Below are 284,782 nucleotides of genomic sequence, written 5' to 3' on the forward strand. Positions count from 1 at the left end.
CCTGCCTTCCTGGCCTCACCAACAGCAAATACCTCCATGTCTCCTACAGAATAGTCCAGCAGCTTGGCTAGCTCTTTTCCCAGCCTTTTTTCTCCCTACCACTGAGTTCATCAGCCAAACCAGAATACTCACTGGACCCTCACGGTGTACATACTCCCACCTCCACGCTTTGCTCATGCTGTTCCCTCTACGGAGGAGGCTCTTTGCCTCAAGTGCACCCCTCCCCACTGTCTCAGCGGCTCCTTCGAGATCCAGCTCATTTGCCATCTTCTCTGTGGAGCCCTCCCAAATTCTCTGATTTTTCTTTATCACTGCACCTCTGTTCTGAAACTAACTTCAACCTTGTGAGGTTTGCATGTATAGTTCAACCTTGTGAGGTTTGCATGTATAGTAACAAATGTGCCCTACCGCACGCTAGTCTAAAAGTCTTTGAAGGTGTAGGATCAGGTGTGAGTCATCTTATCTGGCATAGTACATGTGTATTGAATGAATTAGTGAATTGAGACCCTAAATTGCTGTTCACCACTACCTAGGAGAATGCGTCACAAAAATGCTCAATAAATATTTGTGGGGTGAATGAACTGTGTTTGTTACTCTAGACCTCATAAACTTTTTGAAATGAATTATGTTGGGCATACAAAATATAGAATATAACAAAACCCTTTGTACCTGCCACCCAGTTTATGAAATAAATATGACAGGCATAGTTGAAACTCTGTGCAGCCCTGCAAAATCTTGTCCACCTCCTTCCCCCTGGAGGAATCACTATCTTGATTTGGGGGTTAATCATTCTGAATCTACTGTTACACACGTCACAGCAACATGTAGTAGTGCACGAAGCAGTGTGACTGCAGGTGAGGCTGGAACTGGGACCAGCACTAGTTTAGAGCTGAAAGGCCACGCTTATCCTTAGTTTAAGAGAACGCTAATTTTTACTCACAGGTGAGAAAATGAGAGGGAGGGAATTCCCTGTGGTCTGGTGGGGTTAGGAATCTGTACTTTCACTGCTGAGGGCACAGGTTCAACCCCTGGCTGGGAAACAAGATCCTGCAAACCACGCAGTGTGGCAAAAAATAATAATAATGACAGAAACAATATTAAAAAGTACTTAAATTCACAGACTTCTAGAGATTTAAAATTTTTATTTCTCTAATGGATGTATTGTCATATATTATGAATTAGCAAAAATGTTACTGTTAATAATTTTTAAATTGGTCTGTCTAGAACACAGATCTTTATTATTTGCACTTCTCTTTTTAAAAAAATGAGAAAATGGATAAGAGGCATGGAGGTGTAGTGATAAGGACACCAAACATCCAAAGGGCCTTAGTTTGAGTTACCTTTTTTGAGCCTCAACTTCCTCATCTTTAAAATGGGGGTAATTTTAAATGAATTTATGCCAAACCTTCTTCCAAAGAAGTCTAGAATAAATTTTTTGGAAAGTTGTGAAAATCAAACAACAAATGTGAGAATGCTTTTTAATTATAAGTAGCTATAGGTATAGGTAGTGTTAGTTTCGCCAGCACACATGCCCCTTGTGGTCAAAAGAGTAACTGCATTTGGATACAACGACTCATTGGGCTGGGGCAGATTGAGGGCAGAAGGAGGGTGACAGAGGATGAAATGGTTGGATAGCCTGACTGACTCAATGGACGGGTGTTTGAGCAAACTCCAGAAGTTAGTGAAGGACAGGGAAGCCTGGCATGCTGCAATCCATGGGGTTGCAAGAGAGTCAGATACGACTTAGTGACTGAACAACAATATACTGTACGGCATAGTGGGCATCAACAATTCAGATCCTTACAAGGATTACTAGACATCTGAGGAAAACCTATAATATAAAAGATAAACAAACAAAAAATGAGCTCAGAGAAAACAGACAATATAGAGGAACAAAAAGTTTAAGATTATCATTAGTGTATTCAGAGATAAGAAGATGTATCTCAGAAACCTCTATTAAAAGAAAGTTCAGGGAACAAAGATGAGCTCTGAGCAGTGGTGAGCTGGATCTGGCTCAAAAGAGCTCACAAGAACCAACTGTTACTTTTTGATGAATTCTACAAAACAGGCGCAGGGCATTAACATAAATTAAATTATATAAATTGAAAGATAAATTATATTCAAACAAATATAAGAAATACTCAAAGCTCATCACTTCCCAATTAATTTACATCAATTATAGTTTTATTATCATCTGTGACCTTGAAGTCATTTATGTTTATTGTTTTTATATAGGCAAAATATATATAGTTGGTATACTACTAAGCAACTTTTCCCAGCTCCACACTGACAGCCCACTGGTAGCCTGGAATCAGCCATAATGGGAGATTTTACATCCCAGAGTTGGTTCACACTATAGATCAGGTTTTCCCCTCTACGCGCCCCCTGATAGTTAAATATTGACCAACATACATAAATGTAATATTATATATATATATACACACACAGCCCAACACACATGTAACAGTATTTACCAATGTACCACTGGCTCTGGGAAATTAAAAGTATAAAGGTAGAAACGGAAAAACTTAGTAAGACTGAAAGATAAAAGTTGAAACCTCTCAGAAAGCAGGAAAAGCAATGGACAACAGTTGGTAAGAGATAAAAAATTTAGAGGATCAGTCCAGAAATCTAATGTGCAAATAATGAGTTCTAGAAAGAGAACATAGAAAACAGTGTGGAAGAAATATTAAAGGAATAATTCAAGAAAATTTCCCAGAACTGCAAGAAAATTTTGAAACAAACAGCTCACTGAGTACCGTGCAGAACAAGTAAAAAAAAAGATTAAACCAAGGCATTATTGCAAATCTCAGAACACTAAGCAATAAAGAGATGATCCTAAAAAAAAAAAAAATCAGGTCAAGAAAAGAAAGTGGTGTTGGCCACTTTCCTTTTGTCCTCCCACACCCTCTCCACTCTGCTCGGCGGCCTAGGACGCCGTTTATGACCTGTATCAACAAAGGTTATAACAAAAGCATGGAGAAAAGAATGACATTTGACTTAAAACAGTTTTTAAGTTTGTTTTTAGCTAAAAATAATAAGCAGTGCTAAAGCTGTTTAGGAAAAATTATTTCCAGTTTAAAAGTCTATTCCCAAATACCACCATTCAACAATGAGAGTTGAAAAACTTTTTCCAAGATCTCAAAAAAAGTTTATTTCATCCTTGTGTACATTCATTTAACCAATATTTGAGAACCTACTATGTGCCAGACATTATTCTCAATTCTAGGGATACAGCAGTGAACAAACAAGGCCCTTGCTCTAATGGGCCCTTCTCATAACCTGAAAATATCAACAGAGCACATCAGGTAGTCAGTACTCTGGGGAACAGGACTCGGGGGTGGAGTGCTAGGGTGGCAGGGAGCTCTTTTAGATAAGCCCTCTGGTTGAGGTTAAACAAACAGAGACCTCAACAAAGGAGCAAGCCACGCTGATGTCTGGGGGAAGAGCCTTCCAGGCATATGAACAAGGGCAGTGGCCTGGGCAAGTGTGAACGGAGGCCCATGTGACTGGGAAGGGTGGCCGGAGACGAGTACAGAGGCCTGATCACAGGGCCCTTTGTGTTGGCTGCTTTCCTTTTGTCCCCCCACACCCACTCGCCACTCTTCTCTGCTGCCTGGGAAGCTGTTTATGGCCCAAACAACAAGCTCCCTTGACCTCTGGCTTCCTGTGAGATTTGGCCAATGGGAGGCACCTGCAAGAACTCAAGAGGGCGGACGTCTTTACTGAGAGCCCCACTTCTGTCAGAGGACCTTCAGCAGCTTAGAGTTGCTCTGGGCACTTCAGGCTGGAGGTGGGGGGTGGGTGCCTAATACCTCTCCAGGGCTGCCAGCTCCAGGGAATGGCACGCAGCGGGTCTGGTGGCTCCCCTAAACCCCTCACACCTTTGGGAAGAGTTCCTTTAATACACTCTCCAAATCCTGCAATTTGAGTGTGATATCCACCTGTTTTCCTGCCAGGATCCTAACACTCCCTTGTAGAGCAAGATAAGGAAACTTTAAATTTTATTCTGAAGATGGGAAACCAGTGGAGAATTTTGAGTATGTGGGACAAAGACCACTCTACATGCTGGGTGAATCAATAGTAAAGACTTTGGTGGGGGTCACAGGTGGTAGAGAGAACAGTTAGGAAAGGCCTTTCACAATAGTAAGGGTCAGAGAAGGTAACTCAGATTGGGGTGTTTGCAGTAGAGGTGATAAGTGATCAAACTGGGGGATATATTATTACGATCAAGCCAAGAGGACTTGGTGACCAAGTGGATATGTGGTATAAGAGAAAAAAAGGCAAGGATGGTTTAAGATTTTGGTCTGAGGATGAATCAAGCTGCCATTTGTTAAGATAGATGTGTCTTGGAAGAGAGCAGGCTTGAGCTGCAGAAATCGAGTTCAGTTTGGGATAAAGGCCAGGTGTGTATTACAGATCTGACTAGGGATGCTGAATTGGTGGTTGCATATCTAAGACTGGATTTCAGAGAAGGTCTGTGCTGGAAGTAGGAATTTTAGTGTAGTAACAGCAAAGATGGGCTCCCCTGTGGCTCAGTGGTAAAGAATCCACCTGCAACACGGGCTGCTGTCCATGTGGTCACCGAGTCGAACACAACTGAGCACTGCTCTGCACTGCAATGCAGGAGACACAGGTTTGATCCCTGGATCAGGAAGTTCTCCTGGAGAAAAAACTGACAACCCACTCCAGTATACTTGCCTGGGAAATCTCATGGATTCCCATGGTGGGCTACAGTCCATGGGGTCACAAGAGCTGGACACAACTCAGTGACTAAACCACATCAATGAAAGCTTTTAAAGCCACAGACTAGATGGAATTTCCTTGGGAGGTGGCATAAACAAAGAAGTGAGGTCCAAGGATTGAGCCTTCTTCAAGAGCTACCAGAGGATGTTTCACCAAAAGGAAGGAGTAAACCGAGAAAAGAGGAAGACACATGATGTGGAATTGGGGACTCTTGACACTGGAGGCAGAAAGAATCTCCTACTGACAGCAAAGGAGACACCAGTCTCCAGAACTACAGGTCTCAAGAGTAATCTAGCTGGAGCTAGAGGATGAATGTCCTGGAAAGGATATCACCAAAACACAAAAACAAAAGTAAATCTGATTGAACATATGTTAATTTAAACTATAGTTCAACATCTGGGGATGAATTAGAGACAGGAACACAGAATGCTAAGCAGATGGAAGAACAAAGTAGTTACTAACATGCTAAGTATAAGTTATACATATTATATAAAACATTATCTAATTATGAGAATTCCAGATGAAGAGGTATAAACTAAAAATCAAGAAATCATAACAGTAGCTTTTGCACAACAAAGGAAACTATAAGCAAGGTGAAAAGACAGCCCTCAGATTGGGAGAAAATAATAGCAAATGAAGGAACAGACAAAGGATTAATCTCAAAAATATACAAGCAACTCCTCCAGCTCAACTCCAGAAAAATAAATGACCCAATCAAGAAATGGGCCAAAGAACTAAACAGACATTTCTCCAAGGAAGACATACAGATCGCAAAAAAACACATGAAAAGATGCTCAACATCACTCATTATCAGAGAAATGCAAATCAAAACCACAATGAGGTACCATTACACGCCAGTCAGGATGGCTGCTATCCAAAAGTCTACAAGTAATAAATGCTGGAGAGGGTGTGGAGAAAAGGGAACCCTCTTACACTGTTGGTGGGAATGCAAATTAGTACAGCCACTATGGAGAACAGTGTGGAGATTTCTTAAAAAGCTGGAAATAGAACTGCCATATGACCCAGCAATCCCACTTCTGGGCATACACACCGAGGAAACCAGATCTGAGAGACACATGCACCCCAGTGTTCATCACAGCACTGTTTATAATAGCCAGGACATGGAAGCAACCTAGATGCCCATCAGCAGACGAATGGATGAGGGAGCTGTGGTACATATACACCATGGAATATTACTCAGCCATTAAAAAGAATTCATTTGAATCAGTTCTAATGAGATGGATGAAACTGGAGCCCATTATACAGAGTGAAGTAAGCCAGAAAGATAAAGACCATTACAGTATACTAACACATATATATGGACTTTAGAAAGATGGTAACGATAACCCTATATGCAAAACAGAAAAAGAGACTCAGATGTATAGAACAGACTTGTGGACTCTGTGGGAGAAGGCGAGGGTGAGATGTTTCAAGAGAACAGCATTGAAACATGTATATTATCTAGGGTGAAACAGATCACCAGCCCAGGTTGGATGCATGAGACAAGTGCTCGGGCCTGGTGCACTGGGAAGACCCAGAGGGATCGGGTGGAGAGGGAGGTGGGAGGGGGGACCGGGATGGGGAATACATGTAAATCCATGGCTAATTCATTTCAATGTATGACAAAAACCACTGCAATGATGTAAAATAATTAGCCTCCAACTAATAAAAATAAATGGAAAAAAAAAAAAAAGAAAATGACAATAAACACACACACACACAAAAAAGAATCTTAACAGAGTTCCCTGGTGGCCTAGTGATTAGGATTCTGGGCTTGTGCTGTTGAGGTCCCTTGTTCAGTCCCTTGTCAGGGAACTGAGATCCTGCAAGCAGTGTGGCATGGCCAAGAAAAAAGAAAAAGAAAGGAAAAGAAATCATAGTATAAGAATGTTACTGGGACTTCCCTAGTGGTCCAGTGGCTAAGGCTCTGCACTTCCAATGCAGCAAGGGAGGGTCAATTCCTCACCAGGAACTAGATCCCACATGCCGCAACTAACACCCCCCCCCCCAAAAAAGAAAGATGTTACAGCAATTCCATATATATCCAAAAGAACTGAAGAGAAGTACATGTACATGAGTGTTCATAACAGCATATTTGAAATAGCGAAAAGGTGGAAGCAATCCAAAGAGCCATCATCTGATGAACACATAAACAAATTATGATATATACATACCTTATTATTCAGCCATAAAATAAATAACCTAGATAACATGCTACAATGTGAATGAGCTTCCAAAATACCATACTAAGTGCAAACTAGACATTAAAGGTCATACATTGTATAATTCTGTTTATAGGAAATATCCAGAATAGGTAAACTCTTAGGAACAGAGAGTGGACTGGTGGTTGCCAGGAGCTGCAGGGAGAGAATCAAGAGTGCTTTTTGAGTACAGTGTTTTATTTTGGGGTGATGAAAATGTTTTGGAACTAGTTAAGGGTGGTAGTTGCAGAAGGTACTAGGTACCACACAACTGTTCACTTTTGAATGATGTATTTTATGTGAATTTCACCTCAATTTTTTTTTTTAACCTCAATTTTTAAAAACAATGTTTAGAAATCAGACAGCACATTACATGTCAGGAAAACTGAAAGGGGCTGTCCTAGGCATTATACTGCAAAGTGGAAGGGGTTGTTTATAGTGAAGTCCAATAAAATGGTATATGACTTTTAAAACCAGATTTATGGATAACTTTAGCTAAAAAATTAGATAAACATCTATCACTTGAAAAAAAGATGATTTTTATATAAAAAGGACAGTTGTTGAAGGAAACCTTGAAATCCTAGGAGTCATGTATGGGTAGATCTGGAGTTATATCCATATGCTGATTCCAACTCTGTCAAAATAGACACTACAAAGAAAAACCTTATGGGAACCTGTTTGAAAAGAAAGAATAAATGTCTAAGTCAGGAAGACAGATGAAGACAGACGATACTGTATTTAACAGAACGGAGGAACAAAAAAAAATATTTAAACAGACTAAACCACTTAAAAAAGAAAACGATCATTAGGGAAAAACGTCAGAGACAGTATCTTAAAGCTTCTATAGCAAAAATACCATAAACACAAATCAAAAGGCAGAGTAAATTAGGGGAAATATTTGTAACAGAAAAGAGTAACATCTGGGAGTGTATCAAGGTAACTACAAGGCAAATTAGAGTACATAACATCTTCTAAGGAATAAGAACCCACAACCAGGACATAGCAAGTAAAAAGATTATGGGATGGTATCTGCAGTATGATGCGATGTCCATGTGCAAAGTCTCAATAACAAGTAGTCATTTGGAGAGACTTAGGGTTTTCTTTCAGAGTAGGCAATGGCACCCCAATCCAGTACTCTTGCCTGGAAAATCCCATGGACAGAGCCTGGTGGGCTGCAGTCCATGGGGTCACGAAGAGTCAAACACAACTGAGCGACTTCACTTTTTACTTTTCTGCACTGGAGAAGGAAATGGCAACCCACTTCAGTGTTCTTGCCTGGAGAATCCCAGGGATGGTGGAGCCTGGTGGGCTGCTGTCTACGGGGTCACACAGAGTCAGACATGACTAAAATGACAGCAGCAGCAGCAGGGTTTTCTCTGCATGACTTAAGCTTAGTTGCTCAGTTGTGTCTGACTCTGCAACCCCATGGACTGTAGACCCCTAGGCTCCTGTGTCCATGGGGATTCTCCAGGCAAGAATACAGCAGTGGGTTGCCATGCTCTTCTCCAGGGGATCTTCTCAACCCAGGGATGGAAACCAGGTGTCCTGCACTGCAGGTGGATTCTTTACCATCTGAGCCACCCGAGAAGCCCTGCATGACTTAAGTCACGTATTAAGAAACTCATGTGATCCTCACAATAACTTTTCTTAAGATTGGACCTCCCAAACCACATGGCCACAAGTAGCAGGACTGTTTCTGAAAGCCAAATTTGAACTTTCTGCCCAGTCAAAAAGACTGCAAGTGGTTTTTTACATTATTTTGAAGGAATTAAATTACCTCCCAACGCATAGTCCTGTTTAATATTTGCAGTAAACTGCTGGCTTGACGGCAAAATCATAAATATGTAAATACTTTATGTAATTAAAAGAAAACCTAGACATGCTTTGAAATGTCAAATGCTCCATATACTACCAACTAGTTTTTAGTCCAGAGCCATCAATACTCAACTTTGCCTAGCTTACCTGGATTTCGCAAAGATCGTGCTGTTAACGTTATTTAGTTGTTACTCTTGGAGAAGTTTGCCTTATGTTTATTTCTTGGTTTACGACAGTTAGCCACTTTTAAGACATAAACACAGCAGCACAGGGATTAGAAAATTACAACTAACAGTAGGGCTTGAATTGGCTTGGCAGAAACCAACACAATACTGTAAAGCATTTATCCTTCAATTAAAAATAAATTTAAGAAGAACTGAGTGGAAAAAAAAAAAGAATTGAGTAGAATTTCCACACCTTTTCCCCCTATTTGTGATTCCTCTATTTTCCCCACTAGGATGTGGGGCTGACAGTCTGCACCCAACAGAGCTGGTAGGCAAGTTATGTGCAGTGTTCTTAAGATCAAGAAAGGCAAAGCGGGTGTCTCTACCCCAGACCCCAGCATCCCACAAGACATCAATGCTACTTATATTAGTCTCTTAAAAACAAAGGACTTTGCCTGACCATGTGATTTTGAACACAGCTTTGATTACTGCTTTGGTTAAAGCTTAAGGGATTAAACATTTATTCAAGTGATAAACACCAAAAAAGTGGTACATACATATGGCTTGAACTTTCTGACTCAAAGGGCTTCCCTTTTGGTTCAGCTGGTAAAGAATCTGCCTGCAACGCAGAAAACCTGGATTTGATCCCTGGGTTAGGAAGATCCCTTGGAGAAGGGAAAGGTTACCCACCCCAGTGTTCTGGCCTAGAGAATCCCATGGACAATAGTCACAAAGAGATGGACATGACTGAGCAAACTTTCACTAGGTTTTAAGAATTAAATATTTTTGTAAAGTAATTAGCCACCAACTAATAAAAATAAATGGAAAAAAGAAAAAGAATTAAATATTCTGACAACACCCAACTAAGTTTTATCATAGCCATTCCAAAAGTTGCCAGCCTCTTGGAGCTGAGCTCATCTCATGGTTCTTCCTATTCCCTGAAGCATTTCTTCCTATCTTTAGAGCATCACCCACAAGACTGGGATCAAATATTACTTCCAAGGTCCCTCCATACTAGAGATGCCCTCCCCTCCAGAGACACTTTCATGTCTATTTCTGATACTACACTGTAGATAACATGAGAGATCTAGTTGAGCAGTGAAGGGATGCTATGGATAGATGCTATCTTATCACTCCCTGTGGAATCACAAATTCTAATGCGGGAATACACGTCCACATTAAAGAGGTAACACACAAATTTTTGGACCAAAAAAAGTTACAAAATATGGTTCTGTTAAACAATGATTTTATTGCTTTAGTACAATAGACAAATTTATGCAACCAGGGCAGAAGCTGTGGATGACTCGCTGAAAGAAAAAAAGGGGGGTTGGGGTGGGGGAGAGGAAAGCTGGGTTAATAAAAGTTTAATCTGTTAAAAAAAAAATCCTCCATATTCACACAATCTCTGAAAACAGCTATTTCCTAACAGTTAAAATAAATCCCCAATATATAAAAGGCACTGAACAGCTCAGTTCCTGAAATCAGTTTGTTGTGATCAACCATAACATGAAGATGGCCACTCAGGCCTCCAAGAACTGCCCAACATGAGAAAAAACTTTTCTGGTGGAAACTGCAAATGCTAGGATATTATCATCATAGTGAGCAATCTATGCAAAAATTAAAACAACATAAGCAGCTGGGAGCAGAAGAACTTAAATTTCACCCACAATCTGAAAATGATTTAAAGAGCATGTTTGTGCTCTAAATGAGTCTACAGAAGTACCACCCTTTGTATCAACAAAACACAACCGCTCTACCTGTCTATGGCTGTTTTCTTGCTATTATTAACAACTGAAAGACCATATAGGTTCAATCTAAAACATTTACTATCAGTCCTTTTACTATAATTACTAATCTGTTTAATACTTGGCCAAATCCTCTTTTTGTTAACAGAAAGGGTTGATAACTTACTATTTCCAATTGGGGGGCAGGACTCGTTTGGTCTTGTAGTATCGAGCCAACCGGTGAATACGGCTCTCAATCAGAATCAGGCGGAATTTAGCATCTTTATCCTAAAAATAAAATTGATAGAATTCAGGAAAACCACTTAAAACTAAACATCATTTTAACAGAAGAATGTATAGACACCATGCACTTTAATGAAAAATTGCTTAATGTTGTTTATAGAACCAGAGCCTAGGGTTTGTGTGGCTAGATTAGGTCCTTCAGGGAATTTAAGGAACCCCCCCACCCCCAAAATCTCTTCTGGTGAAACTTTTATTTCAAAGCAAACACTGATTTGTTTGTGCCCCTTGGATAATTCAATTCAGAGGCACTATATTTCACTGATATGAATTTAGTACAAGCAGTCCCATCCTCTTACCTTTCTGTTCCTCTCCAGATGCTTTCGAACAGCAACAGCTTTCTTAATTAAATGATAGAGATCCTCGGGGAGGTCAGGGGCAAGTCCTTTGGACTTAAGAATTCTCAAGATTTTGTTGCCTGTCACAAAACGTACTTGTGCAACACCATGAGAGTCTCTCAGGATCACACCTGGAAATGGAGTAATATAAATTCCCACACCAAACATACAAACTGGAGCATGTGATGTCAAGACTGAGATCAAGTCACTTTCCAAGTTTCCTATCTGTAAAACACAGCTTACTTTTTATACATCAGATGACAGAATGCACAAGCAATGCTCACTCAAACATCCAAGGAAGGTTAACCCAACACTAAGGAAAACCTTTCTGGTGGAAACTGCGAATGTTGGAAGACTATCATCATAGTGAGCTTGCTAGATTACAGGCCACCAAAAAAATCAAGGAGTCTTCAAAACAGCATCATCTGAGTACCTGACAGTCTCTCTCTATATAAATACACACACCTCTTATTATGTATAACATCTCCACTAGATCATAAGCTCAATAGAAGGCTATGGTGCTTTTTTACAATGACTGTATTCTCAAGATCGGGGATCACACAGCTGGCAAACATTTGCAGAATGAAGCCATTTGCACCAAGTCACACACAGGTGAGGTTCAAACCACATCTGTGAGAAAGCAGTGAACACTCAGAGCAGCCAGTCCCAGCTCCTCCACTAACAGCTGTGTGATCTGAGGTTTGTTTATACAGCTGCAACGTGCCTCAGTTCCCCCAACTTCAGGAAAACGCCTAGTATTTATTTGGAACTATGGCTGTCAGAATTAACCCAGGTCATAAAACGAAAAACGCTTAGAACCACACACCTAAGAGAGTGCCGAGCCCAAAGAAAATACTCATTAAACTTTGGAGCGCATTTTAATTATTTTACCGGCTTCCAAATAAGAGCTTGAGAGTTCAGCAAAGGAAGGCTAGGCCTCGGTCAACAGTAAAGTCAGGAAAACGAGCAAAAAATTTTCAAAACACATGTGAGACATTTAGCCCCAGTGTTTTCCAGCACGTTACACGCGGTCAGGCGGAAGGGGCTACATTATAACAGACGCACTCACCGATCTGTGAGGGAGTCAGGCCCTTCTTGGCCAGTTTGTAGATCTGCTCCTTCACGTCGTCAGAAGTGAGCTTCAGCCACTGTTTGCGGGAGAGAAAGCGGCCTTAGACGAGAAATCTGGGGTGGAACCGAAGCGTAGCGGCCCCCTCCACCCTCAAAACCGCGCTCATGCACACGTGGTCCCCATCTTCCGAGCAAATGATGCCCCCCGCCCCCCGGGCCTCTGCTCGGTACCCGCACGCCACTTACGGTGGGGACGCTGCGGCGGTAGGGCAGAGCCGACTGGGACAAGCCCTTCCTGGAGAAAAAAGTAGTATCGGGGTGAGGAAGCGAGCCCCGCCACAGCAGCCCCAAATCTTATTTCGACCCTCGACCCGCTCCCTACACTCCTTCCTTTCCCTCCACCCCTAGGCTCAGCCTTGCAACCCGCTCATAGACCCTAGCTCACCCGGGAGCGTGCATGCGACCCATGATGGCGGCGAAGTGGTAGCAAAAGGAGAGAGAGGGTGGGAGAGCCGCAGGAAGCCACCCTCCACGCAGGAAGTTGCCTCACACGTTCTGGCTTCCGCCCCTGCAGGAGGCGGAGCTTCGCTGCGTGCTTCCCGGCGTCCTCGTGACTACATACCCCAAAATGCACTTCGACGTGGACTACACTTCCCGGCAGGCACCGGTGTTTGAGGCGGCACTAGGCCGGAGCGGGAAAAAGGATCAGCCTCCAATTTGGGCGGTTGAATCTAGATGAGTCTCTGGAGATGCTGTTTAGCCAGGATACTGCGGATTTGGATGCTGGACTGGGAGTGTGGTTGGAGCACATAGAACTGCAGGGATTCCCCGGCCTTGGGCAAGGTGGTTATCTGCGTCCCTTGGCCCGGCGAGTTTAGGCGCCAAAGTTCATTCATACGCTGTTGCTCATCAGTCAGCAGCGCCCAGCCTTGTCTTGACACTAGTTACCTCAAGTCTGTCCCTCCCCTTAAAATATTCACAAGGGAGAATTCCCTGGCCGCTAGTGGTTATGATACTTGCCCTCACTGCCTAAGGCCTCAGTTGGATACCTGGTCAGGAAACCAAGATCCACCAAATCTGCAGGGCATGGCCAAAATTTAAAAAAAAAAAAAAAAATCTTACAAAAGCTTACAATAGCGTGACGATAAGGGTTGCCTCTAGCCAACTGGTAAGATTTCTTATCTCTAATTGTAATCTTTCAGGGGAGGGGTGCCTGACTATAAGCTCTGACTACAAGCTCTCTAGTCCTGACCTCTTTGTCATTTCACAGTCATTTTTACATTTTTTAAAAAGTCTCGTACATAATTCCGTCCTCTGCTTTCCCTGTTGGTAACCAAAGTTTGTTTTATATATGTTAGTCAGTTTTGTAAGTAAGTTCCTTTTTACTATTTTTTAGATTCCATATATAAGTCAGTTCAGTCGCTCAGTCGTGTCATACTCTTTGCGACCCCAAGGACTGCAGCACACCAGGCTTCTCTGTCCATCACCATCTCTGGGAGTTTATTTGAATTCATGTCCATTGAGTCAGTGATGCCATCCAACCATCTCAACCTCTGTCGTCCCCTTCTCCCGCCCTCAATCTTTCCCAACATTAGGGTCTTTTCAAATGAGTCTGTTCTTCGCATCAGGTGGCCGAAGTACTGGAGTTTCAGCTTCAGCATCAGTCCTTCCAATGAACACCCAGGACTGGTCTCCTTTAGGATGGACTGGTTGGATCTCCTTGCAGTCCAAGGGACTCTCAAGAGTCTTCTCCAACACCACAGTTCAAAAGCATTATTTCTGGGGGCGATCCTAAGATGGCGGAGGAATAGGACAGGAAGACCACTTTCTCCCCCACAAATTCATGGAAAGAACATTTGAATGCTGAGTGAATTCCACAGAACAACTTCTGAATGCTGGCAGAGGATATCAGGCACCCAGAAAAATCATCAGTTCTTCGGTGCAACTCTCACATCCATACATGACTACTGTAAAAACCATAGCTTTGACTTGACAGACCTTTGTTGGCAAAGTAATGTAGTCTTTATCTGTCTATAATCTTAAGGTCCATTCGTGTTGCTGAAATGTCATTATTTCATTCTTTTAATGGCTGAGTAATACACACTGGGGCTTCCCTGGTGGCTCAAGCAGTAAAGAATCAGCCTGCAATGTGGGAGACATGAGTTCAATCCCTGGGTTAGGAAGATCCCTTGGAGAAGAGAATGGCTACCCACTCCAGTATTCTTGCCTGGAGACTTCCATGGACAGAGGAATCTGGCGGGCTTTGGTCCATTGGATCACAAGGTCGGACACAACTGAGCTAGGATGTACACAACATCTTCCTTATCCTTTCATCTGTTGATGGACACTTAGGTTGCCTCCATGTCTTGCCTCCTGTAAATAGTACCACTCTGGAAAAGTTCAGTTTTCATTTGAATCCCAAAGAAAGGCAATGCCAAAGAATGTTCCAAATACCATACAGTTGTGCTCCTTTCATGTGCTAGCAAGGTAATGCTCAAAATCTTTCAAGCAGTACAGGAACTGAGAGCTTTCAGATGTACAAGCTAGATTTAGAAAAGGTAGAGGAACCAGAGATCAAATTGCCAATATCCCAACTTCCATAGGATCATAGAAAAAGCAAGGGAATTCCAGAAAAACATTTACTTCTGCTTCAATGACTATGCTGAAGTTTTTGACTGTGTGGCTCACAACAGGAAAATTCTGAAAAAGATGGAAATACCATACCACCTTACATATCTCTCAAGAAACCTGTATGCAGGTCAAGAAGCAACAGTTAGAACCGGATGTTAACAACAGACTGGTTCAAAACTGGGAAAGGAATACATCAAGGGTGTATACTGTCACTCTGTTTATTTAACTTATATGCAGAGCTCATCTTGTGAAATGCAGGGCTGAATGAAAGATTGCCTGGAGATATATCAACAACTTCAGATATGCAGATAATACCACTCTAGTGCAGAAAGCTAGGAGGAACTAGAGTGAAAGAAGAGAGTGAAAAAGCTGGCTTAAAACTCAACATTCAAATAATTTACGATCATGGCATCCGGTCCCATCACTTTATGGCAAATAGATAGGGGAAAAGTGGAAACAGTGACAGATTTTATTTTCTTGGGCTCCAGAATCATTGCAAAGAGTGACTGCAGCCAGGAAATTAAAAGACGCTAAAGAAAAGCTCTGACAAACCTAGACAGTGTATTAAAAAGTAAAGACATCACTTTGCTGACAAAGATTCATATAGTCAAAGGTATAGTTTTTCCAGTAGTCCTGGACAGATGAGAGTGGGACAATTAAGAAGGCTGAGTTTCTATAATTGTGGTGAAGAACTGATGCTTTCTGATTGTGGTGCTGGAGAAGACTCTTGAGTCACTTGGACTGGAAGGAGGTCAAACCAGTCCATCAAAAAGGAAATCAATGCTGAATATTCATAGAAAGGACTGATGCTGAAGCTGAAGCTCTGGGACTTAGGTCATCTGATGAGAAGAATGGACTCATTGGAAAAGACCCTGATGCTGGGAGGGACTGGGGGCAGGAGGAGAAGGGGATGACAGAAGATGAGATGGCTGGATGGCATCACTGACTCGATGGACATGAGTTTGAGTAAACTCCGGGAGTTGGTGATGGACAGGGAGGCCTGGCATGCTGCGATTCATGGGATCGCAAAGAGTAGGACATGACTGAGTGACTGAACTGAACTGAATTATTAGTTAGTTTTCATTCCAATCCCAAAGAAAGGCAATGCCAAAGAATGCTCAAACTACCGCACAATTGCACTCATCTCACACATTAGTAAAGTAATGCTCAAAATTCTCCAAGCCAGACTTCAGCAATATGTGAACCGTGAACTTCCAGATGTTCAAGCTGGTTTTAGAAAAGGCAGAGGAACAGGAGATCAAATTGCCAACATCCGCCGGATCATTGAAAAAGCAAGAGAGTTCCAGAAAAACATCTACTTCTGCTTTATTGACTATGCCAAAGTCTTTGACTGTGTGGATCACAATAAACTGTGGAGAATTCTGAAAGAGAGGGGAATATCAGACCACCTTACCTGCCTCTTGAGAAACGTGTATGCAGGTCAGGAAGCAACAGTTAGAACTGGACATGGAACAACAGACTGGTTCCAAATAGGAAAAGGACTACGTCAAGGCTGTATATTGTCACCCTGCTTATTTAATTTATACGTAGAGTACATCATGAGAAACACTGGGCTGCAAGCACAAGCTGGAATCAAGATTGCCGGGAGAAATATCAATAACCTCAGATATGCACATGACACCACCCTTATGGCAGAAAGGGAAGAACTAAAGAGCCTCTTGATGAAAGAGAAAGAGGAGAGTGAGAAAGTTGGCTTAAAGCTCAACAGTCAGAAAACCAAGATCATGGCATCCGGTCCCATCACTTCATGGCAAATAGATGGGGAAACAGTGGCTGACTTTATTTGGGGGGGTGGGGGGGCTCCAAAATCACTGCAGATGGTGACTGCAGCCATGAAATTAAAAGACGCTTACTCCTTGGAAGGGAAGTTATGACCAACCTAGACAGCATATTAAAAAAAGCAGACATTACTTTGCCAACAAGTCTGTCTAGTCAAGCCTATGGTTTTTCCAGCAGTTATGTATGGATGTGCGAGTTGGACTATAAAGAAAGCTGAGTGCCGAAGAATTGATGCTTTTGAACTGTGGTGTTGGAGAAGACTCTTGCGAGTCCCTTGGACTGCAAGAAGATCCAACCAGTCCATCCTAAAGGAAATCAGTCCTGGGTGTTCACTGGAAGGACTGATGTTGAAGCGGAAACTCCAATACTTGACCACCTGATGCGAAGAGCTGACTCATTTGAAAAGACCCTAATGCTGGGAAAGATTGAGGGCGGGAGGAGAAGGGGACGACAGAGGATGAGATGGTTGGATGGCATCACCGACTCAATGGACAAGGGTTTGAGTAAACTCCGGGAGTCTGGTGATGGACAGGGAAGCCTGGTGTGTTGCAGTTCATGGGGTTGCAGAGTCGGACACGACTGAGCTGAACTATTAGTGATGTTGAGAATTTTTTCACATGCCTTTTTTGTATTTCCCTAATGACTGAGATGAAGTGAAAGTGTTGGTCAATCATGTCTGACTCTTTGCGACCCCATGGACTATAGCCCGCCAGCCTCCTCTGTTCATGGAATTTCCCAGACAAGAATACTGGAGTCGGTTCCCATTCCCTTTTCCAGGGGATCTTCCCAACCCACAGATCGAACCCACAACTCCTACATCGCAGGCGGATTCTTTACCATCTGAGCCACCAGAGAAGCCCAATTGACTTGAGCATCTCTTCATGTGATACTTGGCCATTTCAGAGAAATGTATTAAAAAATTCTTTGCTTTCTCTTGAATTTTAAGAGTGCTTTATGTATTCAAGATGCCAGGTCCTTATCGGATACATGATCTGTGAATATTCTCTCCCATTCTGTGAGTTGTCCTTTTACTTTATTATGCACATATTTAATTTTAATGAAACCAAATTTATCTATTTTTCTTTTGTTGCCTGTCCTTTTTTGTGACCTACACTTAAGGAAACCTATTTAATTCTAAGCTACAAAGATGTACACCTGTGTTTTCTTCTAGGATTTTTAACTTCAGTTATGTTTAAGTCTCTGATCCACTTTGAATTAAATTTTATGTTCTAAGAGTCCTATTTTATTTTTTTGCACATGGTTATCTAGTTGTCCTCACACTGTTTGTTGAAGAAAAAAAAAAAAAACCCTACTCTTTCTTCATTGATCCTGGAAGTCCTTTGTCTTTTCGTTTGTGATTCAAACAAAAAGAAACCCAAATAGGTGTGAAAAATATAATAACCAAAATTAAAATCTCAATGGATGGGGGTTAAACAGTTGAAAAGAGAAGTAGTGAATTGGAAAATAACTCATAATAAATTATTCAGAACTGAAGAAAGTTACTGACCCATATATTTAAGAATCCTAAAGAGAAAAATATAAAAAGGTATCTACACCTAGGCACATCTTCATTAATGCAGACCAAAGAAGACTATCCCTAAGATAAGTAACTGTTGAAGGCATGCGATGGGATTCATTCATGGAGTTCATTAAACTGTTGTCTAACTTTTTATGTCTAAAATTTGCATGACAAAGTGTTTCAAAAAATAAACTGGCTATAATTAAGTTACTGCTCTTTCATGGTCTCTGGCCCTTTTACATGTTACCTCTAGGATTAGAGAACCACAACCTCACTAGTATCATTCCAGGATGGAGGTACGGTATTAAGAACTACAGTCTCTGTTCTGAAGATATGTCTACAGTATGGCTGTCACTATACTCTTTAGTATTTAAATAAACTACCAAAGGCAGGAACCATACTAATAGAAGCATTTCACTTCAATGAAATGGTGATGGAACTCTAACAAAGTGGCAATCCAGATCTTCCAAGAACCATACTTAAATGTCAGACACTCTCTGGACAATTTTAAGGGCAAATCGCAGGGCAGTTCTGAAATCCAGGATTACCTGAACCTAATAAACTCCTGGGTGAGATGCAAAGAGAGCAATAGTGAGCTTATTATCCAAGTTTGGAACCAAAAGTGTTAACATATTGATGAAGAAAATGACAGCACAGTTCCTTTGTTTCCGAAATATTTTAATACAATCATAGTACAGTTATGAAGTCACATTCAATCCACTGAATATATTTAAGGTATTAATAAAAATATTATACATCTTTATTTGCTACCTTAATATAATTAAAGTATTTGGTTCTTATAGATGAGACTAATTGCCATATATATTCCTATCTGCACTGCTAGTCAAACAGCGTGTAAATAAATCCATGGATTATGGTAGTGGGGCTTTATCCATTTTTTATCTTAAGTATCAAATTGAATTTTTTCTCTTTTAAATGCCACATGAATCATAGAAAAAACAGTCATCCAATTTAAGGCAAAATATTGAAAGTTTTATACAAGTTTTATACAACATTAATTTGAAAAGATAAAAGAATATTTTATCAAAGATCATACATGCCTTAACATTGAGATACCTAGAGATTCTTATAAAGGCAGTAATAAAAACATCAGTGCAAGTCTTACATTGGATTCCTCAGTACAGAAAATAATAGGTTCTTTGAGAAACCATTATTTTCAAATTCCAAAACACTGCAAGGGGAAAAATTCTACTTCAGTTACACTATGATCATTACAAAATGTATTTTAGCTCCATTATTCTTTACACAGTCTTACATGTAGCGTAACTATTTTTACTCAATAAAGGTAGGTGTGAAACATTGTGATTATACATAAAAATTAGTGTCTTAGCTAGTTTGTTTAAACATTTGTTTCAGATTTACTTTAATGCAAGCTTTAAAAATATGTTTCAAAAAGAACCAATTTAAAGTTTATTGATAGTAAGTAGTGCAAAGAGGCGCCTCTGTCAATTTATTTTTTTGGTAAGGGCTGACGATTAGCATTCACAAAGAAATAACTTATATTTAATATACATTTAATATATGTGTTTTTTAATGACCAAAGAAGGCACATAATGAGTTAAATTAAGAGAAACATTACCACTTGTTTGAACTCTGGTTAACTATACAGAGTATATAATATACACTTTTGGATAAGAATCCTTATTTCTTATAATTGAAAAGTGACATCCCATTCTCTAGCTCTACTATTTGTAAAAGACACTGCTGTAACAAGACTGCAAATATACACTGAGTCCAAGTAACAGTGACCTTTTACCAAGACAGTACTTTTTTTTTTAAAACAGTGGCTAAGTGACAATTCATGGAATGGAATTAGGTCTTAGAAACAAGTGAAAATATCTAGTACTTTTTTACGTTTGCAAAGTTACTTACACACTTTAAGGAAATGTTAACTGTATATGGAAAAAGCAAATAAATGGTGGTGCTCTGATCTGCATTTTAATTAACTTATTAAATAGACAACACATTTTAATATAAAAAAAGACATTCATATATGGGGTATCCTACAAATGGACCATTAGTGTTAGGCACCAAAAATTCAAGTTTTCTTTTTAACCTGTCTCACTGATACATCTCAACTCTAATATGTCTGCTCTGCAGGTATCACCATTTACATTAAACATCTGCACAGTTTATAAAAATTCTGTTCTGGGCAACTGAATCAGAGATTGTCCTTCCTTTCTTGGTATTTTTTATTGTATATTTTATCAGTTATCTCACAGCAACTAGATTGCTACAATCTCTTACTACTTAAAAGTGTCTGAATTCCTGTTCTAGCCAGGAGAATTAATATTATGTATGCCTATTTATCCAAACTAAACAAATTTATGTGTGAAGTTGAATGAATAACTAATAAAAATGAACCCTATTCTTAATGGTTACTATAGAATGATTTCAATCATGTCCCTAATGATTCTAAATATTGTATTAAGGAAAGTAATTCATGTGAATGTAAAATGCTTACAAATGTTGAATAAATCAGATAAACTGTGCCATAAAGGTATACATTAAAATTTAGTGTGGGCCCTGGAGTTCTTGTCCTGGGCCTCTTGTGAAGAGTCTGCCCTACTTGTGGAGTTCTTCTATAGAACAGGAATGGACACTTGGGTGCACACATTTTCTCTTGTTTAATGAGAGAGTGGAGTATAGGTACATGGGGGTGAAATTACCAAATTTCAGTTCACACTCCTGGGAATAAAAGGAGGATTATAATGGAATGATGGAATTTAGTGTACAGTTATGTTGATGAATCTCATTCAGTTACTGGGCAACAAAAACATGTATCAAATGGCTGATGTTTAAATAAGTTATACATCTGAAGTATAGAAAATTATCTATCTGTGGGAAAAACATTAGTAAGTGTACATAATTTCTTGTTTTAGTAAAAAGTGAGTGAAAACTACTGAACTATTTATCAAGTCAGGAAAAAACTCAGAATGAAGTACCAGAGAAGCATACGAAGTTAAGGCACCATTATTTACAACTTCAGTGATTGGCACTTATTCTGAAAAAGGCTTGAAAGACATGAATAATAAAAAGCAGTGTTATTTCCCCTACTCTATAAACTACTTAGTAGTTCTTAACTATTCATTATTTGTGCTTTGCTTATCGGCCCTATGAATAGCAGCTGCATTTTATGGTAACATCCTGCACCTTTCCTCTCCTTTGGTGTTTGTGAACATACACAGTGGTAAAGGCTGTAAAAGGTGCAAAACAGGAAAACAAATGTGCTGTGTCTGTGTAAGAAACAATACAAAATAGATGGTTGAACTGACAAAATAGTATCGACCACACTAAAGCTATTACTCAATTACTCAAGAAAGGATTAACTCCTTCACCAACTCAGTCTTTTTTAGGACTTATTATATATTAAGTTTAAGATTTACAGCATTCTATACAATGACTTTAAAATAGCAATGACGTCAACAAATTCATAAAAGTTAAGTGACTGTTGGTCCACCAGATATGTAGAAATGCAGCAAGTACATTTACTGTATAATTTCTGTCCAAGTATAAAAATATACAAAGTTCACATGTGTGTACACATATTTATATAACTGTTCTTGCTTCCAAAGCTCAGAAATTCACTAACTTACAAAGAGGTTGCTGCAGTCAGTTGATACCATTTAACCGTCTCTTTGCTCAAGTTGAAATCTTTCAATGGTAGGGTTATTCCACCCAAGAAAAAATTCTCCCGCAGAGATTCTGCACTTAGTACACTCAGCTGAAGTTCTCTCTGTCTTAGGGATTCTTTGCTATATCCACTGTACACAAGCTATAGCAAAGACAAATAGAAACAGCAGGTTACAAATTATTTATCTGTCTGGTTTATAAGATTATTTTATGTAAAAACATAATAAAGATTATTAATCAGAGTGACTTCAACTAATAACATGATTACGACACATCTAGTAGAATTTGTCTTATACTTTAGATGCACATGTTGTATTTCAGGAGTCTTGGATTGCATTGTCATTCCTTCAAGTGTCTGACATATGAATGCACAAAGCAGAAAATTACTATTAGCTAAAAATTAAAAACATGGTTTTTCTGAAATGGAGGTATGGGGAAGGGAAATTACAAAGCAGCCTGCCTTAAGATGATTTAATAGATCATCTTTAAAAGAGAAATGGAAGGAAGAGAATGGAAGGAAAAGAGTAGAAGGAAGCAAGTTGGGACAGAGTAATTGTAATAATTTTATTAAAAGTGAGAGATTACAACCTCCCAAAAGGAGATTTTCTTTTTTCTGGATTTTATATACCATGAGGTGATAATTTCTGATTATCCATCATTCAGTGCAAACTCGCCAACTACAAATGCAGTTTACAGCAAATCTGGAGTGTTATAAAGCTATTCTCTTTCAAACACTGCATGCAGCACAATTTTTTTTTTCAAGAATGCTTCACCGTAACTTCTGGGCATTATCTCCTTAATCAAGTCCTCTCTGTTTGACTAAAAAAACTGAAAAACTGACCACATTTCAGTTTCTTGAAAGCATGTAACACTAACTAGAAAAAAAGACAATACTACTTTGTGAGAATAATACCAACTATCTTCACCAAACATTTTATATGCTTTTAAAGTACTGAAAGGGTATTCCATGGTTTTCAAAAATTCATAATTTTTCATAAATTTCATAAATTTTATAAATTTTATTTGCTTCCAAATTATTTGGAAGTATTATTTGCTTCCAAATCTCTATCTGAACATTTTTATGTCGATATAACGTTAACATACATAAATAAAGTGGTGTTTATGTCCAAATAGTAGCTGACTGAGAGTTAGCAGATTTTAATAGATTTTTAACTTACCATCTCATTGAATGTTGGATTCCTAGTTTTTCGTGAAATTTTGGTTTTACGTTTGGATGTTTTGTGGGTATCTGGAAGTAGGTATGTTTTGACATATGGATTTGGGTCAGCCCCATCTTCAGTAACCTGTAAAGAAAAGCATTCCCTTAACAGTAATGCTTCCTACCACAGAATAGCTTTCCTCTACAATCATCATTATTTGTAATCACTCACAAGATCTTTGATGTGCATCACCATGATGAAAAGAGTACCATTTCGGTAAGAGATAGATAATTTCACTGCTCCTCCTATTTGGCCTTGAGCAGGACTGAAGGAACCTGCATCTGAAAATACAAAGATGTTCATTTTTATGTGATGCTGCTTGCAGTGGTTCAAGCTGCAACAAAAGTTTTTGCTCTAATTCCAGGATCCTCACATGTTGGAGAAAAAAAGGTAAGAATATGGTAGGCCATTGATATAAATTTCTTTAGTAATCACACTCATTAAGGAAATTATCTTTACCCAGAAATAGATTGCCTTAGAAAGAATACTTTCGTCTCATTCTCACTGGTTATAGACAGTGACCCCACTGACACTGCACCACATCCACAGAGAAGTCACAGGCTTGCAGGTCACAGGGAAGCCATGAATTACCAATAAAGAAAAAAATAATCTCAAAAAAATAATCTCACCGGCAGACCTAGCTATTCCTTCAGCTTTCTCATCACGAAGTAAAGGGTGGAAAAAGGTACAAACAAGATCACACTAAAGTGGAAGAGAAGAAAGATTAATTAATTTAAATATTATGCAGCACACAAAAAAGTATGTTATTATTTCTCGGTTAGGATAGTCACCTCTGCTACATCCGTTGAAGCGCTCATCAAACTCTGTAAGTAATTGTTTAATTCAATTTTTCTCTTGGCTGCTACGTCTTTTACGTGTGTTCGCCCTAGAACCATTTTATTAGGAAAGCTACAAAAGAAAGACAAAAAGAAGTGGGATTTAAGTAATTTCACTTGGGAGTATTTATAGAATCAATACTCAGAAATACCCTTTTACACACTGAAGTAGAAAGTGGAGCCTTAATTCACTATAATTTTTTGATTTCTTTTCCAAGTACTGGAGATGAAACAGTTGAAACATCATCCTTTTATGACCTTGGTACAAAAGGGACATTGTTTTGGTAATACACTATATTTATTACTTATTTCCTACTTATTTCTTCTCAAGATTAATCATTCACAAATATGCAGATCTTATCCTCCAAAACAACCATTATTCAATAATCACAGCTATTGTAGATACCAGTAAAATCCACAAATGCCACAGAGCTCAAATCATCTCAACTGCTAATTTTGGTAGCAATAGAAAAATGAGACCGCACATGGAAATAAACTCATACCCACTTTTCTGCCTCCTTATTTTTGAAATCTAGTCTGAGAAGAATGTGAGCAATTCAACACAGGAATTTACTGGTCATTACCTACATTAAAAATGAAGGTTTCTAAAAGGCATCAAAAACAAACCTAAACACTATCATTTTGATTACTGCAATGTTGCAATTTCTTATTTTTCAGAGAAACTCAGTATGATCACAATAATTATTTCTGCAGTGATTTAGAAAGCTAGAAAATCCCGTATTTTAAGATTGTGATTATTTATTCATTCAAGAAAAACTTACTTGTTTATGTCTAGTACGTATTAGGCTCTTGTGATACCAAGGAAAATTAGTCACACACAGTCCATAGTATTTTACACTAACTTAACACAAAGCTTTTGACCTGTACTTGGTAATAAAGAAACTGTTTCCTATTAAAACAACATTAATGAACAAGAATGAGAACATACCCTGGTAACTTCCAAAGTGGAAAAATAATACTGAGTTTATTGTGAAGTTCCTGAAACTCATCAAATGTTCGGAACACAAATGATGGCTCAAGCTGTCCATCCCTCAAAATTCGGACTACATAAATCTGAAAGGAAATCACATCCCAAACATGTTAAATTTATAATCTTTCCTGATAGAAAATTTTCAGCTTGATCATTATATATACCAAGGGCTCTTCACTTTGTAATATGTATGTCACAATAGGAAATAACAAATATCGACATATTTAATTACCTTCTAAGAGTATGTTTAACAGTACTGTCTAAGATAAATAAGAATTGGAATGTGAAAGGCATTCTGTTTCTAGGATTAAATAAATATACTCCCCAAATTTATAAGTGCAGTGCATTTTCAATTAAAATATTAGCAAGTAAATTCATTAAAGAGAACAAAGGAGATGGCAAAACATAGTGTGACAGGGAGATGGGGAAAACCTGTTTTACTGGATATTTAAACTGCACTATAACATACTTTACAGAGTAAAATACTGGTGCACAGAGTCATTTATATCTACAGACTATGAGAAATAAATTCAGGGATATAAACTCAGTATATTTAAAGAAGGTATTATAAATCACTGGGGGAAACAATGAATTATTCAATTAAATGGTGTCCTAAAATACTGTGAACATATAAAACTTTACTAATAACAGCTGAAAATCAAAATACCAGTGAAGTCACTTTCTAAACTCTATCAATTTGTCAAAAATTTGAAGGCTAACAGTATTATCCGGCAAAAATATTAGCACAAAAATAACAGCAAAAAAGACAGTTAATGTTATACTATTAAAGGGGGAAAAAAAGCACACTAAAAGAAAGATTCTGCTCTGTTCAAAAAACAAACTTTATGTGCATATTTTATAACACTTCATCCCGAGAGAGTGGAATGAGAACTTAAGATTTTTCCTTTATATACTTCTATATTGGTGGAGTTTGTTACAGTGAGCAAGCTTTACCTTTGAAATTAAGAACAAATTGAAGATAAGGAGAAAAGTAAAATAGCATCACCCTTTCAGTCTTGCCTCTGAAAAGAAGAGTAACATTGGTCCTTCATGGTTTTGGAGCAAATTTACCAAGAAATAAACACCAAACAACAGTTTAGGGATGCTCCAAGTATATTTAGGGGTTTTGGACCATCCATGGAAGAAAGAAGTATGAAAAGGAGAAATGCTTGAACTTTATCAGAGTCAGTGAAGGAAGTAGGAGAGAAGAAGACTGCAAGCACGAGTCTCTACTGATACCAAACCAAACTTACGTAATGTTTATCTGGGTTGTATTTCTTATGATAAGTGAAAACAGAAACTTCTTTGATTCGACCATCTTGTCTAAAGGAGTATGTTTTGGGTGAAAATGAAAGGATCGGCTCATCATTGGAAGGAAGACCAGAAAAACGCAACTGAGCAAGGTTATGAATGAAGAAGTTAAACTTTGTGGCAATGCTTCCCAAACTTGATTCAATCAGTCTACAAAATAAAAACAAAATGTGTTAACACACTGAGAAAACATTCTCATTATTTAAATATAATAAAAAGACAATAAACAATTCCATTTCTTTTAAAAACAGTAAGTAGATTCTTTGTCAGGATTCCCTTTGCCCCATAGGCCATAAACCTGTTACAATGTATCTCACCCCAACAAAAATATTTTAGCACAGGAAAGCCTTCATTCCATCCCATCCCACTGTATCTAAGAAATGATGCTTGGATTTCTTAAGCTCTGCGGGGTCCAATACTAATTTAAAACACTATTAGGGATAGAAGATGGTTGGTATAATGCCAAAAGATGGTTCATTTTATTCACTTTAATAAATATGGAAGGCAGAAACTAAACATACAAGGAAGCAACCAAAGTAATCCAAAATTCCAAAACCCCATTCTATCAAAGAGTCGACTAGTAGAATCTGGTTATCTTATTCCTTCTTCAGAAAGTTATAATTTCTCTCAGCTGGGAAAAGAAGACAAGATGCAGAGTTTGGTGGGGATAAATTTGGAAGGCAGGTCTGAATAAATCATTTTAGACAAGCAAAGGAAAACAGAATAAAGGAATACACAAAGAGGAAACAGTGTCAAAAGAAACTCTCTTGTGTGAGGGAACCTCACACAAGAGTTTGTCCTTGTTATGGACTGAATGCTTGTGTCCCCCAAAATTCATATGCTAGAGCCCCAAATCCATAGGGCCTTTATGGAGACAGTGTCCTTATTATAATGACTTTCTTCTTCCTCTTTCTTCTCCTCCCTGCTTCATGCGAGGAAACAGCGAGAAGGCAGTCAGTCGTCTTCAAACTTGAATACTCACCAGGAAGCAAATTAGCTAGCACCTTGATCTTGGATTTTGCAGCCTCCAGAACGATGAGAAGATTAATTTCCTTTAAGTCGCCTGTATATTGGTATGGCAGGCCAACTGACTAACACTTACATGCCTGCTTTACTTACAGTTTGGCCCAGGGGAGCCAACAAGTCTCAAAAAAAAAAAACAAAAACAAAATAAAACTCATCAATACCTAAATTATCAGCATTAGTCTGAAAGGCTATATAAAAGTCAGCTTCCTTCAATTCAACTCAGCCCAGACTCATGAGACTAGGCAAGTCCAGTCCAGTGTATTCTACTTGTTCTCCACTGAGAGGAAGAAGGCAAGAGAAAAAGGAAAGACAAGAACATGAGCCTATGTGCTCCTTCTGTGGCATTTAATGAGGTGGAATCACCAGTCTGTGACCAACCTGGTCACCAGACCTGTAGAACATATTTGCCAGGAAGATTTTCTTTAAAAGTAATAATCACAAGTTCAAATGCCAGTCATTGGAGTATGTGTTTCAAGCATTACATCATGTGATAACAATTTAATAGCACTGTCCCAGAGTTCACTGTTTAAAGCACTTATGGTATCCATGAAAATTGTTATGGCAGAATCCTAAAAAATACAGTAATATAGATATCATTTTAGGAAAAACCCTTGTATCTGGCACTGTAGAAAATAGGTTTTGCAAAACCTGTTCATAAATGGAATGTTTAGAATTAAAATCATATATATTCTTAATATAAGATCATATTTGGAGACAAATAATGGGGGGTGGGGGTGGGCACACACTGTATGTCTTGCAAAATCTTAGTTCCTTGAACAGGTATTGAACCCGAGTCACCACAATGAAAGCACTGAGTCCTAACCACAGGACCGCCAGGCAATTTCCAAAACAAATGTATTTTTTCAAGTGTTATTGCCAATCCTTCATATTATTCAGTAAATAAACCTTTGAAATAAGCTTTTGATAAACCTACTACTTGCTAATACTGTGAATCACAATTTTCTCTTGTTAGGTCAAAATTTTGATATGTATCATTTGTTTAAACTAAGGAAAGCAAATCAAAGCAAAACAGGATGTGTCTTCTCTAATGTACTTAAATATACCTTACCTAGTAAAGAAAATTGTAGCTTCTGCATCTGTAGTTTGGGGCTGAAGTGCATCTCTAACATATTTCAAATCCTGAATACTTGTAAGCTCTGGTAACCCTGAAGGAATCATCTATAGAAACGAAAAAGAGCTTATGACTCAAATTTTTTACAAGTTTGTTCCTCACCCCTCCCTAAAAGCTGGACAAATAATCAGAAAAAAAGCAAATAAACAACTCAGAATTTTGAGGAGTTTGTTAGTATTTTAGGGACCTAAATCTCTCAGAAATAAGACAAATCTTGGCCAAGGAGGTCAACTGTTGGAAGTCACAGTTTATGGAATAAAAACTGTGAAATCCAGACCTTTTGTGTAGTCTTCCGTTTCTATATCAATTTCAGTCACAATAATCACAGGGGTTTCTTTGGCTTGGTCTCAATATACATCCAAAAAAGCACAGGAATCTTATGAGCACAGCTTAATGAATATCCAAAATCTGAACATATAAAGACAAAAAATATTCACCAGCATCCCACATGACACTCGCAGGGTCCCTTTCAGATACTATTACTGCTCATCCCCAGGGTACCCACTTTAGGGTCTTTTTTTTATTGCATTACCTATAAATGGTGTCTGGCATATTTCACATGGCAACATTTTAAAATGTTTCAGTAATAATATACCTGATATTTAAAACCAGAATAAATTTTATTCCAAAAATCACAAACTATCTATCTTTAGATACTGAAACATGGAAGAATTAATATAAAACTAATTAAGTGCTTGAAAAGAACAGAGTTACCAGTGAAAGGAGGTTAAGAAAGAGGTTTGTCTGCTTTCTTATCAAGTTGTAGGCTTGACAGCAGAGGTCCACAAACAACTGGAAGCGAATCGTGGGCTTCTCGCCCCCGTTAATGACATACGCCATGTCAGAGGTCAGCACAAAAGGGGCCCGATCCCTATTTTAAAAGTGCAAAAAGAAGTACATACAAAGTATTATTTACAGAAGATATGCAATCAAGTGCTATTGCTATTACATGGTTACTGAACTAAAGCTATCTGAGCCATAGCAATTTCTAACTGGGTAACTTAATACCAGGAAGTTCTGAATTTACATAATTCTTAAAAATTCGCATTTCAAGGAAAGCCATCATATAATCTAATTATTTGGGTAGAATTTATATATGATATTTTCCAAGGTGATTATCAGTCTACACACAGAGATCAAACAGCATATACAAATGAATATAGAGAAACCTTTTCTACTTGTTGCCATTATACAATTGGGGGAACACTTCTAATAGGTACCCTAACCATACAAGACAAAATACACCTTAATTCATTTCAACAAAGGTTACACACACATACACATTCTCCTCTACTACATGATAAACTCATCTTTTAAAGCCTTTTTCATCCCTGGTTATGCTAAAAGGGAGCAATAACAAGGCGAAGAACAGCAAGAAAAAAAGCAAAGTTTAGGATATTGTGTTTTTTTGAAGTTGACATTTTTAAAACTGAAGTTTAGTTGATATAAAATATTATATGTTACATGTATAGAATGAAGTGATTCACAGTTTTTAAAGATTGTTCTCCATTATATTCTCCATTTAGCCAAAATATTGGCTATATTTCCTGTGTTGCACAATATATCCTTGTAGCTTATTTTATATGATAATAGTTGGGGACATTAATTTGTGAAATAGGAAGTGCCTCTATTTTCTTTAGCAATAATAACAATAGTAGTACCTTTTGAAGCTACCAAACATCTGGGCGTGGCCCAAAAACTTTCCAAAGTCAATATGAAACATGTGTCCTGTGCTTCGAAGCATTATATTGTCATTGTGTCGATCACAGATGCCTAAAACATAGGTGGCTACACAGCATCCAGCACAAGAATAGATAAAATTCTCAGAAGCCTATAATAAAGATAAATTATCTTAGGAAAGATAAAATTATCTTAGGAAGGAAAAATAAAGGAAAAATAAAATTATCTTAGGAAAAAGATTATTTTTAAAGGAGGCAGGGTTACAAAGATTAAAGTAATTTATCACTCATTGAAAACACAATTCTATTCTACTTTCTCAATAGTTTGTAAACTGTGTTATGGTAACAGATACCAGTTTTTCAAAAGTAAACACCCTTCTAAGAGTTATTGCCCCTTCTAGTTTTTGTCTCACAGCAGGTAGAGATTCTGCCAGTCTCTACTTAGGGTATAATTGCCTTTGAACATCTTTAAAACATCATGTTTGTGGAACCCTGCTCTTCACAGGCTCTGCTCCTTACCACAGCTGTTTAACATTGGGACAAAGATTAATCTAAATAAAGGAATATTTTTTTCCATTTTTTGGCTTGTAGGAATGGTATGTGTAAAGAAAGTAAGCTTATATCTTTAAACATCCAATAATATAATGAATGCGCTTTGTCGTCCATTTAGTGACTATGTGTCATCATCAAGTTTCTCAAAGCTGGAAGAACTTTCATTGTAGCCCTACCTGTCCTGGGGATTAAATTAATAATATAATATCAAATAGAAGGATATAACTGTATACAATGCATATTTTAATGTAAAGCATATGTTGTTGTCCAGTCACTTTGCAACCCCGTAGAATGCAGCACATCCTGCTCCTTTGTCCTCTACTATCTCCCAGAGTTTGCTAAAATTCATATCCATTGAATCAGTGATACTAATCTAACCATCTCATCCTCTGCCACCCCCTTCTCCTTTTGCCTCCAGTCTTTCTGAGCATCAGGGACTTTTCCAATGAGTTGGCTCTTCGTATCAGGTGGCCAAAGTACTGGAGCTTCAGCTTCAGCATCAGGCCTTCCAATGAATATTCAGGATTGATTTCCTTTAGGATTGACTGGTTTGATCTCTGTGCAGTCCAAGGGACTCTCAAGAATCTTCTCTAGCTCCACAATTTGAAAGCATCAATTCTTTGGCACTCAAACATCTTTATAGTTCAACTCTCAAATCTATACATGGTTACTGGAAAAACCATAACTTTGAGTATATGAACATTGGTGCGGAAAGTGTTGTGATTAAAAGGATTAAAAAGCTTTTTAATATGCTGCTAAGGTTTGTCATAGATTTCTTTCCAAGGAGCAAGCATCTTTTAATTTCCTGGCTGCAGCCACCATCCGAGTGATTTTGGAGCCCAAGAAAATAAATCTGTCACAGCTTCCACTTTTTTCCCTTCTATTTGCCATTAAGTGATGGGACCAGATATCATGATCTTAGTTTTACTAATGTTGAGTTAAAAGCACATGCATTTAGTTTATTCTCAAGACACCACATTTCTGAATGAAAGTCATATGGCTCTACATGCTCATGGGATTAATTTTATTCCATAACTTTCTAGAAATTATTAGTGATGATGATAAGAGCATGTGTTTACACAGCACTTATCACAAACCAGGCATTGCACTAGTCTCTCTCTACATACACACACATACTATTTACATTAATGTAAATAGTATTTATGTCATTCTTTTGTTATAAGATTTTAAATGAATTCAATATGTATGTATACACACAAACATGCATATAAACTGTGTATATGTGTGTATATGTACATGTTAAATTCATTTAAAATTTTACAACAAAACAGTGATGTAAATACTACTAATATTGGCATTTTACACATGAGGGAAACTGAAGAAAACAGAGATTATCTGCCCAGGATTACATCATTGTTCAGTGGCAGAGCCAAGATTTAAATCCAGGCAATGAGATTCCACTGTGTTATATCTCCTCTTACTAAGCAAAGCACATAAAAGAGCCAAGTGCTTAAAATCCACTTAAAATATGGCAGGCGAGTCTGGCATGCTGCAGTCCACAGAGTCGCAAAGAGTCGGACTGACTGAGTGACTGAACAACAACTGGACAGTTATTTTGTGTCAACTTATCCAGAATCACAGAGCCAGCATTACTATAAACGAACACTGGCTTCTTGTCCCAAACTACAAGAGCGAGCTCTTAAATAGTGTAAAGACCACAGAGGATAAGATTTCTGTACTTTACTTTCATAGGGTCAACAGGTAGCATTTGTACATATCTATCTGCAAATGCAATATATTAATGATTTGACATAAACTAGGATCTCATTAAAACTGAGATCTGTATCACCAATGAAAGTATTCTTGAGTCTTTTTAGACCAATTTAGGATCATTAGAAGCCTTATATGCTAAGAGATTTCCCTTTCCTATTATATAATTCAAAAATATACTAAACAAAAACTTGATGCCTCCTACAGGAAGAGTATCAATTATAGAATTTATTCTATATAGTGCCTTACATATATTAATTCACTTAATTCTCACAATTATCTTATACATTATTTTTTACAGTCATAATATATACTATACTATTTTATAGCAAAGATCACTGAAGCACAAGAGGTTAAGATAACCAATCCTTATAGCTGGTGAGTGACTTGGGACCTGAATTCAAGCTCAGAGAGCTTGAATCTTCTACTTCCACAGTCTTCTTCTATTATCATATTTTCATGAAATACAACAGTCTGGGTTATAAAAATACCTCTGGTTTTGCTGGCCTCTAAATATATGTTTGGAATTTTTTTCTTTTTTTGTAATTTAGCATTGGTTTCACTCAGATTCTTGCCATTAAAAGCATTCTGTTTTTCACTCAGATTCTTGCCATTAAAAGCATTCTGTTTTTCACTCTTTTCTTTACTTGGAGAAAAATGCTGCTTTCACAACTTAAAACTGAATGACTAGTCACAAGAGCTGGAAAATGAAAGCACTTGAGAATATGGAGACTAGTTAATTACCTTTTCATATTCCTCTTCAGAAGGATTATACTTCCTCAGCCACTCAGCAAGCGGTTTATCTTTAAAGGATCCAGTCACACCATATTCCACTTGGATTTTCCTGAGGGTATCCGAAGCGGGAACTAGCTCCACCATGCCTTTAGCAACAAAACATTAAGACATGTGAAAATGTGTCCCTGCAAATGTACAGCTTTTGATGTCTGACATAAGATATCAGTTAAGAATAATCATTTTTAAAAAATCAACTCTGGCAGCCCATACTATAAAGTGTGAGCAATCAAAATTATCAATATAAAAATCAATTTTATTTTCAGAAGTACCCAAGATATAAAACTGAATCTGACTATTTGAGATTTTATATCAGTATATCCATGTGCTACGCCCACAAAGAGTAACAATTTTAATTACAAACTAGGTAAAACTGATCCCACTAATAAAGCTACTTATAAAATACATGCTGTCCCATTCCAGCACAAAAGAACCTTCTCTATAGCATGTATCTGGGCAAATGTAAGAGTGTTTCAGAGTACAGGAAGCCCTTTCAAAGGGAAGAGCAGATTAAGATTGTCTTTGTGGTGTGTCTGAGTTTCAGGTACATGTTTTCTCTTCCTTACTGAAATGTAAATGCTGTACTTATGTAGAAAAATCTCAAAAATATGTTTTTAAACACAAAATCCACATAGAGAACTGTACCTTTTGTATTTAAAGGAAAGACTATTATGCATGTTGGAACATACACAAAATAGTCTCAGAAAGATCCCTGGTGATCCAGTTAGGACTCTGAGTTTCACTGCTGGGGTCACAAATTCAATCCCTAGTCAGGGAACTAAGATTCCTGCATGCTATGCGATATGGCAAAAAAAAATTTGAAAAAAAGAAAAAAAAAAAAAAGTAGCCTCAGAAAGCTATGTGAATGGTTATATTTTGGGACCAGGCTGCCAAGGAGGTGTGTGTGAAAACTAAGATTTAGATTCTAATTTATTCTATTACGTGCTATGTGGATATTTTACTATATGTGTATACAGAATAAAAGATACAGAAACAGAGACCTGCTTTGAAGAAAGGACTAGAAATAACCAAGAAGGCCAAGGCCTCCAGGCCATTCCAAAAGAAGGCATTCAAAAGAAAGCATTCAGGGCCAGGTTGTAATCCCAGTAGTCTAGTCACACATGGCAGAGTGAATTCATTTGAATCTTTTATGCTGCTTAACTACATCATCTGATTTATAGTTCACAGTGACATCCTTTTTCAATGAATACCTGCATCCCGATTTCATGAGTATGATTAATCAAATTTTTAATATACATACAAATTTCTAATTTCTTTATCAAATATACACAAACAACTATGTACAAAACAGTGGATAAAAGTTCATAATGATACAGAGTACAATTATCCTCTAAGGGAACTTAAAATGAATCCAGCAGAGAAGACTCAATGTTTGGTAAGAATTAAAGACAACTGCTGAACCTGGAGAAGGGAGGATTACTATACACTGATCATTATAGGCTAAGGTGCTTGTTGAAAACTGCATAGTTTTTAACCATGCGAATGTGGTTTCTTCATTTGAAAAGTAAGGACACAGAAAGATAACACAAATGAAAAGCTTTAGCAAGGCTTTTCAAGGCAAGGCACAAAGTAAGCACTCAACCATCAGTTAGAAACAACATAAAAAGAAGGAAGTTGATTGCCTACAAAATTACACAGAATTCCATGAGAGAAGAGTTCAACTATATGAAATAAGTATGGTGACAGAAAAACTAATCCAAGCAAATGACAGGCTCTTGTTGAGGACTCTCTCTATTGATAAAGTGACTTCCATTTTATAAGACGTACTGTCTTGCAAGCAATTGAGCTACTCATTGAGTTACTATAGAATATCAGCAAGAATTCTTTTTTTTTTTACGTCCCCCCCCAAGAATTCTTAAGTTGACTTGACTGCCCCTTTTTTGAGGAACTATTATGACCAGGAATTGAACCTGTGCCCCCTGTAGAAGAAAGGCAGAGTCTTAACCACTGGGCCATGGGGGAAGTCTCTGACCTGATTTCCTTTTGAGAAGATAAAGTCTGTACATTCTAACCTGAGAAAGCAAAGTGATAATGGTTGAGATCACGGACCAGCATCAGAACCATTAGAGCATGTACCCTCTGAGCATTATCCAAGGGGGGAAAAAAAAAGACTACATCTAACAGATTTACCTCGATCTCTGCCAGTTGAGACACATTTGAAAATTACCATCCTCAGATCTAGTCCTTCTTTAAGCCAGATCTTGTCCATAATCTTTATCATTTGTAAAGCTAACATATCTTGCCTTAGATCTTCACCAACCTTGAAATCAAGGAAACAAAATGAAACTTGTACATTTCCAAAAGCCTTAATAGATTACATATAAAAAAGGGGGCAGGAGTGGGGAGAAAAGAGTAAAGAATAAAATGAACTGAACCACCTTTTTATTCTTCTGCAGCAGCCCAGAGAAAGTTACTTAACTTCTTTACGTCTCAATTTCCTGATCTGTACACTTTAAAAGACTGGGTTTTACAGTATGAGTATTATATTCAATTTTTTAAAGGGGCAATATGGGGGATCTTTTTGATGATCAAAATATTTTATATCTTGACTGTATTGATGTCAACATCCTAACTGCAATATTGTACAAGATAATATCATTGTGTAGAGGGTACACAGGATTTCTGTGTAATTTCTTAAAGTGAACTATGAATCTACAATGATCAGTTTACTTTAAAAAAAAGTTAGCTCTCCAAAAATGAATTTCAACTGGAATTATATCAAGTTTTCATTTTCTTCTTAAATTGGATAAAATAAGTTTAAAACACATAATGATAAATACATTTTTGAGATGAGCCAAGAAAATTACGGAAAAAAAAAAAAGAGGTGATTTGCCTTAAAAAAATTACAACACACAAAATTACTATATTCAAAAAGATGAGACTGTTTTAGGAAAAGGCAAAGGCATCAGTAAAATAAAATGGAGTCTAAAACCAGATCTGAGAATATGGGAACTTACTTATATATCAAAGGTGGCTGACTAATCAAGCTCATTGAATTAACTAAATCTCTACATTCTTTCCTAAAAATAATACTGTGATTGCAACAAAGAAAACTTTGATTGTTAATGCATGTGTGTGCATGCTCAGTCATGTCCAACTCCTTGTGATCCAATGGACGGTAGCCTGCCAGACTCCTCTGTCCATTGAATTTTCCAGGCAAGAATACTGAGTGGGTTGCCATTTCCTTCTCTAGGGGATCATCCTGACCCAGGGATCGAACCATGTCTCTTAAGTCTCCTGCACTGGCAGGAAGATTCTTTACTACTGCCTGCCCCTTTACCATGCACCTGGAAGCTCTGATTGGTAACAGATTCCCACAGGTAAGTTACATGTTTTCAAAAACAGTGCCAGTTCACAGTTTTGCAATTTTACTCTGCACATCTCTAAGGTGTACCATTTACATCACAGTCTGGGTGAAAGGCACTATCTGGAGCTGTGATGTACTTAACTAGCATAAGATGGCCATATGGAGCAGCTCTAGCCCAGAGTTGCACTTGTTTCCAAATCCATTTGGAAATAGTTTATAGCAGTAATAATTTTTCACAGTTATTCAATTCCATTAAACATAAATAAAATTGCTTTTGCAATTCTGAAAAAGGAATTTGAGAAAAGAATTTTTAAATTACAAACAAACAATTATTCTGCTCACCTTAAACATGACATTAATTTCTTCCCCCATTGGATCAGCATTCACCATTGTGACTTTCAAGGGCACAGCATTAGAACTGAAGAAGGAACATGACTACAAATACAGTATGTTAAGCATTAAAATGATTAAAATGATAACACTGAAACAAAAACTTAAAGCACAAAATTTTGCATATGTTTATCTTTTCTCTAAATCAGTGTGATTTGGAGTAAGATCTCCACTTTGTTTCACAGCACTAGTAAAATTAATAATTAGCCATGGAATCAAAGGGTGACACTAAACTGAACAAATTCATTAGCAGACATCAAATTTAAAATTAAACTGGTTAAAAAACTAATTTAAGACTGTGAGAGTAATTTAAAGGAAACAAGGAATAAAATCCCAAGGGAAAATGTAATCCCTGCTACCCCCACCTTCAGTGACATAATTATACAACCCAGTCACCCACTGTTACAGTCCAATGAAAAGTAGCCATATGTCAACTTAAAAAAAATTAAATCTGAGACTCCTTTCAAAATAACAGACTCTAATGGATGAATTAACAGGTTGCTTTTGCTGAACGCATGTGAGAGAAAAATCCACTATTTGTATTTTTATTAGCCCAATTAAAAATACAATTACTCAATTTTGATGATAATGACTACTTTTTTTTAAAAAGTGTTATAAACCTCTGAAGAGTACACGTGTCCATTCACAAGGAAGGTTAAAAAACTGCCTACCTGTGACTGGGGAGTTTTACCATTGGAATTATAACATATGCAACTATTATACCATAGCAAAAAATAATTTATTTCAATTCAATAAATAATTTCACTCTGCTTTTTTGTTCAGGAATGGTAATTAGATAAGCATATACTGAGATAAAAACAGATCTTACACAAACACAACCAGAAGTACTTATAACCAACTTATGCACTTTATCTGCATTTGCCTTAAGCATACCTGCCCCACTTGCCTTTTTATTATACAATATTTGAAAATGTAATAAGAACTAAAGTATTTTATGTCACCTTAATATTTAATTCTTTTGCTACAAGACTTGGATTGAGAGGAAGACGGCATTTACTTCTTAGAAAAAAGGACTGTACTCGTTCCATACTCCTTTGGAGGACAACCTAGGAAAAGAAATTGATATTTTAAGTACAGAATGAAAATGAATACCTATTTTTCAGATAACAAAAACATGATGTGGACCCGATTTTTTTTTTTTTGACCCAATTTTTTAAATGACCAATTGTCATGTGGTCAAAAACAGCTGTTGCAAAAGAAAGTTAATTTTATTACAAAAATAAAATTTACAGCAAAGACTATAACCATAAGGGGGAAGTACATATGCTCATATTTAACATATTTGTTAATACTAACAGTCAAATAAACAAATAGAAATTAAATAATAATGAGATGCCAATTTTTATCTAACAGATGAAAAATTTAAGATAACATCCAGTGTTGGCAACAGGGTCGGAAATAGATACTTTCATAATCTATTGGTGGGGAGTGGGGTCTTCATTGGTTTTGTTTTTGATATTGCAATTTAATATAAACTATTATAACTAAAATGTATATAGCTCTTGACTGGATTATTTCATCTGTACGATTGTCCTCTAAAGGAATACTAGCAAAGGGGCAGTTACACATTCAAGTTCATCACAGAACTGTTCAGGAAAAAAAAATGTATAAACAACCTGCACAGATGTAATGGTTCATAATTTATGCTACCATACCTTGTAATACTATGTTCTCATTAAGAAACAAAAAGTATAGTTAAATGTACTGACATGAATTCTCCAAGTCAAAAAAAAAAAGCAGCAATTTACAAATTAAAAAAAATCATTGCTAAAAAAAATGAAAGATCAAAGAAAGATATCCCATGTTCATGAACTAGAAGACTTATTACTAAGATTGTGATATTTCCCAAATATTGATCTACAAATTCAACACAATCTTTATCAAAACTCCAACTGCTCTTTTTGCAGAGATGGGAAGGCTGATACTAAAATTCGTATAGTATTGTAAGGGACTTCCAAACAGCCAAACAACCTTGAAAAAGAAAAAGTTGGAGGATTCACACTTTCTGATTTCAAAACCTGCTACAAAGCTATGCAATGAAAAAAGTATAGTGTGAAGACAGACATATAGATCAATGGAACAGAACTGAGAGTCCAGAAATAAACCCATACAACTATGGTCAACTGATTCTCAACTAGGGTGCTGAGTTTATTCAATAGGAAAGAACAGTTCCTTTAGCAAATGGTGCAGCAACATCTGGATAACCACATGTAAAAGAATGAAGTTGGACTCTCGGCTCATAGAACAAAGCAAGAAACAACAAAAATAGCCTCAAAATGGATCAAAGACTTTTTAAAAGTGAACCTATAAAACTCCTAGAAAACATAAGTGTACATCATTGTGACCTTGGATTTGACAATGAATTCTTAGATAGGATAGTAAAAGAACAAGCAACAAAAGAAAAGAAAAATTCGACTTCATAAAATTAAAATCTTCTGTGCATCAAAGAACATTATGAAAGAAGTAAAAATACACAAAATGGGAGAAAATATTTACAAACAGTATATCTGATAGTGTCCAGAATACACAAAGAACTCTAACAATTCAACAACAAAAAGACAAACCAATTAAAAAGGACTTAGAAATTTCTCCAAAGAAGATATACAAATGGCCAACAAACACATGAAAATAAGCTCCAAATCATTAGACATTATGGAAATGCAAATCAAAACCACCATGAGATGCCACTTCACACCCACTAGGATGACTATAGTTTAAAAAAACTAAAAATAAATTTTGGTGAGGATATGGAGAAAATGAAACCCTCATTTGTTTTTTTTTTTGTTATTCAGTCACTAAGTCATGTTCGACTCTTTGGGAAGCCATGGACTGTAGCCTGCCAGGCTCTTCTGTCCACAGGGTTTTCCAGGGGAGAATACTGAAGTAGGCAGCCATTCCCTTCTCAGGGGATTTTCCTGACCCAGGGACTGAATCCATATGTATCCTGAATCACCTACATTAGCAGACGGATTCTTTACCACTGAATCCTTATACCTTACTAGTATTATACCAGAATTATAAAATGGTGAAGCTACTTTAGCAAACAGTTCAGTGGTTCCTCAAAAAACAGAATTACTATACGATACAGTAATTCTACTCCTAGGCAAAGTGAAAACAGATGTTCAAACAAAAAACTTACACACAAATATTCACAGCAGCACTATTCAGTAACAGTTACATAATAGAAACAAGCTTGATGTCCACCAATAGATGAATGGATAAAGAAAATGTGCTATTATTTACACAATGGAACACTATTAAATATACATGCTAGAATATAAATGGACCTTTAAAACATTAGACTAAGAAATTAGACACAAAAGGCCACATGTTGCATGATTACATTTATATGAAATGTCCAGAATAGGTAAATTCACAGAGATAGAAAGCATTATTAGTTCTTAGCCAGACCTGGGAGGACAGGGGAATAAGGAGTGAGGGGTTAGTGGGTATACATAGGCTTTCTTTCTGTTGTGATGAAAATATTCTGGAATAGATAGTGGTGGTAACTGCAATACACTGTAAATGTACTTACAATGAACTGTACACTTTGGTTAAAATAGTGAATTTTAGCTTATATATATATATATATATATATATATATATATATGTATATATGTTTCTATAATTAAAATTTTTTAACTCCAAAAATTTGTATATATACTTAAGTGTATATATGTGAAAAGCCATATAAAATGACCAAGCAGGACATAAAATATGAAGAAGATACCCATAGGGAAAAACTGAAACTGGAAACGTCCTAATTTTTTACTCTGTAAGCTTATAAGCTTATTCATTTGAGCTTCTTAAACAGTGGCATCAATTCATACTTTTATAACTTTTATAATCACAAAAAAGTTAAAAAGCAAAACAATGAGAAAGAAACTCAAGAGAACAATTTTGATCAGAAAGAAATTAATAAGCATGGAAATGAAAGGGAAATGAGTTAGGATATAAAATCTTTTCCAATAGATTTTAAGCAACCTTTGAATTCAGTCTGCTTAAGACAGCATAGGTGAGTTCTATCGGATGTCTACTGAAAAAGAATAAAAGCTTAACTTGTCAGCACTGCAAAGATTCTTTAACATCAAAACATTTATGTGCCCTCTGTGGGTACATACCTGTCTGGCTGATCCACTAGCCTGTCTTACTTTTTCTGCTACTCCTCCTAAAAGCTGTACAAGCTTTGTCTGCTTCAAAAGTTCTTCTCTGAGTCCTTTTCCTCCTACTGAGAGGAGAGCACCTAAAACATGTTCATATCGGGCACCAAACTGTGCATCATGCAGAGCATCCTTGAGGAGCCTAATACAGCAAAATATTTATGTCAGTAACTTCTAAGAACTAGACTAATGTCCCTCAAAACTCAATTTTAAAAAAGTTTAATTTGTGGTATCTAGGAATTATTTTAAGCTATACAAGCAAGAAAAACTTTCAATATTACAGAGCTCTAACATGCCGAGTAATTCTGCAATAGAGGGGTTTGTTACTTCTGGTTTTATTTCTAAAGATATAAAAACTTAGCTTCTTTACAATAGTCACTTCAATAAAACATCTGGTATCAACAGCAAATAGTCTGAGCATACTATTTAGACTTTGAGTGTCGTTTGTAGAAATAATAGGAACAGAAATAAAGTACTTAAGAAAATTTAAACCGTACCAATATAAATGGTGTGCTATCTGTATATTTCCCAATGCTCTGGACAGAAGGAAGTGCACTAATGAATTATTCAAGTAAATTTCATATTTCAAAGCCTACATGCAAAGAAAAATAAGAATCAATAGTTGTCAAACCCATACTACATTGTTGGGATAAAATTATCAAAATATAAACTATATAAATCAAGGGTTACTCTTGTTGAGAAAAGATGATACTGATAAAAATGAAACAGATTAATTAATTTATGTGAAATTAATGGAATCAAGCAGAAAAGTACACAGACTTGGGAATAACATTCATTAGCTATGTTTAAGTGGACAATTAAAAAAAAAAAAGAAAGAAAACCTCAAGTCTGGTTTATTCTGATAATTAAAATTCTAGGTACATATATATATAGTATTCAAGCAAGGCAGCTGACAATAGTAGAAAAAATTTCACACTAAATTCAAACGCAATGCACTTTAACATTCCCACTGAACAAAAGTATTCAATACTTTTAATCAAAACAGAAAGGAGATCCCTTAGCAAGATCCTTCCCTACTCATAAAAACTGGATTGAGCATAAGAAGGGTAGATAACCTAGTAAAAAACTCACCTGCACAAACTGTGGAAGAAGATCTGTTAGCTCATCATCACTAATAGCCTCAATCCAGGTCACAGCTAGGGACCTCACTTCCTGATCAGCAAATCTAGAAGCATACCACAAAATTAAGATTTGACAGTGATTTCTAAAGAACCTGTTTTTCCTGAAGACACAATCTCAATTTATTCCTGACAAAGAATGCTCAGATAGCTACTGAAAAGCAATGTATTTCATCTTTTTTCTTAGGAAAAAATCATATTGTCCTATACACACATCCAATTTTGTGACTATTTAGAAACCTTTAAGATCATGAAAATAAATTCTGACCTATATCATAAAAATAAAACAAATTATTCAAAATTTACAACCTCTCTAGATTAGTTTTCAGTGATATGACATCCCTTTTTAATAACCTCAACACAAAAGATGTGTTTACAGAAATATGCATTTACACATTTATATTACACTGCTTTCACATTAAAACAAAGGGAACTAATCTTGTAAATAATATCTTGCCAGAAAAATTGACAATAATAAAACAGAACAAATAAATTCAACCACAGTTAACTTACTTCAAATCAAGAAGCTCCAAGGCAGTCAGTGGATGCAATGGAGGCCACTGCTGAAGCAATGAATAAGTTTTGGCAAGATTAACCCATTTCCAGTTTGGGGCACTTGCAAGTACTTTAGGAAGACAATTCGGGTGTTTGAGGCAATAATAACGTTTCTCCCACAAAAAGGTTTTATCTTCTTTAGAGAGTCTAAATACATAATACAATTAAATTACTTCTCAGTGATACCATAATGACAGATAATCTCAATGATTAAAAATACAAAGGAGAAATTCATTCCTTTTAGGATAGCCACTTCTTGGTAGAATCATTAATACTAATTTGGGATAGAAAAACGCAATGTACATCAAACACCACTAATTTGGGGCACAGAAAGAAATCATTCTGCTTTGGGGGAAGAGTCTTAGTTAAGAAACTGAAGGATAATTTGGATAATAATATTTATTGAGCTCTAACCAGATGCAAGGCACTAGAAATTAAGAGTTGAATAAGGAGAACCTACTCTAAGAGACAGCAAGGATTTCATCATTTTATACAAGTAAAAGCAAAAGTCATGTCAAAGTCAAATACTACTACAAAATTTTAGATGATGAATATAAAGCCTGGAGAATCCCTGGGATGGGGGAGCCTGGTGGGCTGCCGTCTATGGGGTTGCACAGAGTCGGACACGACTGAAGCGACTTAGCAGCAGCAGCAGCATAGAGCTCATTTGAGGAATATTAAAAATAAAAACTTGTTTTGGAGATTCAAACTCACTCTTAATGACAAATGCTTATTGTGAATGAAATAGCTCACTATTTCTCTACCCATCTATCTACCTTTGTGTTTATAATCCATGCACTGAATTGAAATGTATTCATTTCACGTGGAATGTGAAGAAAAAAATAAAATACTGCAAAAAGGCACACAATTAGGTTTCTCTCCTTCCATTCCTTTCCCAGTGGCAACTGCCTCACCTAGTATATTCTTCCAGAGTTAGTCTATTTTTTTTTTTTAGTTAGTCTATTTTTATAGAAGCATATACAAAGGTGTATATATCAAATTCTCTTTCTTTCCTTTATGTTAATGGTAACATGAAATTAAAAGACACTTACTCCTTGGAAGGAAAGTTATGACCAACCTAGATAGCATATTAAAAAGCAGAGACATTACTTTGCCAACAAAGGTCAGTCTAGTCAAAGCTATGCTTTTTCCAATAGTCGTGTGTGGATGTGAGAGTTGGACTACAAAGGAAGCTAAGTGCCGAAGAATTGATGCTTTTGAACTGTGGTGTTGGAATAGACTCTTGAGAGTACCTTGGACTGCAAGGAGATCCAACCAGTCCATCCTAAAGGTAATCAGTCCTGGGTGTTCATTGGAAGGACTGATGTTGAAGCTGAAACTCCAATACTTTGGCCAGCTGATGCAAGGAACTGACTCACTGAAAAAGACCCTGATGCTGGGAAAGATTGAAGGCAGGCCAGGAGAAGGGGACGACAGAGAATGAGGTAGTTGGATGGCATCATTGACTCAATGGACATAAGCTTGGGTAAACTCCAGGAGCTGGTGATGGACAGGGAGGCCTGGCGTGCTGCAGTCCATGGGGTCGCAAAGAGTTGGACACAACTGAGTGACTGAAGTGACCTGAACACACTATACATACTATCGTACTTGCTTTCTTCATTTAATATTTTATATATTAATAATAGCCATAACTTCATTCTTAATAGTTACATAGTGATGTTAGATAAATGTACCATAATTTAACCCATTAATGAACATGTATATCCATTTTATAACAACCCAAATAGATACTGCAAGGAATATTCTTGTCTCCACAAGCAAATATAAAAGGGTTTTCTTTAAAATAATACTATTACTGGAAGTGGAACTGTTAGGTCACAGATTATGGACACTGTGACCTTAACAGACTGCCAAATTGCTCTCCCAAAGCTTTTAGAGTTCTGCCCACAGTGTAATTCCTATTTTTCTGTATTCTATCAATACTTCATATAATGAGACATTTTAATTTTCTTTTCAACAGTCTGATGTGTGAAATGGTATCTTGTATTAATTTAAGACTCTTTGATTACTGAGAGGCTGAAGATTTTTTTCAGACGTTTAAAAGGGTTGTATTTCTTTTCCAAAGAAAAACCTATTCATATTCTTTGTCTATCACTGTGTCAGTTTTTCTACTTACATAAAAAAATTCTTCATATATTAAGGAAATAGATTATAGTCCCCAGTCTGTTATTTGCACTTGATTATGCAGAAAGTTTGACTTACACAAATTTCTAAATTTTATGCAGTTATACAGTCTTTTTATACAACTAAAAACAGAAAGAGAAAACTTTCCATATCAGGAACATTGCTAAATCATGAACTAAATCAGGACACTTAATAAACCATTAACTTGAACTTTACATTGTAAAAGATAATCAGGCAAGAGAATTAAAGGAGCATACCCAAGTGATGAGTCTCTGTGAAGAATATCAAGAAGTCTCCCTTTCACACCATTCTCCAATGTTTCTAAGTTGTGTTGTTGTACAATGCTTCTGTCCACTTGAGGAGCGGTATAAATGATATCAAATGTAGGAGAAGGAAAATCAACCTTAAAAATAGAAATTGATCAAATTACAGCTGAAAAGCCCACATATTTGCTACATTTACTTATTTTTGATTTGTCCTAGCCTTAAGGGTGAAAATATCAAATATTAAATTAATGCTTCTGTCCTTTTATTAAGAGTGATTACCGTTATTAGTACTTCTCAATAGCACATATATTCGTGGGACTGGTATAAGTGCATCTTTCACTATTTCTCAGAAATAGGAAATGGCTTATTAACATTTAAATACAGATCCTAAGATCTAAACAAGATCAATTAGGCTTCTTTAGTAAGAACTGAGACCATGGTATACATATATTCTTTATAAAGAAATTCAAACTTAAACCTCTCCATGTGTCAGGAAGTATCATTACCTGTAACACTATTCTTTCCATCACATATCCTTTTCTGGGGACTGTTCCAGGAATAAGATTTGTATGTGATGAAGTCCAAAGATACAGAAGCTTAGTTCCACATGTTAAAAACCTTCATGAATGTAAACAGAAGAATACTGTGGTTTTCATTTTAAAAATTAATTAAAAACTCACAACACATGGTAATGAATTTGAAATGTTAATAATCAAATATTTATTAAGCATCCTATATATAGAAAGAACATATTAGAAGGAGTCACTCTCTATAGTGTATTTTCACTTTAGGTAAATGTACTGAAGTATGGAAGTTAGAACAAAAGAAGGGAAGATGAAATGGGGCTCAGGACAGAAGAAAAGATGGGTAAAGTCTCAGAGTCACCTGTCCCCAAAACAACTTCTATAAATAAGACAGTGTTTGAACATCATCTACAGAGAAACATATCTCAAGGTGGTGGTTTGGATTTCATAACTGCTCCTTGAATTCTACCGTAAGAATAAAAACACATGTCAAAGAAACCAGTATCTACTTTGTGTCAAAGTACTGACTGTTCAAGATGAGAAGTTTAACCTGTTTGTGACCAGGAGTCAGCAACCTTTTTCTATAAAGGGCCAGACAGCAAATATTTGGGGTCTTCTGGGCTATACAATCTGTCAGACTCAACTCTGCTATTACAGAGCCAAAAGAAGCCATGAATAATACATTTTAAAACTGTGTGCTGTGTTCTAACAAAACAAAAAACAGGCAGTGAGCTGGAGTATGCTGACCCTTGCCCTAAACTACCAATTTATAATCTACTGAAATTAGAAACATTTACCAGTAAAAATACTGATATATCTTTCCACAGGTGAAATTTCTGAAAAATAACAATATATAAAAGTAGGAAACTAAACTTCATCAAACTTTGTTCATTTCATTCAAATAATAAATATCCTTTCCAAAACTAGACTCCAGTTTATGTTTTCTCTAGCAGGTTAACGGTTTTTAAATTTTTGGCACAGGAGTTCCCTGGCGGCTAGTAGACTGTGCTTCCCCTGCAGGAGACCCAGGTTCGAGCCCTGGTGTGGGAACCAAGACCCTGCAAACTACGTGGGGTGGCCAAAAAAAAGATCTTCACACATTATATTCTATCTATTCTAGAGCCGCCTTCACCCTCAGCTAGATTATCTGATGGCAAATTCTGATCATATCATTTTATTTGTATATACTTTTATGAGTCTCTAAATGATAAATACTGTTATTTGAACATAATTACAACAAAATAATTAAAAATAACTTCTTGTAAGTTATCAGCTAGGGACTTCCCTGGTGGTCTAATGGTTAAGAATCCGCCTGCCCAGGCAGGGAGGACAGGGGTCTGATCCCTATTCTGGGAAGATTATACATGCTGTGGGGTATCTAGAGCCTGTGCTTTGCAACAGAAGGCACTGCTATGAGAAGCCCGAGCACCCCAAGAGTAGCTCCTGATCACCACAACTAGAGAAACCCTGTGCACAGCAACCAAGACCCACTACAGCCAAATTACTAATAATACATTTAAAAAAGGTATTGGCTATACAATCAGCATTCAAATTTCTCTGGCTCTAAAAATTATTTTTAATAGCTGGTTTGAATTAGGATGCAAGCAGGTCTAATATGTGTGTTGGGTAATATGTCTTTTTAAGTATCTTTTAAGTCAAAGGTCAAACTGGACTGTCGCCTGCTTTTCTAAGAAAACTTTCATTAAAACAAAGCCACATTCATTCATTTACATGTTGCCTATCACTGCTTTTGTCGTTGCGACAGAGACTACATGACCTACAAAGTCTCAACTACTTCTGTCTAGTTCTCTTTACAGAAAGTTTACCAACTCTTGTTTTAACCTATACATTATTCTTTTTTATACCCTGTTACTTGTTGAATAATCCAAGTCTTTTGTTGTGAAAACTTTTCTGTATCCTGGATTTTACTGATCGCATTCCTCTGGTATCATTTTAGCATGTCCCTTTATCTCCTATGTTTTGTGTAATATTTAGATCCAAAGGACTGAGCTGATTCAAGGTTAGTGATGTGGCAAGAATACGTCTTGGGCTTCCCTGGTGGCTCAGAGGTTAAAGCGTCTGCCTTCAATGCAGGAGCCCTGGGTTCGATCCCTGGGTCGGGAAAATCCCCTGGAGAAGAAAATGGCAACCCACTCCAATGTTCTTGCCTGGAGAATCCCATGGACAGAGGAGCCTGGTAGGCTACAGCCCATGGGTTCGCAAAGAGTCAGACACGACTGAGTAACTTCATTTCACTTCACTTCTTCAAGAATACGTCATGTTTTACAGCTGGAATTGTATACTACTAGTTCCTGATGCATCAAATAAAGCACGCATTGTTTGGTGTATCTCTCCTTCTGTGATGTTAAGAATTAATTTGTTCAAGTGCTATCAGTCTAAACCATTTATTATAAAGTTCCAGAAAAGTTAATCACAATGGTTTCTAAACAGGCATTAATAAATCATCACTTAAATCAATGTCAACCAAGAATGCCTTTAACTCCCCTGGATATCTGGCAATGTCTGCAGACTTTCTGGTTGGCAACTAGGGAGTACCACTGGCATTTAGTGGGCAGAAGCCAAAGGTGCTGCCAAACATCCTACGATGTAAAAGACAGTCTCCCACAGCAAAGAATCACCTGGCTCAAAATGTCAACAGTGCCAAGACTGAGATTTCCTGGCCTAAATCTATTATTTCAGTAGGGACTGCAACCTCAGATATGCAGATGATACCACCCTAATGGCAGAAAGCAAAGAGGAACTGAAGAGCCTCTTGATGAAGGTGAAAGAGGAGAGTGAAAAAGCTTGCTTAAAACTCAACATTCAAAAACTAAGATCATGGCATCCACTCCCATCACTTCATGGCAAGAAGATGGGGAAACAACGCAAACAGTGACAGACTATTTTCTTGGGCTCCAGAATCACTGCAGATGGTGACTGCAGCCATGAAACTAAAAGACACTTGCTCCTTGGAAGAAAACCTATAACAAACCTAAACAGTGTACTAAAAAGCAGAGATATTACTTTGCCAGCAAAAGTCCATCTAGTCAAAGCTATGGTTTTTCCAGTAGTCATGTATGGATGTGAGAGCTGGGCCATAAAGGCTGAGCACCGAAGAATTGATGCCTTTGAACTGTGGTGCTGGAGAAGACTCTTGAGAGTCCCTTGGACTGCAAGGAAATCAACCCTGAATATTAACTGGAAGGACCAATTCTGAAGCTGAAGCTCCAATACTTCTGGACCACCTGATGCAAAGAGCCAACTCATTAGAAGAGACCCTGATGCTGACAAAGACTGAAGGCAGGAGGAGAAGGAGAAAACAGAGTATGAGATGGTTAGATGGCATCACCAACTCAGTGGACATGAGTTTGAGCAAGCTCCAGGAGACAGTGACGGAAAGGGAAGCCTGGCTTGCTGTAGTCCAGAGGGTCGCAGAGAGTCGAACACAACTGAGCAACTGAATAACAACAGAAGTTGCAAAATTCTGACATTCTGTCATTCTTTCTGCATCCATTAGCTGAAATTTTTCTACAAAGAACTTTATCACATCAATTATTTGGTAATCCTGAGATTCAACTATAAAGGAACAGCAGGTTAAACGCTTGATTCCATTTATTTAAAAATGAGTTAAGAACTCATTTGTTGCTGAGGTTGACTGAAATGCCTGTAAATCATTTGACTCTTATGATAATAACTTCATCGGGCTGTATGCAGGTTGTAGCTTAAACATAATTTTAAAAGAATTTCAAGACCAGGATTTCTGATCATTATACTACAGCACACTAGCACAACTAAATCATTAGCACAGTTTCTCTCTATGTATTTATATATAAAGTCATCTTCCCTCTTAATTTCTGAGCATTTTTTGAATGTTAAATCCTAACATTATCTAGATTGACTACACTGCTTGGCAAACTCTCAAGCTTAACAGCATCAGTTCATTCTTTTAAACAGCTGAGCACTGGATACATGCAAACTATTTAATTGTCTAACAAAAGTCAACTGCCCTTCCCTTTACTCTTTTGAATCTTGAAAGAAGGTGGTTAATTCAATAAAAACACTTATTAATAAGCAAATAAAATGGCAAAAAGTGACAGTACTCCTTGAATGAAGCAGATTCTTGTTGCTTTCAAGAGCACGAAGTTTTTCAAAACTGACTCACTTATAAAAATTGATAGAGACAATTACATTTAATTTTCTCACATTAACTATTACCTGACACTAGTTTATCAAAGACAATTGAGAACACAATCCCCCTCCTTTATGTGGCCAATATTCTGTTTTAGAGCAGTTATGGACTATATTTAGCAAAGAATTCTAAACATGTATCATTAACAGCAATCTCTTTAACTGCTCTTCTCTAGTGTTTGTCAGTTCAGAATTATGTCAGGTGTCAAATAAAATTGGAGCCCAACGAAAGGTATATAATTAAAAAATCTTACATGGCCTTCTCAAATATAGGGGAAGAGACAAAAGAAAAAAATATATATGAAAAAATGCTATATTTAAGTATATGGGAAAAGAATATTTCAAAAACAAAACTTATGAAGTCAATGTTTCAAACACCATATGATTTTAAAAGTGATTACTGAAAAGTCAAACTATGTCACTTAAGAGGAAAAGAGAAGCAGAACTAGATTAGCAGAATTTTTCATTCTTACTTTTTATTTTTTAATCGTTTTATTGTGGGTTAAAATGAAAGTCACTCAGTCGTGTCCGACTCTGTGACCCCATGGACTATACAGTCCATGGAATTCTCCAGGCCAGAATACTGGAGTGGGTAACCTTTCCCTTCTCCAGAGGATCTTCCCAACCCAGGGATCAAACCCAGGTCTCCCTCCCGCACTACAGGCAGACTCTTTACCAACTGAGCCACAAGAGAAGCAGAAGAAAACTGGAGTGGGTAGCATATCCCTTCTTCAGAGGATCTTCCAGCAGCTCTTCTAAGTTAAATAGATCAATTAATAAATCATTTCCCAAAATGGTTTCAAAGGTGCATTTTAAATCCAAAAGTGTATCATGGTATCAAATAAATCTGAGGATGGCAATATACATTAATGTTGAGAATGCAGACCCTGAGGCCAGATTCCCTAGATTCAAACTCAATTCTACCACTTATTAACTAAGCGCCCAAGGGCAAACCACTTTGATTTCCCCCTCTGTAAAAAGGGATAATAATACCTACCTTCATAGGGTTGTTCTGAGGTATATAAGGCTATGTATACAGCATTCAGACTAATAGCTTGCATAGAGTAAATGCTATGTGTTTGTTATTACAGTAATATTATTATTAAACACAGTAGCTTGATTGTAGAACTTAGATACTCCAATATGATAATGTCCATTATTACTCTCCAAAATGTTATCATGTTCTATATCAAGCATCCCAAACTTAGTCAATGATTTTTCTTTTCATATAAGAAGATGCTTCATGGTCTCAAGGAACATATTATTACTTAAAACATAATCAAAACAGTCAGCTGAAAAGCCAGGTAGATTATACTATCCCAAAGGCTATTAGTAGACACAAAGCTCAAAAGGAATTTCTTTTACCCTAAGGATCAGCAAGTTTTGCATACATGTGGGACTTCTAAAGATTAAAGGCCCAGGGCCCATAACAGTAAGGGGAAATCAGTCAGGTAAAGAGAAGGGAATAATATGTAGTTGTACACGCAAACAGGAGGAGGATGGGCAAAGGATGAGAAGATGGAAAATGGAGTTTCGTTGTTTTAATCAAAGGAACGCCTAAGACCATGAATATTATGTCAATAATATAATGCTTTTCATAAATGACAAAGAATGAATTGAAAAAAAAAATGAAGAATGAATTGGCTGCTGCTTTTCTTCTGGAACAGTGAGCAGCAAACAATCCTTTGAAAACCCATATAGATATATATTCAAATGACATCAGAACAACTTTGGTTTTCTCTGTATCTCTGAAATGACCTCTTTTAATCATACTGGGGAAAATGTGACAACTCATTATCTCATCACAAATGTCAGTTTTCCCCATTCCATTCTCTAGCCAATACTGATACTGCAGGGGTGTTCACAGTAACTCACCATTACAACTCAGTAACACTTACCGTTTAAAGTCAAAAAGAGGTAAAGAAACTTTGCCCAAAGCTTCTGGCCCTTTTCTCTGCTTATTAGAATCAGGGGAACTTCCACTGCTCTGATTTAAAATTCCAAAAAGAGTAAGGTGAAGAAGTGATTCTAACGGCAATTGTGATATCTGGATGGGAAAAATGATTCTATGGGGGGGAAATGTATTAATAGAAAAAACAAATTAGATTGAATATGAAGTTTAACCCTTTAATGAAACTGACAATTTTAGGTATTTTATTTGACTCTTCAAATAATCTTTAAATCTGAGTAAACTTTATGTAAGTAAGTAGCAAGCTTGGCTAACAAATACTAAAAAATCTTAAATAAATTTCATTAACATTTAAAACATACAACATTTCTCTCTTCAAAAATTTGTTAATCCTTTTATTGAAGACTTGCAATGTCAATTTTTAGGCAAGATAATCATCATCTTTATTTCTTTCAGGAAAAGCTAGATGAATGTTCAAAATGAATGTTTCTGACTCTAGATGTTTGTGTGCACATACATGCACAGACAGACATATATGTTTACTGGAGCTTTTTTAAAAAATAAGATCTGAAAGGACACATGAAGTCAAGAGTGGTCACTCTGAGAAGTCATGAGATGGAAATAAAAGTGCTGGAAATAAAATGATATTTTTCACCCTATATGCATTTTTATATTATTTGACTGTTTTCACAAACATGTGCTACTTTTGTCATTAAAAAAAAAGAAAAATAGGAAACTATTTAATAAATGCAGAATAAAGTTTCGCAATTGCCTATTTGCCTAAATAATGAAAGCATTCCCTTAAAGATAATATTTTTAAAATATTAACAGTTCAAAATATCATCTTTACATGGATTGAAGATAATTTTTAAAATCTGTTAACCAAGAACTAGGCTTCCTAAATACATTGTTACAGAATAAATACTAAACTAAAGCAATATTATAAAACACCAGAATTACACATGACTTTAACTTGACAAAGGCTAGGAAGAACTGATGGCATGGTTCTGTAATTTAACAATATGAAGATTCAGGAGTATTTCATATTTTAAATGAGACCTTCAGTCCATGCTATAAAATTATATCTAGAAGAATTTCGAAGGTATCAGTAAGAATTTAATTAATTTTAATGGAAATTGTAATTAAAAATGAAAGCTGGAAGCATACATGGAAAAAGGTAAAGGACATACTGAAAGAATAAAAAGCCAGAAGTCTCACTTACAGTTCATCCCATTTAATAAGATAGAAGAAATTCTTATAAGTGCCAACCTTCTTTGATTGAATAGGTTTAAAAAGATCCTTTCCGTTGTAAGTCAGGGAACATACCAAGTAGTATTTTTCATAACTGAGAAAATAAAAGAGTTTAATTTAATTTTTATTTGATAACAGAAATGTTAACTAGCCATATATATATATAATATCATTAGCCATTCTTCCCTAAGTGACTATTATCTGAAATAATTTGGTTACTATATCAGTGAATTTTTGGAAAAACATCTAAAATTTAACTATTGAAAATCCTACAAAAATACAGGCAGAGCAGAGGGAATACAGAAGAGAATATACATTCCTAGGCGTCAAGTCTAAAAGAGCTATATTGATACCAACTGGAGAATTTATCTCAATTTGGCATACAGTTAGTTACCAGCATTAAATTTTAGTTAAATGACACTGAATAATTCTTCATTTCTAGGTATACTCATTCTAGGAAGTAACAGTATAAACATTTATGTTCCCTCGGTGCCATTTCCCTTTGGTGAGCCACTGAAGTAGAGTCAGTTTACCATATTTAATGGTGCATGGGCCTGAGCTGCACTGAGCTGATCTTCCTGATCTATGGAGGGTTCCATCCATGGGGAGAAGGAAATGGCAACCCACACCAGTATTCTTGCTTGGAGAATCCCAAGGACGGAGGAGCCTGGTGGGCTGCCATCTATGGGGTCGGACACGACTGACACAACTTAGCAGCAGCATCCATGGGGACAGATGCTACTGTAATCTTTGGGAAAGCAATGATTTAGTCCCTAACTGCCGCAATTACAGAGCTGGGTAATATACAGTCAGGCGCAATCTTGTAGGGAGTTTCAGGTTCAATAAAACTGTATTCTACTAGTATTCTAACTTACTGCTAGGCTTACCCATTAAACATTTTGTTTGTCCATTTTGTTCATACAATCTGTTTGTCATTCAAAATATATTTAAAATCTAATCTCACTGGTTCACATAGCTATTTGATTGCTTTTTTCAACCTCTCTGAAAATCAGCATTGTATTGGAAGTTCCCTGGTGGCCTAGTAGTTTCAAATCTGGGCTTTCATTACAACTGCCTGGGTTCAATCCCTGATCTGGGAACTGAGATCCCAAAAGCTGTACCGCACAGGGGGGAAAAAAATCCATTTTAATTATCACTGGATTGTCTTCTGCTGAGTATTTGTTCTCATTAGTGTCCCTAAATTTGTGTGTATACATGTTTTTGTATGAAGAATGTGGATAATATTATCCCTGTAACTATTTAAAAGAATGAAATATCTTAAGACAGCAATAGTACCCATCAAAATGCAAGTTCCAAGAGGGCAAAGATTTTTTGCTACCTTTTTAACTGCTGAGTCCGTAGTACTAAGAACACTGCCCACAGCTGGTGTTCAGTAAATATTTATTTAATGAATTAATATACCACTTTCAACTCATTATATTATATAGAATCTAATGTTCAGTTTATGCTCTAAAGCAGAATTTACATTTGATATCTCATAACTAGTCTGGTAGTAGTAGCAGTAGTAGTCATGTATGGATGTGAGAATTGGACCATAAAGGCTGAGTGCTGAAGAACTGATGCCTTTGAATTGTCGTGCTAGAGAAGACTCTTGAGGGTCCCCTAGACAAGCAAGGAGATCAAACCAGTCAATCCTAAAGGAAATTAACCTTGAACATTCCTTGGAAGGACTGATGTTGAAGCGGAAGCTCCAATACTTTGGCCACCTGATGCAAAGAGCTGACTCACTGGAAAAAAACCCTGATGCTGGGAAAGATTGAGGGCAAAAGGAGGAGAGGAGAGCAGAGGATGAGATGGTTAGACAGTGTCATTGACTCAATGGACATGAATCTGAGAAAACTCCAGGAGATACTGAAGGATAAGGAAGCCTAATATGCTGCAGTCCATGCGGTCAAAGAGAGTCAGACATGACTTAGCAACTGAACAACAGCAACAACTTGGCTTTATTTTATAGCATTAAACTATTATAAAAACTATTTCATTAAATATATGCAATTTGGACTTTTCAGTTTATACTAGTCATTTCCAGATAAGCCGAACGTGGCAAACTTTTTGGTATTGACAAAAAAAAAAATCAAAAAAGAAACACCCATATTAAAAATTCAACAAAAGAAATATGCCCTTGTAGACGTCAAAGTCTAACAAGAGTAAACTGTAGAAACTACTAAAGAGGAAAAATAAATGTGCTTAAAAAAGTCTAGTCCGACTACCCTGGTTCTAAAGGCAAGCCAGAAACAGCAGTCATAAATTAACTAATTTATTAACATTTGCCCTTGCTAGTTTAAACATATTTTCCTGCTTTTTCTTCATGTAGTGGGAGTAATATTTACTAACAGCCTCAAACATCTCTGTAATTCTTAGGAAAAATACAAAGGTATTTGGTGGATCAAGTATCCATTTAAAGACCAAGGTAACAGCGGATGCTGATGTTTTACAAGATTATATTAGCCTTCAGGTAAAGTTGTACATATCTTCTTCTAAAGAGCTACTTACTTTGATACCCAGTTACTTGAAATACCATGTGCAGCAAAAATTGTAAATTGGAGCTGTTCTGTTGTAGTCCATGCTTCCTTAATGCTCCTTTTACTTTGGGCACAATCTACAGAACCTCTACCAGAATTTGCATGGAGTCTGAGAAGATCATAAATTGCTGCAGTTAACTGGTCCATGCTTACTTGAACAGGATTTTCAGGATTCAGTGAGCCTAGATTTAAAGAAATTGTTAATATAATTCTCTGTAAAAGCAACAATTACTCCTAAAATTTAAGGAACTTAAATACATACCCCTACTTGAACTCCTGTTAGTGTCTCCTCCTCCAGACAGTGAAGTCACCTGCTTACACACATACAAATTAGTCAGAAAATCACCCATGATGGAATATAAAATGTTTACTTTTAATTTCAATACTTATTAAACTCCATATCAAAGAAATCCTTCACAGGAGAAACTTCCCAAGTGTCTGAAGAATTAATAAAACAATAAAAAAGAATACAAAAAGAAAGTGAATGTCCCAAACCAAATAAAAAGACATTTCAATATCAAGAAAATCATGCAATAATTGAAAAGTACTGCAAAATAAACTCAGCAAAATCTGCCTCATCAAACCATTTTTTGGTAATTAATATTTGAAACTCAAATGTGGTAAACATATTAATACAGTATTTTATTTTCCATTACTTGCTCTACAATTAGCATAAGAATGTCCTTAAAGAAACTAGAAATTTACTTATTACCATTAAGTGTCTCAAAAAAGCGCTTATAATTATTTGAACTGAGTTTGTCTCCTACTCTCTGCTCCTTTACCCAGCAAATGAATATAATGAATAGAAACCTCAGACAGCATTAGGACCATGGCATTTTATTGCCTCCAAATGATTTCAGATGTTTTTTAATTTCTAAAAAACAAGCACATAATAAGAACAAACTAAAAAAAATAATAAAAAATTAAAAATTAAAAAAAAAGAACAAACTAACAAAACATGAGCAACTCAAATTTCTGTATACAATATGGATAGGGTCTTTGAGACAATAAATGGATTGAGCTATTTCCCAGATATTTGTTGAAGAACATACCATCAACATAACTTTTCCTTTCTTTAAATGTATCATGTCTTGTGATCCTTCTTTCATCCTTCCAATCAGAGCTATGAACATCCCTATGAACAGTTAATTAAATCCCCGTGAAAAACACCACAGGGAGGACTTTTACTAAATGCAACAGTATGATATCAAGTGAGGGCTCCTAATCTGGTTGCTTCTGAGGCAATTTAAGTCACTATTGATGAGACTTCTGGGTCTTTCCAATAGGAAGGAGGTTTACTCCAAAGCAGAACTTCCCCACTGACAACCATGGTCATTTTCATCCAGAGGGAGAAATGTTAGCTATTAATATCCAGCTCCTTCAAGGGCAGTATTACCTTAAAATCTTCGACCAACTCATTTTTGCCAGAGTTTCTCTCTATACACAAAAAGTTCAGCTGGATATCCATTTATTCAATGTCAGCTCTCACAAAGTTCTTCAAGGCAGTCCATCTCCTCTTAGAAATACCCTCACCTTACCAAATAAGTGACCAAATCAGCTCAAAAGTAAAAGCTAGAGTTAAAATGGTAACATGTTGTCTAGCAGAAGCAAAAATCTACCAGTTTAAATGACAGATGCTCACTTATGTACATATTTACATGTGATAAAATGCTAACCACTAAAAAATACTCACTTCAGCACTTCTACTCCTTGGAAGATTTACTGCTCTCTTCAGCTTCTTTACCGATTCTGTAATGGCAAGAGTCTCCACACCATCTAAAGCACCACAGATTTTTCTTACAGCTTTAATTACTTGATCTACTGCTCTGTGCTGATTCTTTAAAAATAAAAAGTAAAATAAACATAAGTATGTGGAATTTTAAGGATCAATTTCAGGAATGAGGGAAAAAGCAAACATTTTAGATATGCCTAAGAATAGGTATCTTTTATGCTTTTATGATGAAAAAGAAAACAAGATAGCCTTTCAATTACATAATTTACTTTTTCACCTGCTGCCCCCAACCAGGGATCTCACACCCCTGCAGTGGAAGCACTCTTAACCACTGAACTGTCAGGCAAGTGCCAATTATATACTTTACTTTGAAGTAGGAAAAAGCAGGCCTGGTTAATTTTCACTTTGCCTGATACAATTATACACTGGGCAACAGTTACTAAAAGTGAGTCAACTTTTCAGCAACATTTATATCTATACAACATTTACTTTCTAAGCTTTATCTGATGAAAACACTTGTGAGCACAATCCTTCCTTACTATTCAACCACAGTCCATTTTACCATGAATCAAATGTACTATTATACATGTACAAATACATTATAAAATAATTTACCTGATGAGGATGATTTCAAAATCCTTCTCCACTACCCCATCATTGTTTTAAAGTACACCTCATTAAGAAACATTTTTATATAATGAATTCATAAAATATTTATGCCAAACTTAAATGCCAAGTACTGCTAGAAAGCACTGAAACTCAGTACTGTACAATCCCTTAAAAATTTAAAATTTTCCACCTCTGAGGTTTGGCTACACCAAATGTTCTCTTTGTGTGCGTGCTTAAATGAAACCACCTCATTTTCTCAAACACCTAATTACCTTGCAGTCCTCAGATCCTGAAGGCTTCCATATTTGCTTACTCGTGTTTCTGCTTTCTTTTATTCTTCCACTTTTCATGCAAAAACCTCTGAGGCTCATGTCATTCTCCTATACTATTCTCCATCACTTTTATGTGGCAGTTATCAACTTATTGTGTGCCAATTCCAAATCCACCCTTTGCTCTACCTTGTAATTCTAGAACTAGACCTTATAAACAATCCTCCTTGCCAGCAAGCACAACGTTAGGTGCTGTGACTAGAGGGCAGTGAAAGGACAGTCAAAGGCAAGAGCAGCAGGAAGATATATTCATCAGGGTTCCAGTCCTCTGTTTTAATATTCAGTATGGAAGCCCAGTGGTCCTCAAAGATCAGCTCCAGCTGCACCCTCAGGCCACGCTCTTCCCATCTGACAGCATTAACAAGTTTCTTTGCCATAGGCAACACAGCCATACCCAGTTCAAAGAGGCTGAATTTCAGCCTGGGGTTGGGGAAGAGGCTCTATCATAAATCCTCAAAGTTTCTTCACTATCCACTGTTCCTCAACCTGTACTTGATGACTGCTTCTTTGCACCTGGCACCTGTTACTTCTGGACCTCTTAGAGCAAGGTTGGCACTGTTTTAAGATCTGAGAGCAAATGTTTTAGGTTTTATAGGCCAAATAGTCTGTCACAATTCAACTCAACATGAAAACAGACATAGCTAATATATAAATTGAGGCCCTGGTGGCTCAGACGGTAAAGCATCTGCCTACAATATGGGAGACATGGGTTCAATCCCTGGGTCGGGAAGATCTCCTGGAGAAGGAAATGGCAACTCACTCCAGTATTCTTGCCTGGAAAATCCCATGGACTGAGGAGCCTGGTAGGCTACAGTCCATGGGGTCGCAAGGAGTCAGACACAACTGAGCGACTTCACTTTCACTTTCTAATATATAAATTAATGAGCATGGCTGCGTTCCGATAAAACTTTATTTATAAAACTGGGTTACTGGCCAGATTTGGCATTAATACGCAACTCCTGTTTTAGCCCTCTTCTATCCCTTATAGTAATTAACTACCTTTTACTAATTAAAAATTCTTTAAGTTTCCCTGTTCAAAAATCTACCATAGTTTCTGTTGCCTGTCTTGGCCCCTGACTGACTGATCTGCCTTGCTACTGGCATGTGGTTATTTCCTCTACTATCTGCTTACTTTTGCTCTGGACATTTATCTGACTTTCTATCCTATACCCTAAAAGAAGCCTCAGTTAACTGTCCATGTGGCAAATTCACAACATTTTCAACCCCCAAACTGTGTGCCCTATCAGAATCTTAACAACAGTATCATATTCTGATCACAGTCTCCTTTGCTTCCAGCCTACACACTCTCATTCTGACTAAATCTATTCTCTGAGCTCAGAGACTTCTCTACTTCTACCAGGCAGCATGTACATCTACAGAATAGCTCCCAACCCTAAGGATCCAATCATCTCAGATTTCAGCAGGCATCTGCATGCCACTTAACATTCCTTTTACAAGCCCTTGGTCAGCTCTATTTCCTATTTTCCTTAGAGTATGAAGCTAAACCATTATTTCTTACCTCAAAACATCTAGCTTCATTTTAGTGAAATAAATTAACGTCTTATCCCTAGAAGACTAAGACCAGGAAGAATCAAAACTTTTGCAACTTCCTGATCTTTCCCATAAACCTGCCTAAAGAAAAATTGAGACCTACATCTACACAGACTTACACATGAATTTTTATAGCAGCATTATTCACAATAATCAAAAACTGCAAATAGGAACTTCCAGGGGAGTACAGTGGATAAGAATCTGCCTGCCAATGCAGGGTACACGAGTTCATCTTCCTGGTCCGGGAAGATTCCATGTGCCGCAGAGCAACTAAGCCAGTGTGCCACAGCTACTGAAGCCCCTGTGCCTAGATCCTGTACCCTAAAACAAGAGAAGCCGCTGCAATGAGAAGCCCAAGCACCAGAACTAGAGAGTAGCCCCCACTCACCACAACTGGAGAAAGCCCAGGCAAAGCAACCAAAAATTAAATAAACAGTTTTAAAAAATAAAAGCAAAAAGTACAAACAGTTAAAAATGTCAGTTACTGGGTGACTAGATAAATAAAACATGGTATAGCCAAACAACAGAAGGATTCAGAAATAAAACAAAACAATGGATACACACTACACAAACAAAGCTTGACACAAACAAAGCTTAAGACAGAACGGTACGTATAAACCAGTTAGCTAGTGGGAAGTTGCTGTATAACACAGAAGTCTGGCTTGGCGCTCCGTGATGACCTAGATGGGCAGGATGGAAGGGGACAGGAGGCTCATGAGGAAGAGGATATATGTATACTTTCAGCTGATTCACACTGTTGTACAGCAGAAACACAACATTATAAAGCAATTATCCTCTAATTTTAAAAAGACACTATGATATGTAAAAGAAATCAGATATAAAGGATTACACAGGGTATGGTTCCATTTACAGGAAATTTTCATTAAAGGCAAATCTATTGAGATAGGAACCAGATTAGTAGTTGTCTGGGGCTGAGGATGGGAATGGGAGAATGAGTGGAAAGTAGTACATGGAAATTTATGTTCTAAAACTCCACTGTAATGACAATTATACAACTCTATTCATTTGCTAAAATAATCATTGAATTGTACACATTAAATGGATAAATTTTATGATCCATAAATTGTATCTCAATAAAACTATACAAAATATGGGGAATAGATATGATAGAGAGTTGCTATTTCCAATTAGAGGGTCAGTGAAGAGCTCTCTGATTAGACATTAGAGCACAGACGCTGAGGAACTGAAAGAGTAAGCTACCCAAGCATCTGGAGAAAGAGCATTAAAAGAAGGAACAAGTACAAGGGTCCCAATTGGGAAGCATACCTGCATGTCAACTAGAACAAAGGAAGAAAAGGGGTAGAAGGGACTTTTCTGGTGGTACAGCAGCTAAGACATCACACTCCAACTCAGGGATGCAGGGGGTCTAGGGTCATTTCCTGCGAGGGAACTAGATCCTGCCTGCCTCAACTAAAAAACATGCAATATGCCGCAACTAAGATCTGATGCAGCCAAATAAATAAAATATATTTTTTAAAAAAACACTATTTAGGGTATTCCAGGTAACACAGGTTTGATCCCTGGATTGGAAAGATTCCCTGGAGGAGGAAATGGCAACCCCACCCCAGTTTAAAAAAGAAACACACACACACACATACACACACTTAAATAAAGCGGTAGGAAGCCATCAGAGAGGTCAGAATCTGTAGGGCTTTGAAGTCATAATTAAGGACTCAAATTTCACTGAGATGGCACACAGGATATTAAGCAGCATAGTGGCATGATTTAATATTCTTAAGGGTTTATAAAGCTGACTAAGCTTTTCAAACAACCATTTTTTGGCTTTGATTTTCTCATTTTACATTTGCTTTCTGTGCTTATATTCATTTTTAAAAATAGTTTTTTTATTTTGGAACAATTTTAGATTTACAAGAATAGTAGAGTTCTCATTCAACATTAAAGGAAACTGGTTGAGTAACTTCTTATATAACCATGTTAAATTTGTCAAAACTAAGACATTAACACTCACTACATTATTATTACCTAAATTGCAGACTATATTCAGATATTACCAGTGTTTCCAAATGTATTTTTCCTCTTCCATGATACAATCCAGGATACCACACTGCATTTAGTGATTTGTTTTTAAAATATAATTTTGATTGCCTATTGAAGACAGGCTATAGAAGGACAGGTAGAAGCTGGACGACCAGTAGGGAACTGCTGTTAACTCTTGCAGCTGACTAGGACTATAGCTCTGGTAGTGGAGAGTTGTCACATTCTGAATGTATTTCTGAGGTAAAGTTGACAGAAATGGAACTGCATGTGAGATATGAAATATCTTTTCCTTGAGAAATCAAAAATGACTCCAAAGTTTTGGCTTGAGCAAATGGAAGGACTGAGTTGCCATTTTATTAAGAAGGGGAAGACTGACAAATAGATATGAAGGGAAGCATAAAAAGACGATTTTATACATCTTAAATTTGAGATGTTAGACATTTATATAAAAAGTTAAGTATCAGACATCTGAATCTGAAGTGATGATCAACATAGATAGGGTATTTAAGTGTTAGTTGCTCAGTCATGTCTGACTCTTTCTGACCCCATGGACTGTAGCCCGCCAGGCTCCTCTGTCCATGGGATTCTCCAGTCAAAAATACTGGAAAGGGTAGTCAGTCCTTCCTCCAAGAGATCTTCTCAAGCCAGGGATCAAACCCAGGTCTCCTGCATTCTAGGTGGATTCTGAGCCACTAGGGAAACCCTAGGGTATATAGAGACGAGATTAAAAAAGATCACCTACAGTAGGAATACAGAGAGAAGAAAAGAGGTCCTAGAACTGAGCACCCCAGACATTCTAAAGTTTGGAGGTCAGGAAGATAAGGAGATCACATGGATCTCCACAGCCACAAGTATGAGTGAAAACAGAGCAGAAACTGAAGTAGGAGAACCAGGAATGTGATATTCCAGAAGCCATATGAGTATTTCAAGAAGGAAGAAACAATCAACTCTAATACTATAGCAAAGTAGAGAAAAAGAGACTAAGAACTTATTACTGGAACCATGACCCTTGAAGTCCTTGATGATCTTAAGTGCAGTTTCAGAAAACTGTTGAGAATGAAAGCCTGACTGGAGTGGGTACACAAGAAAATGAGAAGAGAGGAAGTATAAGGAGAAAAAACAGATTAACTTTCAAGAGGTCTGCTTAGTTGGGTGGCTACTACAGAGGAATCTGGACTTCTGGTTTTCTTCTATTTTCTTCTTGTTTTTTTCAGACTTAAATTGAAGAAAGTAGGGGAAATCACTAGACCATTCAGGTATGACCTAAATCAAATTCCTTATGATTATACAGTGGAAGTAAGAAATAGATTTAAGGGACTAGACCTGATAGACAGAGTGCCTGATGAACTATGGATGGAGGTTAGTGACACTGTAAGGAGACAGGGATTAAGATCATCCCCATGGAAAAGAAATGCAAAAAAGCAAAATGGCTGTCTGAGGAGGCCTTACAAATAGCTGTGAAAAGAAGAGAAGTGAAAAGCAAAGGAGAAAAGGAAAGATATTCCCATCTGAATGCACAGTTCCAAAGAATAGCCAGGAGAGATAAGAAAGCCTTCCTCAGCAATCAATGCAAAGAAATAGAGGAGAACAACAGAATGGGAAAGACTAGAGATCTCTTCAAGAAAATCAGAGATACCAAGGGAACATTTCACACAAAGATGGGCTCAATAAAGGACAGAAATAATATGGACCTAACAGAAGCAGAAGATATTAAGAGGTGGCAAAAATACACAGAAGAACTGTACAAAAAAAGATCTTCACGACCCAGATAATCACGATGGTGTGATCACTCACCTAGAGCCAGATATCCTGGAATGTGAAGTCAAGTGGGTCTTAGAAAGCATCACTACAAACAAAGCTAGTGGAGGTGATGAAATTCCAGTTGAGTTATTTCAAATCCTGAAAGATGATGCTGTGAAAGTGCTGCACTCAATATGCCAGCAAATTTGGAAAACTCAGCAGTCGCCACAGGACTGAAAAAGGTTAGTTTACATTCCAATCCCAAAGAAAGGCAATGCCAAAGAATGCTCAAACTACCGCACAATTGCACTCATCTCACACGCTAGTAAAGTAATGCTCAAAATTCTCCAAGCCAGGCTTCAGCAATACGTGAACCGTGAACTTCCAGATGTTCAAGCTGGTTTTAGAAAAGGCAGAGGAACCAGAGATCAAACTGATCAAACATCTGCTGCATCATCAAAAAAGCAAGAGAGTTCCAGAAAACCATCTATTTCTGCTTTATTGACTATGCCAAAGCCTTTGACTGTGTGGATCACAATAAACTGGAAAATTCTTAAAGAGATAAGAATACCAGACCATCTGACCTGTCTCTTGAGAAACCTTTATGCAGGTCAGGAAGCAACAGTTAACAACTGGACATGGAACAACAGACTGGTTCCAAATAGGAAAAGGAGTATGTCCAGGCTGTATATTGTCACCCTGCTTATTTAACTTACATTCAGAGTACATCATGAGAAACGCTGGGCTGCAAGAAGCACAAGCTGGAATCAAGACTGCCAGGAGAAATATCAATAACCTCAGATATGAAGACCACCCTTATGGCAGAAAGTGAAGAGGAACTAAACAGCCTCTTGATGAAAGTGAAGGAGGAGAGTGAAAAAGTTGGCTTAAAGCTCAACATTCAGAAAATTAAGATCATGGCATCTGGTCCCATCACTTCATGGGAAATAGAAGGGGAAACAGTGTCAGACTTTATTTTTTGGGGCTCCAAAATCACTGCAGATGGTGATTGCAGCCATGAAATTAAAAGACACTTACTCCTTAGAAGGAAAGTTATGACCAACCTAGATAGCATATTTAAAAGCAGAGACACTACTTTGCCAACAAAAGTCCATCTAGTCAAGGCTATGGTTTTTCCAGTGGTCATGCATGGATGTGAGAGTTGGACTGTGAAGAAAGCTGAGCACCGAAAAATTGATGCTTTTGAACTGTGGTGTTGGAGAAGACTCTTGAGAGTCCCTTGGACTGCAAGGAGATCCAACCAGTCCATCCTAAAGGAGATCAGTTCTGGGTGTTCATTGGAAGGACGGATATTGAAGCTGAAACTCTAATACTTTGGCCACCTCATGCGAAGAGTTTGGGGGCAGGAGGAGAAGGGGACAACAGAAGATGAGATGGCTGGATGGCATCACCGACTCCATGGATATGAGTTAGACTCCGGGAGTTGGTGATGGACAGGGAAGCCTGCGATTCATGGGGTTGCAAAGAATCAGACACAACTGAGCAACTGAACTGAACTGTTTTCTTCTAAGATGGAAGATACACCGATGGCTCTGTCCTTAAACTTTTTTTGCTCTACCCGCAATGGTTTTCTTGGTGATCTCATCCAGTTTTAGGACTGCAAAATATTTATAGTCTGATAATTCCCAGTTTATTATCGCCAGCTGGGATCTCCTACATTAAATTCCAGATCCATATCCATCTATCTACTCAATATTACTATTTGGATGAATAACAGTCATCTCAAACACAGTGTCCAAACCGAGTTCAGATCTTCCCCATAAACTTGCTCTCTGTTTTCTACCTCTCACTAAAGGCAACTCCAAACTTCCAATGTGCTCAGGTAGAAAATACTGAAGTTATACATCTCTCCCTCTCTCATGTTCCACATCCAATCTATTGGTAAATCTTCCTAGCATTAACTTTTCATCACTTTTACTATCACTCTGGTCTAAGCCATCATTCTCTCTCCTCATTGATTTGTTTCTACTCTTGCCCCTCTCCTCATTCTAGTCTAGCCTGGGAGACCTTCTATATCCCAGGCATACCCCTTCACCAGATAACCAGGTAGCTTCTTCCTCTCTTCTCCAGTAATTTACTCAAATTCATCTCACTGAGCCCTTCTCTGATTATCTTATTTGAAATTGCAACATTACCCTCCCCCTTTATTTTTCTCTAATAGCACTTACCACTTGATATATACCTTGCCAGTTTATTATTGAACTTCTGTTTCCTCTAACTAGAAAGCAAATTCTCTAAAGGGCAAGGATTACAGTTTCTTTTGTCCACTGTTTTATGCTCAACACCGACAACAGTGACTTGAGAGAGAATTCAGTAAATATCTATTAAATAAATTGATGTAGTTATATACTGATCAAAAATATATACTAGTAGCTAGAAATCTGGAAGTCATCCTACATTATTTCTTCTTCACTTATATCTCATTATCTATCAAAATCTAGCCAATTTTATCTCCTAAATATCATTAATCAGTCCCTTCTCTTTACTGTCATCATACTCATTATATATTATCTGCTGTTGCTGTTTAGTCGCTAAGTCATGTCCAACTCCTTTGTGACCCCATGGACTATAGCCCACCAGGCTCCTCTGTCCATAGGGTGTCTCAAGCAAGAATACTGGAGTGGGTTGCCATTTCCTTCTCCAGGGGATCTTCCTGACCCAGGGACTGAATCTACATCTCCTGCTTTGGCAGGTGGACTCTTTACCACTGAGCCACCAGGGAAACCTGTCTTTTACCTAGACCACTATAAAAAGTCTTGCCTAAGTAGTCTCCCTGAGACCAATCCTGGCAACCCTAAATTTAACTTAGTTGAGGCAGAGGGACTTCAAAGTTCAAGATTAAACAAGTCAACCACTCTATCCCACTCCACTTCGTACCCTCAGCTTAAAACACCTTAAATAACACCTTAAATGATTAAGGGGCCAGCAAACATTTCCTATAAAATGAAAATAGTAACTTGTTTAGGCTTTGCAGGGCATATGGTCTCTGTCCCAACTACTCAACTTTAGTATTAGAGCACAGATGCAGTCATAGAAAACATATAAACAAATGGATGTGGCTGTGCCCCCGCCAAATTTTTATTTACAAGAATTGGAAGCAGACTGTACACGGCCCCCTGACCTGGAGAATAAAGTAAAACATAATACGGATTATAGGTGATAATTTATCTTGGCCTATCTCCAATGTCATCTTTCAATCTTCACGTCACACTTCGTATCAGGTAAGTGCTTATGCTCCCCATATGTATCATACCTACATACTTTTGTTCACACACCCTTTCCAACTATCTTCTAGCTAACTCATACCATTTAAGACTTGGCAATATCCCTTCTTAGAGGCCTCTTCCTTGAACTCTCAAGATGACTGGAGAAGTGCCCTTGTTTGATCTTTCAAAAAACCTCAATGCATACTCCTATTCTACATTTACTATAATGAAATTCTATTTAAGTCTTTGTTTAGGTTCCTGTTAGGTCATTCCTGATAGTTCCTGGTAGTTCCTCAGGTCAGTCATTTTCATAATCCCAGCATCTAGCAAGCATTCAATAAATGCTTTTTGAATTGAACTGAAGGTTCCTCTCAGTAATAAAGCTGAAGTAACCCAAGCACTAAATTTCTATTAAAATGCTGGATCAGAAAACAAGTTCTCAAGTAGCAACATCAAGAATATAGTTTAAATAGTCCTTCTAAAATATTTGATCCAATTTCAACACTAATATTTAAGAGAATACAGAGAAAAGAATCTTTAAACCATCATGCCAAAATATGAATTAGAACTTACTTCAATTTGAAGAGCCAGCTCCACTTGATTGTGATACAAATCTAAAAGTTCTTCAACAGGATGTCTAAAATGAAGAACAGTTACTGTGGCTGAAAGATACTATATACAAGAATGATTGTTTTATTTACCAAAATAAATGCATTCACATCCAAAAGTAAAATGTGAAAATCTGAAATTAATGTTTTAGATGCCACACCTCGTCATGACTTCTTTATACGGTTTTTCTATTTGATGCAGGTGCTTGTTTAAATCCACAGGTGTTTCATCATCTTCTGCCTAAATAAACACATACAGACAAACATTTATCAAATAATGAAATCCATTAGTTAGTCTTTCTATTGCCAAGTTAAACAGGGTTAAGCATATGATAAACTCTTGAAAAGAAAGTGATTTTTCAGAACTAAGGCTTTAAATATTTATAATTGACTCAGAAAAGTGCCCGTCTTCTAAAAAACCTGTTTTTTAAACAGAAAAAACATAAATACTTTGAAGTTTAGTTTCTGATATGTAAATATTTTTCAAAGGAAAACCACTTCTGTTCTATAGAGAGAGAATGGAGAGCTAAAAACACTTTTAAAGATGGCTGACAGCCAAATGAAGGTGAGGTGGGAACCAGATGAGAAGAGATCATCTGAATTTCTGCATTATATCTTCTAATGATAATCAAATTTCCTTCTACCTCACCTTCAGTAAGTGAGGTTCTGGTCTTTTCAACCATAACCCTTACTATGCAAACTCAAGAACATCGCTCCTTAGGAAACTGAAAAGAGTAGTTACTAATGATATGATAAAATGCACTGAATTTTGTGAAACAGTTTTCACCCAAGTGAAATAAACTCTACCTAAATAGGAGCAAAACCGAGGAAAATAAAGAAAAGAGAAAGCAGAAATGAGAGATATTTTTCTTCCCCAAATTCTACCAAATGAAGAAAGATTATCTCTCTTTACATATTAAAATTCATCAAGAAATAAAATGGCCTAAATTCTTATATTCTATTTTGCTTTAACCTCAAAATAAAGTACTATACTTTTAGAACAGAGAATTAGTTTTCATGTGGTGAAAAATAATATATTTTCCTCAGTTTGGTGCAAATGTCAATATGTAAATTTTTCTCCCCCAAACCATATCTAGCATTCAAAATCTTTCTTCCTCAGTTCTCCTTGACTGATGCTGATGTTTTCATTGTATAAGTTGTGTAAAACTATTACGAGTCAAATTCTTCCAGTCTGATTTTTACACATGCCTCCAGCTCTGAGTATTATGCTACCTAAACCTCCATGATTGAAAGTTTCCCCCATCTGCTATAAAGACTTCCATAGGGGATAAAGAGTTCCTCACTCGCAGTCAAACCCAAATCTCTTAAAGAAGGTACAAATTGCAAACTGGCTGATTAACAAAGTTATTCAGATTCAACCAAATGCAATTCAGTATAGGGTACACACTTACTGTTCGGGCCAGATTTTGACACATTGCGTTGAAGGTCAAAAGTTGTAGTTTAATCTCTGTGTCCCATTTTCGACAGTTTTGAATATGTTCATGACTTCCAAGACAATGATTACTGTTAAAATATATTAGTTATTCATCAACATTATTCTTCTCAAATTAGAAATAATAGACAGAGAGTAAATATAAATTGTTTATGCATCAGAAATTGAAGAGGATGACAAAATAAAGATTTTTAAACCAAATATGAGCATTTATATAGAGGAATAATTTTACATGAGAAGAGTTAAAGCAAAGAAGAAAGAAGATGAAGACAAAGAAGGGAAAAAAACAGGGACAGAGAATTTCTGGTAGGTTCAAAAAAAGGTTCATATAATGATATTTTCAGGCAGCTAAAAGAAAATCACAGTGAAACATTGCGGCTAAAGAAATACTACATGCCACAAAAGGAAAATGGAGTTCATAATGAAGTAACTATTGCCTCTCTGCAGAAAGAAAAAAAATTAAATTCATCTGTCAACCAATTACCCACCATTCTTCCCATCTAAGACTATCAGCTTCTTAAGGGCAATATCATGTCAGATAATGCATATCTCAATATAAGTTAACTGACCCAATAAATCAATTCACTGGAACCCAATGTGGCTTTAGACTATAAATTTAACTTGAAATTTTTTTAATCTAACCCATTAAAATGAAATTTCCAAAAATGTTGCTCAGTAATTAAATGAAAACACTTACTTCTGTAGCACTTCCTCTTGACCACAAACTTTCAGAACATAGCTGCCAACATCTACTTGATTCAAGTCATCATGTACCCAGCAAAGGGCTTGCATTATAATGATTTCTACAGTAGAACTCACTGTAAAAGAGTTAGTCATTATTTTCATTTTATTCATTTAACTCTAAGTATATACCTATTCAGACTATTTCTCACAGTCTAAAACAGCATTATATAAGAGAAATACAATGCAGGTCACATATATTATTTAAAATTTTCTAGTGTCACATTGAAGAAAGTAAAGAGAAAGAGAGGAAGCTAATTTTAATAATATGTTTTATTTAAATTAATATATTTAAAATATCATTTCAATATATAGCAACTGGTATTTAAAATTTACTAATAGGATATCTTACATTCTCTTTTCAAACTAAGTCTTTGAAATTCAGTGTGTACTTTACACTTACAGAACATCTCAATCTATATTAGCCATATTTCAAGTAATCCCACATGTGGCTGGTGGTTATTGTATTAGACTGGGCAGATCTAAGCTAAGAAACCACCTCTGTTTTACAGACTCCTCCAAAGAGCATAACATTTAGCAGTATCTAGCAAGCAATTAATTAAACCAAATTACAAGGAAAAAGAATCACCATTTTAAACAGCTGACATTTGCCTGGTAAATTTTCCAATAAAGAATAAAAATATAGCAAGTAGGACGTATTATTTAATTACCATACTTGGCAATAGCTGGATACCAAGATTACAAACCATTACAACCAAAGTAACCTATTTTTATACTTAGAGCTCTTATTTTAGAAGACAATGACTATATTCAAAATTCATGAAAATCAATAGCTTGACAGAAAAGGCCATTAAACCTCTATCTAATACAATAGCTACATTTCTGAACACATTTATTTGTATCCTAACAGTTATTTAAACACACAAAGCACTTCTACCATAATATGGTTACATTTCTTAACAGAGATGTACATTATAAATGTGCACATTTATAGAGCCAAACAATAAGCATTTGATATATTTTTAAAATGAATCAAATCTTGATATATCAAGTAAAACTTTGATACAAATTAAAACACTTGCTCTCAAGGCTTTCAATGCTTAATTCAATCAAGAAGTTATGGACCATTATTTTCTTCAATTTTAGTACTAATTCTTACTGAATACTTTAATGATTCCCTAAATCAAAATTTAAGGGATTTTTAAAAAGAATAAGTCTTCTTTTAGAATATAAGGAATAAGAACATAATTAGCGTTTCTAGCTAATGCTTTCAGGTTTTGGCCAAGAGCCACTGATTAACCAAGATACTCAATACTTTTCAAAGAAATACGTAGTTATAAAAGTAAACTTTCTCACTAATCCATACCAAAAAACTATCCATATGAATGCCAATTTCTGGAAAAGGATAACTAATGCATATTAAGTATTTTACCACACACACACACACAACACACACATACATTTAAAAAAAAATACCTAATGATAAAAGAGCCACTTTATTAAAAGGATAAAATTAACATATTAAACATTTTCTCACTAATCAGAGCAAAACAAGATGGTTAGGGAACTATGAACCTACCATCACATGTAAAGGTAACTGGTAACTGAAATCCTTCAATTTCAATGGAGACCTTCACACTAGCATTTTCTCCACATATATTTCTTTGCACTGTGACTGGACTTAACAAATAGCCCCGATTTGTGCAGTGATTGGTATATGGAAAGTTGGTCTTCAATCTAGTCACAAAAAAAGAAGAAATTAAATTCTCTTTTGAAAGCTGCATTTGAGAGCCCTGAATAAGGTTTTGCATGCTTACAGCCATTCAGTTCTGTGTTTTTGTCCAATACTAGAGCAGCTCAGGAGAAATGCAATGAATGGACTCCTGTCTGCCTTTTAAATGAAAGGAATCCAAGAAAATAAGTAATTCCAGGATAGCTGTGATAATGCTATCAACATTAACCAAGCACACACTGGATATAAAACATTAAATGAGTTTCTCTGCTTCTGATTTTTTGTTAAGCAGTGTCATTTCACAAAATAATACATTTTTAATGAACCATGATATAGATGATAGCCCTAAACTGTAATTACCAGAAGGATAGAAAATTTGCTGTCTATTAAAAATCTTTTCTTCTAATGTCCTTTCTCTTACATATTGATTTTGGTCGTTTAGCGTGATAGAAAAACAGAGGCAATGGGTTTCTACTGTGCTATGAGGGCTTTATTCCATCAAAGTGAATAAAAATAAAACTTAGGGAATGGCAAAAAATTGTCTGTGATGTATTCTTGGTATTCACAGTAGCAAAATAGTTTAAATATAATTGACTTTCTTCTGGAAGTTAGAGGACAAGTTCCAATCCTTACATCTTCTTTTCATGGGGCTGTAAATGGAATGAATGCCTAAGTTTTATCTATTCACTTCCAAGCAGAGATTAAAATAATCAAGTGACTGGAACAGAATAAAATAGTCTGAGTTGACAATAAGAAAGGTTCTGAAGAGGCAACAAGTGTAAATATTCATGCACAGCTTCTAGAGTCAGTCTACTCAACTTGAAATCCTGATTTTACTACTTACTAGCTTACTTACAAATCACCTTGTTGCTTCAGTTTCCTCTTCTATAAACTGGGGATAATACTAACTTCATGGGTTTGTTGTGAGAATTATGTAAATTTAGTTTTTAAGGACATTCAGAATAGTGTTTAGTACATGGTCAGTGCTATAAAAACCTTGAATGAATGAATGAGTGAATGAATAAATCTGGTTTCTTAAGTGCCACAAAGGATCCAATATTAAAAAGAAATATAATTGAAAAAAAAGGCAACATAAAGTAATAAACTTAAATTGATATTGGAAATGCACCTTTAGATGTGGATACATTATCTTCAAATATTTGCTTGCTGTCAAGCAACACGTGCCCTTGCAACACGACAAAACCTTCATATAATCCAGCCTAAGGTTTTTATTTTTTCTCACATATTTGGTATTCTCATTTCCTACAATACGAAATAAGATACTCACAGCAAATCCACAGCTAACTAATATATGTAATGGTAAAAAAAAACACAAAAAACCTTTATATCCAAGGAAGCCTTCAATTTTCAGAAACCATTAAGGATGATAAAAGAAAAATCAGAAATTCCTGATAACTCAGAAAACAAGAATTTACTGAACAAAAATTATAGTGATAAAAGTTGCACATAGGGCTTTCCTGGTAGCCCAGAGGTAAAGAATCCACCGGGCAATGCAGAAGACATGGGTTTAATCCCTGATTTGGGAAGATCCCACATGCCTCAGAGCAACTAAGCTCATGTGCCACAACTACTGAAGCCTGAAGCCTGCACACCCTAGAGCCTGTGCTCCACAAGAGAAGCCACTGCAATGAGAAGTCTACGCATGCACCGCAACAAAGAGTAGCCTCTACCTGAAACTAGAGAAAGCCCAAGTGCAGCAATGAGGACCCACAAATAAACAAATAAATCTTAAAAAAAAAAAAAAAACTGAGAAAAAACTAAGATGGTAACAGACTGCTTCAAGTTGTGGTTTCTTTTTTTCTGTTTGTAACTGAACTTTTAAATATACAAATGAAGATTACTAATTATCAATTAGTAAACTGATAATTGCTGAGTAAATTTTTACTTTATATATAATAGACTAGGAAAAAGTATTTTATGAACACTCTAAACCACACATTGTAGTTTGATGTTCTTAAGTAATTATCTACAAAGAGCATTTTTTTATACTGATTTTCATTTTCTTTAAAGCATCTATTTCCCTCATTCAGTCATTAAATTGTGTCCAACTTTTTGCAACCCCATGAACTGCAGCAAACCAGGCTTTCCTGTTCTTCACGATCTCCTAGAGTTTACTCAAACTCATGTCCACTGAGTTGGTGATGCCATCCAACTATCTCATCCTCTGCTGCCCTCTTCTCCTCCTTCCTCATCTTACCCAGCATCAGGGTCTTTTCCAATGAAGCAGCTGTTTGTATCAGAAGGTCAACATATTGGAGCTTTAATATCAGTCCTTCCAATGAATATTCAGGGTCCATTTCCCTATCATCACCAAAGCAACGGCTCTGTTTGCTTAATGTGGCTCTATACCTCAGGAAATTAATTATCTTTATGCAAATACCAAAATCCTTTATGGTTTATTTCATACTATGTGCTATCAAGTTAAGGTTACATATAGACAGAGCCAAATCAGAAAGAGAAGACATAAAAATGAAGGTTTTAAAAGGTAAATATAAAAGGGAGGGTTTTCAATTAAATTGATACTACTTTATAAGAAAGTTGAGTCAGCATTACTTAGAATAAATAAACTAAATGCAGAGGTGAAGTCCTTGATTCCTTGGGTTCAAGACACTTTTTAGATTATAAATATCAGATAGGAACATAAATGAAGAAAGGAAACTAAAGGCTACTCAGAACAACAAGTGTAAAGTATAGTACTTATCTTGTCCTAGAAGACCAGAAATGAAGCAGCAAAAATTTCCATTGGTATCTAACATTCCTCTCAGTACTTTCTCTGGAGACCTAAGTAACTAGTAGATACAGCAAGCTCTGTCAATTATGATGAGTGTGAAAGTCAAGAAAACAAGAAATAAAAATTTTAAAAATGCAATATCCTGAATCAAAGTACTGTACACAACTTTAAACTGAAAGCTACCCTTGAGATCACTAATCCAACTCCCTAATTTCACAGGAGCAAAAAAATAAGGCCTAGAACTGGCACTAAATTCTATTACAGTAGGCTTAACTATAAACAAATAGCATAATGACAACCTTACAGTAATAACACAGCTGAATTAAAATAATCATTTTAGGAGATTTAAAAAAAAAATAAGGAGTTAACTAAGAGTATAAATACTTGTTTTTAAAATCTGCATATTGGAAAAAATAGTAAGTGCCATTAATTTCTTCAAGAGATATTGGACTCTAATCTCCAAGGTCAAGAGGGGAACAGAGAATTTTCTAGAACATGGCTTCAAAACACCTCTGCCTCTTCTGTGAAATATTTGTTACAATCCCACTCCAACTAACAGAAATAATATTCTCTCTAATTCATCTGAGGTTTTAATATTCATAAGCCATTTGTGTTTGTGTGTGCATATGCATGTAAATAAAAAAAGATCATCTTAGCTTAGTGGCAGAGTTTATATAAATAACAATAAGATTCAAATGCAGAAAAACCAGGTAGATCACAAAAAGCCTAATTTCTCAACATGCAAAACTTAAATGCAATAGCCACTCAACACAGTCTAATAGGGCTTGTGTGGAGAGAAAATTAAAGGAACTGGATGAACACTTATCAGATTAACTTCAAACCATTAAAAGATTATTTCCAAATTCTTAACCGCACACACATAATGGTATGTATATGTGGCATAAAGGCACAGGTAATTTCTGATACATGCAGTTTGAATTCTAAGTCACCTGAATGTCTATTTTAAATGTCTACTGAAAAATGTGAGTTTTAAAAATCCAGTTAAGGGCTTCCCTGGTAGTCCACTGGTTGAGAATCCCCCTGCCAATGCAGGGGACATGGGTTCTATCCCCAGCCCGGGAAGATCCCACATGCTGAGGGGCAGCTAAGCTCATGCACTCAAGAGCCTGTGGTCCACAACCAGAGGAGCCACTGCAGTGAGAAGCCCACGTCCCGCAACTAGAGAGTAGCCCCTGCTTGCTGCAACTAAAAGCCCAGAAGAAGAGTGAGAAGACCCAGTGCGGCTAAAAAATAAATAAAAATTAAAAAAAAAAAAAAAATCCAGTTAAGAGTAACCTTTGCACAGGAAAGAGATAGTGACTCTACTAGATATTCTTCTTTCTCCCTTAAAGTATTCTGAAGAAAAAAGAATGCTGGTTAGAAAGTGATACATAGGAAAGATAGAACTGTAATCAAACATTACCAATAGTCTAGAAAGTCTAGTTTAATAAGTTCCTTATAATAAAAATGATGAATACACTCAAAAATGACCTAGGAACTCCCAACTCTGCTTTGCTTAAATCACACTGGGAAAATACTGGATTCAAAGTAAATCACTCAGAAGCAACCTAAATGTCCATCAGAGGAATGGCTAAAGAAGATATGGTACATATATACAATGGAATATTACTCAGCCATTAGTAAGAATGAAATAACGCCATCTACAGCAACATGGATGGACCTAGAGAGTGTCATACTGAGTGAAGTAAGTTAAAGGAAAAATATATGACATCCCTTATATGTGGAATCTAAAAAGAAACAATACAAATGAACTTATGTACAAAACAGAAACAGACTTACAGACTGAGAACAAGCTTATAGCTGCCAGAAGGGAAGGTTGAGAGGAAGGGACAGACTTTGGGATGGACATGTGCACAGTGCTTTATTTTAAATGGATAACCAACAAGGACCTACTGCTCAATGGACTCTGCTCAGTGTTATGTGGCAACCTGGATGGAAGCAGAGTTTGGGGGAGAATGTATATATATGGCAGAGTTCCTCTGCTGTTCATTTGAAACTATCACAACATTGTTTGTTAACTGGCTATACTCCAATACAAAATATTTTTTTAAAAAAGAATAAATCTCCCAGTAGTGATCTACTTCTCCTTCTTTTGATAACAGATCCCACCCTGTTGGCTGCAATGTCTGTTGTCCACTCTTCCCTTCCGTGGGACTTTTCTATCTGGTGCTGGCTAAAAGGATTCTTTCCTTTCTGCCAGCAAGACCATTAGAATATCAAGTCTAAGCTATCAGTGGCTTCAAAACCCCATCTGTAATAGAAGTAAACAAGCATGGTAAAAGGGCAGGGGGAGAAAAGGGAGAAAGAAAAGTCCAAAGAGAGGAGGCATCAACTACAGTGTGTGAATTCCTGGATCTTGCTGTCACTGAGCACTGCCCCATCCTCCCACTTTCTACTATATGGGTTTGTGAATCAATACACAACCGTTCTTGATTTATGCTAGTTTAAGATGGGTTTCTTGCCTTCATAACAGAAGTACTGACTAATATAGTGATATAATGGAAAGAAAACACACTGAACCGGAGGTGATGGAGACCTGGCTGTTACGGACTAGCTGAGTAACGTGAACTTCAGTAGGTAACTTCAAGCCTCAGTTTCTTCATACACTAAAAACACTGGACACATTTCAGGTTAAAAGAACATTTCAGAAAGGCAATTTTCTAACCTTCAGAAAATATGTTTGCTTCTCTAATCTTGCTTGTTATAGCATCTTTTACATCTAAATAGGACAGTATTTTGAATGCTAGAAAATTTACAGCAAAGTTAAGTCTCCTTGTAACAATAACAACAAAAAAAGGTATTTTCTAATTCTAAAATAACTTCTATATTTAAGGTATATTTTCCCTCAGTAATACAGTATCAGAAGTATACTGACTAACCTTAATTTTTCCTTCTAAATACTCAGAAACTTAAGGTTCAAGTGTAGTTTGTGTTAACGTACCAATTAACTGTCTTGATGTTTTAGTGACAGAGAAAAACTATTTAAAAATTTTATAATCATTAGCACTAAGCTGGTTTTATAGCTAAATTTTTAAAAATTATTTAATAAGAATAAACTTTAATTTATAAAGAAAAATGTTTTACTTTGTAATGGATTGACAAAAAGCTGCTACTTCTTCATTCTGTACTTCAATTTCTTGCAGAAGAGAACTTTCAGGTGGCAAAGAACTGGTCCCATTTGGGTCTTTCTGTAATAAAAAAAAAAAAAAAGGTTTTATTTTAAAATAAGATTCCCAAAATGCTAAATAACAATATAGCACAAACACATTTTTATGAAAATATGTACAAAAATATGGAGGTTAAATAAATCCTATCAGTAACAAAATTTTAAAGTATGGATTTCTAGCCCTATAAAAGCAATGCCAACTAAGCCTTATTTTAAAGTTCATTGGTTTTACTTGTTCAAAAGTAGAAATAGGCTGTATTTAGTATTGGTCAGTAAGAATGTAATGCTAAATGCACTTCCATTCAAAATCTTTCAGAAATGAATACTTCAGAAAGTTAACAGCTAAATGAAATTAAAGGACTACACTCTGTCTTATGAAAAGGAAGAGAACAAGCCCATTTGGAACCGGGACTCCTCTATAAAGAATGAGTTTTAGGAGTGAGTGGGCATTTTCTATGTTAATAAACTTGTACAAACATCCTGACAATCTTTCAAAAGTTAAGTTTATGTCTGACCAAAATTTCTGTTATCAAATTTCTGATCAAAAACATTTAAGGACAAAAATTCACTACCCAAGCATAGTCAAACAGCAGAGTCCATTTAGCGGTGTTTTTACTTACTACATAAAAATACTTGATTTAGCACAAATTTCAAATGTAAATTTCCCTTAAAATTAGAATGGGAACATTCTCAACTTGAAATTGAGTGAAGGAGAACACCATGTATAAATTTCAAGAGTTGTTGTGGATTTCAATAACCATAGCACATAAGGCTTTGTTGGATAAGAAAATTCAGGGCAACAATTCCTTTATTAATTTACTGCTTTTAAAACATGGCAGAGCCTTTTCTGCTATAATATGATATATACATGGTGAAGTGACCAGCCTAGAGTTCTAGAAAAGCTGCTATTACAAATAACAGAGTTCATGGATAAAAACAAAGGCAGACTACTCAAAATCAGTGTAACCAAAGTCCTAACTAAAACAATGAGAATCCTTACAAAAATACTAGAACAATTAAATCTCTACTTAAATTTGCACCTAGAATTATGATCTTCTATTTTTTGAAGCCTCTTTAAATCCTGGAGCTCCTGCTTCCTAATTTGTTATATACATTCTGAAGAGCAGAATTTCAATGAAGTTAAAAATACAATCCAGGATGTAGACTTCTTCATGCAAAAAATGAATGTCTTTACAGCTTCTCTGTTTACACTCACTGCTTCACCAGAATGCTTAACCCTGTGGAATTGGAACTGTTCTTGAAGCCACCATTTTTTACTTCTGTGGAACTTTCAGTGTTTTTCTAGTATTTTCTTGAATTACTAAGGCTTTCCCTTTAGCTAGGAGAGTTTGTCCTTGACTGCTTTGAAGTATTAATATGTTGGGAAAGATGATTTTAAAATAAATGCTACTTTCCCATTATACTTACATCAATCCCATAGGTACCAGTTACAGAAGTTAACTTGTGTTACAAAAGAAAGTATTATAGCAAATAAACCGTACTATTCTAAGAATGGATTTTTATATTTCTAGACTTCTAATACTCTATTACCGAGGAACAATATGGTTTAAACACAGAAGTTTCATTAGAATTAGAAAATGTCGGGCTTCCATGGTGGCTCAGTGGTAAAGAATTCACCTTGATCCCTGGTCCAGGAAGATCCCACATGCCTGAGAGCAACTAAGCCCACGCACAACTATTGAGCCTGTGCTCAAGAGCCCAGGAGCCACAATTACTGAAGTCCGTGCACCCTAGAGCCCATGCTCCACAAGAGAAGCCACTGCAATGAGAAGTCTGTGCACTGCAACTAGAGGGTAGCCCCCACTCCCTACAATTAGAGAAAAGCCCACACAGCACCGAAGATCCAGCACAGCCAAAAATAAATAAATGTTTGTTGTTTTAAAGAAAATTGTCTTTTTTTTTGTTGTTATACAGAGACTTAATTTTCTTTCTAGCATTCAAAATACTATCCTTCTTAGATGTAAGAGATGACAATAACAAGCAAGATTAGAGAACAAATATATAAATATTTTCTGCAGGTTAGAAAAATGCATTTGTAAACAAAGCCTCTGGTTTGCCACTCCAAGTCTGCCACAATTTAACCCAGTTGTATTTTCCAGAACTTCCCAAATGAATATTACGTCCAAGTGAACCTGAATCATATCCTGTTCCTATAAAGTACAAACTGAACTATCTTGCCTCTGAATCCTTGCTGTTTGTCTTCAAAGCTTCCTCCTAACTTTCCCTCACAGTGCAAGTCCAAGATCCATTAATTTTTTAAAGCCCAATGGAATGCCACTTCATCTACACTGTCTTTTATGAAAATTTAGTATGGAGCATTTCTTCCCTCTTAACATTTCTAAGTACTTAGTCTGAACCAAATACCACATTATTACATCCTGTTTTATATTTGTCCTAATATGAAAGTTCCTTGAACACAAGAATCAAATTTAATTTGAATTTCGTATTTTTGTAAAACTTTATATCCAATTCAGAAGGCACTCAACCATTGGTTTAATTTGTTAAATGTTTTGTTCCCACTAAAACCAAGTTAAAAGTTATTTCATATAACCAGTGAATTTGCCATAGTGATCATAAAACACTGAAAAATTATAAGGCACTAGGTAGTTCCTTCAATTATTTCCTAAAATAGTAGTAATTTTCATAATTAATGTATTCTATAAAATAAGTCTTATGATTATTATAATACCTAAATTACAGTGAGATGCCACACACACAAAAATCTAGCAATTACTGAGCATTCCTCACATGCCAGGTTCTGCTGTGAGAAATTTAGTCATTTATGTATGTATGTATGTATTATTTATTTTTCACAAAGTTCTAGTTGATGTGTAACATGACTATTATCCCCACTTTACACATTAAAAAATGAGGCACAAAGAAGTTAAAGAGGCAACAAGATCACAGGACTAAAAAAATGTTAGTATTTCAACCTAGGCAACCTAGCTTAATCACTACCTAGCTTAATCACCTCACAACCTAGCTTAATCACCTCACAACAAAGTCTCCTTAAAAAAAAAACAAAATCTCTAAAACATGAGCAAGGGACTTCCCAGTGGCTAAGATTCTATGTTCCTAATGCAGGGGGCCTGGTCGGGAAGCTAGATCCCATATGCTGCAACTAGAGATCCTGAGTGCTGCATGTAAGATCCGGCACAGCCAAATAAATAAATAAATTTTTTTTTTTTTTAAATGAGAGAAAGACAGCATCGAGACCTTTGTACAAGCAATGCTGTTTAAAAAAAACAAAAACAAACGTGTATTTTTGTTGACCTATAACTATCTTATCTCTGTTTTTCATGTTCCACCTATTAACAGATTTTGAATCTCCTTAACGGCATTCCCAGATGCTTTTTTTTTAATCAAAAAATATTTTTTACAGTGCCTTTCATGTATTAGTCCCTTCCTTCAAGCAGGTTACGAGTTTCAACTGACAGTGGCAAAAACAGATTGCAATAATCAATTATCTAGCCATACATTAAGGTAGTAATAGAATCTGGAAAGTTAACTCAATGTTCTGTCCACAAAGTAAAAAACAGTTGGGTTCCCAATGATTTCATCTGTACATCAACGTCATCATTTTCTTGTTTTTCTTCACTCTTTCTGGAATCAAAAATTTTTTTTTTTCAATTTCACACCTACTCCCTCAACTCTTGCTCCCAATCCCTTCCTCAAACTCCAAACAACTTAAGCATCAAATCATCTCTTTTCTTCAATGATCCTGCACAAACTTTTATGCAGCATTCAAGGCTTTCATACTCCACTTATATACACACATCTTGTCTCCCCTTCTAACCCAAGTTCTTTAAGGATGAGATCTAAGAATGGTCATTATTTGTAACCCACGTATTTTGTCCTCAAATGTTTTTCTATGAATGAAAGAGGCAAATGATAGTAAGAAAAACTGCTAGTGTCATTATCCAATATATGAAACAAAGAAAGGTTTGTGGGGGAAGATACTGAGTTCTCTAGTAAATATTTTGGGTTTGGAAATCCATTTAGATGTTTGGTCATCATTTAGAAATATTCTATTAACAAATTTCTATTCCAGAGTTAAAGATATTGAATTGAGAACCATTCAATTTCTGCCATTTTCTACAAGGAAGTTTCTCTCTACTAATTGCTGTCAGCAACCATCAGAATCACCAAGGCAAACCAAAGGATTCTGGGTACAAGTTCCACCAATAGGAGAGTTTCTTTAGGAGGCTGAGGGATACATAAGCAATTGCACTTATTGGGCCTCAAGACGGGACATCTCTTCATGCATGTAAGAATGGAGAAAGAGAATTTATTATAATAAATTAGCTCATGTGATTATAAAGGCTGCCAAGTGGTCTGGACTAGTAGCTTTCAAACTCTGTATCTATCTCAGAGCCTCAAGAATAAAGTACTAACTAAAAGAGAACAAATAAGATATATTAAAGACAGCCAAGAACAAAACCTTGGGGGAATACCAATGTTTTGAAGCTAGACAAGTAAAGGAAGTCAAAGATTATAGGAAGAAAACTAGTAGGTAGATTTAACCAGGGCAATGGAAGAAGTTTCAAGAAAAGAATATGGTACAGTGTTGCAAATGAGGTAACAAGGCTGGACAGTAAGTATGGTCACTATATTGAAAATTAGTATTCATACTCCTAGAAACAACTTTCTGCAATATGATAGGAACAAGACAGGATGGTGAGGAACTGGAAAAACAGTAAGTACAAATTACTCTTTAAAGAATAATGGTAGAAAAATACTTTGGGGAGACAAGAACAAGAAAAGAGGTATAAGTGTTACATTTGGGAAAAGAGAAGGAATCTCTATCTCTTCCCTCCAAACCAGGAGGAAGAGGCAAATAAATCTGAGGTGAACAAGTGATACTAAGAATAACCTTGACCTCACTATATAAAAAAAAAGAAAAAGAAAAAAAAAAAACAAGTAACTGGAAGTCCTAGCCACAGCAATCAGACAAGAAAAAGAAAAGGAATCCAATTTGGAAAGGAAGAAGTAAAACTGTCACTGTTTGCAGATGACATGATATGAAAAATTCCTAAAGATGTCACCAAAATACTATCAGAACTAATAAATGATTTAAGTAGGATACAAATGAATTTTGCAGGATATAAAATTAATATATAGAAGTCTGTTGTATTTCTATACACAAAAACTAACAGAATGAGAAATTAAGAAAACAATCCCATTTACAACTGCATCAAAAATAACAAAATAGCTAGGAACAAATTTAACTGATACGGTATAAGACCTGTATTTGGAAAACTGTAAGACACTGATGAAAGAAAGTGAAGACAACACAAATGGAAAGATATACTGTGCTCATAGAGTAAAGAATTAATATCATTAAAATGACCATATTACCCAAAGCAATCTATAGATTCAACACAATCCTTACCAAAATACCAATGGTGGGACTTCTCCTGTGGTTAAGACTCCATACTACCACTGCAGGGAGCATGGATTCAATCCCTGGTTGGGGAACTAAGATCCCATATGCCATGCAGCAAAAAAAAGAAAAAAAAAAAAAAAAAAACCCACAAACAATGGCATTCTTCACAGAACTAAAACAAACAATTCTAAAATGTGTATGGAAACACAAAAAACCCTGCAATAATCAAAATAATTTTGAGAAAAAAAAAACAAAGCTGGAGGTATCATGCTCCCTGCTTTCAAACGACCCAACAAAGCTACAGTAATCAAAACAGTATGGTACTAGCACAAAGACAGACACATCAATTAATGGACCAGAAAAGACAGCCCAGAAATAAACCCACACAGTGGGTTTTATTTACACAGTGAATTAATCTATGACAAAGGAGGCAAGAACATACAATAGGGAAAAGACAGACTCTTCAATAAATTGTGCTGAGAAAACTGGACAGCTACAGGAAAAAAAGGATCAAACTGGACTTTCTCAAACCATATAGAAAAATAAATTCAAAATGAATTAAAGACTTAAATGTAAGACCTGAAACCATAAAATTCCAGGAAGAAAACAGGCAGTATGCTCTTTGACATTAATCTTAGCGATATTTTTTTTTAATATGTCTCCTTAGGCAAGGAAAACAAAAACAAAAATAAATAAATGGGACTACATCAAACTAAAATTTTTTGTATAGCAAAGGAAACATCAACAAAGCGAACAGGTGGTCTACTGAACGGGAGAAGATATTTGTAAATGATATATCCAATAAGGGGCTAATACTCAAAACATACAAAGAACTCATACAACTCTATCAAAAAACAAACAACTTGATTTTTAAAATGAGCATTTTCTGAAAGATGATATACAGTGGCCAATAGACACATGAAAAGATGCTCAACGTTGCTAATCATCGGGAAATGCAAATCAAAGCCACAATGAGGTATCATCTCATACCTGTAAGAATGGCTATTGTCAAAAAATAACAAATAACAAGTGTTGGTGATGATGTGGAGAAAGAGCACTCTATTGAACTATTGGTAGGAATGTAAATTGGTAGTCACTATGGAAAACAATATGGAAAGTGAAGTCACTCAGTCATGTCCAACTCTTTGCAACTCCATGGACTGGATGGAGCCTGCCAGACTCCTCCATCCATGGGATTTTCCAGGCAAGAATACTGGAGTGGGTTGCTGTTTTCTTCTCCAGGGTATCTTCCCAAAACAGGGATCAAACCTGGGTCTCCCTCGCTGCAGGCAGACTCTTTATAGTCTGAGCCACCAGAGAGGTACTTCAAAAAATTAAAAATAGAATTACCCTATGACTTAGCAATTCCACTTTGGGGTATTTTTCTGAAGAAAACCTAAAACAGTAATTTGATAAAATATACACACCCCTATGTTCATTTCAGCATTATTTACAACAGCCAAGATATGGAAGCAACTTAAATGTCCACTAACAGATGAATGGATAAAGATACAGGATACACAAACACGCAATGGACTGTTACTCAATCATAAAATATATCTTGCCATTTGGGACAATATGGGTGGATCTAGAAGGTATTATACTAAGTGAAACAAGTCAGAAAAATACCATATAATTCCACTTATATGTGAAATATAAAAACATATGAACAAATGAATACAATAAAACAGAGACAGATTTACATATATAAAGAACAGACGGGTGGTAGAGGGAGTGAAACAGGTGAAGGAAATTAAGAGGGACAAGCTTCTAGTTACTAAATGAGTCATGGCGATGAACATACAGCATTAGGAGTACTGTTGATAATATTGTAATAACTTTATTTAGTGACAGATGGTAACTAGGCTTATCATGGTGATCATTTTGTAATGTATAGAAATACCAAATCACTATGCTATACTGTGTACCTGGAATTAACAGTGTTATACATCAACTATAATTCAGTTTTCTTAAAAGGTAATGGAAAAGGTAAATTAAGGGTTTAAGGAAAGTGATACAGGTTTGAAATAATTCACGAAAACTTACCAGTGCATACTTTATAAAGTAGTTATAAGAATAAGCGAAAGCTTTACATTTAAACAAGTTCCAGATTCATGCCATCTTACCCCAGAAATTAGATGGAACACCAAATTTTCAATAAATGTATTTCAAGCATTAAATATAAACATATCAGTTGCTATTCAGAACAAAGTAGGTTATTTCCTTAATTGAATTCTTTTAAAAGTTTGTAGACTTCAATAATCTATTCAAATACTGTATTACATACAACTAGACAATGGAAAACCACATTTTATTCAACTTTACTTCTGTCTTCAAAATTACTGTTAGACATTGTGCTAATTAGAATATAAATGTTTATAATGTTAATATAATCAGTTTTTAGAATCAATAGCCATAGAACTTTGCAAAACCATTTCTATGAAAATAATTTGATTCATTACTTAAATCTTTGAAATCTACAAGTAGTTAAATTTACCGCTGTTAACTAAAAATGTGATTTAAATTTAAATTGCCAGGAGACAGTTTTAAGTACTATGTCTTTTCCTTTGGGAAACAAAAATTTGAACTAAAGTATTTAGATTATTATGAACAAAAGATACTAGAAGGAAACAGGAAGTAAGACTGCTGAGTGAGAAGAAAAACACCGTTCAGAGTTTTTACCACAAAGCATAAAATTCTTACAGGAAATGAATACTTACGTACGTAAAGTAATTATAAAGAATAGGCACTGCAATCTTATTTCACAGTAAAAAACATGAATCTCAGGGAAAAGTTTATTGAATAGAAATGAATGGTGTGTGGAAATTAAAAGTTCCATGCCAATGTTTGTGCCACAGACTTCCAAAGTCAGCTTACTATTTATTAGTATTCTGTTTACCCTTTTGGCCTAAATTAAACCAAACTTAATCTTCATGTACACAAACAAAATGATGAAATCTTAAGAGTTAAAAAAATTTACAGCATTTGTAACAAATTCACACTAAACCCCTGATTGAAGACCTCTAATAATTATACACTGACCCCCTGAGAGCAACCATCACCAAATGGCTATTTATAAATTGTGTTATTGATATTTAACTATATAACCTGCCTCCTTGAGTTTTCTTCCCCATTGGTCCTTGTTTTACTTTTTGGAACAATGAATTTTAAAACTAAACTGAATTTCTCAATTCACAGAAAAAAATATAAACAAAAAGGATTTGCATAATTTTAAGCTTTCTATAAAAGGTATTTTAACTTTCAGCACCTGCTACCACTTATCTATTAAAATCTAGCACAAAGAGCTATTTAATTTGTACAATGCAACACAATAAATTGGAAAATTTAGTACATAACTACTTTATCTTTTTTACAAGAATACCATGATTTTCAGGTAGTCTATTTCCTGAACTGTTTTGAGAACATATGTCCAAAATGTAAAACTTTAAAAGAAAAAAAGTTTCAACTTCCTTTTACATGGCAACTTTCTAAACTTAAAATATTATTCCTGAAAGTATCTCAGAAATCATCTAGTCCAACCAGGTTTATATCATAGATGAAGAAACTCAGATTCAGAGTGTGAATTATCTCCAATTAATATTCTCTTCTTCAGGCAAAATATGCCCAGTCTTTTCACCAGTTCCTTAAATAGCACAGCTTCTAGATCCTGAACACTATAATTTTTTCTTTTCAAGACACACTCTCACTGGTCCCTCTTAGAATGTGGTGGTCAAACGTTAAGTATTAAGAGTAGACTATAAAAGAATGATCAACAACTATATAACACCTCACCATGCCATAGCTAGACTCCTTTAAGAAGCCTAAGCCACCTCAATTTAGACACTGTGTCATTTTGTCAAGTTCTGACGTACACTGTAATAATCTAGCTCCCATCTCTGATTGATCAGCTGATCAAGTCATGGTATTTTTGCTTACTTGGCTTTGACTCATGCCTCTCGCAACCAATCTGCTTACACCTTGATCCTTTCCCCTATACTTTAAAGAAAATCTAAGAATACGTTTCTGCTAAAACTTGCCCAGAAACCTAGTTAATTCCTAGAGTCTGAGTAACTAGTAATTCTCTGCACTCCCATGTGATCTGAATTCACAGATCTTGCTGGGGGAATCCTATCTTTAGAAAACTACCTGTCCTCATCAGTCCTACAAGATGATTTCTGAAAGCACCCCAAATTGGGAAATATCAAGATGATACTGTGACAAATATTAAAAATGAATAGGAAAAGATGTATGCAGAGAGAGAATGAAAGGAACATAAATGAGTATCACAGCCCTACCCCCACCAAACAAAGGGTGGAGAAAACGTCAATTGAACCAGAAATGACCAGTCTAAACCATAGAGGGCAACAGCGAAAGGAAGCTGTGCTTTGCAGCAAAAGCACTGTCAATCTATGCTACCAGTTTTGAGTCACAAAGAAACTGAAAAAGAAAATACTGACATTAACTGGAGATAAGTCATTCTCTGGATCTAAGTTTCTGGATCCATGAAATGAAGTTGGTTAGACTAGATGACTATGGTTATCATCTTACACATCTCTAAAATGAGTTCATTTAACTAATTACAATACTGTTATTACATGAAAAAATTAATAATTACTTAACTTCTTTACGTTTCAGTTTCCTCAACAGTGAAATAGGCATGGGTCGCTTTGATCTCACAGGATTCTAAGAAAGTCTCTACTGTCTCAGTGATTGTAAAAAAGAAATAAACCAAAGTCATTTATAAATATTTTATTAAATTCAGGATAATCAGGATATTGTGGCTATAATGCATATACTGTAGAGATGCAAACACGTACATATGAAGTGTGATGCAAGAAGCAGGAAGATTATTTGAAAGTGACCTGGAAGCTCACTCTGGGTTGCCTGGGCTATCAGGGGCTCTGTCTTCCACCAATGGGAGGCCTGAGTCTAAACTCAGCTCCACAGAGGACCAGAAGCGACTCTATCCCTGATAGCAGAGACTGCAACTTTCCACAGGTCATGAGATCTCCAGGTTCTAGGCAGCTACCCTTTCCTGATATCCCTAATCCAGACTACATGGTGTCAAACACATGCCATCATGGTTAAGTCCATAAAAACGAGATCCCCAGTTGGAGAGGGATCTCTCTACTGGAACACTGACCCAAATATGAATCAAGCAGGAACTTGGCCTAAGCACAACAGGAGGATTGGGGGACCAGTGTCTTTCTTTAAAAAAAAAAAAAAAAAACTGAGGTAAAAATTCATAGAACATAAAATCTGCCATATTAGCCAATTAAAAATGTACACTTTGTTGGCTCTCAATACATTCATAATGGAGTGTGAACCATCACTATTATGGCAAGAACACTGAAATGTTCTAATTTCAGAACATTTTCATCACTTGCCCCCCCAAATTCCTGTACCCATTAGGCAATCATTCCTCATTTCCTCTTTCCCTCAATCCCTCAGCAAATACTAACTTGCTTTCTTCCTCTATGGATTTGTGTTTTCTGGACATATCATATATGGAATCTACATGTTTTTTTGTGTCTGGCTTCTTTCACTTACAATGTTTTCAAGGTTCATCTATGCTGTTTTCTTTGTATGGGTGAATGATATTCCACTGTATGGACACATTTTTGCTTGCCCATTCATCAGCTGATGAACATTTGGGTTGTCTCGCTTTCTGGCTCTTCTGAATAAAGCTGCTATGAACAACCCGATTTTTAAAATGGACAAATGATTTAAACATACATTTCTTCAAAAAAGATGAAGAAATTACAAATAAGCATATGAAAAGATACTCAACATCACTAGTCATCAGGCAAACCCAGATCAGAATCACAATAAGATACCACTTCACACTTCCCATCCATTAGGAAGGTTATAACCCCAAAAATGGAAAATAACAAGTGTTGACAAGGATGTAAAGAAACTAGAACTCTCATATAACGTGGGGGTGGGAAAGGGGATGATGCAGCCACTGTGGAAAACAGATCACTGGTCCTTAAAAAGCTAAACATAAATTAGCCAGCAATTCCACTTCTAGGTATAAGCTCCCCTCGCCACATTTTTTGATTTGGCTTAGTCTTCCCTTCTCCTTACAAACATTTTAGGAAATGACAGATGCTTTGTAAAAACAAAAACCAAGACAAGACAACACAGAATATTAAGAGAAAATAATCTGATATTATACTTATGATTCCAATTTAAAATGTTAAATTAACCCATGACTTTTAAATTGAAAGGTGTTAAGAAATTATGTTACTAAATGTGCAAATAGTATTGAAAAGCTGAAGAGAACTTAAGAACATGTATTTCTCAGTGTGAGCTGCAGTCAAAATGTATTTGGAAAACACTGCACTGGTTAAGATTTTTCTCGATTCTGATCATGTTTTCCAAAAACATCCTCATCCTGTTTTCTTAATCTTCTTAATATCTGCTGTTTTCTCCCCAGACATCTAAAATGGTTTTTAAAAATCAACAATTCAACATAAACCCATCCAAATCACGCAAAATTTGCTTCTCCTTCCCTAAATACTAGTTGATACTCACTGCCTAAAGAGTAGTTAAATACTGATCTAATTAACTGAATGATATGATTCACATTAATGTGAGAATGAAGCTTAAACATTCCTAGAATCCACAGATGATGTAAGAGCAAAATAAAAATCTTCAGTGGTATACTATATGTGGAAAGGAAAAGTCTAAACCTTACTGCCCCCTCTTCTAAGAGAAGACATTCTGCTCCATGCACCATTATCTAATTCTTCCAGACAGTAAGACTATATGAACTCAGCAAATATACTATATAGACTACAGTCCTATTCTTTACTTGTATCAATATAAGTGTTTAAAGAGAGTCCTTTAAATGGCTTTTCTCCCATCTCTCTGAGGCCTCCCTTCCTTTCTTCCTTTTTCACCTCCCTTCCTCCCTCCTGTTCTTCTATTCCTTCATGGTTAAAAACAATAAAACAATATACATTACAATTTCTATAATGGAGTTAATAACCAAAATTCCTCATCTACTCTGAAAAATAAAGGTGCTAAGGCAAAGAAAGTAGGACCACATATAATGAATGGAGAGGGAGAGACATATAAAAATTATCCTAAACACCTATAAGCAACAGCCAGATCCTTAGGTTTTTAAAACTCACAATCCTAGAAAAAGATATTAATAGCAATTAATTTTTCAATTGGCCTAAACACATTTAATTCTTTACCACACAATCTAAGAGGCACAGTGTACTTAAGAATAAAGAAAACAAAACTCAAAATAAAAAAATATTTCTTTTACCTACTAAGTTATGTACACAAACATGAATTCTGTGTTATACTAAGTTTGAGAAGTTCATAAGAAAAGACTATACCTGAGATATTTGGCTCTGGACTTTTGTAGGCTGAGTTGTTCGAATATTTAAAGACTGGCTTCTTGTTACTGTTGCTCCAGAAAGAGATTTTCCATTCACCTTTCTGTCAAGGTAACTACTTGCTGGTGATCTCTCCTCAAGTAGAACAGCATCCCAAGGATCATCTGCTAGCAAATCTGGTACATTTTTGTCTTCTTCATGATCCTCTACCTCTACATTGTCCACCTTAGGCTTACTTAGAGGATCCAAGTCTAACCAATCAAATTTACTGATATCTTCAGACTTTGGAGATACCTGCCGATTGTTGATTGTAGCTTTTGAATTTGTTATCTCCAAATCAGTCCTTGCTTTTCCATTTTTTAAAAATTCTGATGTGCTAGCTATTTTGTCAAACAGCTTTGCCATGTCAGGACTGACGACTGGGTGATAGATAGGTAAGCTTCCTTGTGGATGAAAGGGTGTGGCAGGTGTCAAAGGATATGAAAAATATGGAGACTGTCCTGGAAGTCTTAAATATATAGGTTCTGTGGATGCAAAAGCAGGCATTCTTGGGTTGAAGCCATTTTGGAATGCAGTCTGTTTAGTACTGTAAGTTGACTGATAAATAGAAGGTAAAGTGTAACTGGAAGGTCCAGATAATCCAGGTGGCCACTGTCCTCTCTGAATAGCAGGTCTAAGATAGAGTTGGGCTGATAATGAAGGGTTCACAACAGGAGTAACTGGCAATACAGGTGTTTTCCTAGTCTCAAAACTGTCATCCAGCAATAGTTTCTCAAGTTCAGCTTGGGTAAGCTTTTCTACATCAATATCTACTGCTCTTTTTTGGGTATCTGATTCAGGAAACACCATGAGATCATAATCCTGTTTATTATAAACCTGTGCTTTTTGTCCAGTGCTGCTAGACAACTCAAAGCCTCTCTGATTATCAGTCACCTGTCTGTCTTTTTGCAGTTTTGCTAAAGCCTCTGCTTCCATCTGTAACGCTTCTTCTTTGTCCACATCTTTTGTTCTTGTTGATTCCGGAGGGGAAGATGAGCATTTCTTAAATCCATTGTTGCTGGATATCTGAGCCATGTCCACTTACAAAGCCAAACCTCCCCAATCTAGTTTTCTCTTGTAGTTTCCAAAATAGCAAGACCTGTACATAAAAATAAATGGAACACTCAATTAGATTTTTAAAACCACAAATCTGTTTAGTTCATAACCTACCACGTATGACTTAGGGCTTCCCTGGTGGCTCAGCTGATAAAAAATCCTCCTGCAAGGCAGGAGACCTGGGTTCGATCCCTGGGTTGGGAAGATCCCTTGGAGAAAGAAACAGCTACCCACTCCAGTATTCTAGCCTGGAGAATTCCATGGATTATATAGAACATGGGCCACAAAGAGTCGGACACGACTGAGCGACTTTCACTTTCACATGTGATTTAGGACTTCATGCCATTTATACCATGAAATGAAATGAAATGGAGAAAATCTGGGTTAAGGAACAGTTTTAAAACATCTCACACACTGTTAAGAGAGATGTTTAGACATACATGACTTTACCCCATTCCCTGACCATCAGGAAAGCTAACACAGTAAATGAACTCAAGCTTTCACTTGTCACACTAAATGTCATTAACCAGTTGCATTTCCGGCAGGATACTTGGCATGAAATGGCTTAAGTACGAGTCACATATTTTCAAGAGTTCAGACAGGGTTTGCTGGTATGGAAATAGCAAGTCAAAATGATTTCAATCTTTTGCTATTTGTAAAAAGGCTCAAAAGTCAATTAGCAATAAAAGTATTCAATATCTAGTAAATAAAAGCAGGTAACTTATTTTATCAAGTCAAATCATCATATGAAAAACTAAGGACTTACAATATTCTAGAAATTTTAAAAATGTACATGGTAACATAGATTAGAATAATAAGGCAAGTGTTAAGGTTGTAAGAAGCTCTAATACTCCACTCAAAGGTTAAATTATGGCTGAATTTGCCACATAGTTCTGTTCGCACTTCTATTCTGATTATTTGAAGTTAAATCAATAGTTACAATACTAAAATTTCTCCATCTCAAACTGCTATTCATAAACTAGAAGATAGTTTATTAAAACTTTTCCACACATGCATGAATGCTTAGTCACTCAGTTGTACGCGAGGTAGCTCGGTGGTAAAGAATCCACCTGCCAATGCAGGAGACGCAGGTTCAGTCCTTGGGTTGAGAAGATCCCCTGGAGTAGGAAATGGCAACCATTCCAGTATTCTTGCCTGGAAAATTCCAAGGACAGAGGAACCTGGCGGGCTCAGTCTCAGGGATTGCAAAGAGTCGGACACGACTGAGAAGGTACGCACTGTTAATCTAACTTGACTTGAGATACACATAGTTTGAATACCTGTAAAGCAAGAGAGCGCCTGTTTATATCCTTACAAATATTTAGTGAAAGGAGGTAGAGAGCCGACCAAAGTGAATTCAAAGAATGTAACACAAATGCAAACCCTAAGTGTTGAGGTATATTAAATAATAAATTATTAGCAATAAGGATATGAAGAAAGGTATTCAAGAAAGATACCTTTTGCAATTCTTCTATACAACTATAGTGAAATTGAGTCATTTCACTGAAAAGCTATCCCAAATTTTCCCCTTCTTTGGCAGGCTACAAAACTAGGTGTGACATACACTTAACGTCTGTACACTTCATTGTATGTAAATGTTTTTTATCAAAAGAAAAAAACTGAACACTGACTTGCTAAATACATGCAGCAGGTACTTATAGAAAAGAACTAATACCTACAATTTATTTTGAAATGCATCAAAAATAAGATAAACTGATAAAAGAATGATAGATGGATAAATATATAATAAAGCAGGTATAGTAGAATCTAGGTAGTAGATACGTGGATATTCACTTTGAAATTCTTTCAACTTGGTTTCATGACTGAAAATTTTCACAATAAAATGTTGGGGGAGGGATAGTCAGAAATTCCTCCCATTCAGTATACACATCTGTTTTGCAATGCAACTTTGTTACTCCTCCCATAAAGAGGTGGGGTCTTTCTCTACTTGATCTGAGTTGGCCTTGTGACTTGCTTTGACCAACAGAATGTGAAAGAAGTGACACTGTGGCAGTTCTAAGTCCATCATAAGTCTTTCACATCTGAGTCTATCGCCTACACTGACTGCTTCAGCTCCCCTGAGTGTAGCCACTGCCATGTGAGTGCTCGTGAGGATGAGAAGGCACAGAGAGAGGTCCAGGTAACAGCCAGCACCAACCAACAAGTGTGGGGGTGCAGCCACCACCACAGACCAGCCATCCACAGCTGGGATGACCACAGCCACATGAGTGACCCAGGGCCAGCAGAAGAAACTACCCAGCCTGAGTTCAAGTCGAATTGCTCATGCACAAAATCATTTTGGAATGGTCTGTTACATAGCAACAGATAACTGGTAAACCTCTTCTTACTTTTAGAAAACAAAACTGAAGCCACTTACATATTTTAATAACAAATTTCTATTTTAACCTCTGTAGTCACCACTACTACTATCCCTTACATGTCCTCAGAGAATAAACAATCCCTTTTCCTTTCTAAGGAGGCCCCCTCCACTTATATCCTTGATCCTACTGAATTTCCCTTCTGTGTCAATGACTGACTCCTTTGCATTGTTAATTTCTCCTTTACTTGCTTCTGCTCCTCTACCATAAAAATGTTCAGATTTTCTCTATACTGAGGGAGAAAATATCTGAACATTCCCTTTAGACTCTAGTAGTTTTCGTTTTTTCTCCTTTCACTGCCAAACTTCTCAAATGAGTGACCTAGAAAGTCCTTTCTTTACTCACTCTGCCTCAGAAAAACTCTACTTGCCCTTCAGAGCCCAATTCAAAATATAGTCTCCTGTCTGAAGCTTTACTTAAGCACCTTCTATCAGAATTTATCTTCTTATTATAGCTCAACTAAAAATGTTTATCTTTACTTTTGTATGCTGCTTTTGCCTGCTCAGCATCCTTCCTTCTGATAGCAGAATTTATAAGTTCCTTTTTGGAAACTACTTGTCTTTCTTTTGTTTTATCTACTTTGAACTGAGCCAGACCATCCTCACTACCCACCCCACCCCCCAAGGTACCCGACTCCAGAAGATTCAAGTATGGCCAAACCAGACTTAATGCCAGAATTTCTGGAACTATTTGGAAAGGAAGCTTATCACTGAGGTTGCTAAGCTGACAGGATGTAAGCCTGGCACTGTTTTGGCCATCTTTGCCACCAATTGAGGAGATACTGCCTGAGAATGAATCCAAGTCAGAAGAAAGTAGAGCTAAGATAAATGAGATAAATTCTACATGTTACATGAAATATCTGGATGCAACCCATGCCAAGGCCGATCTTTCATCTATATGAGCCCATAAATCCCGCTCCTTGCTTAAGCCAGTTTAAAATTGCTTTTTGCCATGATAACCAAAAGTATCTTAACACAGAATCTGTAACCTGTATGTCTACCCAAACAGACTAGAATAAGCTTGGGAGGAGGCCTAGTTTGCTTATTTTCCCTCCCCACTATATTTAAAAGCACTTTGCCTAATAAATATGGAACTTAATGTAATGAACATGTGTTTTAACAGGAAGGAATGAAAGCTATTAAAAAGTCTTAGAGAAGGGATTTCAGATGGCACAAAAATATGGATATATGATGAGAGAAATGAGTCGAATTTAACTACCTGTTATCCAACACAACCCACTGCCTATTTTTCACAAAGCTAGGTGGATTAGAACAAAATAACATTTTGAAAGATAAAGATACTGAACTTCAATTCATCTTCCACAAACATAATGCTGATGTTACTTAAGTATTCTTCTGGCTACCCTATTTGCTAATGATAGGACTTGTTCTCAAAGAAGGAATCTGGATTTTTTTTAAGAGCATTTGAGATATAGTTAATTCTACGGATTGCACACTTATTCCAAGTATTTCAAATTAATGTCATCTTTCATTTACTGATAAAGGTAAAAACTAACACTTTTTGTGGTGTTTTCTCACATCATCAATTCATCTGCTTGCTCTATCCCTAGTTCCAACCCAGAAAGTAAATACAACGCTAAGTAGTCATTAACAGCTGTCTGTTAGCAGCTAAATATCATACTTTAAAGTTTCTGGTCTTAAAAAGTACCATATTTTAGTTTCCCAGGAGATTATTAAGTATGTACACTCAAATGATAATAAGGAACTTAAAAGGTTGTCCAAGAGTAACCCTGTGCCTCAGCTATTTTTCTAAGGCTGCTGCACTGATATGCTCCATTAATTTTTTAAAATAAAACTTCACTTGATGACAAACATTTAGCAGGAAATAATTTCCAACATGTTCATTCAAAATGAAAAGTTCAATGCTAATGTTCCACTAATTCAAGCTGGGAAAGACAATGTAACTTGTTTTTGAATGATGACTGTATACCATCTGCCAAAAATTTCCCAACATAAAGTAATTCAGTGCAGATCTCAAGGCTGTAGCTACTTTAAAATTCTTTAAAAGAGTGCAATTAAACTATTCAGTTAAACTTTTGGAAACCATTGCAGACCCAAAGGAATTAATTTAAAAGCTGTTGGCTTCTACTGACACTCATTTACAATTTAAATTTAAATCTCAGACAAAAATAAAACAAGTCAGTCCTGCTATCCATCTAAATGCTTTCTGATCTTAAAATTCAAAATACCTATGAAAATGGAAAAACAATGATTTGAATTCAACAATACAAATATTCTCCTTGAAAATGAAAATGAATATCAAAGACAAGTTATGGTACCTCCATGGATTGAATTTATATCACTATTAAAAATAAAATTATGAAGACTGCAGTTAAATGTTTTAAATTCTAGAAAATATCTATACAGCTCCATCTCCCCAGAGACCTAGATTACCCTGATGGCTCAGTGGTAAAGAAACCACCTGCTGCTGCAGAGGACGCAGGTTCGATTCCTGGGCTGGGAAGATCTTTTGGAGAAGGAAATTGCGACCCACTTCAGTATTCTAGCCTGGGAAATTCCATGGAGAGAAGAGACTGGAGGGCTACAGTTCATGGGATCACAAAAGAGTTGGACATAACTTAGTGACTAAACAACAACAAATACATAGATCTGTGTTTGGAGATATATAGATACTATATGTCAAGCACTGCTTTAAACAAAGTATTAACTAATTTAACCTTCATAAATTCTATTAAGTAGCTGCTACTACTATCCCTAGTATACAAATGTTATATTAATATAATGTGCCCAAGCTCATAGCAGCTAGGCAAGTGGTGAAATTAGGACTCACATTCAGACAGTGTTTTTATGTTAACAGTTATATGGAATCAGTAAGTGTCCAGACATATCTTATCCTTTAAAAATATCAATTTTCTTTCTCAATCCTAGGGATATTTCTGTCTGCATTAATAAATTTTGTTTCTTTTAATTCTATCATGAAGTAGTTAGTACTGCTTTTTAGCTGTAACATACATCACGGGTTCAATGGACATGAATTTGAGCAAGCTCTGGGAATTGGTGATGGACAGGGAAGCCTGGCATGCTACAGTCCATGGGGTTGCAAAGAACTGAACACAACTGAGGACTGAACTGAACTGATGCATCAATTTATCAGCTAACTTCTTAACAACAGATAACCAAAAAATTTATCATTTCATTGAATTCCTATCTAATTTACCCTCTACTCTCAAACTTAAGCTACAGTTGCTGAATGAGTGCATAATGCATCAATGATTAGAGAACCTAAGACACCATATCTTTTATCAGAAAAACTAAACTCTGAAACAAATAAATAAAACAGACTAAAGAACTAATTTATTAATAATTCAACTGAAATGGAAAAATCACATGGTTGAGTTCAGAATAAACAAGTGATGGGAGAAAAATTATCTTGAAAACTAGGAGGGAAAGAGACAGCAATAGAAAAGTAAACATAGGAGAAAGGAACTCCATCTGTGCTTAAAAACAAACTGCATTAGAAAAGAATACTCTCCTACTTCTGGTTCAAGATGCCGGAGTAGAAGAACGTGTGCTCATCTCCTCCTGTGAGAGCACCAAAATCACAACCAGCTGTTGAACAACCATCGACAGGAGGACACTAGAACCCACCAAAAAAAGAAAACCCATGTCCAAAGACAAAGAAGAAGCCACTGTTTCATATCCCATACCCGCTGGTAGGTGACCCACAAACTGAAGAACGGTAATACCAATAAGTTCTCCCACTGTTGTGAAGGTTCTGACCCCAAATCAGGCTTCTTAACTTGGGAATCCCCAGGGAATCTGACCTTGAAGGCCAGCAAGATTTGATTATAGGACTTCCACAGGACCAGGGGAAACAAAGCCACCAGTCTTGGAGGGCCCAAACAAACTCTTACATGCACCAAGACCCAGAGGAAAGGAGCAGTGACCTCACAGGAGACTGAACCAAAACTACCTGCCAGTATTGGAGGGTCTCCTGTGGAGACATGGATCGGCAGGGGCTCACCACAGGGATGGGGGCACTGACAGCAGGAGTCCTGAAAGGCTCCCCGGCCTAAACCGTCTTGTGCATTGCGATTATTGCTCAGTCATGTCCAACTCTGCAACTTCATGGACTATAACCCGCCAGACTTCTCTGTCCATGGGGATTCTCTAGGCAAAAACACTGGAGTAGGTTGTCATGCCATCCTCCAGGGGATTTTCCCAACTCAGGGATCGAATCCAGGTCTCCCACGTTGCAGATGGATTCTTTACTGAGTCACCAGGGAAGCCCTCTTAGAGGTCCCCATTAACCCTACCATATGGGCCAGCAGACCCCAGGGCTGGGTCACCTCAGGCCAAACAATTTACAGGGAGGGAGCGCAACCCCACCAATCAGCAGATAATCTGATTAAAGCTTTACTGAGCAAGGCCTTGTACACCAGATCAAGACCCAGTTTTTCCCACTGCCAGTCTCTCCCATCAGGAAGCTTACACAGCCTCTTAGCCTCCTCTATCAAGGGCAGACAGAAGCAGGAACCACAATCTCACCGCCAGAACAAAAACAACATTACAGAAAGTTAATCAGGATGAAAAAGCAAAAAGTTATGTCCCAGATGAAGGGACAAGATAAAACCCCAGAAAAACAACTAAATGAAGTGGAGACAGGCAAACTTTCAGAAAAAGAATTCAGAACAATGACAGTGAAGATGACCCAGGGTCTAGGGAAAACAATGGAGAAGGCACAAGAAATGTTTACCTAAGACTTACAAGAACTAAAGAACAAACAAACAGAGATGCACTAGATACACTAGAAGGAATCAACAGCAGAATAACTGAGGTAGAACATATAAATGACCTGGAGGACAGAATGGTGGAAATCACTGGCACAGAACAGAACATAGAAAAAAAGAGTTTAAAAAAATGAAGACAGCCTAAGATACCTCTGGGACAACATTAAACACACCAACATTTGCATTGTAAGGGTTCCAGAAGGAGAAGAGAGAGAAAAAGGATCTGAAAAAATATTTGAAGAGATAATAGCTGAAAATTTTCCTAACACGAGAAAGGAAAGTCAACCAAATCCAGGAAGCACAGAGTCTCAGGCAGGGTAAACCCAAAGAGGAACACACCAAGACACACAGTAATCAAACTGACAAAAATTAAAGACAAAGATAAAACATTAAAAGCAACAAGGGAAAAATGACAAATAACATAAAAGGGAACTCCCGTTAAGGTTCAGCGGATCTCTCAACAGAAACTCCGCAAGCCAGAAGGGAATGGCATGATGTACTTAAAGTAATGAAAAGGAAGAACCTACAACCAAGAATACTCTACCCAGTTAAGACTCTCATTCAGATTTGATTAAAAGCCTTCCAGACAAGCAAAAGTTTAGAGAATTCAGCACTACCAGACAAGATTTACAACAAATGCTAAAGGAACTTCTCAAGGTAGGAAACACAAGACAAGGAAAAGACCTACAGAAAATAAACCCTGAACAGTTAAAAAAAAAATGGTAACAAGAGCATATATATCGATAATTACCTTAAATGTAAATGGATTAAATGCACCAACCAAAGGACACAGACTGGCTGGATGGATGAAAATATGTGCATGTATGCACCTCCACTTAGCACATCACTCTGCTTGACCCCCGCCCCAAATTGTATGTAATTATTTTATATTGTTAGGTTAATCAAGCCCCCATTATGGCTTGCAATTGTAATTACCTTTTTATTTTTTGTCTGGCTATTGATTGTGAAAACTAATAAACATCTTTTACTATTGTGAGTATGCAACTATTACTCACTTAATACCGTTGTATAATGATTGGTCAACAGAAAAATAACAGAATTCTGTTAACAAAACTACCATTTAATAGAAAAAAACTGTAATCACTTTTTTTTTCATTTATTGTTATTAGTTGGAGGCTAATTACTTTACAATATTGTAGTGGTTTTTGTCATACATTGACATGAATCAGCCATGGATTTACATGCATTCCCCATCCCGATCCCCCCTCCCACCTCCCTCTCCACCCGATTCCTCTGGGTCTTCCCAGTGCACCAGGCCCAAGCACTTGTCTCATGCTTTTTAAAATACACCAGATATATCAGAATTACCTTGGAATTTTTTGAAAAATACAAATGCCCAGATACCACTTTTTTCTTCTCCAAAGCTCCAGATATCTTTCAATGAACAGTTATGTTTAAAAAGAACTGGGCTATATGATGATCTTTTACTTTTATCTAGTTTGTTTCACTTTTTCTTTTTCATGTTCAGTGCTCTGGTTTCATTTAGTTTATGTTTTCCAATTCTTCCATCTCTTTCTTTTAACGCTCTTTCTCAAGCCTTTATCAAGTGTAGTAAAGCTTTTATATACATACATATAAACAGTATGTATAATATATACCTCAGAAAACTTGCAATTTTTTGCCTAAATAAAAAATTTTGACTCCATTTCACTTAGTATAAATAGAATGCTAGATTTCTAATTAAAAAATAAATATGCAACAAGCAACAATGATTTACTGCATAGCACAGGGAACTATAGTCACCATCTTGTAATAACCTATAATGAAAAATAATACATATGCATATGTATAACCAAATCACCTTGCTGAAACACTGCAAGTGAACTGAACTTCAATAACATATATTATGAAAAAAAAATATTCTTCTATCTAATTGATTCATGGAGGGGAAAATAAATCTCATAATAAAAAATCAAGTACTTTGGTACTAGGCACTATACAAATCTGTCAAAGACAAAAAAAAAAATGCAACACAATGTTCAGGGGTTGGATAAGGTTGGATGGAGTACCACAGTTCAACACAAATAGAATGCAAGTCACATACGGAATTTAAAATTTTTATTGCTACATTAATTAAAAGAAAGGTGAAATTAATTTTAATAAACTGTTTAATCCATCATATCCAGAATATTATTATTCCAATATATAATCAATATGAAAAATATAAATGGGATGTTTTACTAAGGACTACCTTATCATCCTTTGCAACTTTTCTATTTTTAAAGTATATAATTTCCAATTAGCCTCTTACAATTAGAAAACTTAACATTTCATACAGAAACATGTTCACAACTGATCACACAGGATAAATTACAAAAAGATTAAATATTTAACTGTTTAAAAAAAAAAGAATCACAGGGGGCTTCCCTGGTGGTCCAGTGGTTAAGAATCAACCTTGCAACACAAGGGACCCTGGGTTTGATCCCTGATCTGGGAAGATCCCACACACCAGGGAGCAAGAAAGCCTGTGTGCCACAACTCCTGAGCCCACACGCGTCAGCAGTTGCAGTGCCTATCGCCTAGGCGCTGCAACGAGAAGCCACTGCAACGGGAAGTGCACACACAGCAAGGAAGAGCAGCCTCCGCCTGCCACAACCAGAGAAAGCCCACATGCTGCTACAAAGACCCACAACAGCCAAAAAAATAAAAATAAATAAATCTTAAAAAAAAAAACTTGAAACGTAGAATCATAAAACTGAAGAAACACCGAATTCCTACATAACATCAACATAAGAAAGGCTGCTGTTAGTAATAGATTAAAAAACCTAGAAGTCATGAGAGAATATTCAAATATATATTTTAAAAGATAACTTTTGTCATTTAAGCACCACTGAATTTATTCATCTTTTCAATAAATATTCACTAGGTGTATGTTATGCACCAGGCACTGTTCTAGGTGCTGAAAAGTTACATAAAAATAACATACCCATTACGAATGTCAATGAAAGAACAAACTGGGGAAAAATATTTGCTACTTATATCACACAGAAAGAACTACTTTCATAACATAAAGCCCATAAAGAAAAACAACCTTATAGGAAAATGTACAAAAAGTTTGAATAGGCTGGTCATAAAAAAGTAAAGACACTTACCCTTACTCATGTTGAGGTAATAACAATTTTAACTAAACCTAATTTTATACCAAACTGATAACAAACACAGAGGGAAAAAAATTCATCATACCAAAGCTTGTTAGGTACATGTAACAGCAGGTAAAGGAAAAATTATAGTTTTAAATGATGCTAGAAAAGTAGAAAGGTGAAAACTTAATGAACAACTGAACTGAACTGAGACAGCATAGAAAGGCAAGAAAAAGAAACATGACAGGATCAAAGAGGAAGAAACAAAGTACCATTTTCTGATAGAGCAAAAAATCCAAAGAATATGCAGATAACTAATAGAATTACACATCAGAGCTTAGCAAAGTTGCTGGAAATGATATTGAAATTAATTATATTTCCATATACCCACAAGGAATGGTTAGAAAAGGCAATTTTCAAAAAAGCAATATTTATACTAACAAGTTCACACACATGAAACCCACTAATAATATATGTAATTCACAAGTTGTAGGGAAAATTATAAAAGTTTACTGACAAATATTGACTATTTCAATGTAGTGGATATTTTCCCCATGTTTACAGATTTGAAGACAATTTATAAAGATGCCACTTCTCCTGAAACAGATTTACAGGTTCAATGCAGTCCCAATCAAAATGCAGTCTGTTAATATAAAATTTGACAAGATGATTCTGAAATTTATACAGTAACCAAAGAGTCAAAACAGCCAAGATTTTCTTGAAAAAGAACAAAGTGAAAGGACTTGCGCTATCCATTAAAGACTTACTACAAAGCTCATTTTACTAAAGATAGTATGGTATTCATGCAGGAAGAGATAAATCTAAATATCATGTTAACAGCCCAGAAACAGACACATATACACAGATGCCTGATTTTAAAAAAAAAAAAAAGAGAGAGAGAGACATTTCAGAGCACAAGAAAGGACTGTCTTTTCAATAAATGGTACAAGAATAAAAGGAGGAAAAATGAAATGGACTCCTTCTGAACTCCTTAAGCAAAAAATCAACTCAAGGGAAGCCAAATACCAAACTTTGAAAGGAAAAACTATAAAGTTTTTAGAATCAGAGAAAGGAAAATTTTCTTAAGTAAGATATGAGAACAAACCACAAGGAAAAAAGTAATAAATTAGACTATAGTCAAATCCAGGACTTTCACCCATCAAGACACCAAGGAGATCTGTACACCTGAAACTAATACAACATTATAAATCAACTGTATTTCAAAAAAAAAAGAGAGAATGATAAAAACAAGCCACAGAAAGGAAAATATTTTTAACATGCAACCAAAGGATTCAATGGAATAGGAAATGGCAACCCACTCCAGTATTCTTGCCTGGAAAATTCCAGGGACAGAGAAGCCTGGCGGGCTATATAGTCCATGGGGTGGCAAACAGTAGGACAACGACTGAGTGACTGAGCAACCAAGGATTCAAATCCTGGATTAAATAACTCCTACAAATTAAAAAGAAAAACAGATGATCTAAAAGAAAAACAAAGACAAAGACAAAAACTTAATGAAAAAGAAACCCAATAACCAATATTACATGAAAAAAAGGTTAAATCTTAGGAGTAAACACGGAAATGCATATTAAAACCTCAGTAAGATACCATGACACATACATAACCCTGGGGGAAAAGTTTAAATCTTATAATACTAACAAGAATGTAAAACAACCGGGAAAACAGATACTTTGCTAGACGAATGTAAATTGGTACAGTTGTTTAACAAACATGGATCATATAGAAAAGTTAAAGATACCCTTACTCTAAGGCCCAGCAATTACATTCCAGTGTATATATTTTAGAGTAACTCACACATATGTGCACAAAATATATGCATAAGAACTTTAAAATAACATGGCCCATAATAGCCCCAAACAGGAAAAAGTCACCCTTATTTTCACCAATCCAAACATGGATGAAAGAGAATACGTTCATGGTCTGTTTCTACTCACATCACTCCAAACACCAAATATGTGGGGTTTTTTCCCACTCTGAAGAGTTCTCCAACTCTCCACACACCAACGGGCTGTTCTACAATTCAATTCAGATACCACCTACCCAGAGTTAATGTCAGAATCCACAGGTTTACAGGCACAGTAGTTCCACGATGATTGCTCTCACTGCAGGAGCCAGTTTCAAGTACTGGATTCCGAGGTTACCCACATTATTGTTCAACCTGGGTTCAAATCAGGGGTTCCCAGGATCCCACCTCAGGTTTGATAAACTGCTAGTAAGGTTCACAGAACACAGGAAAACAGCTTAGTTATTACCATTACCAGTTTATTATGGAGTAAACAGGAACAGCCAACGGAAGAAATGTATAGGACAACGATGGGGGTAGGGAAGGGCTTGAAGGTTCCATGGTTTCTCTGGAGGTACCATCCCCCCAGCACCTCAGTGTGCTCACTAACCTGGAAGCTCCCTGAACCCCATCATTTTAAGAACTTCTTAGTTGAGTGCAAGTCACTCAGTCGTGTCCGACTCTTTGCAACCCCATGGACTGCAGCACACCAGGCTTCCCTGTCCATCACCAACTTCCAGAGCTTGCTCAAACTCATGTCCATCAAACCGGTGATGCCATCCAACATCTCATCCTCTGTCATCCCCTCCTCCTCCTGCCTTCAATCTTTCCGAGCATCAGGGTCTTTTTCCAGTGAGTCGGTTCTTTGCATCAGGTGGCCAAAGTATTGGAGCTTCAGCTTCAGCATTAGCATCAGTCCTTCCAATGAATATTCAGGACTGATTTCTTTTAGGATTGACTAGTTGGATCTCCTTGAAGTCCAAGGGTCCAAGGGACTCTCAGGAGTCTTCTCCAACACCACCATTCAAGAGCATCAATTCTTCAGTGCTCAGGTTTCTTTACAGTCCAACTCTCACATCCATACATGACTACTGGAAAAACCATAGCCTTGATTAGATGGACCTTTGTCGGCAAAGTAATGTTTCTGCTTTTTAATATGCTGTCTCGATCGGTCATAGCTTTTCCTCAAAGGAGCAAGCATCTTTTAATTTCATGGCTGCAGTCACCATCTGCAGTGATTCTGGAACCCAAGAAAACAGTCTCTCACTGTTTCCATCATTTCCCCGTCTATTTTCCATGAAGTGATGGGACTGGATGCCATCTTAATTTTCTGAATGCTCAGTTTTAAGTCAGCTTTTTCACTCTCCTATTTTCACTTTCATCAAAAGGCTGTTTAGTTCTCTTCACATTCTGCCATTAGGGTGGTGTCATCTGCATATCTGAGGTTATTGATATTTCTCCCAGCCATCTTAATTTCGGTTTGTGCTTCATCCAGCCCAGCATTTTGCATGATGAACTTTGCATACTAGTTAAATAATCAGGGTGACAATATACAGCCTTGATATACTCCTTTCCCAATTTGGAACCTGTCTGTTGCTCCATGTCTGGTTCTAACTGTTGCTTCTTGACTTGCATACAGATTTCTCAGGAGTCAGATTAGGTGGTCTACTATTCCCATCTCTTTCAGAATTTTCCACAGTTTGTTGTGATCCACAAAGTCAAAGGCTTTGACATAGTCAATAAAACAGAAGAAGATGTTTCTCTGGAACTCTCTTGCTTTTGCGATGATCCAAAGGATGTTGGCAATTTCATCTCTGGTTCCTCTGCCTTTCCTAAATCCAGCTTGAATATCTGGAAGTTCATGGTTCACATACTGTTGAAGCCTCGCTTGGAGAAGTTTGAGCATTACTTTGCTAGTATGTGAGATGTGTGCAACCGTGTGGTAGTTTGAACATTCTTTGGCATTGCCTTTCTTTGGGATTGGAATGAAAACTGACCTTTTCCAGTCCTGTGGGCACTGCAAAATTTTCCAAAGTTGCTGGCATGCTGAGTGCAGCACTTTCACAGCATCATCTTTTAGGATTTGAAACAGCTCTGCTGGATTTCCATCACCTCCACTAGCTTTATTCATAGTGATGCCTCCCAAAGTCCACTTGACTTTGCAATCCAGGTGTCTGGTTCTAGGTGAGTGATCACACCATTGTGGTTATCTGGGTCATAAAGATCTTTTTTGTATAGTTCAGTGTATTCTTGCCACCTCTTCTTAATATCTTCTGCTTCTGTTAGGTCCATACCATTTCTGTCCTTTATTGTGCCCATCTCTGCATGACATGTTCCCTTGGTATCTCTAATTTTCTTGAAGAGATCTCTAGTCTTTCCCATTCTATTGTTTTCCTCTATTTCTTCGCACTGATCATTTAGGAAGGCTTTCTTATCTCTCCTTGCTATTCTTTGGAACTCTGCATTCAGATGGGTATATCTTTCCTTTTCTCCTTTTCCTTTAGCTTCTCTTGTTTTCTCAGCTATTTGTAAGGCCTCTTTAGTCAACTATTTTGCCTTTGTGCATTTCTTTTTCTTGGGGATGGTCTTGATCACTGCCTCCTGTACAATGTCATGAATTTCCGTCCATAGTTCATCAGGCACTCTGTCTATCAGATCTAATCCCTTGAATCTATTTGTCACTTCCACTGTATAATTTTAAGGGATTTGATTTAGGTCAGATCTGAATGATCTAGTGGTTTCTCCCCCTACTTTCTTCAATTTAAGTCTGAATTTTGCAATAAGGAGTTCATGATCTGAGCCACAGTCAGTTCCTGATCTTGTTTTTGCTGTCTGTATAGAGCTTTTACAGAGATTTTATTACATAGGCATTGTTGATAAAAATCACTGGTCGTTGATTAGTTCGGTTTCCAGCTGTGGAGAGTCCCTTCCCCAGAGGTCGGGGGTGGAGCTGGAAGTTCCAACCCAGCAGTCACACCTTGGTTTTCCAGGCAACTAGCCCTCATTCAGAAATTATCCAGCGATCCCATACAATAGTCATCTTATTAGTATACAAAAGAAAATGGTCTGGAGATTCCAAGAGTTTTAGGAGTTGCATGACAGGAACTAGGGACAAAGACCAAGTATTTACTTTTCTTTATATTGTAATTCATTCAACGGAATTCTGTACATCAGTGCCAAAGAATGAATTAGAACTATTAAAAAATGGATCAGGGCTTCTGTGGTGGCTCAGAATCAGTTAGTAAAGAATCTGCCTGTAAAGCAGGAGGTTACCTGCAATTTAGGAGATCTGGGTTCCATCCCTAGCTAGGGAAGATTCCCTTGAAAAGGAAATGGCAATCCACTCCAGTACTCTAGCCTGGGAAATCCCAAGAGAAGAGCCTGGTGGGCTACAATTCATGGGATTGCAAGAGTCAGACAGGACTTAGCTACTTCACCACCACCATTGCTAGGCATTGTACAAGGTGCAATGGATATAATATGAAGAGGCACCTGAGAACTACAGTCCCTATCTTCAAGGAGTAGCAGAATTAAACCCAAGGCAAGTGTAGCCAATATCACAAGAGTCTGTAAGAAGTGTGAGGGAAGGATTTCTGTGAGAGTGACAGTATAGCTGACCTCAGAACAAACTCTTAAAAAAAAAAAAGAAAAGATAAAACTTAGAAAAATAATGCTAAACAAAGTGAAAGTGTTAGTAGCTCAGCCATCTCTTAACTCTTTGCAATCCCATGTACTGTAGCCTACCAGGCTCCTCTGTTCATGGGATATCCCAGGCAAGAATACTGGAGTGCACTGCCATTCCCTTCTCCAGGGTATCTTCTCAACCCAGGGATTGAACCCAGGTCTCCTGCATTACAGGCCTGATCGTTTACCATCTGAGCCACCAGAGGGGCAAAGGGAGAGACAAAAATACAAAAACTTCATTCATATAAAGTTCAAAAACATGAAAAACTACACTCTCTAGTGTTTAAGAATGCTTACGTAACAGTGTAACCTCAAAGAAAAGGAAATAATTATCAAAAGTTAGAACAGAGGTTACTCATGGAAGGAGGGAGAGGTTTATAAGGGAGAAGAACACGGGGGACTTCCAGAATACCAGCAGTATTTTAGTCTGTAAAGTCACAACTGGTTACACAAGAGTTTGTTTTACAATTACTATTTCTTAAATAATCATATACGATTTGTGAACTTTTTTCTGTTATTTCACAATAAAAAAGAATCCACTTCCCACATATTTAAAATACTGAACTTTCTTTTCTATATTACATATGGCATGTGAAAAATAAAGAACATCTGCATTACGAATTGCATGTGAGTTTTTTTCCTTACCCCCACACAGCAAATTATGTGAACACAAGAAGTTCACCTTTTTAGTGATGCCATTAAAAAAAAAAAAATACAAGTAACAGCTATACCATCCTTTTTCATTTGCCAGTCTATTAGGCTAAATTAAGGACACTGCCCTAAGTCATTAAGGGATATGGGGAAAGTGTTAAGACATAAAAGAAAACAACAAACTATAAAATATGATTTCTCAAATTTTCACCATCTGTGACTCACTTCATAGGCACTGCACACATAACATGATCAATGCACTTAAAAAATATTAACTGCATTTAAAAACACATAGTAAGATATTCCTATCAGTGAGAGGGATGACTGTATACCCTCACGATTGTATGCAAGTCCAGTATATTTATTTTGCTTATTTGAATTAAACTACAAAATCTTAATTCAATTATAGCATGTCAGGAAGGCAGTAATGTTTGGTAGTGGCTCTATGAAATAGTTATGGATATGTGTATAAAAGCTTAAGGCTCTACTTTCAAGTATTTCTGAATTCAGGCATGTCTTCATTGTATTCTTGCTACCATGCTAGACCAACTGTCATCTCTTGCCTGCATTAGTAAAATAGCCTCCCAATCTGTCTCCATCACCCTTCTGTCCTACCCCTTCACACTATTCTCAACACAGCACCCAGAATGATACTGAAAAAGGTCCTCTCACCCCTATGCTGAGAACTTGCAGTTGTTCCTATCTCACTCAGAGAAAAGATAAGGCACTCTAAAATCTAGTCACCCTTTCGTCTCTCTGCTACTGTCACACTCGTCTCCTTGTTCCTCAAATGCAGACGCTTCTCACTCAGAGCTTCTGCTCCTTTGTTTCCTCTGACTGGACTGTTTTCCCCTGGGGAGCTGAATGGCTCCCTCTTCACCTCCTTCAAGTCTTCCACTGAGAAAGTAACATATGATTAAAGTCTTCCCTGAGAACCTAGTTATAACCACAATGTTCTCTAACTCAACTGCCTATGCAGTTTACTAATTTTCTTCTTAGCACATAGCACCATCCAATATACTGCATATTTTACTTATTTTATTATCCATGTTTCCCCACTAGACTATAAATTTCATGAAGCTGGAATTTAACTGCTGGATTCGTATTTGTATCCCTAAGCACCTAGAACAGTCTCGGAACAAGCAGGAAGCAGTTCTACAGTGGGGAGTGTCTTCGGTATTCTGTAACATACTCAAGAGTACACAAAAATATACTCAAAACAAACATTTTAACCTAAGAGAAAGATTTTTAATCCACTCTTGTTGCATTTGTTTTCATTTAAAGTACTTAGAAATCATCTCAAATATGCCAAATAACAAACCATGAATTTCTTTCTCTGAGGGAAGAAAATCATGTGTACACATTTTCAGAACTGTTCTTCAGAGCCACATGCTTTTTAGACAGACTGAAACACATTATTATTTTAAGTACATGTGGGATATACAGTTCATGTCTGCTTGCTGACTTAAAATACTGGCCTTGGGCTCAACAGAGCAATTTAGAGATGACCTTTAGTTGTTATCTATGTAAAAGTAAAGGCCTGAAGTCATGAAAGTAATTGAGACTGCACAGAGATAATGTACAGAGTGAAGAGAGAAAAAGGGAAATCATGAGGGCCACAAATACTTAAACAAAAAATAAAAGGTCAAAGGAAAATAACAGATAGGTGTAAAGACTGGTAACAGAAAAATAAGGGAACAGGATGTCCTAAAACGGAGAAGCTACAGAGATCAATACAGGATGAAGACTGAAAAAACTCTAAAAGACCTCATTTGGGATTATCTTAACAACTTTATTGATATGTAATTAACTTATAAAATTCACCCACTTAAAGCACACTGCTATTTTTTATATATTCAGAGTTGTGTGACCATCACCACTATCAGACTTCAGAACATTCTCATCACCCCCCAGTGTAACTCTTACCCATTAGCAGTCACTCCTCATTTCCCACTCTCAGATTCTCATTAGTGATTTAGACAGGCATAAAAACTGAAAACGTAAGGAATTACACGTAAAAAGGGCATATTCTTTGAAAGGGAACTAGCTAGATAAGAGGAGGTATCAGGAATGGCTGTTGAAAATGGGAAGGGATTTCAACATGTGGTAGGTTGAAGAGGATTCAGGGCACAAAGACTGAAAGGCACAAGAGATAGAAGATAAATATTAATACTAGCTCAGATACTGGGTATAGATGAATAAGAGAATCAGAAGCATAGATGCATGGGTCTGACTTGGAAAGGAAGAGTTACCTTAGGAGACAGGTGACAGAGGTAAGGAATTACTAAGTGAATACCTAAAAATGGAGGACTGGGAAGAGCCAATGATAGAAAGTAAACTCAGATGGTAAAAAACCTGCCTGTGGCAACCCAACCCAGCATTCTTGCCTGGAGAATCCCATGGACAGAGGAGCCTGGTGGGCTACAGTTCATCGGGTCACAAAGAGTCAGATGTGATGAGCGACTAACACTTTTCATCTAAACCTTGGTAGAGTTTTAGATATTTCAAGCTTTACTATTTTAATATGAATGTGATAAATATGTAATATAAATTTTCTCTTACTAGAATACACAAAGTGGCAAGAGACTGTCACTCTCACCCCAACAATGAAAAACAAGCCAAAAATGCTTAAAAAAAATAGTTTTAAGACATCAGAGAGTAGAGAACATAGGGAGAGAAGGAATGCACTGTAGACAGGATTAAAGTGAAATATGCCAGACTTCTAACAATCACATGGAGGCCAGCATGACAGGTTAGAATTCAGAGGATTGATAGAGGCAAGGCAGAGTGGTCTAAAGTACTAGATAAAGAATTACAAGAAACCCCAGACATGGAACAAGTCTATACCCACTCATCAACTCTTTCCCATGGGGAAAATACTAAATACTAAAATGCATAGGTAGCACACTGAAAGCTGGAAGCAGGACAGAAAAGCTGAAAGAGATTCCCCTGGTGAGGTGCGTGGGCCTCCCTAAAGTACAAGGCAGCCACTTGCCAAAAAGGACTGGGGAGGTGAGCAGGGAGAAACCCATCAGAGCTCTCCAAGTTTCCAGCTACGGATGGCTCTGGACATGGCAGAGAGTTAAGAAAAAGCCCTCCAAGGCATCCCAGACTTTTACATACTCTAAGACAGCTGCCCTCCAGAGGCTGGGATGATGGAAACAAAGCAGAGATCCAATGAAACACAGAAAGCAAGACTAGACAACAAAGAGACTTCCAGCAACCTAAAAAGCTGGCAGCAAGGCTACAAAACCAATCTCTGGAATCAAGCCAATACTCAGATCTCAAATTCTACTAAAGAGAAAGTTATGATTCTGCCCCAAACTATTTCAATGCAGTGGTGAACCGAATCAAATTAAAAGCTGCAACAAAGCACAGACCCCTCTGACTTATAAATCAGACTATCACTTTAGTGGCCTGACAGAATAAAGAGTATTTTGGAGGTAAATATTAAGTAAGTAATAAATTTCAGGATCCAAATTTAGATAAGCTGTCTGGCATATAATCAAAGATTACAAGACAAACAAGAAAATGTGGCCCATGGAAGAGGCAGTCAAAATAAGCAGACACAGATAGGCCCAAATGTCGAAATTGTCAAATGGGAACTTTTAAAGTAATCTGGACGAAAATGCTAAATTTACCAGAAAAGGTAGATGATACACATGAAGCAGGGGAGAATTTCAGCGAAGTAATACAAACTATTTTTTTTTAAAAAGGAGGAACCCAAAAAATATAGCAGGAAAGAAAAATGTATCAGAAATGAAGGATTAATTAGATAGACTTAACAACAAAGAAGACTGGTAAACTCAAAGACGAATCAATAGAAAATATTCCAACTAAAAGAGAAAAAAAGAGGAGGAGAGGTAATAGCATGCCTGAATTCTACCAAACAATTTCAAATGGTCTCACATAAATGTTAGCCTCCAACGAATAAAAATAAGTGGAAAAAAAAAAGTGAAAAGTGAAATAAATAAATAAACAACATACATGTAATTGGGGGCTTCCCTGGTACCTCAGCTAGTAAAGAATCCGCCTGTAATGCAGGAGACCTGAGTTCAATCCTTGGGTTGGGAAGAGCCCTTGGAGAAGGGAATAGCTACCCAGTTCTCTTCTCCAGTATTCTTGCCTGGAGAATTACATGGACAGGTGAGCCTGGCAGACTATAGTCCATGGGGTTGCAAAAGTTGGACACAACTGAGCAACTTTCACTTCACATGTAATTGGAGTCCCAGGCGAGGAAAGACTGAACAGAACAAATATCTGAAGAGAAAATGACCAAGAACTTTCTATAAGTGAAGCAGGTCATCAGTCAAACAAATAGAAGTGAAGCCCAAATAGGATAAAAATATACCAGAGAATTAACCTAATAGGGTTGCAAAGTATTGTAGATTAAACTACTTGAAAGAAATGGCTTCAGTTTTTACTAACATTGTCAAATCAATATAGTTATCTACAGAGCCTGTTCCTAAAGAAACCAGGGAGGTTTCTATAATTATTTCTCTTGTACAATTTAATCATTTTTCTCCAAATTTAGATATGTTAAATGTGCACAGTTATATTTCTAGGTTTAGGGTATGCCACAATCAAACTTCTTCATTTCAACCAAACTTAATTTTACTCTGTAGATCTTTAGTGAAATTTTTTTAATAAAATTAAGAATAAGTTAAACCATCAAGCTCAATTCCTCTCCACCTAACAATCTTTTCTAAAAAAAAAAAAAAAAAAAAACCTAAAATTTCCATCTACCAATATGAACTTTTATAGTTAAACTTAATATACCTCCAAGGAAGGGAAAACCAGTATACTCAATTATTAGGTATAATAAGAAGCTGAAGGTGTGTTTTATGCAGAGACATTCATGTGATCTGATTTGCGTTGCTCAAAGATCTCTGTTTGCTCTGCAAAAAACAGATGTAAGAAAAACAAAAACAGAAACCAGGATATCAATTAACAAACAACTGAACTGGTATAGGAAAGAATTAGCAATAACCTGAATTAGAATGACAGCACTGGAAATAAGCGGCTTCGTTTAAACAAATGAAAATAAGTTTAAACAGTAAATAAAGTGGAGGCAAAAAGTAGCATGATAGAGAATGATTTAGATGGGGGATAATATTTTTAATAGTGGAATGAGGGAAAAGATTAAACTGGAGCCATAACCTGGACATAAGAAAACAGTGAAGTCATGGGAAAACCTAAGAGTCTTCCCAAGGTTCTCCACAAGTTTAAAGATGTATGGCCTTAGCCTGGATCTTGTATTCTTTAACCTCTATACCACACTTACAATTATGCTTTGCCCAAAGATTACAAGCAACTAATAAAGCGCTTAATTCTTCCATTTTGACAAAAAGCAACAGCTACACTGGAGTCTAATAAGCACCAGCAGTCATTATATCACCTTCACCCCTTAGCAGCATTCTACACATAAGAGACTCACAATCAGAGCATTCACCCAGAACAACTTTCTGTATCTGCATATGTGTATAACTGTATGTGTTTGGGAGGGGGACAGAGAGGGAAATACTGTTACAGCAAGAGGTCCTGTACAAAGACATTTTACTGACAAAGCAGTTTTCAATCTAACCCAGAATCCCAACAGTAGTACTGCTTTGTGAAGATAATTAGTGAACTTTGGACTACTTTATTGTTCATTCATTTAACATGAATCATTAAATATACTCTGACATTACCCCAATTCCAACATGGCAAATAACAGTAAGTTTTTTGTGTTGTTATGGTATATGCTTCCATTTCCAACATGGTTTAAGGTAGGAAAAAATACAACTGAGAACCCCCAAATAAGGAATAATAATAATGAAAATGACATGAATACTTCTGAAATTTTTCTCCCAAACTGACAATTTCTATGGCTAACAAAAACTTGTTTTCACATGACATCAAATGCATGAAAATTACTAGTTTTATAAAACAAAAGTGATAACGAAGAAGAAAAAATGAAGTAGCATTTTTTTTTAGCATTTTTTTTTGAGTAGACCCAAGCTCAAATATCACACCTCCTTCTTATTAACTGTGTATTCCTAAATAATTTACTTAATCTGCCTTTTTCTTCGTTTTCTCATATGTAAAGCACAGATATAGTGTTGTCAGGATCAAAATAATATACATATAATATTATATACATATATAATATATATAACAGGCATTTAAAAAATACATTACATCTGTTCAATTAGTAGAACAAAGGTAGCTTAGTTCAGCTACCTGAAAGGTAGCTTAGGAACTTCCCTGGTGGTCCAGTGGTTAAGATTCCACCCTTCCACTGCACAGGGCACAGGCTTGATCCCTGGTTGGGGAACTAAGCTCCCAAATGTCTACGAGGTATGGCAAAAAAAAAAAAAAAAAAAAAAGGCTGCTTACTGCCAATAAGCACATGAAAAGATGCTCAACATCATTACTCATCAGGGAAATGCAAAGCAAAACCACCATCAGATACCATTTCACACCTACTAGAATGACTATAATTTTTAAAAAGGATAGATAATCAACCAAGACCTACTTATATAGCACAGAGAACTACACTCAATATTTTTTAATAACCTATAAGGGAAGAGAACCTGAAGAATGTGTGTGTGTGTGTGTGTGTGTATAACTGTACACTGTTATTTAGTCGCTAAGTCACGTTTGACTCTTTGCAACCCCATGGACTGCAGCCCACCAGGATTCTCTGTTTATGAGATTTTTTTTCCAGGTAAGAATACTGGAGTGGGTAGCCATTTCCTTCTCCAGGGGCTGTTCCCCAACCAGGGATGAAATCCACGTCTCCTGTGCTGGCAGGCAGATTCTTTACTGCTAAGCCACCAGGGAAGATAACCACATACACCTGAAGTCAAAACAAGATTGTAAATCAACTATAGTTCAATATAAATAAATAAATAAAGGAAAAGAAGCATTGACGAGGATACAGAGAAACTGAAACCCTCATACTTTGCAAACAGGAATATAAAATGTTGCAGCCACATTTTAACACTTTTTTTTTAATTGAAGTATAGTTGATGTATGATATTATGTAAGTTACAGGTATACAATACAGTGATTCATAATTTGCTTTTTTCCTAATTTTTTTGGCCCAAAAATCCATGCGGTCTGTGGGATCTTAGTTCCCTGACTAGGGATTGAACCCGAGCCCTCAGGAGTAACAATACAGAGTCCAAACCACTGGACCACCAGAGAAGTCCCCACAATTTTCAAAGGTTATACTCTATTTATAGTTATTATAGAATATTGGCTATATTCCTTGTATTGTACAATATATCCTTATAGCTTATTTTATACATAATAGTTTGTACCATTCAATCCTCTACCCTCATGTTGCCCTTCACCACTTATTTGTTCTCTGTATCTGTGAGTCTGTTTCTTTTTTTGCTGTAGTCAATTGTTTGTTGCATTTTTAGATTCTACATTTAAGTGATATATTTAAGTCTTTCTCTGTCTGATTTATTTCACTTAACATAATATCTGCCAAGTCTATCCATGTTGTTACAAATGGCAAGATTTCCTTCTTTATGGCCAAGTAGTATTGCATGGTGTGTACACACACACACACACACACACACACACACACACACAGTATCTTTATCCATTCATCTGCTGATGGACAGTTGAGGTTGCCTCCATATCCTGGCAATTAAGTAAAGTCAAAGAGACAGAAAAGTAGATTAGCAATTACCAGGAGCTAGGAAGAAGAGGACTAGGTAGTTATTGCTTAACGGTAGAGTATCTGTTTGGGGTGATGATAAACTTTGGAAATAGACAGTAGTGATGGTTGCATTAACATCGTAAATATAATGTCACTGAAATATACACTTAAAAATGGTTAAATGACAAATTCTGGTGTATATATAATTTACAATAAAAAGTTATTAGTTATCTTGACAGAAACCTTCACACATCTTCCAGACAAAAAACTTATTTCTAGAATCTTGTTCTTGACAGTTAGCAAATATAGTGTACCTACATAAAAAGTAATAGGGGAAACCAGGTCCAGAGTTTGTTGGGATTCTCTGTACTATCTTAACAATTTTTCTGTAGTCTAAAACTGTTACAAAAATTTGGCTTTTTGCTGAAAGGGTATATTGAATCTCAAAACATGCTAAGTAAAAGAAGCCAGATTCAGAAGGCTATAGGTATAGTATGATGCCAACTTTATATGTATTCTTGGAATGCAAAACTATAGAAGTGAAAAAGAAAAATCAGTTGCTGCCAGAGACTGAAGGGTGAGTGGGAGGGACCAATTTACAAAGGGCATAAGGACACTTTCTAAAGTGATGCAATTATTTCACATTTTAATTGTGGTAGTGGCAGTTACATACTATCACTATTTCTTATAATTTATAGCATTGTACACCCAAAACAGATGTGTTTTACTATAAGTAAATTATACATTAATAACTGTCTTTAAAAAAAACCTGAACAGCTACAATCTTATGTCATGTATTTTAATATAGGCAGAATTCTAGTCTGATAAATAACATCATGCAATCTAGTCAGATGAAACCAGGCTACATTCTCAAGAGTGCTTTGCTCAATTCATGTACACACTGAACAAAAAAGAAAAGTCAGAACAGCTATAAATTACATTATGAACACATATAAAGTTATTTAATAAATCAATCTGGTTATGGCTACTCACAGCACTATGGTTTTGATTACAGGTAACTCCTTCAGAGTTTATGGGGGCTGGGGTGGGGGGTATACCTGCTTTGCATAATTTCCAAAACTGCAAATAAAACATTTGAAAAAGTATTCCCCCATTCCCTAATTAGACAGGTATTCATGCTTTGTGCTTAGTCGCTCAGTCGTGTCTGAGTCTTGCAACCCCATAGATGGTAGCCTGCCAGGCTCCTCTGTCCATGGGATTCTCCAGGCAAGAATACCAGAGTGGGTTGCCATTTTCTTCTCCAGGGAATCTTCCCAACCCTGGGATCGAACCCAGGTCTCCTGCATTGCAGTCAGATTCTATACCAACTGAGCTACGAGGGAAGCACAATGGGATGTATCTCTCCCATCAACATCCAAGTTCTTTTCCCACCTCACAGAAGGTAAGTAACCCTTATCTTTGACTTCCTTCTATTGTCTCTTCTCATTTTCCCCACCCTTTTATCTAGAAGGACTGTCTGCTTTTTCCTCTCACTCCACAGTAGAACTTTAACAATACTTAACACCTTCCTGTTTCTCTTAGCATTTTCTGAAAGTAAATTGTCAATTTCAGTTGTTTTATAGGAAAATACTTTTAAAATTACCTGTTTCAACTAGAATTTCCCATTCTGCAAATTTTCAAACCAATTCTTTATGAACACTGCCTATTCTTTTCTCATAGTAAAATTCTTATCAAATCCCTACTGATTTCACAATTGGAACTCAAATTACTCTGCTGCTCATTAGTCAACTACCTGTCTTTCCGTACTCTTAGCCATGTCTTCCACACTACTCAAGCCACAAGTTTAGAGCACATGCTAAGATTTCCTGAATCATCCAAATAATATAAAAATTCTGACCACTGGCCTCTAAATATTTATTGCAGATGTCTATTTATTCTCATCTCCTACTTCACCTGTGTTGCTTTTATCTTTTTAAATGAGCCATGCAAATCCTTCCTTAAAGCTAAATGTCTTCTCTTATCTAAGTTTTCCCCAAGTTGTTCCCTGAACACTGAAATAGCCCTGTCCTTGACACTTCATCACTTTCTTCCTACAGTAATAGTTTAAAATCAAAATTCTTTGCTCAAAATAAAAAGCCTTGCCCAGATAACTCTCATCTGTTTTAAATGTGTGCGCCTGTGCTTAGTTGCTCAGTCACATCCAACTCCTGCGACCCCACAGACTGGAGCCCGCCAGGCTCCTCTGTTCATGGCAAGTGGGTTGCCATTTCCTTCTCCAGGGGGTCTTCCCAACCCAGGGATCAAAGCAAGTTCTCCTGCACTGCAGTCAGACTTTACCGACTGAGCTACGAGGGAAGCCCAATTTTACGTGTAACTAAACCACAGTGGTAACCCACTCCAGTATTCTTGCCTGGGAAATCCCATGGACAAAGGAGCCTGGCAGACTGCAATCCGTAGGGTCACAAAAGTGTTGGGTATGACTTAGTGACTAAACAACAATACCATCCCTTACATTTTTCTTTCCCATTAATAATTTTTTAATAACTAAACTACTTTCTGCTATATGTATTGTAGTTGGTCTCCTCTTGAAGGAATATAAGTTCCTTCAAAGCAGGAAGTACCCATCAATACACTCCAAAATCTGTTAAAGGCTGTATCTAAACATTCGAGCACCATAGAAGAGATGCAATGAAAAGAACTCTAGGCTTATCATTGTAAGACTGCTATGTTCAAGCGGTATCTCTAATGTATTATCAAAAACAAGTCACAGATTCACTGGGTCTCATTTTCCTCTTCAAGAAAATGAAAAAAATACCTGCCCTATTTACTTTGCAGAGAATAAGGCTGGTGGAGGGGGAGAATTACAGGCTCTATAATCATCAATCAACACATATGTAAGGACGTTATTTACTTTATCATTGTTAGTCATAGTTATCATGACTAAAATAAGCCTATGTTTTTTTTTAAACCAAACTCAATGCACAACAAATTAATCGGCGTTGTACATCATTTACTCATCAATAATGTAACTTTTGTATTATAAGACTAATGAAAGCTATGTGTTTAACAACAAGGTTGTCAATTTTACAGTATATTAATTCATTCTCATGGAGAAGGCAATGGCAACCCACTCCAGTACTCTTGCCTGGAAAACCCCATGGACAGACGAGCCTGGTAGGCTGCAGTCCATGAGGTCGTGAAGAGTGGAACACGACTGAGCAACTTCACTTTCACTTTTCACTTTCATGCACTGGAGAAGGAAATGGCAACCCACTCCAGTGTTCTTGCCTGGAGGATCCCAGGGGTGGCGGAGCCTAGTGGGCTGCCATCTATGGGGTTGCACAGAGTCGGACATGACTGAAGCGACTTAGCAGCAGCAGCAGCAGAATTCATTCTCAAGGTGAAAAGATAAATACTCTGCTAGGTAATTGTCTTCAAATCTATTAAAATCCAGAGTGGTTTAAGACCCCATTCACTTTTGTACCCAAATAGTTGAATTTAAAAATGTACGAAATCCTGGGCTTCCCTGGTGGCTGCTTAGTGGTAAGGAATCTACCTGCCAATGCAGGAGACGCAGGTTCAATCCCTTGTCCAGGAAGACTCCACATGCTGCAGAGCAACCATGCCCGTGTGCCACTACTGAGGCTGTGCTCTAGAACCCAGGGATGCAACTACTGAAGCCTCCATACCCTAAGAGCCCATGCTTAGCAACAAGAGGCCACCGCAATGAGGAGCCCTTGCACAGAAACTAGAGAGTAGCTCCCACTTGCTGCAAATAGAGAAAAGCCCGCACAGCAACAAAGACCCAGTACAGCCAAAAATAAATAAATTAAAAAAATTTTTAATGTTTTTAAGGAATCCAAAAGCTGTTTAAAACTGTACAAATCTCCATTTTAACTGCCTAAAACGTCCATGTACATTCTCTCATTGTGTTTTGAATCCATCACTTGTTATAAAGAACAGACTGCAGAGACCAAGAGAGATACAAAGTATATAAAAGCACAAAAGACATTTCAAAATGTGACTGCACCAGATTCAGGGAAAACAGTTCCTTCTAGTCCCAACAAAAACTCTATGAACAACCTGAAAGATATCCTAGAGCAAATCATTTTCAAGTATAATTCCAATCTAAAGACATGTATGAATACTATCAAAATGAGTAGAAAATATAAATGACTACATTTATACAATTCTCATAGGAGTTGTTTTTCCTTTTCAATCAAGAATCCAAGACAGAAAAGCGGAATTTTTATACTCTTAAACTGGTTGTCCAGTGTGGTATATGCTAAACACAAACAGGGCTTCCCAGATGGCTCAATGGTAAAGAATCCACCTGCCAATGCAGGAGACACGGGTTCAATCCCTGAGTAGGGATGAGCCCCTGGGGAAGGAAATGGCAACCCACTCCAATATTCTTGCCTGGGAAATCCCATGGACAGAGGAGTCTGGCAGGCTACAGTCCACAGGATCGCAAAAGAGTCGGGGCAGGACTTACCAATTAAACAATAAACACAACAGCTACCAGAACTTGACAAGTAGTTAGTCCAAAGTAAGATGTGTTCTAAGTGTATAATGAACACCAGATTTCAAAGATTTACCAAGAAAATGTAAAATATCTTACATATGTGGCTCTCATTTAATATTTCTACTAAACAGCAGTGATTTAGATGTAGTCCAACTCTAACATGAAAGAAACAAGATACCAGAGGTATTAAACAGCTTGGTAGTATCTCAGCAGGGTCTGGACGCTGATAACGTCTAACTTTCCCTCATTAATAAAAAGAATTCATCCTTTAAGACTCAATTTGAAGAAAAAAAAAAAAGACTCAATTTGAGCACCTCCATCCTCATCAGAGGCACTCATTCTCTCTCCATCTCTCAGGTCAGGTGATCACAATCACATCATTCTTAGTATTTTGGTCCACCATCCTTACATGCCATTATAATCATACTGTTATAGTTTGTGTTTGTCTCCCCAGATGGACTAGAGAACTTATTGAGGATAGTACTTGTTTTTCTATTCCTAGAACCACTGCTGTCAAGCACCCTGTAGGCCCTCTGGATACAACAAGATCTTCCATAAGATGGACTTTTAGCCTTAGTCAGGTACAGCTAACAAATCAAGTAAATGAACTGTACTGAAACATTCACCTTTATAATTTACATGCCTTAAAATTATTTTTGGAATATGGCAAATACAATAAAATAGGTAATTAATACTATCAAAGAAACACAAGTTACACAGCATAAAAAAAATTGCTTCACCCTGTTGCTCTGAAAAATTTGGTCAGATGCTCTGATAAGAACTCTGAACTCTTGGGAAATTCAACATTCTTGGTTAGGTATAAGTTCATTTACTGAATGTGCTTACTAAGTGCAAAAACACTGGGCTAGATTAAAGAACTATTCCTGGACATGGGAACTGATGTAGCAATCTTCAATTAATTGAAAATTTTAGAATCATTTACAGCAGAAGGAAGAAACAATGACTCATATGCTTAATATACAACTAATTATTACATCAAGTTATAGTTTCTAGAATTCCTAAATGCAAGCATGCCAACTTGTATATCCCATGAAACAGAAAAAAACTGTAAAACCTATGGATGAAAACAATGTACATATATTGCTTGCCAAGAAAAACTGCAAGCGACATGCATACAAAACAATCACAACAGAGACTTTCCTAAGAAAAAACTGGTTTGGAATCTATTAATTTAGGCAAAATTACTTGAAGCAGCTCTATATGTGCTTTGTATCTATGTAAAATCACTCTTGAAATAGGTTTGATTTAAATAATCCAGTCAAAATGCTTTTCAGTACTTAAAAACTATCATAATATTAAACAAGCAGTTATCTTCAACAATACAGACCTCAACTAAAGACCTCAACCTTTGGTCTAATTTGCTCCTCTGAATAAGAGCATCAGCCCCAGCCCCGGCAGAGTTGCTGAGAGGCGTCTTATGTGGAAACTTAACCACAAGCCAACCAAGGAGGCAAAGGTACAAAGTCTAGCCTGGAACCAGTGTTCCTGGACCTTCCTTCTTTTCATAAGTCTCCACCACTCTTCTAAGAATAGCTTTCTTTTTTCTGAATCTCTTCTAATCTGTGGCTTTGCTGCTCCAATGTTACACAATTTTCCCAACAGCATCTTTCTGCCTGACACCCACCTGGAAAGATTTTAGGGTACTGCTTTAATAAATAAGCTTGTTCAAAGACAAAGGTCTCCTACTTTACACTCAATTCAACACCCACTGTTCAAAATAAAAATATACTTAGAACCTGAACTTCCATCAGACTAACAGAGGGAAAGAAGTAGCACAGGCTCCCTCTTCCAGGTTCCTTATCTCCAGACTTTACTCCTCACTTATTTTTCTCCTTCCTCATTTCCCTCCTCAACGCCTGCTCCACCGGCCCCCCCCCCAAAAAAAAAACTCCAAAGCTGCAGAATCTCGTTTTTAAAGCCAAATCATCTAGCGAGGAAAATAAGCAAGCGCTTTTATCCTTCAATTATTGTTCCTCCGTCACTTAGGAAGACTTAAGCAAATATTTTTAATCTGACCGCCCTCCCAGAAAGATGATGCGCTAAATACACACAGAAATACTACTTCTTCCTGAAGCAAGTGGATTCGCGGCAAAAAAAAAAAAAAAAAAAGCAACCGGGGAGGGGGGTGTGGAGAAGAAAAAGGATCTGTAGCCCCCAAAGCCGGAGATGGGACAAGGAGGCGAAAAGAAGCGGGGAGGGGGCGGGGGACGATTCACAACTGAGAAGTGCAACACCCGCACTCGGCAGAATTCAACAATTCGACCAGAGAATAGGACCCGCCACCGAGGCTCCGGCCGGGTCCCGAGAACAAGGGGGTGGCTTCCCCTCGCCCTTTCGGACAATACTAACTTCCAGGAGCCCCCCACCCACCACCCCTGACAAGAAGGTCATGGTGGGATGCGGGCACCTTCGGAGGGGAAGCTGGCAACGGCCGGGATGGAAGCAAGGCCCAGGGAGAGGTGAGTCGGACTGGGGCAGCGCCAAGAGTACGGGATGGAGGGTCAGAAGCGGACAACCGGGGGACTTGGGGCCGCGGCAAGAGACTCTCCCATCCGAGACCCCAGGGGCCCTTCAGCGCCTTTGGAGAGCAGGGTCCCCGGTTCCGGCCCCCGCCGCACCTACTGTTCCTCACCTCACGCTGCCTGAGCCTCTGCCTCCACCACAACCCAAGGCGCCACAGCCTCAACAATCCGAGCCATTTTCCACTCAGTCGCTTCAGCCGCTGCCGAGAGCTTCGGCGGACTCTGCGGCCAGCCAAGCATAGACGTCACTTCCGGCCGGGAAAGCACCGCCTTCCGCACCAAGGCTTCTTCCGGATTGGCTGGTGAGGAGGGCCTACCTGAGGTAGTGGGCGGGGCTTAGGTGGGTCGCGTGAGGCTCTAACTAGAGTAGCTGCGGATGAGTCCGGCTCCGGGGGTATAGTGCCCAGCAGGCTCAGAACGTCTCTCTGTGCAGCCCCAGACCAGAGAGGGACTCCGGGGACCCCAGTCGGCCACCTCTCAAGCCCGGCGTCCAAAGCGCCCCCCAACCACCGAACTACTTTACTGTTCTCATGTCCTCTTCTGGGACTCTGCGCTCGCCTCCATCCAGACTGCAACTCCCAGATTCGTGCTTTTGGCCCCAGGCCTGCGGAGATTAGTTTGTGATTGGAGGATTGAAAGGAACAGGGAAGATATAAAATCGTTCACTCCAGCCAGCGTCTACCGCTTCCTCACAGTGGATCAGGTGCTGCGAAGTGTGTAATTAGTAGTCCGCCCATCACGTGGAGTGCTTTCGCATCATATTTAATCCTTACAACAGCCAGGTGAGAAGGTGGCCCAATGATATCTCAGAACCAGACGGCTCTTTTCTACATCACAAAATATCTTTACATACAATCTCCATAATAATACCTTTCTCATGAGAATTGAATGAGCTTATGCTCATAAAATATTTAGTCTTCAAGTGTTACATCAAAAAAAAATTACATGACCATGTTAAACAGATAGGAAAATTACCCCCGTTTTACAGACGGTGAAGCTGGCGGCATGATTCAAACTTAGTCCTAGCTCTAATCCATCGTATTTTTATATTTTAAACAGACCTCCTTCCAGAGATTCACAATCTAATGTGATAGACTAGTTTGCAATTCTCAGTAAAAACAAGAACAAAAAAGTCACCTCCAACAAGCGGTGAAAATAAATCTGAATTTTTCTTTCTTCCTTTTTTTTTTTTTTTTTTGAGGGAGGATGTTAACTAGAGGAAGCCCTTTAATCATTGTAATAAACATGCCTGTGCCTCCCAGGAAATAAGACTGGCTGGAGTTGCTCCTCTATGGAGTCTAGAAGCAACTGTATAGATTATTCCTTCTGCCTGTGACTATCACCTCTAGTCTACCCACCCCTCCATTTCCACCAACTCCCCTTCTCCTCTTTGTATACACACTTCCAGGCAGGCTTTACACACCCCTGAAGAAAGTCCCTTAGGAATCCGCTTAGTGCTACAGCATTGTTCTGCTTTATCTTCTGATCAAAGGAGGAATTTCTAGAATTGGCAGCTCTTTCTCAAGAGATTAAAAGGGGAGGGGAAACCAATTGTCTCAGGCTGGTTTCCTAGCTTCTGCTCCAGAACTGAGTGTGCCTTCTAAAAGAAGAAACGGGACTTTAGAGAACACTGTGTTTTGAGGGAGGATTATCTGACTTTTTTGTATCTTTCATATTTTTTTTTATGAGAAATATTTTCTCTGGGTCCCAGCAGCAGAGGGCCCTTGCTTGAGTGAGCTCCTTGTTGCAATTCAGACTTCATTATTTTACTACTGTTTTATTATGGCTCTTGAATAGCCAATACTTCCTTCATAGGCAGGGATCAATCAGTTCAGTTCAGTTCAGTTCAGTCGCTCAGTCGTGTCCGACTCTTTGCCACCCCATGAATCGCAGCATGCCAGGCCTCCCTGTCCATCTCAAACTCCTGGAGTTTACTCAAACTCATGCCCATTGAGTCGGTGATGCCATCCAGCCATCTCATCCTCTGTCATCCCCTTCTCCTCCTGCCCCCAATCCCTCCCAGCTTCAGTGTCTTTTCCCAACGAGTCAACTCTTCACATGAGGTGGCCAAAGTACTGGAGTTTCAGCTTCAGCATCAGTCCTTCCAGTGAACACCCAGGACTATCTTCTTTAGGATGGACTGGTTGGATCTCCTTGCAGTCCAAGGGACTATCAAGAGTCTTCTCTGAAGGAGTCTTTTGGGCCTAGAAAAGAGAACAACAGTCTCAAAGGCCCCTTGCTGAACCATCTAACTGCGGAGAAAACAAAGCAAAACTTTAGTTCCATCCTGATGCTCCAGGCCAGTTGCATCTATCTGGGACTTATCACCCCCTGTCCGGAAACCTACCACCCCCTTCACCCGCCCAGAAGACTTATCACCCCCTGCCTAACTGCAAGTGTCATCTCAACAAAAGAATACTCAAAATATCCCGCCTGACTGACGTTTCCTTATCGCTTCCACAAACCTCCCTATAAGTATGAAGCCTCCCTGATCCCTTTCGGCGCTCAGCCTGGTCGTTAGGCCGACTGTTGCCCCTCCTTGCCTGAATAAAGGTAACCTACTTCTGTTGAGGTCGTCTTTCCTTTTCGGCCTCGCTGGAACTATGCCTTACATTTTTGGTGCCAAAACCCGGGAGGGGACGAGGCACTCGTCTCACTCTCTCTCACTCTCCCTCCCTCTCATTGTTTTCGGGGACGCCTAGTGCCTTCGTGAGCGGTGCAAGCCTTGTGCTAAGGCTTTATTGATGATTTGCGTACCCCCAGGCCTCGGCTTTACCCCCTTTTCTCTCTCTCTCTGACGACCTCCAGAATAGGGACCTCTTGCCACTCGACCATTCTACATACAACACTCCACTCAAGCCGGACCCTAGATTAAGGTAAGATCCGATCCGGACGGAGTTCTAGAGGCGCCCTAGAGCTCAGTCCTCTCCGGGTCCCAGGGACCCCCGGTCCAGGGCCACTCTGTAGGCGACGGTGGGGGACGCTCCACCTCGACACAGAGCTCTCTTCTCGTAACTCCTATTGCGAATACGGGTGACGACTTGAGCTCTCAATAGGAGCCTCTGCTTGCCTTTCAATTATGGGGTCTGGCCAATCCGTCCCAAAAGACTCCTTCATTCTCCAACACTACAGTTCAAAAGCATCAATTTTTCAGCACTCAGCTTTCTTCACAGCCCAACTCTCACATCCATACATGACCACTGGAAAAACCATAGCCTTGACCAGACAGACCTTTGAAGGCAAAGCAACGTCTCTGCTTTTTAATATGCTGTCTAGGTTGGTCATAACTTTCCTTCCAAGGAGTAAGCGTCTTTTAATTTCATGGCTGCAGTCACCATCTGCAGTGATTTTGGAGCCCCAAAAAATAAAGTCTGACACTGTTTCCACTGTCTCCCCATCTATTTCCCATGAGGTGATGGGACCAGACGCCATGATCTTAGTTTTTTGAATGTTGAATTTTAAGCCCCTTTTTCACTCTCCTCTTTCACCCTCATCAAGAGGCTCTTTAGTTCCTCTTCCTTTTCTGCCATTAGAGTGAAATCATCTACATATCTTAGGGTGTTGATATTTCTCCTAGAAATCTTGATTCCAGCTTGTGCTTCATCCAGCCAGGCATTTCATATGATGTACTCTGCATAGGAGTTAAATAAGCAGGGTGACAATATATAGCCTTTCCCAATTTTGAACAAGTCTGTTGTTCAATGTCCAGTTCTAACTGCTGCTTCTTGACCTGCATGCAGGTTTTTCAGAAGGCAGGTAAGGTGGCCTGGTATTCCCATCTCTTTAAGAATTTTCCAGTTTGTTGTGATCCACAAAGTCAAAGGCTTTAGCATAGTCAGTGAAGCAGAAGTAGATGTTTTTCTGGAATTCCTTGCTTTTTCTATGATCCAGTAGATGTTAGCAATTTAATATGATTCCTCTGCCTTTTCTAAATCCAGCTTGAGCATCTGGAAGTTCTCGGTTCACAAACTGTTGAAGCCTAGCTTGAAGGATTTTGAGCAATACCTCGCTAGCATGTGAAATGAGTGCAACTGTACAGTAGTGCAGGTTAAGAAGCAACAGTTAGAACCGGACATGGAACAATTGTCCAAGTGAGGCTTCAACAGTATGTGAACCATGAATTTCCAGATGTTCAAGCTGTATTTAGAAAAGGCAGAGGAACCAGAAATCAAATTGCCAACATCTGTTGGATTATCAAAAAAGCAAGAAAGTTCCAGAAAAACATCTACTACTGCTTCACTGACTACGCCAAAGCCTTTGACTGTGTGGATCACAGAACTGAACATGGAACAATGGACTTGTTCCAAATCGGGAAAGGAGTACATCAAGGCTGTATATTGTCATCCTGCTTATTTAAGTTATATGCAGAGTACATCATTAGAAATGCTGGGCTGGAGGAAGCACAAGCTGGAATCAAGATTGCCAGGAGAAATATCAGTAACTTCATATATACAGATGACACCACCCTTTTGGCAGAAAGTGAAGAAGAACTAAAGAGCCCCTGATGAAAGTGAAAGAGGTGAGTGAAAAAGTTGGCTTAAAACTGAACATTCAGAAAACTAAGATCATGGCATCCAGTCCCAACACTTCATGGCAAATAGATGGGGAAACAATGGAAACAGTGAGAGACTTTATTATCTTGGGCTTCAAAATAACTGCAGATGGTGACTTGCAGCCAAGAAATTAAAAGACGCTTGCTCCTTGAAAGAAAAGCTATGACCAACCCAGACAGCATATTAAAAAGCAGAGACATTACTTTGCCAACAAAGGTCCATCTCGTCAAGGCTGTGGTTTTTCCAGTAGTCATGTATGGATGTGAGATTTGGACAATAAAGATTGCTGAGCACCGAAGAATTGATGCTTTTGAACGGTGGTGTTGGAGAAGACTCTTGAGAGTCCCTTGGACTGCAAGGAGATCCAACCAGTCAATCCTAAAGGAAATCAGTCCTGAATATTCATTGGAAGGACTGACGCTGAAGTTGAAACTCCAATACTTTGGTGACCTGATGTGAAGAACTGACTCATTGAAAAAGTCCCTTATGGTGGGAAAGATTGAAGGCAGGAAGAGAAGGCGATAACAGAGGATGAGATGGTTGGATGGCATCACTGACTCGATGGACATGAGTTTGAGCAGGCTTTGGGAGTTCATGATGGACAAGAAAGCCTGGCGTGCTGCAGTCCTTGGGGTCTCAAAGAGTCAGACACGACTGAGTGACTGAACTGAACTGTACAGTAGTTTGAACACTCTTTGGCATTGCCTTTCTTTGGGACTGGAATGGCAACTGACCTTTTCCAGTCCTGTGGCTGCTGCTGAGTTTTCCAAATTTGCTGACATATTGGGTGCAGCACTTTCACAGCATCATCTTTTAGGATTTGAAATAGCTCAGCTGGAATTTCATCACCTCCATTAGCTTTGTTCATAGTAATACTTCCTAAGGCTCAGTTGACTTCACACTCCAGGATGTCTGGCTTTAGGTGAGAGACCACACCATCATGGTAATCCGGGTCATTAAGACCTTTCTTGTATAGTTCTTCTGTGTATTCTTACCACCTTTTCTTAATCTCCTCTGCTTCTATTTGGTCCTTGTCATTTCTGTCCTTTATTGTGCCCACCTTTGCATGAAATATTCCCTTGGTATCTAGAGATCTCTAGTCTTTTCCATTCTATTGTTTTCCACTATTTCTTTGCGTAGAGGGATGACACTCAGAAGATTAAATGTGTAGATGATGAAAAGATTTCAAGTTTGTGGAAAGAATAGGAAGTGTTTGTCCTGTGTTTCATTTAGCAAAAAATAGAAGGAAAAAATTAGCGAGCCCTTATTTTCAATAGGTCAGACACCGTGGAGTAGTGAACAAGATAAGGTGTCCCTGCCCTCATAGAACTCAGAGTCCAACAGGGGAGACAAATATTAAACACCTAATTAAAGTCATTTAATTTCAATTGTGATAAGTGGCATGGAGGAAAACTACAGGGTTCTCTGATTTAGAAGGGAAGGCAGAAATGTATTTCCTGAGGAAATGACATTGAGCTCAGATTTAAAGAATGAGTAGAAATTGAGGAGGAGGGGGGAAAAGCATCCCAGACAGAGGGAACAGTGTGAACAAAGATAGCAAAGGAGGAAGGCGCATGGTTCAACGGAGGAACTGAAAGAGCAGTGTTGCTGTTGTGCTGGGAACAATGCGGAAGTGGCTTTGGATGTGGTGGGGAGGCAGGCAAACCCTGCCAGGCCTGGGGGGCTGTATTACAAATTTAGGTCCTTATCCTAAGAATCAGGAGAAGGATTTTAAGCTCTCAGACAACCCAAGTTGCATTTTAAAAAGGTTCTTAATGCTGGGTAGTGAGTGAATTAGACAGAGGCTAGAGGGGATTTGGGCAGCTCAGGTTAGAGGTTATTGCAAGTCTAGGGAAGTGATGATGGTAGCTTGGACTTTGTGTAAGCCACAGTAAATATAAAGCTAACTGAGCCAGGATTCCTGTCCTTGGAGTTAGTCAATTAGGGGAAAAAGATTTCAAAACAAATATGTTGTAGTGTGCTAAGAGCATTACTGGAAATACATCTAAGGAACTTGGGGAGAAGACAGGAGGATGGAAGGTATACTAGTTATTTATTTCTGCATATCAAATTATCCCAAGCTTAGCAGTTCATAGCAACAAAGATTTGCTATCTCATAATTTCTTTGGTTGGAATCCAGGTATGACTTAGGTGGGACTTTTGCCCCAAGGCTTTTCTCATGAGGTTGTAGTCAAGCTATCTGTGTCCAGTTTCATCTAAAGGCTTGAATGAGAGGAGAGATCCACTTCTATTTTCACTCATGTGGTTGTTAAAGGGACTTGATCACTTGAAACAAGAACCTTTCCACAAAGTTGCCTCCTCACAGTATGACCTCGGGTTCCCCTCAGTGTTGGTGACCAAGAAAGAGGAAGAGAGGATAAGTGTGTGTGAGAGCAAGTGCCTCTGGACAGAAGCCAAGGTCTTTTTGTAATCTAATTGATGCCCCATCATTTCTGCCATACTCTTATTCATTAGAAGTGAGGCAGTAAGTCCAGTCCACAATAAAGAGAAGGGCAGTACACAAAGATGGGGAATACACAAAGGCTTGAATACTAGGAGGTGGAAATCATAGGGTGCCATCCCAGAGACTGATTAAAGGTTTCACAGAGGAGGCAGCACTTGAAGTCACTGTATTGGAGTTTTTCAAGAACATCTCAGGAAGAAGGGCCTTCTAGGCAAAGGATATGTGCGAAGACACAGAATTATAAAAGAACTTCACATGTTCAAGGGTCTGCTGTTGGCCCTTCCATGAGCAGGTGAGGTGGACTTAAGGGATATCACTGATTCAGTTGAAGAAATTGACCAGGAGGTAAAATGCCATGATTGAAAGATGATAAATTTGCTTCTAATAATATATGCACAAAGGTATTCATCAAAGCATCATTGTAATTAGTTTGCCAGGGCTGCCACAACAAAGTACTACAAACTGAGTGGTTTAAACAATAAATTTATTGTCTCACAGTCCTTGAGACCAGAAGTCTGAGATCAAGGTGCTGGCAGGGTTGGTTCCATCTGATAGCTGTGAGGGAAGGATATATTCTAGGTCTCTCCTTGGCTTGTAGATGACTGTCTTCTTCCTGTGGCTTTAGATCTCTTCCTTCCTAAGTGTCTTCACCCAAATTTCCTCTTCTTATAAGGACATCAGTCATATTGGATTAGGACCCACCCTAATGACCTCATTCTAACTTGATTATAATGACTCTATCTCCAAATAAGGTCACATACTGAGATACTAGGGTTAGAACTTCAACATATGAATTTTGGGGGGGTAACACAAGTTAATCTATAATAATCACATAGTAGGAAAAGAGTGAGACCCACCTAAATTTCCTCCAATAGGGAATGGGTCAAATAGATTTGATTATGTCATAAAATGGGAGCTAGGATACTATGCAGCTGTTGAAAATATGTACTGTAAGGAAAAATCTCCAATGTAGAATAATCTCCAATACATTCTGTTAAAGGAAAATGCTAGGTTGCAAATAATCTGTGCAATGCTAGCACTTATGTTTTAAAACATGGAGTGTGTTGTAATAGCATAGCGTACCTCTGGAAGGATACACAAGAAATTTATAGTATTGGCTACCTCTACAAAGAGGACCTGGCAGGCTATGGATCAGCAAACAGGATGGAGCCTTCCTTTTTACTGTATATCCCTTTCATACACATTGGCTTTGTTACTATGGGCATGTATTCCTTTCAAATTAGGGGAGAAAATAATATAAGAGAGCTTAGCAACTTTGCAACTTCAGCAACATGAAATATAGTTAGACTGCACTGGATGTTACTACATTTTGACTAGAAGCCGAATAATAAAAGAATAGGATTTTTGAAAAAGTTTACTGGGAAGTGATATAAAACAGCTCAAGAATGTGGAGTTGTGCAGACTCAGGGGGAGTGATGAATGATGGGGTCCTGAGTGGTCCTCACGCTATAAACCTGTTATAGCACCATGTGGGGTGTTTAAGTCAGTTATCAGTCCTTCAGGGACTTGTGTCCAGGGTATTCCACCCTAGTCCTAATAGTAGATTCCGTTGGGTTTAATAGACAATGATTGAGACCAGCCAGAAGTTGGACTGGGTACAAGGGAAACGAGGGTGAATACAATCTTCACACTGTCCTTGGAAAGCTTGCTGTCAGATAAACCCAAAAGCAACAGAAAAAACACAACAGTTACACAAATACAAAATGTCAATACACTGTGGTACAAGCTATGGTAAAATTGTGCACAGGGTCCTAACACAGGACCCTGCTGGAGGGGAGGGCGGGGCAAGGGAGGCTTCCCAGGGGAAGTAGCCCTGAGGAGGGTAAAGGTGGGGAATGGGGTTTCAGGCAGAGGAAGAAGCATGAGCACAGGTGCAGAGGCCTCAAAAAGGCTCAGGGCATTTGGGGATACATGAAATTTAAATATTTCCAATAAAGGCAATTAAGTAGGTGGCTGAAAATGTTCTAAATCTGTAGAGCTTTGCAACTTTGTTCACATACACATAGTAACAGATATTTTTTAAAGCCACTAACATATGTTAGATTCTGATTTTTCATTGGGAAATTCCATCATTGTGGCTGACAGTAATCTCTCCATTTTCTGGTATCCTAACATTTAATTACCTACCCAGTTTAATCCTTAATTACCTCCTATCTTAGAGTGTTTTCAAATTGTTTTGTAATTATAGCTTCCTCTCATCTATTGAGTTCTTACTGATAGACATCATGCGTAGCATTAATGGATACTGTTGTATTTAATCCAAAGCTATCCTTTGACCTTTTGACCAGTGCTGTCCTCAACTTCTCCCAGATAAGATCATAAACTCCCTGAGGGCAGATAATTAAGTTTAGATCTATGTTTTTCCTTCTCACAACTTCTCTACCCAGCCCTCCTCATGTAATCCCCTTGTACATATAACTTTCCTCTCTCCCTTGATCATACACCAACTCCAGCTTCTGTCTGATTTCAGCGCCTCAAAAGAACTGTCTATATTTGCTGACTTTACTTTCTCATCCCACTGGACTTTCATCCCCTCCATATACTGAAACATCTAACAAGTCACCATCGACCTACATCTGGCCAGTTGGAACCTCTCAGCATTTCCTGACATTAGTTATCACTCCCTCCTGGAAGCACTTTGTTCTTAAAGCTTCCATGATGCCAAATTTCTCTTGTTTTCCTCCTGTCTTTCTGCTATTTCTTAGTCTTTTATCAAATCCTTCCCCTTTGTCAAAGTTAGGAGTGCCCCAAGACACTTCAACTCTTTTGGTTTTAAGTACCATTCCTAGGCAAATGATTCTTAAACTTACATTTCCAGCCCCTGCCTTCTCCCCCGAACTTTAAACTTGTGTTAACTGTATATTTGATATCTCCGTTTGGATATTTGATAGGCAACTCAAAATTAAGATGAGCACAAAATGAAAGATTGCAACTCATTACATCACATTTGTTCCCACTTCCTCATCCTCTCATCCTCCGAGGATTTATCCACCTCTATTTGGCACTATCAAAACAATTATATAGGCTGAAAGCTCAGGAGTTATCCTTGATTCCTCTTGTTTCTTCTCATCCCAATCAGTAAATACTCCTGGCATTACCTCCACAATACACTAATGGATAAGCTGGCCCTCTTTGTCTTCTCTCTGCTGTAATCCTGGTCTAAACCACCATCCAATCAGCCTTCCCATATCTAGTTTTGCCCCACTAAATCCATTCCCCATGAGTAACTGGGAGTCTATTTTATTTATTTTTCAACCCTCCTTCCCTGTCTCAGAGTGATTTAAAATGGCACATCAGATCACCTTGCCTCTGACTAAAACTCTGTAGTAGCTTCCCACTGCACTGAAAAGAAACCTTACCTTTACTTGCAGAACCTCACACTATCTGATCCCTGTTTACCTCTCCTGAATGGCTCCACCCCTTGCACACTTATTGTCCCAGCAACATGCTTGTGTATTCAGTCGTGTCCAACTCTTTGTGACCCCATGAACTGTAGCCTGTCAGTTCAGGCTATAGAAGACTAACGCCTTTCTCCATGGGATTTCTTCAGGCAAGAATACTGATGTGGGTTACCATTTCCTCCTCCAGGGGATCCTGCCGATCCAGGGATTGAACCTGTGTCTCCTGCATTGGCAGGTGGGTTCTTTACCTCTAGCACCACCTGGGAAGCAACATCAGGCTTCTTTACATTCCTAAAGAAATAAGAACAGGTAACCTCAGTCCTGCTCCAGTGAATTGGCACTATTCCCTTTGCCTGGAATGCTGTCTCCTTGCTGGCTAACTCTGTTTTGTTCTTCAGAGCTCTGCTTAACACTTCATTGAGGAAAATATCCCTGACTATGCAGACTAAAATCACCACCTGGTTCTTATACATATAACATCACTTTATTTTAATACTCTGTGAAGCACTGATCACCTCCTGATATTTTTCACTGTCCACACTAGAACGTAAGCTCAATGACACTGGGGACTTTGTATCATTAATTCCTTAGCATTTAGAGCGGTGCCTGGCACAGAGCAGGAATGTGATGATTGTTAGATAAATGAATGAATGAATCTACTTCCATTTATTTTTAGTATCTTTTCTCCTTCAGTTAAAATAACATAGCCAAGATTCACCTCTTAAAGGGCTTACAAAGGAACATGAAATTTGAAAGACTAACGTTAGGTTGGTGCAAATGTAATTGCAGGTTTGAACCATGAATTTTAAATCATTATAATGAGGCTCAAACAGATCTTTATTAGTCAGAATTGGAACCATTTCAATCAACACATGTTTGCCAATGAGAAATAAGTTGTTTTATTCCTGTAGTGGAAAAATCCATGCCTCAGGAATTGGAGGAACTCTTGGGAAGCATTTTCTGCCTACTGCTGGTTGTGGAAGCATTTTTCCCTGCAAAAAGTTGCCGAGATGCTTGAAGAAGTGGTAGTCAGTTGGTGACAGGTCAGGTGAATATGGTGGATGAGACAAAACTTCATAGCCCAATTTGTTCAACTTTTGAAGCTGTGGCTGTCCTGAGGTCAGGCGTTGTCATGGAGAAGAATTGTGCCTTTTCTGTTGACCGATGCTGGCTGTAGGCGTTGCACTTTTCAGTGCATCGCATCGATCTGTTGAACATACATCTCAGATATAATGGTTTCACCAGGATTCAGAAAGCTGGGATGGATCAGACAACCATAAAGTGACCATAACATTTTTTTGGTGCAAGTTTGGCTTTGAAAAGTGATTTGGAACTTCTTCTTGGCCCAGCCACTGAACTGGTTATCAGAATTTGCCAAATAAAGTCCAGTTTTCATCGCACATCACAATCCAATTGAGAAATGGTTCGTTGTTGTTGCGTAGAATAAGAGAAGACAACACTTCAAAACGACTTTTTTTTTTTTTGGGTGAGCTCATGAGGCACCCACTTACTGAGCTTACCAATTTGCTTCAAATACCAAACAACCTTGAGTTCTTCAGCAATTTCTTGTATAGTTGTAAGAGGGTCAGCTTAGATGATGCTCTCAGTTGCTTGTTGTCAACTTCCAATAGCTGGCCACTGTTCTCCTCATCTTCAAGCCTCTCATCTCCTTTGCAAAACTTCTTGAACCACCACTGGACTGTACGTTCATCAGAAGTTCCTGGGCCAAATGGATTGTTGATGTTGTGAGTTGTCACTGCTGCTTTACAACCCATTTTGAACTCAAATAAGAAAATCACTTGAATTTGCTTTTTGTCTAACATCATTTCCATAGTCTAAAATAAATATAAAATACACAGCAAGTAATGTCATGAGTAAAAAAAATAAAGCAAGAAATGTACATTAAAATGATGCATAACATAGCCACATTTGTTTAAGACTGTATTCCAATATCAAACAGCAACGTTCAACAATGCAAAACCACAATTACTTTTGTACCAACCTTAATATTATCTAAATATAAGCCCTGCTTTGTAAATCAAAGGCGGGGAACATTTGTACTGCCTCTGAAGCATTAAAAAAGATTCAGTTGGGGGGAAAAAAAGGATTCAGTTGGGAGTAACTATATAGAATATAAAATTAAATTGGAAACTTTTCAAGGAAGAACTATCAACAGTTTCCTTTGTGTGCTTTGAAAAAGATAATCAGTTTTGTCCATCATACAAGTTATTTTATGTGTAGGCTATGACTCACAAGAGGAATGGCTAATCTACTCTTTTCTCTCATCTTCTCCTTTCCCTAAAAGTATTCATAAAGAAACAGCTGTGACAGGCACTTGAAAGAGCAGCTAACATTTTTCTGAGAGCTTACTATGTGGTAGACTCTAAGAGATTTAAAGGATCAGCTCATTTATTCTTCATAATAACCCTATGAGGAGGGAACAATTGTAATTCCCATTTTATAGACATAAGGCACAGAGAGGTTAAGTAACTCACTCTGGGTCACACAGTTAATAAATGCTGGAGCAGAACAAGTTGGCTCAAGTGCCCAAACTCAATCACCTACCATGCTGTCCTAGGGCATGGCATTTCAATGTGTCTGAGTGTCTGTTACCAGCACAGTCCTCTTTGAGACTAGAGGAGAGTGAGTAAGTAAAAAGACATGGGGCAACATGGATGGATCTAGAGATTGTCATACTAAGCCAGAGAGAGGTGAAATATTATAGATGATTGCTTATATGTGGAATCTAAAAAGAAATAATACAAATGAACCTATCTACAAAACAGAAACAGACTCACAGACTTAGAGAATCAATTTATAGTTGCCAGGGGGTGAGGAAGGGATAGTTAGGGAGTTTGGAATCAACATGTACACATCGAGCTATATTTAAAATGGATAACCAACAAGGTCCTCCTGTATAGCACAGGGAACTCCACTCAATGTTATGTGGTAGCCTGGATGGGAGGAGAGTTTGGGGGAGACTGGATATTATGTTTATGTATGGCTGAGTCCCTTTGCTGTTCACTTGAAACACTGTAACATTGTTAATTGGCTACCTCAATACAAAAAAAAAATGGCAGTGTGGGTTAAAATTCTTTTTTGTACTGTAGACCCTTTTGGAAGTCATGTGAAGTCTATAGACTCCTTTCCCAGAATAATGTTTTTATGTACAAACATCTGGAAGCCAATTAAATTAAAATATAGTTCTCAGAATATTAACCAGCCCTTGCTATAATAATATACATCCTTATTGGCATATGAAATAAGACAAATGGGAGGACAGTGGCAGCTCTAGTGACTACTATAATTTCTTAGTAGTGTGAGCATAAGTGATCTTTTGAAATACTTTTAACTGCTATAATGTGACATAGAAATATCTATTGGTATAGGCTATTGGTGATAAAGTCACAGATACTGCTAATTATACTATAACATTGCCTACATTAGTGATGAAAGAAATTGCTAAATTTTTATTAGCGATTAGTAAAAGTTAAAATGTGACTTTTTTTTTTCCCCCTCATCTAAGATCACAGGCCTCCTGATTTCTGTCCATGGATATCCTGGGGATTATTTCAGCTGGGTAGGGAGGTCTGTGGGCCTCAGGTTAAAAATTCCTGTGAGCTAAACCTAAGAGCAGTTTCTGGGTATACTGTGATGACCTACTGTATGGACAAGAAGTGGGTTAAAAAGAGGCCCTGGCAGAATTCATGGATTCGGTGGTGTGGGCTGAATGATTGACATTGATTGACAATGGAAAATTAAATAAATTTACACTTATTCTGTGATGTTTGTGAACAGCTCCTTAAATGTGCTTCTGACATTTCCTGAGATGCAGTATGTTATTTCACAGAGTTTACAAATTAAAGAAAATTTAATAAAATTTTAAAAAAGATACAAATGGATGGGAGTCTGTTTTGGCGTTTTGAGGGTTTACAGCTTTGGGACAAATGAGAGACAGTGCCTTCCACAGGATCACCACATGATGACAGCAAGCTTTCCTCATTCTGTCACCCCTCCTTGCCAGTAACTTCAACAGTGGTTAGCAGAGAACAAAATGGAGATCAGAGGAGAATGATTTCAGAGCGTGTATAGGACAACCCAAAGTGACTAAGAAATGTACTGAAACCCTGCAGTGATGGGGGCGTAGATCAGCACAGTGCAGACAGTAACATAAATGTGACATCATTTGTTACAACAATCTGAACGGTCAAAGAAAATCTGAGTTATATGGAACTTGCATTTTAATAGTACTGGAAAATTTGTAATAATAATAACCATAATAGTTAACATGAATTGAATGTTTACTATGTGCTAGACACTGTTTGAAACATTAACATGCATTAACATATTCAATTGTTAGATCAAATTTAATAGGTAAATGCTATTAATAGCTTCATTTTACAGTCAAGGAAACCGAGGTACAGAGAGGTAACAGCATATTCATGATTTGATTTTTTTTTTCCATTTATTTTTATTAGTTGGAGGCTAATTACTTTACATCATTGCAGTAGTTTTTGTCATACATTGAAATGAATTAGCCATGGATTTCATGATTTGATTTAAATGCTGTATTGACTATACACTAGCTTCTGTTAACAGTCAACTTTGAAATCTCGGTGGCTTGACACAATATAAAGTTATTTCTTTCTCATGTAAGCTCAATAAGGGCTTGGGTGTTAAGTGACTCAGACTGATGGAAAGGTCTGTCATCTTTGATACACTGCATCCAAAGTCACTCTGAGGTTTCTTGCATCATCCTGAAGGTAAAATACATCCAGTTCAACTGGCCAGAATTCTCTTGCCTAAACTTAACTTCAAGGGATGCTGCGATTTGGCTGAACTAAGGGCTTCCCAGGTGGTGCTAGTGGTGAAGAACTTGCCTGCCATTGCAGGAGAGGTAAGGGACCCGGGCTCCATCCTGGGTCCAGAGGATCCCCTGGAGGAGGGCATGGCAATCAACTCCAGTCCAGTAGTCTTGGCTGGAGCCTGGTGGGCTACAGCAACAAGCTAGCCAGTCTCTGTCAAGTCAACAGATCAGATAACTATTGGTTCAAGCAGAAAGCTTTGCTTTTTTCTTTCAAAATGTACTCATTAACAACTAAAATCACTTTTTTTTTGTCATGTTGAATGGCATGCAGGATCTTAGTTCCTGGACCAGGGATGGAACCTGTACCCCCTGAACATAGTCTTTACCACTGAACCTCCAGAGAAGCTCCTCCCTCCTCTAAAACTACTTTTAAATGAGCTTAGTGCATGACTTTTTTTTTTTAAAGAAGAGAAAGATAATTATTTGCCTTTAAGCTGAAGATACTGTATTTTTACCACTAAGCAGGCTCTGATTTTTTCTATATAATTGCTGTCAGAAAACATGGCTTGAGATCAGCTCTTCTTACAATTGAATATTGTTTTTGGTAGCTATCTTCCAACATTTAATTGATTTGTTGCCAAAAAATTTATCAGCACATAAACTATGCAGCTATCTGGAAAGTAAAATGTCTTAACTAATTTAATAAGGTTTTCTCTTGACTAGCAGAGGCTAAGATGATCTTGACCACATGTGGGTGGAAGAACTTTGGCTCCTGAGGCATTATCTGTCCATGTGATTGCATGCATGCTAAGTTGCTTCAGTTGTGTTTGACTCTTTTCGACCCTATGGACTGTAGCCCACCAGGCTCCTCTGTCCATGGGATTCTCCAGACAATAATACTGGAGTGGGTTCCCATCCCCTCCTCCGTCCATGTGATTATGTGGGTCCAGATCTATTTTTTGAGGAACACATTAGGTCCACTTCCAAATGGCAAGAGGATGGCCTTTTTTCAAGCTATCGCATTGTTAGACCCCTTACTTCTCTGAAAAAATGTTAGCGAGCTCCACTGATTTTCAAAACAAATACTACTTAACAGCAAGATCATTTCCATTCTTCTAGTTTCTTGCCAGAGAAATGACTTCAAATTCTCTACTACACATTGTTCATCAAAAGTTCAGGTAAAAGAAGTAATATTCATTGAGGATAACTTGAAAGATAAGTAATCCATCCATTTCTCTAGACATTCTAAATGTTATCCCTGATTCACAGCAGCTACTATAAGCTATGTAGCTGGATTACCTCTGGTCTCCAATAGACTTGCTTTTACTTAGTTGCTCTTTGGTTTTATGTACTGAAGCTAGTTCTGAGAAATAGCCTTAAGAATCTTGCTGTTGTATTTATTGTGGGGCTTTGTCAAGGACTTTGACCATTATTTCATAGAGTGACTCATGATGAAGGAACATTTCTCTCAGATACTAATACCAGGAAGTTATAATTCTCTTAAGAACTACTTCATTTTTTTTTTTTTTTATTACGGGCACACTGAATTTCATAATTGTTCATATTTCCCTATTGCTTTGTTCCTGGAAGCTCAGAATCAAATATACAGCCCAGACCTAGCCACTGTTTAGAACTGCATAATATGCACTTTTGTATGTCAGTTCTAACAACTGACTTTATTTTTCTTCCCCTGTTTGTCTTTACTTTTTACCTTCATCTAATTTCTGTATAATTTCCTGTTATATTTCTATAAGTTTCTTCTAATCATTCTGGGAGCATATCAACTATTGGCATGCTCAAATATCTGCAACAAACAAAAGATTTTGAACTAGATATTTGCTTACATACAAGTTTTTCTTGGACTTCATGTTTGTTTCTTTTCTTATACTCGACTGCTTCTAATATCTGTCCTCTAATTTAAGCTTTCAATCCCTCCCACCCTTGCTTTTTCTCAAGCTTCATTTTTTTTTTTTTTTTGCTGTGGACCATTTTTAAAGCCTTTATTGAATTTGTTACAATATTGCTTCCATTTTATGTTTTGTTATTTCGGTCAGAAGGCATGTGGGCTTTCAGCTCCCTGACCAAGGATCAAACCCACACACCCTGAATTGAAGGCAAAGTGTCAACCACTGGACCACCCACCAGGGAAGTCCCTCAAATTCCTTCTTGATGGCTCCTCAGAGAGGCTTTCTGATCCCTGTTCTTTCTAAAGCTGATGTTTGTCCCCTACTTACCTCACCTCATTTTTTTCCCCTCCCAGCACCCGGCCTTTTTCTTCATAGCACCACCTTTTAAGTTCATTTTATTAATTCTCTTGCTAGTTAATTGTCTCCTCCACTAGAGAGTGAATGTGTGAGAGGACGTACTATGTTGTTTGCTTTATCTAGGTCTTAAGATGAATGAATAAACGTTTAGGCACCGAAACTGCAGAAAATCTCTTCTCACACTTTTATACTTAAGGATAGTTTCATTTTCTGGACTGCCGAATTTACCCCTCTGTGACCACAATCACTCATCACATTTACGGGCTTTGATTACTCTTTGTTTCATGTTTCAGAATGAATTTCCTCAATTACATTGTGAGTTTTTAATTATTTGGCTAACGGACTAGAGGAATACTGGAGGTATAGCCAGTAGTATCTAGATTCTAGCAAGGGCTCTAAGTAGTCTCCTGTGATATTCATGAGGGCAATGATGACAGGAAGGCAAGAAGGGGAGGTAGAGAGCTTATATTTATTGAGAACTATTTAGATTAGGGAAGATAAGAACTAGTGAATGCAAGTGACAGGGAGGCAGATTTCAGCTCATTTCTTTAATAATGAGGGTAAGCCAAAAATAGAATGAGTTTCCTTGGAAAATCACTCACTCAACAAAATATACTGAGCACATTTCATGTGCCAGCCATTGTCCTGGTACTAGGAATGGAGCATGAATAAGACCGTTTCCCTGTTCTCACGGCACTGACAATCTAGTCAATGTGAACAATCTAGATGGGAGGAATCCATCTCAAAAAAGTGTTCTATCAGGCCTGGAATCAGGGATTCTAGCTCTGAGCAGAAGCCAGATTTAAGGGTGGAAGAAGGAAGTGAATGTATGTTTCTCGAAGACTTACTGTATGTCAGACACCTGTTGAAGCACCGAACAGAGCCTCCGCGTTCCCTTAGGACACACAGATCCTTGAGGGGAGGAACACTGGACTGCTCTTGCAATCCTCAGGGTCCTGAGTGTTGCTGTGCACAAAGGAAACGTCTCGTATTCCATTGACAACTGATACCATTCAAGGGCTTCAGTGGTAACAAGATGATACTAGGCATTCTTATGCCCATCACTCAGACAGTAAAATAAAAATTAACAATGCAATTAAAAAAAAAAAAAAAGCTAAATTATTTGCCCGAGGCCACTTTTTGCAGTTGTTGTCAAAGCAGGATATACATTCAGGACTTCCTGGCCTGCAGTCCTGGGCTTAGATTTCAAAGCCACACCTCTCGCCCTAGTTACATGAGGTAACTGTAATTGTTATGTAGCCAGTCATTATGGGAGTGCTGGAATGTCATAGCCACAACTATGTCATCTGTAAGAAGAACCTTGATGAAAGCTCTAGATACTACTTTAAATATGCTACAGGTTTTGTTTCCTTTGCCTTCATTTGCATAAATGAATTGATTTTTTAAATTGAAGTACAATATCATACAAGTTTTAGGTATACAACATAGTGATTCACTATTTTTAAAGATTATATGCTTCATTTATAGTTATTATGAAATATTGGCTATATTCTCTGTGCTGTACAATATATCCTTGTAACTTACTTATTTTATACATAGCAGTTTGTATCTCTTAATCCCCTACCTCTATTGTGCCCTTCCCCCTTCCCTTGTTATCTATATCTGTGACTTTATTTACTTTTTGCTATATTCACTAGTTTATTTTTTAGATTCTACGTATAAGTGGTATCATAGAGTTATTTGTCTGACATTTCACCAATACTCTCCAAGTCCATTCATATTTTACTTTAAATCCAGCAGGGGGAGCCAGGTCCATGTTGATCAAAGGCAAAAAACAAACCAGAACCTGCCCCAAGCCCCCCCAAAAAGTCACTTTAAAAAATACCTTCTAGTTTCCAAAGTATTCTATTTCCACTTTCCTTTAAATGTCCCTGAACAACTCTTTATTATTTCTCAGTCAGAAACTTTCGGGCTTAATAATGAAGTTGATACAAGTCACAACAGAAAACTTTCACCTTTTTGAGTTCCTTTGAAAATGTCAATATTCCATTTACCCATTTATCCCCACAGGCATGAACTGCTGCCTGCTCTGCCTGATGATCTGGGGCAGGAGGTGATTCAGCCAAGTGGGAAACGTTAGACTACAGATCTGTGATGGGGCAGTTCATAGGAAAGAGCTGCCACCTTCAGGGTGGAAGACCTTTGAACTGGATCTTGAAGGAAAGTTTAGCATTCTTCAGTCAGTCGTGGTTGGAAATGGCATTCCAGAATCAGAATAATACGAGCAAATAACAGATGCAGTGTATTTGTAGAATTATAGTTAGGAGAGGAGCAAGGTTGAGAGTAGGTAAGATAATTCTGAAAAGTAACCTAAGAAGGGTTTAATCCAACAATGATGGATAATAGCCAATCATAATAACTAATATTTGTGTTAAATAAATATTTAATACTCAACAAATACATACATAGCACTTAATATATTCCAAGTGCTGTCGTAAGTACTTTATAAGTATTATCTAATTTAATCTTCACACAATCTGACTATTACCCCCATTTGCAAATGCAGAAACTGAGAAAAAGCGGGGCTGAATAACTTGCCCAAGGTCACGCAGCATGGGAGGGGTGGAGGGGGCACATGAGCCCTAAAGTCTGGCTCCAGAGTCTCTGCCACTGATGTAATATTTGACCCCTGTGATTGACTTTAATTCTCACAACAACTCTTTGAAATAAGTGCTATCATTATACCTATTTTGTAGATGTGGAAAGAAAAATAAGGTTAAGTAATTTGCCTAAGGTCACACACAACTGGTAAGTGCTGGAGAAAGGTTTAAACTAGGCAGTCTGACACAAGAGCCTGTGTTTTTGTGGTTGGTTTGCTGGTTGTTGTTGTTTAAATTCTTTTTTTTTTCCCCTTAGCCATGGATTTTATTGTTTGAATATTTGCAACTATTATTCTATACACAAATTTTAATTTCTTACAAAACTGCATATTCCATATTGCTAGATCACTTCGCCCTCCATTTCATGCCACATTTCCGTCAAGAACTATTTCCCCAAATCACAACCTGCCTGATTCTGTGTTGTTGTTGCTGTTCAGTTGCTAAGTTGTGTCTGACTCTTTGAGATGCCATGGACTGTAGCCTGCCAGGCTCCTCTGTCCATGAGATTTCCCAGGCAAGAATATTAGAGTGGTTTGCCATTTCCTTCTCCAAAAATTTATTTGTTGACTTGGCTGTGCTGGGTCTTAGTTGTGGCATATGGTATCTTTAGTTGAGGCATGCAGGGTATAGCTCCCTAACCTGGGATCAAACCCAGGCCCCCTGCATTGGGAGTGTGGAGTCTTAGCCACTGGACCATCAAGGAGGTCCTTTAAATTCTGATTTACATTCAAAATAATTCAAAATTCAAAAGGTGTAAAATTGTATATGATGAAATGGCTCTTTCCTTTATTGTTGCCAGTTACCTAGTTCTCTCCCAGGAAACAAATGCTATTAGTTTCTTATGTATCTTTCTATATCCAAACAGAAAATACATGTTATTTCCTCCATAGTATCACACAAACTATGGATATGGTACATACAGTTTCATATTTGCTTTTAAAGCATAATGATAGGATTTCCCTGGTGGCTCAGTGGTTAATTGCCTACCAATGCAGGGGACACGGGTTCAATCCCCGATCTGGGAAGATCCCACAATGTCAGGGCAACTAAGCCCATGGGTCACAACTACTGAGTCCACCTGCCCTATGGCCCATTCTCCACAACTTACAAAGTAGTGCCTGATCACCATAACTAGAGAAAGCCCGTGCAGCAACAAAGATCCAGTGCAGCCAAAAATTTAAAATAATTAAAAAACATATCTTCTGAATGGCTGTGCAGTATTTCTGTGTATGGATGTATTATATTTTTGTTTTACCAGTCCCTAACTGTTAAGTTTTTTTCCACCCTTTTGCTATCATAAACAATAAATGGCAAGGAAAGACTCGTGTATATGTCATCTTCCACAGGTATGGCCTATATGCAGGATAAACTCCTAGAATGTATTTACTGGTCAAAGATACTGAATCTGTAATTTTGATTGAAGTTGTGAAATTGCTCTAAGTAGAGGCAGTACCAGTATATATGCATAGGAGTATCTGTTTCCCCATTTCTTTACCATCACAGTGTGTTAAGTGAAAAGTTATCATCTCAGGGAAGGTTTAATTTGCATCACTTTTATGAAATTAAATATCATTCCATGTATTTACGAATTATTTAACTTTTTTTTTCATGTGTGTGGACCATTTGATAATAATCTTTGTCCATTTTTCTACTGGGTCATAGAGAGAAAGAGAGCTATATTAATATTCCAGATCTTGGCCGAAAACCTGTGTGTCATTTTTTTTTTTTTTTTTTTACAGGCGCAGCTGTAGGCAATTACAAAGACTTTACTTGGCAAGTCTTGAGGGGAATACTGCCCCCTACTAGTCTTGCACAGGGAGGACACTGCAGCCTCTGAAGGGAGTTTTAGTTAAGGACGAGCTGTCCGTGATTTTACATATCTGCATTTCTAGACAAGGAGCCATCACTTGGAGGTCTTTTTCTCTAAGATTTCCTTGAGCCTTTACTTAGGTTTCCTTATTGGTGGGAGAAGTGGGAGGGAGAGGCGGTGAAGAGACTTTCTCCTGTCTGACTCAGTACTAGTACTTTCCCACTCCTAGCCATCCTATAAACCCCCTTACCCCTCACCCCCCATATCTGTGCTGGTCTACCTGACCTGTTATGTTCCACTGGGGAAAATTCAAGGAGAGGGAGTCAGAACTTTGGTTTTAGTCTCTTGCTTATAATACCACAGTAAGTGATGAAAAGCTTGACTCTTATTTTCATTTTATTAATAGCTTCTTGCTTTAATTGAGCACTCTGAACATCTGGCAGCTCAGTTCTCTCCTGCTCAGCTGAGCCCTTGACTTTATATAAATATATCACACACACACACACACACACACACACACACACACACACACACACACACAAGACCAAGACAGACAACGAGAAGAGAAAGCTAAGTGTTAGGATGACCAACTTCAGGACTAAGGGGTTCCCAGAACATGGGACTTAACTTGGCTGAAAGTAAGTTTGCCAAGTACTTTCTCAGTTTTAAAGCTGAGTCATGAGCTGAGAACCAGTTCAGTTCTGGGGCAAAATGGAACAATTAGTTTGTCTCTGTGAGATTAGACACTTGTAGTGAACACATCAACCCCTGATCCCTGCAACTCAGTGGCAATACGAAAAGGAGATTCAAAACTATAAAGCACAAAAGTGTGAAAACATCCAGCTATGGGAATTAAGGAGGAGCTGTGGTGGGATTGCAAAGAAAAGTTGTTAAAGCAGAAACTGTCAACCTGAAAACCAGAAAGGCATTAAAGTAAATATGGTTTGAAAGATGGGGCATACTTAGATATGTGCTCTTCAATAATAGACAAATCCATTGTATGTTGACTGGAAAAAATATCATAGACATTCAGGATGCTTATTGCATAAAAGTGATTGGCTTATAGTTTGATAGCTAATGAAAAACACATCATGAAGTATAATTTAGTGGAGATAATGTGTATAAAGCTGGCAGACTGCTTGGTACCCCAAAGGCACTCAGACCTTACTCTTCCTGACTTAAACTCTCTTTCTTAAGTTGGCTCATGAATTACAAGATAGTTTCAGTGTCCAGCACAGTGCCTGGCACATCATCAGTGGTCAAATAACATTTGTTGAATGAATATTGAACGTGTCCATCAATTAATTTGACATTGATGTTAGCTTGATGTGAAGCTAGTTTCTAGGTATTAGGATGACCAAAACTATTTCCTTTTACATTCTAAATTTGGTCAGATGTTGTAAGCCTGCTTATTCAACTTATATGCAGAGTTCACAATACAAAATGCTGGGCTGGATGAATCGTAAACTGGAATTAAGATTGCTGGGAGAAATATCAATAACTTCAGATGTGCAGATGACACCACCCTTACAGCAGAAAGAGAAGAGGAATTAAAGAGCCTCTTAATGGAAGTAAAAGAGGAGAGTGAAAAAGCTGCCTTAAAACTCAACATCCAAAAACTAAGATCATGGCTCCAGTCTCATCACTTCATGGCAAATAGATAGGAAACAATGGAAATCATGACAGACTTTATTTTCTTGGGCTCCAAAATAACTGCAGATGGTACTGCAGCCATGAAATTAAAAAATGCTTGCTCTTTCAAAGAAAAGCTATGACAAACCTAGACAGCATATTAAAAAACAGAGACATTACTTTGCTGACAAAGTTCTGTCTAGTCAAAGCTATGGTTTTTTGGGTAGTCATGTATGGATGTGAGAGCTGGACCATAAAGAAAGCTGAGCACCAAAGAATTGATGCTTTTAAAGTGTGGTGTTGGAGAAGACTCTTGAGAGTCCCTTGGACTGCAATGAGACCAAACCAGTCAATCCTAAAGGAAATCAGTCCTGAATATTCATTGGAAGGACTGATGTTGAAGCTGAAACTCCAATATTTTGGCCACCTGATGTGAAGAACTGACTCATTGGAAAAGACCCTGATGCTGGGAAAGATTGAAGGCAGGAGGAGAAGGGGACAACAGAGGATGAGGAGGTTGGAGAGCATCAGCAACTCTATGGACATGAGTTTGAGCAAGCTTCGGGAGCTGGTGATGAACAGGGAAGCCTGGAGTGCTGCAGTCCTTGGGGTCACAAAGAGTTGGACACGACTGAGCAACTGAACTGACTCTAAGCCTATTCATCACTTAAAAGGAAAATATATTGCATTCTCTTGGGTTATGTTCACAATTTCATGCTATCTTAATATGTGCAGTTGCTTTCCAGAGCTCAGCTAAAGATTACTACGCTCCACAGAGGGTGTAACAGCAGAGCACATATCTTAATCCTATGCAGTCTGAATTCCAACTACTTTGGTTAATTACAAAATTTTTTTAATTGCAGTAAAATACACATAACATGTCATTTACTATCTTAACCATTTTTAAGTATATAGTTCATGGCATTAAGTATGTTCACACTGTTGTACAATCAATCTGTAGAGCTCTTTTCATCTTGCAAAGCTGAAATTCTATCCTCATTAAATGACAGCTAACCATTCCCCTTCCTTTTGACTCCTGTCAACCACCTTTCTGCTTTCTGTCTCTATGAATTTGATTACGCTGGGAACCTCATATAAGTGTAATGTTACAGAAGTGTTTATCTTTTTGTGACTGGCTTATTTCACTTGGTATAATGTCATCAGGATTCATCCATGTTGTAACATGTGTCAGAATTTCTTTGCCTTTTAAGGCTGAATAACATACAATTGTATGTAAATAGCACATTTTATTTACCCATTTATGGACACTTGGGTTGCTTCCCCCATTTGGCTATTGTGAATACTGCTACTGTGAACACGCATATACAAATATCTCTTTGAGACCTTGGTTTAAATTCTTTTGGGTTATATATCCAGAAGCAGAATTGCTGGATCATATGGTAATTCTATTTTTAATTTTTTTGAGGACCTGCCATACTGTTTTCCATAGTGGCTGCACCACGTTACATTCCTACCAACAGTGTACAACAGTGCACAAGGATTTTTATTTCTCCACATCTTCAGCTATGCTTGTTATTTTCTAATTGCTTTTGTTCATTTTATAGTAGCCATCCCAATAATTACAAGGTAATATCTCATTGTGGTTCTGTGGTTAATTAAAAGAATAAAAATAAAACCATTTTTAATGGCTGTATGAAGTTAAAAAGTCAAATAATGTGATTCTAAAAGGGTTTAATGTCCTCATTCCTATCCCATCCCTTTCTGCTCCAATCCTGCTCATTAGACCAACTTTTTTTCCCATCTATTTTAGTTGGTCTTCCGGTCCTCAACGCCATAGTCCTAAATAATATGCTAAGACTGTTATTTCTTGATTTATCTGTTTCACTTATTATTATTATTACATTAGTTTGCAATTGCAGCAGACAGAGGTTTAACATTCTTCAACTATTCTCTTCTCCACTCCTCCCATTGTTCCAAGATAATTATGTGGACAAGTTTAGTTAATCCAACATGACTAAGCATAATTGACTATTGAAGCATGAATTATATATAAATTATGTTTCTTTTCTGATACATATTTTTTCCAGATTGAATAATTATCTTTTTTTATTTGCTCAATTTTCTCTATATCAATTGTTAATTCTTGCCATATACTACAACAGTTTCTTATTATAGGATTTTATAGAGCCAAACATATCACACAACTCATGATCGCCATGCTTTCCTGGAGATACTCCTCCTGGAGCCTCCTGTTCTTGCACACTTCCAATCTAGATGTGTTGTTTTATAAGCCTGCTACGTATTTATTATCTAGACTTTCCTTCTAACTTCCTCTGGGAGTTGGAATTACAGTAACTTTAAAAAGTTCTAAGCAAATTAAAATCTCATGTGAAAAGCAGTGTCTGATATTAGTTAGCTTTGGAGGCATCCTACTTGAGTTCTTAGGAAGGTGAGTTCTAGCCTCCATTTCTTTAGTATTGTACTCTCGCTTCCACAGCACAACTCCTTGAGGGTGCTGTTGCTCAGGGCTCTAAGAGTTATGTAATGATAATAAAAAATAGATGAAGAAACAGCAAGAGGAAGATATAGTGTGCTCATCACAAAAAAGTTGCAAAAATACCAAAATGTGGAAAGAATGAGGGACATAATCTCAGTCCTCCTGGTGGCTCAGTGGTGAATCTGCCTGCAATACAAGAGCCTGTTTGCAACGCCTAAGACACTGGTTCGATCCCTGCGTCGGGAAGATCCCTTGGGGAAGAAAATGGCAATCCACTCCAGTATTCTTGCCTGGGAAATCCCATGGACACAGGAGTCCAGCAGGCTACAGTCCATAGGGTTGCTCCCCCTGCATTGGGAGCACAGAGTCTTAGTCACTGGACCAGCAGAGAAGTCCCTAATTTCTGCATTTTAAATAACAATTTTATATAAGCATTTTTCTAGTGGCTAATAAACTATTCAGAAATATAACTTTTAAAAATGGCTGCATAATAGCCCATGCAGTTGAAGTACCCTAATTAATAAATCTTCTACTGTTGTATCTTTAGACTGTTAGCAATGTTTCACCATTATAAATAATGTTTGGTAAATATTTTGTCATAAAAGTGTTTGCATAATTGTAATTCTTTCCTTCAGATAGATTTTTACTAAGTCAAAGGATATAAATATTTTTAAGGCTGAAAGAAGATTTTTTTTTTTGCTTGATGAGTTTTCTTCAAAAATGTATCTGACACTCATACTTAAAAGGTCTTGATGTATTTTGTACTTTTCACTGGCTACATTTTAATGTAGCTAGTATTAAAGAATTGGATGGTCAGTTATCCAGATTTATTTATTTTTAATTAATTAATTAATTTTAATTGGAGGCTAATTACTTTACAATATTGTAGTGGTTTTTGCCATACATTGACATGAATCAGCCATGGGTGTACATGTGTTCCCCATCCTGAACCCCCTCTCCCTTCCCTCCCCACCCCATTCCTCAGGGTCCCAGTGCACCAGCCCCAAGCACCCTGTCTCATGCATCGAACCTGGACTGGCGATCTATTTCACATAAGATAATATACATGTTTCAATGCTCTTCTCTCACATCATCCCACCCTCGCCTTCTCCCACCGAGTCCAAAAGTCTGTTCTTTACATCTGTGTCTCTTTTGCTGTCTCACATATAGGGTCATCGTTACCATCTTTCTAAATTCTATATATATGCATTAATATATACTGTATTGGTGTTTTTCTTTCTGACTTACTTCACTATGTATAATAGGCTCCAGTTTCATCCACCTCAACTGATTCAAATGCATTTTTTTAATAGCTGAGTAATATTTTATTGTATATACGTACCAGAGCTTTCTTATCCATTTATCTGTCGATGGACATTTCGATTGCTTCCATGTCCTGGCTATTGTAAACAGTGCTGCAGTTAACACTAGGGTACACGCGTCTCTTTCAATTCTGGTTTCCTCAGTGTGGATGCCCAGCAGTGGGATTGCTGGGTCGTAAGATATCCAGATTTAATTATGTACAGTTCAGGAAATAAAGAAAAAGATCAAATCTTAGAAGATGCTTAAGATAAAGTGGTTCAGAAATGTTACAGGTAGGATCAGATACAAGTTTATCTCCAGCTCAGAAGTGCTCTGCCTTCTAGCACATCACAAAGAAAATCCATTTCTGGGCTTGTGTTTATAATCTCCCTCCCCCTTTTCTCTTCCTTCTTTCTTCTTTCCTCCCTCCCTCTCTCTCTTCCTTTAACAATGTATTATTACCAATTACAACAGCATATGTGCGTGCTCAGTCTTGTCTGACTCTTTGAGACCCCATGGACCCCAGGGTTCCTCTGTTTATGGGATTTTTTTCAGGCAAGAATACTGCAGTGGGTTGCCATTTCTTCCTCCAGGGACCTGCGTCCCCTGCATCTCCTGCATTGGCAGGTGGAGTCTTTACCACTGAACCACCTGGAAAACCCCACTTAAAACAGCATATAATGTAAATTCTAGTAACTATTGGAACTGGAGGTATGGTAAACTGTTATTAATCAGAATACTGATGTTTATACTGTACACCTAAAATGAATAGGAATTGGGCTTTCTTTGGCATTGCCTTTCTTAGGGACTGGAATGAAAACTGACCTTTTCCAATCCTATGGCCACTGCTGAGTTTTCCAAATTTGCTGGCATATTGAGTGCAGCAGTTTCACAGCATCATCTTTCAGGATTTGAAATAGCTTAACTGGAATTCCATCACCTCCACTAGCTTTGCTTGTAGTGATGCTTCCTAAGACCTACTTGACTTCACATTTCAGGATGTCTGGCTCTAGATGAGTGATCACACCACTGTGATTATCTGGGTTGTGAAGAGCTTTTTTGTACAGTTCTTCTGTGTATTCTTGCCACCTCTTCTTAATATCTTCTGTTTTCTGTTAGGTCCATACCATTTCTGTCCTTTATTGTGCCCATCTTTGCATGAAATGTTCCCTTGGCATCTCTAATTTTCTTGAAGAGATCTCTAGTCTTTCCCATTCTGTTGTTTTCCTCTATTTCTTTGCACTGATCATTTAGGAAGGCTTTCTTATCTCTCTTTGCTATTCTTTGGAACTTTGTATTCAAATGGGTATATCTTTCCTTTTCTCCTTTGCTTTTTACTTCTCTTTTCACAGCTATTTGTAAGGCCTCCTCAGACAGCCATTTTGCTTTTTTGCATCTCTTTTTCTTGGGGATGGTCTTGATCCCTGTCTTCTGTACAATATCATGAACCTCTGTCCATAGTTCATCAGGCACTCTGTCTACCAGATCTAATCCCTTGAATATATTTGTCACTTCCACTGTATAATCGTAAGTGATTTGATTTAGGTCATACCTGAATGGTCTAGTGTTTCCCCCTATTTTCTTCAATTTAAGTCTGAATTTTGCAACAAGGAGTTCATGATCATCTCACACACTAGTAAAGTAATGCTCAAAATTCTCCAAGCCAGGCTTCAACAATATGTGAACTGTGAACTTCCATATGTTCAAGCTGGTTTTAGAAAAGGCAGAGGAACCAGAGATCAAATTGCCAACATTTGCTGGATCATCAAAAAAGCAAGAGAGTTCCAGAAAAACATCTATTTCTGCCTAATTGACTATGCCAAAGCCTTCGACTGTGTGGATCACAATAAACTGTGGAAAATTCTTAAAGAGATGGGAATACCAGACCACCTGACCTGCTTCTTGAGAAACCTGTATGCAGGTCAGGAAGCAACAGTTAGAACTGGACATGGAACAACAGACTGGTTCCAAATAGGAAAAGGTGTACATCAAGGTTGTATATTGTCACTGTGCTTATTTAAATTATATGCAGAGTACATCATGAGAAATGCTGGACTGGATGAAGCACAAGCTGGAATTAAGATTGCCAGGAGAAATATCAATAACCTCTGATATGTAGATGACACCACCCTTATGGCAGAAAGTGAAGAAGAACTAAAGAGCCTCTTGATGAAAGTGAAAGAGGAGAGTGAAAAGTTGGCTGAAAGCTCAACATTCAGAAAACTAAGATCATGGCATCTGGTCCCATGACTTCATGGGAAATAGATGGGGAAGCAGTGGAAACAGTGGCAGACTTTGTTTTTTTTTGGCTTCAAAATCACTGCAGATGGTGATTGCAGCTATGAAATTAAAAGACGCTTACTCCTTGGAAGAAAAGTTATGACCAACCTAGACAGCATATTAAAAAGCTGAGACATTACTTTGCCAACAAAGGTCCATCTCATCAAGGCTATGGTTTTTCCAGTAGTCATGTATGTGAGAGTTGGACTATAAAGAAAGCTGAGTGCTGAGGTATTGATGGTTTTGAACAGTGGTGTTGGAGAAGACTCTTGAGAGTCCCTTGGATTGCAAGGAGATCCAACCAGTCCATCCTAAAGGAGATCAGTCCTGAGTGATCATTGGAAGGACTGATGTTGCAGCTGAAACTCCACCTGATGTGAAGAGTTGACTCATTGGAAAAGACCCTGATGCTGGGAAAGATTGAGGGCAGGAGGAGAAGGGGACAACAGAGGATGAGATGGTTGGATGGCATCACCGACTCAATGGACATGAGTTTGGGAATTGATGAAGGACAGGGAGGCCTGGCATTTTGCAGTCCGTGAGGTCACAAAGAGTCAGATATGACTGAGCGACTGAACTAAACTGAAAATGAATAAGTGTTATATATCAATTATATCTCAGTAAAATTAAAACAAACAGAAAAAGAATCCTGCACCCATCACTTCCCTGAGTGGTAAACTCTTCACCTTTCAGATTTCATTGATGGCTCTGACAAAGGGCTGAACTTTTCCTTGTGTAATGAAGTTTCTCTCCTCATGACTGGCGAGAGTACAGGCACTCAAAAAACAGAGTATCATATGGCAGGATGAAATCTAACAGACTCTCATTAGACAGGATTTGTTTTTATATCCTGCTAAGTCACTTCAGTCGTGTCTGACTCTGTGTGATCCCATAGATGGCAGCCCACCAGACTCCCCTGTCCCGGGGATTAGACCAGGAGTTAACAACTTATCTGACCTGTGAAGTCTATCTTTGTGGTTGTTGTTCAGCCACTAAGTTTTGTGGAGACAGTGATTTTTTTTTTTTGAGTAGGCACTGTATCCATGTAACATGTTAGACTCTTTACAAACATTATCTTGTTTAATTCTCAACCCTATATAGGCAGTATCCTCAGTTTACAGTGGAGATAACTTAAGTATGAGAGGTTAAGCTACTTATGTGAAAATGCGTAGTCAGAGGCACAGATGGAATCTGAGAAAGTAAGTCTGTCCTGCAGCTCATCAAGCTGGCAGGCAAGGTGGGGGTTGAGAGGACAGACACAGATAAAGCTTGCTGCAAAGTTGGCAAGAACCATAGTTTCTCCAAGGACACGCTGTAACTACAAAGTGTTATAATGATCCCATTCTGGAGTAACCACTGTTTTCTTACTGAAAAACCTTGTTTTCTAACATAGTAGAGTATCCAGAATGTCATTGTTTGAAATTATATCAGTGAAAAAGAAATACCCTACTCTGCCTAGAGGTTCAGGCAGGAGGAGAAGGGGGCAACAGAGGATGAGATGGTTGGATGGCATCACTGACTCAATGCACATGAGTTTGAGCAGGCTCCAGGAGATGGTGATGGACAGGGAAGCCTGGAGTGCTGCAGTCCATGGGGTCGCAGAGTCAGACACACCTGAGCGATTGAACAACAGAAGCATCCATTAGCCAGGCTAGGAGGATGTGCAGCATTTTCTGGCTGGGACAGTGTTCATGTTTTGTCTGTGTTCAGACTTGGTTATGAAGAGGTCCTGTTTTTGTGTTAATCCATCATGGTCATAGAGTGGCCTTGTCTGGTGTTGATGTTCTGTGAAATAGTTCATGTCCAACAGGAGCACATTAAGACCTAGCTGTGAGTGTTAGCCCAGCTCATAGTACTAATAACTCCAGGTCCAGCAGCTGGTAGTACCAGATCAGTTCCTGGATGTCAAAGGATTTTTTTTCTTTTCTAAACCTATATATATGTATGCATGTGTGTGTGTACAGGTGTGCATATGTATACATGCATATGTCTATGAAAACATCCAAAATTCCAACTATAAATTCAAACAAAAACTGATATTTGAATTGTTTTCCACTTTATTAGGGGTGGCATATATATTTATGGCTTGGGCATGGGCTATGTATATATTTTTTCTGAGTTTGTGTTTATATATTGACTTTATTGCATATGAAGTATATTCATATGATTTTAAAAAATACAGAGAAGTCTTCTTTCTGTCCCTCCCTTATCTGTTCAATCCCCACACTCTCCCGATAGGTAACTACTGTTATTAACTGTATATCTTTCCAGAGACACTCTTTATGTTGATAATATGTAAGAATGTGAATGTATCTCCTAGTGTTTTGTTTTTCAACTTAAAACAGATAACCACTCAGTTTTGCCTCTTCCTTTTCTATTAATCCATCTAGGAAATATTTCTGTTTTAGTACCTAAAAAGCTTCTGCATTCCTAGGGAAGTCTTATTTGAACTTTATTTAATGATGAACACGTTATCTGTTTTCAGTCTTTGCCACCAGGAAAATCACTGCAATGGATACCTTTGTCCATCATCATTTCACACATGGAGGAGCAGAGCCTTAGAGTAAATTCCCTGAAATGAAACTGTTGTGTCAAAGGGTGCACGCACTTGTAATTTTGAGAGTTATTGCCAGGCTGTCCTCCACTGGGGTTATAGAAATTGACAGTCTGATCCGTGGAGTAAGCAAGTGTCTGTTTTCCCACAAACTCACCACAGTGTGTTATCAAACTTTCCCTTTTTTTTCTAATCAGATGGTAGGCGATTTCATTTCAGTGGCTCTAGTGTGATGTCTATTATGAATCTAGATGAGTTCTTTTTTTAAATAGACATTTTTTTTTTAGAACACTTCTAGGTTCACAGCAAAATTGAGCAAAAGATACAGAGTTCCATTATACTACATCACCTGCCCCCACACAGGCATAGCCTCCCCCACTATCCTCATCTCCCACGAGAGTGATACATTTGTTACAATTGATACATGCTGACACATCATCATCACCTGAATTCCATAGTCTACATTCTAGTTTACTCTCCTCCATTCTTTGAATTTGGACGAATTTATGATGCCATGTGTCTACCATTATAGTATCCTACAGAGTAGTTTCACTGCCCTAAAGATACTCTGTGCTCTGCTAATTCATCCCTTCCACCCTCCTAACTTCTGACAACCACTGATCTTTTCACTCTCTCCATAGTTTTGCCTTTTTCAGAATGTCATATAGTTGGAACCGCACTGTATGTATGTAGCCTTTTCAGATGAGCTTTTTTTCACAAACCAATATGCATTTAAGATATCTCTTTATTTCTTCATGGTTTGATAGATCATTTCTTTTTGGTGCTGAATAACATTCCACTGTCTGGATGTACCAGTTTATTCATTCATGTATTTATTGAAAGATATCTTGGTTGCTGCCAAGTTTTGCCAATTATGAATAAAATTATGATATTGCTAGAAATGTCTGCATGTAGGGTTTTATACAAACATAACTTTTCAACTCATTTTGATAAGGAGTTCAGTTGCTGGTTCATATGATGAGTACATTTAATTTTCTAACCGAAAAAAAAAATTTTCTAACGGTCTTCCAAAAAGTGACTTAACATTTTGCATTTCCACCACAATAAATGAGAGTTCCTATTGCTCCACATCCTTTTCAGAACTTGGTGTTACTAGGGTTTTGGATTTTGGCTGTTCTAACAGGTGTATAGTATAGTATCTTACTGATGCTATAATTTGCAATTCCCTATGGCTCCCCCTGGTAAAGAATCCCTCTGAAATGTGGGAGACCTGGGTTCAATCCCTGGGTTGGGAAGATCCCCTGAATAAGGGAAAGGCTACCCACTCCAGTATTCTGGCCTGGAGAATTCCATGGACTGTATAGTCCATGGGGTCGCAAACAGTAGGACACGACTGAGCAACTTTCACTTTCACAATGACATAAGATGTTGAGTATCTTTTCATATGTTTATTTGCCATCTATATATCTTCTCTGGTGAGCTGTCAGGTCTTTTGCTCATTTTTAATTAGATTGTTTGTTTTTTCACTGTTGAGTTTAAAGAGTTCTTTGTATGTTGTGAGTAACATTCCTATATCAGATATGTCTCTTCCAAATATTTTCTTCCAGTCTGTGGCTTGTCTTCTCACTCTATTGAAAGATCAGTCTTTTTATTGTATGATGAAGGGCCTTTCTAGTTCTTTTCTATGAACTTCCTATTTAGATCTCTTGATGGGTTGTATTTTAGAGCCATTTGGTTGTTAGATTCTAGCAGAAATTACCTTTTTCTAAAGTCATTCATGTCTCCACTCACAAGTTCCTCCAAATTGAAGTCTCAGATCAACACATACATTTTTATTTGTACCTGGGAAACTAATTCTAAATGAAAAGAAATCTGGTGATAAAGCTGTCTTCTGCAAATTCCTAATTTTTAGGCCAATACTTTTTGCTGGGAATAACCACTTACCTTTCACTATCACTTAACTGATAGAAAGCAAATTTTGGCCTTTAGTGTTATGTCAGAACTGTTCTGTATTAATAATAGCTCAAGAGAGCCAACTGTTCAATTTTCAGGAATTCTGTGAGCCAGCTGTTAAACAATGTCGTTATTAAAAATTAACTTATATATACCTACAATTAAATGATTACATCAAGAACAAAAATAATTAAAACTCACCACTTCTTTATTCTTCTACATTTTGCCATTACCTACATTCTTGAAGCTATTTATATTGACTGATTCTGCAGGGTGAAAGTCCTACACAACAGTATGTAATAACTGCATATTTCTCCCCAGTTCTGCATTCAATGACTTTGCAAACATGCCCATACTAGGAGTATTATCCCAGCAAATGCTACAGCTCAGGGCTTTTTTCTCTCCACCTCTCAGAAAAACAGCTGTTAACCATGAAATAGCACTCTATCCATTACTTATGTGTTGGCTAGGGAGCAGACCAAACATGCCACTCACTTATTCAAAAGGAGTTCAGAGTACTTAGTCCCCTTGGGTCTAAATTTGCCTCAGTTTATTAATTTAAAGAAAATGCAACAGAAGCTGAAGCAAATTCCTTTATTCAAAACTGGCTTTGGAGCAGCAATGGTAGCTATGTATCTTAAACTCATTGAACCCAGTGGTATGCAAATCAATTAGCAGATTTCAAAGGACTTGCTGTTTTCACAGCTTGAATCATTAAGCTTTCCATCTCCTGGCTTGGATCTCTTCTGCAGCTTTGGTGGGAGAGTATGTCAGAGGTGATCACAGATGTGCTGAGGCTCAGAGCCTGGGCTCTCTAAGACTGAGGCAGCTCCCCAGGGGACCTCCTTCCTCTCAATTATTCCAATCTGCCTATAGTTCTGACTCAAAGTTTGCTAAGAAGAAAGATTCCAATAGTACAGTGAATTCGCTTTTCATTTTCTTTTTTTCACATTCAAATCTCAAGTGACTACCCTTTGATTGCTTTCCAGAAATACAGTTTCTTTTTTTCTCACTTAAAGAAATCTTGCTTTCATCCTGATGCATTCCTGTTTTATCAATTTAGGACTTCATATTTTGTATCCTGATGAGATCAAGCCTTCTTTTGATTTTTGCTTTTGTGTTTGAAAAACAACAATATTTGAAATGATTTTAAAGAAAAAAAATTAATGAAAGAATGAAAAAGAACCCCAGATTTTAAAGTCCACCCTCACATAGCTGTTACATTCTTAGATATTCCTCTTTCTCTGTTTCTCTGCCAGTACTTGTCCATAGGCATAGTATTATTTCCATGTTTGAAATAATGGTATATACTCATTTTCATAGTCTGTTCTTTTTATGTGATTTTATATCATGAATCTTTTCTTTGTGCTACAGTGTTATTTTCAGACTTAAAAGCCTGACTTTTGTGCAAATGTGTTGTGATGTAGCTTCTAAAATGACTTCAATGATTTCTGCCTCCTACCTGTCGTGACCTTGTGTATTCCCCTCACCTTGAACTTGGCTCCTCTTACTGACTGGCTTCTAAGTGTCAGGAAGGAAAAACTTTTCCTCCATTCCCTTAGATTTAGTGATTGGGAGGCTATGAATTAAACTGATAAAAGACATATTAACAGGAGAAAATACAAATTCTAAGTCACATATATTTGCAGGGGCACAAAATGTGACTCAAGGAGGCAGTTAGAATTTGGAGCTTATATACCATCTTAATAGGGGAAGCAGGGAATTCCCTGGTGGTCCAGTGGTTAGTACTCTGTGCTTCCACTGCAAGGGGCTCCGGTTCCATTCCTGGCTGGGAAGCTAAGATCCTGCAAGCTGCACAGCATAGCCAATTTAAAAATAAATAAATTATAGGGAAAGGGGATATGGAGAAAGGGCACTTACAGGAAAACAAATGACTTTCAGAAAAGATAAATGGCACTTAGGAGAATAGGTGGGAGTGACACTAGTTTCATGACAATGTTTGTTTTGTTGTTGTTCAGTTGTATTAAGTCATGTCTGACTCTTTGACTCCTTGTAACCCCGTGGACTGAAGAAGGGTAGGCTCCTCTGTTCTCCACTATCTCCCAGAGCCTGCACAAGTTCATGTCCATTGAATCAGTAATGCTATCTAACCATCTCTTCCTCTGCCACCCGCTTCTTTGCCTTCAATCTTTCCTAGTATCAAGCTTTAGCAACAGTCCTTGCAGTGAATATTCAGGGTTGATTTCCTTTAGGATTGACTGGTTTGATCTTGCTATCCAAGGGACTCTCAAGAGTCTTCTTTAGCACCACAGTTTGAAAGCATCAATTCTTCGGTGCTTAGCCTTCTTTATGGTCCAACTCTCACATCTGTACATGACTGCTGGAAAACCCATAGCTTTGACTATAAAGACTTTGGTCAGCAAAGTGCATGTCTCTGCTTTTTAATAGGTTTGTGGGTGAGGAAGATCCCCTGGAGAAGGAAATGCAACCCATTATGGTAGTTTTGCTTGAAAAAATCCCACAGACAGAAGAACTCGGCGGGCTACAGTTCATGCAGTCTCAAAGAGTCAGACATGACTGAGCAACTAAACACAACAACACAACTAAGTTTGTCATAGCTTTCCTTCCAAGAAGCAAGCATTTTTAAATTTCATGGCTGCAGTCACCACCTGCAGTGATTTTGGAGTCCAAGAATATAAAATCTATCAAATGTCTGTTTAAGTAATCTCTTACCCTGGTGCTGTCAGCCCTCTCTGGTGATAGGGTCAACCTTCCCTGGTTAGTTTTCTTCTTTAGAAGACAATGTATGACAGCTGAGCTTCTATTTGGAGGCTCTGCTTTTAGGCAGACAAAGGGAGTTCAGGGAGAAAAAACCTCTTCTTGTATCTGTTCATTATCGAATATCTTCAACTTGAAATAAATTTTAGCTGGAAGCCTCATAGGAATAGAGTATGACAGAAATGACGATGTCACATCAGGTTATAAAAAGACTGTGACTTTCGCATGGTGTGTTCTCTCTGTGTGTGTCTGTCTTGGATTCCTCAGTTCCGAGAGGAGCCAGCTGCCATATCATGAGACAGCACTGTGAAGATTCCCCGTGTGAGTGAGTTTAGAAGTAGATCTTCTGGGACCTGTCAAAAACTGAATGAATGAGCTTGGAATCAGATCCTTTCTCAGTCAAGCCTTGAGAAGACTGCAGTCTCATGAGAAACCCTGGCCCACACCCAACTAAGTTACTTGCAGATTCTTAGCTCACAGAAATTCAGTTCAGTTCAGTTCATTCACTCAGTCATGTCTGACTCTTTGCAACCGCATAGACTGCAGCATGCCAGGCTTCCCTGTCCATCACCAACTCCCAGAGCTGATTCAAATTCATGCCCATTGAGTTGGTGATGCCATTCAACTATCTTATCCTCTGTCATCCCCTTCTTCTCCTGCCTTCAGTCTTTCCCAGCATCAAGGTCTTTTCCAATGAATCAGTTCTTCACATCAGGTGGCCAAACTCCAAATTATTGGAGTTTCAGCTTCAGCATCAGTCCTTCCAATGAATATTCAGGACTTCTTTTAGGGTTGACTGGTTTGGTCTCGTTGCAGTCCAGAGTCTTCTCCAACATCACACTTCAAAAGCATCAATTGTTTGATGCTCAGCTTTCTTTACAGTCCAACTCTCACATCTACATACGATTACTGGAAAAACCATAGCTTTGACTAGATGGGCCTTTGTTGGCAAAGTAATGTCTCTGTTTTTTAATATGCTATCTAGGTGGTCATAGCGTTTCTTCGAAGGAGCAAGCGTCTTTTAATTTCATGGCTGCAGTTATCATCTGCAGTTATTTTGGAGCCCTAAAATATAAAGTCTCTCAATGTTTCCATCGTTTCCCCCATCTACTTGCTATGAAGTGATGGGCCTGGATGCCATGCTCTGTTTTCTGAATGTTGAGTTTTAAGCCAACTTTTTCACTCTCCTCTTTCACTTTCATCAAGAGACTCTAGTTCTTCTTCGCTTTCTGCCATAAAGATGATGTCATCTGCGTATTTGAGGTTATTGATATTTTTCCTGGCAATCTTGATTCCAGCTTGTGCTTCATAGAAATTATGACATAATAAATGTCTGCTTTTTAGCCACTGGGCTTCCCAGGTGATGCTAGTGGTAAAGAATCCACCTGCCAATGCAGACACAGGTTCAATCCCTGGCTCAGGAAGATCCCCTGGAGGAGGGCATGGCTACCCACTCCAGTATTCTTTCCTGGAGAATTCCTTAGACAGAGGAGCCTGATGGGCTACAGTTCACTGGGTCACAAAGAGTTGGACAAGACTGAAACAAATTAGTGCACACCACTTATAGCCACTAAGTTTGGGGGTTATTTGTTATGAAGCAATAAATAACTAACACAGATACTAAGGATTTTTCACCTAGTTAATTAACATGATCAGTAAGATATTAAGACCAATTCAAAGGAGAATTTGAAGAGTAGATAAACAGAGGCAATTAGGAATGCTGAAATAAATGTGCTAAGAGATGCAAATTTGATTAATATCTTATAGGGCAATGTAATGTTTTGATTCATCTGTTTATAGAGTGGAAATTAATTATACTTCTATCAACAAAATTCATGTGCATTTTTGTGAACAAAGATCTTTTGCATCACTATCAATTTTCTACAATTTAACTTCCCAAAGAATTGTAAAATAGCCTAGTTAGAAGAAAGACAATCGGAAGTGCACATCCCTATAGAATCAATTTATCCTCAGCTGATTCACTAGATAATGTCTAGCATTCCACAGAAAGGACGCCAGTAATCTCTTCTGCCTATTTTAAAATCTTGGCCAATTTTTCTAGACACTTACTTATGCAAAGGGTTTAGAATTACTGTGTTTAATGGCTAAATATTCAAGCAATTTGAAGCACCCTAAGTTTTAATATCTTTCTATTATCAAAATTTAGGTTGTTTCCAGTTTTTTTCTTAGTTGCAGTATTAGATTGTATTGTGATACTATTTTATGTAGATATTTTAGTGTTGTAAATAACGATTATATGAATTTTTCCTTAGGAAAAATTCCCAGGGGTGGGATCCAAGTGTAAGAACAGTGGGCTCTCCAGTGTCCTCTTTGCCCCTCTGGTCTAATTTCCTATTTCCTTACAAGCACTAAGCGATGGTTACAAGCATCCAGCAGATGGTTCCCCTCACCTTCCTGTAACTAACAGTACTGTGACCTCTGCCTGGAATATTCTCCCCTCTCTTACCTAGGCCAGGGATTCATAGATGGCTTTCAGGGAGTTCACAAGCTTCTTGATATGGAATGCAAATTTCGTGTGTATATGTATATGTGCACTTTCTCTGGGAGAGAAAATCCAGAGATGTCTCAGCTTCTCAAAGTGGGTCTGTGGGATGCTGAAGCTCCAAGTCCAAAAGGGTTTTTTCTTCTTCAAGCCTCACTGACCTTTTCCTTTCTGAGAAATATACTATTCTTGATCAATACTCCTTAATTGTTAACTAATGACTTCAAGGAAATTATTTTTTTTCTCCACTGCTTAGGACAGATACTTTTAAGCAGTGGGCATAAGGAGGAACAGGGAAAGAGTGAAGAAGTCAGAGATAATGTCGAGCAGGCATCTAGATGGAACACAAAGAGTGGCAGCTCTCGTTGGTCGTTACTGACACGCTCATCAGGTGAGAGGCAATGGAGGGTGGGCTCTGGAGCTCAGTAAGGTTTGAGTCTGGTTTGGGTACTTATTAGCTGTGTGACTGTGAGTGAGTTGCTTAGATTCTGTGTCTTTTTCCTCATCTCTAAAATGCAGATAATAACAACTACTTAATTCATGCAACTGTTCTGATACTGAAATGAAATAATGTACATAGAGTGTTCTGTGGCTTAAGGCACACAGTAAGTGCTTGAAAATGGTATTATTCCAAATTACAGCACTTTCACATATATTTTCTAATATTCATGGGACCTATAAGGATTTTTTTTCATTCTTTTAACTGAAAAATTTCAGATATACGAAAGTAGAGAGAATAGTGTAGTGAATCCCTAGGTACTCATCACCTAGCTTCAACAATTATCAATATATTAGCCAGTTTTGTTTCACTTGTATATCCACCCAACTTTTCCCCTACATTTGGATTGTTGTTGTTGTTTATTAGTTGCCAAGTTGTGGCTGACTCTTCTGGGACCCCATGGACTGTAGCCCACCAGGCTCCTCTGTCCATGGGATTTCCCAGGTGAGAATACTGGAGTGAGTTGCCATTTCCTTCTCCAGGGGATCTTCCCAACCCAGGGATTGAACCCACATCTCTTGCTTGGCAGATGGATTCTTTACCACTAAGCCACCTAGGAGGCTACTATACTTCAGTTAAAAAAAAGAGAGAGAGAATAAAAATAAAGTATCTTAGGAAAAAAATAAAATTTAAAAATAAATACAGCTCAGGCAACTCTACCCAATACATTTCACATGTAAGTCAATACTTATAATGGCCTATATGTGAAAAGAATCTAAAAAAGACTGAATATTTGTAGACTGTGCCTGCCAATGCAGGAGCTGCAGGAGACACAGGCTCGATCCCTGGGTTGGGAAGATCCCCTGGAAAAGGAAATGACAACCCACTCCAGTGTTCTTGCCTGGAAAATCCGATGGACAGAGGAGCCTGGGGGGCTCCACTCCATGGGGCCACAGAGAGTTGGACACAGCTTCACAGCTGAGCACACACACGTAAGTGTGTGTATCATTCACTTTGCTGTATACCTGAAAACAACACAACATTGGAAATCAACTATACTCCAATAAAACTTAAAAAAGAAATCAGAATAGAATAAAAGCATATGAAAATAAAAATTTTAAAAAAGAAATCAGAATAGAATAAAAGCATGCAAGTCCAACATTGAACAGTGATAAACCACAGTTTAAGCTCCTATGGATTTATTTTTCCTCTGGTTGAAAGGATTTATCTTGATCTTTGAAGTCATCAAACATGAAGTATGAAAGCAGACATCAATTGCTCAGATTTTGTACACAGTGAATAACTCAGTAAATGTCTTTTTTCTGCAGTTTCCAACACTAAAACAGATGCCTCAGCACCTGCATGGTTTGTCACACTTTCAAAAGAAAATATTCCTAGCAATGTGGTTACTGAAAAGGAAGAGTATATAGGTAGAGACTGCAGACAGGGAATTAAAATTATAGTGCCCAGTACCACAACAGCTTTCAACTAATGTTAATTGATGAAAATGATAGTAATCATAGTGAAGAGGTTGACACATGACATATGAGCCACATGAAGGAGCAGGAAAACAAGTCATATGTCTGTAAATAACAGCTTGCAAAGCGGCTTTGGAGCTTGTTGGAGGAAAAGGCTAAAGAGGTGGTTGTGTATGTTGCAGGTGCTAAAACCACTGACTTTGGAGTCAGCAAGGATTCTGAAGTGTGACCTTGAACGTGTTGCTTAACATCTCTGAGCCTCAGTTTCTGCATTTGTGAAATGGGGATAGTAGTACCTATTGAATAGCTGGCTGTTATAAGGATTTAATGAGGTTGTGTAACTGACTTATAAGTATCAAAATTATTTGGGAGTTACTCAGAGATGTCCCCCAAGCTTGAGAAAATGAGGCAAAGTACAATTGTTTTTCACAAGCAAAAGAAGGAGACTGAAATGATCTTAGGTTGGAAATAATGTATTTGGAGGAACCTTCAATTATTTAGGAGAGGAGAGTAAATATCCCAGGTTCTCCCAGTAACTTGATGAGGATCTAGCCGCCTAGGTTAAGTTTGCCAATAGGGAGAAATGAGCAGGCACTCAGCCTTCAAGTATGTAAGCCCTGTGGCAGTGAGTCTCTGTGAATGACTAGATTGGCATTTGACTCTTGTACATGTTGAGGTGCCCAAGTCTGTCTCTCAGCCCTGGACATTCTGAGGCCTTTCATAGTAAAGGTCTGATGGAGCCAGACTCACCTTAGATGGTGTGCATACCAATCACCTAGAGGTCTTATTAAAATGCAGATGTGGGTTCGGAAGACCTGGGGTGGGGCCTGAGATGCTCCCGGGTGATGCTGATTCTTCTGAGTAGCAAAGCTGCTGAAAACACATCCCCACTTCCAGCGCATTTCTACTTTCTACAAGAATTCAGGAACAGTATTTATCATCTTCTCTTTCTTTTGGGGGTTGTAAGTTTCCAACCTGGAACCTGATGCTTGCTGCCCAAGTACTTACATTTAGGGACTGGAGAAAGCCTTTGTTGTTGTTGTCTTAAAATATTTATTTGTCTATTTGGCTGCACCAGGCCTCAGTGCAGCGTGTGGAGTCTTTAGTTGTGGCATGCGAACTCTTAATTGTGGCATGCGGGATCTAGTTACCTGATCAGGGATTGAACCCAGGCTGTCTGCATTGGGAACATGGAGTCTTAGCCACTGGACCACCAAGCATGTCCCTGGAGCAAGTCTTTGACTTGCTTCCTCTTCTTGTTCCCTCATACTTAGAGTTATGGGCATACCTTGCCTCATACATTGGGCAATAATGGGTGTCTAAATCTCCGTCTCTCTAATCCAGGGCAGGGCACTGGCTCAGGCTGTTTTAGCCACGTATCCTGCCTGAGGTAGACTGAAGCTGAGAGAGAGAGAAAAAGGTGGTTGAACAGGGGTCCTACAGGAAGCCCAGAGGCAAACCAGGGGAAGCTGAAGTAAAATTATTTGAGTGAACGGGAAGAGAACTTGAGAAAGGGGTGAAAAGATGGCGGTAGGTAATTGCTTAGGAGTTAGGAGATCGCAGCTTATCTGGCAAACCCTGAACTTGCAGGCATGATGGAAGCATCACTCCTATAACAGGCAAGGCTAAATTTGAATCAAGTCATATCCAGGCGTGAGTTTGTTAAAGTAAGAAACAGGCAATGCAGGGCTTTTGAGAGTATCTTGTTTTTGAAATTTTTGATTTGCTTATCTGAAATCTAAAAGAAATAAAGTAAACAGGTTATAGATAAACCATAAAGGAATATAATATAATAAAGAATGTATATATGTGTCTAACTGAGTCACTTTGTTGTACAGCAGAAATTAGCACAACATTGTAAATCAACTATACTTCAATAAAAAACTAAAAAGCAGGTTATATGAAACTTAAGTATAAACAAGATTAAAACTCATGTATAATCTTTAGATGAATGTTGTTATACAAGAATAAAGTGCAATAAATCAGAGGAAAATTTATTACCACTGTGTTAACTATCAAAAAACCTTCAAGTCTTTAAAACTTGTCCCTGTTTTTTCTCTCACAAGGGAAATCCTGTTATAATTCTTATATCCAAATAAAGATACTTTAACGTTCTCTTTTTTATGCAGGCTAAGCATCTTGTTGAGTTACAAAATTAAACATTTTTTATCTTTAAGAAACTTTATTTTTTTTGTATCCCACAAATAATGTTTAAAGCTATTCAAAGTTTTAATTATTACAATCAACAACATAAGATAAAAGCTGTAATCCCTCAAAGTACACCACAATGAATGCAAGGACTTTATTTCCTTCAAAGGAAGCTGTCTAGATAAAAGAAGAAAACTGTGTTTTAAGCTAAGCATATTCTTGTTTGCTGCTACATAATAACCAGTAGGCATACAATGGCTTGGGGTCTAGCAAAGAATAGAACACAGTTCTTCATCACATAGTCTTGTCTTTGATCTTAGCTAGATGGCTGACCTTGGTAAGCCACTTTATCAAGTATCAAGCCTCATTTTATCCTCCGTAAAATGAGAGATTTAGGCTAGTTGGTATCCAGTCCCAGTGCTTCACTGATACGGAAGAAGCTTGATTTTGTGAGAGCATCAAAAAGCATTTGCTGTTTTCTTTACCACTGAATGTTTCGGTAAGTGGGGACCTGAAAAGGTGAAGCAACTCACTCCTGGTGCTAAAAAGGGAGAACAAGGATTATAATTCAAAATGCCTTACTTCCAGCTCAGGACATTTTCTACAAAGTCAAGTGACTTAAAATTCTTTTCAGAGGTGAACTTCTTTTTCTGCAATTAAAATAAAAATGCACCAGGAAAAAACCACAGAAGACGTTGGTCTAACATAATTTCCTCTGAGGAAGTGGGTGTTTTTCTGGGTTACTTAATGTAAGTCATAACTGACTGATTATGGTCAGAGGTGTGGATGTAAATTATGCTCGAGAACCACATGAAAGCAAGTTAAGTTCTCATATACTACCAAAATGGCTAGTTTCAAGACTGAAGTCTTGGTCTGTGAGTGACCTGGAAGTTGAGGCCATGTCCAGTGCATCCGTGTGGTTAGCCAGGCAGGCATTCTGCATCTAGGAGATTCTCTCCCTAGTTCAGGGGCACAGGGGGCAGGGCTGGGGCAAAGGAGCAGATCTGCAGCATTAGGGAGAGGAACTGAAAGGAAGATTACTTTCAGGAGGACAGAGCAGGCTATGGAAGATGTTGCAATGGAACCGAACAAGAGTCTGTCCTCTGCACAGATATGTAAGTAGGGATGTCAGGTGTTCTCAACAAAAGTTACTCACAACCAGGGAATAGGGAAGGAAGGGGTGGTGGTGGTAAAAAAAAAAAACAAAACCCATTAGGACTCCCCTGGTGGTTCAGAGGCTAAGACTCCACGCTCCCATTGCAGGAGGCCTGGGCTTGATCCCTGGTGAGAAAACTAGATCCTGTATGCCACAACCAAAGATTCTGTATTCTGCAACGGAGATCCAAAGACACTGAGTGCTGAAACTAAGATCCAGCCCAGCCAAATAAATAAATAATATTTTAAAATACTCATCCATTTTTTTGTAGATTTACCTCATCCCTCCCCACTCCTTTTCCTTTGAGAAAGTTTTAACATTCTCATAATACTTAGCACCAGGCCTCCCCTGGTGACTCATATGGTAAAGAATCTGCCTGCAATGCAGGAGACCCGGGTTCAATCCCTGGGTCGGGAAGATCCCCTGAAGAAGGGAATGGCAACCCACTCCAGTATTCTTGCCTGGAGCATCCCATGGACAGAGGAGCCTGGTGAGATATAATCCATGGGGTCACAGAGAGTCGGACACGACTGAGCAACTAACACTCTCACTTCACTTTATACTTAGCATTAGTGTACCTGAACATGTTACTTGATAATGGATTAACTAGGTAGCAAAATCATTCACATATCTTTGTATAATATTTATATAACACTTAATATGTGCTAGGCATTGTTTTAAGTACTTTCCAAATAAATATTAGATCATCTAATCCTTGTAACAACTCTATGAGATATCATCACTACTGTTATCCCCATTTTATAAATGAGGAAACTGGAGCACAGAAAAGATAAGTAACTTGCCCAAGATCACACAGCTAGTAAGTGGCAGAGTCCAGGTAGTCTTCTCCCAAGTCCATGCTTTTCTTTCTCCTTAAGAAAGGACTATAAAGCAAGTGCTAAGAGGGGACATTTGTCTTTTGGCTACACCCACTTCTTATATTAGAGAAGTACTGGCAAGACTAACCCATGGAAGGCAATGGGATGCTGGACACACTACCTCAAAATATGGCACCTTAGCATCCTGAATATTTTAAACTGAAGAAGTTTTGAGAAAATGACAGAAATAGGAAAGTCACTCTGACCCTCCCCTCATCATTTTCCCTTGAAATGTCATAAAACGCTCATGTGAGAGTTACCTTCCTGTATTCAGAGGGAAGGAGCATCCTTACCTGAAGACAAAGGGATACCAAGAAGCATCCTAACAAACAGGCCTTGCTAAGTTTTTTCCAGTTTACTACACTTACCTCATACTCCTTAATCTATCACATTCCTTCATGATGGTCCTTGCTCCATCAAACCTAGCATAAAATACTCAGCTCTATTTCCTTAAACCTTCATTTCTTTATGCAAGCTCCTGTAACACATAAATATCAAATAAGTTAGTTTGTTTCTCTCCTATTAGTCTGCCTTTTTCAGTTTAATTTTCAGACACAGCCAGGGACCCTAGGAAACTTTTTCTTCCCCTACAAAGGCAGTGCTTTCCCCACTGGCCAATGAACACCATGCTGTGGCCCTAACAAGGGCTCCATGGGGCATTTTTCAAGGCAAGTCTCAGTACAACGTGGAAGTCCATGTTTGCTTTTAGTCTGTCTCTTTCTTTGCCAGATGAGTGTGGTGAACACTAGAAATAGTACAAATAATGCAAGAGAGGTTGAGTGAGATGCCAGGCACTGCAGGTAAACAAGTCTGCTCAACTCAAGCAGATCAGTGGAGAATCTCTACGTTTAGGTGACATAAGGCATGCTAGGGAACAGGAGAAAGGTCAGGGAAGGAAGAAGAATGCCCTACTAAGGAAGCCAATGGAGGAGAGAGTGCCAAGAGGGGACTGTCCAAAAGCCTCAAATGCTGCCAAGAGGCCAAGAAGGCTAAAAATTGTACAAAGGCCAGACTTGATAAAGTGAGAAGTTACAAAGAGGAATAGAGAGGAGGGTTTTGGGATGAGTCAATCAAGGATGACTTCCTGTAAAGGACTAATTTTGGAATCAGCCTTGAAAACTCTAAAGAACGTGCATTGAAAGAAGCGTAGAGAGAATCTTGGGCAAAATGATACATTTAAGGAAAGGGAAGGAAGCATAAGCAATCTTGGCAGGTAAGTGTAAGTGCAAGACTTTGCTGCAGAGGAAGGTTCCCGGCACAGGAAGCAGAACAGAGAAGCTGGTGAGGCTCAGAAGCGAGGTGGAAACTATTAGAAAATCTTCAGGGCTTTTGTAAAGAGTTTGCTTTGGTATGTAGGTTTTTAAAAAAAATTTTATTTGGCTGTGCTGGGTCTTCATTGCTGCTCAGGATTTTCTCTAGTTGTGGCAAGGTGGGGGCTACTCTCTAGGTGCAGTGCATGGGCTTCTTATTGTGGTGGCTTCTCTTGTTGCAGACAACAGGCTCTAGGGTGCAAGGACTTCAGTAGTCGTGGTACGTGGACTCAGTAGTTGAGGCTCCTGGGCTCTAGGGGGCTGGGTCACTAGCTGTGGCATGTGAGCTTCTTTTTCCACAACATGCAGGATCGTCCTGGACAAGGGATTGAACCCACGCCTCTTGCATTTGCAGGAGGAGTCTTTACCACTGGGCCATCAGAGAAGCCCTGGTGTATAGGTTTTTTTTTTTAAATATAGATTTTTAAAATTTTATTTATTTATTAATTTGGCTGCACCAGGTCTTAGTTGCTGCATGTGGGATCGTTGATCTTTGTTGTTTTGTTCATTAATTTTGTTGGGTAGAGGTTCACTCAATTTCCCTGCTCCACTGTGGAGGAAGTCAGATTTGCATTTACTAAATGAGTCTTTTCATTATTCCTGATGGCTTTTATATGTGCATTTTACATGTGGCTCCCCATATACCACTAACACAATCTGTGGTAAGACAAGTAGAGGCTTATTGCATACCATAGAAAAAGAGAACACCACCTCAAAAAGCTTTGGCAGTATTTTGAAGGGAGAAAGCAAGGACAGACTTTATGGAGAATTGGAGGTTTGATTTAGGGTGAGTCTTTCAAAATAAGTGCTTAATTACAATTAGGTAAGAATCATGATATAACATTTGAAGAATGGTAGAAATAGCCAAGAGGAGAATTTTGAGGGGAGGAATTCAAAGAATGTTAAGGGGCAAACTATTGATGTTTTCCATCAAAGTATTGATGGTTCTTTCAAGAAGTTACTATAATGAACAATCAAACCATTCGTCTGGACAGGAGACTCCTGGAAATTAAGTGATGGTAATGAAAACTAAGATCATGGCATCTGGTCCCATCACTTCATGGGAAATAGATGGGGAAACAGTGGAAACAGTGTCAGACTTTATTTTTGGGGGCTCCAAAATCACTGCAGATGGTGATTGCAGCCATGAAATTAAAAGACACTTATTCCTTGGAAGGAAAGTTATTACCAACCTAGATAGCATATTAAAAAGCAGAGACATTACTTTGCCAACAAAGGTCCATCTAGTCAAGGCTATGGTTTTTCCAGTGGTCATGTATGGATGTGAGAGTTGGACTATAAAGAAAGCTGAGCACCAAATAATTGATGCTTTTGAACTGTGGTGTTGGAGAGGACTCTTGAGAGTCCCTTGGACTACAGGGAGATCCAACCAGTCCATCCTAAAGGAGATCAGTCCTGAGTGTTCATTGGAAGGATTGATGCTGAAGCTGAAACTCCAATATTTAGGCCACCTCATGCAAAGAGTTGACTCATTGGAAAAGACCCTGATGCTGGGAGTGATTGGGGGCAGGAGGAGAAGGGGACGACAGAGGATGAGATGGCTGGATGGGATCACCGACTCGATGGACATGAGTTTGAGTAAACTCCAGGAGTTGGTGATGGACAGGGAGGCCTGGCATGCTGCGATTCATGGGGTCGCAAAGAGTCGGACACGACTGAGCAACTGAACTGAACTGAACTGGCATGCTACTTGGCTCACAAGATCTTACTTCCTCAACCAGGGATTTGAACCTGTGCCACAGGCTATCGAGGTTATCCACCATGATGTCCAGTGTATTACCATCAAAGGGCCAGGTGTACTATATTGCTGGAGAAGGAACCTCGTGGGCGTTTTAAACTCAGCCACTTATTTTTTGGCTTCTAGAGATGAACGCGAAGTGGCAAAAGAACATTAACTTTGCTGACACTGTGTGAAATTGAGATGGACACTATGGCGTTCTCCCAGGTACAAATCCTTTCTGTGTCCCCATTTCTTGTTTTTAAGTGGCTTCAGTCTCTTAGACCTTCCCTGAGTACCAAAGGGCAGATTCAAAGAGTTGCTTATCAGGGAAGGGAGGGAGTGAAGAAACAAATGAGGAACAGTCAAGAAACAATAGTGTAATAACAAAACATCATCCTGGTTCTTCCTCAAGGAATATATATGACAATGTATTCGGCTTCTTCAGCAGGAGCTAAGGCTCCCACCTAATGAGTACACTTCATCTAAATACAAGATTCCTGGGACACTGCCCTGTTACCTCACCACCAACCAGCCAGAAAAAGATCTGCACACAGTGGACAATAAAAGACTCTGACCCCCTCCCTAAATGATTAACTGTGGTTATCTCCCCCTTTCTCTCTTTACAAACTTTCACGGTCAAGCAGAATCTTGAGAGTTGGTTCTTGGCTACAAGTCCGCCTTCTTCCCAGGATCCTGGCCTCATGAATAAAGCAATCTCTTCTTCCCAACCAACACTTGTCTCTTCAGAATTGGCTTTTGAGTGGCAAACCGCCAAATTCGAGTCAGGTAACACGTATTTCTCTAGTATCTTGTAGCTGCTACTAATTCTGTGATTTATTTTTGTTTCTGGATTGCTTATGGCTAAGTTATTCCCTAAATGTTGTTAGTCATATTCGTTTATCTATTTGTCCTTCTTAAGACCATGGAAGCTAGGAAGGAGAACAACCTTTGACCAGGAGGGGAAACAGCTCTTTGACATCCAAACTAGTAAGTTTTGGGGTTTCTGTTTTTACTCTTGACTTGCAGCTGAAATCGTAGATTTAAATCTATAGGGTAAGGATCGCCTGCCAATGCAGGCTGGCTTGGCACTCACAGCTAGGTCTTAATGTGCACCTGGTGGACATGAACTGTTTTACAGAACATCAACAACAGAGAAGGCCACGCTGTGACCAGGATGGATTAGTACAATAACAAGCCCATTCCAATAATGTCTGAACACAGACAAAACAAGAATATTGTCCAAGCTGTAAAATACCAAATATCTCCCTATATCAGCTAGTATGAGTAACTGATGCTGCCTTACCAGTGATAGCTCTAGGCTTGCATCAGTGTGCCCTCCCTGGAAATAAGAGGTATTGAGATAATCCAAGATTGTCCCCACTTTCGCCTAGAGTGAACCCTCTCTTCCTGTACCTTCTCCAGTCACCCGACCAAATCTCTAGTCCTATAAGTCCTTTCTTACACTCTAGTACGGAATCGCCCCACCGGTCCCTATGGTATATATTCTCTCCTGCTTCAGTGAGTTATAAAACAGGCTTGCTCAACTACAGGAGTGTTCCTGACGGTCTTTGCCTGAAGGGCATAAATGATATTTAAGACTGTGAAATGTAAATTTGTGATCAAATAAATTGAATCATCACAGTGACAATATTTCTATTTCAATAGTAATTACACTTTGTAGTATGTATGTTTGGGGGTAACCTGAATGTTTTTAATGTTTAATGAACTTAATGTTTCTTTCAGCTTAAAACATTGGACTGGGAATTCCAGTGGTTAGGACTCCAGAGTACTTCCTCTGCAGAGAGCACAGGTTTGTTCCCTGGAGAGGGAACTAAGGTCCCGAAAGCCATGAGATGCAACCCAAAACAAAACACACACAAAAAGCAAACAAACAAAAACATCAGAATGATATAAGATAAATTAATAGATAATCACTGAATACCTAGATAACTTCGCAGTAGAATACTGGTATTTTGAGTATTACTAAGCATAGATTTCCAACCAGTCCATCCTAAAGGAGATCAGTCCTGGGTGTTCATTGGAAGGATTGATGCTGAAGCTGAAACTCCAGTACTTTGGCCACCTCATGCGAAGAGTTGACTCATTGGAAAAGACCCTGATGCTGGGAGGGATTGGGGGCAGGAGGAGAAGGGGACAACAGAGGGTGAGATGGCTTGATGGCATCACTGACTCGATGGGTATGAGTTTGAGTAAACTCCTGGAGTTGGTGATGGACAGAGAGGCCTGGCGTCCTGCGATTCATGGGATCCCAAGGAGTCAGACACGACTGAGTGACTGAACTGAACTGAACTGAACTGAAGCATAGATTTAAGTATACATAGTCTTGCTGATTTTTATGTGCTGTAGAGAGGTTATAACTTGGGTCATGGTAATAAACATGTTCACTTTGCCACCTTAAGAAGCTGAAAAGAGATGTATGTGGTTGTAGAAAGTTGTATTATATGTGCTCACGAGCTTTGCTCATCTGCTAAAATACTCCTATACAAGAAGCAGTTCTTATTTACCCATTCATAAAACTGTGAATGTCTTTTTGTTTTTCAAGAGGGAAAAGGAAAAACTTTTGTCCTAAAGCAGAAGTCCTCTGGTTTTTTGGTCTCCAGGTTTCTGAACATTTAGCACATTGGAAATGGAACCAAAGGGAGTTTAAAGACCTTTTCATTGATTGATTGATTTAGCAATGATGACCACATCAATGATAATGTAAATAACATCACAGTATTACTATGAAGTAGCTTTGATTTCATGGATTCAAGACAGAACCACTGTCCCAAATATTATTAGAATGTCAGTTAGTTCCAGAATATTAAAGGGCATAATGCAGGACAAAACTTAAAAATTAATTTTATTTGCCTGTACACCCAGGTTGCTTTAACAAAATACCACAGACTAGGTAGCTTACAAACAACAGAAATTTATTGCTCACAGTTCGAGAGGCTGGAAAGTCCAAGATCAAGTGCCAACAAAATCACTTTCTGGTGAGGACCCTGTTCCTGATTCATTAGCAGGCACCTTCCCCCTATGTTCTCACATGGTGGAAGGGGCCAGGGATCCCTTTGGGGTCACTTTCATAAGGCACTCATTCCATCCTAAGCACTTCTCAACATTTCCAGCTCTGAAAATATTATCATCTTTGGGTGTTAGGTTTTTAACACATGAATTCCGGGGATGGGGGGGAGGGCACGATATATCATTGTGACCACAGCACTTTGATTTATGCTACCTGAGGTTGAAAAGAAGCTGTGAAATGGACAAGGGCTTTAGTGAAGTTCACCATGTCTCGAACTGCTTGCTTTTATGACATTATTCCTCCAAGAGACCAGTCAGCCATGTTGGGGCAAGTTGAGTATATCAGGCCTCTTCTATCACCTTGAGCACCTCCTGGAATCCTTTTGCTCCATTATAACTATGAATGGTTACATGTAGCAAACCTGGACTGAGAGGGGTATGATTATCAATGGGTTCAGGACCCTCAGACATAGAAGTTTGAGTTGCAGTATCTGGAAAGCCATGCAGACCTGCTGAGGTGGTAGCTGAGGGTGAGGGAAATTTAGAACCCATAATGGAGGAAGGAGAGGATGAGTACTAGTTGAGGCCTTGAGATCAAATGCAGGAGTAGATGCCGTAGTTCTTCCAACACACTTCCCACAGGAAGGAAGTTTCCCTCAAGAAGAGAGACCTCTGGGCAGCATGGAGGAGGTGAACCTGAACCTGAGTAGACAAGTGGGTCTGCATGGTACAATGGGTGGACTATGGCAGTGATGAGAAAGTGCCTCTTGGGTCTCTGACTGCAGGGAGCATAATTGACTGTAGGCCTCCGTTGCTGTGCTTGGCAATTCACAAGTCAATAATTCCCTAGCCAGTGACTGAGCATAGTGAGGATAATAAGGTAGGCCCTTTCGTGAGAGACTTGTTGCTTTTCTTTTTTATTTTCTTTTTAAAATTTTAATTAATTAATGCTCTATTTTACTTGTTTCTTTTCTTATGGAGATTTCAGCTGGAAGACTACTTGATGACATGACAAGTTTTTCTTTTTTTTAAAACTTTTTATTTTATATTGGGGTATAGCTGATTAATGGGCTTCCCTTGTGGCTCAGCTGGTTAAGAATCCTCCTGCAATGTGTGAGACTTGGGTTCGATCCCTGGGTTGAGAGGATCCCCTGGAGAAGGGAAAGGCTACTCACCCCCCTCCCCGAGCCCAGTATTCTGGCCTGGAGAATTCCATGGACTGTATAGTTGGTGGGGTTGCAAAGAGTTGGACGGGACTGAGCGACTTTCACTTTCACTTTCATAGCTGATTAATGGGCTATTCTGGTAGCTCAGCTGGTAAAGAATCCGCCTGCAATGCAAGAGACCCAATTCAATTCCTGGCTTGGGAAGATCCCCTGGAGAAGAGATAGGCTTCCTACTCTAGTATTCCTGGGCTTCCCTGGTGGCTCAGATGGTAAAGTATCCACCTGCAATGCAGGAGACCTGGGTTCCATCCCTGGGTTGGGAAGATGCCCTGGAGGAGGGCACAGCAACCCATCCCCATGGACAGAGGAGCCTGGAGAACCATAGTCCACGGGCCACAGTCAGACATGACTGAGTGACCAAGCACAGCACAGCACATAGCTGATTAACAAAAAACAGCGTTGTGATAGTTTCAGTAACAGCAAAGGGACTGAGCCATACATATACGTGTATCCATTCTCCCCCAAACTCCCCTCCCATCCAGGCTGCCACAAAACATTGGACAGAGTTCCATGTGCTGTACTGTAGGTCCTTATTGGTTATCCATTTTATTATTATTATTTTTTCACTTGGTTATACATTTTAAATATAGCAGTGTGTACATCTAACAAACTTTTCTTACAGTTGCTTGTTTGTTTATGCACTTCACTCTGCCTTTCTTCCTTTCTGTCCTTTTTTTCTTCCCTCCTCCTTCCTTCCCTCCTCCTCACATCCAAGATTAGACCTGCTGACCAATCCTAGCATATCAGTTCAGAAACTAGTTTACAATCCAGTCAGAATCACAGCTGGTACCATCTTAATACAATGTGGTACCCAGAGTTGTGTTGACATAGGTAGACCACCATGTCCTCAGTGAGGAGATCAGCCCAACTCAAAACACAGTTATATGCCAGTCCAGCTTGACACAGAAACCAAACCACCCTTGACTAACCCAGATTATTAATAGAACAAAAGTCTGATTTATGATGATCCAGAGTCCAGAATATGCTAGATCATCCCCAGATCATTCACACATTAATTTATTCAACAAGTATTTATTGCAGGTTTACTAGGCTCCAGGCACTATGTAAGTGTTAATGCTTATCTGGGCATGGCAGGATTCCAGAGAGGCTTGTATCACCCTAGTGAGCTAAATGGATGGTCCAGCTCCTCTTCCTGTTGTAGTCAAAGTTTCCTGACTATTGTCAACAGATAAATTCTCACAGATTTTTTCTCATGATGTCATATTCTGCTTCATTCCCTCATGGCAACTTATTATATAATAGCATGTCCCATTATGGCCTCATCCCATAACACTTGACCTAGTAGATTTCTATACCTGCTTATAACCATTCATTCAACACATATTTATTAAATGTCTTTAGATTGCTAGGTGCTGGAGACACTATAATACTGCTTTTAAGTAACTCAGTCTTTAATTCTATCCCAAAAGATTGATACGTTAAAAAAAAAAACTACTGAAATTCTAAAATAAGGGTATACGTTCTTTAATAAAGGTATCTTCAAAATTCTATGAGAGTGAGCTTCCCTGGTGGCTCCATGGTAGAGAATCTGCCTGCCAATGCAGGAGTTTAGTTCAGTTCAGTCACTCAGTCGTGTCCAACTCTTTGCGACCCCATGGACTGCAGCATTCCAGGCCTCTCTGTCCATCACCAACTCCCGGAGTTTACTAAAACTCATGTCCATCAAGTCGGTGATACCATCCAACCATCTCATCCTCTGTCATCCCCTTCTCCTCCCGCCTTCAATCTTTCCCAGCATCAGGGTCTTTTCAAATGAGTCAGCTCTTCACATTAGGTGGCCAAAGTATTGGAGTTTCAGCTTCAGCATCAATCCTTCCAATGAACACTCAGGACTGATCTCCTTTAGGATGGACTGTTTGGATCTCCTTGTAGTCCAAGGGACTCTCAAGAGTCTTCTCCAACACCACAGTTCAAAAGCATCAATTCTTCGGCGCTCAGCTTTCTTTATAGTCCAACTCTCACATCCATCCATGACTACTGGAAAAATCTTTGTTGGCAAAGTAACGTCTCTGCTTTTTAATATGTTGTCTAGGTTGGTCATAACTTTCCTTCCAAGGAATAAGTGTCTTTTAATTTCATGGCTGCAATCACCATCTGCAGTGATTTTGGAGCCCAAAAAAATAAAGTCAGCCACTGTTTCTACTGTTTCCTCATCTATTTGCCATGAAGTGATGGGACCAGATGCCATGATCTTAGTTTTCTGAGTGTTGAGCTTTAAGCCAACTTTCTCACTCTGCTCTTTCACTTTCATCAAGAGGCTCTTTAGTTCCTCTTCACCCTTAGTTTCTACCATAAGGGTGGTGTCATCTGCATATCTGAGGTTATTGATATTTCTCCTGGCAATCTTGATTCCAGCTTGTGCTTCTTCCAGCCCAGCGTTTCTCATGATGCACTCTGCATATAAGTTAAATAAGCAGGGTGACAATATACAGCCTTGACGTACTCCTTTTCCTATTTGGAACCAGTCTGTTGTTCCATGTCCAGTTCTAACTGTTGCTTCCTGACCTGCACACAGGTTTCTCAAGAGGCAGATTAGGTGGTCTGGCATTCCCATCTCTTTCAGAATTTTCCACAGTTTATTGTGATCCACACAGTCAAAGGCTTTGGCATAGTCAATAAAGCAGAAGTAGATGTTTTTCTTGAATAATCATGCTTTTTTGATGATCCAGCAGATATTGGCAATTTAATCTCTGGTTCCTCTGCCTTTTCTAAAACCAGCTTGAACATCATCTTTAGGATTTGAAATACCTCAACTGGAATTCCATCACCTCCACTACCTTTGTTCATAGTGATGCTTCCTAAGGCCCACTTGACTTCACGTTCCAGGATGTCTGGCTCTAGGTGAGTGATCACACCATCGTGATTATCTGGGTCATGAAGATCTTTTTTGTACAGTTCTTCTGTGTATTCTTGCCACCTTTTTTTAATATCTTCTGCTTCTGTTAGGTCCATACCATTTCTGTTCTTTATTGTGCCCATCTTTACATGAAATGTTCCCTTAGCATCTCTCATTTTCTTGAAGAGATCTCTAGTCTTTACCATTCTGTTGTTTTCCTCTATTTCTTTGCATTGATCACTGAGGAAGGCTTTCTTATTTCTCCTGGCTATTCTTTGGAACTCTGCATTCAGATGGGAATATCTTTCCTTTTCTCCTTTGCTTTTCACTTCCCTTCTTTTCACTGCTATTTGTAAGGCCTCCTCAGACAGCCATTTTGCCTTTTTGCATTTCTTTTTCTTGGGGATGTTCTTGAATCCTGTCTCCTGTACAATGTCATGAACCTCCGCCCATAGTTCATCAGGCACTCTGTATATCAGATCTAGTCCCTTAAATCTATTTCTCACTTCCACTGTTTAATCATAAGGGATTTGATTTTTTGCCAATGCAGGAGACACAGATTTAAACCCTGGTCTGGGAAGATCCCATATGCCACAGAGCAACTAAGCCCATGCACCACAACAATTAAGTCTGTGCTCTAGAGTCCAGAAACTGAAACTCCTGAGCCCATGTGCCACAACTACTGAAGCCTGTGTACCCTAGAGCCTGTGTTTTGCAACAAGAGAAGTCACTGCAATGAGAAGCCTGTGTACCACAACCGGAGAGTAGCCACTGCTTGCTGCAACTAGACAAAAGCCATGCAGCAACAAAGACCCAGCACAGCCAAAAATAAATAAATAAAAATTTTAAAATTCTTTGAGAGCCTATGCAAGAAAGAAGAGATTAGCACATCCCTTCCACAAAGCTTGCAATTCTGGAAGATATTTGTAAAATTAATGACCTTTTTACTTTATTTCCTCACTTTCTCTTCTTTCAGTTTGGTTCAGTCGCTTGGTCGTGTCTGACTGTTTTCAACTCCATGAACTGCAGCACACCAGGCTTCCCTGTCCATCACCAACTCCCAGAGCTTGCTCAAACTTATGTCCATCGAGTCGGTGATGCCATCCAACCACCTTGTCCTCTGTTGTCCTCTTCCTGTATGTCCTATCAAAGAACCTGACATCCAGACTCTGATAAAATGATTATTTTGAGACATCGGTCTGCCATCTTCTTGGTCAGCCAGCTTTCCAAATAAAGTTATATTCCTTGCCCCTCCCCCCTCCAAAAATTCTCTGAGAGCCTAATGGAAGAATTATTTTTTAATTCTAGGAGGGTGTAGTTAGGGGAAGTGATTTATCCACTATTTTTTTGAAAAATGACTAGGAGTTTAGTGAGAGAGAAAGACATTACAAGAAAAGAAGCTGTCTGTGCCAAGGCATACAGTCAGTAAGGAGAATAGGATACCCCAGGGACAAATAGTTGGTGATGCTTTGAAATGTGTTATCTTTTGGAGACATAATGGTTTATTACACTTGAGGAGAATGAAATTGTTCTAAACTTGACCCCAAAATGTTTGACACAAAGGACACCTGATAATAAGCATATAATAAAAATCATGCTAATATTAGTAAATTTGGGAGGAAAGTAAATATCTTACAAATTAAATTTCATTGATCCAGTTAGTTCCTTGATTGATGCATAGACTGCATGATGGAGGCAAATGCTCTGAGGTCAGAGTTGCAGGTTTAGAAAAAATACTATTGGGATTAAAATGGCAGGATATAAACATTCTGCTGCTACTACTCTTGTCGCAATGAATTTTCTAAGGTCTATATATCTTATGTCATAGATTCCCCTCCTACAACACTGATTCATCTCTTTATTATATGGAATTCCCCAAACCAGTGTCACACACTTAAATGCCTACAAGTGCGAGGTGGATGATGTAAGTAAAGCTGGCTAAGTGGGGATTGTAATGACTATCTGCCTTGTCCAAAGAGAGAAGTTGTTACTTTGCTCCAGCCAGTTGCTGCCATGAAGGAATGCAGGCTAAGAATTGTCAGAACGCCAATATTTTCAAGAGAAGCCAGACATCCTAATTTTTATTATGGAAACTTGTGATTTGGTAATGTTGGGAAAAACCCCAACTCTGTAAGCAGGCCAATACAATGTGTCTATAGGTCTAATTCTACCCCTGGGCACCAGTTGGTAACCTTAGTCCTAAAACTTTTCTAGTTTTCTATGATATCATATTTAAAGGAATAAAGGACTGTTCCATCTCCTTCTGACATTACTGGTTTCCCAAAGAAGGACTCATCCTTCTCCTCTTGTGAAGAATTATTTTGCACCACCCTTTAGTAGTTTCAGTTTGTCCACCCCTTTAAGCATCAAGTTTTACCTCTCTTTTGTGATAGCATGAACTATACTAACAATCTTCTACATTCTTGAATTTGCCTGGCCACACCCTTTATGACATCATGAATTGCCTTACCACTTTGGAATGTCAACTAATGCCTTCATACTACTCCAATCATTGCCAATTTCTTTGTATCATGTCCAATGTATTAACCTCATTCAGGACTGTAGCCTAGGATGGGATGTGGAAAGCAAATTTGTATGGCACCACAAAAGGGTGAGTTGCTTGGGAAAGTTCATGATGTCTTTAGAAAATGTCTACATGAAAAGGATCATAAAAGTTAGAGGGACCTCCTTGGTGGTCCAGTGGCTAAGATTCCATGCTCCCAATGTAGGGGGCTCAGGTTCAATCTCTGGTCAGGGAACTAGATCCCACATGCTGCAGCTAAGAGTTCGCATGCCACAAGTAAAAATTCCACATGCCACATCAAAGACTGAAGGTCCTGTGTCCCACAACTAAGAGCTGGTGCAAATAAATATTTTCTTTAAAGAATAATAAAAGTTAGAGAAGGATGTGTAAACACTGTGAGTCAGATCTCTTTAGACTGAGTAAAAGTACAAACTCAGTTTTGCAAGTATTTCAGATAAACATCTATTATAGTGAAATTTTATAGGAGATCTCTAAAGTGACTGCTTTCTGGATATTCTGTCTATTCCTTAGGGGGAACAAGAGGTTATGTTTTTTTAACTTCATAAAATAAAAATAAAAATCTAGTGATTGGGAATAAGATTTATATAACTATAGTCATTGCACATTTTAAGTTTTTTGCTGAACAAAAACAAAAATTATGAATATAGCACACACTACTTGATAATGTTCCTTACTGCAGCATGACTGAATTTTTTCTCACTAAATTCTTATAATCTGTGAAACAAATACTTCATACTACTTTGTTTCTAGTTTGTTCTTTCCTTTTTTAAGGATTGCTAGTGCTAGTCACTCAGTCATGTCTGACTCTGTGACCTCATGGACTGTAGCCTGCCAGGCTCCTCTGTCCATGGAATTCTCCAGGCAAGAATACTGGAGTGGGTAGCCTTTCTCTTCTCCAATGAATCTTCCTGACCCAGGTATTGAACTCAGGTCTTTGGGATTGCAGGTAGATTCTTTACTGACTGAGCCACCAGGGAAACCCAAGGATTGCTAAGTGGGAGTAAAATTATTGTTCCTAGGATATTATAAAACTTTCTCAGTAAAGATAATTTAATTTTTAAAGTAAAGGACTTTTGAAATTATTGTCATTGTAACATGGATCTAGATACTGTTTTTACTGTTTGATTTATTAATATGTCTCTCCTATGTGATGATCACTAATATCAGCAGGCAGAGGATACAATTTTCATTCTCTTTCTAAAGGAAAAAAGATAAAAATAGGGATTTCTCTGGCGGTCCAGTGGCTAAGACTCCACACTCCCAATGTAGGGGTCCCAGGTTTGATCCCTAGTCAGGGAACTAGATCCCACATGTCACAATTAAAGATCCTGAATACCACAACTAAGACTCGGTGCAGTCAAATAAATTTTTTAAAAGAGAAAAACAAAAATCAAATCCCTTTGTCAAAATACTGAGAAAAACATCCTAAGAATATCTAAGATAATTTGGTAATTTTCCTTTTATTCACTTATTTGTTCATTCAACAAATATGTATTAATTGCCTATTACATGTATTGAACTCTGGGTAAATGGTGATAAACCAAATATTGTCTGTACTCTCACAGATATTCTGGCCACATGAGAGAGACAGACAAAAAACAATTAAGGAGGGGCTCCCCTGGTGGTTTAGTGGTAAAGAATTCACCTGCCAATGCAGGAGACATAGGTTTGATCCCTGATCCGGGAGGATTCCACATGCCTCTGAGCAACTAACCCCATGGTGCTCCACAACTATTGCGCCTGTGACCTAGAGCCCAGGAGCCACAACGACTGAGTCCATGTGCTGCAACTGCTGAAGCCCATGCACCTTAGAGCCCATGCTCTGCAACAAGAGAAGCTATCACAATTAGAAGCTCTCACACCACAACTAGAGAGTAGCCCCTGCTTGCCACAACTAGAGAAAAGTTGAGCAGCAATGAAGACCCAGCACAGCCAAAAATAAATTAATAAAATAAAAAAAAATTAAAGAAAAAAGTGCATATGTATGTATGAGTGTGTGAGTCACTCACTCAAAGTCGCTCTTTGCAACCCCATGAACTATTCAGTCTATGAATTCTCTAGGTGAGAATACTGGATTAGGTAGCCTTTCCCTTCTCCAGGGGATCTTCCAAACCCAGGGATCGAACCCAGGTCTCCCACATTTCAGGAGGATTCTTTACCAGCTGAACCAGGGAAGCCCAAATATTTGTATACCTATATATAAATGAATTTCATACATATGTACATGTATATTATTAGGGAGAATAATGGGAAGGAGGAGAGGAAAATTACTTCAGGTTGAGTGGTCAGAGTGGGCTTTTCTGAAGCAATGGCACTTAAGTACTAGTGAAGAAGGATCTGACTATGTAAAATGTAGAGGAAAGAGTGGTCTCTGAAGTGGGTATAGCTTGGGCAATGGCCTTGCCTAGGAATGGCTTCTCAGAACAACAATAAACATGGCTAGAGAACAGTGATTGAGAAGGATATTAGTGAGAAATAAGGTTGAACTGAAAGCTAGGAGACCTCATGAAGAGTCTTGACAGACACTGGACAGAGTTTGGATTAGAAGTCATTGTTTTCAAGTAAAGTCAGGTTATGTTTTAAAGATCATCCGCCACCCACACGCCCCACTCCCCCACAACTGCTGTGTGGAGAATGGGATATAGGAAATCAGAGTGAGTTTCAGACATGACTTTTGTAGCTATTTGCAGTATTCTAGTGAGAAATGACGATGACTTGGACTGGGTTGGTGGGAGGAGAGAGAAAAGTAGATTATGTATGTAAGAGTAGAGTCAACAGAACTTGCTGATGAGTTAGATATATAGTATGAAGGAGCATTAAGAATCAGGAATGACTCACAGGATTTGGCTTAAGCAACTAGGTACATTCCATTTATTGAAATGTAAAAGACAGAGTGCCGAATAGGTTCTCTGGGAAGCAGATGCTAAAACAGAGTTAGGTGTGCCACAAGTTTCTCAGGAAACAACACTTGTAAAAGGAAAAGATGCAGGAGCAGAATGGTACAGGGAAAGTTGCGAGCAGCGATGAAACCTGACAAAGTCTTTGCCAGCCCAATGGTAAGTACCAGAGCAAAGGCTGCTAGTTAGTAGAGTTCTGTGTTAGACTGCTTGGTGTCTAACACTGCCTTAGGTCCTTTTACTACCACTTTGCTCTTTCATTGGCTGGCGATCTCCCCAAGAAGAGCATGCCATCAGTTATATGGCATATAATGTTGGCTCTAAAGGTGAGGTAGACCCTGAAGCAGGTAAGAACTGTAAGCTGTCGGCTAACCACATGCTTCACAGCTGGGCAGCCAGCCAGTCCTTTCTTGAAGAGGGATTTGAGTAAGCACATCTCCTTGTCCCCACAGGGAACAGCAGGTAGGAAAAGATCAAGAATTTAGTTTTCAATAGGAGGGAGGGGCTAAGACAATTAATTAGATCATTCACTCATCAAATACTTATTGAGCTTCTAAATAGACCACTCAAATGGAAATGTCATGCACATAATTGGAGGCAGCTCAGAGTTCAAAAGAGATGTTTAGGCCAGAGATATTTGAAAATTAGCATATATATGATATTTAAGGTCACAGACTGGTTTGTATCACCTATTAAGAGACAGAACAGTTTTTAACCCTGAGAAATATCACTTCCCTAGGGACTGTTAGGAGGCAACTTGGGCTGTCACACTGACTAAAGGGACAATAGGAACACTGCTGGTATTTAGGGTAAAGGGCCTAGGACTGTACAACATCCTGGAATGCATGGAAAATCCTACTCAATGAAGAAGTGTCCAACAGAAAATGCCGAAAGTGCCTGTGTGGGGAAATTGGCTGTAGACAGAGAAGTAGTCCTAGAACCAACCCTTGGGACATTCCAACCCTTAGAAGTTGGGTAATGGAGAAGATCCCTGGTGGCTCAGCAGGAAGGAATCTGCCTGCCAATGCAGGAGATGTGGGTTTGATCCCTGGGTGGGGAAGATCTCCTGAAGAAGGAAATGGCAATTCACTTCGAATTCTTGCCTGGGAAATCTCACAGACAGAGAAGCCTGGTGGGCTACAGTCTATGTGGTCACAAAAGAGTCGGATGTGATTTAGTAACTAAACAACAACAATGGAGAAGAAGCTGGCAAAGGAGACCAAAAAAGGAGTAAGTAGAAAGGTAGAAAGAAAACTAGAACAAGTGGTGTCAGATGCCAAGAGCGCAAATTGTTTCAGGAGAGACAGGTCAGCAGCAAAGAATGATGTTGAACGGTTGAATAAGACGAGGACAGAAAAGTGTCCATTCAAAGGCAAGCTTAATAAGAGCCATCTCAGAGGAGTGGTGGAGATGGAAGCCAAATTGGTATAAGCTGAGAGTAAAGAGAGGGAAGCAAGCAGAGAAAAGAACTTTTTAAAGGAATCTGAATAAATAATAAGCAGGGAAACAAATTGGAAGGTGACTGAGAGTTAAGGGAAGGATTTTATTTCAAATATTTTATTATCAAAGTTTTAAACATACAGAAAAGTTGAAAGAATGTTGCAGTAAGTCTCACTGAACTCTATAATTAACATTTTACTATGCTTGCTTTATCATATCTCTTTTATCTACACATAAGGAAGGAATCTTTAAAGATGGAAAACATTCCTAGAGCATGTTTGTATGCCTAGAATATGATTCAATAGCTAGGGAAGATGAATGATACAGGAAAGAAAGGGGATAACCAAGTGAAAAAAAAAAGAAGTCTTCGAGAACTGGGGGAAGGGAACAGGATTCAGAGTACAAGTAAAGGGATTGCCTTTTGTTGTTACAGAAAGGAAAAAAGAGAACATAGTTAACAGAATCATGTAGGTTTGTGGATTTAATGTTGAGAAATTTAGCAGTCACTATACCACTGGCTAACTAACAGCTTAGACCCGCTTCTATTGCTGACAGAACCCAAAATTTGGCACCGACAAGCCCAGATCAGGGGGATTAACAGTGGTCTAAGTCAGTCATGACCATCACACTCCCTTCTGCCAGATACTGACTCTCCCATCATATCTTGAAGGTAAGAGAATGGTCATATAACCTATTTCTGGTCAATAGACCTTAAGGGTTTTTTTTTTTTTTTTTTTTGCTGAGGGGGCTTCAGTGAAAGATTTTCCTTTGCTGATAAAAGTAGAGGGAACTTCTCATATAAGGTCCTTCTGCTGCTTCCTCCATCCTCATGTTTTTCCGACTTTTGGATGTGGTCATGATTCATGATGTCAGGAAGTATGAGAGCCATCTTTCAACTTTCCATAAACTTGAAGATGAAAAGCCAGAGCTCAGAAAAGGAAAAAGACTGTGATGATACTGTTTAGCAACTGAAGCAATGCCAACAACTACCTACATCCAGACTTACTTTTATGATAGAAAGTTAAACTTCAATTCACTGAAGCCTCTGTCATCAGGTTTTACATCATTTTAGGTAAATAAAGATACAGAATATGGAAGGTGTGTGACAGCTATTCTTTTTTCTGCTGAACAGCCCTCCCTAGCTTGATTCTGGCTATAGACTCTATTCCCTAGGCCACAGGAGCGAATACCCAACCTAACATGACTTAGATTTTTCTTACTGAGAATTTTAAACTTAATTAGGAACACCAAAAAAAAAAAACTCCCACAAAAAACAGAAGGAGACAATCTAATTGTCACCTCTAAAAAGAAAATCTACAATCTCCTGGCCCTGGGATTCTTTTCCCATTCAGTCTATGAATTACTCTTCTATCTTTCCAATAAATTCCCATTTTATTAAATTAATTTAAAATTTTATTTTTGGCTGTGCTGGGTCTTTGTTGCTGCACATGGGCTTTCTCTAGTCATGGGGAGAGGAGGCTATTCTCTAGCTTCAGTGTGAGGGCTTCTTTTGCAGACCACAGGCTCTAGACCCATGGGACTCAGTACTTGTGGCACATGGGCCTAGTTGCTTTGTGGCATGTGGATTCTTCTTGGACCAGGGATTGAACCCATGAACCCATGTCCCCTCCATTGGCAAGCAGATTCTTAACCACTGGAACACCAGGGAAGTTCCCCTTTTCCTTGAAGTTAGCTGGAATCGATTTCTGTTGCTTTAAACCAGTGGTTGTGATTAGGGGAGATTTTACTACTCAACAGATACCTGGCAATGTCTGGAGATATTTTTGTTTGACACCTGGGGTATTACTGGCATCTTGAGTAGATACCAGGAAACCTGCTAACATCCTATTACACTTAGGACCATCTTCCATAACAAAAACATATTTGGCCCAAAGTATAAATAGTGCTGTTGAAAAAACCTGCTTTAAAATAGGAGTTCTTCTATGGTCACCTTATCTTCGACAAAGGAGGCAAGGATATACAATGGAAAAAAGACAACCTCTTTAACAAGTGGTGCTGGGAAAACTGGTCAACCAGTTGTAAAAGAATGAAACTAGAACACTTTCTAACACCATACACAAAAATAAACTCAAAATGGATTAAAGATCTAAATGTAAGACCAGAAACTATAAAACTCCTAGAGGAGAACATAGGCAAAACACTCTCCGACATAAATCACAGCAGGATCCTCTATGACCCACATCCCAGAATTTTAGAAACAAAAGCAAAAATAAACAAATGGGACCTAATGAAACTTAAAAGCTTTTGCACAACAAAGGAAACTATAAGAAAGGTGAAAAGACAGCCCTCAGATTGGGAGAAAATAATAGCAAACGAAGCAACAAAGGATTAATCTCAAAAATATGCAAGCAACTCCTCCAGCTCAACTCCAGAAAAATAAATGACCCAATCAAAAAGTGGGCCAAAGAACTAAACAGACATTTCTCCAAGGAAGACATACAGATGGCAAAAAAACACATGAAAAGATGCTCAACATCACTCATTATCAGAGAAATGCAAATCAAAACCACAATGAGGTACCATTACACGCCAGTCAGGATGGCTGCTATCCAAAAGTCTACAAGCAATAAATGCTGGAGAGGGTGTGGAGAAAAGGGAACCCTCTTACACTGTTGGTGGGAATGCAAATTAGTACAGCCACTATGGAGAACAGTGTGAAGATTTCTTAAAAAGCTGGAAATAGAACTGCCATATGACCCAGCAATCCCACTTCTGGGCATACACACCGAGGAAACCAGATCTGAAAGAGACACGTGCACCCCAATGTTCATCACAGCACTGTTTATAATAGCCAGGCCATGGAAGCAACCTAGATGCCCATCAGCAGACGAATGGATGAGGAAGCTGTGGTACATATACATCATGGAATATTACTCAGCCTTTAAAAAGAATTCATTTGAATCAGTTCTAATGAGATGGATGAAACTGGAGCCCATTATACAGAGCGAAGTAAGCCAGAAAGATAAAGACCGTTACAGTATACTAACACATATATATGGAATTTAGAAAGATGGTAACGATAACCCTATATGCAAAACAGAAAAAGAGACTCAGATGTATAGAACAGACTTGTGGACTCTGTGGGAGAAGGCGAGGGTGGGATGTTTCAAGAGAACAGCATCGAAACATGTATATTATCTAGGGTGAAACAGATCACCAGCCCAGGTTGGATGCATGAGACATGTGCTCGGGCCTGGTGCACTGGGAAGACCCAGAGGGATGGGGTGGAGAGGGAGGTGGGAGAGGGGACTGGGACTGGGAATACATGTAAATCCATGGCTAATTCATTTCAATGTATGACAAAAACCACTGCAATGTTGTAAAGTAATTAGCCTCCAACTAATAAAAATAAATGGAAAAAAAAAAGAGAGGGAAAAAAAATTTAAAAAAATAAAATAGGAGTTCTTTAACCTGGACAAGGAGGTTCTGAACAAATCTGAAAAGATCGGTGGAAAATGAGTGGGAATGAAGAATGGGAGGTCTGAACGGCAAGGGGAAGTGTGGAATGGACTTTGAGAGTGTGGAAGAGAGAGCATGCTAAGGAAACACTGGAGGATTGAGAAGCAATGGTGAGGGTCTGTCTAAGGTCAGTGACAATGAATTTAGAGATGTCCATGCTAAGTTGCTTCAGCTGTGTCTGACTCTTTGCAACCTTATGGACCATAGCCTACCAGGCTCCTCTAACCATTAGATTCTCCAGGTATGAATACTGGAGTGGGTTGCCATTTCCTTCTCCAGGGGAACATGGGTTTATTGATATTTCTCCTGCTATGCACAGCTATGTTGGTACAGATAAGGAGAAGGCATAATTTGGATTAATCCAGAGCTCAGTTTTTGTCAGGTGAAAGCAACAGAGGGAAAGAAAGGCAAAGGAGTTGATGAACCAGAGAAATTAAGTTGGATAACGAGAGAAATAATAAGAGAGAATTGAGAACAAAACTGGTGGGAAAAAGAAATTAAGAAAACAATCCCATTTACAGTTGTACCAAAAGGAATAAATTACCTAGGCATAAACTAAATGAAGGAGGTTAAAGATCTGTTTACTGACAACTATCAGACACTGATGAAAGAAATTGGAAGTACACACAAATGCAAATAAATGCAAAGATATTTTCTGCTCATAAATTAGAAAAATTAGTATTATTAAAATGTTCATACTACCCAATGATATTGAATACAATTTCTAATGAAATTCTAATGTAATTTTTCACAGAAACAAAACAAACAATCCTAAAATTTCATTGTAACCACAAAAGTGAAAGTGAAAGTGTTAGTTGCTCAGTTGTGTCTGACTCTGTAACTTCCTGAACTGTAGCCTGCCAGGAGTTTTCCTCCTATCAATGGAGTTTTCCAGGCCAGAATATGGGAGTGGGTAGCCATTCCCTTCTCCAGAAAATCTTCCTGACTCAGGAATCAAACCCAGGCCTTTTCATTGCAGGCAGATTCTTTACCATCTGAGTACCAGGGAAGCCAAGGAAATCAAACCAGTCAATTCATTTGAAGGACTGATGCTGAAGTTGAAGCTCCAATACTTTGGTCACCTGATGCAAAGAGCCGATTCATTGGAAAAGACCCTGATGGTGGGAAAGACTGAGGGTAGGAGGAGAAGGGGATGACAGAGGATGAAATAGTTGGATGGCATCACCGACTCAATGGACATGAGTTTGAGAAAACCCTGGAAGATAGGGAAGGACAGGGAAGGCTGGCATGCTCTAGTCCATCGGGTTGCAAAGAGTCAGACACGACTTAGCAACTGAACAACAACCACCACAAAAGACTTTGAGTAGCCAAAACAATCTTGAGAAAGAAAAACAAAGCTGAAGCCATCACACTTCCTGATTTCAAATTATATTATAATGTTATAGCAATCAAAACAGTATATTAGCACAAAATAGACATTACAGATCAATGGAAGAAAATAGAGAGCCAAGAAATAAACACAAGCATATATAATCAATTAAATTTAACAAAGGAGACAAGAATATGCATTGGGGAAAGGACAGTTTCTCTAATAAATGGTCAGAAAAATTGGACAGCCACATGCAAAACAATAAAACTAGCCCACTGTTTTACACCATACCCCAAAATGAACTCAAAATGGATTAAAGACATGAATGTAAGACCTGAAACAATAAAACTCCTAGAAGAACTTCAACATAGGTGGTAACTTCCTGAACATCAATCTTATTGATGATTTTTTTAAAAAACAAAGATAATAAAGGCAACAATAAATAAGTTGGACTATATCAAACCAAAAAGCATTTGCAGGGACTTCCCTGGTGGTTGAGGGGTTAAGACTCCGTGCTTCCACTGCAAGGGGCAGAGGTTCTATCTCTGGTCAGGAAACTAAGATACCACAGGCCATGTGGCAGGGTCAAAAAAGAAAAACATTAACAAAAAGGCAACCTATGGAATGAGAAAAAAATGTTTGCAAATCCTAAATCTGATAAATGATTCATATCCAAAGATATAAAGAACTCATACAACTCAATAGCAAAGAATCAAATAATCCAATTTAAAAATGGGCAAAGAACTTGAGTAAACATTTTTTCAAAGAAGATATTCAAATGGCCAACAGGTGCATGAAAAGGTGCTCAACATCACTAATCTTCAGGGAAATGCAAATCAAAATCACAATGAGATCATCTCACAGTCACTAGAAAGGGTGTTATCAAAAAGATAAGAAATAAGTGTTGGTTCATATCCTATGATAAACCATAGAGAAAAGGATATGTATATATATACACACACACACACACACACACACATATATATATATGTATAAAGACTATATATGTATTTATAATATCAGCTCTTTGCTCTAAAGCAGGGATTAACAACATTGTAAATCAACTATATTTCAGCTAAAAAAAGAAAAAGAAGTACTAAGGCTATGGAAAAGAGGGAACCCTAGTGTACCTAGGGCTTCTTTGTAGGCTCAGATTGTTAAGAATCTGCCTGCAGTGCAGGAGACCTGGATTCGATCCCTGAGTCAGGAAGATCTCCTGGAGAAGGGAATGGCAACCCACTCCAGCATTCTTGCCTGGAGAATCCCATAGACAGAGGAGCCTGGCGGGCTACAAACCACAGGCTCACAAACAGTTGGACATGACTGAATAACTAACATTTTCACTTTAGTGCACTATTGGTGGTGATGTAAATTGTTACAGCCACTATGGAAAATGGTATGGAGGTTCCTCAAAAAATTAAAATGAGAATTACCACTTTGTTGTTCAGTAGCTCAGTCATGTCCAACTCTTTGCGACCCCATAGACGGCAGCACACTGGGCTTCCCTGTCCTTCACCATCTCCTGGAGCTTGCTCAAACTCATGTCCATTGGGTCGGTGATGCCATCCAACCATCTCATCCTCTGCTGTCATTTTCTCCTCTTGCCATCAGTCTTTCCCAGCATCAGGGTCTTTTCCAATGAGTTGGCTCTTCGCATCAGGTGGCCAAAGTATTGGAGCTTCAGCTTCAGCATCAGTCCTTCTGATGAATGTTCAGGGTTGATTTCCTTAGAATTGATTGGTTTGATCTCCTTGCAGTCCAGGGGACTCTCAAGAGACTTCTCCAACACAACAGTTCAAAAGCATCAATTCTTCGCCATGCAGCCTTCTTTATGGTCCAACTCTCACATCTATACATGACTACTGAAGAAACCATAGCTTTGACTAGATGGACCTTGGTTGGGATAGTGATGTTTCGACTTTTTAATATGATGTCTAGGTTTGTCATAGCTTTTCTTCCAAGGAGCAAGCATCTTTTAATTTCATAGATGCAGTCACCAATTGCGATTTTGGAACCCAAGAAAAGTCTGTCACTGTTTCCATTGCTTCCCCATCTATTTGCTTGAAGTGATGGGACCAGATGCCATGATCTTAGTATTCTGAATGTTGAGTTTTAAGCCAGCTTTTCACTCTGCTCTTTCACTTTCATTGAGAGGTTCTTTAGTTCCTCTTCACTTTGTCATAAATGTGGTGTCATCTGTATATCTGAGGTTATTGCTATTTCTCCCTGCAATCTTTTTTTTTCTTATTAATACAGTATTTATTTGTCTTCCTTCTTCCCCAGGCTGCCTGGGGAGGTACAGGAGAAGAAAAAATATGGAACGCTTCACGAATTTGCGTGTTATCCTTGCGCAGGTGCCATGCTAATCTTCTCTGTATCGTTCCAATTTTAGTATATGTGCTGCCAAAGTGAGCACTCTCCCTGCAATCTTGATTCCAACTTGTGCTTCATACAGTCTGGCATTTCTCATGATGTACTCTGCATATAAGTTAAATAAGCACGGTGACAATATACAGCCTTAATGTACTCCTTTCCCAATTTGGAACCAGTCTGTTGTTCCATTTTGCTTCTAACTGCTGCTTCTGGACCTGCACATAGGTTTCTCAGGAAGCAGGTAAGGTGGTCTGGTATTCCCATCTCTTAAAGAATTTTCCACAGCTTGTTGAGCTCCACACAGTCAAAGGCTTTAGCGTAGTCAATGAAGCAGAAATAGATGTTCTTCTGGAATTCTCTTCCTTTTTCTATGATCCAACAGACGTTGGTAATTTGATCTCTGGTTCCTCTGCCTTTTCTAAAACCAGCTAGAACATTGGAAATTCTCAGTTCATGTACTGTTGAAGCCTAGTTTGGCGAATTTTGAGCATTACTTTGCTAACATGTGAAATGAGTGTAATTGTGTGGTAGTTTGAACATTCTTTGGCATTGCCTTTCTTTGGGGTTGGAATGAAAACTGACCTTTCCCAGACCGGTGGCCACTGCTGAGTTTTCCAAATTTGCTTCCATATTGCATGCAGCACTTTACAGCATCATTTTTTAGGATTTGAAACAGCTCAACTGGAATTCCATCACCTCCACCCTCTTTGATCATAGTGATGCTTCTTAAGACCCACTTGACTTCATACTGGGTTATGAAGATCTTTTTTGTATATTTCTTCTGTGTATTCTTGGCATCTTTTCTTAATATCTTCTGTTTCTGTTATGTCCATATCATTTCTGTCCTTTATTGTGCCCATATTTGCACGAAATGTTCCCTTGATATTTCTAATCTCTTGAAGAGATCTCTAGTCTTTCCCATTCTATTGTTTTCCTCTATTTCTTTGCACTGTTCACTTAGGAAGGCTTTCTTATCTCTCCTTGCTATTCTTTGGAACTCTGAATTCAGATGGGTATATTTTTCTTCGTTTCCTTTGCCTTTCACTTCTCTTCTTTTCTCAGCTATTTGCAAGGCCTCCTCAGACAACCATTTTGCCTCCTTGCATTTCTTTTTCTTGGGGATGTTTCGCTCACTGCCTCCTGAACAATGTTACAAACCCCCATCAAATTACCGTATAATCCAGCAATTCTACTTTTGGGCATTTATCCAAAGGAAATGAAAACACTAATTTGAAAAAGATATCTGCACCCCTGTGTTCACTGCAGCATTATTTACAATAACCAAGACATGGAAACAATCTACATGTCCATCAGTCAATGAATGGATAAATAAAATATACATATAAAACAATAGAATATTATTTAGCCACAGAAAAGAAGAAAATTCCTCCATTTGTGACAACATGGGTGAACCCTGAGAGCATTATGCTAAGTGAAATAAGCCAGACAGAAAAAGACAAACACTATATGATCTCGTTATATATGGAATCTAAAAAACAAATATGAAAACAGGAACTCACAGATACAGAGAACATATTGGTGGTTACCAGAGGCAATGTGGATCAAGATCAAGTGAAATGGGTGAAGGTAGTCAAAAGGTACAAACTTCCAATTATAAAATAAATAAGTCCTGGAGATGGCAAATAAAGCATGGTGACTATAGCTTATTTTTATTATTTTATTTTACTTTTCATTGGAGTATAATTGATTTATAATGTGCTAGTTTCAGGTGTGCAGCAAACTGAATCAATCATACTTGTACATATATCTACTTTTTTTAAGGTTCTTTTTCCATATAGGTCATTATAGACTATTGCATAGAATTCTCTGTGCTAAACAGCCAGTTGTTTATATAGTTTAAAATACTGTATTTCATATTTAAAAGTTGCTAAGAGAGTAAATCTTAAGTCTCATCACAAGAAAAAAATCTTATCTAGGTGTGGTGATAGACATTTAACTAGACATTGTGGTGATCATTTTGATGTAGGGACTAGCAATACTGGCATCACCTTGATATTTATGAGAAATACATCATCTCAGGCCTCACTGTAGACCTACTGAATCAGAATCTGCATTTTTAACAAGACCCCCAGGTTAATCTATATGTACATTTAAATTTGAGAAGCAATGGATTAGGGGATTTGATGAAGGTGAAAATTATTGCACGCAGGATACTGATGATAATTCTGGGTGAATTGTCAGGATCAGAGGTTAGCAAAAAATTTTTTTTTCTTCTGTAAAGAGTCAGGTAGTAAATATATTTGGCTTTGAGAGCCATACATTCTCCATTATAACCACTGAACCTTACTCTCGTAGTACAAAAGTTATCAGAAACACTACATAGGCGATGAGTCTGGCTGCTGAGAATGGCTGTGTTCCAATAAAACTATTTACAAAAACCAGGCGGTGAAGGAGTCTTTGGGCCTAGAAAAGAAAACAAGTGTCAAAGGCCCTTGCTGAATCATCTAACTTCAGAGAAAACAAAACCGAACTTTAGGTCCCGCCCTGATGCTCCAGGCCGGTTGTAACTATCTGAGACTTATCAGCCCCTGCCCAGGGGACTTATCACCCCCTGTCCAGAAACCTTCCACCCCCTACATCTGCCAAGATTTATCACCCCTGCACAGAAGACTTATCACCCCCTGCCCAACTACAAATGCCATCTCAACTAAAGAGTACCCAAAACATCCCACCTGACTAATGTTTCCCTTATCGCTTCCACAAACCTCCCTTTAAATATGAAGCCTCCCTGATCCCTCTTGCGCTCAACCTGGTCCTTAGGCCGACTGTCGTCCCTCCTTGCCTGAATAAAGGTAACCTACTTCTGTTGTGGTCGTCTCTCCGTCTTTTCTGCCTTAGCCCAAACTATACCTTACATTCTTGGTGCTGAAACCTGAAATCTGGGAGACAGCGAGGCACCTTTCTCTCTCTCTCTCTCTCTCTCTCTCACTCTTCCTCCCTCTTATTGTTTTCCTTTTTCCTGGAGTCTGGGAGCCTGAACACCTGCAGAGCTCACTTTCTTCCAGGGCTCATAAGATCCCCTCAGGGATGCCTAGTGCCTTCAAGAACAGTACAAGCCTTTTTCTAAGGCTTTATTGGTACTTTGCATACCCCCAGGCCTCGGCTCTACCCCCGCCCCCACAACCTCCGGAATAGGGAACTCTTGCCATTCAACCACTCTACATGCAACTCAAGCCACCCCCTAGATTAAGGTAAGATCCTGACCATGTTCTAGAGGCACCCTAGAACTCAGTCCTCTCTGGGTCCCAGGGACCCCCGGTCTAGGGCCAATCTGTAGGTAAAATGGTGGAGGATGCTCCACCTCAACACAGAGCTCTGTTCTTACAACTCCTATTGCGACTACGGGTGACGACTCGAACTCCCAATAGGAGCCTCTGCTTGCCTTTCAATTATGGGGTCTGGCCAATCTGTCCCAAAAGATTCCCCTCTGGCCTATGTTCTCAAAAATCTCAAATTGCTCTTACTCACTGAACTCAAAGCTAACCACTTAAAACAACTCTGTATACAGATCTGGCCTCAATACCAATTAGACAATCAAGACCACTGGCCTGAATTCGGCACATTTGACTTTAATATTCTTCAAAATCCCACCAACTTCCTTAAACAGAATGGCAAGTTGTTGGAGGTGCCATATGTCCAAGCCTTTTGGGCCCTTCAGGGCAGGCCCTCTCTATGCAAGGCCCGTTCCACTCATGAGGTCCTTCTATACACCTTGCCTCCCAAGCAAAAGGGTTCTTCTTCAATTAACAGCCAACTGCAACCTTCCACACCCCCGGAGTTCAACCCCACGGACAAGCCCCCTCCCTACCCACCACACCACCAACCCTCTCCTTCCCTCTCATCCAACTCACCTACTGACCCCAAAACCTTGCCTGACTCCCCCTTGACCCTGCTACCCCATGTCCCCGACTCCCCCTGCCCCTTTCCCTCCCCCCCTCCCCACACAGTCACGTACCCAACACGTTTCCCCTGAGAGAAGTGGCAGGACCAGAGGGCCCTACCCAAGTCCATGTGTCATTTTCTTTTTTTTAATTTCCAATTTAAAAAAATATTTATTTTAATAGGAGGCTAAGTAGTTTACAATATTGTAGTGGTTTTTTATATGAATCAGCCATGTGTGTACATGTGTTCCCCATCCTGAACACCCCTCCCACTGCCCTCCCCATCCCATTCCTCTGGGTCATCCCAGTGCACCAGCCCTGAGCACCCTGTCTCATGCATCAAAACTGGAATTGGCAATCTGTTTCACATATAATAACATACATGTTTCAATGCTATTCTCTCAAATCATCCCACCCTCCCCTTCTCCCACAGAGTCTAAAAGACTGTTCTATGCATCTGTGTCTCTTTTGCTGTTTTACATACAGGATTATCATTACCATCCTTCTAAATTCCATTTATATGTGTTAATATACTGTATTGGTGTTTTTCTTTCTGACTTACTTCACTCTGTATAATAGGCTCTAGTTTCATCCACCTCATTAGAACTGATTCAAATGTATTCTTTTTACTGGGTGAATAATATTCCATAACTCCAATACTTTGGCCACCTCATGTGAAGAGTTGACTCATTGGAAAAGACCCTGATGCTGGGAGGGATTGGGGGCAGGAGGAGAAGGGGACGACAGAGGATGAGATGGCTGGATGGCATTACCGACTCGATGGGCATGGGTTTGGGTAGACTCTGGGAGTTGGCGATGGATAGGGAGGCCTAGCGTGCTGTGATTCATGGGGTTGAAAAGAGTCGGACACGACTGAGTGACTGAACTGAACTGAATATTCCATTGTGTATATGAACCACAGCTTTCTTATACATTCGTCTGCCAATGGACATCTAGGTTGCTTCCATGTCCTGGCTATTTTAAACAGTGCTGTGATGAACATTGGGGTATATGTGTCTCTTTCAATTCTGGTTTCCTAGGAGTGTATGCCCAGCAGTGGAATTGCTGGATCAAATGACAGTTCTATATCCAGTTTTTTAAGGAATCTCCACACTGTTCGCCATAGTGGCTGTACTAGTTTGCATTCCCACTAACAGTGTAAGAGGGTTCCCTTTTCTCCACACCTTCTCTGGCGTTTATTGTTTGTAAACTTTTGGATAGCAGCCATTCTGACCAGTGTGAGATGTTACCTCATTGTGGTTTTGATTTGCATTTTTCTGATAATGATGGATGTTGAGCATCTTTTCATGTGTTTGTTAGCCATCTGTATGTCTTCTTTGGAGAAATGTCTGTTTAGTTCTTTGGCCCATTTTTTGATTGGGCAGAATTGAGCTGCAGGAGTTGCTTGTATATTTTTGAGATTAATTCTTTGTTGCTTCATTTGCTATTATTTTCTCCCATTCTGAAGGCTGTCTTTTCACCTTGCTTACAGTTTCCTTTGTTGTGCAAAAGCTTTTAAGTTTAATTAGGTCCCATTTATTTATTTTTGCTTTTATTTCCATTACTCTGGGAGGTGGGTCATAGAGGATCCTGCTATGATTTACGTCAGAGAGTGTTTTGCCTATGTTTTCCTCTAGGAGTTTTATAGTTTCTGGTCTTACTTTTTTTTTTTTTTCCATTTATTTTTATTAGTTGGAGGCTAATTACTTTACAACATTGCAGTGGTTTTTGTCATACATTGAAATGAATTAGCCATGGATTTACATGTATTCCCCATCCCGGTCCCCCCCCCCCCCCCCAACCTCCCTCTCCACCTGATCCCTCTGGGTCTTCCCAGTGCACCAGGCCCGAGCACTTGTCTCATGCATCCAACTTGGGCTGGTGATCTGTTTCACCCTAGATAATATACATTGGTCTTACATTTAGATCTTTAATCCATTTTGAGTTTATTTTTGTGTATGGTGTTAGAAAGTGTTCTAGTTTCATTCTTTTACAACTGGTTGACCAGTTTTCCCAGCACCACTTATTAAAGAGGTTGTCTTGTTTCCATTGTATATTCTTGCCCCCTTTGTCAAAGATAAGGTGTCCATAGGTGTGTGGATATATCTCTGGGCTTTCTATTTTGTTCCATTGATCTATGTTTCTGTCTTTGTGCCAGTATCATACTGTCTTGATGACTGTGGCTTTGTAGTATAGCCTGAAGTCAGGCACGTTGATTCCTCCAGTTCCATTTTCTTTCTGAAGATTACTTTGGCTATTCGAGGTTTTTTGTATTTCCATACAAATTGTGAAATTATCTGTTTTAATTCTCTGAAAAATACCATTGGTAGCTTGATGGGGGGGTGGTGCATTGAATCTATAGATTTCTTTGGTTAGTATACTCATTTTCATTATGTTGATTCTTCTGATCCATGAACATGGTATATTTCTCCATCTATTTGCGTCGTCTTTGATTTCTTTCATCAGTGTTATATAATCAGACACGACTGAGCGACTGAACTGAACTGAACGTATATAGGTATTTTGTTTCTCTAGGTAGATTTATTTATAAGTATTTTATCCATATTCTTTTCATTGCAATGGTGAATGGAATTGTTTCCTTAATTTCTCTTTCTGTTTTCTCATTGGTGTATAGGAATGCAAGGGATTTCTGTGTGTTAATTTTATATCTTGCAACTTTACTATATTCATTGATTAAGCTCTAGTAATTTTCTGGTGGAGTCTTTAGGATTTTGTCTGTAGAGGATCATGTCATCTGCAAACAGTGAGAGTTTTACTACTTCTTTTCCAATCTGGATTCCCTTTATTTCTTTTTCTGCTTTGATTGCTGTGGCCAAAACTTCCAAAACTATGTTGAATAGTAGTGGTGAGAGTGGGCACCCTTGTCTTGTTCCTGACTTTAGGGGAAATGCTTTCAATTTTTCACCATTGAGGATAATGTTTGCTGTGGGTTTGTCATATATAGCTTTTATTATGTTGAGGTATGTTCCTTCTATTACTGCTTTCTGGAGGGTTTTTATCATAAATGGATGTTGAATTTTGTCAAAAGCTTTCTCTGCATCTATTGAGATAAATGTACAGGTTTTATCTTTCAATTTGTTAATGGGGTGTATTACATTGATTGATTTGCAGATATTGAAGAATCCTTGCATCCCTGGGATAAAGTCCACTTGGTCATGAAGTATGATCTTTTTAAAATGTTGTTGGATTCTGTTTGCTAGAATTTTGTTAAGGTTTTTTGCATCTATGTTCATCAGTGATATTGGCCTGTAGTTTTCTTTTTTTTTGTGGCATCTTTGTGTGGTTTTGGTACTAGGGTGATGGTGGCCTCATAGAATGAGGTTGGAAGTTTACCTTCCTCTGCAATCTTCTGGAAGAGTTTGAGTAGGATAGGTGTTAGCTCTTCTCTAAATTTTTGGTAGAATTCAGCTGTGAAGCCGTCTGGTCCTGGGCTTTTGTTTGCTAGAAGATTTCTGATTATAGTTTTGATTTCCATGCTTGTGATGAGTCTGTTAAGATTTTCTATTTCTTCCTGGTTCAGTTTTGGAAAGTTATACTTTTCTAAGAATTTGTCCATTTCTTCCAAGGTGACAATTTTATTGGCATATAGTTGCTGATAGTAGTCTCTTATGATCCTTTGTCTTTGTGTTGTCTGTTGTGATTTCTCCATTTTCATTTCTAATTATGCTGATTTGATGCTTCTCCCTTTGTTTCTTGAGGAGTCTGGCTAATGGTTTGTCTATTTTATTTATCCTCTCGAAGACCCAGCTTTTAGCTTTGTTGATTTTTGCTATGGTCTCTTTTGTTTCTTTTGCATTTATTTTTTTTTTTTGCCCTAATTTTTTAAGATTTCTTTCCTTCTACTAACCCTGGGGTCCTTCATTTCTTCCTTTTCTAGTTGCTTTAGGTGTCGAATTAGGTTATTTATTTGACTTTTTTCTTGTTTCTTGTGGTAAGCCTGTGTTGTGTTGCACTGCTTTTACAGTGTCCCATAGGTTTTGGGTTGTTATGTGTTCATTTTCATTCATTTCAATGCATATTTTGATTTCTTTTTTTATTTCTTCTGTGATTTATTGGTAATTCAGAAGCGTGTTGTTCAGCCTCCGTATGTTGGAATTTTTAATAGCTTTTCTTCCGTAATTGACATCTAATCTTACTGCATTGTGGTTGGAAAAGACGCTTGGAATGATTTCAATTGTTTTGAATTTACCAAGGCTAGATTTATGGCCCAACATGTGATCTATCCTGGAGAAAGTTCCACGTGCACTTGAGAAAAAGGTAAAATTCATTGTTTTGTGGTGAAATGTCTTATAGATATCAATTAGATCTAACTGGTCCAGTTGTATCATTTAAAGTTTGTGTTTCCTTGCTAATTTTCGGTTTAGTTGATCTATCCATAGGTGTGAGGGGGTATTAAAGTCTCCCACTGTTATTGTGTTATTGTTAATATCCCCTTTCATACTTGTTAGCATTTGCCTTACATATTGAGGTGCTCCTATATTGGGTGCATATATATTTATAATTGTTATATCTTCTTCTTGGATTGATCCTTTGATCATTATGTAGTGTTCTTCTTTGTCTCTTTTCACAGAATTTATTTTAAAGTCTATTTTATCTGATATGAGTATTGTTACTCCTCCTTTCTTTTGGTCTCTATTTGAGTGAAATATCTTTTTCCAGCCCTTCACCTTCAGTCTGTATATGTCCCTTGTTTTGAGGTGGGTCTCTTGTAGACAACATATATAGGGGTCCTGTTTTTTAATCCATTCAGCCAGTCTTTGTCTTTTGGTTGGGGCATTCAACCCTTTTATATTTAAGGTAATTATTGATAAGTATGGCCCCATTGCCATTTACTTTGCTGTTTTGGGTTCGAGTTTATACCCTCTTTCTGTGTTTTGTCTAGAGAAGATTCTTTAGCATTTGTTGAAGAGATGGCTTGGTGGTGCTGAATTCTCTCAGCTTTTGCTTGTCTGTCTGTAAAGCTTTTGATTTCTCCTTCATATTTGAATGAGATCCTTGCTGGGTACAGTACTCTGGGTTGTAGGTTTTTCTATTTCATCACTTTAAGTATGTCCTGCCATTCCCTTTTGGCCTGAAGAGTTTCTACTGAAAGATCAGCTGTTATCCTTATGGGAATCCCCTTGTGTGTTGTTGTTTTTCCCTTGTTGCTTTTAATATTTGATCTTTGTGTTTGATCTTTTTAAATTTGATTAATATGTGTCATGTGGTGTTTTGCCTTGGGTTTATCCTGTTTGGGACTCCCTGGGTTTCTTGGACTTGGGTGTCTATTTCCTTCCCCATTTTAGGGAAGTTTTCAACTATTATCTCCTCAAGTATTTTCTCATGGCCTTTCTTTTTGTCTTCTTCTGGGTGTTCCTATGATTCGAATGTTGGGGCATTTAACATTGTCCCAGAGGTCTCTGAGGTTGTATTTCTTTTAATTATTTTTTCCTGTCTGCTTCATTTATTTCTACCATTCTATCTTCTACCTCACTTATTCTATCTTCTGCCTCCATTATTCTACTGTTGGTTCCCTCCAGAGTGTTTTTGATCTCATTTATTGCATTATTCATTATTGACTGACTCTTTTTTATTTCTTCCAGGTCCTTGTTAAACATTTCTTGCATCTTCTCAATTCTTGTCTCCAGGCTATTTATCTGTAACTCCATTTTGTTTTCAAGATTTTTGGATCATTTTTACTATCATTCTAAATTCTTTTTCAGGTAGACCCCCCATCTCCTCCTCTTTTGTTTGGTTTGGTGGGCATTTATCATGTTCCTTTACCTGCTGAGTATTTCTCTGCTTTTTCATCTCGTTTAGATTGCTGTGTTTGTGGTGGCCATTCTGTATTCTGGCAGTTTGTGGTTCCTCTTTGTTGTGGAGGGTCCTCACTGTGGGTGGGGTTGCACGGGTGGCTTGTCACAGTTTCCTGGTTAGGGAAGCTTGTGTCAGTGTTCTGATGGGTGGAGCTGGATCTCTTCTCTCTGGAGAGCAATGAAGTGTCCAGTAGTGAGTTTTGAGATGTCTATGGGTTTGGTGTGAGTTTGGGCAGCCTGTATATTGAAGCTCAGTGTATGTTCCTGTGTTGCTGGGGAATTTGCTTGGTATGTCTTACTCTGGAACTTGTTGGCTCTTGGGTGGAGCTTGGTTTCAGTGCAGTTATGGAGGCTTTTGGATGAGCTCTTATTGATTAATGTTCCCTGGAGTCAGGAGTTCTCTGGTGTTCTCAGGTTTTGGACTTAAGCCTCCTGCCTCTGGTTTTCAGTCTTATTCTTACAGTAGCCTCAAGACTTCTCCATCCATACAGCACTGATGATAAAACATCTAGGTTAATGATGAAAAGATTCTCTACAGTGAGGGACACACTCACACTGTGAGTGAACCGGAGAGGTTCACAGAGTTACATGGAGAAGAGAAGAGAGAGGAGGGAGATAGAGGTGGCCAGGAGGAGAAGAGGGGGAATCAAAAGGGGAGAGAGCAAGCTGGTCGGTAATCAATTCCCTATCTTCGCTCCACAGTCTGGACCCCTCAGAGAGGTTCCCAGAGTTACATAGAGAAGAGGGAGGAAGGAAATAGAGGTGACCAGGAGTAGGAAAGGGGGAATCAAAAGGAGAGAGACAGATCCAGCCCATAATCCATTCCCTAAGTGTCCTCCACAGCCCAGAACACACAAAGAGATTCACAGCGTTGGGTAGAGAAGAGAAGGGGGAGGGAGGAGATAGAGGTGACCTGGGGGAGAAAAAGGAGAGTCAAAGTGGCGGGGGGGGGGGGGGGAGTAATCAAGCCAGTAATCGCACTCCTAAGTAAAAATGGGTACTGAGGATTGGATTCTTTTTTTTTTTTTTTTTTTAAACAGTTCAGCTTTTTATTTATTTTTAACAAGAATAGTTAGGAAAATGGTTCATGTATACCACAGATCATTTTTTTTCTCCCTCTGGTTTTTATTCTGGAATAGACACAATGATAAATGAAATTCCCAAGGTGACTGTGCTTTGAGCATTTCATTCCCTGGAAGATATAGCTGTGAACAAAGAGAAGGAACATATTCTCTCTCTCTCTCTCTTTTTTTTCCATTTATTTTATTAGTTGGAGACTAATTACTTTACAACATTGCAGTGGTTTTTGTCATACATTGAAATGAATTAGCCATGGATTTACATGTATTCCCAGTCCCAGTCCCCTCTCCCACCTCCCTCTCCACCCCATCCCTCTGGGTCTTCCCAGTGCACCAGGCCCGAGCACTTGTCTCATGCATCCAACCTGGGCTGGTGATCTGTTTCACCCTAGATAATATACATGTTTCGATGCTGTTCTCTTGAAACATCCCACCCTCGCCTTCTCCCACAGAGTCCACAAGTCTGTTCTATACATCTGAGTCTCTTTTTCCATTTTGCATATAGGGTTATCGTTACCATCTTTCTAAATTCCATATATATGTGTTAGTATACTGTAACGGTCTTTATCTTTCTGGCTTACTTCGCTCTGTATAATGGGCTCCAGTTTCATCCATCTCATTAGAACTGATTCAAATGAATTCTTTTTAAAGGCTGAGTAATATTCCATGATGTATATGTACCACAGCTTCCTCATCCATTCGTCTGCTGATGGGCATCTAGGTTGCTTCCATGGCCTGGCTATTATAAACAGTGCTGTGATGAACATTGGGGTGCACGTGTCTCTTTCAGATCTGGTTTCCTCAGTGTGTATGCCTAGAAGTGGTATTGCTGGGTCATATGGCAGTTCTATTTCCAGCTTTTTAAGAAATCTCCACACTGTTTTCCATAGTGGCTGTACTAATTTGCATTCCCACCAACAGTGTAAGAGGGTTCCCTTCTCTCCACACCCTCTCCAGCATTTATTGCTTGTAGACTTTCGGATAGCAGACATCCTGACTGGCGTGTAATGGTACCTCATTGTGGTTTTGATTTGCATTTCTCTGATAATGAGTGATGTTGAGCATCTTTTCATGTGTTTTTTTGTGATCTGTATGTCTTCCTTGGAGAAATGTCTGTTGAGTTCTTTGGCCCATTTTTTGATTGGGTCATTTATTTTTCTGGAGTTGAGCTGGAGGAGTTGCTTGCATATTTTTGAGATTAATCCTTTGTCTGTTGCTTCGTTTGCTATTATTTTCTCCCAATCTGAGGGCTGTCTTTTCACCTTGCTTATAGTTTCCTTTGTTGTGCAAAAGCTTTTAAGTTTCATTAGGTCCCATTTGTTTATTTTTGCTTTTGTTTCTAAAATTCTGGGATGTGGGTCATAGAGGATCCTGCTGTGATTTATGTCGGAGAGTGTTTTGCCTATGTTCTCCTCTAGGAGTTTTATAGTTTCTGGTCTTACATTAGATCTTTAATCCATTTTGAGTTTATTTTTGTGTATGGTGTTAGAAAGTGTTCTAGTTTCATTCTTTTACAACTGGTTGACCAGTTTTTCCAGCACCACTTGTTAAAGAGGTTGTCTTTTTTCCATTGTATAGCCTTGCCTCCTTTGTCGAAGATAAGGTGACCATAGGTTCGTGGATTTATCTCTGGGATTTCTATTCTGTTCCATTGATCTATATTTCTATCTTTGTGCCAGTACCATACTGTCTTGATGACTGTGGCTTTGTAGTATAGTCTGAAGTCAGGCAGGTTGATTACTCCAGTTCCATTCTTTGAAGATTGGATTCTTAAAGGTACAAAATTGGTAACAAATACCAGAAAGCAAAGATTAAAAATCTAGAGTAGAGGTTAGACTTTCAAAAATACAATCTTAAAAAAAACTATAAAAAGTAACAAAAATTATAATATATATATATATATGAAGTTTGCTTTAAAAATAGTCTTTTTTTTTTTGCAAGGTAATAATAGGTTATAAAAATGAATTAAAGGGGTAATAGAGAACTTAAAAATAAAAAAAATTTTTTTAATGATAATAGTAAAAATACATCTAGGAATTTCTCTGGAGCTGTTGCGGGCAGTGTGGTGGGTTCAGTTCAGTTTCAGATAGTTCCTTGATCCGGCTTATAATTCTCAAGATCTATAGGCCCCTTCCAATGTAGTCAGTGCTAACTACAGGGTTTTAACCTGTTGCACCTGTCACTTCCAAAGCGGTTCCCTCTGTTTATTTTAGCTTCTTCTGTTTGCTGGTCTCTTCAGTGTCTAATTTCCACCCTGACACAAGGGGGCGGTGGTGGTCACTTTTTTAGGCTCACTTGTTCAGTCGTGCTGTGGGGAGGGAGGAACACTGCAAACAAATATCACTGGCGTGTGTGGGGAGTGCTCGCAGTGTCTCGGGCACACTGGGTTTGCCGCTGCTCACGGCCTGTGTGCTTTCCCGGTCTACACTTCTCAGGCTCTAGGTTGCTCGCAGGGCAACTGTCTGAGGTGGGCCTTGGGTTGCGTGCACTTCCCAGGTCTAAGCCGCTCAGGTGTAGGTTCTCCGTTACTCCACAAAGGCGCAGACTCGGTTGGGCCTGCGTTTTGTGCCCTTCCCAGGTCCGAGCAGCTCAGGTGACCAGGTGCTTGGCAAGCACACTCTCCCCAGGTGGGCGGTGCATCTTATCACCTCCCTGGTCCCAACCACTAGGCTTCCTGGGTGGCAGCGGGCGCACCCGTCTCAGGTGTGCCATGTGTCTGTCTCCTCTGGAGAGCTGGTCTCTGGCTGCAACCCTCCCAGCGGATGTCAACCGTCCAGAATCCCAAGAAGTCTTGGTTAGCAACTGGGAGCCTGCTCACAGTTTGGTAGAGGATGCCATCTCTGGGGCCGAGATTGCCCCTTTCTGGCTCTGGCTGCCCCCCATCTGCTTCCATGCCTCCGGTGGGGGTTGGGCCGGTCCACAGCCAGCTAGTTCTCTTCTGGTATTCACTTAGTCCTCTGTTCTGTTAGCGGGCCTGGCAGTGCCTTAGGTTAGGGCTTTTTGCGGGATTGTTCTCTCTCTCTCTCTCTCTCTCTCACTTTTTCTTCTCTCTCTGGCTATCCCACAGTTTGGGTTGCTATCTCACATTAGTTCCCTTAGATTCCCCTCAGGGCATTCAGGCCCAGTTACCCTAAGCAGTGCAGCCCACGCCTCCCTGTTCAGCCCCTGATTGCTGGTGGCAGATGCAAGTGTCTGGGCTACTTCTCTGCTGGGAGTTGCCATGGGCATGTAATCTGTGGGTTTTATTTATTTATTTATTTTTCCTCCTGGTTATGTTGCCCTCTGGGATTCCAAAACTCCCCACAGACCCACTGGTGAGAGGGTTTCTTGTCTCTCTTTTTATCTTTTAAAATATAAAAGACAAAATATGTCCTACCTCCTTTCAAAGACAACAGGCTGCCTTTCTGAGTGCCTGATGTCCTCTGCCAGCATTCAGAAGTTGTTTTGTAGAATTTGCTCAGCGTTCAAATGTTCTTTCAATGAATTTGTAGGGGAGAAAGTGGTCTCCCTGTCCTATTCCTCTGCCATCTTAGGACCGCCCTCCCATGTGCCATTTTCATTGTCAGACATGAGCCACATAGAATAAAAGTTAGTATCATTTTCTGAAAATCCTACAAGATACAGAAAAAAATTCTTGAGACTCTCCCAGGCCTATAACCTCACATGAAGTGACATATATTATATCCTAAATGCCACTCTCACCCCAGATGCAAAAGACCATATCTGGCAAGTGGTGAAAGCCCATGCCAATCACTTACATAACCAGGACTGGGATAGCCCTGTTGCTGATGTGGTGGTGCCTCAGTTAGATCCCCACTAGACTTACCAGCCTGGTGACCCAGGTTTCAGGAGATTCAATCATATGATTACCTGCCTTCTAAAAGGAATGCAGAAAAATACTCATATCCATGTCAATTATGATAAAGTCAGGGAAATCACCCAAGGGGCAGACGAAAATCCAGCCTTATTCTTGGCATGCCTCACAGAGGCAGTCGAGAAGTATACCAACCTAGATATTACCACCCCTGCTGGGTTACTCTACCTTCATGTTCAATTTATCAGCCAGTCCGCTCCTGACATTAGACGCAAGCTTTGACAACTAGAGAAGGGCCCTGAGACCTCTCCCAAAGAGACCTTCTAGAAGTAGCCTTCAAGGTGTTCAATAATAGAGAGGAGGCGGCTAAGAGAGAAAAAGACTGTGAGAGAAAAGCTAAGTATACATTTTTGGTGGCAGCAATTAAGGGAAGAGATCAGCCCGGCCCAAGTCATCCCAGAATGGGGGTTAAGATGCCCCCCTGGACTCTGCTTCTGATGCAACCAGTCAGGACACTGGGCAAAGGCATGCCCAAACCTGTGGCCCCCCCCATAAAAGCATGCCCAACCTGTGGTCAATGGGGACACTGGAAGATGCACTGTCCCCAGGGACGCCCTGACACCCCTGGGGAGGTCCCCACCTCCCAGACCTGGAGAATGGAACGTCCACAGGGTCACCCTGGTGCTCCTGGGGAGATCCCCACTTCTCCCCAAATCCCCAGCACAACCCTATGAGAGTTGTTCCAATGACGGGGCCTGGGTTCCTGCCCCTGACCCGTGTACCAGACACAAGCTCAGAACTTAGGGTAGATGGAGTAGTGTCCAGAAAAAAGACCTCCTTTATAGTAGACACTGAAGCTGCTTTCTCTCTCTTAACTTCCTACTCTGGCCCAACTCAAGACTCAGAACTCACAATCAAGGGGGTCTCTGGAGTTCCCTTAAGGCCAAAAATCAGCCCTCCATTACTCTGTCAATTTGGAAAATCGACCCTCATACACTCATTCCTCATAATGCTTCAATGCCTGATAGTGCTCCTAGGGAGAGATTTGTTATCCAAAATGGGGGTCTTTATTACCATAGCCCATCTCGATACAGTCTCTATATTCTGCATGCAGATGGCACCTGGACCATCCCTATCCCTCACCCCTGACCTTCCCTTGGATCTACCCGCTTTAGACCCCCAAATCTGGGACACTGATCACCCATCTCTAGCCAAACATCATCCCCCAGTCCACATTTCCCTAAAGGACTGCTCGACTATAATCACCCAACAACAGTACTCTCTCATCCCGGAGGCCCACAAGGGACTTAAGCCTATCATAGACCGTCTTCTTCAAGCCTCTATCTTAATTCCTACCCATTCACCACACAACACCCCTATTCTGGCAGTAAGAAAGGGACCAAACTCTTGGAGACTGGTCCAGGATCTCTGAAAAATCAATGAGGCCATCACGCCAACATTCCCGGTAGTCCCTAATCCTTACACCCTTCCGTCCGCCATACCTTTGACTGCAACCCACTTCACGGTATTAGATCTCAAAGACACGTTTTGCACCATCCCCCTCCACACCCTCTCCCAAACCCTTTTTGCCGAGAAGACCCTGAGACTCACATTTCCCAACAACATGGACAGTTCTCCCCCAAGGGTTCAGAGACAGCCCCCACTTTTTTGGACAGGCTTTGCAAAAGGACCTACAGACATTCGACCTAGCCCCGAGTCATCTCCTCCAATATGTAGATGATCTCCTCCTTCATAGCCCAACTCGAAAACTCTGCCTCCAACATACTGCCAAACTCCTTGGGGCCCTGGGATCCTGGGGTTATCGGGTGTCCCGATCCAAGGCCCAAATAGCCCAGACAGAAGTCACCTACCTGGGGCTCTCCATATCCCACCAACAAAGAACTATTCCCCCAGAGAGAATCCAGGCCTTAATTAACTGTACACTTCCAAAAACAAAAAGGGAACTCCTGTCTATCCTTGGCCTCCTAAGCTTTTTCTGTATCTGGATCCCTAACTTCTCCCTCATTACAAAGCCACTCTATGAAACAACTGAAGAATATCTGGATGATTCCCTCTTTAACCCTTCCTCGCTGGCCAATCCTATTTGCCAGCTCACCTAGAGCCTCCTCTGAGTGCCAACTCTCTACCTGCGAGATCACACCAGACCATTCTTTCTCTTTGCTCATTCCAACCAAGGACAGGCCCCGGGACTTCTATATCAGCAGGCTGAAGACACCTGGGTTCCCATAGCCTATCTATCAAAACAGCTGGACATGGTGACCAAGGGGTGGCCTCCCTGTATACAGGCCATGGCTGCTATTGCAGCCCTTGTACCTGAAGCAAATAAACTCTCTAGGTATGCCCCTTTAGCAGTCTGTTCTCCACACACCTTCTGAGACTTACTATCCCATCGGGCTTTCCTCTCCCTTCCCCCTTCCAGGGTACAGGTCCTACAAGCTTTTCTTCTCTATCCTCAGGTCTCATTCTCCCCCTGCTCTCCCCTTAACCCCGCCAGCTTATTACCCACATCCTCTACAACAGACCCCCTCCTACATAGCTGCAGCCTAACAGGAGATCTTACCCCAAACCCCTTCCAACATTTAACAGATCAGCCCATCCTAGACCCAGACACCCCAGACTGGTTCACTGATGGCAGCTCTCAAAAATCCCCACCCTTCACAGCAGGATATGCCATCATCCAGGGGACTTTCATCACAATCACGGGACCCAGACAATTGAAGCTTCACCTCTGCCACCTCACACCACCTCCCAACAGGCAGAACTGATAGCTCTCACCAGAGCTTTGACTCTGGCTAAAAATCTAAGGGTTAAGATCCACGTAGACTCCAAATATGCCTATAACATACTTCACTCAAACATCCTAATATGGAGAGAAAGAGGTTTCCTAACCGAAAAGGGATCCCCCATTATTAATTCAGACCAGATCCACAAACTTCTAGAGGCAGCACTCTTACCAAACAAAGCCACCATGTAGGGGACATCAAAAGGGAAGTCTCATATCAGCCTACAACAATGCTGCAGACCAGAAGGCAAAGGAGATAGCCCTGTCCCATCCTTCCCTCCAGTCCCCTGTCATCTTAGCCCTGACTCCATCCGACCCTACCACCACCAGAGAAATCCTCTTTTATCTATACTCACTCTTTCATTCCTTGTCCAAAACACTCCAACAGTTCCTCCATAACCACTTCCCCATATCCACTGTTGACAACAATATTTAGATAACCTTACCCGCTCCTGTCAAACATGTCAACGTACTAATCCCAATTCCAACCTTAAACCGACATCCTTTCCAACCCATCAAATGCAAGGCAGCCTCTCAACACAGGAATGGCAGATAGAATTTACTCATATGCCCCTGGTTTGAAGAGTCAGATACCTCCTGGTCCTTGTGGACACCCTTTTGGGATGGGTAGAAGCATTTCCCACTACAAACAAAAGAGCCCACACCATGGCCCAAATCCTCCTCACAGAAATTATCCCCAGATTTGGTCTGCCTTCATCCCTAGAGTCTGATAATGGCCCGGAATTTACATTCAAGGTCACCCAACAACTTGTCCAATTCTTACAGATACCCTGGAAATTTCACATTCCATAGCGTCCCCAGTCCTCGGGGAAGGTAGAAAGGATGAATAGCATAATCAAAGAAACTCTTACCAAACTAACCCTCAGGGTACATCTGGATTGGACTAAACTTTTGCCATTTGTTTTCCTCAGAGTACGGGCTTTGCCCAGAAAGCCCCTAGGGCTGAGGTCCTTTGAAGTGATGTATGGAAGGCCCAGGCTCCCTCCTGGACTCCCCCCTGAACCTCCTCCCATTCCAAGCTTCCTACATTCCCCTCTGCTAGCGGAACTCCGCAATGCCTCTGGAAATGTATTAACCACGAATTGCCCGCCCCTGACCCCCAAGCCCCCTTTACAAATAGGAGACATGGTCTATCTGTCTGATAATCCCCAGGGTGACCTAACCCCAAAGTGGCAGGGACCATTCAAAATCATCCTCCTTACCCTAACTGCAGCTAAACTTGAGAAGGTCACCCCCTGGATACACCTCTCTCGCCTAAAACAGGTAACCTCCGATACTGCGCTGCCCTCCTTAACTGACCCCTATCAGGTCTCCCTCATAGGACCTACCTCCTTAAAAATCACCTGGCGACAACCTCTGTCAACCATCCAAGAAGACACTGAATGACCTGGATACTCTTCAACCTACAACTGTTCCTGACCCAACTACTACAAGACCTCTGGACCAGCGCCCCGACAGGAACCTCCTTCAAAGACCTGACCACACTGGTGTCTCAACTGTGGCTTCAGGGAACCTTCTACAACCTGACTCCAGGTGAAATTGATTTCTTTACTGTCATTCTCTCCTAACGAACACTGTTCCTCCTCAGATTCAAGCAACCACCAACTTGGGGCCTTCTGCCCCTTGCCCTGACTGGCCTCTCCCCATCTTTCTAACTACAACTGCACTCTTAATCTTAGTCCTTGCTATAGGCCTAGTAACTGTCGCCCCTCAGGACTGGTCACCTATCCTTCGTCTTTTCATCGGTATCGCCTACATTGTTAGCTGTGTTCTACTCCTAGCGTGCTACTTCCTCTGCACTGCCTAACTAACAGCCCCATGACTCCCCCGTTCCTTATCCTTGCTGCACTCCCCAGTCTTCTGGCTACTCCCTGCCCCTGCTCAGACATTTATTCTTATGTTCATTCCTCATGTTATAATACAGCTCCAAGATCATGCACCATGAACCTCAGTGGGGGGGAAGTCCAAATCCCTACTCATTGTTTAAGTACAAAAGAGAGGGAGTTTCATGAGCACCTGCCATAAGCCAAATGGAAGAAACATTTTTCTATCCCATTACCCATTGGGGGTACTCAGATGGGGGCAGGGTACTAGATCAAAATCACGGAAAAGAAACAAGAACAAGTCATAAAGAACATAATTTCCTAGTTACAGGCGACCCCTGAAACTTATAAATGCCTAGACCTCCTTTCCCAATTATGGCCTCTTCTAAAACCTCCCTCTGGCAACCTACACCTTATCCGCCTTCTCAACTCTTCTTTCCATTCTTCCAGTACACACAATACACATCCAAGTGTTGGATATGCATGTCGCTGTCTCCCTTACCACGCATAGCAATTCCCTTACCCTCAACCTGGCTGTCACAGGGCAACTATACCTCCCCTTCCCAACAAAAACCTACACAACTCATTGGGCCAGTCTCTGACAATGTCCTACTCTCAACCTCTTCAAACCTATATCAACTACTCTAGTCCCAACTACACTGATCTTACAAACTCCGCTCCCTCCTTCTGTTCCACTTGGGTTCTCTGGAACAGCACAAATAATTGCACCAAACAGGGACTCTTCATTCTCTGCAGGACCTATGCATATTCATGTCTCCCCCTGGACTCCCTTGGACCTTGCATCTTGGTCTTCCTGACCCCGGGCCTAACATTCCTCAAAGAAGAAGAGGTAGACCAAATAGTCTACCCCCAAGGGGAACTTTCCCACAGGAAAAGACGAGCTGTCATAGCCCCCCTCCTGATTGGGACTGGCATAGCAGCAGCCCTAGGCACCGGGATTGGGGACATCTCGACATCAGCCCATTTTTACTAGAAGCTGTCCCAAGAACTTAATGAAGACATGGAGCAGATAGTGGAGCCCTTCATTTCAGTCCAAAGACAAATTAACTCATTAGCTTCTGTGGCCCTACAAAATAGGCGAGCCCTGGACCTTCTCACCGCAGAAAAGGCAGGGACCTGCCTTTTCCTAGGAGAGGACTGCTGCTATTTTGTTAGTTAAATGGGCATAGTCCAGGGCAGAGTCAAATAACTTAGAGACAGAATTGAACATTGCAGAAAAGAGTTACAAAACCTTTACACTCCCCAAAACCTGTTCCAACAGATCCTCCCTTGGTTGCTCCCTTTCCTGGGACCATTGGTACTTATCATTCTATTCCTCTTATTTGGATCCTGTCTCTTCAATCTCTTTCAAAGATTTCTCCAAGAACTGATTTGGGCCATCACTTGAGACCAGGTCAAGACTGTTCTTCTCAAGAGCCTCATCCCAAGCTCAGGAAAAGGAGACCCTGGGCCCTAGAATGATCCTCCATTCCAGACCCAAAACCGTCACCCCTATCGAGCAGGTAGCAGCCAGAGAGACATGGCACTCTTTTTTCCATTTTTTATGATTTCAGGGTCTGGAATGAAGGAGTCTTTGGGCCTAGAAAAGAAAACAACAGTGTCAAAGGCCCTTGCTGAATCATCTAACTTCTGAGAAAACAAAACTGAACTTTAGGTCCCGTCCTGATGCTCCAAACTGTATCTATCTGAGACTTATCACCCCCTACCCAACTACAAATGCCATCTCAACTAAAGAATACCCAAAACATCCCGCCTGACTAACGTTTCCCTTATCGCTTCCACAAACCTCCCTTTAAATATGAAGCCTCCCCTGATCCCTCTTGCTCTCAGCCTGGTCGTTAGGCCGACTGTTGCCCCTCTTTGCATGAATAAAGGTAACCTACTTCCATTGAGGTCATCTCTCCTTCTTTTCTGCCTCAGCCTGAATTATACCTTACAGGCAGTTGGGTAATTTGGCCCAAGGGCCATAGTTTGCTGACCACTGACCTAGACCATATAAAACTACAAAGTCTTGGTGCCCATGTAGAGTGTACTGTTGTTTTCTTCTTTCAGACTACTTACTGTCTCTTATAAGTATTACTGCCTCCCTCCCTTCCATTCTAAACACAATGAAGAACTTGGCCAGGTTATATCCTATGGGACCCTAGAAAAAGTGAGAAGGGAAAAGTAGAAGTATTGAAAAGCCAGAATCCCCCTGACACCTTTTTTTTTTTTTCCCCCCTGGAGGACCCAAAGTATGGGGGTAGGCTTCACATCAGCTGGTTCTCTGGAGTTGTTTCCCTTTTATTTTCTCCTGGCCTCTAGTAAACTCATTTTGAGCTTTTCACCTGAGTCAAGAAAAATCATGCAATGATATTTTATCCTTGCTTAGACCAGGTTGAGCAATAGCCCCTTGATGGCAGTGGCAGGGTTAATCACAAAGGAGTTCAGAGGTAACAGGTTGGAGGCTTATAGGGGTGGAGGGGCAGAGAAATAATGTCTACAAGCATCTCTTCTCTAACAGTTTACATACATCATTTGAACCCTTATAGTAAGTTCACTATTAAGATCCCAGGTTACAGATAAACTGATATCAGTATTTTATCCAACATTAATATATGGGCTATGGACCTACTATGTGCCAAGCACCCCTCTGCTTTACAAATATGAACTCATTTAATCCTCACACGTTTATGAAGTGGGAACTATTATTGCCTCCATGTTATAAATAAGGAAGCTGTGCTATGGACAGAGGTTAAGCTACTTGGCAGAGACTACTCAGGTAATTAAGATAGAACCGGGTTTTTAATTCAGGCAGGGTTGGGACCTAGTTTTGACTCCAAAGCCTTGTTTTCTTCTTTGAACAGTGCAGTAATGTGTTCTTCCGTCCTCCTCCCCATCAGGAGATTTTCCATTAGTGCTAAAGCCTGAAGTTCGGAGTTTTAACTAATAAATAAAGTAACATTTTCTTATAAGTCCCTCAGCCCACAGTTCCAGGGTTCATGATTAACATTCTTATTTTTCTCTATCACAAAAGCATCTTTACTAGTATAGATGCTGTTGCCTGCTTTACAGGCACATGACATACTGAAATATATTCCTTAGTGGTCTCTCCTAATCCTGAATCTTGCTGTTTTGTCTCTGCCCTGTCTTCCTGTTTTCTTCTTCCTTCACCCCAGAATATTGCTGAGAATATTGCTGACATCTCAGTCACCCAGCTATGGTTCTTTCTCTTTCCACTGTGGTGTTGGACTAATCCAATTTCTTATTTTCCATTGGGTTACTAGATAATAATAATAAATAATATTTATCTTGATAATAGTGTAGAAAATTACCAGATCTTTCAGGCCTTCTCCTTAAAGGGTTTAATTCAAATGTTAGGGCTTAGATCAAGCACAGTGTGTTTGGCCCTTTGGCAGATAATGGGTAATAAAAATGTGGAAGATACTTCCTGCTTTTGATGTATTTACAATTTAGTATTTTCCACAGGGATGGGATGTGGCTTGTCTCCTAATCTAACACTAACATTGGTTACTAATGATATATTAATATTACCAATACCCTCACATTAGTATTTATATTTTTCAGATAGAGATTTAGTGTTCCTACACCATAACTTCTTGAGCATGTTTTCTTACTGTAGTGCTTTCATTCTTCAATCTGTCCATCAGAACTGAGTATGATTATTTTCCTTACATTTGCCTCTGCTATTAAACCTTCAGTGGAGGCAGTCACAACATTCTAGGACGTTCAGGACAGTAAGGGAGATAGTTTGAGATTTTAAGAAAAGGGACAAGCACTTCCTCCTGAACCTTAAAAAAAGCGGAACTTCTAGGCATTGTTCTACGTGTACAGATGAGAGTTGTGTAAGAGTAGAGATGGCTGGTCTTGGAATCTAGAGAGCTGAATTACAGTCGTGGCTCGGCCACTCACATGAGACGGACTAACATTTATCGAGCGTTTACTATGTGCCTGTCACTTTTCTATTTACTTAGGTTGTAAAGAGGAGGATACCATTATTATTCTCATTTTACAGACCAGGAAAGTGAGGCACAGAGCACTTAAGTAACTCGCAGCGAGTCAAGGAATTGGTTTCATGTGGCAGTTGGGCTCCAAATAGGTGATTTAGCTACTACCCTTATTATTTCCTGATTAAAAGCAGCTAACATTACTAACATATGCAGCAGGTTCTATACTGGTTTTCTGGAATCTTATCTAATCTTCACTGACAACTCTGAGATAAACACCATTTTCACAAGCAAGAAACCAGCTTCAGAGAAAGATGCCATTACTTAGCAGACTCAATCGAAACCAGCCTCGAGGCTCCAAAAGTTTCTCTAATCCTCGAGCCACGACTATCTTTGAGGATCAGTTTACCCATCTTTAAAATGATGGGTGTGGAACAGATGTCTCAGTTCTATAAGAAGGAGGGTGAGGAGAAAAGATAACGCAGACGGGTGTGAGAGAAGGTGAAACAAAAAGGAATCAAGCCACAGTGGCCCACGGCATAACAAAACCGGGGTAGGTGAGGTTACAAATACGGGTAAGATTCCCGCCATGGAGGAGGCCCGGGGTGTTAGACCCAAAGGAGGCCTGCGGGCGACAACCGCCTGACCCTCTGTCTCTCACCAGGCTGGGCGCTGCCAGCGCGCACCGGCGGCCGACGGGTAGGAGACACCTGTTTTTTGGTCCCGGTCCCGGGTAAGCACCTCACCCACCCAAATCCTGCTCCACAGGATTCTCCATGAAAGCCCTAGAAGGAAGGGGCGCGGCTTCCTAGTCCGCGCCGCAGAGCGCCACGTCCCTCTTGGCTCACCCTCCTCGAGGCTCCTACGCCTTAGAACTCCACACCGCCCGCCCCCTAGCCCTCCGGCGCGGCCTGGTCTCCGCCCTAGCCAATCGGCGCCTTCCACTCTCCCGGTGGGACCAATCAGCGGCTGCCGGGAACCCGGGCTGTCGCCATGGCAGCAAGGAGGCGGGAGCGCGCCGTGGGTAGAAGTACAGTGCAGAGCCGGCGGCTGGGGGCTTTAGAGGCCAGCCTGTTCCCTGCAAGCTTTCAGCAGGCGGAGCCTCGCGCTTGGAGACCCGGCTTCGTAAAACTGGCGGCCTCGAGGTGGGTGAGGATCGGGAGGCTGGGGCGGGTCCTGAGATAAAGCTCAGTTCTTCGCCTGCCCTGCCCCAGCAGTGAGAATGGTGGGAGCTCCACCATGGACGGGCACCGTGGGGAGTAGGTTCCAGCTCTAGTTGGAGGCGCGGGGTCCCTTTCTCCGTTCCACTCTCTGCAGGGCACCTGTGCTTTCTTTGGGGTCTATCAAGGGGTTGGCTCTTGGCGAAGAGCAGGCGAGGGGCGGTAAGTGCAGGACCGAGTCCTAGGGTGGGCTCCAGCCTGGCCTTGGCAGGGCGATGGGCGAGGGAGGTGCTCACTGGTGAAGAGAGTACACCTACCACTTCGAGGCTGATGCTCACCACATCCCGCGACACCGAGCTAAGCTAGGCCGGTGAATCCTGCTCTTCTCCCGGTTCTGTTAAGCCGGCAGCCGCTGACACCAGGAGAGGAGAAAGTTCGTGCCAGTTGTGGTATTGTGTTCTCTAAGTGACAAATCTTTAGATGTGAGATGGTGGTATGGAGTTTGAGAAAGACGGTACTGTCTTGTTGCACCTGCTAAATGGTAACTGAGTGACTAAGTATGCCTATTGTTGTGGTTGATTCTGGGCAGTGGTTTTGGATGACAATTATTTTTATAAAGTCAAGCAAGAGAGGAAATATGAACTTGAACCATTGAACCATTCTCGTTTCTTGGAGACAGAAACCTCTTGAAAGTCTCAAAGTGTCTACTAAACTGCTAAACTGGATACTGTCCATTTACACAATTGAATAAGAATGGTGCCATCTAAGCCTTTTATTAAAGCTATTAAATCCATGGGTGAATATGAACACCAAACTATGTATTACTTTGGTTAGAAAAGGGGGGAGGAGGGAGAAGAGAGGTTAAATGCAATTATATCTGATTGTCAATTTTGTTTGAAGGAAATTGTGGACTTTCCTTATAAGAACTGAATTGATGAGATGGTTGCATTAAGGAATGGATGAAAAGTAATATGATTAGTGGTATAATAGATTTGGATCGGGTAGCTTATAGTGGTTTTTTTTTTTTTTTTTTGCAGCCTACTTAAATTACTTGTTTCTTAAGATCCTCCCTCATAAATTTGATTGAATAGTGTGAGACAGTCTCCAGATTCTTATATCTTGTTCCTCATAGATAGTGCCTTGGATTCATTCAGATTTAAGCCAAGTTGTATTTCTTGTTTTATAAAATTTGAAAACTAAGTTCAACAGATGTTGAACAAACAGATATTTGAACAATTCTTCCTCAGTTAGTAGAGTCCCAAGTTTAAGAAAAACATAGAAATATAGAATTAGAAATGAAATATCAAATAATATCCCTCTTGTTACTAGGGTGAACATAGGAACTTCTGTTTCTCATCTTGGTCTTGAAACTCCCCATGATCTGCGCCAGCTTTCCAAGATGAGTGAGAAATTCGTTTGTGTCCTTATACTTGTCCATGTTGTTCTCCATCTATTCTAGTTTTATCTGCTTTGCAAGGGTGGAGTCCATGTTGTGTTTACATATCTCTGATTTCCCGAGGTATTTATTGTTTATACCACACATTTTGTATATACCCTTTCAGTATGCTTTTTGCTAAGTTGATTTATGCTCTGTAAATGCCAGTTAAAATGACTTGCACAATTAAGGTGATAAAGGTACTCTTCAAAACAGTGGCTATTGATTATGGGCACTAATATAGAGTATAGGTAGCATGCTCGATACCAGTGTCATTTTATTTTGGGGCATATTATATACCTCCTAGATATATCAAACTAATTTTTGTGTTATTTAGAATACGCACATTCTAAGTGTTTTCCCTTTCTAAGGACCGTTTGGGTGACTGAAGTGTGTAAAATACCCTTTTAAGTATTGGGTAGCTGGAGGAATCAAGTGTAAGATTTAAAAATGTATAAAAAATAATTCTTAAATAAATAATCCTCTACGTATTGTGAGTAGTTGAGTTGACTATATTTGCATGATAGATGGTTAACTTTTTAAAAATAATTGAAGGTCTAAAATGGGAAAACTTATTCTTATGCTTAATACGTGCAGTTAGTTTATAGACTTTAAAAAACAGGTTTCTAACAATTTCAAATAATTTATTCAAGGAAAAGCCTTGATAACTTTAATGACTAATCTAAATTTTCTAAAACCTCCACAGTCTGGTAAAAACTATATTTCATTAGAATTAATTCTAAAGGCCAGATTCCAATCCTGGCTCTGCCATGTGATCTTGGCCAAGTCAGTTAACTTCCCTGTGCCTTAAACCTTTTATAAAAGTAGGATCTGAACTGAACCACTTCTAAGATCATTTCTGATTCCAGCATGCTCTGATTTTAAAAATCTAAAGCAACCTAATGAAAAATTAAATAGCAGCTGCATTTCTTTTATTTTTTGGCAGAACTTTTTGACATACTGTATTTTAGTTATCTGAAGTACAGTTCAGTCGCTCAGTCATGTCTGACTCTGCCACCCCGTGGACTGTAGCACGCCAGGCCTCCCTGTCCATCACTAACTCCTGGAGTTTACTCAAACTCATGTCCATTGAGTCAGTGCTGCCATCCAACCATCTCATCCTCTGTCGTCCCCTTCTCCTCCCGCCTTCAATCTTTCCCAGCATCAGGGTCTTTTCAAATGAGTCAGCTCTTCACATGAGGTGGCCAAAGTATTGGAGTTTCAGCTTCAGCATCAGTCAGTGATGCTGTGGTCAATGATCACTCAGGACTGATCTCCTTTAGGATGGACTGGTTGCATCTCCTTGCAGTCCAAGGGACTCTCAAGAGTCCTCCAACACCACAGTTGAAAAGCATTAATTCTTTGGTGCTTAGCTTTCTTCACAGTCCAACTCTCACATCCATACATGACTATTGTAAAAACCATAGCCTTGACGAGACAGACCTTTGTTGGCAAAGTAATGTCTCTGCTTTTTAATATGCTGTTTAGGTTGGTCATAACTTTTCTTCCATGGAGTAAGCGTCTTAATTTCATAGCTGCAGTCACCATCTGCAGTGATTTTGGAGCCCCCCCAAATAAAGTCTCTCACTGTTTCCACTGTTTCTCCATCTATTTGCCATGAAGTGATGGGACTGGATGCCATGATCTTTGTTTTCTGAATGTTGAGGTTTAAGCCAACTTTTTCACTCTCCTCTTTCACTTTCAAGAGGTTCTGAAGTACAGTATGTGTAAATAATGAAGACATTGTAATTTTAATAAATTAAAAATTTTGCTGTTGCTTTTATGTTTATTGAATATACATGTGAGCAACAGTATTTGCTTTTCAGAAACTCATTATCAAGCATGCTGTAGGGACTGGGGAGAGAAAATTAGGAGTTTGAGATCAATATACATACATTATCAATTATAAAACAGATAAGCAGCAGGGACCTGCTGTATATCACAGGGAAATATATTCAATATCTTAATAACCTATAATGTAAAATAATCTGAAAAGAATATATATATATATCTGAATCACTTTGTTGTGTACCTGAAAGTAACACAACATTGTAAATTAGTTATACTTCAGTTTTAAAAAGAGTTGATTTGAAAAAAATTAATACTATAGCCATCTGTTAAGATTGAGAAAAAAGGCAAAGTACTGGTTTTCTTGATTGGTGTCCTTTTCTACAGATACGAGCATCAAAGACACTAGGATCTATACTGATATCTTGATACAGGGAAGGGTTAGAATACAGCTCAGCTGGTCATACATCTGATATTTTATTTTGAATCTCACTTTCCTATTGACTCTCAGTTTCAAATGGAAAAACGGAGTTGAGCAGTGGGTTGCCTTTTGCCCTTTTCACTGCTGCCATGGAGAAATTTAGAAGCTATCTATTTTTCTCCACCCCACTCCTTTTCTCTGTCAGAATTCTGACACTGACAGTAGGATGAAACAACCCAAGTTTCCTGACTTGAAGGAAGAAACCTGGGTCTCTTTCAGAAGCTTTATTTTAATGTCGGGGAGGAAGAGATTGTATTCTTCTTTTGTGGGTTGTATTTTTTTCATTGACCTGCACCAATACTTTGGCTGTGGCAATGCTCTAGGGAGAGCTGTAATGTGGCCTTTCAAAAAAAAAAAAATGACATTTTAAGGTTGTATGTCAAACTGGCTTATTGCTTTTTAAGTTCAATGACTTTGGGTGCTTACAACACAGAATTTTATTATTTAAATATATAGATATTAAATTTTCAAGATAGGAAGGACATTACTGTTTATGAAGCATTTACTGTTGCCATGTACTGTGCTAGTTCCATTGTATTCATTCTTATTTTCATCCAGTCAAAAACTTATGAAGAAGTATTAGTTTGATTTATGGATAGGAAAATCGAGACTCAGAGAGTCAAGTAGCTTGGCAGTAAATGGGAGTGGTTAGGATTCAATCTGCAGTTTATTTTTGACCATGCTAATAAAAGTCATGTGCCTTTCCAACATAACTTGCATATGATCACTCTCCTGCTTAGATAATTTTTTGTTAACTATAGTATCATGAAAAGAAATAAATATGTGTTCTTAAAATTTGAAGATATTTTATTTCTTTATTTTCTTTATATACTGCCTCGAAATAATTGATTATATTCACTGGTGAGTTTGCAATATAACTGCCTTATGTTTTACAGTTGGGTGGTGGGTTTCAAAAAAGAACTTGAGATGTTGTGCCTTATTACTGATCTCTGTGTTTTAGGCGTGAGTCAAGCTTAATTTTTAAAAGTGGTAATAAGAGTAAAAAAGGATTCTAGGTAAAGATTTTAAGAAAAAATCCAGTTAAGGATTGAATGAGGAAACTTAGACTGTATATTGAAGTCTCACTGAAGAGGAAAAATAAGCTTTTAGTTTGAACTTTTCTTAACTATTTCAAAGAAGAGCAGTATGGTAAAACCTTGGCATATAAATAAATATCTTTGCTTATTTTGGTCTTTGATTCTATTTAGATAATATATTTCTTTTCCTTCCCCACTGGGATATGATATAGACTCCTTCCACTGTATAGAAATTTTGGCACCTTTTATTTTCACAGAATTTGACAAATATATACACTATAATGTGCCACTACCACTAATAAGCCTAAACTTATGTTTATGTTTATTTTTATTTATTTTTTAATATTTAGAACCTGTGAAGAGTCAGTTCTTAGTGATAAAGCATTGAGACAGGAGCCAGACCCACCTCTTCACTAATTTGATATTGTGCAAGTCACCTTACCTCTCTGGATCTCAGTTGCCTCATCTGTAAAAAGAAGATAGAAATTCTTAACCTGTTTGAAGGTAAGTGATCAGTTAAGAGGGCTTCCCAGGTGGCTCAGTGGTAAAGAACCCTCCTGCCAAGGCAGAAGGTGTAAGAGACATGGGTTTGATCTCTGGGTCGGGAAGATCCCCTGGAGGAGGGCATGGCAACCCACTCCAGTATTCTTGCCTGGAAAATCCCATGGACAGAGGAGCCTGCTAGGCTACAGTCCATAGGGTTGCAAAGAGTCAGACACAACTGAAGCAACTTAGCACACTTGCACGATCAGTTCAGAAAGCAAAAATGAAAACAGACTTAGTGGTGGCTTAAACATAAAATATTTATTTCCTCATGTAAAGTAATTCTTAAAGTAGGCAATCTAGGATAGTAGCTTCATAAAGTTGCCAGGGACCTAAACTCTTTTCAGTTATTTCATCTGTTATCCCTAAAATGTGGCCCTGGTCCTCATAGTCCAAAATAGCTGCCAGAGCTGTATCCATCAAAGCAAAGTTCCAGGTAGCAAGGCAAAGACAAAGAAGGATGCAACCTCTCCGTTTAAGGAGATTATTCTGAACCAAAGGAATTATCCTTTGGTTATATAATAACCAAAAGATTATCCTGAACCAGGGAAGCAGGGAAATTTAACTGAATGCATGGTTGCCTTGAATAAAATTGGGCTTTTGTTATTGCAGAGGAAGGGAAGATTTGGGTATTGACTGGCAAATAGAAGTGTTTGCACAATATGAATCTTTTTCTCTTTCATCCCTGAGATCTGTGTGCTATGATAAGCACTCAAAGAAGCTTCAGTAATTTGTCATGTCAGAGTTTTAAGTCTGGCCATTATCTCCAGAAGGAAATAACTTTCATCTAACAAATTGTTTTTCTTTTTTTATGTTTATCCCAGGATTCATTGTAGAAGGTTTCTGTCTTAATTGGGTATTTGTTCTGGTTATTTAAAAAAAAATTACCCATAAATATTCAATAGTATATGTTTGTTATATAGCTAACATTTATTGAGCCACTTGCTTTATGCAAAGTACTAAAAAGACAGAGATAAGTGATCCAAAGAGTATCACATAATAAATCATCAGGAAGTAAATTTATGTTGAAAATTGTTATCCACTTTAAGATACTTTTAAGTTCAATGTTGTCATGCAAGGAACATTGTTGCCTTTGTTGGTTAAAAGATGTTGTTGTGGTTTTTTTTTTTTTTTTAACCACTCAACTGTTAACTGTCTTGAAATTTCCTTTTACTTAACTACTCTCCCTTGCCTAACTTACTTAGGTATACCAATATTTTATTTCCTTCTAGAAGTTTATGGATAAATACTATGTAAATATACCCTATACTTGTCACATGAAGTGATTCAATTGCCATTTTATCTGTAAAGAAAGTGAATTGAAATAAAATTTTGAGAAAAGAAAACTGAAATTTAGGGAATGGAAATTGGATGAGGGAAGAACTTAAAGATTCAGTTCATCATTTAGGGATATTAGAAAGAATATAAGGAGCATTTAGCACTGTAAGTCATCTGAGAATATCTTATTTGCTGAATACAATTTTAATGCCTTAAGTTTTTTTCAATTAATAGAATAATGTTATATGTTGTTCTGTAAGCAGCTTTTTTCAAATTGCAATTGTTTACTTAATAGGCTGCCTTCCACATTGGATTGAAAACCCTGTGAAGATAGAGACTGTCTATCTCACTTACCTTTGTATCCAGCATGATATCTGGAATATAGTGGGTACTTAGTAAGTGTTTGTTAAATTAATAAATAACAGATAACAGAGTAAAGAAAACATACTTCAATTCAGTCTTAAATTTAAAAGCAATAGGAGTAAAAGAAGAAGGTTAGAGGGAGAAAACAGTAGATGAGGAAGGAAGAGAGATTGTTGAAAGGAAAGCGAGACAAACTAGTTTCAGTTTTCTGTATTCTTCACCCTTCTTACCCACGACCATTCTTGTTAACCACTTCCAGGATATTTGTCCCTATAAGCAAAACAGGAAACACACACATATAGACACACACACACACACCCCTACCCACTCACACCCACACCCACCCATCCACACGCACCCCGGGTAGACTTAATTCAGATAATTACTGGTAAGAATCAGTAGTTGAGAAATGTGCCTCTGTGTATGAATGGGAATTTTGTTTTGGTGGAGACAGGGAAGGAGAGAGAAGCTTATTTTTAGGAATTGGAAATTGAGGGAAATTATTTTGTATCTATTGAATGTTAGGAGAGGCTTAAGAACTCTGTTTATTTTGTGCTTTTGCTTAAGGCACCAATGCCTTTGGGATCAATGCATTCCATGCTGTCTTGAGATCACTGCCTGATTTAGAATTTCACATTATCCTACTTGAGAGTGATAATTCAGCCTATCCTGGTTTGGATCAGTTTACTGTGTCAACCTCTTTTGCCCAGTACTTTCTCTTTAGGTCTCTGTTCTTATGGACAAAGAGGTTGATAAAAGAAAGGAGAAGACCATTCTTACTGATCTGATAGTGGAAGAAAAGGATCAATAAATTAGTTTCCCTTTTTCTGCATTGCCTCTCTTTATCACTTATCTCTCCTTTTGTATGGCCATTCGTATATTACTGGATTCATGAAAATCTGGAAACTTGTCTCTGACACATTTGACATTATCTTGGCATTTAAAGAGATTTTTACAACATTACTTTTATACATAATGAGCTAGAAAAATGTACATTTCTTTTGTTATGATAACAGTTAACTTTTATTGAGGCCTTATTAAGGAGTAAATGTTTTAATTAGCTTTAGGCTGCAGTAAGTTAATTGTCCTAATTATTTATAAAAATAAACACTAAGAGATTCAAAATTAATAGAAGGGAAAAGTATATTTAAAAAATTCTTCAAAAAAAAAAATTCTTCATCAATCAAAAACAAAATTTAGACACAGGCAAGAAAGGAGAGGAGATAAATAGTAAAGAGGCAGGGTACATAGAAAGCCCCTAAAAAGGTGATGTTTCATTGACTCTAAGACTCCATTCATGGGGTCGCAGAGAGTTGGACACGACTGAGCGACTGAACCGAACTAAAGACTCCATTTGTTGCAGGAAGGAGGACCTCTTCCGGGGCCCAAAAGTGGGCTCTTATCTAGCACTCAGCAATGAATTGCCCGAGGAGACACACGAGCTGACAAAGCAAGAGGTTTTATTGGAAAGGGAGCCCAAGGGGAGAGCAGTAGGGTAAGGGAACCCAGGAGAAGTGCTCTGCCACGTGGCTCTCAGTTTTGGGTTTTATGGTGATGGGGTCAGTTTCCAGGTTTTCTTTGGCCAGTCATTCTGACTCAGAGCCCTTGGTGACACGCGCATTGCTTAGCCAAGATGGATGCCAGCAAGGATTCTGGGAGGTGGTCGGACACGTGTTTCTCCTTTTGACCTTTCCTGAACTCTTCTGATTGGTGGTGGCTTATTAGTTCTGTGTTTCTTACTAGGACCTCCTGTCCTGAAACAGCTCATGCAAATGGTTACTATAGTGCCTGTCCAGGGTGGGTGGTTTCAGTCACTGTGCTTCCCCTAACACACTGATATTAAGACACACCATTTTATACCATATAGAATACATATTGCCCATAAAACTGAGTTCTTTATCACTTAGAATATCATTCTGTGTTTACTGAAAGTGCTTTTTAAGATATATTTAAACATACAGGTTTTTCTTACATCACATTCGCTAAGAAATTTAAAGAAGCTAAATAAATCAGTTAAGGTTATTCTAAGACTCTTTCACATTCATAACCTAAGTCTTCTGAAATGCTTCCTTGATTCAGAATTGTGAATGTTTGTGTTTTCCCACATGACATTTTCCTCTCTACTGTGGAGAATGATGGTGATTTAATTCTGGGAGTTTCTTTAAAACAATATGCCTGGAATTTTCTTCCAAGCCTCTGACCTTCATTTTGCAAGCTTTGATCCCAGTGCATTCCTGAAGATGATCATCATCTTACAAGCTTTGATGCTGGTGCTTTTCAAAAGATGATGATGGGAAGTTGTCAGATTCATCTTCTTTCCCCAGTCCCTCCATCGGTGGTTTATTTACCACTGAGGGGTTACAGTTTGTCTAGACATGGCATCAGAAGTAACATCCAGTTGGGATGCCTTTCAGGTAACCTATTCTTCAAATATTCAGGTATGCAACCTCAGAATGCATCAAGAACTAAACTCACACACTTGGAAGGCTACTAAAGGCTCTTGGACATTCAAGCCAGCTTTAGTTAACCTTCCTTTAACTTAGCCATAATCCCTCTTTTACATGTAACAGTAACATTTTTTGGAAATTCTTTTGTAGTTAAAAATTTTTTTTAACTGTATTTACTTTGTGCTATTGCCTTTTATTTATAGTGAATATTGGTTTTTCCATTTACAGAATCAACATAAAGATTTTTCCTTAAATAAAAGTATTGAAACAAAAATTGAACTGATTTAAAGAAACAAATACTAAGTAAACAATAATGATACACACAGATCATTAAAATATACAAACATATACACGTGTGTGAGATATATATATATATATATACACCTCACACGATGATCAAGACCTGAGAAATGTACCCTCTAGTAGAATTTTGCAAAGTGGAAAAATTAGTCGCAGAGAGATTTCCTAGTTTGCCTCAGGACACACAGCACAGCTGCAGGCACTGAGTTTGGGACTGGTGCTCTCCTCAGGACTGAGATGACTCACGATCCAGAACACACAGCATTAAGACAGGAGGCCTGTTTCTCTACAGGCGGGTAAGCTATTCTGTGGTAAGTATCCGAGATTCAGACGTCCTCAGGAAAGGGGGAGTTTATTTTGGACATAAAAGCAACAGGAATCCTGAGTGAAGGCAGCAGTCCCCTGTGGAGCAGGCGCATCCGTACTAGGAGCCCAGACATCCTCTGCTAGCTCCCTTCTAGCTTTTCGGTTCCTCCTGTCCCTGTTCACGTGGCACCTGCTCCCAGAGGCTCCCCTCCTGCTCTGTATTCAAAAGCCGACTGAGAGAAACCTGATTGGCCAGTTAAGGTCCGGCCTCTCTGATTGGCCAGAGCTTCTGTTCTCAGTCACCTCATAGGCTGCCGACGAAGTAATGGGTGGGCTTGTGTCAGGTGCTCAATCAGTTGAAAGCAGGGTCTATAAAAGCAGGCACTGTGCGCTTTCACACCTCGGCTGATTAGCGGGGACCCATTGTGGTTCTCGCCTCTGGGAGAATTATTGTCGTCACAAGTGTGATCAGTGCCAGGCATAGAAGGACGAGAAGTGGACGGGTGGTGGGAGCACCGAGAAGGAAGGGGCTCACCGTGTGTGGCGGGGCAGGACTGCCATGTGAGGGGATGAGCCTTTTGCTGGGGCGGGCATGCCGGAACCTAGTAGACATGGACTGCCTGCCTCTCTAAGGCTTGACCTCAGAGACGTCAAAGTGCCAGGGGTGCCCCTGAGAGGTCGATGGTATCCCCCCTGAATGAAGGCAGCAAGGGCACAGGGAGACCAGGCATGGTGATGCCAGAGAGTTCATTAATTCACGCAGGGACTCTGATAGGATGTAAAGTGCACTCTGTCAAGGGCAGGGAATGGAACTGCCATCAGGAGGCAGTGTGCCAGCCTTTGAGCTGCAGAAAAGACCCCTCCAGTGGAGGGTGGAGCAGGAGGGGCACGAGGGAGGGCTCCTGCGACAGCATCAGGACCCACCACTTGAAGAGGTTTACTTTCCAGCGGCTCGCCATTGTGGAAAGATCCAGCCAGGGTCCACTTTGCTGGGCATTTGTGCACAGACTTGGGCCACAGCTGTAGGCAACCATTCCGAGGTCACCAGAGATCCCAAAGGGGACGTGACAGAGACACTTTGGCCTGCCACCCTGTGACCCTGAGAACCTGTCCCTCCAGCACTGAATCTCGAGTTTGGGCACATGAAAGGAGGCAGTGTTTCCCTGCAAGGGAAGCAGAACTGCCACCTGAAGGATAATGGGAGTTTGTCATCAAAAGATGAGGGAGGAGAGGGCCCCCCAGGAACAGGAAATCACAAGCACAAAGGTGTGGGGAAATGAGGGAGTTCCAAGTGGCTTTGTAGGACTGTTGTTCAGTTGGTTGGTCGTATCTGAATCCTTGAGACCCCATGGACTGCAGTATGCCAGGTTTCCCTGTCCTTCACTATCTCCAGGAGTTTTCTCAAACTCATGTCCATCAAGTCAGTGCTGCCATCCAACCATCTCATCCTCTGTCGCCTCCTTCTCCTCCTGCCTTCAATCTTTCCCAGCATCAGGGTCTTTGAGTAGGACTGTTGGGAGGGTTCTAGATAGGAATGTCCCAACATGATGCTGGAGGACCCAGTGGGTAGGCCAAGAAGTTGTACTGAGGGCAGTGGTGAGCCATGGCAGGATTCTAAACCAGGAGCAGCATGTGTATGCTCATTCTCTCTGTCGTGTCCAACTCTTTGCAATCCCATGGACTGTAGCCCGCCAGCTTCCTCTGTCCATGGGATTTTCCAAGCAAGAATACTGGAGTGCGTTGCCATTGTAGTTTAAAATTTAATATGGCAAGAACTTTTGGCCATAGATGCCTATGCTAGTGTTATAGTAATATGCTGTTTCCTGTGTAACTCATTCTTGAAGTATCAGTCTCTTTAACTCCTTTAGCATTACTGTATCATTTTGAGGGCTGTAAAAGAGCATCAGGGTTTTTTCAGCATTTCCTATTGACTAAATTCATCTTTGTTTTTTCCTCAGAATTACTTGGAAGTTATGTGGCTTCTGTTCAGTGTTTATTGGAAGTCTCTGACAAATTGACATTTGCTTTAGTGATTCATGAATCCATCAAATCAGTCTTATATTCTATATAATTTTTTTTATTGGAGACAGTTTCTACTGCCTTTTTTTGCATTGTTTGACTGCTTATAAATAACCTTATTCTATCTCAAAATGTAAGGTAGTTTTGTCTATTTGTGGGTATCTTCCTGTCTGTAGTCAGGTGAAACACTTAGATGTTCCTTTACAAGAAAATGTGAAGTTGCTATTATTCCTTTAACATCAAATATTTGCTTTACTAATATCAGCTACTTCATTTCTATGTTTACAAAATAAATTTTTTTTTTTTTTTTTGCCAGAAGGCTTGTGGCATCTTGTTTCCTGAACAGGGATTGACACTGGGCAGTGAAAGCCCAGAATCCTAACCACTAGGCCACCAGTTGTTGTTGTTATTATTATTCAGTTGCTTAGTCATGTCCTCTTTGTGAAGGCATGGTCTTCAGCACGCCAGGCTTCACTATCTCTCAGATTTTGCTCAAACTCATGTCCATTGAATTGGTGATGCCATCCAACCGTCTCATCCTCTGTCATCCCTTTCTTCTCCTGCCTTCAATCTTTCTCAGCGTCAGGGTCTTTTCCCATGAGTTGACTCTTTGCATCAAGTGACCAAAGAATTGGAGCTTCAGCTTTAGCATCAGTGCTTCCAAAGAATATTCAGGATTGATTTCTTTTAGGATTGACTGGTCAAACCAGGCCACCAGGGAACTCCCCCAAATAGCCTTTCATTTTAATGCCAAATCATAATTTAATCCTTTTGAAGATGTATTAAATGGCAATTAAATTCAGTTTGTGAGAGACCAAAAATGCAAAAACTCAGTCTAAAGTAATAGCAGTAGGAATAGCTATGATAAAGTTCATGTGTGTGTTGGCAGTAAAGATTATGTTGCTATTGCCACTTAACCACTTTTTAATGTTCTATTAACTGAAAAACACTCTGATTTCTGAGATGTTAAACTGAGGAATTAAGTACACTGTCAGTAATTTGATTAAATGTAAACAGAGAAAATAGTTGGAAAGACTGGTATGCTAAATTTTAAGAAAGTCTGTGAGAATGTGTGTGTGTGGGTGTGTATGTGTATCTATACACTAATTAAAAAGAAAAACTGGTTTAAAAACTATCAAAATAGACCTTAAGGCAAATTAGGATATAAAGGTCACTCAAATGTGAAAAAGATTAAATCTACCAGAAACCTAGAAAATCTTGTTTGTGTACATTTAAAAACATAGCCTCAAAATATTTAAAGGAAAATGGCCAGAATTATAAGGAAGAACAGATAAATCCAAAATTAAAGTGCAAGATTTTCACTTTTCTAGTATGATAATAGTCATTTTATCTAAACAAAAATGATTAAGAATGTAAAAACTGGGTAATTATGAAAAGTTATAGAACTTAGCTAATTTTAAAACTTACATCAGTTCAGTTCAGTTCAGTCGCTCAGTCGTGTCTGACTCTTTGCGACCCCATGAATTGCAGCATGCCAGGCCTTCCTGTCCATCACCAACTCCTGGAGTTTACTCAAACTCATGCCCATCGAGTCGATGATGCCATCCAGCCATCTCATCCTCTGTCGTCCCCTTCTCCTCCTGCCCCCAATCCCTCCCAGCATCAGGGTCTTTTCCAATGAGTCAACACTTTGCATGAGGTGACCAAAGTACTGGAGTTTCAGCTTCAGCATCAGTCCTTCCGTACTTTTATAGTAAATTATGTTTGCAAATTGTAATTGTTCCTTTTTTAATGTTCATATTTCTTTTATAAGCTCAGGTTTTTTTCTCTATTTTTCATTACTTTAAAAAAAGTTGAAGTATGATTCACATATCTTAAAATTCACTCTTTAAAAAGTGTACAGTGTCTCACACTCTGTATCCAAAGTGTGAGACGTTCCTGGCTTTACTTCATTTTTACTATAGCTAGATAGGAAATTTTATTGGTAGTTGATTTTTGTGTTCTTTGTATCCCACCACCTAAATTTTCTATTTAATATACCAAGGCAGTTTTCAGCTGAATAAGCAGTGTTTGGTTTAAAGGCATTTATAAATCATATAGCTTAATCATTTCTTACAATTGTTGTGAATACAAGCAATTTTATTAGTATTTCTGATAATGTAGCAGAAAAGATCTACACTTTATTCAATGGAATTAACTACTAATAGAATCTAAGAGCATAAATAATACTAAGGTCTTACAGCAAGTGGATAGTGTATACACCTAAATTTAATTTGCCTAACTCTTCTTAGGTATAACACCTTTTAAAAAAATTAGAGTTTAACTGCTTTACAATATTGTGTTAGTTTCTGCTGTACTACAAAGTGGATCAGTTATATGTGTACATATATCCCCTCCCTTTTGAGGCTTCTACTTCCTGCTAGTGGTAAAGAACCTGTCTGCCAATGCAGGAGACTTAAGAGATATGGGATTTGATCCCTGGGTCATGAAGATCCCCTGGAGAAGGAAATGGCAACCCACTTCGGTATTCTTGCCTGGAAAATTCCATGGACAGAGGAACCTGGTGGGCTACAGTCCATGGGGTTGCAAAGAGACTGAAGTGACTTAGCATGCATGCATTCCCTTCCCCTTGAGCCTCCCACCTCCCCCGTCATCCCTCTAGATCATCACAGAGCACCACGCTAACTCCCTGTACTAGAGAGCATCTTCCTAGTAGCTATTTTACACATGGTAGTATCATCCATTTTTCTTTTCCTTGAAGATCCAAATTTACTTTTCAGATAAGCATTCTCTTTGTCTCCCATTGCAGAGGAGGTTTATGAATAACAGAGCTAAGGGAAGCAGTATGTTTTCAAATGTTAGCTGTAACCACTTGTTAAAATAGACTTTGCATCCCTCACCCCCCACCTCCCTCAAAGATTCTCTGATTTAGATGATCTGGAATAAGCCCTGATAATTTGCATTTCTAAAAAATTCCCAAGTGGTGCTGGTGCTGCTGGCTCAGGGACCACCATGCTTTGAGAATCACTGCTTAAAAGCAGACATAGGCTTTGGACATAGGCTTTCAGTCACTCCCAGGTCCAAACTCTGGATCTACCACTTACTGCCATGTGACCCAGCTCAAAATTTTTAACTGATATGTTTCAGATTACTGTACTTTAAAATGGGAATAATAGTATTTATTTCACAGGGCTATTGTAAGAATTAAATTAATGTAATAAAAGAATTTAGCATACTGATTAGTACGTAGTGTGTGTGTGTGTGTGTGTGTGTGTGTGGGTGGGTGAAAGTCGCTCAGTCCTGTCCGACTCTTTGTGACCCCATGGACTATACAGTCCATGGAATTCTCCAGGCCAGAATACTGAAGTGGGTAGCCGTTCCATTCTCCAGGGGATCTTCCCAACCCAGGGATCGAACCCAGGTCTCCCGCTTTGCAGGGGGACTCTTTACCAGCTGGGTCACCAGGGAAGTACATAGTAGACACTCAATAGATGGTTTCTGTTGCTGTTCATAATAAGCCTAGGACTCAGTTAAATGTTTCTGTACCATAAACTCATCCACTATTTTAGAGCAGATTCTCAGACACTTTTTGTCACTTTGAGATGCTATCAGGACACATGCACACATTTTCATATATACAAACACATTCCTCCGTGACTCTCTTCATTTTATGATATACTTGAAGGAAGATTGAGAGAGTAGAAATGACAAATTGGTGAAGGGATTCCACTTCCAAGACTGTATTTAACTAAGGTTTATTTTTATTACTCTCAGGCTTCTATTGTGTATTGAAGTAAAGGTGGACACTATAAAAAAGGGCATATTTAACAGCATGAAACATAGCTTCCAGTTGCTAAGCAGAACTGTTTATTAATGTATGTGTTGTGTGGTGGGAAAAGGAGAGCCTGAGGAACATTGGAGATGAACCCAGGGTGGAGGAAGGAGTCTGTGTGAAAGGGTCTTTTAAACTCTGGATTGACTGTATCAAGTGATAGCAGTCACAGTTCCTGGTGGGGTTTGCAAAATGAAGTTATGGAGGTATAACACTGAGCTGACTTTCCACATGCACATAGAGACTATTCAAATCATTTTTAGCTTCCCTGGTGGCTTAGTGGTAAAGGGTCCGGCTACAGTGCAGGAGCTGCAGGAGATGCAGGTTCCATCCCTGGGTCGGGAAGAGCCCCTGGAGGAGGAAATGGCAACCCACTCCAGTGTTCTTGCCTGGAGAATCCCATGGACAGAGGAGCCTCGTGGGCTACAGTCCATGGGGTCACAAAGAGTCGGACATGACTGAAGCAACTTAGCACACATGCCCAAATCATTTTAGCAATTATTCATTTTCTAACTATATGTGTACTATGTTAGGGGCCATTGAGACTCAATTAAGCCCCAGAAGTATATGTAGAAGACATCAAAGTTGACTTGAGCAGTTAAGTCATAACTTGGGCTTTTCAGTCGTGATTACACTTAAAACTGTAGTGTTGTCTAATAGTCGTTTGGCCAGCCTGTTTACAGTGGCATAGGGGACTTGGAAAAGGTAAACAAAAATTTCAATTCAGAACTAAAAAAAAAACTAACTCACACTTTTTAAATTAATTTTTTAAAAGGTAAAAGGTATTGCTAATAAATACTTGAAAAGATGGTCAACATCAGTAGCCAATAAAACGCAAATCAAACTCACGATAAGATACTGCTTCACACCCGGTAGGTTAGCTATGATAAAAGATAGACAATAAATAGTATGTGTTAGCGAGGATGCAGAAATTAGGGCCCTTATATAGTGCTGGTGGTAGTGGGAAAAGATATAGCTGCCATGGAAAACAGTTTGGCAGTTCCTCAAGAAATTATAAATGGAGTTACAGAATTGATCTAGCAATTATCCTCCTAGATATACAACAAAAAGAATTCAAGTCGTTGTGTCAAACACAGTAACTGGAACATAAATATCCATCGTAGTATTATTCATACTAACCAAAAAAAGTAGAAATAAGACTTCCCTGGTGGTGCAGTAGCTAAGAATCTTCCTGCCAGTACAGGAGACACGAGTTCAATTCCTGGTCTGGGAAGATTCCACATGCTGTGGAGCAACTAAACCTGTGTGCCAGAACTACTAAGCCCATGCTTTAGGGCCTAAGAGCCGCAGCTACTGAGCCCTGGAGCCTAGAACCTGTGTCTGCAGCAAGGGAAGCCACCACAATGAGAAGCATGTGCACTGCAATGAAGAGTAGCCCCCACCCCCTGCAACTAGAGAAAGCCCACTCACAGCAACAAAGACTGAGTGTGACCAATAAATAAAAATTTAAAGCAACAACAAAAAAGGAGACCATTTATTGTAATCTTTAATAAAAAAAGAAAGCATAAATAAGCCAAATTTTCATCAACTGATGAACTGATAAACAAAATGTAGAATATCCATACAGTAGAATATCTATTCAGCTGTAAAAAAAAAGAATGAAGTGCTGATTCATGTTACAACATGGTTGTACCTTGAAAGCATAATGCTATATGAAAAAAACCAGATATAAAAAAGACCATATGTTATATGATTCCATTTATATAAAATGTCCAGAGTAGGCAAATCTATATAGACTGTAAGCAGATTTATGGTTGCCACAGACTGAGAGAATAGGAGAAATGGGGAGTGACTGCTAATAGGTATGTGGTTTCTTCTTGGTGTGATGAAAATGTTCTGAAACTGGATAATGTTGATAATCACACAGCCTTGTGAATATATTAAAAACCACTGAATTGTGTGATTGAAAAGGGTAAGTTTTATAGCATGTAAATTATATCTCAAAAGAACAAAAGCAAAGCATATACCTATAGTGGGCATGAAGCATGAAATAAGAAATAAACCTTTGTTATCATAAAAAATCGTTGTGAAAAGAGGAGGTGATTCATGGCCGGGAAAAGATTCTGTGGGAAAACAAATCATCCTTCTGTTAGAGATTCCTAATGCTGAATAGCCCGTCTCAAGTTCTAAAAGTCTTATGAAGATGGGAACATATTTAACTTCATTGAGCCAGCATCTCCCAAACATTTCATTATAAGTAACATTTACTCACAACAGTCGTGTTGAAGGACTAGTGTCCTAGAGAAGAGTGAGTCTTGGACTTGAGTATCCGTATGTAGGGATCACGTGGAATGTTTGTTAAAACAGATTCCAGGGTCCCACCCCAGAGATTCTGACTCCAGAAGTCTTGGGTGCAACCTGAGAATCTGCATTTCCAACAAGCTCCCAGATGATTTTATCCTTTAGGTTTGAGAACTCGACTTTGAGTAACATCTTTATAGAATAGACAAATCCTGTACCTTAGATGAAAGAATTTTATGGCAAGTGAATTGTATCTCAATAATGATGCTAAAAATTTTTATATACTAGAAATAGCACTAAAATGTGAATTCTAGTGATTTTGTTAATTCAAGACAATGCTGTGTGAGTGAATTATTTCCATTAAAAATTTCTTCATCTGTAAAATGAGCCACTGCTATATACTACCTAGGGTTGTGGTGAAAATGAGGCAGTGTATTCTTCCAGACTGGATTCTGTGGATAAAGATGTGTTGCTTAAAAAAAAGTCCATGGCCAGCTAAGTTTGGAAGTCTCTGAATTAAATAATGTATATTCCAGATTGACGGTCAGACCATTATTTTTGACTTGGATCCTATTATCAGTCTATGTGTATCAAATAAATTAAGAATGAGCTTTTCATTCATTCTAATTCTTATAGTAGATCTTCTGGAGCTACAAATATCCTTATGAAGTAGAAAATTAATAAGCAAGATTTGAACAATATATATATTTTTAATTAATTTATTTATTTTGGGCTGCACTAGCCCTTGGTTGCTGTGTGCAGGCTTTCTCTAGCTGGAGAGCAGGGCTTACTCTCTAGCTGTGGTGCTTGGACTTCTCACTGTTGTGGCTGTCTTGCTGCAGGGCACAGGGTCTAGGCATACAGGCTTCAGTAGTTGCAACACATGGGCTCAGTAGTTGTGGCACATAGGCTTAGTTGTTCAGTGGCATGTGGGATCTCCCTGGACCAGGGATTGAACTGATGTCCTCTGCCTTGCAAGATGGATTCTTAACCACTGGAACACCAGGGATGTCCAAGATTTGAATAATATTCTGGGATCAGCACTAGTTGTTACTCTTTTGCTTCAACCCTGTTACATCCTGCTTGATATTTTATTGACCTATTTATTTGAAAAATTATTGACCAAAAAGAACTTTGTCATATATGGGAGGAGAAGAGGGCAACAGAGGATGAGTTGGTTGGATGGCATCACCGACTTAATGGACATGAGTTTGATCAAACTCCAGGAGATAGTGAAGGACAGGGAAGCCTGGCACGCTGCAGTCCATGGGGTCACAAAAAATCGGACATGATTTAACAACTGGACAATGAACAACATTGGCTATGATAAAATAATGTCTGGTGAGGTTAAGAGAATATTTTCAGCCAGTTATTTGTCTTTTTAAATCAATTTATGTTCATAGAGCCAATTACTTTCAAAATTAGATCAAAGCTAATTTAAATACCATATCCAGAAGTAATTTTGGCTCTTTAGTATTTTAATTGAGAAAAAAAATATATATAGTTTTCCCTTCTCCCTTTCTTAAACTTGGGCTATTTATTTTTTAAAAAATTGAGTCCCTCATTACCACCTTTATTTGAAGCTTTTTAAATTAACCAAATGTTTTCTTATATAAGCAGTTTAAACTTTAAAATTTTGTTTACTTGTCTTTTTAATCTTAGCTGAAAAGCATTTCTTTCCTGATTTTCTTTAGTGATATTTTAAGCATTATTTTTGATGTTATAATCTATTCTTAACCCCTTTCCTAGAATTCTGGAATTCCTAGAATTAAGCTCCCTAAAGTCAAATATATTATATTATTAATTGTGGTATTATTAATGTGGTACTAATGTGGTAATGTGGTGTATATATATATATATACATATAGTTTGAAAATGTTTTTTCAGAACCTTAATATGATTTTGCCTTTATTTCAGATGAAGTGGAGGACCATCCTTCCACAATGTTGTTTTCTCTTGGTTACGTGCGCGCTTACTACTCTTGAAGCTGTGCCTATAGACATAGACAAGACAAAAGTAAAATCTGCTCAGCCTGTGGACAGTGCAAAGATAGAACCACCAGTAAGTGAAATGACAAAGATAACCTGGTGGGAAGAATTTTAACTAAAATATTGCTAAGATTTGTTACTTATAAAATTGGAAATTTAGGAACTATTTTTCAAAAAGTAGTAAAATGTATAATGAATAAGTATATGTTGTTGTTTAATATTAGACAAAATTTATTTAACATAGTTATGTTTTATATATATATATCTAGTTAGTATATTAGATAGTATATAAGAGAATTAACCATAATATATTTCCAAGATGGAGATAACCAGCCAAGAAAACATTGTATTATGATAACAATAAAGGAGACAGGTGACAATGGGGTAAACTCAATAATTTTAATATTATTGGTTAAGTCTACATTGTCTAAGCGATATAGAAAATTGGCTTTTACATAGGAGTAAAACATGACATTGGTTCTGATACAATGTTCTTCATTTGAGAATACAGTTTTTTAACTTTGCCAAAACTATCAAAGTAGGTTTGTCTCAGTACCATTTTTCTAGACATTTGTTTTTTGTTTGTTTTTTAGGATTGAGATCTTTAGATACAGGGAAGGAAAAACTTTCAGAAGAGTTATTGTTTGTTTCTTAATTTGAAGGATACTGGACTTTATTATGATGAATACCTCAAGCAAGTGATTGATGTGCTGGAAACAGATAGTCATTTCAGAGAAAAGCTCCAGAAAGCAGACATAGAGGAAATAAAGGTAAATGTAATTAAATAATTGTTTGACAAATATTTAAGCAGGCCAGACACTGAGCTAAGTATTGGGATTACAAAGATGAGTCTCATTCGCAGCCCTTAAAGAACCCTCAAGGGAGACTAATACCGAGAAAAAGATTACTACAATGAATATGTGATAAGTGTATAATGTATTTTGGAGATATAAGATTGGACACCTAATTCAGTGGGGGAAGGTGGGTCATATTTCTCTTCCTAGAGATTATGTCTATTGCTTAAAGATGTGGCTCAGAAAAGGAGAAAGACTGGGAAACATCCCAGGCCAAGGTGCAGAAGATATATAGGAACCTGGAAGTAGCAAATGTTTCTGGAAGCTAGCCTGGGAAATGGAGGCCATAATTGGCCTCAAGATGAGATTGGAAGGAATCATGGGCTAGATGATAGAGGGTCTTGTACATCATGGTAAGAGACTTGAAACATGATGGGAGGCCAGCAGGAAGCTATTCAAAGGTTTAGAGTTAGTTTAGTTCTGGTGTTTAATTAGATCCAGATTAATAGAGGATGTAATGGCCCATATCTTATCTTAATAGGGGAGGTTTAATTAGCCTCTGTCCTAAGAACCCCATTTATTAGACATTATCTTAGTCCTAGACCTCTCCTTAGTACTCATAATAAAGAAAAGAGGTTGCAAAAACAAGATCTGACATGAGAGATTCTTTTAAAGCCCATCCTTGAAGGGTGAAAGTGAAAGCGTAGTCTCTCAGTTGTGTCCGACTCTTTGTGACCCCTTGGACAGTAGCCCACCAGACTCCTCTGTCCATGGGATTCTCCAGGCAAGAATACTGGAGTGGGTTGCCATTTCCTTCTCCAGGGGATCTTCCTGACCCAGGGCTTGAACTCGGGTCTCTTGCCTTGAGGGAGATTCTTTACCATCTGAGCCACCAGGGAAGCCCATCCTTGAAGGGTAATGAATCCATTTAATTTGGTTTATCTTAGAGTCAGAAGTTAAAAAAAAAAAAAAATCCAATGATTTAATTTTAAACTTTGAGTAATATCTCTCAAGATAGTTTTATTGGTTTGCTTATATTATTCTTATCTGTTTTTAACTTTCCTAAAAAATTATCTCAGCTGTTTCTAGAATCAGAACTAGAGAACTTCATTTGAAGGAAACATTCTGGATCCAAGCATCCTTCTTATTTTAGTTTCTGTCCCTGGTCTGGGCCCCTTTTGAAAGGCTGACTGCATAGGGTTGTGGCTACTATCAGAGCCTGTGTGTAGCTTTTAGTTCACAGCTTTCCTCTTAGAAGCTGTGAACTTTTCTGGGAGAATGGTAGCAGCCTTATGCCAATAATTCCCTTGAATTATCTTTATTTTATTTTATTTGAGAATTCCCTTTTTAAAAAAAAAAATGACATATATTTGACATATGGTATTATATCAGTTTAATGTTTAGGACATAGTGATTTGACATTTGTACACTTTGGGAAATATAGGTCTAGTAACCATCTGTCACCTCACAAAATTAATACAGTATTATTGACTGCACAGCCCATGTAGTGTATTACATCCCCATGGCTTATTTATTTTATATCTGGGAGTTTGTACCTCTTGATCCCCTTCACCCATTTCATTTCTTCCCCAACCTCCCTCCACTCTGGCAGCCACCAGTTTGTTCTCTGCATGTGTGTGTCTATTTTTCATTTGGTTTAGTTGGTTTGTTCTGTTTTTTTAGATTCCACATATGTCCGGCAGCATTTTTCTTTCTCTGCCTAACTTATTTCACTTAGATAATACCCACAATCCCCTGAATAATCTTGTGTTTCCTTGAAAAATTTATTTGAGCTATGGAACTAATTTCCTGGGATGAATGATATATAATAGAGACCTTTCAGTGTCTCTTATCTACAATACTTCAGTTAGGACTAAGAGCATTATTTGAGGACCAACAAAAATGTGGATAATGGGAGTTACTATAGAAATAACCAGGGGGAAAAAGGCAGCTAGCTTGGCTTATTTGGTATGGGAATACTTTTATAACTGTCTTCCTTTCACAGTCAATTCCTTTTCTTTATGAGGTTGGATTGGGGAGGCGGGGAGAAAAAATGGAGTAAGTTAAACTGTTATTTAATGAAAAAGAAATGAATAAAGCTAGACAACAAATCCCAACACAACAGAATCATTTCAAACAGCTAGGCAGTTCCTCTTTTCTCAGGAAAAACTGGAGAAAAAAGTTAGAAGTTGTCCTTTCCTTTTCAGCTAAGCACTTTGAAAGGAGCCTCATACTACATTTCTTCCCTTACCGAACATTGCTAACTGGGAGGATCATGACATTGCCTGTGCCACTTCCCCGAGTGTACTTTTGTGAAGGATGTCATGACTTCCTAGTGAACACATTCTATTCCTCTTCTTACTGGACTCCTTTATTTTATCTCAGTGGTTCTCAAAATTTTGAATTGTTAAAATGGATTTCTGGGCCCCACCTCCCAATTTTATGATTCAGTAAGTCTAGGGCCTGCGGATCTGGTGTTCCCAAGGGACGTTGGTGCTTCTGCTTGAGAACTATTGTTTTATCAATAATAGTGACCATCTCTCCTTGAAATATACTGCTCTTTTTGCTTCTGTAACAATAAACTATTCTCTTGGCTCTCCTTTCCCCACTCTGAACATTCTTTCTCGGTGTCCCTTGTGGAGTTTCTTTCCCTTCCCTTCCTCAGCAGGCACCCTTGACTCAAGCCTGAAGGGTTTGTGTGCCTGATTGCTAGCTAGACTTGCAGTTTATGATTGCAAATGCATTTATAAACAAGAGAAAGTAAACCACCAACTATTTTGTTTCTTAAATTTTGAAGCACGTATATATTCATCTATGGAACAAGTAATCAAAGGAGACAATCTAAAAAAGATGAATTTTGATAGGTTTTTTATATATGGAATGACTAAAGCTTAAGGAAGCCATGTTACTTAAAAAAGCTTTATCAAAATATAATTAATATACCATAAAATTTGCCCCTTTAAAGTGTACAATGCAGTGCTTTTCATATATGTACAGAGTTACATAACCATCACTACTATCTAATTTTAGAACAATTTTATTTCCTCTAAAATGAAACCCTATAACCATTAAGCAGTCTCTTCCTTTCCTCTCCTCAGCCCCTGGCCAACATTAATCTACTTTCTATCTCTGTGGTTTTGCCTGTTCTGTACATTTCATATGAGTGGAATTATACAAAATTTGGCCTTTTGTGCTTGGCTGCTTTGACTTAGCATAGTGGTTTCAATGTTCAGCATATTGTAGCATATGTTGGATATTCCATATTTTATCAATTCGTCAGTTGATGGGCATTTGGGTTATTTCTACTTTTTTGGCTAGTGTGAAAAATGCTGCTGTGAACATTCATATTTAAGACTTTATGTGAACATATGTTTCTACTCTTTAGGTATATATCTAGCAATGGATTTGCAGGATCATATGGTAACTCAGTGTTTAACTTTTTGAGAAATTGTCAAATTGTTTTCCAAAGTGGCCACACCATTTTACAATTTAAGTTACTTTTTGAGTTTCTTGTTTTTGCTTTAATTATGGCTGTTAGATGTCTTAATTTAGAGTTACAAACTGAATTTCTTCTGAAAGAAATGTTTGTAATATCAAATTTATCTCAATTAGTCAAAGTATTTATCACTACTTTATCATAACCCTATTTTAGACATATTATATCTTATCTAAAAATGTAATATTATAGATAACATTACTTTTTCATTTTTGTTAACAGAGTGGGAGGCTAAGCAAAGAACTGGATTTAGTAAGTCACCATGTGAGGACAAAACTTGATGAACTGAAAAGACAAGAAGTGGCAAGGTTAAGAATGCTGATTAAAGCTAAATTAGATTCTTTTCAAGGTAAGTGCTAAAGAAAAGGTCTGAAAATTCCAATATTTGGTTTTGAGGTCAGTTTACAGACCATGTTCCTTTAGTCAAAATTTAATGTTAGAGTTGATTTGACTTCTCTTAATTTTCAAAATGTCATTCAAAAATCAGAATGATTGCCCTTAAATAATTATATCAAAAAAGGAAGATTGAAAAGTAATGAATTAAGCCATTGCTTTAAAGAGGAAAAATAACATCAAAGAAGACCAAAAGAAAGTAGGGGAGAGAAACTAAATAGAACAATTTTCATAGATGAAATATAAAAATTGTCAAAGCTAGCTCCACAAAAACACCAGGTTCAGACAATGCCAAAGGCAATTCCGCTAAACCATTAGAGAGCAGATTGTCAGTGCTATTTAAAGTATTCCAGAGCACAAATGAAGAAGGAAGCTTCCACACTCTTATCGTGTGTTGATGCCAAAACCAAAATAATTGGATGTTAAAAGAATACTCTGTCATAGCAAGTGGATTTATTTTAGGAATGCAAGATTAACTTTTTAGGAAATCTAATATTATAAATTATTATATATGTAGATACAGGAAGAAAAAATTTTTTGGTGACAAAAGAACTTTCAGAGTCAAAGGACAAATAATGAATTGGAATAAATCTTTCAAATTTGTATTTTTAAAAAAATTATATTTATTTATTTATGTGTTTCTTTGGCTGTGCCTGGTCTTAGTTGTGGCATGGGGGTATCTTTGAACTTCACTGTGGCACGCAGGATCTAGTTCCCTGACCAAGGATCGAACTTGGGCTCTCTGCATTGAAAGTGTGGACTCTAAAACACTGGACCACTAGGGAATTCCCCTCAATTTTTCTTTAAAAATTAAGATATTTGTTTTTGGTACAATATAAGGTTCATAGCAAGATTGAGGGGAAGGTACAGATATTTCCCATATACCCCCTGTCTCCAAACGTTCACAGCCTACCCCAATACCAACATCTCCCAACAACTGATGAACCTACACTGACATATCATGATACCCCCAAATCCATAGTTTATATTTCACTCTTGGTTTATGGGTCCAGGTAAATTTATAATGACATGTGTCTACCATTATAGTATCATACAGAGTAGTTTCACTGCTCTAAAACTCCTCTGGCTCTGCCTATTTATCCTCCCATATTCTAATTTTAGACTATGAGGAGATCACACAGCTAAGAAGCAGAGTTTTTGAAATGTGAAGATATTCTCAAAGAAAGTTCATATGATCACCTCCATATATTCAGAAAAGGCATTTGACAGGAATTAACACACCTAATTAATTTTTTAAAAGTTATAAAATAGTAATCAGTAGATATTTCTGTAACATGATCACATATGTCCTGCTCAGCTATACATACTTATTGGAGAAACAGAAATGTGTATTTTAACTAAAATTAGAAACAAAACAATGATGCTTGCTATGTCACCACTACTAATTAGTATTGTATTGGAGGTATTAATCAAAGCAATTATACAAATGAAAAAATTGGAGGTGAAGTAAATGGAAAGTAGGCAATAAAACCATCTCTATTTGCAGATAATAGGTGCTTGGAAAACTCAATGTAATTGTCTGAAAAACTTAGTATATACAACAGGAATATTCAGCAAGGTAAACAATATACAGAGGGCATCCCAGGTGGTGTTAGTGGTAAAGAACCCTCCTGCCAATGCAGGAGATGTAAGAGACACAAATTTAATCCCAGGGTATCTTTAGGGAAGATACCCTGGAGGACGGAATGGCAACCCACTCCAGTATTCTTTTTTTTTTTTTTTCATTTATTTTTATTAGTTGGAGGCTAATTACTTTACAATATTGTAGTGGTTTTTGTCATACGTTGACATGAATCAGCCATGGATTTACATGTATTCTCCATCCCGATCCCCCCTCCCACCTCCCTCTCCACCCTATTCCTCTGGGTCTTCCCAGTGCACCAGGCCTGAACACTTGTCTCATGCATCCACTCCAGTATTCTTGCCTAGAGAATCTTATGAACAGAGAAGCCTGGTGGGCTATGGTCCATAGGGTCTCAAAGAGTCAGATCTGACTGAAACAACTTAGCATGCACACAAACAATATATAAAAATCAGTGTTTTTTCATATGTGCAAAGAACAGCCAGTTAGGAGATGTAATGGAAGAGAAGACTATTCACAATACAAACAAAAATAAAATACCCAAAATAAACCTGTTAAGAGATGTGAAAGACTTACAGGTAAAAACTTGAAAATGTTCCTGAAGGACACAAAAGTAGATTTGAAAAAACAAGGAAGACATAGCATTTTTCTGATACAAAACTCAGCATTATAAACATGTCAATTCTTCCTAGGTTAATTTATAAATTTAACATGATCCAAATAAAAAAGATGTACATTTTTCCCCTGGTACTGGCAAAGTTAATTTTAAAATTTATATGAAAAGGGAAATAAGCAAGAAAAGCAATATGCCTCTTAGGAAGAACAAAGAAGAAGGACTTGATATATTAGATATCAAAACATATCACTGAACATCAGACATTAGAACTCTATGATTTTGTCATGTAAGTAGAAGGACCAGTGAAAGAAAATAAAAATTCCAGAAATAAAATTAAATACATATATAATTTAGTTTGCATTAAAGGTGGTATCTCATTATTAGATAAAGATTTAAAAAAATAAGTGGTCTTAATAGAGTTGGATAGCCATTTGGAAAAAGGTACAGTTAGATTTATATCTCATATATATCAGGATAAGTGCTTATGTAAATCAAAGATTTCAGTGTAGAAAATAAAACCATAAAAGCAAAGTTGAAAACATAAGTGAATTCCTTTATTGTCTTGGAATGGCCTTTCTAATTATGAATCAAAACCCAGGGGCCAGATTTGGCAAGTGAGATACCCTTCAAGTTGGCTCCTGTATCCTTGTAATATGCCTGTTTAGGTTGGTTATCGGGGTGGTTCATTGTCATCAGTAAATATCTGAATATTTATTAAGGGCAGAATATCAGTTTTTAAACTCCAGTTGCATAAAAGTCACCTGGGGAGCTAGTTTAAAAATACAAATTACTGAATCTCATCTCTATATATGCTGATTCTGGGGATAAATAATATGCATTTTAAACATGTACCTCTGGTCAATGGATCATATTGGAGAAATTGTGTAGAGCAGTGGTCCCCAAACTCTTTGGTACCAAGGACCAGTTTCGTGGAAGACATTTTTTCCATGAACTGATGGTGATGGGGATGATTTCAGGATGAATCAAGTGCTTTACATTTAATGTATACTACATTTCTATTATTATTACTTTGCTTTCACCTTAGATCCCTGGAGAAGGGAAAGGCTACCCACTCCAGTATTCTGGCCCAGAGAATTCCATAGGCCATATAGTCCATGGGGTTGCAAAGAGTCAGACACAACTGAGCGACTTTCATTCATTCATTCATTCTATGTCAGATCATCAGGCATTAGCTCCTGGAGGTTGGGGACCCCTCGTGGCTCAGACAGTAAAGCATATTCCTACAATGCAGGAGACCCAGGTTTGATGCCTGGGTTGGGAAGATCCTCTGGGGAAGGAAATGGCAACCCACTCCAGTACTTTTGCCTGGAAAATCCTATGGACAGAGGAGCCTGGTAGGCTACAGTCCATGAGGTCGCAAAGAGTCGGACATGACTGAGCGACTTCACTTCACTTCTTCACTTCACTTCAGTGTAGAGGATAAACTCTCTGCTGGTGAATAGACTTAGAAAACAAGTACCAAATACTCATTATCCTGAAACCAAGGACATCAATGAGAGGTGAACTAACTCATACCATCCTACTTCATGCAGTCAGACACACAAGGCAATTCTGTCCTTAAAGCTAGGCCTAAGGTGGCTTGAGATTTCTTTACATTTAGACAACTTCCATCGTCCTTAATCTCAGAGAAGGCAATGGCACCCCACTCCAGTACTCTTGCCTGGAAAATCCCATGGTCGGAGGAGTTTGGTAGGCTGCGGTCCATGGGGTCGGTAGGAGTCGGACACGACTGAGCGACTTCACTTTCACTTTTCACTTCCACGCATTGGAGTAGGAAATGGCATCTCACTCCAGTGTTCTTGCCTGGAGAATCCCAGGGACAGGGGAGCCTGGTGGGCTGCCGTCTATGGGGTTGCAGAGAGTCGGACACGACTGAAGCGACTTAGCAGCAGCAGCAGCAGCATCTCCTTAATCTTGGCAATGTTTTCTTTATTCCAAGACAGGGGCTAGATTTCATTATCTAAAGTAAACTGTCTTACATCCTTAGAAAAGTTATGAATATTTTCTTCTTGATTCACAATTTATGAGTTAAAATTTCTGATAATTTGAAGAAGAGCTTAATGTTTCTTAATTTGAAAGTGAAAGTCGCTCAGTCGTTTCCGACTCTTTGCGACCCCATGGACTATACAGGCCATGGAGTTCTCCAGGCCAGAATATTGAGTGGGTAGCCTTTCCCTTCTCCAGGGGATCTTCCCAACCCAGGGATTGAACCCAGGTCTCCTGCATTGTGGGTGGATTCTTTACCAGCTGAGCCACAGGGATTGGGGGGAGGTGTATGTGTAATTTTTAAAGTAGGCAATAGATTCATATGGTTTAAAACAAGAGAGTATAAGAAAGTTCCTGGATAGTTTTGTACATTATTAGTTTCCACTGCCCCCTAATACCATCCTTCCTGAGTTTCTTTACTCATATATAAGCAAATACAAATAAAAGTTCTAATTTTTCCTCTCTTTTTATGCAAAAGATATATGCAATATACATTTTGTGCTGTTTATTTTTCCTTTAATAATATATTTTGGAGAGCTTTCTGTATTAATATGCAGAGACCATCTTTTTTTTTTTTTTTAGCAGCTGCATATATTTCCATTATATATATATATCATAATTTATATACCAGAACCCTGTTGATGGATATTTGGGACATGGGGAGAGGGGAGGAGAGGGTGAGATGTATGGAAAGAGTAACATGGAAACTTACATCACCATAAGTAAAATAGATAGCGAATGGGAATTTGCTATATGGCTCAGGAAACTCAAACAGGGGCTCTATATCCACCTAGAGGGGTGGGATGGGGAGGGAGATGGGAGGGAGGTTCAAAAGGGAGGGAATATATGTATACCAATGGCTGATTCATGTTGAGGTTTGACAGAAAACAAAATTCTATAAAGCAATTATCCTTCAATAAAAAAATAAATTAAAAAGAAGAAAAAAGTTTTTACTGTAAGTTACACTGATAGTCAACTAGTCTTTCTTGAAATAACATTAAAATGCACACATTAAATTGTATTCCATTCCAGATTCAATGATATTATCTTTGCCTATAATAATAATGTGTACAATATTCTTAAAAAAAATTAATCTTTAATCTAAAATGTTGAGCTTTCTTATAAAATATAAATTTTTATTCTTATGTATCATTTATATTAATTAATGATTCTAGCTTCTAGTAACTTATTGTTTACAGTTTTCTCATTTTCTTTCAGATACAGGTATAGACCACCATGCTCTTCTAAAACAATTTGATCATCTAAACCACATGAATCCTGACAAGTTTGAATCTACAGATTTAGATATGCTAATCAAAGCGGTGAGAATAATTGTCAAAATATATTGTTTTTGTTGTAGCTTTGAGATTTCGTAATTTGACAAATTCCATGAAGTGGTAGTGTATACACTCTAGAATATCTTTAAAGGGAGATAGTGTAACCCTTATAGTACAGATAATAATGTAGACATACAGATCTGTAATCCCTTGCAACAATTCCCAAATCCAAAATCTATAAAAATGGAAACCTAGCTTGAATTCTAGTAAGACTGTTTATAGTTTTTTTCTTAGCTTACTTAATATGAGTACTCATAGATTTTGATAAAGAAGTATTCATCTATTTGATTATACTCTTCATGGGTGTTACATAGTATTGCATATATGCCATATATCTTTTCTAAAATCTTGAAGATTCTGAAACACATCTGGCCTCAGGAATTTTAGATAGCAGTTCATAGACTTCCTGTGTTGTACTGTTTGGAGTTAGTAGACTAGATGTTCTAGTCTGGGTATTCTTATGTTTAGTTAAGTTGTTAGAAACCATTCTAGTTCTCTATATGGTACAGATTTGATACAGTCTCTTCCTTTTTCTTCTTTTAAAATGAATTTATGTATTACTTGCTTATGCGGAACTTCCTAAGGTTGAAACTAGTTTTGACCTTTTAGCTTCTTTGAATGCCTACCCCTCTGATAGTGTTGATTGGTTTAGTTGCTAAGTCATGTCTGACTCCTTTTTGAGCCCATGGACTGTAGCCCTCCAGGCTCCTCTGTCCATGGGATTTCCCAGGCAAGAATACTGGAGTGGGTTGCCATTTCCTTCTCCAAGGGATCTTCCTGATGCAGAGCGTGAATGTGCATCTCCCATATTGGCAGACGGATTCTTTACCACTGAACCGCCTGGGAAGCCCATCTCTGACAATAATGACTAAATTAGAAGGGTAGAATTTAAAACGAAAGTTGAGTATGTTTTAGCCCTCCTATACTACCTTCTGTTAGAGAGTATGCTATATGGAAGAAAACTTATATTTATATTTTCAAGCACATCTTCTTATTTAATTTAAATACTGCTTTATAGGCTACAAGTGATTTGGAACACTATGATAAGGCTCGGCATGAAGAATTTAAAAAATATGAAATGATGAAGGAACATGAAAGGAGAGAGTATTTAAAAACACTGAGTGAAGAAAAGAGAAAAGAAGAAGAATCTAAATTTGCAGAAATGAAGAAAAAGCATGAAAATCATCCTAAAGTTAATCATCCAGTAAGGACTGTGACTTTACCTATGGCTGATTCACGTTGATATATGGCAGAAACCAACACAATATTGTAAAGCAATTGTCCTTCAATTAAAAATAAATAAATTAATTAAAACAAAATATATATAAAATCATAATTAAATGAAGATACTTCTTTGTGCCAGATAGTAGAATTTTATGTTATTAGTTCTTAAAATCTTGAGTTAATTTTTCATAGTTTTACAATTTTGCATTTGAGTCTCTATATATGGATTACAGTTGATGTGTTTTTTTTTAAATTGATTCACAGGGAAGCAAAGATCAGCTTAAAGAAGTATGGGAAGAGGCTGATGGATTGGATCCTAATGACTTTGACCCCAAGACATTTTTCAAATTACATGGTAACAGAGTTGATTCAAATATTAATATTTATATCATCTATTTGAAAAATAATAGATGCTTTAGTCTTAATTGATTTCTGCTAAACTTTCCTAATTGAGTCCTACTGATAGTAAATATTTAGAGTTTTTCTCAAGGGTAGTATAATAGTCTTTATTACTGGTCTGCAGTATAAAATATTTTAGTTCAGTAGCTGTCTTTATACTTGCTTTTATTTTTGAATCATTATATGACTTACTGCAAGTTTCTCTGTAAAGTGACTAGCTACGTTGCATCTAATAGACTTTAGGCTGTGATATTAAAATATAGTCTTAAAGCACATTGCTTTATATTTTGGGAAAAATTGGTTAACATGTATTTTTCTCAATAACTATGGTGAATTATGAGTAAGTAGTGAATTGTTATCAGTTGGACTGATCGGAGGCTTCATAAAAAGAAAGAAACCTTTTTCTGTAGCATGTTGATGCTTTATGTAAGTAATATTTTTGCAAACCACTTGTAATTAGTTGTACTTTAACTATCTATTTTCTAAGGCATTAAAATCAGTTTTTGCATTTGTAACTTTTAAACTTTAGATGTCAATAGTGATGGCTTCCTAGATGAACAAGAATTAGAAGCCCTATTTACTAAAGAGGTAAATGAGTTCATTAAGTATTCAGTGGCTTTGCTCTCTCTTTTTCCCTTCTATTATCTTCCTTTCTTTTATATTGGTTTTAAAATTTTCCTTTTAGTTGGAGAAAGTATATGACCCCAAAAATGAAGAGGATGATATGGTAGAAATGGAGGAAGAAAGGCTTAGAATGAGGGAACATGTAATGCATGAGGTATGTTTGAAATGTTTACCTGTAACTTCTGCAGATTATTCAAGTTCTTGCAATAAATCTTGTTAAATGGAAAACAAATATACAGAATAGATATATAATTGTATTTTGCATTTTTGATTCTTAACACTCAGTAGATTCCCTTAGTGTAAATAAAATTATTTTGTAACTACTTTAAAATGTTTTAAAAGATTAAGATGCTCTGCATATAAAAGAATGCTATACAACATTCTTTAGAAGTAAAAAATTAATTTTTGCTAACAAATTAAAAACTCAATGCCTCAATGGTTTATAGCAACAAATATTTATTTCTTGTTCATGTTATTAAGCTAAAAACTCTGAAAGAGCTATCATAGACAGGACAACTTAAGCCCAAGGTTTCTGTTTTTGTCTGTGCTGCATTGCTTGTGTGATTAGCTTGTGGGATCTCAGTTCCCTGAGCATACTTGAACCCAGACTATTGGCAGTAAAAGTGTAGAGTCCTAACTGCTAGACCACCAGGGAATTCCCCAAGCCCACCGCTTTGCTTCAGGGATTTTCACCTGATATTTGAGCTATTCATGGTAAATTGGGATTTCTGTTGAGGGCTGGCATCTTACATAACAAATGAATTTCTTTGGCCATCATAGAGTTCAATTTTGTAACTGAATTTGCCATAGTCTATAAGAGCCACTGAGAAGGATTTGGAAAGGTTGTCAACTTCATCTTTGATTTAGTTAGTTGTTTGTTTTTAGGAAAAAAATGCTGTGAGCATTTAACTTAAACTCCTTTATTCTTGCCTAAAAATGTCCTTTTTCTGGGAAGATTGTTGCCCAAGCACTTAGCTTCAAAAGGAATTATAAATGGTGTAGGGAGGAAGGAAAATAATATTAGTCTAACCAGTCATATCAGCAGACTCAAACTTGGTGATCTTTGGGGATTTCAGGTATTTTTAAATTTGAATTATATAGAAGAGAAAGTTATCTATTTTCTGATTCTAGTATGATATTGAGTGTTCTGTTTTTTTTCTCCCTCAGTTTCTATGGATGTTAGGCTAATGCTAATTGCTGTATGTTTATGTAGCAGCATCTATTAGAAGAATTTCTAGTGTCTAAATAATGAGAAAGAGTAATTTTATTTTACATATACATTTTCCTTTAATCAGGTTGATACTAACAAAGACCGATTGGTGACACTAGAGGAATTTCTAAAGGCTACAGAAAAAAAGGAATTCTTAGAGCCGGATAACTGGGAGGTAAGAGAACCTACTTGAAATGGATGTGTGGTTCAAGAAATTTATATCAGTTTATTCCCTTTTAACATTTATTTGCCATTATGTTTGCATGGATAGTTTTACCATCTTGGCTTTTCACATAAAATGTCACTATAAAATAATGAACTCGATTTCTTGAAAAGCTGTGGCAGCTGATCTCTACTAATAATCACATTGCATGTAATTAGAAGTCTTTTTAAAATTGCACTTAAGTGTAAAATAATGCTCATTCTTGAAAATTAAAAATATGGATACATTTGAAGAGTGAATTGAAAGTTACATGTAATTGTACCATCCAGAAATAGACACAAATTATGCATTGTGTTATGCAAGTTTGGAAATCCTTTGTGTATTTAGTATATGCATATATATAGCATACAGTGTATAAATAGTGTCTGTCCCATTTTTAGTTTATATATATGCATAAATTCATATCTATATATGTTTTAAATGGCTTTATACTATATAAATGACTTTGTGAAATTCTGTTTTGTAAAATTTAGTGATATTTCATGAAAAATTTCCAAAGCCACGTCTCAAAATCATGATTTAAAAAATGACTACTTAGCATGCAATTGTGTGATAGCAAAATTTTTATAGCCATTCTTCCAGATTTAGACTTTTGTTTTTTTTTTACTGTGATAAATAACATTGTGATAACTATCCATTTGTTCATGCATTTTGGGGCATCTGTGATGATTTCCCTAAGATTAACTCCTAGAAATAGAACGTTTCTCAAGTTTTATGAGCAGGTTTTAGTTTCTAAACATAGCTGCCAAATTGCTCCCCGCCAAAGGTATTTGAATTTATACCACAGTTTACTGTGTATAAGTGAGTGCAGACACGTCTTGAAAAGAATGGTTGACTCAATGAGGTACCATTACACACCAGTCAGAATGGCTGCTAGCCAAAAGTCTACAAGCAATAAATGTTGGAGAGGGTGTGGAGAAAAGGGAACCCTCTTACACTGTTGGTGGGAATGCAAACTAGTACAGCCACTATGGAGAACAGTGTGGAGATGCCTTAAAAAACTGGAAATAGAACTGCCATATGACCCAGCAATCCCACTCTTGGGCATACACACCGAGGAAACCAGATCTGAAAGAGACACTTGTACCCCAATGTTCATCGCAGCACTGTTTATAATAGCCAGGACATGGAAGCAACCTAGATGCCCATCAGCAGACGAATGGATAAGAAAGCTGTGGTACATATACACAATGGAATATTACTCAGCCATTAAAAAGAATACATTTGAATCAGTTCTAATGAGATGGATAAAACTGGAGCCCATTATACAGAGTGAAGTAAGCAAGAAAGATTAACACCAATACAGTATACTAACACATATATATGGAATTTAGAAAGATGGTAATGATAACCCTATAAAACAGAAAAAGAGACACAGATGTATAGAACAGACTTTTGGACCCTATGGGAGAAGGTGAGGGTGGGATGATCTGAGAGAACAGCATCAAAACATGTATATTATCTAGTGTGAAACAGATCTCTAGTCCAGGTTGGATGCATGAGACAAGTGCTCGGGGCTGGTGCAGTGGGATGACCCAGAGGGATGGGATGGGAAGGGAGGTGGGAGGGGGGTTCAGGGTGGGGAACACATGTAAATCCATGGCTGGTTCATGTCAATGTATGGCAAAAATGACTACAATATTATAAAGTAATTAGCCTCCAACTAATAAAAATAAATGAAAAAAAAAAAAGAAAAGAATGGTTGAGAGGTACCAACCGAAGTAGACTGAAAAGAGAACATTGTCTTTTCCTGTATAAAATAAAATTACCTCTAGTTAGTTTGAAATAAGGTGGCCAACTGTCCTGGTTTGCCTTGGATTGAGGAGTTTCCAAGGATGTGTAACTTTTCAGTGTTTTAAAGTGGATGGTCAAATTGGGACAATTGGTCATCTTAGTTTGAAGTTAAATAAATCAGCTTCTTTTTTGTTTTAAGTTTTTGTCTAACATTTGAACTATTTCTGGACATTGGTGAAGAAGAAGAATGCTCAGGTTATTTGAACATGAATTCCCTTGAATGCTTCTGGTGAACTGGATCAATAGATAATTACATACCTTTTTCACTTTGACTTAATTTCAGATTTTAAAAAAAAGCTGCAAGAATAAACAAGGAATTCCCAAACACCTTTTTTTTGACAGTTGCACATGATGCTGCTTTAACCTTAAATACTTGAGGGTGTTTTTTCTGCAAAGATTTATCTTATATAATCACAGTAAGATTATCAATGCTATACGCAATACTATTCTCTAATCTCTAGCTTTTATTGAGATTTTTGTTAATTTTCCCTGTATTGTCCTTTACAAAGGAAAATCCAAGATCATGTATTGGCTTTAGTTGTACTGTCTTTCTAGTGTCATTGAATCTGGAAGTTTCTGAGTCTTTGTATCTCATAGCATTGATATTTCTAAAAAGTTGTTCAGTCGCCCAGTTGTGTCTGACTTTGTGACCCCATGGACTGCAACACGCCAGGCCTCTGTGTCTCTCACCATCTCCCGAAGTTTGCCCAAGTTCATGTCCATTGCATTGGTGATGCCATCCAGCCATCTCATCCTCCAATACCCTCTTCTCCTTCTGCCCTCAATCTTTCCAAGCATCAGGGACTTTTCTAATGAGTTAGTTGTTCCCATCAGATGACCAAAATACTGGAGTTTCAGCTTCAGCATCAGTCCGGCCAATGAGTATTCGGGGTTGATTTCCCTTAAGGTTGACTAGTTTGAACTCCTTGCTGTCCAAGGGATTCTCAGGAGTCTCCTCCAGCACCACAGTTCAAAGGCATAAATTCTTTGGCGCTCCGCCTTCTTTATGGTCCAACTCTCGCAGCTGTATGTGACCACTGGGAAGACCATAGCCTTGACTATACAGACCTTTGTCAGAGGAGTAATGTCTCTCCTTTTCAAAACACTGTCTAGGTTTGTTATAATTTTCCTGCCAAGAAGCAAACGTCTTCTGATTTCATGGCTGCATTCACCATCCACAGTGATTTTAGAGCCCAGGAAGAGGAAATCTGTCACTACCTCCCTCTTTTTCTCCCTCTATTTGCATGAAGTAACTGATATTTCTAAAAAGTACAGACCAGTTATTATGTGGAATGACCCTCAGTTTGAATTTGTCTGCTGTTTCTTTATGATTCCTACTTTTGGTAGGATTATCACTGAAGTGATGCTAAGTGCATCATATCAAGAAGCATATGCTGCTGATTATTTCCATAACTGGCTAGGTTAACTTTGATTATTTGGTTAAGGTGGTGTCATCCAGGCTTTCCCAATGTAAAATTACTATTTTACCTTTGGTAATATGAAAAGTAACTTGTCTAATCCACTGCCGGAATCCTTAAAAAAAAATCATTCAACATCATATCAAAAGTATTGGTAAGCATTGTTTTAATAACTTTGGAGGTACTTAACTGTTTTCTGAGGGTTAGACATTTAGGTTATTTCCAGTCTTTTATTGTTACTTAAAAAGATAGTGCTGCTATTAATACATTTTTATATTAAGTTTTTTTGTGTTTGAGATTATTTTATAAGATAGATTCTCAATGTAGTATTACCAGGACCAAGGGAATATTTGTAAGGTTTTTCATGGGAATAATATTTACTTATTTCTTCAATCATAGGATTTACATAGAGTTTCAGAATTGCTAATCAATATCTCTGAAAAACCAGACTTTAATATTTGTTTACATTTTTTGTCATTGTTTTAGCCTAAGCATGTATAGTCCAAATACTGTGATCACAAGTTTCTTGGATTAGTTCTTTTTTTCCCCTCCCCCTTCTGTGAAGTATTTTGTTCACTTAAAAGTATTATTTATTTGTTTTTATTTGTATTCAATATGGAGAAATTTTCTGTCCTTAAGGATTTTGTTTGTTTATTGAGCAGTGTGAAACATTGACATATTACCAGCAATCACATCTGTGCAAAAAGATTTATTCAGAGAAGTATGATTTTCTTTCTCACATTTTCTTTGTCCTTACCACCCAGTTCTCTATTCTGTAGGTAACCAGTCTCATTCAGTTCAGTTCAGTTGCTCAGTTGTGTCCAACTCTTTGCAACCCCATGGACTGTAGCACGCCAGGCTTCCCTGTTCATCACCAGCTCCGGGAGCTTACTCAAACTCATGTCCATCGAGCCGGTGATGCCATACAACGATCTCATCCTCTGTTGTCCCCTTCTCCTCCTGCCTTCAGTCTTTCCCAGCATCAGGTTCTTTTTCCAGTGAGTCAGTTCTTTGCATCAGGTGGCCAAAGTATTGGAGTTTCAACTTCAGCATCAGTCCTTCCAATGAATATTCAGGACTGATTTTCTTTAGGATTAGACTGGTTGGATCTCCTTACAGTCCAAGGGACTCTCAGGAGTCTTCCCCAACATCACAGTTCAAAAGCATCAATTCTTCAGTGCTCAGCCTTCTTTATAGTCCAACTCTCACATCCATACATGACTACTGGAAAAACCATAGCATTGACTAGACAGATCTTTGTCGGTAAAGTAATGTCTCTGCTTTTTAATATGCTGTCTAGGTTGGTCATAGCTTTTCTTCCAAGGAGCAAGCATCTTTTAATTTCATGGCTGCAGTCACCATCTGCAGTGATTTTGGAGCCCCCCAAAATAAAGTCTGTCACTATTTCCACTGTTTCCGCATCTATTTGCCATGAAGTGATGGGACCAGATGCCATAATCTTAGTTTTTTGAATGTTCAGTTTTAAGTCAACTTTTTACTCTCCTCTTTCACTTTCATCAAGAGGCTCTTTAGTCTTCACTTTCTGCCATAAGGGTGGTGTCATCTGTGTATCTGAGGTTATTGATATTTCTCCTGGAAATCTTGATTCCAGCTTGTGCTTCATTCAGCCTGGCATTTCACATGATGTACTCTGCATATAAGTTAAATAAGCAGGGTGACAGTATACAGCCTTGATGTACTCCTTTCCCAATTTGGAACCTGTCTGTTGTTTCATGTCCAGTTCTAACTTCTTGACCTGCATACAGATTTCTCAGGAGACAGGTAGGTTGGTCTGGTATTTCTATCTCTTTCAGAATTTTCCACAGTTTATTGTGATCCACACAGTCAAAGGCTAAAGCATGGTCAATAACGCAGAAATAGATATTTTTCTGGAACTCTCTTGCTTTTTCAATAATCCAACAGATGTTGGCTATTTGATCTCTGGTTTCTCTGCTTTTTCTAAATCCAGCTTGAACATCTGGAATTTCACAGTTCACATACTGTTGAAGCCTCACTTGGAGAATTTTGAGCATTGCTTTGCTAGCCTGTGAGATGAGTGCAATTGTGTGATAGTTTGAACATTCTTTGGCATTGCCTTTCTTTGGGATTAGAACGAAAACTGACCTTTTCCAGTCCTTGGCCACTGCTGAGTTTTCCAGATTTGCTGACATATTGAGTGCAGCACTTTCACAGCATCCTCTTTTAGGATTTGAAATAGCTCAATTGGAATTCCATCACCTCGACTAGCTTTGTTTGTAGTGATGCTTCTTAAGGCCCACTTGACTTCGCATTTCACAATACCTGGCTCTAGGTGAGTGATCACACCATTGTGTTTATATGGGTTATGAAGATCTTTTTGTATAGTTCTTTCCTGTATTGTTGCCACCTCTTCTTAATATCTTCTCCTTCTGTTAGGTCCATACCATTTCTGTCCTTTATTGTGCCCATCTTTGCATGAAGTGTTCCCTTGGTATCTCTAATTTTCTTGAAGAGATCTCTAGTCTTTCCCATTCTATTGTTTTTGTCTATTTGCATTGATCACTGAGGAAGGCTTTCTTACCTCTCCTTGCTATTCTTTGGAACTCTGCATTTGAATGGGTGTATCTTTCCTTTTCTCCTTTGCCTTTAGGTTCTCTTCTTTTCTCATCTATTTGTAAGGCCTCCTCAGACAACCATTTTGCCTTTTTACATTTCTTTTTTTGGAGATGGTCTTGATCCCTTCCTCCTACGATGTCATGAACCTCTGTCCATAGTTTTTCAGGCAATCTAATCCCTTGAATCTTTTTCTCACTTCCACTGTATAATTGTAAGGGATTTGATTTAGGTCATAACTGAATGGTCTAGTGATTTTCCCTACTTTCTTCAATTTAAGTCTGAATTTTGCAATAAAGAGTTCATGGTCGAGCCACAGTCAGCTCCCGGTCTTGTTTTTGCTGACTGTACAGAGCTTCTCCATCTTTGGCTTTGAAGAATGTAATCAATCTGATTTCAGTATTGATCATCTGGTGATGTCCATGTGTAGAGTCTTCTCTTGTGTTGTTGGAAGAGGGTGTTTGCTATGACCAGTGCGTTCTCTTGGCAAAACTCTGTTAACCTTTGTCCTGCTTCATTTTGTACTCCAAGGCCAAATTTTCCTATTACTCCAGGTATCTCTTGACTTCCTACTTGTGCATTCCTGTCTCCTGTGATGAGAACATCTTTTTTGGGTGTTAGTTCTAGAAGGTCTTGTAGGTCTTCATAGAACCATTCAACTTCAGGTTCTTCAGCATTACTGCTTGGGGCATAGACTTGGATTACTATGATATTGAATGGTTTGCCTTGGAAATGAACAGAGATCATTCTGTCGTTTTTGAGATGCACCCAAGTACTGCATTTCAAACTCTTTTGTTGACTAAGAGGGTACTCCATTTTTTCCTAAGGAAATCTTGCCCACAGTAGTAGATGTAATGGTCATCTGAATTAAATTTGCCCATTCCAGTCCATTCTAGTTCACTGATTCCTAAAATGTCAATGTTCACTTCTACCATCTCCTGTGTGACCACTTCCAATTTACCTTGATTCATGGACCAATAATCAGTCTCAGTAGTTTCTGGGTTTTTCCGTCCTGTCATACTTTTTGCCCAGATAAATATAAGTATACATTTTCTTTTTCCCCTTCTTTATTACCCCAAAGATATAATACTATAGATGTTCTTTTGTACTTTGTTAATCATAGAATTTGAAAGCTGAATCAGAGCTTTTTGTTTTATTTCTAAGGTTATTCTTTTCTCATTTTTTTTGTCTTTTAGACATTGGACCAGCAACAGTTCTTCACAGAGGAAGAACTGAAGGAATATGAAAATCTTATCTCCGTACAAGAAAGTAAACTTAAGAAAAAGGCAGATGAACTTCAGAAACAAAAAGAAGACCTACAACGTCAGCATGACCAACTTGAGGCTCAGAAGCTGGAATACCATCAGGTGGTATTTTGTAAAAGGCTTGTGGCATTAAACAGGATTCTAGGGTCTTTGCTACATGCCTCTGTTTTTGTACTGTAATATTTCAATTAACTGTTATATTTTAAATTTTAGTATTTTTTCAAACTGCATTGTTGACTACTCTAAATTTTAAAATGTGAATATCTCATTTCGGACAACAATTTTTAGTTAGTTTGTTGTGCTTTGGCAAAGGTCATCCATATCAGAAAATCAAATAATACTTACTTTTAAGACATTCTTTTTCCATTCACTAGGTTGTACAGCAGATGGAACAAAAAAAATTACAACAAATTTCCCCATCAGCACCTGGTGGAGAATCAAAGATCTAGCCACGTATGTAATTTTATTTGTTTGTTTGAGAAAATTTTAAAAAAATGGAATAAATAGAAATTTACTTTTGTTACAAATATAACTTCAAATCATTAATATCTGTGCTACTTTCTCTTTATGTGTAGTAATAGAACAGTTTGTATTATAGAAAAGTGAAAAGGCTTCTAGAATCTTTATATACTAGTACATTTCAAAAGCTATGTAATTTGATAGCCATATATATACATGGTGAAATGATTTTTTTTCAATATTACTCATAATTCTTCCTAATAATTATTGGTATTATCAGAGAACATGTTTTTAAATTGTGATCTGTGATTAAGCATAGTTAAGAAACAAATACTCAATACGTCTATGTATAAAAGAATATTCAGAGTAAAGGAAGATACCTTTAAAATGAGGGCATATATTTTTCTTTTGTACAGACATTTAAAGTCTGAAGTCCACCAGAACTTGGAAGAAAATTGTTGAATCATCATCTGTGTCATCTTTTTACCTCCCTTCCTTCTCCTCTGCTCAATAAATATTTTAAGCATATGTGGAATAAAGGAAGATACTTTTTAAACGGGAACATATTTCTTTTAACACAGATATTTAAGGATTGAAGCCTATCAGAACCAGCAAGGAAACAAACTCAATACCTGCTGTCATCTTCATACCTCCCTTCTTTTCCCTTTGTTCTCCTTTAGTTATTTAATTAAGCAGCCTATGCCATAATTTAATGAAATTATTAGTAACTATTTAAGTGAGAAAGCTCCATCCATTGCTTTTAAAATAAATTGCTTTCATTTATTCATAAAGATAGATACTCTTATGGGTGCTTATCATCCCCTCTCTCAATAAAAGTCTCTTTGATATTAATGATTCTTCTCCTAAGAATACCATAGTATTCACCAGTTTTTGCTGGTAACATTTTCCTGAAACTTTTAACTTTCAGCAATATTAACTGCTAGAAATTCTTCTACCAAACAGCTTCTCCTACCCCTTAAGGTCATTTTTCATTTACAATATGTTTGCGTTATATTCTATCATTCAAGATCAGGTTTTGCTACATGTAACAGAAAAGCCAAAGAGAATGCTGGTTTAACTAAAGAAGAGTTTTTGCCTTTTACATAAAAGAAATCCATAAGTAGGTAGTGTCCAGGTTCCCATCTTTCTGCTCTGCTCTCCTCATTGCATGGTTTTTATTCTCAAGTTATTTCATTTTCATTGTCCAAAGTGGCTTTTGGAAGCAGTGGGCGAAGGGCAACCAAAGGAAATTTCCCCAGCTGAGTCAGCATCCTGGGTGCAGTTTTCGCAGAGAACCACACAGCACTTAAATTTACATCTCGTTGGCCAGAGCTGTGTCACATTGCCATCTAGCTGCTAGGGAAGCTGAGAAATCCAGTGTAAGTGAGACCAGCTAAAAGTTAGGATTTTTTAACTAGGGAAAAATTCCATTTCAGAAGGGAAGGGAGAATGTTTGATGGGCAACCACAGCTCTGAAAACATAATAAGCCTTTTGGTGACCTAAATATCTGTGTACATTCTTCTGAAACAGAGAAAGCTCACTTCCCCCACCACAAAAGGAAACCACCAAAATCGAATCCATTAATGACTGTAACACAAAGCCTATGATATCTGAGTGTAGTCCCCTTTGTGAGGATAGAATGTGGTTTCTTACGTTCCGTCCACTTGCAAACTAAAAAGCAGTGTGTCTGCCCCCTGAGCACCGTATGCATAACGAGGTAGGTACAGGATAACTGCAGTAAAATCAACCTTTTAAAAAAGAGGAAAACAAGAAACAGAGTAGTCATACATCCATGGAAATTAAAAAAAAAATACTCTGTGGCAAAAATAGCAAGGTGCTAATAGCTCTCTGCTCTGTCCATAAATACACTCTTTGGTTTTTCTATCAGGCAGCCCCTGCTTCACCTTTCTGGGAGGAACTCCCTTCTCTTACATCCTCAGGGGCCCTTGGCATTGCCCTCTAGGATGTTTTTATTGCCCAGTAACCTTCCAGGACACAAGTGGCCTTTGGAAAGTGTCCCTTTCTTGGAGTGGACAGCTTTTACACTTTTCTTCCTGTTATTATGGGTTTAGAGCCTTGGGGATTGTTTTAGATAGTTACAGGCTGTTTCAGCTTGGGCTTAGGGTTTTTATTTGTTTTTTGTTTTCTTCTGCTTTTGGAACAACAGTTCCCTAAAAACTTAGTAGGTCTCTGGTCTGTTTTCTTCAATTTTTACCATGAGAAAGCACAAAGATCTTATCAAGATTGCTTTTAACAAAGAGCCTCATCTTTTACTTGCTGACCTCTATGTTCTTTCTCTCCCTTTGGGTCTTAAATGAGTGGGACCTACTTAGGATTGTTTTGAACTGTAGGCTGGGATGGGATAACAAGAGTCTTACTCTGATCTTCTTCTTTAGGATAGTTTCCATTATTTGGCAGAAAATTCTTAAGGGAAGGTTCTTGGAAAGGTTGTGAAAGCTTTAGCAGCTTCCTTAGAATCTTTATTTATAATTCTTTCAGTCTGGAGTATGGTAGTACAATAGTTGCCTTTTTCAGTTCTTCAGGGCTCCAGATTTGGGACTTTATCAATTTATTTGGTAGATAGCAGTTCTCTCAGCAAAGCTACATTCCCTTCCATATCTCTAGACCTGATCATTCTTAGCCTGTCACATCTGTCTTGTTGGACTTTGCTGAAAGAGGGAAGGCAGAGCCTACATGTGCTAACATTTTGAAATTCTACTACCATTTTCTCTGATACCTTATCCTGAGTTTGCATGAGATATCACTGCCCCAAACCTGACCTCCTCAATAAGCAAGTTCCATTCTTAATATCGCTTTACTTGCTATACCTTACTTCTAGTTACCAAATTCTCTATAGGTTAAGATTCTTCATTGTAGGTCATTGAGTCCTCTTCAGCTATCAAACAGAATGGGATTAATGTGGGAGGGGTGTATAGGTAGCTCACAGCATCTTTGGGAGGGCTGAAAGAAGGGAACAGTCTGAGCTTCTAGGAGCTGCATCACAAGACTAGGCTGCTGAAGAAGCTGCTGCTTTGGGAACAGTTGGGAAGCTGTCTACTAAATCAGGAAGCCACCCACTGGATTAAGAAGCCATGAAGTTGCCAGCTCCAGAACCACACCACCACTGCCACACTTTAGATCTGCACAATGGATACTTCATGTCCTGCTTCTCTCCCCATGGAACTCAGCTCTGAGTAAAAGTTTCAAGTGAGTGCAACCAATTGTTTGAACCAATCATATATGGAATCCCAGCTGCAAGGGAGGTTGGGAAATAATATTTAATTTCCTACCCCTGTTTGCTTACAGCTGCTAAGTGAACAAATCCACAGTAATACTTCAAAATTTTAATTGCTTCTCTTAACATTAATAATTTTAAAAGCAGTTCTCATTTTATAACTTTTAAAATAATCATTGCGTACTCCTCCAAACACTTCAGATTTCTTCCCCTTAAATTGTGGATCCTAGAATTGACTGTAGCAATCTAGAAAAATTCTACTTATATGTATCTTAAAAAAAACCCACAAAATCACTCAGCAGAGTAGTCTATTTTTCTAGAGATGGGGAAGAATTCCTATCTCTGTTGTTTAAATTATAGGAAATATTTTTAAATGCTCTGGGGTATCCTTTTGTTGATGACTCTATATGTAACTGATATTGTGATAAGACAGGGATTCACATAGGATAAAACTTTTTAGATGTTGGACTGGGGTCAAATCAGAAAGTGATGGAGACAATGATATTGTACTTTCATGTGACAAATAACAATACAACAGCAGTCGTATTGCATATGTGCTAAGTCACTTCAGTCATGTCCAACTCTGTACAACCCTACCGACTGCAGCCTACCAGGTTCCTCTGTCCATAGGATGCTGCAGGCAAGAATATTAGAGTAGGTTGCCATGCCTTTCTCCAGGGGATTTTCCTGACCCAAGGATGGAAACCGTGTCTGTTATGGTTGCATTGTCATGTAGGTTCTTTACCACTAGCACCACCTGGGAAACCTAGCAGTCATATTACAATACATTAAATATATCAAAGTAACACATTTTACTGAAGAAGAAAAATGGCAATCCACTTTGGTAGAATCCCATGGACAGAGGAGTCTGGTGGGCTACAGTCCATGGGGTTGCAAAGAGTTGGACATGACTTAGCGGCTAAACAATAACATGTTCTACACCTTAAGTTTACACAGTGTCATATATCAAATATATTCAAGTAAAAAAATTAATTGGAGGAGAGCATAGAGAAATTTTTAAAAATACTTTTTTGGCATGAGTAGATAAGGGACAGATATTAATGTAGACATACCTCAGTTTCCAACCAATTATAATTTATTAAAAATAGAATTGTTAGCCTAAGATTATTTATGGACATAAGGAATTCCAGTTGTTATGAGTGTTGGACATTTATTACTGAGGGTTATTTCTTAAAGAGTTGCTAATCATATTCTTTCCAACTCTCTTACAAAGTATTGGTTCTCTGTTTGATTTACCCCATTCATTTTTATATTCTTTAGATATTAAAAAGTCTTTGGCTTAGTTGACTTAGTAGTATGTATAAGTAATTTGGAATTTTGTTTCACATATGAATTTCCATGAAACATTTATAGTATACTTGTTTTTATTTAGTTGTTAAGTCATGTCCAATTCTTTTGTGATCCCATGGACTGTAACCCACTATGCTCCTCTGTCTATGGAATTTCCCAGGCAAGAATACTGGAGTGGGTTGTCATTTCCTTCTCTAGGGGAATCTTCCCGACCCAGGGATCAAACCTGTGCCTCCTGCAGTGGCAGACAGATTCTTTACCACTGAGCTACTGGGAAGCCCTATAGCATACTTAGGTATATATCATTAAAACTATATTTTCAAAGACAATAGTCCTCTATAATATTTGACTCTCACTGAAAAAAACTGAAATTTATAAGTTTAGAAGTAGTGGTAAAAGATCTTTTTGAGAGATGGCTCTTTTTTTTTTTTTTAAACCAAGATTTGTTTACAATAGCATTTTTTCATGCTAATTGAATGTACTTGTATTACCATAAATCTAAGAGCAAGTCTGTTTTTCACATGAAAAATAAAAAGAAAGAATTCACAATAATGTGACTTTTTTTGATAGTCAAGCTAATAAAAGGTGATGAGAAATGTATGTGTGTTTAAATATTTATTTATTTATTCTTTGGCCAGTTTGGGTGCTCGTTGCTGTGTGTGGGTTTTCTCTAGTTCCTGCACGTGGGCATCTCATTGTGGTGGCTCCTCCTGCTGCCGAGCACGGGCCTCAGGGTGCGTGGGATTCACTGGTTGGAGCACACGGGCTCAGCAGTTGCAGATTCTGGGCTCAGGAGCACAGGCGCAATAGTTGTGGCTCATGCACTTAGTTGCTCCGCAGCACGTGGGATCTTGCTGGGCCAGGGATGGAATCCATGTCTCCTGCATTGGCAGATGAATTCTTTACCACTGAGCCACCAGGGACGGCCAAAATGTGTTCTTTTAGGGAGAAATATTGACAAGTCTGGGCTTTCCTGCTGGCTCAATGGTAAAGAAACTGCCTGCAATGCAGGACACATGGGTTCAATCTCTGGGTCGGGAAGATCCCCTGGAGAAGGGCATCGCAACCCACTCCAATATTCTTGCCTGGAGAATCCCATGAACAGAGGAGCCTGGTGGGCTATAGTCCATGGGGTTGTAAAGAGTCGGACACAACTGAGCGACTAAGCACATTGACAAGTCTAGTTCTGGTTAGTGCCTAAAGTTTACTTTCTCTTTTATAGCTGTACAGTAAATAAAGAAGAAATTGAAAAAGAAGCAGTTAGATGATGACTTTTATAATTTTCATGCAAGATTTGTGTCTCCTGAAAAAGCTGCTGGAGTAGATCATCTTTACCCTTAACCAAGTACGTCAACTTGATACTTTAATGCATTTGTTTTGTTGGAATTGAGAGACTAAGGTGTATTCAGTAAAATGCAGAGTTCCTGTGGATGATAAAATGGAAGACTATAATGACAGCTTGTTTTCAAGGTATGAGATTTGAAGGAAATCAGATCTTTTCTTTGCCTTTTGTTTTTTCTTTAACACAATATCATTAGCAGGACTTCAGTCTTTTCATACTGTTTTAATTAATCAATTAGTTAATGAAAATCCAACAACTTAGATCTAATAAATGGCAATTTTTTCCAGCTTTTAGTTTTTAAAACTTTGTATTGAACTATAGTTGATTTACAGTATTGTGTTAGTTTCAAGTATATAGCAAACTGATTTATATATATATATATATATATATATATACACACACACACACACTTTTTCAAATTCTTTTTCATTATAGGTTTTCACAAGATACTGAATATAATTCCCTGTGCTGTACAGTAAATCCTTGTTGTTATCTGTTTTATATATAGTGTTATGTATCTGTTAATCCCATATTCCTGAGTTATCCCTCCATTCCTCTATTCCCCTTTGATAACCATGTTTGTCTTCTATGTCTGTTTCTGTTTTGTAAATAAGTTTATTTGTATTATTTTTTAGATTCCACATATGAGTTATATAGTTATCTTTCTCTGATTTGTTTCACTTAGTATGATACTCTCTTGGTTCATCCATGTTGCTGCCGATGGCAATATTTCATTCTTTTTTATGACTGAGTAATATTCCATTGTTATATATATATAAACACACACACATATATACATATAGCTACATATATGCCACATCTTCATTATTGATTCATTTGTTTATGGACACTTAGATTGCTTGACTATTATAAATAGTGCTGCTATAATTTATTTGTTGTTTTCCATTAAAATTTTTTTATTGGAGTATAATTAATTTACAACATTGTGTTAATTTTAGGTGTACAGCAAAGTGAATCAATTCTATATATCCACTCTTTTTTAGCTTCTTTTCCTATATAGGCCATTACAGAGTGTTGAGTAGAGTTCCCTGCACTGTACAGTAGGTCCTTATTAGTTATCTATTTTATGTATAGTAGTGGGTATATGTCAGTCTCAACCTCCCAATTTATCCCTCTGTGCACGTAACCCCTGGTAACCATAAGTTTGTTTTCTATGTCTGTTAGTCTGTTTCTGTTTTATAAATAAGTTCATTTGTATCATTTATTTAGATTCCACATATAAGTGACATCATTTGTGTTTATCTAACTAACTTCACTCAGTATGACAATCTCTAGGCCCTTCCATATTGCTACAAATGGCATTATTTCATTCTCTTTTATGATTGTATAGTTATTATGAATTAGTAACCATACTTAAAGAATTCAAGAACTGAGCCACAGCAAGCAGTAGCAGCAAGTGGTGAAGACACCAAATTGAAAAATTTGGACTATGGTTGCCAGCACTACCAACCTGTTTATTGAGACAAAAACAAAGCAAAATCAATAAAACCTCTTATTACATTTTAGAAATTTAGGATTTCCCTCCAAATATTTCCTATTAGAATTATGTAGAAAAACACTTACATTTCATGTTTCAGTTCAGTTCATTTCAGTTGCGCAGTTGTGTCTGACTCTTTGCAGCCCCATGGACTGCAGCACACCAGGCTTTCCTGTCCATTACCAACTCCCAGAGCTTGCTCAAACTCAAGTCCATCGAGTCAGTGATACCATCCAACCATCTCATCCTCTGTTGTTCCCTTCTCCTCCTGCCTTCAGTCTTTCCCAGCATCAGGGTCTTTTCCAATGACTCAGTTCTTCACATCAGGTGGCCAAAGTATTGGTGCTTCAGCTTCAGCTTCAGTCTTTCCAGTGAATATTCAGTACTGATTTCCTTTAGGATTGACTGGCTTGATCTCCTTGTAGTCCAAGGGACTCTCAAGAGTCTTCTCCAACACCACAGTTCAAAAGCATCAATTCTTCAGCGCTCGGCTTTCTTTGTAATCCAACTCTCACATCCATACATGACTACTGGAAAAACCATAGCTTTGACTAGATTGACCTTTGTTGTCAAAGTGAAAAACAGAGGCTTTTTAATATGCTGTCTAGGTTAGTCATAACTTTTCTTCCAAGGATCAAGTGTCTTTTAATTTCATGGCTGCAGTCACCATCTGCAGTGATTTTGGAGCCCCCCAAAATAAAACATTTCATGTTTACAGATGTCTATAATTTTCACAAATTTATTTTGTATTTTAATTGATATTAGTCATAGTCTGGATGATGCACCGTGTACCAGCTTGGTCAGCCAGCCCTTGACTGTTCTTACAGGCTCACTGTTCCAGTTGCCTTCCAAGCTCTGCCTGCCTGTAAACAAGGTTTTTTTTTTTTTTTTAATTAATTTTAAAAATAAGTTTTGTTTATAATTTGTTTACAATCTACTATAAGCAATAGATACGACTTTTGCTGTGCAAATTTTCTTCCCTCTGGTTTTTTTTGGCCATGTCACACAATTTGTGGCATATTAGTTCCCCAACCAGGATGAAACCCAGGCTCACAGCAGTGAAAGTGTCGAGTCCTAACCACTGGACCATCAGGGAATTCCTCCTCCTTTTGTTGTATCCTTAGTGATGAGTATGTTTCCTAAGATTGTCCCGGATTATGAAAATATATCTTTCAATTAAAGTGTTAAAATATTTCATTTTAAGGGACTGCTTACCCCCTGTCAGTGTCCATGTTGAGAGCTTTGTACTTTCCTTCTTAATAAATCCTATTTGCTTGCAAAAAAAATTTTTCATTTTACAATTCTTGAAATTTTTAAATGAATAATTTATTTTCCATGTGATTTTAAAGTTCTAATTTTAAAGTTTCCTTGTCTGAGTGTTTAAAAATAAGGGAGAAAAAAATAAAATTCCATACATTAGTATTCTTTGCCACTTCCTGTGAACCATTGTATTAAAATGTTACTTTTAAATTTTAGTCCATTTAAAATGCTCTTTTTTAGTGATATGAGAATATGTGCCCTTTAATTAAATCCTTATCCTCACTTTAGAGTCCCTGCGTATGGAGTAAGAAACATGTGTTCAGCCTATGCCATTCTGTTTTTGTTTTGTTCCATGTGACTTTACCCATTGTGCTGTCCACTGTTACACTACATTTGTTAAAGTGATCTAAGTTTGCTTTACTTTTGAACTTTATCCTTTCTTTTCTTGGGATTGTTACTTCATAAATATTTCCTTATTCGAATAGTGATATTTTACAGATTATTTCCTTTTTGAGACATATTTGCCTTGTCCCTTGATGTTTTAAACATTTTTAATGGTAGTATTGAAGCATTTTTTCCTTCTTGTTCTCTAGCATTGAGTAAGGTATCTTAGAATTTGTATTTTTAACTTTTTCCCTGACTAAAACTCAGTCCTAATCCTGTATTTATTTCTTGTTTCCTTTGATGTGTTTCATCTCTGAAAACACATACACATCTCTGTTTCATTGAGAGTCAAGAATTGATCTTGGGGAAAAGAAAACCATGTTTGCAGAAAGTCAGGTTTTCTAGGGCTCATTAGGCAACAAGGCAATCTTCCTAGAGCGGTTTCTGAGCACTGCAGAGAGTGTTTCTAACCCTGAAGAAAGTTTCTGACTCACGAGTAAAGATGTCCTGACTTCCTCCCTTTAACAGAGTGAAATAGAAGGTTATGGGGCAAAAGCATCTGTTCAGACTGCAGTAAATGTCCCTTGTCCAATTCTTTAGCTTTTTAATACCTTCCTTAAATAATAATAGTGTTTATGAAAATACTTTGTGCATCCCAACAGACATTTTCCATCTTACAGTTGTTAGTAAAGGAAAGTAAGTATTTTGGGGAACAGGAAGACCAGGACATAAATTTGACAATCTCTGATATGAAGAGAGGGGCTTCCCAGGTGGTGCTAGTGGTAAAAAGCCCACCTGCCAATGCAGGAGACTTTAGAGATGTGGGTTTGACCCCTGGGTCAGGAAGATGCCCTGGAGGAGGGCACGGCAACCAGTGTTCATGCCTGGAGAATCCCATGGACAGAGAGTCTGGCGGGTTACAGTCCATAGGGTCACAAAGAGTTGGACACAACTGAAGTGATTTAGCACATGCACTCACTGATTAGATAAGAAGTAGCATAGTGTATTGTTTCATTATTACTTTTGCCTGGATGATCTGAGTTTTAATTAAGTTCTTTCCTCTCTAAGTACTCTACCATTTTTCTACTGTTGTATTGACTTTTCCACTACTGTATTTCCAGTGCACCTCCTTAATCGTTAGAGAAAGCTTAGAGGGATGCTGAAAGTTGTAGTATCATTGTTAGCCATCTTAAGGTTTCATGGCCACCATCTTCATGGCACTTATTTGGTATTTCAAATAAATTCTCCTCTTCCCTTGTAATCCCAAACTATTAATCTTTTCTCTAAGGAAGTCTGTTGTATTACTAATTAAAATTTGGAGGTGATTTTCTTAAAACAGGATTAATTTTCTTTTCTTTCATTTATTTTTATTAGTTGGAGGCTAATTACTTTACAATATTGTAGTGGTTTTTGCCATACATTGACATGAATCAGCCATGGATTTACATGTGTTCCCCATCCTGATACCCTCTCCCACTTCCCTCCCCATCCCATCCCTCTGGGTCTTTCCAGTGCACCAGCCCTGAGCACTTGTCTCATGCATCCAACCTGGGCTGGTGATCTGTTTCACACTTGATAATATACATGTTTCAATGCTATTCTCTCAGATCATCCCACCCTCGCCTTCTCCCACAGAGTCCAAAAGTCTATTCTATACATCTGTGTCTCTTTTTCTGTCCTGCATATAGGGTTATCATTACCATCTTTTAAATCCCATATATATGCGTTAGTATACTGTATTGGTGTTAATCTTTCTGGCTTACTTCACTCTGTATAATGGGCTCCAGTTTTAAAACAGGATTAATTTTCAAAAAAATTATATTAAAGATAAAATAGAGGCTAATCTTTTAAGGACAACAATTTGAAGGCAGTTAATGACCAGAGTCGGAGAAGGCAATGGCACCCCACTCCAGTGCTCTTGCCTGGAAAATCCCATGGGTAGGCTGCAGTCTGTGGGGTCGCGAAGAGTCAGACACGACTGAGTGACTTCACTTTCACTTTTCACTTTGCACTGGAGAAGGAAATGGCAACCCACTCCAGTGTTCTTGCCTCAAGAATCCCAGGGACAGGAGAGCTGGTGGGCTGCCGTCTATGGGGTCGCACAGAGTTGGACACGACTGAAGTGACTTAGCAGCAGCAGAATGACCAGAGTGACCTTCGTTCATGTTCAATGGCTTTGGTGATTTAGAGGTAGTTCAGCTTGCCCATCAATCCAGTTTCAGGGCCTAAGAGTGGACGGGCCCTGGAGGCTGAAAGAGCCCAGGGAGAGGAAGGAGCCCCCTTCCCACTGAAGGGGTTTCTTTCCCTGAGGTGGTTAATCCAGGACCTTATTAGCACATGAAAGTTCCAAGCCCTTGCAATTTTCAATGTATCTTTATGTGCACCAATTTATATAGCCTCTAACTGAAAGTTCAGAGTTTTGGAAGGAATATGTGTTTATGCGTAAGCTTGTGCCTAAAACAGGTTCGGAGGGAAGACCATTAGTTATCTTGTGTCTTTCGAAAAAAACTGTCTTCTGGAATTAAAACCTAAAAAAACTTTTTTTCATTGTTGCCTTTTCTTCTCATGAAGGAGACCAATATTGCATAACCCATATTTTATCAATATTTATTATATTCTAAAAACCATTTAATAATGGTGGTTTACATATCCTATTTGAGGTCAAGATTATAAAGACCTTTTATTTGTTATAATTAATTTGGGGGGATTTTTTTGAAGTTTTCAAAAATTAAATGTTAAAAAATAACCTTTTATAAGTATGTGGCCATACTTCATACATCAATTGTTCTATTGATCTTAAACTTTGGGAAGAAATTTTATTAGTTTGAAGTGTCCTCAGATGTAATTCTTCTTGGCTTATTTACATATTTGGGGCTATTTTTAAGACTACAAATAAATACTTGGATTTTAATTTGATAATTAGGAAGACACAGAGACTTTATAAAACTTTGCTATATTTGAATTTGTTTTTTGGTTATATGTTGTAAGAATTCTTCCAGAGAAATATTTGTTGGAAAATAATATTCTGGTCATCATTTGTATAGGTTTATATTTAATTATAGGGCTTCCCTGGTGGCTCAGAGGTTAAAGCGTCTGCCTGCAATGCAGGAGACCCAGGTTCAATCCCTGAGTCAGGAAGATCCCCTGGAGAAGGAAATGGCAACCCACTCCAGTATTCTTGCCTGGAGAATCCCATGGAGGGAGGAGCCTGGTAGTCTACAGTCCATAGGGTCGCAAAGAGTCGGACACGACTGAGCACTTTCATATATTTAATTATATTAAATGTAAAATCAGAAAAATATGTAGTATTTGTTGTAATTTTCTGGGAATTTGACAACATTGAAAGAATGAATTATTTGCAAACATTAAAGCTGCAGAGTCATAGAACCTCAGGGTCTTAGAAATTGTTTCCCTGGAAGGGACCTCTTCTGTATTTCTTAGTAGACTTTTATCCAGTGATAGGATTGAAGTGGATATCATCTGGGCATTAGTGGTAAAGAACCTGCCTGCCAATGCAGGGGACATAAGAGATGTGGGTTTGATTCCTGGGTCTGGGAGATTCCCCTGGATGAAGGCATGTTTACCTACTCCAGTATTCTTGTCTGGAGCATCCCATGGACAGAGGAGCCTGGCAGGCTATAGTCCACAGGATTGCAAGGAGTCAAACACAACTGAAATGACTTAGCACTCACACATATGCTTCCAGGGACAGGACTGAAGTGAAAATCACAGTAGTTTCCAGGCTCTTGTCTTCAATATTGAAATCACCTAAGAGCTTCAGAAAAGAATGATTCCTGGGTCTCATCTCCAGTGATTGCGATTTCATTCTTCTGGAGTGCGATCTAGGCTTTGAAATTTTTGAAAGATCTTCAGGTGATTCTAATGTGCAGACCAGTTTGGGAACTGCTGGTAAATTATGTGGAAATCAAACAATATTAGATAATCTACACTGGGGAGGAAAGCTAACTGATGTTATGAAGGTTCTATAAGCATTTAAATGTCACTTCAGTTACCTGCTTCCCTGGTGGTTCAGCTGGTAAAGAATCTGCCTGCAATGTGGGAGATCTGGGTTTGATCCCTGGGTTGGGAAGATCCCCTGGAGAAGGGAACAGCTACCCACTCTAGAATTCTGGCCTGGAGAATTCCATGGACTGTATAGTCCACGGGGTCGCAAACAGTCGGACTTGACAGAGCAACGTTCACTTTCAGTTACCTGCATGCACACGCCAGTGTTTGTAACATGCAGGAAACATTTCCACCTAAATTCAAGAACAGTGACAAAGAATCTCTGATTATGGGGTAGAGGAAAGTTCTGGGGTCTGGGTGTTAGGACTTTGGCTCTGTCTTTCTCCAGTTATACGATTTTTTTCCCCCCCTCCTAGAGCCTGGAGAAAAAACTCTAAAGTTTAGACTGTGAGATTTTACTAATTTTACTAAAATTTCTCAACCTTTCCATTTGAAATCATTTCAGCTTTGCAAAAAACTTGCAAAAATAGTATATGCCTTTCACCTAGCTTCCTCAAATGTTAACACCTTAAGCAGAGTTAGTAAAATCAGGAAGTCAACATTAATATAATTTTATTAACTAATCTTCAAATTTTGTCAATTATCCCACTAATACACTTTTGCTAGGTTAAAGAGCCAATTCAGGATCACACATTGCAGTTAGTTGTATATATGGGTGGTTTGTTAACTCTGGAAGAAAAAAAAAGCCTATCCAAAAAAGTTGCAACAGTAAGTCAGCTAATTCTAGAATGCCCTTCCCCTAGATATATCAGTTGTTAGCAGCTTGCCACGTTTGCCATCCAGCTCTCTCTCTCTCCAATTCTGATTTTTTACTGAAGCATTTCAGAAGTTTCAGACACTGTGATCCTTTACCCTACATCTGTGAGTTAGCATCTCCTAAGAACAAGGACATTCTTTTATAATAACCATCTTTTAAAAGTGGTCAAATTATCATCTTATTCAAATTCAGGAAATTTCCTGTGGACAAAGAATGTGGTCTGCCCCTTCAGTAAATAAAGAATGTTGCATTACCACCATCCCACCATCATCGGCCTCCATGGCTGCCCTCTGTGCAGCTGTGCACCCCGAGGGGAACTCAGGAAGGAGATAAACAGGACACCAGCCTTAGTGAGTTGAGATGCTTATCAAAGGCTTGATTTCAATGAGCCGAGACTCTTGAATCTTTCCATACTTAGAAAAGCACCAAATTCATTACTTGAGATGTATGGTTTTCTTTACTTAATGGGAATCTTTTGATATTCCAAGAGGCTGTCTCTTGGGCTTTAGTCCTCAGTAAGACCACTGACGGAGAAGGCAAAGGCAACCCACTCCAGTATTCTTGCCTGGAAAATCCCATGGACAGAGGAGCCTGGTAGGCTGCAGTCCCTGGGGTCGCTAAGAGTCGGACACGACTGAGCGACTTCACTTTCACTTTTCACGCATTGGAGAAAGAAATGGCAACCCACTTCAGTGTTCTTGCCGGGAGAATCCCAGGGTCGGGGGAGTCTGGTTGGCTGCAGTCCATGGGGTCGCTAAGAGTCGGACACGACTGGGCAACTTCATTTCACTTTTCATGCATTGGAGAAAGAAATGGCAACCCACTTCAGTGTTCTTGCCGGGAGAGTCCCAGGGACGGGGGAGCCTGGTGGGCTGCCGTCTATGGGGTCGCACAGAGTCGGACACGACTGAAGCGACTTAGCAGCAGCAGCAGCAGCAGCAAGACCACTGAATAAAACACAATTCTCAATTTTTTGATTATGTGTTTTTTTCAGTTGACATTACAAAGTATTGATCTAACATCTGGTCCATATTCAGATTTCACCAATTGTCTCAATACTGTTCTTCATGGTTATTATTTATTTATTTGTAATCTAGGATTTAATCCAGAGTCAAGCTTTGCATTTACTTGTCACGTCTCTTTCATTTCCCTTTATCTAAAATAGCTCTTCAACTTTCTTTGTCTTTCATGACATGGACACTTTTGAAAAGTACAGGCCAGTTATTTTATAGAATGGCCCTCAACTTGCATTTGTCTAGACCATTATTTCTCAAAGTATGTTCTGTGACTGATGTTGTCTATACACCAGTGTCACCCAACAATGAGGGGTCAACATAGAAACTGAACTTCGTTGTGCCTTTGAAAATAATTTTACGTTTGTTTTATAGTAAAAATTGGAGGCTTAATTTTTATGTCTCTTGATTTCATTTTTCTAAGAATTCATTTTTATTGTATTTTACAAAATATCAGTCCTCAATAGGTTGGATATTCTCTCTCTTTTTTTTTAACTTTTTCTTTTATGTTGGAGTATAGCCAATTAACAATGTTGTGATAGTCTCATGTGTCATCAAAGGGACTCAGTTATACATATACATGTATCTGTTTTTCCGCATACTCCCTTCCCATTCAGCCTATCACATAACACTGAGCAGAGTTCCCTGTGCTATACCGTAGGTCCTTGTTGGTTATCCATTTAAAATACAGCAGTGTGTACTTCTTGATCCCAAATTCCCTAACTATCCCTTCTTCCCCCCATCCTTCACCCCTGCAACCATTAAGTTCATTCTCTAAGTCTGTGAGTCTGTTTCTGTTTTGTAAATAAGTTCATTTGTATCATTTTTTTTTAAGATTCTGCATATAAGGGATGTTATACAATATTTTAGGTTGAATTTTTTTTATAAAGGTCTTTTGTCTCAGTTATTTTGACAAACAGTGGTCTAGAATAGCCTTTTGAAGCTTAGGACTGTGCTTTAGTCACCTGAATCCATTGCATTCAGACCATACCTGTCAGAGTTCAGTGAATGGTTGCCTGTGGGGTAACTTAAAATGACCATTCCTTTATTGGAGAAGCTTTTCTTATGCTGAGTTCAAATCTGTCTCTCCATAAATTCTACATAGGGACTTTACTTCTGCCTGCAAAAACATCATATAACACGTCTATGCATATCCTCAGGTGTTAGCTTTTTGAAGATTTAAAAAACTGAGACATGTCTTAAAGCCTCAGTCTGCTTCAAGCAAAAGTAACTCCATTTCTTTAACCATTTGTAGTGATTAGGATTAAATTCTGCTGAAAATAAGAACACCTCAAATAAGAATGACTTACTGACTTTGTTTCTTATGTTCCACAAGTTCCGGGGTGTTATTCTAGGTCTGGTAGGGAAGTTTCACAAATCATCAGGGACCCAGCACCCCTCTGTTTTGCTGTCACATTGTCCCCAGTGTGTGACTTCTATGCTGTGGTCTAAGATGTCTGCTTGTGCTCTAGCTATTACATCTGCATTCCTTCCAGCAGATGGATGAAAGGGTAAAGAGCATAGCCCTCCCTTTAAGGACATTTCCCAGAAATAACACAAAACACTTCCATTTATTGCACTCATCTCACATGCTAGTGAAATAATGCTAAAAATTCTCCAAGCCAGGCTTCAGCAATACGTGAACCATGAACTTCCAGATGTTCAAGCTGGTTTTAGAAAAGGCAGAGGAACCAGAGATCAAATTGCCAACATCCACTGGATCATCGAAAAAGCAAGAGAGTCCCAGAAAAACATCTATTTTTGCTTTAATGACTATTCTAGAGCCTTTAGCTGTGTGGATCACAATAAACTGTGGAAAATTCTGAAAGAGATGGGAATACCAGACCACCTGACCTGCCTCTTGAGAAACCTGTATGCTGGTCAGGAAGCAATAGTTAGAACTGGACATGGACCAACAGACTGGTTCCAAATAGGAAAAGAAGTACATCAAGGCTGTATATTGTCACCCTGCTTATTTAACTTATATGCAGAGTACATCATGAGAAACGCTGGGCTGGAAGAAGCACAAGCTGGAATCAAGATTGCCGGGAGATATATCAATAACCTCAGATATGCAGATGACACCACCCTTATGGCAGAAAGTGAAGAGGAACTAAAGAGCCTCTTGATGAAAGTGAAAGAAGAGAGTGAAAGAGTTGGCTTAAAGCTCAACATTCAGAAAACTAAGATCATGGCATCTGGTTCCATCACTTCATGGCAACTAGATGGGGAAACAACGGAAACAGTGACAGACTTTATATATTGGAGCTCCAAAATCACTGCAGATGGTGATTGCAGCCATGAAATTAAAAGACGCTTGCTCCTTGGAAGAAAAGCTTTGACCAACCTAGACAGTATATTGAAAAGCAGAGACATTACTTTGCCAACAGAGGTTTGTGTAGTCAAACCTATAGATTTTCTAGTAGTCATGTATGGATGTGAGAGTTGGACTATAAAGAAAGCTGAGTGCTGAAGAATTGGTGCTTTTGAACTGTGGTGTTGGAGAAGACTCTTGAGAGTCCCTTGGACTGCAATGAGACCAAACCAGTCAATCCTAAAGGAAGTCAGTCCTGAATATTCATTGGAAGGACTGATGCTGAAGCTGAAACTCCAATATTTTGGCTACCTAATGTGAAGAACTGACTCTTTGGAAAAGACCCTGATGCTGGGAAAGACTGAAGGCAGGAGTAGAAGAGGATGACAGAGAATAAGATAGTTGGATGGCATCACTGACTCAATGGGCATGAGTCTGAGCAAGCTCTGGGAGTTGGTGATGGACAGGGAAGCCTGGCATGCTGCACTCCATGGGGTCGCAAAGAGTTGGACATGACTGAGCAACCTAACTGAACTGAACTGAACTTACACTTATATTACTTGGGTCAGAACTTTGTCATATGGCCACAGTGTGCTCCAGGAGAAGCTTGGAAATGTAGTCTTTTATTTTGGTGATCCCTGTACTCAGGGAAAAAATTGGTGACTTTTCTAATGAAGAAGGAGAAAATAGTTATTGACTGACAAATAGCAGTCTCTGCCATTTTGTCCTTGTGTGCATGTCTTTTCTTCAGTGTTTTTATTTCTCATTGGACATTTTCATGAATTTAAATATGGTTTCATGTTGTATGTGACTTCCAAAAACACATTGGACAAGTTGTGTCTTATATAAATGGCCTCAATATTAACCAGCATTTGAGGACCATGTCTCAACATGAGACATCTATGAATGTAAGCTCATTTCTTTTATTTATTCATGATAAAACTAATTTATTTATTTATGATAAAGCAATAACTTTATTACTAGTAAAGGCTAGATTTATGAGAAACTGAGATTTCTTACAATAAACTCCAGAAATATATAGTCTTTTTTTTTTTTTTTTCCAAACATTGACAGACTTTATTGTGGGGGGGGTTCCCACCTGGGATCCCACCCCCTTAAATAAAAAAGTGCATAGAAAAGAAGGGCTTTAGAAACTTTTGTACAATATCTAATCCTGGGCCCCCAGGGCAAGAAGGGGGTGATTGCTGGGTGGGCTGGAGAGGTGGAGGCAGGGCCCTCGCCATCTGCAGGCCCACATCCACCCTGAACATGAGGGTGGGGGTGTATATATAGTCTTATACACCCCACTACAAGCTGTGCTGGACTACCACATAAGAGACAAATCTTTGCAAAAATGGTCCTGTTTGGGGCAGCAGAGAGAGCAAGTTCTCCCAGTGGGAACCTGGTTTCAGAAAGAAGCAGTGGGAGAAAATGGGGCCAGGCTATGTGAGTCAGTCATCAGAAAACCCTTTAGGAAGGCTGAGTGAGGCAAATCCTAGCTGTCAAGAGAAGTTGGGGGTGGACAGCATCTGTTCTGTCAAAGGGCTCTGAACAAAGTCATTCTCCCTTTTCTTTTCATAATCAATGGATGCTTGCATAGTATAACATGCCTTATTCTTTTATTTTTATTGGAATATAATTCCTTTACGATGTTAAACTCATTTGTTTTAGAAACATTTGTGAAGCTTCTGCTGTGTGCTTTGTGGTTGAATGAAAGACTGGCAAACACATTAGAAGATATGTTTTCTTGTGTGTTTTCAGGAATTCAAAGTATGTGAAACTGGAAAAGATGATAACATAAGTAGACTTATTTAATGTAAATTTGATTAACATTTAAATGCTAATAAAAATGGTGAAAGCTGCCAATTTTACTCTGCTTACTTTTTGAGGCAATTTCTCCAGTTTTGTACAGGGTGCTTTGTATATGTCACAACTGTGTGCATTATTTTGGGCAGGTATAGGGATTTATCATACATTTCCACAGAGGATGTTATTTAATGATGTCAGTAATACCAGAATCAAGATTGCTGGGAGAAATAGCAACCTCATATATGCAGATGTACCACTCTAATGGCAAGAAGTAAAGAAGAACTTAAGAGCCTCTTGATGAGGGTGAAAGAGGAGAGTGAAAAAGCTGACTTAAAACTCAACATTGCAGGGGCGGTCCTAAGATGGCGGAGGAATAGGATGGGGAGACCACATTTTCCCCCACAAATTCATCAAAAGTTCATTTGATCGCTGAGCAAATACCACAAAACAACTTCTGAACGCTGGTGGAGGACACCAGGCACCCAGAAAGGCAGCCCATTGTCTTCAAAAGGAGGTAGGACAAAATATAAAAGATAAAAAGAGAGACAAAAGAGTTAGGGATGGAGACCCATCCTGGGGAGGGAGTCGTAAAAGAGGAGAAGTTTCCAAACACCAGGACACCCCCTCACCAGCGGGTCTGTGGGGAGTTTTGGAATCTCAGAGGGCATCATAACCGGGAGGAAAAAAATAAATAAAACCCATAGATTACACGCCTAACTGCAACTCCCAGCGGAGAAGTAGCACAGACGCTCATGTCCACTACCAGCAAGCGGGGGCTGAACAGGGAGGCGCAGGCTGCATTGCTTAGGGTAAGGACCAGGCCTGAATGCGAGGGAAATCTGAGGGAGCTAATGTGAGATAGCAACCCAAACCATGGGATAGCCAGAGAGAAATTTAAAAAAAAAAAAAAAGGAAAGGGAGAGAGAGAGAGAACTTTCCTGCGAAAAGCTCTAACCTAAGGTACTGCTGGGCCTGCTCACAGAACAAAGGACTGAGTGAGTACCAGAAGAGAGTTAACTGGCTGAGGACCAGCCTATCCCCCACCGGAGGCAGAGAGGCAGGTGGGTGACAGCCAGAGCCGGAAGGCAAGGGGCAAACTTGGCCCCAGAGATGGCATCCCCTACCAAACTGTGAGCAGGCTCCCAGTTGCTAACCAAGTCTTCCTGGGATCCTGGATGGTTGACATCTGCCAGGAGGGTCGCAGCCAGAGATCAGCTCCCCAGAGGAGACACACGGCACACCTGAGCTGGCGTTCCCGCTGCGCACCCAGGAAATGAGTGGCTGGGACCGGGGAGGTGATAAGATGCATCGCACCTGGGGAGAGTGCACTCACCAAGCATCTGGTCGCCTGAGCTGCTCGTATCAGGGAAGGGCACAAAACTCAGGCCCAACTGAGTCTGTGCCTTTGTGGAGCACCTGAGAACCTGAACCTGAGCAGTGTAGACCTGGGAAGTGCACACAACCCAGGGCCCACCTTAGACAGTTCCCTGGCAGAGCAACCTGGAGTCTGAGCAGTGTAGACCGGGAAAGCACACACGCCACGAGCGGGGGCAAACCCAGTGTGGCCAAACATTGCAAGCACTCCCCACACATGCAGTGTTCCTCCTTCCCTGCAGCACAATTGAACAAGTGAGCCTAAATAAATGACAACCTTCACCCCCTTGTGTCAGGGCAAAGTTAGATACTGAGAGACTTGCAAACAGAGGAAACCAAAATAAACAAAGAAGAGGGAACAGCTTTGGAAGTGACAGGTGCAACAGATTAAAACCCTGTAGTTAGCACTGGCTACACTGGAAGGGACCTTGAGAAGTATAAGCTGGAACAAGGAACTATCTGAAACTGAACTGACCCCACACTGCCCTCAACAACTCCAGAGAAATTCCTAGATATATTTTACTATTACCATTTTTTAATTAAAATTTTTTTAATCTTTAAATTATTTATTACTCCTTTGATTTTCATTTTTAAAACCTACTATTACCATGAAAAAAAGACCCTATTTTTAAAGCAAATTTCATATATATATATATGTGTATGTGTGTGTGTGTGTGTGTGTGTGTGTGTGTGTGTATAAAACTTTTGCAATTTTATTTTGTTTTTTTTAATATTGAATTTTTGAGAGTCTAACCTCTACTCTAGATTTTTAATCTTTGCTTTTTAGTATTTGTTATCAATTCTGTACCTTTAAGAATCCAATCTTCAGTTCAAATTTTTACTTAGAGGAGTGTGATTACCGACTTGATTGCTCTCTCCCCTTTTGACTCTCCTTTTTCTCCCTCAGGTCACCTCTATCTTCTCCCTCCCCCTTCTCTTCTCTACTTAACTCTGTGAATCTCCTTGGGTATTTTGGGCTGTGGAGAACACTTAGGGAACTGATCACAGGATAGATTGGTCTCTTTCCTCTTGACTCCCCCTTTTCTCCTCCTGGTCACCTTTATCTGTTCTCACCTCCTCCCTCTTCTCTTCTTCATGTTACTCTGTGAACCTCTCAGGGTGCCCCCCATGGTGGAGAATCTTCTCACTATCAACCTAGATGTTTTATCATCAGTGCTGTATGGATGGAGAAGTCTTGAGGCTACTGTAAGAATAAGACTGAAAGCCAGAGGCAGGAGGCTTAAATCCAAAACTTGAGAATACCAGAAAACTCCTGACTCCAGGGAACATTAATTGACAAGAGCTCATCCAAAAGCCTCCATACCTATACTGAAACCAAGCTCCACCCAAGAGCCAACAAGTTTCAGAGCAAGACATACCAAGCAAATTCTCCAACAAAGCAGGAAAATAACCCTGAGCACAAAAAAACAGGTGGGCAAAAGTCACACCAAACCATAGCCACCTCAAAACTCACTACTGGACAATTCAATGTACTCCAGAGAGAAAAGATCCAGCTCCACCCACAAGAACACCAACGCAAGCTTCCCTAACCAGGAAACCTTGACAAGCCACTGTCCAACCCCACCTTCAGGGAGGACCCTCCACAATAAAGAGGAATCACAAACTTCCAGCATACAGGAAGGTCACCCCAAACACAGCAACCTAAACAAGATGAAAAGACAGAGAAATATTCAGCAGGTAAAGGAACATCATAAAAGGCTACCAAACCAAACAAAAGAAGAGGCGATAGGGAGCCTAACTGAGAAAGAATTCAGAATAATGATAGTAAAAATGATCCAACATTTTGAAAACAAAATGGAGTTACATTTGGAGTTATAATTTTGAAAACAAAATGGAGTTATTTATCAATAGTCTGGAGACAAGGATTGAGAAGATGCAAGAAATGTTTAACAAGGACCTAGAAGAAATAAAAAAGTCAATCAATAATGAATAATGCAATAACTGAGATCAAAAGCACTCTGGAGGAAATCAACAGTAGAATAACTGAGGTAGAAGATAGGATAAATGAAGTGGAAGATAGAGTGGTGGAAATAAATGAAGCAGAGAGGGAAAAAAAAAAGAATTAAAAGAAATGAGGACAATCAGAGACCTCTGGGACAATCTTAAATGCCACAACATTCAAATCATAGGAGTCCCAGAAGAAGACGACAAAAAGAAAGGCCATGAGAAAATACTTGAGGAGATAATAGTTGAAAACGTCCCTAAAACGGGGAAGGAAATAGCCACCCAAGTCCAAGAAACCCAGAGAGTCCCAAACAGGATAAACCCAAGGCAAAACACCACATGACACATATTAATCAAATTAACAAAGGTCAAACACAAAGAGCAAATATTAAAAGCAACAAGGGAAAAACAACAAATAACCCACAAGGGGATCCCCATAAGGATAACAGCTGATCTTTCAATAGAAACTCTTCAGGCCAGAAGGGAATGGCAGGACATAATTAAAGTGATGAAAGAGAAAAACCTACAACCCAGAGTACTGTACCCAGCAAGGATCGCATTCAAACATGAAGGAGAAATCAAAAGCTTTACAGACAAGCAAAAGCTGAGAGAATTCAGCACCACCAAACCATCTCTTCAACAAATGCTAAAGAATCTTCTCTAGACAGGAAACACAGAAAAGGTTTATAAACTCAAACCCAAAACAACAAAGTAGATGGCAATGGGATCATACCTATCAATAATTACTTTAAATGTAAATGGGTTGAAAGCCCCAACCAAAAGACAAAGACTGGCTGAAGGGATTAAAACACAGGACCCCTATATATGTTGTCTACAAGAGACCCACCTCAAAACAAGGGACACATGCAAACTGAAAGTGAAGGGCTGGAAAAAGATATTTCACGCAAATAGAGACCAAAAGAAAGGAGAAGTCACAATACTCATATCAGATAAAATAAACTTTAAAATAAAGGCTGTGAAAAGGGACAAAGAAGGACACTACATAATGATCAAAGGATCAATCCAAGAAGATATAACAATTATAAATTATATGCACCCAATATAGGAGCACTGCAATATGTAAGGCAAATGCTAACAAGTATGAAAGGGGATATTAACAATAACACAATAATAGTGGGAGACTTTAGTACCCCCTCACACCTATGGATAGATCAACTAAACAGAAAATTAGCAAGGGATCACAAACTTTATTTTTTTATTTATTTTTATTTTATTTTATTTTTTTTTATTAGTTGGAGGCTAATTACTTTACATCATTACAGTAGTTTTTGTTATACATTGAAATGAATTAGCCATGGATTTACATGTATTCCCCATCCCAGTCCCCCCTGCCACCTCCCTCTCCACCCGATCCCTCTGGGTCTTCCCAGTGCACCAGGCCCGAGCACTTGTCTCATGTACCCAACCTGAGCTGGTTATCTGTTTCACCCTAGATAATATACATGTTTCAATGCTGTTCTTTTGAAACATCCCACCCTCGCCTTCTCCCAGAGTCCACAAGTCTGTTCTATACATCAGAGTCTCTTTTTCTGTTTTGCATATAGGGTTATCGTTACCATCTTTCTAAAGTCCATATATATGTGTTAGTATACTGTAATAGTCTTTATCTTTCTGGCTTACTTCGCTCTGTATAATGGGCTCCAGTTTCATCCATCTCATTAGAACTGATTCAAATGAATTCTTTTTAATGGCTGAGTAATATTCCATGGTGTATATGTACCACAGCTTCCTCATCCATTCGTCTGCTGGTGGGCATCTGGGTTGCTTCCATGTCCTGGCTATTATAAACAGTGCTGCGATGAACATTGGGGTGCACGTGTCTCTTTCAGATCTGGTTTCCTTGGTGTGTATGCCCAGAAGTGGGATTGCTGGGTCATATGGCAGTTCTATTTCCAGCTTTTTAAGAAATCTCCACACTGTTTTCCATAGTGGCTGTATTAATTTGCATTCCCACCAACAGTGTAAGAGGGTTCCCTTTTCTCCACACCCTCTCCAGCATTTATTGCTTGTAGACTTTTGGATAGCAGCCATCCTGACTGGCGTATAATGGTACCTCATTGTGGTTTTGATTTGCATTTCTCTGATAATGAGTGATGTTGAGCATCTTTTCATGTGTGATCACAAACTTTAAATGATACAATGGACCAGTTAGATCTAATTGATATCTATAGGACATTTCACCACAAAACAATGAATTTTACCATTTTCTCAAATGCACATGGAACTTTCTCCAGGATAGATCACATCCTGGGCGATAAATCTAGCCTTGGTAAGTTCAAAAAAACTGAAATCATCCCAAGCGTCTTTTCTGACCGCAATGAAGTAAGATTAGATGTCAATTACAGAAGAAAAAATATTAAAAATTCCAACATATGGAGGCTGAACAACACGCTTCTGAATAACTAATAAATCACAGAAGAAATAAAATAAGAAATCAAAATGTGCATAGAAACGAATGAAAATGAAAACACAACAACCCAAAACCTATGGGACACAGTAAAAGCAGTGCTAAGAGGAAGGTTCATAGCAACACAGGGTTACCTCAAGAAACAAGAAAAAAGTCAAATAAATAACCTAACTCTACACCTAAAGCAACTAGAAAAGGAAGAAATGAAGAATCCCAGGGTTAGTAGAAGGAAAGAAATCTTAAAAATTAGGGCAAAAATAAATGCAAAAGAAACAAAAGAGACCATAGCAAAAATCAACAAAGCTAAAAGCTGGGTCTTCGAGAGGATAAATAAAATAGACAAACCATTAGCCAGACTCATCAAGAAACAAAGGGAGAAGCATCAAATCAACATAATTAGAAATGAAAATGGAGAAATCATAACAGGCAACACAGAAAGACAAAGGATCATAAGAGACTACTATCAGCAACTATATGCCAATAAAATGGACAACTTGGAAGAAATGGACAAATTCTTAGAAAAGTATAACTTTCCAAAACTGAACCAGGAAGAAATAGAAAATCTTAACAGACTCATCACAAGCATGGAAATCCAAACTTAGGAATAAATCTAATCTAAAGAAATGAGAGAGATATATATATATATATATATATATATATATATAACTATAAAACGCTGATGAAAGAAATCAAAAAAGACACAAATAGATGGAGAAATATATCATGTTCATGGATCAGAAGAATCAATATAGTGTAAATGAGTATACTACCCAAAGCAATCTATAGATTCAATGCAATCCCTATCAAGCTACCAATGGTATTTTTCAGAGAATTAAAACAAATAATTTCACAATTTGTATGGAAATACAAAAAACCTCGAATACCCAAAGTAATCCTGAGAAAGAAGAATGGAACTGGAGGAATCAATCTGCCTGACTTAAGGCTCTACTACAAAGCCATAGTCATCAAGACAGTATGGTACTGGCACAAAGACAGAAACATAGATCAACAGAACAAAATAGAAAGCCCAGAGATATATCCACGCACCTATGGACACCTTATCTTTGACAAAGGAGGCAAGAATATACAATGGAAACAAGACAATCTCTTTAACAAGTGGTGCTGGGAAAACTGGTCAACCAGTTGTAGAAGAATGAAACTAGAACACTTTCTAACACCATGCACAAAAATAAACTCAAAATGGATTAAAGATCTAAATGTAAGACCAGAAACTATAAAACTCCTAGAGGAAAACATAGGCAAATCACTCTCTGACGTGAATCATAGCAGGATCCTCTATGACCCACCTCCCAGAGTAATGGAAATAAAAGCAAAAATAAACAAATGGGACCTAATTAAACTTAAAAGCTTTTGCACAATGAAGGAAACTAAGCAAGGTGAAAAGACAGCCTTCAGAATGGGAGAAAATAATAGCAAATGAAGCAACAAAGAATTAATCTCAAAAATATACAAGCAACTCCTGCAGCTCAATTCCAGAAAAATAAGCCACCCAATCAAAAAATGGGCCAAAGATCTAAACAGACACTTCTCCAAAGAAGACATATAGATGGCTAACAGACACATGAAAAGATGCTCAACATCAGTCATTATCAGAGAAATGCAAATCAAAACCACAATGAGGTACCATCTCATGCCAGTCAGAACAGCTGCTATCCAAAAGTCTAAAAACAATAAATGCTGGAGAGGGTGTGGAGAAAAGGGAATCTTCTTACACTGTTGGTGGGAATGCAAACTAGTACAGCACTATGGCGAACAGTGTGGAGAGTCCTTAAAAAACTGGACATAGAACTGCCATACAACCCAGCAATCCCACTGCTGGGCATACACACTGAGGAAACCAGAATTGAAAGAGACACATGTACCCTAATGTTCATAGCAGCACTATTTACAATAGCCAGGTCATGAAGTAACCTAGATGTCCAATAGCAGACAAAGGGATAAGAAAGCTGTGGTACATATACACAATGGAATATTACTCAGCCTTTAAAAAGAATGCATTTGAATCAGTTCTAATGAGCTGGATGAAACTGGAGCCTATTATACAGAGCAAATTAAGTCAGAAAGAAAAACACAAATACAATATTTTAATGAGTATATATGGAATTTAGAAAGATGATAACGATAACCCTATATGCAAGACAGCAAAAGAGACACAGATGTAAAAACAGACTGTTGGACTCTGTGGGAGAAAGCGAGGGTTGGATGACTTGAGAATAGCAGTAAAACATGTATATATCATACGTGAAATAGATTGACAGTCCAGGTTCAATGCATGAGACAGGGTGCTCAGGGCT

General features: G+C 38.4%; 3 protein-coding genes, 1 long non-coding RNA gene and 3 other non-coding genes across 11 annotated transcripts; 3 read left to right on the forward strand and 4 right to left on the reverse strand.

The window, feature by feature from the left end:
• Positions 1–10,142: 10,142 nt before the first annotated feature.
• On the reverse strand, positions 10,143–12,857 carry RPS13 (ribosomal protein S13). The gene is made up of 6 exons (XM_020905112.2): positions 12,805–12,857; positions 12,606–12,654; positions 12,358–12,436; positions 11,250–11,419; positions 10,838–10,938; positions 10,143–10,233 (listed from the first exon to the last, which is right to left on the reverse strand). Exons 1-6 carry the CDS (start codon positions 12,825–12,827, stop codon positions 10,200–10,202), a joined length of 456 nt encoding a protein of 151 aa, XP_020760771.1. The 5' UTR covers positions 12,828–12,857; the 3' UTR covers positions 10,143–10,199.
• Positions 11,569–11,658, reverse strand: LOC139037279 (small nucleolar RNA SNORD14). The gene has a single exon (XR_011490101.1). It is a non-coding gene; the product is annotated as a small nucleolar RNA SNORD14 (small nucleolar RNA).
• A 6,113-nt stretch (positions 12,858–18,970) lies between the features above and the next one.
• PIK3C2A (phosphatidylinositol-4-phosphate 3-kinase catalytic subunit type 2 alpha) lies at positions 18,971–122,420 on the reverse strand. The gene is made up of 33 exons (XM_020904685.2): positions 122,333–122,420; positions 90,053–91,190; positions 77,212–77,315; positions 71,202–71,359; positions 69,618–69,738; positions 68,880–68,991; positions 67,629–67,708; positions 67,433–67,496; positions 57,346–57,489; positions 55,915–55,963; positions 55,624–55,834; positions 53,081–53,203; positions 51,848–52,015; positions 45,744–45,855; positions 45,229–45,374; positions 42,785–42,973; positions 42,225–42,318; positions 41,630–41,724; positions 41,094–41,274; positions 37,914–38,018; positions 36,904–36,996; positions 35,385–35,514; positions 33,186–33,322; positions 30,141–30,310; positions 29,194–29,350; positions 28,417–28,526; positions 26,264–26,471; positions 24,969–25,093; positions 23,975–24,092; positions 23,813–23,885; positions 23,355–23,464; positions 23,142–23,267; positions 18,971–22,105 (listed from the first exon to the last, which is right to left on the reverse strand). The coding sequence occupies exons 2-33, from the start codon at positions 91,124–91,126 to the stop codon at positions 21,923–21,925; spliced, it is 5,070 nt and encodes a 1,689-aa protein (XP_020760344.2). The 5' UTR covers positions 91,127–91,190; positions 122,333–122,420; the 3' UTR covers positions 18,971–21,922.
• A 57,840-nt stretch (positions 122,421–180,260) lies between these two features.
• Positions 180,261–185,784, forward strand: LOC110144720 (uncharacterized). Of its 2 annotated transcripts, none has more exons than XR_002315958.2 (3): positions 180,261–180,416; positions 185,243–185,357; positions 185,491–185,784. It is a non-coding gene; the product is annotated as an uncharacterized lncRNA (long non-coding RNA). The 2 variants fall into 2 exon arrangements; XR_002315957.2 differs by having other exon boundaries at positions 180,262–180,416; positions 185,561–185,784.
• A 6,022-nt stretch (positions 185,785–191,806) lies between these two features.
• LOC139037298 (U6 spliceosomal RNA) lies at positions 191,807–191,913 on the reverse strand. The gene has a single exon (XR_011490119.1). It is a non-coding gene; the product is annotated as a U6 spliceosomal RNA (small nuclear RNA).
• A 24,187-nt stretch (positions 191,914–216,100) lies between these two features.
• NUCB2 (nucleobindin 2) lies at positions 216,101–276,757 on the forward strand. 4 transcript variants are annotated; one of them, XM_070473439.1, is made up of 16 exons: positions 216,101–216,241; positions 221,348–221,501; positions 236,226–236,369; positions 236,959–237,066; positions 240,809–240,935; positions 246,424–246,527; positions 247,561–247,746; positions 248,031–248,121; positions 248,695–248,753; positions 248,851–248,943; positions 250,085–250,174; positions 257,223–257,393; positions 257,666–257,744; positions 258,167–260,958; positions 263,520–263,767; positions 274,204–276,757. In XM_070473439.1, the coding sequence occupies exons 3-13, from the start codon at positions 236,226–236,228 to the stop codon at positions 257,738–257,740; spliced, it is 1,248 nt and encodes a 415-aa protein (XP_070329540.1). In that variant the 5' UTR covers positions 216,101–216,241; positions 221,348–221,501; the 3' UTR covers positions 257,741–257,744; positions 258,167–260,958; positions 263,520–263,767; positions 274,204–276,757. The 4 variants fall into 4 exon arrangements, with proteins under 4 accessions (XP_070329540.1, XP_070329542.1, XP_070329541.1 ...); XM_070473441.1 differs by having other exon boundaries at positions 263,520–263,642; positions 274,200–276,757; XM_070473440.1 differs by having other exon boundaries at positions 263,520–263,642.
• On the forward strand, positions 269,848–269,920 carry TRNAC-GCA (transfer RNA cysteine (anticodon GCA)). The gene has a single exon. It is a non-coding gene; the product is annotated as a tRNA-Cys (tRNA).
• Positions 276,758–284,782: the final 8,025 nt, after the last annotated feature.

The sequence above is a fragment of the Odocoileus virginianus genome, chromosome 10, assembly GCF_023699985.2.
Source record: "Odocoileus virginianus isolate 20LAN1187 ecotype Illinois chromosome 10, Ovbor_1.2, whole genome shotgun sequence".
NCBI classification, from domain to species: Eukaryota; Metazoa; Chordata; class Mammalia; order Artiodactyla; family Cervidae; genus Odocoileus; species Odocoileus virginianus.

Coding starts and splice junctions, on each gene's coding strand:
- RPS13 (XM_020905112.2), bottom strand. CDS start 12,827: ATGGGTCGCATGCACGCTCCCGG. Junction 12,437..12,605: donor ACCGCCGCAGCGTCCCCACC/GTAAGTGGCGTG, acceptor TCCCGCAAACAG/TGGCTGAAGCTCACTTCTGA. Junction 10,234..10,837: donor CTGCCCCCCAATTGGAAATA/GTAAGTTATCAA, acceptor TTTTTCTTTCAG/CGAGTCATCCACAGCTTCTG.
- PIK3C2A (XM_020904685.2), bottom strand. CDS start 91,126: ATGGCTCAGATATCCAGCAACAATGGATTTAAGAAATGCTCATCTTCC. Junction 42,974..45,228: donor CACAGAGACTCATCACTTGG/GTATGCTCCTTT, acceptor TTATGTATTTAG/ACTCTCTAAAGAAGATAAAA. Junction 30,311..33,185: donor CTGAAGAGGAATATGAAAAG/GTAATTAACTAG, acceptor TCTTTATTATAG/GCTTCTGAGAATTTTATCTA.
- NUCB2 (XM_020904691.2), top strand. CDS start 236,226: ATGAAGTGGAGGACCATCCTTCCACAATGTTGTTTTCTCTTGGTTACG. Junction 246,528..247,560: donor TAGATATGCTAATCAAAGCG/GTGAGAATAATT, acceptor ACTGCTTTATAG/GCTACAAGTGATTTGGAACA. Junction 247,747..248,030: donor ATCCTAAAGTTAATCATCCA/GTAAGGACTGTG, acceptor ATTGATTCACAG/GGAAGCAAAGATCAGCTTAA.